Below are 286,634 nucleotides of genomic sequence, written 5' to 3' on the forward strand. Positions count from 1 at the left end.
TCATGGAGCAATAGTAGATTATTCATTGATAAGAGGTGATCTTTGAATATTTGTAAATGGGGCAAGGGGCTCCAGCTGAGTAGAAGCTGGGATTTGGAGTCTGCCTGAGTGTCTGTGTGACTTGTACTTTTTCTTTTCTTTTTTTTTTTTTTTTGGTTTAAAGAGAGGTTGTATTAAAGGCCCCTGGGAAAGGGACAGGTGGGGAGGTATTACTTGGTGCTATCTCTCACATGGCCCAAGGACTAGTTTTTGATCCCTGTGGAAAGTAGAATTATAACAGATGATGAAGTCATTGTTTTTATGAAGAATTTTGTAAACTATGAAGGGAATGCAGCATGGTTTTTTGGTGTATTAAGGGCGTGATAGCTTTGAAATGCTCCCAGGAGGCAACATTAGTGCAAAATAGGACAGCATCTCACAGAGAAACAGTGATGAGTTGAAAGTTTCATTTCTGAACACCCTCTGGAGGCTCCCAGAGCTACTTAGGTGTCTGGTGCACAGAGGCAGAGCAATGCAGATTACAGTGACAATAAATTCAGCCCCTTGTTTTGTGGAGGATGTTTCTAATAAGTTTTATACGGATAGATTACTTGACCTCAAAAAGTTTCTTATAGAGAAGAAATAGTGAGGAAGACATTGTCAGAATTAAAACAGAGTGAGTGAATGTGAAGATACAAAGAAATAGGGTATTATGTGTTGACAAATATTTCAATTTGATAATTCAATAAAAATGCAACTTATGTAGCAAGTCAGTGGCATTATCCAGGGGTGTTTTTCACTTATTTCTTCTAAGAAGGTCATGTTATTGCTCTGTATGGGCTTTCAAAGACAGAACCAGTGTTAGAAGAGCCATTTCAGACATGCTGCAAATAACTGAGCAACATTGAGATTCCTCACATCGAGAACACTCTTCCTGTATAAGCTCTTCTCTGGTTAAAAGCATTCAAATTTTTAAGAAACATGTATAATGGAATTGTAGGGACTTATACATTCAAATCAGTCATGTGGTCTGCAAAAGTTAACTGTAAATTGTAATCTAGGTAAAAGCTTCTGTTACTTTTGTTTGTATAAGCTCGGATCCTAAATAAAACAGCTGCCAGCAGAATGCTCATTAAAGTGGATTTAAGATTCCAAACTAAAAGTTATTGATTTCAAAAAGGATAAATACCTCGAAACCATCTGAAGTTATTAAATTACCAATCATCTGAAGTTATTAAATTACCAATTTAGTTTTTTTTTTTTTTTTTACTATCTTGGTTGTTTTGTAAGTAAACAGTATAAGGTGTTATGCTTGAAATGAAACTGAAAGATATCAGCCAATAGTTATTTTCCACAGACATTTAGAAATTAATGATCTGCTGAAAAATGGTGATCAGTTTTGGTCTCCTTTGCTCCAAATTCCTGGCTCTTATAAAAAATATAGCCTACTTCATGTCTATGAGAAGGAAAGGTTAGGATGAGGTTAGATGATAAATTTTTAGCCACCAGCATGTAGCCAAAAGAGCCTGGCTTGGTCCTATCACATTTCCCATGTATATTTATGTACTGTACCATTTGGGTATTATAATAAAAATTTTTATCTGTCCCTGGAGGCAAAATTGAGTTATATATTAAATGGTTATTTTCTTTGTTTTCTGCTTAGGTATGCATGTAATGTGGTAGCATAATATATATTCCACACTTGTTTCATTCCTGCAGAGAGATAATATTTTTGCAGCTGACAGAGGAAAGACAACCTGTGTTTCCAGAATAAGAGAGAACATATTGGCAGTATAAAATACAGATGTTCCCTGTGTTTTTTCTACTTCATGGTTGTATTCAGCAGAGGTTAACTTTCATGGGCATATTTCCCTATTTCTTGTTTAGGCAGTTGGACACAGAAGTCCACAGTAAGTTCAAGATTGCAAAGGTGGTTTCAAGGAAAGTATTTCAAAATGTTTTCAGTAGGAGGAAAGTAACTTAAAAATATGTTCCCCCTTCCTTCTCACAAGGGACTCTTTTCATAAGATTGTTGGAACCAGAACAACCTTCCTACTTCTCTATAAGGGAGGAACTTGAAGTATATCCAATTTTTCTTTTAAAGAATTTTAAGTGGGAAACAAATGTAAAATTTTCTTGTCACAGTCTAGGAAAAATAAGTGGAAACTGCTGTGACAAATATGGTATCCTAATCACATGTTTGATGCCTTCTTCTTTCCAGTTTCAGAAAGAAACAACCCAAGGAATGTAAAAGGAACATAGAAAGATCATTTATGCATCATTATCAGAAACTTCTCATCTGCATCCCTGAAGCTAAAGAGTTAGAGATGGAAATGGCACAGGTAGGAGTAAATGAAGGGGACACTGATGAGCCACTATTCACATTCTGGGTGTTCATCTTGGAAAAACTAATTCTTACTCTGTAAGAATAAGAGAAAAATTGCCAGGTATATTGAGAAATTCAGTGGTTCAAATGAGGGGGATCAAATGTTGAGTATTCAGATTAAATAACCTCTAGTAAAACAGTTGCTATAGAATAAAGGGAAGAACTTGGGGGTGGGGAAGCTAATTTTCTTAGGTTCAAAAGCATCATATATTAATTTTGTTTGAAAAGTAAAGTAAAAATCGAGAACCAAAAAATAGATCTTAGAGATAAAAAGAAGAGTAACTATGGGACATTCTTCTAGAACTCTGAGAGTTGGGAATTCAAGAGAAAAGTCGAGAGGCAGAAAAGATTGAAGCTGGAGAAGCAATATTGTTGTTACAGAAGTTCCAGAAGGAGAAAATAGTATGAATGAATGTCAAGCAATAATTAAAGAAAAAAACATTTCAGAGTGGAAGGATTCATTGTTTACATGGAGAAAGCTTACCAAAGACTAGGCAATATAATGAAAAGGAATCATACCCAGATGGTTTTCCATGGCCTGGGTAAAAAACAAACGCTGGAAGCAGCCAACTGTGAAAAAAAAAGTCACTAAAAAACGTCATTAGACTTTTTATTTGCAACACTAATGCCAGAAAACCTCAGAGAAAACTGTAAAGACTTCTGAAGAAAAAGCATTATGTTCCAAGAATTATAGACTGAGCCAAGCTGTTACCTAAGTGCAAGGACAAATGAAAACCTGGTTCAGATTTGTAAGAATTCAGAAATTATATGACTCATGTATGCTTTATAAAAAATATAACTTAAAGTAGACCTTCAAACAAAAACTAATCAAAATACAGAATTTAATAAAGATAAAGCTATGTTTTTAGAAAAAAGAACAGTGAGAAATAAAACCTTAGATTTAACACTAAAGAATTGTTTTTAATGTGCTTGTGAAACTAAGTTCAATTTGTAACAAAGAATTTTAGAAAGAAAAATGTATGCTATAAACGTTCCCTAGAGATGTCAGGTGAGGAGAGAGGTGGAAAAGAGAAAGTAAAATATGATAAAGGTTTAATGTCAAACAAGGAGGATCCATATTTGTAACTATGAATTTGACATTGACATTGATAAAGAATAAATTAAAACATGTTTAAAAAATTTTTTTAAAACAAAACCAATTTTAAGTGAGACCATGAGAGAAAAAAACACATAGCCCCATTATTCGAAAAGGTGCCAGAGTGTGTGTGTGTGTGTGTGTGTGTGTGTGTGTGTGCGTGTGGTTAGTGGAGGAGCAGCAAGAAAATACAGTGAAATGAACCAATGAAGTAAGATGAAAGGATTAAAAAGATAATAGTTTCCTCTATTAGATGTTTACTTCCAGGCTGTCATGGAGTAACTGCTACTGAATTTACTCTTCCATTTTAAAACTGAACAAAATATGTGGTGACAATTTTTAAGCATTGGATAATAGGCAGTACAGGACTAGAGTCCTGGAAAGTTTGTAAATATGAGATAAGCACCACATTCAACCTTATTTTATGTCTGGGGGCACTTCCCAGGATGTGGCACAAGGAGGTGAAGCCCAAGTGAAGAACATCAGTCTCACTGAGCTGAGGAGGCAGAAATTAAAACAGAGGGGTTGTAAAGGAGGAGCTGGAATTAGCAGAATAGGATTCCAGAGAGGAGTAAGCTGTACAGATGAAGATCTTAGAAGTCAGTGTGCAGATTCTCCTTAGCTCTTTGGCTGAGAGCTGGTCTGGGATTTACATTTATAGGTTAAGATTCTATAAGAACCTGAGATCCAGCAAGACAGCAGCTGCAGTGGAGCTAAGAAATAAATGGAAACGCCAGAGGTTATGCAGTGCTAAAAGATGTTGAAGTTTTGGTCCAGTCATAGTGGAAAGACTTCACTGGGCATATCAGTCATTAAATTGAGACCTCAGAAAGGTCACTTTTTAGGAGCCAGGAGTAAGACCATATCCCATGGTTAAGGTCAAAATTAATATACACTTACCCAAACAAAGCATAAAATGAAGCCCAAAGAATCAAGAGAATTACCCAGTTATGTAGCTGTTGGCCAGAACAAATGCTACACCTTTAAAGGAGAGACAGCAAAATCCAGATGCTCTACAATATGTTATCCATAACATACAACATTCAATAAAAGCACTACTACATATGCACAGAAGTAGGAAAAAGGGACCCATAATCAAGACAAAAAAGCAAGCAATAGAAAGAGATCCTGAGATAATTCAGATTTTAGAGTTAGGACATAATTTTTAAAATGGTAATTATAAACATGTTCAAGAATTTAAAGGAAAACATGGACATAATGAGCAAAGAGGTGGGAAATCTCAAAAGAGAAATATAAACTATAAAAAAGTATCAATTAAAAATACTAGATATGACAATTTCCCTCAATGCCTTGAGATTAGACACTGCAGAATAAAAAGTTTGAAAACAGATCAATAGAAAATATCAAAACTGGAAAACAGAAAATAGATTTTAACAAATGAGCAGAGGCTCAGTATCTTATGGAATAGTATCACTTGTCCCACATGTAATTGACATCTCAGAAGAAAAGGAAAAGGAGAATGGGTCAGAACTATTTAAAGAAATAATAACCAAAAGTATTAAAAACTTGGTGAAAAAAATCATTATTCAGATCTAAGAAACTCATAAAACCCAAAGTGGCATATCTTTCAAAATATTCTTCTAGAATGGAAGCTAAAAATATTTTAAGACGAATGTAAACTGAAGGAATTGGTTTATAATAGTCACAGCACTAAGAGAAGTGCTAAAGAAAGTTCACTGGCTTGAATATAAAACTTAGGATTATAAGAAGAAATAAAGATTGTTGAAAATTGTAAATATAAACAAATTTTATTTTCTTATCTTTAAGTTTTTTGAAAAGACAATTGACTGATTTGAGCAAAATAATAACTGTGTTGTGGCATTTCTAACATATGTGATGGTAAACTGATAATAGCGTTAAGAATTGGGTGGGATAAATGGAGTTCAACTGTTGGAAGATTCTTATATTTTACATGAAATGGTATAATATTAATTAGAGGTAGACTGTGATAAGTTAAGGATGTGCACTGTAATCCTAAGAGCAGTCACTAATACACACACCCACATACAGAAAGAAAGGGAGGGAGAGAAAGAAAAAGAGGCAATAAAATAGAATATTCAAAAGTATTTTATTGGCCCAAGAAAGCAGAAAGAACCAACAAAGAAACAAACATGAGATGGGACAAATAAAAAACAAATTGCAAGATGGTGGTAGAATTAAACCCATTAAACCATATTAATAATTATATTCAATGTAAATGCACTAGATGTTCCTATTAATATTAATAAGTTTCACAATAAAAAGGTCAGTTTGTCAAGAGGATACAACAATCTTAAATGTGTATTCATAGCTCCTGGAACACCTAAATATTATTAATTCAAGGATGACTCAACACAAGGAAATCCATTAATGTAATTCACTACATAAATAGATCAAAGGAGGAAAACCTCATGACATTTCAATATGAGCAAAAAGTGCATTTGCTAAAATTCAATAATCACTCGATTAAAAACAAGTAAACAATAAATCTTGACAAGCTAGCAATAGAAGGAAACTTCCTTAAGCTGATAAAGGTTAACATATACCAAGAGCAAATATCATATTTAATATAAAACATAAGAAGCATTCCTATTAACATTGGAAACAAGATAAATTTGCTCCTAGCATTGTTGCTCTGTAACCTTAAATGGAATCTGACTCTAATGCAATAAGACAAAAAGAATAATATATATATAAGTGTACATATGCATAAATACTATAAAAGAAAGACACAAATATAATTATTTGCATAAGACTGCCTTGAAAATCCAAGGAAAAAATTATTAGAATCAATAAAGAGTTCAGTGTGGCTAGATACAAAATTATCGTAGAAAAAATAAATGCTTTCCTATATATTATCGACAATATATTAAAGAATAAAACAGAAATGGAATCCATTCTCAGTAACGATAAAAACCATAAAGTGCCTAACAAAAATATAAGATTCATATGTTGAAACCTATAAAACCGTAGGAAAAAAGATATAAGAAGATCCACTAGATGCAGATACATAGCCCCTTCCTAAATAGACAATATTTTGAGATGTTAATCCTTCCCAAGTTAATTTAGAAATGTAATACGATCCTAATCATTATTATAAGACTTAACAAGTTCATTCTATAGGTCAGATGGTAGAGAAAGTAATAAGTAATTGCCTGGAAAATTCTGAGAAGAAAAAAAAATGGGGAAACTTCTCTTTCAGAAATTAAAACATATTTGAAAATATAACTGTAAAAGTATAGGGTTGGTGCAGATAAAGGCAAATTATTACAATAATTACTAAGATTGAATAGAACTTAAAAGTATACACTGCTATTTCACATAATAGTTAAAAGCTCTGAATCACAAGCCAGGCCACATAGTAGCTGTGCATTCTTGGGCAAGTTAAATAAACTTTCTGTGCCTTAGTTTCCTTACTTGTAAAATAGGGACCATTATATCATCTATATCTTAGGATTGTTGTGAAGATTTAAATAGGTTAATACACATAAAGCCCTTAGAACAGTGCTTGGAATATGGTCAGAACTATGTAAGTGCCAGCTGCTATTAATGATAACAATGGTAAACAAATCAGTTGGAAGACATTGAATTACTTCTCAAATCAAGGTGAAGTTCAGTTACCTATTTTGAAAGAAATAAAGTTGGGGTAGCTGGTTGTCCATTTTGAGAGATATATAGTTAGACACATACCTTGTACCATACTCAAAGAACTAAACATAAAATTATCAGATGACAATATAGAAAAAACATTCATAAGCATGGGGTGAAGAAATTGTATCGAAGATATAAAATATTAAAGTCATAAATGAAAATCGTCACATATTTAAATATATAAAAACTAAAAACAAAACAATGTACACAAAAAACAACATTAATAGACAACCCACAGCCTGGGAATATATTTGTATTATATTAATAAAGGATTAATATAAATACAAATCAATAGGAAAAAGACAAACACTCCAGTAGAAAAATTAACAATACATATGAAAAGCAATTTACAGAAAAAGAAATACATATGTTCAATAAACTCTACAAAATGTGCAAACTCATTGGTAAATTAATGTGATGCATTTTCATCAATTTTCACATGATTAGCAAACATATAAAAGCTTGGTAATACCCAGGGTTGATAAGGATGTGGTAAAGGGGCACTTTGACACTTTGTTGGCAAGAGGGTAAGAGGACAAACATATTTTGGAGGGAAATTTTTCAGTATCTACTAAGATAAAAACTACCCATTTTTGTTGACTTAGCAATCCCATGTTTAGGAGTTTATTCTAAAGACTACCTCACATGCACATGGACCTAAAGTTTTATGTATAGGAATGATCACAGCCGGAGTGTTTATTATAGGGAAAAATGGGAAAAAGCCAAATACTCATCATCAGAAGAACAGTTAAATAAATTATGGTAAAGTCATAATGTTGAATAACATACAATTATTAAAAAGGATGTAGTACATGAATTTCATATATTTTTAAAAGATTTATTTATTTATTTTTATTTATGTTGTTTTTGGCTACGTTGGGTCTTTGTTGCTGCACGCGAGCTTTCTCTAGTTGTAGTGAGTGGGGCCTACCCTTCGTTGCAGTGCGGACTTCTCATTGCGGTGTCTTCTCTTGTTGCAGAGCACGGGCTCTAGGCGTGTGGGCTTCAGTAGTTGCAGCACGCGGGCTCAGTTGTTGTGGTTCGCGGGTCCTAGAGCGCAGGCTCAGTAGTTGTGGTGCACTGGCTTAGGTGCTCTGCGGCATGTGGGATTTTCCTGGACTAGGGCTTGAACCCGTGTCCCCTGCATTGGCAGGTGGATTCTTAACCACTGCACCACCAGGGAAGCCCAAATTTCATAATTTTATTATATATAAGTGAAAAAAAGTAAGTTTCAGGATAACTCCTCTTATTTTTTACACACACATGCACTCACACGTGTGTGGGAAGGCATAGGAAAAATACTGAAATGAAAGTATTATACTAAACTGTTAATCATGGTTAACTCTGGGATGGAGTGAGGGGGATAGAGCCTCACATTTTTAGTCTTTATTCTTAGGTACAATTTTAACTTTTTAAAATGAAAGCATGCTCATACACATCTCGTGTAATAAAGAACAATGAAACATAATAGAAGAATAATGACTTGAGAAGTTGAAGAAGCAACAGGATGCAGATTATTTTCTCAGTGAACGCTCTTAACTTAGCAGCTAATTCATGTAACCTTAAAACTGTTACAGAGCAAACATATGAAATATTTTAGTTCACTTAATATGGCTAACATAATCCTGAAACCAAACCTGACAAAGACAACACATAACAAAGCTACAGTTCAAGCTCATAAGCACGGATGCAAACATTTAAAGTAAAACACTAGGAAATACAGGTAACACACGACATTGAAGTAATGTTTATTCCATAAATGCAAAAGTGTTTTAAGACTGTGACAGTTCTTAATGTTTTTCACAGGTTAAAAGAGACAGGACACCTGACTGTCTAGAGGTGACCTGCCCGTCACTGATCCATTCATTCATTCATTTAACAAATTTCTGTTGAGCCAGGCATTCTTTTCAGTTCTGGCATAAGACCAAACACTAATCCGTACCACTAGGAACATACATTGTAAAGAGAATAATAGATAACTAGACAAATGCTAAATGGTAAATAATAAAGTATGAAGAAGTATTTAGATACGAGAAGTACTAGAAATAGGAGAAAGAGATGGTCAAATTTTTACCTGAAATCAATAAAAATAATATTCATGTTGGAGAAAACTAGGATTATTTCCATTCAAGTTGAAAGCAGTACAGCCACTCACTCCCACTCTTAGAGCTGTATTCAACAAGTTCTAACCAATGCAATGGGATAGCTGAAAGAAATGTCATACATATTTGAAAGAAAAATTATAATACACAATTATAATTGTACATTTATATGATTATCTACCTAGAAAACTGAAGACAATCAATTAAAAAAATTAGAAGTGTTCAGTAAGGTGGCAGATTACAAGAAAAATATAGAAATAAATAAATAATGTAAATAATTCATATAAATATAGAAAAATTGTTATATACTAGTAATAATCAGTTATAATACATAATGGAAAAAGATGTCATCATAATAGCAAAGAATAATATAGCATGCTTTGGCACAAACAATGGAAAATGCACAGGACATATAAAAAGATGATAAAGCTCTGAGGATAGAAAAGAAGTCTTAACCATATTTTTAGAGAGAAATAATCAGAATTATAAAGATGCCAGTTCTCCCTACATTATTTATCTATAAACTCAATGAAATTCTAATGCAAATAGTGATGGAATTTGGGGGGGGAGTTTAGAAATTATTTTTCTTTAAAATTCTAATCTTTATTTTTGTCTAAGTTGAACATACTCACTTTAAATATGATGAATTCTGCTGTCTTATAATAACAGTTCTCGGATTTACTCTTTCCAGCTTCTGATTGCCACTCCCAAAGTCAACAGTTTCCAACGCTTTGAGCAGTTTTTACTAGAAGAACGTTTTCCCGACACTTAAGTTTTGCTTATTTCTTTCAGTTTTGAAGATTATCAATCCACTTCCTATTGTGAAGAGTAAGGTTTAGTTTTCTGACCTACTCCTCAAACCCCAGCAAGACTTCCCCCACACAAATACACACCACACAAACGAGCACATGTTTCACCTTCTTCTCTTTACCCTGACAATATTTTTGACTCTATCAGTATCTAAGGTTAAAATTAGTAGGTCTAGGGCTTCCCTGGTGGTGCAGTGGTTGGGAGTCCGCCTGCTGATGCAGGGGACGTGGGTTCGTGCCCCGGTCCGGGAGGATCCCACATGCCGTGGAGCGGCTGGGCCCGTAAGCCATGGCCACTGAGCCTGTGCAAAAAAAATTAATATGTTTATGTAAATATTATATACACAGTGTCTACAATTTCCTGTCATATACAACTTGCTTTTGGGGGGAGTTAAAATTGCTCACTTTTAAATTTGCTTTGTTTTTGATACAATTGACAGAGAGGGGAAAGGAAGGAGGGATAGAGAGAGGAGAGAAGGAGGGAGCGAGGAAGGAAGGAAGGGAGGGAGGAAGGAGAGAAAAAGAAAACCAAAAGAATGAACCTCTAATTTCAGTCAAGCACTCAGAAAAAAATAAAATCTAAGAATTCAGTTCTTGAAAATATGCATTTGGACCATCTTTCTACCTCACACTGGACTTGGTTACTCTCCAGACTTGCTGCCCCACGTTTTCAGGACCTTCCCTTCATTGTCATCCTGGGCACATTCCTTTTCCTTTTCCTCATGTTGGAGCTTCCATTTGCTGGGTCCCTTGTCTCTTTCATGGTTTATACACTGGTTTGTGGGGGTCACTTTGTCCAGTAGATTCCAGGAAACTGTGGCATGCAACTGGCCTAGGAGGAAATGCTACTGCCACTGCCCCACCGGACACTAGAGAGAACTGCTGTCACCTCTGCCACTGCATCTCAAACCAACCACTGGGAAGACTCTGGGAATTCTGCGCTGCCATCACTGCCCCCCATTATGCCCATGACGTCTGTGCCTGCCAGTTCAGAACTCTACCTGGAACGGTGTTTTAAAATTAATCTGCAGCCTCATAGCACAGGGAGATCAGCTCAGTGCTTTGTGACCACCTAGAGGGGTGGGATAGGGAGGGTGGGAGGGAGGGAGACGCAAGAGGGAAGAGATATGGGGACATATGTATATGTATAACTGATTCACTTTGTTATAAAGCAGAAACTAACACACCATTGTAAAGCAATTATACTCCAATAAGGACGTTAAAGAAATTAATCTGTTAGAACCTTTAAATACATCTTTATAGGCCATGTTTATAAATGTTAAGAAAGGTTAATGTTAAGAAAATCTACTGGGACTTCCCTGGTGGCACAGTGGTTAAGAATCTGCCTGCCAATTCTGGGGACATGGGTTCGAGCCCTGGTCCGGGAAGATCCCACATGCTGCGGAGCAACTAAGCCCATGCACCACTACTACTGAGCCTGTGCTCTAGAGCTCATGAGCCACAACTACTGAGCCCGTGTGCTGCAACTACTGAAGCCTGCGGGCCTAGAGCCTGTGCTCTGCAACAAGAGAAGCCACTGCAGTGAGAAGCCCGCGCACCACAAGGAAGAGTAGCCCCTGCTCGCCGCAACTAGAGAAAGCCCGTGCGCAGCAACGAAGACCCAACACAGCCAAAAATAAATATATTAATTAATTAATAAAAAAGAAGAGAAAAGCTCCTTCATTCCTCCTACTCAGGTTGGAATAATTTGAGATAGATCAACTTCAAATGGTGGTGGTGCCCAAATGGGTTTATTCTCATCAACTTGGTGGGTAACACCAACCTGTTAGGAAAAATATAGTTTATAATTTTAAGTAAACATATACAGCAAACATTTCAACAAAGTAATCCATAACACATGGTCTAATTGCCAGGATGTAAGTCAACATTTGGTAGAAATATTAAAAATAAACCTTCAAATATTATAAGAAAGCTTTGTCCGTAGCAAACAGACTTATGCAGAAGCTCAGCTTTCCGGTGACAAGATATAGAATGTCCAGTTTTCATTTAAATTTCTTTGTAATAGGTATGTACATAATTGCTAAATATTATTTATTTATGAAGCTGTAAGAGATAGCACAAGGAATAAAAGTTTTATTTTTTCACATTCATGAAAAATTAAGATCTGCTTCTACTACTGCAGTAGTATTTTCTATCAAATGCTAAATAATATGTTCAACATAGTGGTGAAATATAGAAATTAACTTATTTTCTGCACATGCAAAGGTTTAGCTTTTTTTTTTAATAAAGGATGATAACAGGATAGAGACCCATCAGTCTGATATTTAACTTTACTTTGCCAGTTATGTTTAGTATTCTTGGTTTGTGCAGTGAATTCTCTTCCCTATGGAATAAAAATGGAAAAATTTTCTTAATTTCAGAGTAGAGACCAAATGACATATGTGCTAGCGTCAGTTGTCTCTAGAGACAACACTGAGGAAATGAGATTGGTTTTAAGGGATTGGAACACAAACGAAGAAGAAGAAAATTAAGAAATAAATTATATGATGATAACAGTTGTTTTCAAGCACTGTGCCACTTAAATTCTACAAACTTAATCAGAGAAAAGAGTTGTAAGTACTTTCACATTCCAAGTTAGATCAACTTTGGGTTGCATATTATCCATCAGTAATGATTTAAAATCTATTCTCTGCTTCAGATTTGGAACAATATGACTTTGGAAGACATGGAAGGAAAGAGGCATAGGGTTGCAGAACAGAATTTATAAGCATTTTTCTGAGTTTCTCTTACCTAATTATATATCCATTTTTTGATCAAGAAGACAGTGGTGGCAAGAGTCATTGCAGTGGTTGAAGGACAGCAGTTCTACACTGAGCCCTCTAATCGGGATTGCACCCAAGAGCCTCTTGTAATATAAATTCCATTCATGAGATAGTTTGAGCCTGAACTTTGAACAATTCCAGATGAGAATAAGTGGCAGAGGAAAATTTGACAAGGCTGACTGTGATTCTCCATGATGTCAAGATTGATAAATGTGGGGTGGGGCTGGGAATCAAGATGATCATACCTCCCCTGCCACCCAGTGGCCAAAGAATGAGTTCTGCGTAATTGGGATGTACACTCCTAGGGTTATGATTTTCTCAGTCTATACTGTTTTTCATTTTCCCATGATCCAACAATCTTTATTTTGAACTTCCATTCTATTTGGCGGTGGGAAATTAATCCAGTCAATTCATCATCCTCCTAAGGCTTGAGGGATGTGGGTGCGGGGAGGGGAGGGTGTTAAATTGCTTTGAGGTGTCACGTGGAGAGGGTGTGGCCCAGGTCATCATCTGTCCTGTGTGGCACTTGCTGTGATGTGGGAGGCCATCGGGTTCCTGGTTGTCATTACCCTTCTGTCCTGATGTCTGCATTCCTACCTCATCTCTGGGTTTGTGTGGTTCTTGCTGCTGTGTCCCTCATCATGGCTGCAAGTCCCCTCCAGGTCCATCAGCCCCCTCTTGGCTAAATTTCTCAGTTTTTAGAGGTACATTTTGCATTATATTTCATGCCACTCTGGGACTGTGGGAAACTGAGGAGTTATCTCATGCCCTGTCTGCCTGGAGGGGCTGCCATTTCAAAGTGGCTCAGGGCATAAATTAAGATGTTTCCAGCTGTAATAGGAAACTTATCTCAAACTGCCTTAAGGCAAGTTTTTAGCTCATAGAAGAAGTCAAGAGATGAGGTGAGCTTCAGAGTGTGTAGATTCAACAGTTAAAGGGTTGGGTTCTCTCTGCCCTGCCTTCTGCCTGTCATCTTCATTCTAAGGTGGGCTGCCTTGGTTGTATGATAGCTGCCTGCAGAAATTAGAGCTTTCTCTTTTATATAATTGGTTTTTCATGCTTCTTTCTTAAGAATGAAGAGGAATGTTTCTAGAAGTCTCCGGCAAGCCCCTCTTTATCTTTTGTCAGCATAACTGGACCATAGGCCTATTTCTAAACCAATTTTTAGTAAGAGGAATGGGATTACCCTTAGACCAAAATCAGGCTGAACCCTGAAGCTAAGGGGGGGGGCTCACCATCTCCTCAGGCATTTGTCTGTGTGTGGGAGGAGTGAGGACCTGAATGAAATATGGAATTTGTTAGGAAAAGAACAAGGAGGACGGATGTTCTCTAGGCAATAATAACAGCCAAGATTTAGTTAGGAAAACAAATCACTCTAGGAATTTCAAACAGAGTGAGATTTAACCCAGGGAATTAAGCTACGTATTTGTTGAAAGGAATGAACGAGAAAAAAGGAAGGGGAGGAAATTGATGTTAGTCAATGTTCAGGAACTCCAGGAAGCTGCTGTAGCCCCTGTAGGAGACCGCACCTGTCTAACCCTGAATTGCTCTGAGCCAGTGCTCTTATGCCCCTGCAGAGACAGTGCAGTTGCTAGAGGGGTACGCTGCTGCCACAGTCAAGGCCAGAAGATGTGGCTCTGCCTTCTTCCCTTTAATCTTTTTTTAAAAACAGATTTATTGAGATATAATTTATATACCATGCTATTTAACCATTTAAAGTGTGTAATTCGCTGGCTTTAGTATATTCAGAGTTGTGCATCCATCACCACAATCAATTCTGGAACATTTTCATTAGCCCCAAAAGAAACCCCTTCTCCTTAGATGTCACCCCTCAACCCCCCATCCCCCTCCCCAACCCTAGGAAAACACTAGTTGATTTTTTGTCTCTGTAGATTTGCCTATTCTGGACTTTTCGTATAAATAGAATCTTAAAATATATCGTCCTTTGTGATTGGATTTTTTGCTTAGCATATTTCCAAGGTTCATGCATGTTGTAGCATGTGTCAGTATTTTTTTTTTTTTTTTTTTAATTATTTATTTTGGTGGTTCTTTTTTCTGCTGTATTGGGTCTTCATTGTGGTGCGCGGGCTTCTCACTGCGGTGGCTTCTCTTGCTGCGGAGCACAGGCTCTAGGCACGCGGGCTTCAGTAGTTGTGGCGCATGGGCTTAGTTGCTCCGCGGCACGTGGGATCTTCCCGGCCCAGGGCTTGAACCTGTGTCCCCTGCATTGGCAGGCGGATTCTTAACCACTGCGCCACTAGGGAAGCCCCAGTATTTGCTTTTATTGATGAATAATATTCCATTGTATGAATATACCACATTTTATTTATCCATTCATCAGTTAATGGGCATTTGGGTTATTTCAGCTTTTTGGCTATTACTGATAATGCTGATATGAACATTCATGTATAAGCTTTTGTGTGGATGTATATATGTTTGGTATATACTTAGGAGCTGAACTGCTGAGTCACATAGTAACTTTAAGTTTAACCTTTTGAAGAAATGCTAAACCAATTTCCAAAGATGCTGCACCATTTTACATCCCACCAGCAGTGTATAAGGGTTCCAATTTCTCTACATCCTCACCAACACTTGTTGTTATCTTATTTTTTTTTATTATAGCCTTCCTAGTGGGTATGGAATAATACCCCATTGTGCTTTTGATTTACATTTCCCTGATGGCTAATGATGTTGACCATCTTTTCTTGTGATTATTCATCACTTGTATATACTTTTTTTGAGAAATGTCTGTTCGGATACTTTGCCCATTTTTTAATTGGATAATTTGTCTTTATTATTGAGTTGTAATGTTTCTTAATATATTCTAGATACAAGTTCCTTATCATATATGTGATTTACAAATATTTTCTCCCATATTGTGGGCTGTCTTTTCAGTTTTTGATAATGTCCATTGGTATATGAAAGTTTTTGATTTTGATAAAGTCTAATTTATCTGTTTCTTTTTCTTTTGCTGCCTATACTTTTGGTATCGTATTTAAGAATCCATTGCAAAACCAGAGATCATGAAGATTTACTCCTATGTATTCTACTAAGAATTTTACAGTGTTACTTCATGGATTTAGGTCTTAGATCCATTTTGAGCTAAATTTTGTATATGATTTGAGGTAGAGGTCCAAATTCAGTCTTTTGCATGTGAGTGTCCAGTGGTCCCAGCATGTCACTTTAATCTTCTGCAAGTCCTTTCCACTAGCAGGTCCTGGACTGAAACCTGCCCAGCAAGGGGGATTGGGAAATGTAGTTTCCAGCCTTCTAGCCCCTGTGATACAAGGGAGAAATTAGATGGGTGGGAACCAGCCTGTAGCATCTGGCAAACAACTAATACATCAGCCTTCTGTGGGGATTTGCTCTCTCTTTGTTGTCTAGAACCAGCAGTCCCCAACATTTTTGGCACCAGGGACTGGTTTCGGGGAAGACAATTTTTCCACGGATGGGTGGGGCGGGGCAGGGGATGGTTCAGGCGGTAATGCGAGCAATGGGGAGCGGGCCACTCACCTCCTCCTGTGCGGCCTGGTTCCTAAAAGGCTGCTGACTTGTCCTGGTCCACAGCCTGGGGGTTGGGGACCCCTGCTCTAGACAGAAAGCAGGCCACAAGTCTCCTTTTATTCAAAGATCTTAAACCTGTCTAGGATCAGTTCATCACCCTCAGGTCTTTGGAGGGGTACAGGATATAGGGCCCCAACTCACTTTATTCTATTTCTCTCCTTTCTGTTCTTCAGTCTCCCCAGTTAAGAGAATTCTAAAATTGAGTATAAGAAAAACTCTGTCATATATCTTTCCAGATATTTCTGTTTTACATGCTTTTGTTCTCTAGTTTTCCATTTTTTTTGCGGTACGCGGGACTCTCACTGTTGTGGCCTCTCCGGTTGTGGAGCACAGGCTCTGGACGCGCAGGCTCAGCGGCCATGGCTCACGGGCCTAGCCGCTCGACGGCATGTGGGATCTTCCGGACTGGGGCACGAACCCGCGTCCTCTGCATCAGCAGGCGGACTCTCAACCACTGCGCCACCAGGGAAGTCCTGTTTTCTAGTTTTATCTCTTTCCTCTCCTAGGTTGAGCCTTCAACCAAACTGCCTGTACTAAAAAGTAGGGTCTTGATTGAGATGGGGACAATTTTGGATCAATACTTTGAAGTTTTATCCTGCCACATATGGTCATACTGCTGATGGGGTGAAAATAGAGGTGAGATGGGGCAAATCCTCATAATAGTTGCTAAAAATAACAAAGTAAGGGCCATGCTAAGACAAAAGAGCAACAATAAAAATTTTCTACTGCTTTAAGAAATATATATGGTACTAGGTATTGCCTACCTTTAAAGACATATTGCATTGCTTTTCTAAATTTTGAAACAGTCTGAAACATGCTATGATGAGCATTTTTAAAAGAATGAAAAAAATCTTAAAGATGTATGAGATTATTTTAGATAGATTATTAGACAATAGAAAGTGGCATTTTGCCTGACAAATTGGGATATGGTTTCGTGACTGTGATGCAATGCTGCAGAGACAGAGGTGAGACTTTGGGGAAGGGAGAGAGATTCTCAAGGAGGAGATCAACAATTACAGGTAAGGAGCTAAAACTAATGGGTAAGCAAGACACTGATGCTTTTGCTAGAGAATTCCAGTTATGACCATGCAGGTATTAGGGGTAACTTAGCAATGATTTTACAACTGTATTTTATAATAAACCATACCATACTACTATAGACTGAACTGTTTAAACACCTTGGAGACTTTAATTTATTTAGCTTAAGAGCTTAGTTGAAAGGAAAAAAAATAATGGAAACTAAGCTGTAGGATTGCTTTTCCTGAATTCCAAATTTAGCTTAAACATATTTCTAATCATCTGTGCCAGGAATATTTTCCTGAAAATCATTTAAATTGTATAATTTGATCACCTTTATTAATACAGGGATGTAGATGGGCATAAACATACTCACTGTATTTTACTGTGTTGATTTTTAGCCTAGGTAATCCTGTAAATGATTAATTATATTCCATCTGATTATCAAACTACTTAACTTAAATCCAGTGTGATCATAAAAGATGAGTAAATCTTTAGTGCCAAGAGAGGAGATTCTACACATGGTTACATTTAAGAAGACAAAAGAAACTGCACCATGTGACCAGTGCCTGAATAAGATTAAATCCCTATTACATTGGTGTCATAAACCAAAAAGGTATAGACTGTGTGCAGAGCAATACATATTCACAGCCATCATTTTGGGTCTGTATAACAGAAGACAAATGTTCTTCCTCCCTAAACTGATTCTCTTATGAAACTAGATGGGGAACATTACATTGCCAACTATATGAAATGTCCTTCTCCATTTTTAATTTAGGTTCAGATGACTTCACATTACATGTGGGTATAAATGGGGAACTTTTAAATGAGCAATAATAGAAAAGGAAAACATTGCGTGAGAACTCAAGGGTGTGATATCAATATAGCTCCCAGGGAAAAGAGAACCCTCCTACACTGTTGGTGGGAATGTAAATTGGTGCAGCCACTATGGAAAACAGTATGGAAGTTCCTTAAAAAACTAAAAGTAGAGTTACCATATGATCCAGCAATTCCACTCCTGGGCATATATCCAGAAAAGATGAGAACTTTAATTCAAAAAGATACCTGCACCCTAATGTTCATAGGAGCACTATTTACAATAGCCAAGGTATGGAAGCAAGCTAAATGTCCATCAACAGATGAATGGATAAAGAAGATGTGGTATATATATATACAGTGGGATATCACCCAGCCATAAAAAAAAATGAAATAATGCCATTTGCAGTGACATGGATAGACCTAGAGATTATCATACTAAGTGAAGTAAGTCAGACAAAGACAAATATATGATTTCACTTATATATGAAATCTAAAAAAATTATGCAAATGAATTTATTTACAAAACGGAAATAGACCCAAAGGTATAGAAAACAAACTTATGGTTACCAAAGGGGAAAGGGTGGGGGAGGGATAAATTAGGAATTTGGGATTAACAGATACACACTACTAAATATAAAATAGATAAACAACAAAGATCTACACTATGGCACAGGGAACTATATTTAATATCTTGTAATAACCTATAATGGAAAAGAATAGGAAAAAGAATAGATATATATGTATGTGTATAAATGAATCACTTCGCTGTACACCTGAAACATTGTAAATCAACTATACTTCAATTAAAAAATACAGCTCCCAGGGGAAATTCAAAAAGGGAACCAGTATATTCAGTGTCTCTCACATGCAGACCATACTATTTCATTTAGTCCTCGGGACAGGCCTAAGAGGAAGACGTTATTATTTCTAGATGTGGAAACTAGATCAGAGATATGTCAGAATCTAGTTTGTCTGATTCCAAATTGTATGCTCTTGTGGTTGTTACATTTTGACAGCACTCTTTCAGGTTCAAAGACAGAAAGAAACACAATTCAAGTTAGCTTAGGAAAAACAAGGAATTTCTTGGCTTGTGAAACTGAAAAGTGTGGAAATGATCCTCCTCATTCAAAATTGTCTGCTGCAGGCATGGTTGGATCCAGGGGCCAAGTGGATCTGTGTCTCAGTTCTACTTTCCTCTGTGTTGTATTCACTATCAGGCAGGCTCTCTGGAGCTCCAGCTTCAATCCCATGGAAAAAGAGATCCTTTTTCTAAGTTGGAATAAAAGACACAGTATTAAATCTCATTACCCTAGCTTGTTCTAAGTAATCCTAACCACACACTATACGCAATTTGAAAGAAAAGTGAATGTGCAGGTCTAGCTATTTCAGAAAATGTGAATTCTAACTCTTAAACCTTATGTATATATGTTAAAGATGTGAATATAGAAGCAGAATAACTGCACTATTTCTGAGATATTTTTGCATACAGATCATGGATATAACCTGATAACTATAGCAATTGGTGCTGATCATAAGGATTCCAGAAGTAAACAGATGGCCTTTACTTCTCTGCTGTTGGAAAGGTCTTAATGACACTATAAGGTCAAACATACAGCTTCATTCGATATTCAATATATGATAATACATTGCATAACATGCTTTAAAAATACATTTAAAAGAAAGACGGGCCAACATTTATCAAATACCTGCTACATACAGGCAGAATGTAGGCACTTTATATTAACTTTTGTGTTACACAAATGATTCAGTAGGCACTAGCCACACGTAGCTGTTCAAACTTAAAACTTAAATTAATTAAAATTAAATTACAATTTAGTTCTTTCGTTGCACTAGCTACACTTTGAGTGCTGAATAGCAATGTGACTAGTGGCTGCCATGATGAATGGCATAGACATAGAACATTTCCATCATTGTAGAAAGTTCTATTGGACAGCTCTGGATGTCTGTCTCAATTCTTTCCTTTTTCAGAATGAAATCTATCAATCTTAAATAATGTTAAATAACACCATGAAGAAATAATCAGTCCAGAATGTGGCATTTTCTCTAAGAAAACTGATCTGAGCTCTTAGAAGAGTCAGTGCCACGGGCAGATAAAGTTGGGGTAGAGGGTACTGTTCTAGATTACAAAAGGCTTCAGAGAGATAACAACCAAATGTAATGTTTGATCCTGGTCTGAACAAAAACAGTTAATTTCCTATTTGTTTCAATGAAGAAATTTGATAATGGACTAGATATTAAATGACAGTATGGAATAATTGTCAATTTTGTTAGGTGTCATAAAGGTATTGTGGTACTTTGGAGTATGTTCCAGCTTTTTGGACATCTGTGTTGAAGCATTTAGAAGTGAAATATCTCGGTACTTTTCATTTATTTTGGAATGATATAATAAAAATAGAGGCATGAAGTGACTATGGCACAATGTAAACAATTGTTAAAACTAGGTGGCAAGTACTGTTTCTAATTTTGATATATTTTAAAACTTCTGAAATGAAAATATTATGGAAAAACCTCTTTAAAAATTTTTTTAACATCTTTATTGGAGTATAATTGCTTTACAATGGTTAGTTTCTGCTTTATAACAAAGTGAATCAGCTATACATATACATATGTTCCCATATCTCCTCCCTCTTGCATCTCCCTCCCTCCCACCCTCCCCATCCCACCCCTCTAGGTGGTCACAAACCACCGAGCTGATCTCCCTGTGCTATGCAGCTGCTTCCCACTAGCTAGCTATTTTACGTTTGGTAGTGTATATATGTCCATGCCACTCTCTCACTTTGTCACAGCTTACCCTTCCCCCTCCCCCTATCCTCAAGTCCATTCTCTAGTAGTTCTGTGTCTTCATTCCCATCTTACCCCTAGGTTCTTCATGACCTTTTTTTTTTTTCTCTTAGATTCCATATACATGTGTTAGCATACGGAATTTGTTTTTCTCTTTCTGACTTACTTCACTCTCTATGACAGACTCTAGGTCCATTCACCTCACTACAAATATCTCAATTTCGTTTCTTTTTATGGCTGAGTAATATTGCATTGTATATATGTGCCACATCTTCTTTATCCATTCATCCGATGGTGGACACTTAGGTTGCTTCCATGTCCTGGCTATTGTAAACAGAGCTGCAATGACCATTTTGGTACACTCTTTTTGAATTATGGTTTTCTCAGGGTATAAGCCCAGTAGTGGGATTGCTGGGTTGTATGGTAATTCTATTTTTAGTTTTTTAAGGAACCTCCATACTGTTCTCCATAGTGGCTGTATCAATTTACATTCCTACCAACAGTGCAAGAGGGTTCCCTTTTCTCCACACCCTCTCCAGCATTTATTGTTTGTAGATTTTTTGATGATGGCCATTCTAACCGGTGTGAGATGATATCTCATTGTAGTTTTGATTTGCATTTCTCTAATGATTAATGATGTTGAGCATTCTTTCATGTGTTTATTGGCAATCTGTATATCTTCTTTGGAGAAATGTCTGTTTAGGTCTTCTGCCCATTTTTGGATTGGGTTGTTTGTATTTCTGTTATTGAGCTGCATGAGCTGCTTGTAAATCTTGCAGATTAATCCTTTGTCAGTTGCTTCATTTGCAAATATTTTCTCCCATTCTGAGGGTTGTCTTTTGTTCTTGTTTATGGTTTTCTTTGCTGTGCAAAAGCTTTTAAGTTTCATTAGGTCCCATTTGTTTATTTTTGTTTTTATTTCCATTTCTCTAGGAGGTGGGTCAAAAAGGATCTTGCTGTGATTTATGTCATAGAGTGTTCTGCCTATGTTTTCCTCTAAGAGTTTGATAGTTTCTGGCCTTACATTTAGGTCATTATCCATTTGGAGTTTATTTTTGTGTATGGTGTTAGGGAGTGTTCTAATTTCATACTTTTACATGTACCTGTCCAGTCTTCCCAGCACCACTTATTGAAGAGACTGTCTTTTCTCCACTGTATATTCTTGCCTCCTTTATCAAAGATAAGGTGACCATATGTGCATGGGTTTTCTATCTGGGCTTTCTATCCTGTTCCATTGATCTATATTTCTGTTTTTGTGCCAGTACCAAACTGTCTTCTTTACTGTAGCTTTGTAGTATAGTCTGAAGTCAGGGAGCCTGATTCCTTCAGCTCCATTTTTCATTCTCAAGATTGCTTTGGCTATTCGGGGTCTTTTGTGTTTCCATACAAATTGTGAAAATTTTTGTTCTAATTCTGTGAAAAATGCCAGTGGTAGTTTTTTTATTTTATTTAATTAATTTATTTATTTATTTATTTTATTAGTTTCTGCCTTATAACAAAGTGAATCAGTCATACATATACATCTGTTCCCACATCCCTTCCCTCATGCATCTCCCTCCCTCCCACCCTCCCCATCCCACCCCTCCAGGCGGTCACAAAGCACCGAGCTAATCCCCCTGTGCTATGTGGCTGCTTCCCACTAGCTATCTACCTTACCTTTGGTACTGTATATATGTCCATGCCTCTCTTTCGCTTTGTCACAGCTTACCCTTCCCCCTCCCCATATCCTCAAGTCCATTCTCAAGTAGGTCTGTGTCTTTATTCCTGTTTTACCCCTAGGTTCTTCATGACATTTTTTTTCTTAAATTCCATATATATGTGTTAGCATACGGTATTTGTCTTCCTCTTTCTGACTTACTTCACTCTGTATGACAGACTCTAGGTCTATCCACCTCATTTCAAATAGCTCAGTTTCGTTTCTTTTTATGGCTGAGTAATATCCCATTGTATATATGTGCCACATCTTCTTTATCCATTCATCCGATGATGGACACTTAGGTTGTTTCCATCTCTGCGCTATTGTGAGTAGAGCTGCAATGAACATTTTGGTACATGTCTCTTTTTGAATTATGGTTTTCTCAGGGTATATGCCTAGTAGTGGGATTGCTGGGTCATATGGTAGTTCTATTTGTAGTTTTTTAAGGAACTTCCATACTGTTCTCCATAGTGGCTGTACCAATTCACATTCCCACCAGCAGTGCAAGAGTGTTCCCTTTTCTCCACACCCTCTCCAGCATTTATTGTTTCTAGATTTCTTGATGATGGCCATTGTGACTGGTGTGAGATGATATCTCATTGTAGTTTTGATTTTCATTTCTCTAATGATTAATGATGTTGAGCATTCTTTCATGTGTTTGTTGTCAGTCTGTATATCTTCTTTGGAGAAATGTCTATTTAGGTCTTCTGCCCATTTTTGGATTGTGTTGTTTGTTTTTTTGCTATTGAGCTGCATGAGCTGCTTATAAATTTTGGAGATTAATCCTTTGTCAGTTGCTACATTTGCAAATATTTTCTCCCATTCTGAGGGTTGTCTTTTCGTCTGGTTTATGGTTTCCTTTGCTGTGCAAAAACTTTGAAGTTTCATTAGGTCCCATTTGTTTATCTTTGTTTTTATTTCCATTTCTGTAGGAGGTGGGTCTAAAAGGATCTTGCTGTGATTTATGTCATAGAGTGTTCTGCCTATGTTTTCCTCTAAGAGTTTGATAGTTTCTGGCCTTACATTTAGGTCTTTAATCCATTTTGAGCTTATTTTTGTGTATGGTGTTAGGGAATGATCTAATCTCATACTTCTACATGTCCCTGTCCAGTTTTCCCAGCACCACTTATTGAAGAGGCTGTCCTTTCTCCACTGTACATTCCTGCCTCCTTTATCAAAGATAAGTTGACCATATGTGTGTGGGTTTATCTCTGGGCTCTCTATCCTGTTCCATTGATCTATATTTCTGTTTTTGTGCCAGTACCACACTGTCTTGATTACTGTAGCTTTGTAGTATAGTCTGAAGTCAGGGAGCCTGATTCCTCCAGCTCCATTTTTCGTTCTCAAGATTGCTTTGGCTATTCGGGGTCTTTTGGGTTTCCATACAAATTGTGAAAATTTTTGTTCTAGTTCTGTGAAAAATGCCAGTGGTAGTTTGATAGGGATTGCATTGAATCTGTAGATTGCTTTGGGTATTAGAGTCATTTTTCACAATGTTGATTCTTCCAATCCAAGAATATGGTATATCTCTCCATCTATTTGTATCATGTTTAATTTCTTTCATCAGTGTCTTATAATTTTCTGCATACCAGTCTTTTGTCTCCTTAGGTAGGTTTATTCCTAGATATGTTATTCTTTTTGTTGCAGTGGTAAATGAGGCTGTTTTCTTAATTTCATTTTCAGATTTTTCATCATTAGTGTATAGGCATGCCAGAGATTTCTGTGCATTAATTTTGTATCCTGCTACTTTACCAAATTCATTGATTAGCTCTAGTAGTTTTCTGGTAGCATCTTTAGGATTCTTTATGTAGAGTATCATGTCATCTGCGAACAGTGAGAGCTTTACTTCTTTTCTGATATGGATTCCTTTTATTTCTTTTTCTTCTCTGATTGCTGTTGCTAAAACTTCCAAAACTATGTTGAATAATAGTGGTGAGAGTGGGCAACCTTGTCTTATTCCTGATCTTAGTGGAAATGGTTTCAGTTTTTCACCATTGAGGACGATGCTGGCTGTGGGTTTGTCATATATGGCCTTTATTATGTTGAGGAAAGTTCCCTCTATGCATACTTTCTGGAGGGTTATTATCATAAATCGTTGTTGAATTTTGTCAAAAGCTTTCTCTTCATCTATTGAGATGATCATATGGTTTTTTTCCTTCAATTTGTTAATATGGTGTATCACGTTGATTGATTTGTATATTGAAGAATCCTTGCATTCCTGGAATAAACCCCATTTGATCATGGTGTATGATCCTTTTAATATGCTGTTGGATTCCGTTAGCTAGTATTTTGTTGAGGATTTTTGCATCTATGTTCATCAGTGATATTGGCCTGTAGGTTTCTTTTTTTGTGACATCTTTGGTTTTGGTATCAGGGTGACAGTGGCCTCGTAGAATGAGTTTGTGAGTGTTCCTCCCTCTGCTATATTTTGGAAGAGTTTGAGAAGGATAGGTGTTAGCTCTTCTCTAAATGTTTGATAGAATTCGCCTGTGAAGCCATCTGGTCCTGGGCTTTTGTTTGTTGGAAGATTTTTAATCGCAGTTTCAATTTCAGTGCTTGTGATTGGTCTGTTCATATATTCTATTTCTCCCTCATTCAGTCTCGGCAGGTTGTGCATTTCTAAGAATTTATCCATTTCTTCCAGGTTGTCCATTTTATTGGCATAGAGTTGCTTGTAGTAATCTCTCATGATCCTTTGTATTTCTGCAGTGTCAGTTGTTATTTCTCCGTTTTCATTTCTAATTCTTTTGATTTGAGTGTTCTCCCTTTTTTCTTGATGAATCTGTCTAATGGTTTATCAATTTTGTTTATCATCTCAAAGAACCAGCTTTTAGTTTTATTGATCTTTGCTATCATGTCTTTCATTTCTTTTTCATTTATTTCTGATCTGATCTTCATGATTTCTTTCCTTCTGCTAGCTTTGGGTTTTTTTTGTTCTTCTTTCTCTAATTGCTTTAGGTGCAAGGTTAGGTTGTTTATTTGAGATGTTTCCTTTTTCTTAAGGTAGGATTGTATTGCTATAAAATTCCCTCTTAGAACTGTTTTTGCTGCATCCCGTAGCTTTTGGGTCATCGTGTCTCCATTGTCATTTGTTTCTAGGTATTTTTTGATTTCCTCTTTGATTTATTCAGTGATCACTTGGTTAATAAGTAGTGTATTGTTTAGCCTCCATGTGTTTGTATTTTTTACAGATCTTTCCTATAATTGATATCTAGTCTTATAGCGTTGTGGTTGGAAAAGATACTTGATACGATTTCAATTTTCTTAAATTTACCAAGGCTGGATTTGTGACCCAAGATATGATCTATCCTGGAGAATGTTCCATGAACACTTGAGGAAAATGTGTATTCTTTTGTTTTTGGATAGAATGTCCTATAAATATCAATTAAGTCCATCTTGTCTGATGTGTCATTTAAAGCTTGTGTTTATTTTCATTTTGGATGATCTGTCCACTGGTGAAAGTGGGGTATTGAAGTCCCCTACTATGATTGTGTTACTGTCGATTTCCCCTTTTATGGCTGTTAGTATTTGCCTTATGTATTGAGGTGCTCCTATGTTGGGTCCATAAATATTTACAATTGTTATATCTTCTTCTTGGATCGATCCCTTGATCATTATGTAGTGTCCTTCTTTGTCTCTTGTAATAGTCTTCATTTTAAAGTCTATGTTGTCTGATATGAGAATTTATACTCCAGCTTTCTTTTGATTTCCATTTTCATGGAATATCTTTTTCCATCCCCTCACTTTCAGTCTGTATGTGTCTCTAGGTCTGAAATGGGTCTGTTGTAGACAGCATATATATGGGTCTTGTTTTTGTATTCATTCAGCCAGTCTGTGTCTTTTGGTGGGAGCATTTAATCCATGCACATTTAAGGTAATTATCGATATGTATGTTCCTATTCCCATTTTCTTAATTGTTTTGGGTTTGTTATTATAGATCTTTTTCTTCTCTTGTGTTTCTTGCCTAGAGAAGTTCCTTTAGCATTTGTTGTAAAGCTGGTTTGGTGGTGCTGAACTCTGTCAGCTTTTGCTTGTCTATAAAGGTTTTAATTTCTCCATCAAATCTGAATGAGATCCTTGCTGGGTCGAGTAATCTTGGTTGTAGGTTTTTCTCCTTCATCACTTTAAATATGTCCTGCCAGTCCCTTCTGGCTTGCAGAGTTTCTGCTGAAAGATCAGCTGTTAACCTTATGGGGATTCCCTTGTGTGTCATTTGTTGTTTTTCCCTTGCTGCTTTTAATATTTTTTCTTTGTATTTAATTTTTGATAGTTTGATTAATATGTGTCTTGGCATGTTTCTCCTTGGATTTATCCTGTATGGGACTCTCTGTGCTTCCTGGACTTGATTAACTATTTCCTTTACCATATGAGGGAACTTTTCAACTATAATCTCTTCAAATATTTTCTCAGTCCCTTTCTTTTTCTCTTCTTCTTCTGGGACCCCTATAATGCGAATGTTGGTGTTTTTAATGTTGTCCCAGAGGTCTCTGAGACTGTCCTCAGTTCTTTTCATTCTTTTTTCTTTATTCTGCTCTGCAGTAGTTATTTCCACTATGTTATCTTCCAGGTCACTTACCCATTCTTTTGCCTCAGTTATTCTGCTATTGATCCCTTCTAGAGTATTTTTAATTTCATTTACTGTGTTGTTCATCGTTGCTTGTTTCCTCTTTAGTTCTTCTAGGTCCTTGTTAAGTGTTTCTTGCATTTTCTCTATTCTATTTCCAGGATTTTAGATCATCTTTACTATCATTATTCTGAATTCTTTTTCAGGTAGACTGCCTATTTCCTCCTCATTTGTTAGGTCTGGTGGGTTTTTACCTTGCTCCTTCATCTGCTTTGTGTTTTTCTATCTTTTCATTTTGTTTATCATACTGTGTTTGGGGTCTTGTTTTTGCAGGCTGCAGGTTTGTAGTTCCCATTGTTTTTGGTGTCTGTCCCCAGCGGCTAAGGTTGGTTCAGTGGGTTGTGTAGGCTTCCTGGTGGAGGGGACTAGTGCCTGTGTTCTGGTGGATGAGGCTGGATCTTGTCTTTCTGGTGGGCAGGTCCACGTCTGGTGGTGTGTTTTGGGGTGTCTGTGGCCTTATTATGATTTTAGGCAGCCTCTCTGCTAATGGGTGGGGTGGGGTTGTTTTTCTGTCTTGCTAGTTGTTTGATATAGGGTGTGCAGCACTCTAGCTTGCTGGTCGTTGAGTGAAGCTGGGTCTCGGTGTTGAGATGGAGATCTCTGGGAGATTTTTGCAGTTTGATATTACATGGACCTGGGAGGTCTCTTTTGGACCAGTGTCTTTGAAGTTGGCTCTCCCACCTCAGAGGCACCGCACTGACTCCTGGCTGGAGCACCAAGAGCCTTTCATCCACATGGCTCAGAATAAAAGGGAGAAAAAATAGAAAGAAAGAAAAAGAAAGAAGATAAAATAAAATAAAATAATTATTAAAATATAATTATTAAGAAAAAAAAATTTTAAAAACAAAAACAAACAAACAAACAATTGGACAGACAGAACCCTAGGACAAATGGTGAAAGCAAAGCTATAGAGACAAAATCTCACACAGAAGCATACACATACACACTCACAAAAAGAGGAAAAGGGGAAAAAATAATATATCTTGCTCCCAAAGTCCAGTGCCTCAATTTGGGATGATTCGTTGTCTTATCAGGTATTCCACAGATGCAGGGTACATCAAGTTGATTGTGCAGATTTAATCCACTGCTCCTGACGCTGCTGGCAGAAATTTCCCTTTCTTTTCTTTGTTCGCACAGCTCCCGGGGTTCAGCTTTGGATTCGGACCCGCCTCTGCTTGTAGGTCGCCTGAGGGCGTCTGTTCTTCACTCAGACAGGACAGGGTGAAAGGAGCTGATTCGGGGGCTCTGTCTCACTCAGGCCGGGGGGAGGGAGGGGTACAGATGTGGGGCGAGCCTGTGTCGGCAGAGGCCGGCGTGACGTTGCACCAGCCTTAGGCGCGCCGTGCGTTCTCCCAGGGAAGTTGTCCCTGGATCACGGGACCCTGGCAGTGGCGGGCTGCTCCCGGGAGGGGAGTTGTGGATAGTGTGGATAGTGACCTGTGGTTGCACACAGGCTTCTTGGTGGCGGCAGCAGCAGCCTTAGCGTCTCATGCCGGTCTCTGGGGTCCACGCTGATGGCCGTGGCTCGCGCCCGTCTCTGGAACTCCTTTAAGGAGCGCTCTTAATCCCCTCTCCTCGCGCACCAGGAAACAAAGAGGGATAAAAAAGTCTCTTGCCTCTTCGGCAGGTCCAGACTTTTTCCCGGACTCCCTGCCGGCCAGCCGTGGCGCACTAACCCCTTCAGGTTGTGTTCACGCAGCCAACCCCAGTCCTCTCCCTGCGCTCCGACCGAAGCCTAAGCCTCAGCTCCCAGCCCCGCCCACCCCTGTGGGTGAGCAGACAAGCCTCTCGGGCTGGTGAGTGTTGGTTGGCACCGATCCTCTGTGCGGGAATCTCTCCGCCTTGCCTTCCGCACCCCTGTTGCTGTGCTCTCCTCCTCAGCTCCGAAGCTTCCCCCTCTGCCACCCACAGTCTCCGCCCAAGAAGGGGCTTCTAGTGTGTGGAAACCTTTCCTCCTTCACAGCTCCCTCCCACTGGTGCAGGTCCTGTCCCTATTCTTTTGTCTCTGTTTTTTCTTTTTTCTTTTGCCCTACCCAGGTACGTTGGGAGTTTCTTGCCTTTTGGGAGGTCTGAGGTCTTCTGCCAGCGTTCAGTAGGTGTTCTGTAGGAGTTGTTCCATGTGTAGATGTATTTCCGGTGTATCTGTGGGGAGGAAGGTGATCTCTGCGTCTTACTCTTCCGCCATCTTCCTGAACTCTCTAATTTTTTTTTCTTTTTTTTTTTTGCTTTGGTGTCACACATAGAAAATGTTTTCTTAGGAGTTAGAAAAATTAGTTACTGGGATTATCTTCCAGTATTTAATGGGTCATTTCTTTTAATACAATTATTTTTATCTGTTTGAAATTTATTTTGTTGTAGTGTACAAGAAAAAGATTACTTCTATTATTTTTAGGTAGGTAGATGGTAGTGAATATTTGCTGTTTGCTTCTCTAAATTCATTCACCATTTTTTTCTAGAAAGAGCCCTTTATTTTCATTTAGGGATCTACATTCCTTTCGTTTTCTGGTCATGTATTTTGGGTAATACAGAAACAAAACATTATAAGCCTGATATTTTAAAAATTACTCTTGACTGAAAAATAAATGGAGCAGAAACCATAGTCCTTTTTGGTAGTTTAATGGGAAATTTAAAGAATGGGAGTCAGTTGAGATGTGAGCAGATAAACCCCATGCTAGCCATTACATCCTATTCATATATAGGAAAACAGTTTAGAGAGTATTCACATATCTGTTACTATAAAATGAAAGTTAAAAGCTATATGTTTATTATATGTCTTATATTAAAGAGTGGAGTTTCTATGTCTCTTTCCTAAGAAGAGTGTCTCAGTCACGGCTTAGACAAGAACATAAAAAGCACTGTAGGTGTTTCAGGCAGAGGCTTTAATACAAGAAATCAGGTGCTTACAGAACCATTACAGGAGCTGAAGGAGGAAAGACAAAGGACTACCGCTAGCTTTTAGGTGTACCACCGCAGAAAGTTACAGAACCTCTGTTGGTAGAGTTAGGAGCATGCAAGAAACTTGTACCCATCTCCTGGTACTTTGTAACTTCAGGATGGGTGGAATAGCAGGGGAGATAGAAGCCATTCCAGTAACTCGCATTTAGAAGGCTCCTGCTATGCCTTCTACTGTTGCCAGAAGGCAAAGATAAATGACGCCGCCCTCCTGCTGCCTTTCAAGTATCATGCAAGTTTATCTGTAAGATGGAGCCTAAAAATGCATCCCAAAATTTGCTGGCTAGGGTAACAGAGAAATATACTTCTCAGGCCTCCAGACTCTGAAATATAAGGAAGAGATAGAAAAGTTTTTCAAGTGGGCTGGATGTCAAATAGACAAATCCAACAGAAGGAGTGAGGAGCTTTCCTATAATATTCAAATTCTTATTTTAAAAATTCAAAGGAGGGCTTCCCTGGTGGCGCAGTGGTTGAGAATCTGCCTGCTAATGCAGGGGACATGGGTTCGAGCCCTGGTCTGGGACGATCCCACGTGCCGTGGAGCAGCTGGGCCAGTGAGCCACAACTACTGAGCCTGTGCTTCTGGAGCCTGTGCTCTGCAACAAGAGAGGCCGCGACAGTGAGAGGCCCATGCACCACGATGAAGAGTGGCCCCCGCTTGCCACAACTAGAGAAAGCCCTTGCACAGAAACGAAGACCCAACACAGCCAAAAATAAAAATAAATAAATTAAAAAGAAGGCTCAACGTTAAAAAAAAATTCAAAGGATTGTTGACTTGAAAATTTGAAAGTAGCTATGTAAGAAAATATATTTGTTAGAATATTTGATGAAGAAAACAATTTGAAGTTATAAATTATGTTTGTCCTAGAGAATTGGTTTCACCCACTAATTGGTAAGAATTAACTTCCTATGACATCATCTAATCTAGCAAGAGCTTCTCAACAGGTGGGTCAACCAGCCACAGGGGTGGCCAAGCAGGGCTGGGTGGCCACAGAAGCCTTGCCAAGGGATCCAATTCCCTTGTGTACCCAGTGTGCTGTATAAACATACATAGTGTATTATGAGAAAGACTGCAAGGCACTGTATTTTAGTAAAGCAATCCTCTGTTGTTTTAATGTGAATGATATTCCTGAATATGAAGGCTCCAAAGTGAATTAATGTACAAGAAGTATAAGGAAAGGCTCTTTCAGGGCACTTGCTCTTCACTTGTGTGAATACATCATGGCAATATAAGGATGTAAATCTCAGGATGTAATATTAATATTCCAGAGAGTAACATTAGGTAAATAACAAAGCAGGCTGATAAAAATTCCCCGGGTTTTCAGAAAAGTTAAAGGCTTGATTAATTAATTCTTTATCTGCATCTCCTCCTCCCTTTCTTTACTTTTATAGCAAGAGTGAGATAATTATTATAATCTGAGAGATAAGACTAAATCTACTGAGAACAATATTTGTGCAACTCTGTGGTTTGGGTAAATGTATTAAATGAATTAAGGAAATTCATGTTCAGAAGCCTCTGATCTTAAAATAATTTTCTACTTAGAAGAGAAAATTTCCAAGTGGAAAGTAAAAATCCTCTACTGAGTTATAAAATTTTTGCTTAAAATGTATTCACTATTTTTGAGAAATTACTGTGCACAAGGACTCCACCTGGTGCTTGAGATATATCAGTAAACAAAACAGACAAAGATGCCTGCCCTTGAGAAGTTTATATTTGAATATGTAAAATAAAAGTAAATTATCTAGGATATTAGAAGATGAAAAGCAAAATGTAAAAAAAGAAAAAGTAGAGCATTTTAAAGGGGATTGGGTGTGCTGGGGGAGCAGGGATGAGTTATGATACTTGATAGGGAGGCTCACTGAGAAGGCACAATTTGGGTTAGACATGAGGAGATGAGGGAGCAAGCCACACATTCCAGGCAGAAGGAATAGCAAGGACTCTAATGGGGAAACATGGCTGAGGTTTGTAGAAGAGAAAGGATACCAATGTGTCCAGAGTGGAGTGGGCAAGAAGACAGCAGAATATATAAAGAACTCTTACAAGTTAAAAACAACCCAATTAAAAAATGGGCAAAAGACTAGAATAGACATTTCTCCAAAGAAGGTATACGAATAACCAACAACCTGCAAAGATACTCAATATAACCAATCATTAGGGAAATGCAAATCAAAACCCCAGTGAGATATCATCTCACACCTATTAGAATGGCTACTATTAAAAAAAGGGGGGGGGGAAATAAGTGTCGCAGGATGTGGAGAAATTGGAACCCTTGTGCACTGTTGGCGGAGATGTAAAGTGGTGCAGCCACATGGAGAACAGTATGGCAGTTCTTAGAAAAGTTAAAAATAGGACTGCCATATGATCCAGCAATTCCACTTTTGGGTATTTATCCCCCCAGATTGAAAGCAGGGTCTCTAAGTGATATTTGTAAATCCATGGTCATAGTAGCATTATTTACAAAAGCCAAAAGGTGGAAGCAACCTAAGTGTCCATCCACAGAAGAATGGTTAACAAAATATGGTAGATACATACAATGCAATATTATTCAGACTTAAAAAGGAAGGACATTCAGGCACATCCTACAAGATGATAAACCTTGAAGACAATTATGCTAAGTGAAATAAGCCAGTCACAAAAAGACAAATACCACATGATTCCACCTATGTGAGGTACCTAGAGTAGTCACATTCATAAAGGCAGAAAGAATTCCCAAGGACTAGGGGCAAAGAGGAATGGGGAATTATTGTTCAATAGGTATAGAGTTTTAGTTTTGCAAGATGAAGGAATTCTGGCCATGGATGGTGGCTAAAAATAGCGAGAAACTCTCAGAAATAGTGTTAGAGTGACAGAGAGCAATTTTCCCAACCACACCAGCTCTCTACTGGGTCATTCCCAAGAGGATACAAAAACATAGTAATTCCTTCCCTCAGAAAACCCTCCTTTGATCCTACATTCCTAAATAATTACTGCCTCATTTTTCTGCTGCAGTTTAGAGCAAAATTTGAAAGAGTTGTCAATACTCTGTGTCAAATACCTCTTTTTCCATTGTCTCTTCAGTTGCCTCCAAATAGACTTTCAATCCATTACTCCACTGTAGAAAGAAACTCCAGACATAGCATCTGTAAAATCAACCAACCCAGAAGCACTGACTGTGTAGTACATGCACAATAGAATTGATCTGATACAGGAGGGTGTTATGTTATTTATTTCATTAAATCGAATTACGTTTTCCCCCTCAATTAGTCAAAATGGAATAACCTGGTCAATTTGCTTGTCTTTGCTATTTCTACTATTTTCAGAATAAAAATGGGAATAACTTCCTAGTGTTTACTGTTAATTTTATAATGTATGTTTGGGCAAGCGAGATTTTATGTAATTATTAAACTGTATTAAAATAATATGCACCTTTTCTTTCACAAATATTGACTGAATTATTGTAGCCACTGTGAACAAATGATTGTTCATTTTAATATGAAAATATATAAACATTTTCAGAAATCTCCTTTTTTGTTAAGCATGAGAAATTTACTTCATGAAATAGGAAGGGAGTTGATGTAAATCTTAGCATAGTGTACTTATTTAAACTTTTAATGGTTCCAACTAATTCTGCATGATGATTTGGATATGCCTACCCTGGGTCAATACCTCCATTCGTTGGAGGCCAAATTCCACATGTGATGCAAGAAGAGAGACTTTCCTACTGATGGTGGTTGTTTTACACTAAGTGATTTCTCAAGAAGGTCCAATTTTTGCCTAGCATTTATTTACTTGTCTGGGTTCCATGATAACATTTCTTTTTTTTTTTTTTTTTTTTTTTTTTTTTACGGTATGCGGGCCTCTCACTGTTGTGGCCTCTCCCGTTGCGGAGCACAGGCTCTGGACGCGCAGGCTCAGAGGCCATGGCTCATGGGCCCAGCCACTCTGTGGCATGTGGGATCTTCCCGGACCAGGGCTTGAACCCGTGTCCCCTGCATTCGCAGGCAGACTCTCAACCACTGCGCCACCAGGGAAGCCCATGATAACATTTCTTTACTGGTCTTCATCAAGCTATGTGCTCATTATCTGTTAAGTGTATTTCTCCCTAACATGGACATCTTCTTCTATATATCTGTCATCTCAGCCACATCCCCTTCTGTTTTTGAGAACTGTTCCCCTTATGAGCAGGGCTACTGCATAGAGTTGTGTAGTCAGTGCTCTACACAAAGGCTCCCAACAGAGAGGGCAAGAGAGGCTAAAATCCAGGCATGCTCTGTCTCCTAAGCCCTGACAGTGGCCTGTAAGCCCTGGAGAGAGGAAAGACTCTTTCTAACTTTGTCAATTAGAGGCATGCATTTTCCTCATTTGCACAAAGCACTGTAGAGGCTAATAATAATCCTGCTTATGAGACTTGATCAGAGGAAGAGCCTTTCTTTTGGGACAGAAGCACAAAGGACAAATATTTGCTTCTTTTTAAAAAAATATTTTCTTTTTTTTTGTTTGAATTTTATTTTATTTTTTTATACAGCAGGTTCTTCTTAGTTATCCATTTTATACATATTAGCGTATATATGTCAATCCCAACCTCCCCATTCATCCCACTACCACCACACCACCCCCTGCCACTTTCCCCACTTGGTGTCCATACGTTTGTTCTCTACATCTGTGTCTCTATTTCTGCCCTGCAAACCGGTCCATCTACCATTTTTCTAGGTTCCACATATATGTGTTAATATATAATATTTGTTTTTCTCTTTCTGACTTACTTCAGTCTGTATGACACTCTCTAGATCCATCCACGTCTCTCCAAATGACCCAATTTCGTACCTTTTTATGGCTGAGTAATATTCCATTGTATATATATATATACCACATCTTCTTTATCCATTCATCTGTCGATGGGCATTTAGGTTGCTTCCATGACCTGGCTACTGTAAATAGTGCTGCAATGAACATTGGGGTGCATGTGTCTTTTTGAATTATGGTTTTCTCTGGGTATATGCCCAGTAGTGGGATTGCTGGGTTGTATGGTAATTCTGTTTTTAGTTTTTTAAGGAACCTCCATAGTGTTCTCCATAGCAGCTGTATCAAATTACATTCCCACCCACAGTGTAAGAGGGTTCCCTTTTCTCCACACCCTCTCCAGCATTTGTTGTTTGTAGATTTTCTGATGATGCCGATTCTAACTGGTGTGTGGTGATACCTCATTGTAGTTTTGATTTGCATTTCTCTAATAATTAGTGATGTTGAGCAGCTTTTCATGTGCATCTCGGCCATCTGTATGTCTTCATTGGAGAAATGTCTATTTAGGTCTTCTGCCCATTTTTGGATTGGGTTGTTTGTTGTTTTAATATAGAGCTGCATGAACTGTTTATATATTTTGGAGATTAATCTTTGTCTGTTGATTCATTTGCAAATATTTTCTCCCATTCTGAGGGTTGTCTTGTTTGTAGTTTCCTTTGCTGTGCAAAAGCTTTAAAGTTTCATTAGGCCCCATTTGTTTATTTTTGTTTTTATTTCCATTTCTCTAGGAGGTGGATCAAAAAAGATCTTGCTGTGATTTATGTCAAAGAGCGTTCTTCCTATGTTTTCCTCTAAGAGTTTGATAGTGTCCAGTCTTACATTTAGGTCTCTAATCCATTTTGAATTTATTTTTGTGTATGGTGTTAGGGAGTGTTCTAATTTCATTCTTTTACATGTGGCCGTCCAGTTTTCCCAGCACCACTTATTGAAGAGACTGTCTTTCTCTAATGTATACCCTTGCCTCCTTTGTCATAGATTAGTTGACCATAGGTGCCTGGGTTTACGTCTGAGCTTTTTATCCTGTTCCATTGATCTATATTTCTGTTTTTGTGCCAGTACCATATTGTCTTGATTACTGTAGCTTTGTAGTATAGTCTGAAGTCAGGGAGTCTGATTCCTCCAGCTACGTTTTTTTCCCTCAAGACTGCTTTGGCTCTTCGGGGTCTTTTGTGTCTCCATAGAAATGTTAAAATTTTTTGTTCTACTTCTGTAAAAAATGTCACTGGTGATTTGATAGGGATTGCATTGAATCTGTGGATTGCATTGAATCTGTAGATTGCTTTGGGTAGTATAGTCATTTTCACAATATTGATTCTTCCAATCCAAGAACGTGGTATATCTCTCCATCTGTTTGTGTCATATGCTATTCCTTTTATCAGTGTCTTGTAGTTTTCTGAGTACAGGTCTTTTACCTCCTTAGGTAGGTTTATTCCTAGGTATTTTATTCTTTTTGTTGCAATGGTGAATGGGATTGTTTCCTTAATTTCTCTTTCTGATCTTTCGTTGTTAGTGTATAGGAATGCAAGAGATTTCTGTGCATTAATTTTGTATCCTGCATCTCTACCAAATTCATTGATTAGCTCTAGTAGTTTTCTGGTGGCATCTTTAGGATTCTCTATGTATAGTATCATGTCATCTGCAAACAGTGACAGTTTTACTTCTTCTTTTCCAATTTGTATTCCTTTTATATCTTTTTCTTCTCTGATTGCTGTGGCTAGGACTTCCAAAACTATGCTGAATAATAGTGGCAAGAGTGGACATCTTTTTTTTTTTTTTTTTAGTTTCTGCTTTATAACAAAGTGAATCAGTCATACATATACATCTGTTCCCACATCCCTTCCCTCATGCATCTCCCTCCCTCCCACCCTCCCCATCCCACCCCTCCAGGCGGTCACAAAGCACCGAGCTGATCTCCCTGTGCTCTGCGGCTGCTTCCCACTATCTATCTACCTTACGTTTGGTAGTGTATATATGTCCATGCCTCTCTTTTGCTTTGTCACAGCTTACGCTTCCCCCTCCCCATATCCTCAAGTCCATTCTCAAGTAGGTCTGTGTCTTTATTCCTGTTTTACCCCTAGGTTCTTCATGACATTTTTTTTCTTAAATTCCATATATATGTGTTAGCATACGGTATTTGTCTTTCTCTTTCTGACTTACTTCACTCTGTATGACAGACTCTAGGTCTATCCACCTCATTACAAATAGCTCAGTTTCGTTTCTTTTTATGGCTGAGTAATATTCCATTGTATATATGTGCCACATCTTCTTTATCCATTCATCCGATGATGGACACTTAGGTTGTTTCCATCTCTGGGCTATTGTGAATAGAGCTGCAATGAACATTTTGGTACATGTCTTTTTTTGAATTATGGTTTTCTCAGGGTATATGCCTAGTAGTGGGATTGCTGGGTCATATGGTAGTTCTATTTGTAGTTTTTTAAGGAACTTCCATACTGTTCTCCATAGTGGCTGTACCAATTCACATTCCCACCAGCAGTGCAAGAGTGTTCCGTTTTCTCCACATCCTCTCCAGCATTGATTGTTTCTAGATTTTTTGATGATGGCCATTCTGACTGGTGTGAGATGATATCTCATTGTAGTTTTGATTTGCATTTCCCTAATGATTAATGATGTTGAGCATTCTTTCATGTGTTTGTTGTCAGTCTGTATATCTTCTTTGGAGAAATGTCTATTTAGGTCTTCTGCCCATTTTTGGATTGTGTTGTTTGTTTTTTTGACATTGAGCTTCAAGAGCTGCTTGTAAATTTTGGAGATTAATCCTTTGTCTGTTGTGTCATTTGCAAATATTTTCTCCCATTCTGACGGTTGTCTTTTCATCTTGTTTAGGGTTTCTTCTGCTGTGCAAAAGCTTTTACTTTTTTTGTAACATCTTTGTCTGGTTTTGGTATCAGGGTGATGGTGGCCTTGTAGAATGAGTTTGCGAGTGTTCCTCCCTCGGCTATATTTTGGAAGAGTTTGAGAAGGATAGGTGTTAGCTCTTCTCTAAATATTTGATATAATTCATCTGTGAAGCCATCTGGTCCTGGGCTTTTGTTTGTTGGAAGATTTTTAATCACAGTTTCAATTTCAGTGTTTGTGATTGGTCTGTTTATGTTTTCTGTTTCTTCCTAGTTCAGTCTCAGAAGGTTGTGCTTTTCTAAGAATTTGTCCATTTCTTCCAGGTTGTTTATTTTATTGGCATATAGTTGCTTGTAGTAATATCTCATGATCCTTTGTATTTCTGCAGTGTCAGTTGTTATTTGTCCTTTTTCATTTCTAATTCTATTGATTTGAGCCTTCTCCCTTTTTTTCTTGATGAGTCTGGCTAATGGTTTATCAATTTTGTTTATCATCTCAAAGAACCAGCTTTTAGTTTTATTTATCTTTGCTATAGTTTCCTGTATTTCTTTTTCATTATTTCTGATCTGATATTTATGATTTCTTTCCTTCTGCTAACTTTGGGGTATTTTTGTTCTTCTTTCTCTAATTGCTTTAGGTGTAAGTTTAGGTTGTTTATTTGAGATGTTTCCTGTTTCTTAAGGTAAGCTTGTATTGCTATAAACGTTCCTCTTAGAACTGCTTTTTCTGCATCCCATAGGTTTGGGGTCATCGTGTTTTCATTGTCATTTGTTTCTAGGTTTTTTTTTATTTCCTCTTTGATTTCTTCAGTGATCTCTTGATTATTAAGTAGTGTGTTGTTTATCCCCCACGTGTTTGTATTTTTTACAGATTTTTTTCCTGTAATTGATATCTAGTCTTATAGCATTGTGGTTGGAAAAGATACTTGATACGATTTCAATTTTCTTAAATTTACCAAGGCTTGATTTGTGACCCGAGATATGATCTATCCTGGAGAATGTTCCATGAGCACTTGAGATGAATGTGTATTCTATTTTTTTTTGGATGGAATGTCCTATAAATATCAGTTAAGCCCATCTTTTCTAATGTGTCATTTAAAGCTTGTGTTTCCTTATTTATTTTCATTTTGGATAATCTGTCCACTGGTTTAAGTGGGGTGTTAAAGTCCCCTACTATGATTATGTTTCTGTCGATTTCCCCTTTTACTGCTGTTAGTATTTGCCTTATGCACTGAGGTGCTCCTATGTTGGGTCCATAAATATTTACAATTGTTATATCTTCTTCTTGGATTGACCCCTTGATCATTATGTAGTGTCCTTCTTTGTCTCTTGTAATAGTCTTTATTTTAAAGTCTATTTTGTCTGATATGAGGATTGATACTCCAGCTTTCTTTTGATTTCCATTTGCATGGAATATCTTTTTCCATCCCCTCACTTTCAGTCTGTATGTGTCTCTAGGTCTGAAGTGGGTCTGTTGTAGACAGCATATATATGGGTCTTGTTTTTGTATTCATTCAGCCAGTCTGTGTCTTTTGGTGGGAGCATTTAATCCATTTACATTTAAGGTAATTATCAATATGTATGTTCCTATTCCCATTTTCTTAATTGTTTTGGGTTTGTTATTTAGGTCTTTTCCTTCTCTTGTGTTTCCTGCCTAAGGAAGTGCCTTTAGCATTTGTTGTAGAGCTGGTTTTGTGGTGCTGAATTCTCTTAGCTTTTGCTTGTCTGTAAAGGTTTTAATTTCTCTGTCAAATCTGAATGAGATCCTTGCTGGGTAGAATATATTGGTTTTAGGTTTTTCTCCTTCATCACTTTAAATATGTCCTGCCAGTCCCTTCTGGCTTGCAGAGTTTCTGCTGAAAGATCAGCTGTTAACCTTATGGGGATTCCCTTGTGTGTCATTTGTTGTTTTCCCCTTGCTGCTTTTAATATTTTTTCTTTGTATTTAATTTTTGATAGTTTGATTAATATATGTCTTGGCATGTTTCTCCTTGGATTTATTCTGTTTGTGACCCTTGTGATTCATGGACTTGATTAACTATTTCCTTTCCCATATGAGGGAAGTTTTCAACTATAATCTCTTCAAATATTTTCTCAGTCCCTTTCTTTTTCTCTTCCTCTTCTGGGACCCCTATAATGCTAATGTTGGTGCATTTAATGTTGTCCCAGAGGTCTCTGAGACTGTCGTCAATTCTTTTCATTCTTTTTTCTTTATTCTGCTCTGCAGTAGTTATTTCCACTATGTTATCTTCCAGGTCACTTATCCGTTCTGCCTCAGTTATTCTGCTATTGATCCCTTCTAGAGTATTTTTAATTTCATTTATTGTGTTGTCATCACTGTTTGTTTGCTCTTTAGTTCTTCTAGGTCCTTGTTAAACGTTTCTTGTATTTTCTCCATTCTATTTCCAAGATTTTGGATCATCTTTACTATCATTATTCTGAATTCTTTTTCAGGTAGACTGCCTATTTCCTCTTCATTTGTTAGGTCTGGTGGGTTTTTTTTTTTTTTTTTTTTTTTGCTGTACGCGGGCCCCTCACCGCTGTGGCCTCTCCCGCCGCGGAGCACAGGCTCCGGACACACAGGCTCCGCGGCCACGGCTCGCGGGCCCAGCCGCTCCGCGGCACGCGGGATCCTCCGGGACCGGGGCACGAACCCGCGTCCCCTGCATCGGCAGGCGGACCCTCAACCACCGCGCCACCAGGGAAGCCCAAGGTCTGGTGGGTTTTTACCTTGCTCCTTCATCTGCTGTGTGTTTCTCTGTCTTCTCATTTTGCCTAACTTACTGTGTTTGGGGTCTCCTTTTTTCAGGCTGCAAGTTCATAGTTCCTGTTGTTTTTGGTTTCTACCCCCAGTGGCTAAGGTTGGTTCAGTGGGTTGTGTAGGCTTCCTGGTGGAGGGGACCAGCGCCTTTGTTCTGGTGTATGAATCTGGATCTTGTATTTCTGGTGGGCATGTCCACGTCTGGTGGTGTGTTTTGGGGTTTCTGTGGCCTTATTATGATTTTAGGCAGCCTCTCTGCAAATGGATGATGTTGTGTTCCTGTCTTGCTAGTTGTTTGACATTGGTTTTCCAGCACTGTAGCTTGCTGGTCATTGAGCAGAGCTGGGTCTTGGCGTTGAGATGGAGATCTCTGGGAGATTTTTGTGGTTTGATATTACCTGGAGCTGGGAGGTCTCTTGTGGACCAGTGTCCTGAACTTGGCTCTCCCACCCCAGAGGCACAGCCCTGACTCCTGGCTGGAACATCAAGAGCCTGTCATCCACACAGCTCAGAATACAAGGGAGAAAAAAAAAGAAAGAAAGAAAGAAGAAGCTAAAATAAAGTAAAATAAAATTTTAAAAATGTATTAATATAAAAAATAATTATTAAGATGAAATTTTAAAAAATTAATTAAAAAGAAAAAGCAACGAACAGACAGAACCCTAGGATAAATGGTAAATGCAAAGCTATACAGACAAAATCATACACAGAAGCATACACATACACACTAACAAAAAGAGAATAAGGGAAAAATATTTATATATCATTGCTCCCAAAGTCCACGTCCTCAATTTGGGATGATTCCTTGTCTATTCAGGTATTCCACCGATGCAGGGTCCATCAAGTTGATTGTGGAGATTTAATCTGCTTCTCCTGAGACTGCTGGGAGAAATTTCCCTTTCTCTTCTTCGTTCGCACAGCTCCTGGGGTTCAGCTTTGGATTTGGACCCGCCTCTGCGTGTAGGTGGCCTGAGGGCATCTGTTCTTTGCTCAGATAGGACGGGGTTAAAGTAGCAGCTGATTTGGGGGATCTGGCTCACTCAGGCCTGGGGGAGCGAGGGGTACGGATGCAGGGTGAGCCTGTGACAGCAAAGGCCAGCATGACAATGCAACAGCCTGAGGTGCACCGTGTGTTCTTCTGGGGAAGTTGTCCCTGGATCACGGGACCCTGGTAGTGGCGGGCTGCACAGGCTCCTGGTAGGGGAGGTGTGTAGAGTGAACTGTGCTTGCACACAGGCTTCTTGGTGGCTGCACCAGCAGCAGCCTTAGCGTCCCATGCCCGTCTCTGGGCTTCGTGCTGATAGCCGCTGCTCGCGCCTATCTCTGGAGCTCCTTTAAGCAGTGCTCTTAATTCCCTCTCCTCATGCACCAGGAAAGAAAGAGGCAAGAAAAAGTCTCTTGCCCCTTTGGCAGCTCCAGACTTTTTCCCGGACTCTGTCCCTGCTAGCTGTGGTGCACTATTAGCCCCTTCAGGCTCTGTTCACACAGCCAACCCCAGTCCTCTCCCTGGGATCCGACTGAAGCCAGAGCCTTAGCTCCCAGCCCCCACCCGCCCCGTCGCATGAGCAGACAAGCCTCTCGAGCTGGCGAGTGCTGGTCGACACTGATCCTCTGTGCGGGAATCTCTCCACTTTGCCCTCGCTCCCCTGTTGCTGCGCTCTCCTACATGGCTCCAAAGCTTCCCCCCTACCGCCACCCGCAGTCTCCGCCAGCCAAGGGGCTTCCTAGTGTGTGGAAACCTTTCCTCCTTCACAGCTCCCTCCCACTGGTGCAGGTCCCGTCCCTATTCTTTTGTCTCTGTTTCTTTCTTTTTTCTTTTGCCCTACCCAGGTACGTGGGGGAGTTTCTTGCCTTTTGGGAGGTCTGAGGTCTTCTGCCAGTGTTCAGTAGGTGTTCTGTAAGAGCTGTTCCACATGTAGATGTATTTCTGATGTATTTGTGGGGAGGAAGATGATATCTGTGTCTTACTGTTCCGCCATCTTGATGCTCCTCCGACTCATTCTTTTTTCTTTATTCTGTTCCACGGCAGTGAATTCCACAATTCTGTCTTCCTGGTCACTTATTCTTTCTTCTGCCTCAGTTATTCTGCTATTGATTCTTTCTAGTGTATTTTTCATTTCAGTTATTGTATTGTTCATCTCTGTTTGTTTGTTCTTTACTTCTTCTAGGTCTTTGTTAAACATTTCTTGTGTCTTCTCAATCTTTGCCTCCATTCTTTATCCGGGGTCCTGGATCATCTTCACTATCATTATTCTGAATTCTTTTTCTGGAAGGTTGCTTATCTCCACTTCATTTAGTTGTTTTTCCGGGGTTTTATCTTGTTCCTTCATCTGGTACATAGCCCTCTGCCTTTTCATCTTGTCTATCTTTCTGTGAATGTGGTTTTTGTTCCACAGGCTGCAGAATTGTAGTTCTTCTTGCTTCTCAGAGCTCAGTAAAACTTTATTCCACCCGTCTGCTGATGGATGAGGCTGGTTTCTCTCCCTGTTGGTTGTTTGGCCTGAGGCAACCCAACACTGGAGCCTACCTGGCTCTTTGATGGGGCTAATGGCGGACTCTGGGAGAGTTCACGCCAAGGAGTACATCCCAGTACTTCTGCTGCCAGTGTCCTTGTCCCCACGGTGAGCCACAGCCACACCTCACCTCTGCAGGAGACCCTCCAACACCAGCAGGTAGGTCTGGTTCAGTCTCCTATGGGGTCACTACTCCTTCCCCTGAGTCCTGATGCGCACACTACTTGGTGTGTGCCCTCCAAGAGTGTAGTCTCTCTTTTCCCAGTCCTGTCAAAGTCCTGCAATCAAATCCTGCTAGGCTTCAAAGTCTGATTCTCTAGGAATTCCTCCTCCCATTGCCAGACCCCCAGGTTGGGAAGCCTGATGTGGGGCTCAGAACCTTCACTCCAGTGGGTGGACTTCTGTGGTACAAGTGTTCTCCAGTTTGTGAGTCAGCCACCCAGCAGTTATGGGATTTGATTTTATTGTGATTGTGTCCCTCCTACCATCTCATTGTGGCTTTTCCTTTGTCTTTCGATGTGGGGTATCTTTTTTGGTGAGTTCCAGTGTCTTCCTGTCAATGATTGTTCAGCAGTTAGTTGTGATTCCGGTGCTCTCACCAAAGGGAGTGAGCACACGTCCTTCTGCTCCACCATCTTGAACCAATCCAACAAATATTTGCTTCTTTAGACTCCTTTTCCACTGCTCAGCCAATTGGATGTATTTGCCCTGGGCTTTGATTTGAGAACTGAGACAAAGGAGAATTCTTCTGGTAGCTCAGGGGAGGCAGCAACATCCCATTCCTAGAGGGAGTGATTGCCTCAGTCAGGATCCAGGGTAGGTGGTTTTGTTGGTGAGACGTCCACAATCCCATATCCACTGGTGGGGCAGGGCTTCCCCAGAACAATTCCAAGGAGTGATTTTAGCTTTTAGTACAGAACCTCACCATCCCTGTGCGCTTTCCCAAGCCAGTCCTCTGGACTTCCTGGCATCTCACCAAGTACCCAGTAGCTTCTCAATAAATTCCTTTTCTGCTTAAACTACTCAAAGTCAGTTTCTTTTGCTATGTAACCAGTTTATTGGAGAGTCTGAACTCAGTGGTATTCTAACATGAAGCCCCTTTATTTTATTTCTCCAATAGTGTTTTCAGGTGTGCTTTGATGGAGACGTGTTTTCTGTGCCTTCACAACATCTCGGGTAGCTCCTGTAGCATTCCAGAGACTCTCAGCTTTTGAAACATCAAGAACAGTATAATCCACTGTACAGCTTGAATCTCACATCCAATTTTATACTCTTCCCCTCCCCCCAAGCCCAGGTTTGACCAGTGGTGCGAATGGTCCCACCCTGGGATATTTGGTGTGCTTTGCTTCTCTCTCCCTCCTCTACTTCCTTCTCTTTCTTCATCTTTTGGGTCCATCTTTTCCATCTCTTTCAGTGTTGGGTTCTGGAGGCAGAACTGAGGAAGGGATTGATGTCTCCTGCTGAGCAGCTGTGGTCCACATAGGATGGTCAGTGCCCCCTGCAGAGGAGACATCTGGATCCTGCTGAAGTGCAGTGCATGTGTGGGTTATTCAGGAGGCCCTGCAGGGTCCTCGGCTGCACAGGCCTCTGACATGGATGATCCTTCACAACCTGAGTTCTTCTGCCCCCTGCCCTTTCAGCTCCTGCTCCTTGGCCACATACCCCCACTAGCCCGCAACCTTCTTAGGCTAGATTGTGACAAATGCTTAAACCCAGATACCCTCCAGTGGTGTCTATTTGGCCTTAAGGAAACCCAGGTGTTCTTTTTTTTTTTTTTTCCCAGGCATTCTTATGTCACCAAGCAGTGGGAATAGAAGCTACACACTGTTGTCTCTTGACAGTTCCTTTCCTCCTGTTCTAATGTGTGAGGAGATATGCCTGTTCTACATAAGCAGAAGTCTGCCTAGGGGTGGCAATGCCAGATTCCACCTCTGGCCAGCTCTCCTCATTTTGTGATTGTTTTCCTTGTCGTCCCCTACATCTTAAGTTAACTTGCCATAGAAGGGAAGACATATTCCCCTTCCCTCTAATATGGGAAGGAAAAAAGTCACCAGTTGGGTGACAGCTTCCATACAGCAGGAATTCTGCCAACTCTTCTGGAATTCTTTAGTTTTTTCCTATGGGGGTAAAGAGATAGAGATTGTGTGTGTGTGGTGGGGATGTGTGTAGCAGTACTTGATGGTGCTATCAGAGCTTGTTTTGTTTACTTCTTATTAAGTTATGCAAGGGTTGTGTCTGCATGCATTCTTTAAAATGTGGGCCAATTAGCATCTATGCTCTTTGGCTGTAAGACTATAGCCACAATTCCCAAACAATTGGAAAAACCCATTCACCATCCTGTTATACTTGCAATAACAAGTATAATAAGGGCCCTTACTGATTGACAGTGCTCTGTCTTGTGTAGTTTATTGGTGGTTTAATATCTATTTCCTCTTCCCAGTGGCACTCCAATTTACTTTTGGGACATTTCTTCTCCCCACTTTCCTGTGCTCTTAGAGGGATGGTGTATCAGGCACCTGCTCCCCTATAGAAGTTTGAAGGGACAAATACTTCATGTTGCCACAGGTCTGGCAAGAGGGAATGCAAAACCCAAGTTCAGCCAATGGATGTTCTCTCCTGTGACTTTGATCTTGAGAACATGTTGTGAGGACTAAGGAAAGAAATTGTTCAAGTTCATTAATCTCAATGGAGACAGCACGACCAGGCTGTTTCCACTCTGAGTCTTTGGTACCCTCTAGAGGAGTTCTTTCTTATATTCAACTTTAGTACCACAGCTTCCCACCTCTTTTGGAGTCCCTCAATAGCCTCCCCAGTTTTGTTTTTATTAAGTTAGTCAGAGTTGACATTTGTTACTTGAAACAAGAACCTTGACTGATGTAGTAAGCACTGATACTGCAGACAAAAGTAGATCACACCACAGGAATTTTTTTTTTCTGATACTCATCTCATTGCCATGGTCACTTTTGGTCATCTCTAACTTTCTTTTCACATACAGTTATGAAAATCCTTATTATGCAGAATGCTTAGACTTGTTTATTCCAAAATGGAATAGATTTATTTGTGTCACATGTTACAATTTTAAGAAGGAAGGTCAGGAAGATATCAGTCTCTTTACTTCTATCATTTTCTGACCTTGGTATATGGAAGAGGAAGCTTGTTTCCTGTTGAAACTCTTCTAAGCATGATACCACATCACATGTAGACTTTTACATGAACATCCTAGATAGGCATGCTGTTGATTCAAGAGCTTCTCCAAGCATAGTGTTACACCAGGAAATATATATAGACTTTTACACGAACATGTAGACTTTTACACGAACATCCTACATAGGCATGTTGTTGATTCAAGAGCTTCTCCAAGCATAGTGTTACACCAGGAAATATACCAGTAGTACTTTTACAAACTGACAGTCCAGATACATTTGAAAGTCAGAAGAGTAATTTAGCACTTAAATAAAATGAAATAAAATAGAACTTAGCTACTCAAGATGCAGTCTGAGAGACACGCATATCACCTTAGGAGTTTGTTAAAATGTAGGCTCCATCCCAGATACTGAATCAGAATCACATACTAACAAAATCCCAAGCTGTTTAACATGTACATTGATGTTTGAGGAGCACTAGAATAGAAAAATATTAGAGGACATGACATAACAGTAAGCGTTGTTTGATGAAACTTGTTCCAATCACATACTTATGAAGATGTGAATTTGGTCATGATGAAAAATGTACTTCTTACTGTGGGTCACAGTAAAAAAACAACTGGAGAGAGTGACACAAGCAAGATGGCCCAGTAAGATGCCCCTCATTATATTCCCACCTCCCAACAAAAATCTGGCATCAGTTCATAGACAAAGGTGACTGTTGGAAATGTGGGATCCAGCTTCATACGCCAAAGGATCTGGGAGGAGTCTCTAGAAGCCAAACTTGTTTGCTAAGAGTTAGACCTGCTAGGCTACTTCATTTTCTTTATTGGAAATCTTATCAGATAGGTAAATTGAAGGAATAAGAATACATCTGGATTTATAAGGTAATTGAAAAAAATATCCCATGAAATCCTTTTGGATCAGATGAAGAATGTGGGCTGATGTAATAGAGTTGTAGTATTTATAAGTGGTTGAATGACCATACTACAGGATGTGAATACATTTAAATGGAGAATAAAGTCCCTGTCAGAATATGCCTTTGACTTTCACCTGCCTCCACATGTTTAATAAGTATTTGCTCAAGAGCATTGTGGCTTGCTGATCAAACTTCAGATATCTTGATTTTGAGCTCCTTAGCCAATATACTAGGACAAGAATTAGCTCCTCCAAGATCTCAACAAGTTCTAAAATGGACTGCATATAGAAAAATGGAATTTCATAGGGCTAAATTAATAGTTCTGTAAAATTACTATGAAAGTCACACCTAATTATATAAATAATATCTTTAAAAGCCAGATTTAATAACAAATATGAAAAATAATTGGAATTTTAGTAGATTATAAATTCTATGTTAACAGAATAGTATAGTTATCCACAAAAAATGCCCATTTAATCTTATACTATATGAATAATGCTTATAGTATTCAGAATAAAGGTAGTATAAGTCTCACTCTAATCCAGATTGTTCAGGCTTTATCTGAAATGCTTTATGTGTTCATTCTGGGTTCCACATATGTATTGTCCAGAGTTCTTTGGATAAAAGCAATAAAAATGAAGTCTATCCAACTCAAGGAAAACAAATACAAACATACCAAAAAATATGAAGGAATTTGTTCAAAGAGTAGCTCCTAAAAATCAAAGGGAAAAAACTTCTTTTTCTGGCCATAAAGGATTGACTGGACTTCGGATCCTGCCCTAAGCAACCAATATTGAAACAACACTTTTCAGATATTGGGCAAGAAGATTGTGGTCCCAAAGAAAAAGTAAGCAAATGAGGTGAACCCTAGAATCACTCAGGCTTTCTGACCAGAGGTACTTCCTGGACCACAGTGCAGGTGAGCACAGGAGACAGACACTGGAATTCAGAGAGGCTGAGGTGGCTGGAATTTGGAGAGCAGTGTATCAAAGAGGAGAGAATTACACAAGGAAAAACCTCTATAAATTTGCATAGGGTCCTTCTGTTGCAGAATAGTAAGCCACAATGAATAGGGTGAAACTGTACAACACAGGTACACACCCGTCAAGAAGCTGTAAGCTGAACAATTCCCAGAGATCTTGAGGGACTGATAAACTGAGTGAAGAGTGAGTAGTCTTCAGTGAACATCTAGGGACATTCAGTAGAGATCTCAGAAAGGTCATGCCTTATTATAATGCATCAGTCTGGGTCTAATCAGGAGATAGAAACCACATAGGTTAAACATGGGGGGAGGTTTCATATAAAGAATTATTAACTCTGGTAAAAAGTGACTGTAAGATATGACAGTTCTGTATGGTATTCTAGGGTGGAGAAAGTGCTTAAGAAAGGACAAAACTGGAAGGGGTTCAGACCTTATTATAGAAGCTATAGTTCAGTCCACTGGAGAGCACAGAAATTTGCTGGTTTGCCTAGGCTGGAGCTGTTCTGCCGTCTCTAAGCCATCAGAAAGCAACCCTCTGCAGTGCAGGCAAAACACTGGTAATTAGTAAGGTAGTATGGGCATGTAGGGAGAGTAGTAGCTCTATGGGAACCCTCTGGACCACAGATGAGCTCCCTGAAGAGGGAGCAGCAGCTCGGTAGATACTCTCCAGTTCAGAAACAAGCAGTGCAGGGAGTTGTAGAGGGTGCAGGGACTCAATGGCAAACCTCTCAGTGCAGGTAAGCCATGATTGTGGGACTAAAGAGGGAATTGGGGTACCAATGTGGGCAGGAGGCTTTCGAGTGATGATGTAAGCAGAAGACCTTCAGGGTACTATCTTTATGGAGAGGGCTGCAGGACATTTATCACTGTGCCAGAATGGGGCTACGAGGTCTGTTGAATAGATAAAAAAATTAATGAACCTCTGGCCAGACAAAGAGTCACAAGAAAATGAAAATACAGACCAATATTCCTCCTGAATATAGACATAGCTGAGCAAAATTTTAGCAAATCAAATCCAACAGTACATAAAATCTGTAATACACATTGGCCAAGTAGGCTTTAAACCAGGAATGCAAGGCAGTTTTAACAATCAATTCAATCAATTAAAAAAATAAAGGAAAAAAAACCATGCAATCATTTCAATTGATGCAGAAAAACATTTGACAAAATTCAACAGTCATTTATGGTAAAAACTTTTAATGAAGGGACTTTTTCAAACAATAAAGGGTGTCTATGAAAAGTCTACAGCTAACATCCTGCTTCCTGGTGAAAGACTGTTTATTTTTGATCTAAGTTGGAGAACAAGGCAAAGATTTTAACTTTTACCAACATTAACATTTTATTCAACATTGTCCTGGGCATCCTATCCAGAGCAATAAAGCAAAACAGAGAAATAAAAGTAGCAAAACTGTATTTATTTGCATGTAAGAAATCCTAAAGGAACTTTAGAAAAACTGCTAGGACTAATAAGTAAATTTAGTCAGGTTGCAAAATATGAAACTATTGTACAAAATTCCATTGTATTTTTCTATATTCGCAACAAAAAGTTAAAAGCTAAAATTCAAAAATAATTCTGTTGACAGAAGCATCAAAAGTTAAAAAGTACTTAGGAATAAATTTTTTAAAATATGTGAAAAACTGGCACGCTGAAAACTAAAATATTGCTGAGAGACATTAAAAATGATCTAAATTAATGGAGAGATACAACATGTTTATAGATGGGAGGATTCAATTAACATGTCAGTTCTTGAAGTTATCAATATATTCAAGGCATTCTCAATCAAAGTGAGCTTTTTAAACATTGACAAGCTAATTCTGCAATTCAAATGGAAGATTTTTAAAAAAAACCTCAAATCTTGAAAAGCTGAACAAATTTTGAAAAAAAAAGGAACAAAGTTAGAAATTGAAGTCTTATTATAAAGCTACAGTAATCAAGATAGCATGGTATTGGCAAAAGAATAGAAATATGGATGAAATGAAAGGAATAGTGAGTTCAGAAAAAGACCCATTCTCATATGGCCAATTGATTTTTAATAAAAGTGTCAAGGTTATTCAATGGATAACCCTGATAATGTTTCAGTAATTATTTCTATAATTATTCATTGGAAAAGATAATCTTATCAGCAAATGGTGCTGAAACAAATGGATATCTATATGAAAAATAATGAACTTCAGCCCTTGTCTCAAACCATACACAAAAAGTAACTCCAAGTGGATCACAGACCTAAACATAACAGCTAAAACTAGAAACTTCTGGAAGAAATCATGGGAGAAAATCTTCATGACCTTGGGGTAAACAAAGATCTCTTAGATAAAACATGAAAAGCAAAGCTATAAAAGAAAAAATTGATAAATTAGACTCTCAAAATAAAAAACCTTTTTTTTGAGAGACAACATTGAGAAATTAAAAGGCAAGAGACAAACAAAGATTATATTTGCTATACACATATCTGACAAAGCCCTGGTATTCAAAATATGTAAAGAATTCCTACAACCCAATAACAACACAACAAGAACACAAATGATCTGATTAAAAATTGGGCAAAAAACTTTGGATGCTTCATCAAAAAACAAATGGAATGCAAGTACATGAAAAGGTGGTTAACATTTTTGATGGTCACCATCATTAGTAATTAGGGAAATGCAAATTAAAACCATAATGAGATACCACTATATACCCAATGGAATGGCTAAAATAAAAAGACAGAAAATACCAAGTGTTGATAATAATGTGGAGCAACTCTCACACATTGCTGGTGGGAATGTAAAGTGATGCATTAACTTTGGAAAACAGTTAATCTCTATTATATATCTGAACACACACTTACTGTATAATCCAGTAATTCTACTTCTGTGAAATAAGAGATGTAACAACATATGTCCAAAAAAGGGCTTTTACAAGAAAGTTCCTAGCTGCTTTATTCATTATAAGCCTAAATTGGAAACAACATGAACATTTGGTGAATGGGCAAATTGTGGTGTATCCATACAATGGAATAATACTCACCAATAAAGAGAAAGCAAACAGCTTACACAAACAACTTTGACGAATCTCAGAAACATTATGCTTAGCGAAGGAAGTCAGACACGAAGGAATACATACTATATGATTCCACAGTAGGAACTCTAGGAAAGACAAATCTAATCTATAGCTACAGAAGGCAGCTCAGTGGGCCAGGGATAGTGAGGTGGGGAACTGACTTCAAAGGGGTACAAGGGAACTTCCTGGGAATGGAATTGTTCATTAACTTGATTGTGGTAGTGGTTACATTGGTGTATACATTATTCAAAACTCACCAAACTGTATCCTTCATATGAGTGCAATATATTGAGTGCAAATCATGTCTAATAACGTTAATTAAAAAATCAAAGGAAGTGGAGCAACCAGGTTTCATAAAGCATAAAGCAGGGTAGCTTTGGGGAATAAATGCTGTGACCTAATGGCCAGTCTCTAGAACACTGTCAAATGGATCAATCAACTCTAGATTTATTCCTCCTTGTGTTGCTCTGATCAAACTTAGGATTCGTGGCAGAGAAGGTCTGAGGGGACTAGCTTAGCTCAGGTGCCCACTCTTGGATCCGGAAAAGCTGGACCATCCTGACTGACTTTCCCATCCAGACCGCCCTGAGTGTGGCAGGGTGGTCCCCCAAGAAAAATGAAGGTACTGTTAACCAGAAGAAGGGGTGATGATACCTGGTAAACAAACAAGCAAACAAACAGAAACAGTCTCCCCTTGTTTGTGTCCAGGGGTGAAAACTTACCCCAAGGTCATGAAGAGAATGGTGAGGGGCTTCAAACATATATGTTCATTCATTCCATTCAAGCGTAACTTTGAGCATGGACTGTTTGCCAGGTGCTGTTATTGACTGGGGTCGCATATGCATTTGAGGTCTCTCTAAAAAGAAAGAGTTCGTATTAATGTAAGGAACAGAAGCCTGGTAGGAGTGGCTCATCTGGCGTGAATATGGAGCACTAGCCTTTTGGGGAGGATAGAATTCAGCTTAACATTAAAACAACAACAACAACAACAACTTTCCACGAATAAGAAGTTTGTATCTTCTTGGGTGGTTCGCACGCAGGGTAATTCGTAAGTAAGAGGAAGGTGATCAGCCAGAGAAGTAGATTCTAGAATTCACGTCTCGCCCAACACTCAGATGGGGAAAAAGCCTTTTTCATCGTTTTAACTTTGCGTCTTTGGGTTTCCCGGGGCCTCCCCGGCGAGTCGGCAGAGGGAGCCATTCCCCAACAAATCTCCGCGCGGGGCCTCCGCGGGCCTGGAGGGATTTTCCTGCGGGTCCTTGGAGTTCTCTCTCCGCCCAGCCTCGGTAAAGTGGGCCCCCTCCATCCCCCGCCCCCCAACTGCTCGCCCCACCTCTCCAACCACTTTGTTGCCTCGGCGCACAACTCTTCTACCGCTAGGTCACTCCTCCCTTCTCTGTCCCACGGTTTCGCTCCTTCCCTGGCACCGCTGGGGCGTGCCGTCCACTCCATCTGGTCGCTTGGGTGCCGTCCCCAACCCTCCACTCCTCGTAGAGGGTCTAGAACACCTCCGGGGACTTTGACACTGGGGCATTGAGAGTGAGTCGGGACTCAGACGGGCACTCCCTCCGCCACCTCTAGGTTCACCCCCACGCGGTGACCCCAAGGTTTGCCAATTTAGTAGCCAGACTATTGGCGGAGTCGCCTCCGCGCGGTGGAAGCCGCTCAGGACGGGCGACCCGCGATCGGGCGCAGGAGTCGGGCCAGGAGGATCCTGCCGGTCACGCTAGGGACTTCGCGCGGCGCCGAGGACGCCCCCCTCCAGCGGTCACTGCCCCGGCGGCAGCAGCTGCAGCAGCGGCAACTGCTCGCATCCCGGGCCCGGCTCGGGTTACTCCCCTCCTCCTTCAGCATCTCTGGCCAGACGGAGAAAACCTTACTCAAGTTTGCAACGAGTACTTTCCCCGTGCGCAAAACTGGGGGTCTGGAAACGCGCAGAGACCCGCCTCCTTTCCTGTGGTCTCCTTCTTTGAGCCTTAACCAAGACTTCCAAGTATCGCTCTCTTCTGGGACGCTGCTTGAAGGCTAACTGGAACAGATTTTGCTTCTCCGCTGGCGTTGCGTGAAAACCAGGGGAAAAGGGTTGCACTGCGGATCTCAGGATCTCGGGTAAGAGTTGGGCAAACTCCGTTCTGGCGGCCGCTGGACCTTGGCCGGACGCTGGATGGTTTCTTATGGGTGCGGGCACATTTCCCTTAACCAGGATACCGCGGGTGCCCCGTGAGGTGGGATGAGACGGGCTCAGTCTGACTTGTTTACTTGTCTCAAGGGTTTATTGTTAGTGTTTGGATTTGGTCTTGTTACTTGGGGCTGGGTAGGAACTTCTTGGAGTATTTTTCATGAGGAAATGCCCCCGTTACGCATTTTATTTTGCATAATTTCTGACCTTGTATTTCCTTGTTTTTGTTGCTTCTGTATTGACCGGTGTCATAGCTGGGTGTAGGGAGGTTTGGGGAGAATGAGACAGAATGAAAAGCAGTGTCGGCGGGGCTCTTGCTTTCAGATCGGCTTTACTTCTCTGAGATCTTGTTTTCTCAACTCCTCTTTCTCCGGGACTTGATATTCAGATTGTGCGGTCAGATGTGGGGATGCTCCCTCTTACTGCGCTCTCAGCGTCCTTTAGGGGCGTCAGGATCACAGGCTGGGTGACTTAAACTGAAGGAGTCTCTTATTTGTTTGAATACCTGGAACCTCAGGGAATGTTGGGAAGGGCGGTTCTTCCAGCCATAGTTACCACGGAAAGATCTATCTCCTATTGGTCTTTTAAAGTTCTTTCATCTAGAACTTTTAACCCTGGTTTAGGGAAATATTTTGTCTTTATTTTTCTTTCTGGAAATAAGAATGATACCACGGAGTAGATGAAATGTAGTGATATCTTTGATACTTCTTTAGAAAATATCCCCACATGAGGACCCAGATTCTTCAGGGGAAAGTTAAAGTTTGAGATTTTGTTAGCCCTAAAGTTCTCAGGCAGTGATATCCATGCTATCCCAAGGCAGAGGAAAATGCTGTTTCTTCTTGACTCTCCTGGCCTTTCTCCTTTATATTCTGAGTCTCACTTTGTGTATGGTCTTCCCACCTAAAGATGCTTCATTCCTTATGGATGAAAAGACTGGGACCGGATCATTTTCCTGATGTGAATGCTCCAGGAGGTCAGCTTGCAGGGTACTTTTTGCTGTGCTGCCCTGAGGTCAGAGAGTTCAACAGAGGGGTTGCTCTGGGACCAGGGGGCCTGGGGGCAACTGTCAACTCTGCCACTTTCCAGTTGTGTGATTTTGGATGTTACTTAACCTCTCTCTCCTCATCTACAAAATCAGAATAACAACAATGCTTATGCTAGAAGGTCGTCCAAAGGATTAAATGAGTGGATGTGTGTGGGGTGCTAACAAGCCTGGCAGATAGTAAGCATGTATTAGCTATTATTATTATCATTAGCAACATCATCATTATTATTCTAACATTATTAACATGTTGTATCATGATGATATAGTTTTTGTTAGCTGTCATTAAGTGTTAGCTATTCTTCCTATTTGAATGGACTTTGAAAACTGTGCTCACGTGGCCTTCACTCCCACCTAGAATGTGATGCATTGTCAAACTTTGCTCAGACGTGGTCTTTGTATTGCTTTCTGCTGGGGACCCTTCAGAGGAAAGAACAGTGCATGTGGCAGGGCTGGGATTTGTAGAGGAGGGGTCATGATTGGGTGCCAAATGGTGCTTGGGATAGGCTAGCAGGTGGGAAATCTACACTCAGTTTACAGCCTGTAAACTACATTGCCTTAGACACTCCTTGCATTACTATACCTCCTTTAACCTATTTTTTAAGAAGTTAATCATTTGTTCAATAAATGTTTATTAAGCATCTATTACAGTTCAAGCACTCTTCTAGGTTCTATATTATTTAAATTCATTGGCTTCATTTTAGAAATGGATATGCACAAGTATTTGCTTTATGCCCATCCCTCTCCCCAGACACACACACACATCAAGTTTAGGGCTTCACTTGGCACTATCACTCTATAAATTAAATCCCCAACACTTTTTAGCTCTAATGATTTCAATACCTGTTAAAATGAAGAGCATGTATCACTGAGGAACTGAACAAAATATTCAGTATAACTTCTAGCAGGGCACTTCTCCCATCAGCTTCATCATGTGTGGGGAGGTAGGGAAAGAGCTGGGTAATCTCTGGTGTTCCTTCTGGCTCTAACATCCTTAAATTAGCCTTAGTTCTTTGGTGGTTGTTTTTGAACACCATTTTTTTCTTTTAACATTTGCTTTAGGTACATAAATTATGTCACATCATTGCATGTCAGTCAAAGCGAGTAATGGCACTGATAATTAATAAAAAAGGAAAGGCATTTAGCTCTGCTTGTGTTTCATCAGCTATTCTGAGACTTTGATGTATATCAGAAACATGGAGCGGGGCTTATTAAATGTATTAGATGAAGCTGTGAGAAACTGCCAAAATTTGACCATTTTTGATCTAGGTAAAATGGCGATTTCATGTATAATAGTTCTACCTAATATAAATCCTAGCCACCTCTGCTTGGATTCAGGTGCAATAAGTCTTGCGCGAGATGTGAAAAGTCTGCATTTTTACAAGTTCCCCAGATGGTTCTAATGCAAACCCAAGTCACAAGCTCATTTAGCAATAGTGGATTTACCTTCCTCATGATTGTTTAATAGCATATATCTAACATACAAATCTGATTGTGTCATTCCCTTATTTAATAATCTTTGGCGGCTCCCCAGATGGTAAGCATCAGTGTCACCTGGGTGCTTATTGAAAATGCAGATTCTGGAGCTTCATCCCAGATGTAAGGGCCAGAAATCTGCACTTGAGCAGATCCCCAAATGAATCTGAGGTGACCTCAAATCACATTTGGAGAAACACTGGCTTACAGCATAAAGCTAAACCTCCTAACATGATACACAAGACCAGCTTCACATATAATCTTCTCTGGGTTGTTTCTCTGCTTCCCTGTTCTCCAGCCTTTCAGCTCCACTGATGTTTATCTTGTTACTGTTCCTTAAAGAATACACTGCCTCTTTCACTCCTCCCGGACCTGGCTGTGTATGCTGTTCCCTCTGCAGGAAATGTCTTTGCTCCCTTTTTTGGTCTAACCAACTTCTTACTACCTAGTCATCCTTCAAGATGCAGTTCAGTTAAGACCTCCCCTCTGAAGATTTTCCTAGTTCGCTCACATAAACGGTTGTTTCTCATGTGATTCCTATTTTGCTTTGTGGATAGCTTTAATATAGCATCTATCATACTGTTATCAACTATGTTATGTTACCTGAATTTTTCTCCAACTGATTGGTGAGTTTATCATTCCTTATTCTGAGCTTTTATTCCAATGGCTGGCACATGGTAGTTACATAATAAATGCCTAAAGAATGTGGAGGAAGAATGAATGAATGAATGCAGTTGACTTTTTCTTAGCACACCAAGTGTTTGGGACAGTCACTATGTACATACTAAGGGTTGTGGAGAAGCCATTCAAGAATTTACAATTTGGCTAGACAGAGTCTACAAAGTTAAGAACACAGAGTGAAAAAGGACAAAATAGAATATTCTAAGAAGACTTATGAAACACCAGATGCCACTGAATTAATGTTACATGTTCAACACTGTGGTAGTACTACAATACAAGAGCTGAGTTTATCATACCTTTGGGATAGCTTTGGTTGTGAATGACAGTGTCAAGGCACTGTAATGGTTTACCCTGTGCTTTTTAGTTTATAAAACTTCCTTGCATCTTTTTTTATTTGATCAGAGACATGGTGACTGGTTCAATATTGTTTTTCCTACTTAAGTACAGGATGCGGTCCTAAAAATAGGTCCAAAGATTGTCCAAATGTCTACATGTTACAGGGAATGCTGGTCCTAGAGAGACAAGTATATTATAAATTTATAATTATATCTTGCCATTTGGACACAGTATTCAGTATTTCTTTCTTTACTTTTTCTTTCTTTAAATGTTCTATAATTTTGATATTTCCTACTGTTTGAACCCCAGTTGACCTGTTCAAGTTAAGTAAGTGTCTGGTTCAGGCTAAAGATTTGCCATTTTGGCATGTCTAATAAATTCCATCTTTGTTTCACATATTAAGTTTATGAGACAAAGTCTTCTTATAATTATGATTAGGTTTTTATTTTTTTCATTTTCCACTTATTTATTTTTTGTAATCATGGAAATATGCAATACTATTTGAACAAGTGAACAAATTTCAGGGTAATGACAAAGATAGCGATGCTTCAAAAATTGAACTTTTAGCTCATGGGCAGCTCCACCATAAAATAAACAACAAAACAATATTCTTTCATAGGCTGAAGTAAGAGAGTTCCAATGACATAGAGCAGGAAGGTAGCAGTGTCAATGAATGAAGTACAAACATCCAGTTTGTTTGGACTTCAAACAAAGCAATATTAAGAACAAACTCTGCTCTCATTTTCTCAAGGATGTGTACCCAGTATTTCATTTTAAAAATTACCTTAGCTTTAAGAATTAACACAAGATTCATCGGGTTCTGTTGATTTGTCTTCTTTTTCAGTTGTTTCCAGTATGAACTTTTTCTAGCTTAATTTAAGCTTGCATCTGGCTGTACTTTTGTTGTCTCTTAACTAATCTCCTAATCTCTTGACTTACTCATTCATTCCTTTATTCTCTCTCTCTGAATTTCCCAAGATTTTATATTTGCCTCTTGTCTCTCTTTTTTTCCCAATTTAAGATTATTTTTCACTGTAATCATTCTAACTCTTTTAAAAAATAGTTATTGCAGAAGATTAATTTATAGCAATTAATAAAAGGATTACTCATATTATGATGAAAAAATAAGATGCAAACCAATGTTTTCTTTGATACAACTTTATTTGTAAAAGTGCAGGTCACCATCTGGATGCTATTTGATGATGCACTTTGTGCAATTAGCCAGTCTGGAAAGTGTGAATGTGATAATATATCCTATTATTATAGATGTTCATTACTAGTGATTTTTCTTGTTTCAGTCCCAGTGATTTATACTCTTAGATAAAGAAACTATGTAAAGCACTCTAACCACCTCAATTTCCTGCTTAGAGGGCAATAAATTGTACCCTTTCCCTCATCCAACACAAAGAAAACAGTATTTTAGTATAGAAAGCCTCATCTTGATACATACATGCGAAGGATATTAGCATCTGTTAAAAACATCTTATCTTTGGGAGCAAGGAGACCCCATCTAGAGGGTGACTGAGTGCCTTGTCCTTAACATCCTGGGCAAGCCAGCTGAGCTGCACAGATTGGGTTTGTGCTAAAACCTCACCACAGGTGATCATTCCCATGATGGAACTTTTAAATACCTTTGGTAAAGAATCATGTTCATCTGTCTTTTTTTTTTAAATAATTTTTGGTGACAAATTGAAAATCAAACTCCACAAATTCAGTTTGTTTCACACAGAACAAAATAAAAGTATGAAATCTTTGTTTTGGGTCCAGGGGATTAATTCTACAATCAAAATGAAAAATTTCAAATATCTACCCCCATTGATATTTTGAGAAGGGTACTTTATTATTTTTTTCCGTCAAGGAGCCGCGACAAGATGTGACTTTTGTTCTTTAAGAAAGTAATTGGTGGGCTTCCCTGGTGGCGCAGTGGTTGAAAGTCCGCCTGACGATGCAGGGGACACGGGTTTGTGCCCCGGTCCGGGAAGATCCCGCATGCCACGGAGCGGCTAGGCCCGTGAGCCATGGCCGCTGAGCCTGCGCGTCCGGAGCCTGTGCTCCACAACGGGAGAGACCACAACAGTGAGAGGCCCACGTACCGCAAAAAAAAAAAAAAAGAAAAAAAAAAAGAAAGTAATTGGTGTGAGTTTTATTTTGGCTCCATCAGATATGTATTTGGTGTATAGGGCATAGGGATAAATACTGTGTGGAATTACCAAGATACTTGCCTTAAAAAAACAGATTAAAAAAAAATACAAGTGACTGTGTAAGGCTGAGTGTAGCCAGGGCCAGGTGGACAGTTCTGAGAGCCACTCTGAGGGCTCATCCTAGAGAGAGGTCTCTGTGTTCACCAGAGGTTTCCTGGCAGTGTAGGGCCTTGAAGGAGAGAGATTTGAGTACACGAGGCATTTAAGACAGAGGAATGCAAACACATGGCTGTAGGAATTTGCAAGACATCTTTAAGCAACAGTTACTAAACCATTCCATAGGAGTAACGAGCTAACATTTGAGAATTGTTTTATGACAACCACACCCGGGGCTATAGGACTAGATTGTGCCTGTGCCCACAGCACTAATGTGTTTTAAAGGAACCCCTCATATTACACTGCTATTATTCTATTATATACACCCAATGTGGTTTGGGGAACCCAACTGAGAGTCAAGTAAAAAATTGAGCCCCCGTTCCATGCGAAGGTGTGAAATGAGAAAACTGTTATTTCTTTCAACCACTATGGTGCTTCTTAGGGGTGTGGATGGAGACAGGACTCCTGTTTCTTCTAGCATCATCTGAATCTGGATTCATATTTTCCTTTAAGAAGTTTAGAGATGATCTTGCCATGCTACTCTACCGTCTTTTTTAGCGTAAGGTCATCCGTCCAACCATGGATTTCGCTTTATTTCTCCTTCACTTCATACACTATCATCAAACATTCAACTCTGAGTGGCTGACTTTTAAGGCTTAGGACAATGAAGTTCACATCTTGAAACTTAGCGCTAAATATTCAACATGCTTGTTTTTTGACAGCCATCTGTCCATCCCACCACTGGAACTTTCTCACCGTCCATCATTTTCTGAAGCCTCTGCCAGCACCTCTTTTTATTCTCCCTGTACCTCCCTCTTTTTGCTCACTGCTGACCCCACCCCCAAATTCCTATTATCTTCTCAACAGCCATTATTATTTTATTTTATTTTATTTTATTTTATTTTATTTTATTTATTTTTTGCGGTTCGCGGGCCTCTCACTGCTGTGGCCTCTCCCGTTGCGGAGCACAGGCTCCGGATGTGCAGGCTCAGCAGCCGTGGTTCACGGGCCCAGCTGCTCCGCGGCATGTGGGATCTTCCCGGACCGGGGCACGAACCCGTGTCCCCTGCATCGGCAGGCGGACTCTCAAACACTGCGCCACCAGGGAAGCCCAGCCATTATTATTTTTAAAAAATTTCCTGTCTCATTCCCCACATCCCTTGGTGCCCTCATCTTTCTCACCTCTCTTCTCCCATATGTTTTCCCTCACACGAAGATTGGATAACCACAGTATAACGTATTTGCCCTTTCAATATTCCCCCACCTCCTGTACATCCCTTGAACAGATAGGTGTGCAAAATTGGGCCATCAGCAAGATTAGAAATGCTTGAGACCTCTGCTTTCAAACTTCAGGGGCATAAGAATCACTGGCAGATACTGGCTCACCTCTAATGATTTTGATTCAGTAGGTGTGCAGTGGGGACCAGGGATGTATATTTTTTAGTATATGTGCTGCTGAAGTGAGCACTGGGGATGGGTATTTTTGACAAGGTATTATTCTGACACAGATGGTCCATGGTTGCACTAATAATTCTTGTTAGGGCTATATCGCTCCATTCAGAAGGCATGAATTTTGTTTCCTTTTCTTTTCTCTTTTCCTTTCCTTTCATTTCTAATTTTTAGTAACTTTGTCGGAGGGAGTCAGAGAGAATAGCTTGTCTGTGAGAAACCGTGCCTCTCCGTCTCTGCTTGGAGGGACAATGGCTGTAACACAACGCTGTTCATGTGACAGCCGGAGAAAGGGGCCCATTGTTCGGGGCTTGGCTGATGCTCCATTCCACTGCGGTCAGTCATCCAACTGAGCTTGGTAGCCCCAAGGAAATAGACACACTTGAATCAGAGAGACAAAGAAAGGAGGTCAAGGCCTTTCACAGTTAAACTACTTGCAGCAATGTGTCAGAGGTAGGATTTGGGAAGGAAAAAAGTAATTTTGTGGAAGCATCATTAATCTGCTGGTTTTGGGGGGCATGAGACACGGCATTAAAGGGACACAAGTCTGTTAGAACTCCCAGTTGATCTTTGGCCAAAGAAGAATTGTTTCCTACTATGCCCAGTGACTTATCTTATGGAAAGGCTTTAGTATTGATTTTAAAAATAAAAAAAGATCTCCCTCGGTCCATGATAGGCAAAGGTACCTTTCTCAGCCTCTTTTCCCCACGTTCATCAAAGACAAGTATCTGATCTGAAAGCTGGCCTAAATCAAGGCCTGTGATCTCAGAGAACGATTCTTTGTTCTGTGGTGTGGTCGCCAGGTATACGATATATTAAAAATTTCCTTCCAAATCTAGACTCAGGTATCAGTTTAGAAGCTGAGAATTTTTTGAGGTTGTAATACAGTTAAATGCATTAGAAAGTTCTTGATATATTTGGACAGTTATAAGGTTGGGGGCCTCCCCAGGTGTCATGTAGATACCAATCCTCACCCCCAACTTCCAAACTGGATTCTAGCCCTGGAGGGAAAGGGTTGTAAACTTTCTGTAAAGATCTAATCCAGAGCCCAACAATTGGCTACATTCTTTGCATCAGAAGAAGATTCAAATTCAAGGTCATAGCCTCAGTAAAGGTCACGGACTTTTCACACAGGATTGTTCTTTTAGCCTGATTACTCCCTTTATGAAAAAGTTTTTCATTCAGCCTTTGCCTCTGGGTTCCTTTTAAAGGGAAACTTAGTCCCGTGTTCCTGTGGATATTCGTAGGTGGCTATGTATTTTTTTTTTTTTTTTTCCTGCTAATTAGGCACAGAGTGCAGCCTTGGGTTAAGCCAAATGGGAAAATCCTTCCCTGGATGTAATGGGTTATGGAGAGCCCATTTACACAGTGTCAGGCAGCTAGTGCTCACTGGCCATAGGAATCCTTTTGTCTCTGAGGTAAGAGGTTTTCTGACTGGGCGTAGCAGGCTAAAGGAGGTTTGTACCCAGGAGAAGGCGATATATGATTCGCTTGAGGTCACTTAGAGCTTCTTGTAATTGAGTCCGTCACTGCACCTTGATTACAGACTATCATTGTAAGTCCATTAAGGGAGGAGAAGCAAGTGGATTGTAGAGGGGCAAGTGGCTTATTTATTCATATGTTTCCACTCCCCCTTTCCCCCTTGTAGTTTGTTTATACTTTACTAAGTGGATATTTGGTTTTACCAGTGATAGAGATGCCTTTGAAGTGGAGAAGGGGAAGAGGAGACTGTTCTTTGCAGGTGGCAGAAGAATTGTGTTCAACACGCTCCTGATTAGTTCATTAATTTTCAATTCATTGTCATTAGGCCTGTTCATTTGGCTCCAATCCTGTGATTTAGAGAGGCTCACCCCTCAGTGCTGTGAGGGATGAGTACTGTGCTCTGCTTGAAGTTCTGTGTAGATGCAGCTTGTGTTGAAAAAATAGGGCAGGGATATGATGTCTTTCACTGTGGTCGTTCATGTCCCACATTTAATGCTAAATGCACTTTTAGGCATAGGATGCTTGCTGGGACTTATTTTTGTGTCAGGATTAAAGCCCTGGCCAAGGAGGGTTTCTGGGATGCTTATATTGTTCTGTTTAATCTGGGGGCTGATTAAATGGGTGTGTTCATTTGGTGAAAATGTATTGAGCTGTTTAATTTTGATGTGTATACATTTTTGGTATATATTTTATACTTCGATTAAAAGTTTGAAAAAAAATTTAAAGCATGATGTTTAATATAGAATTAAAACTGTAACGGTGATGGAAAACAATAAACTCTGAGCACCCCAACTGTCACAAAATTTGGGTCTTGCTGGGGCTAAGAGGGCCTGGAGCTTTACATATCTTTGAATTTGCCCTTACTTCCGTAGCCGGAAGAGCTGTGTGTCAGAAGGCAATGGACCAGCACCATCATATTTGATTCTTCTACTTTTCCAGGCAGCAAATCCAGTGCCTAAAAGGTCAGCGCTGTCAGCAGAGACCCACTCTTCAGAATCTAAAACAAAAGTGCCCCTCCAAGTTGGTCAACTAGTAAATTTTCTCCTTCCCACTCTCCACCCTCCTCCTGTTCACTGTAATCTGTCAGGAAAAATCAGAGAACAACTCTGGATCATGGATGTTTTTCTGACTCTTTAGATGACAACTCTCCTGAAGTCTAATATTGGACTGCTATTATTTTCTTTTTTCTTTCATTTTTCTAACTGGGAGAAAGTGAGATGAGGTGTGGAGTCTTTGTCTCATCTCTCTCGCTTATTTCAGCCATCACTTCCTGAGCTCCACTATGAGCTCCAGGAGCAATACCTGTGAAGGTGGAATGGCCCTATAAGCAAAAATGATGCTTCTGACACATGGGCGACCTGTGATCCTTTTTCTATCTAGAGGACATTGTTCATCATCAGTGTGGGTCATTGTACCTATAGAACATCCTAGCTTGCTGTTACCATATGGAGCTGGTAGACTCTAATGGAGACAATAGGAGCATTTTTTGGTTTCCTAAAGGAAAATTTGGAGTTCTTCACTTTGAAATGGTTCAAGCACAGCTGTGAGAGGTCTGAGTAACCTCCTGTACACTTCCTTTGGGCATTGGGCTTAAAGGTTAACTGTTCATTTACACAAACACATGTGATTAAAGTCATGAGCTAGGAGACAAGATTTTGATGGTCTGGGTCTACTCCTGGCTGGTCGTGTCATTTACTGTGTGAAATGTGACACCCTGGGTCAGGATCTGGTCACCCATAACCCTCGTGATGTTGGGCAGGCTACTTACGCTCTCTAAGCATCTTTGCACCCCTGTGAAGTGATAACAGTATATATTTCAAAGAGTGTTACATTTAGCATAGTGCTAGGTACATAGTAAGCTCTCAATAAACATGTTATCATTATTTAACACCAAATAATGTTAAAATGGGGAAGAAAAATTAACACGGTTAGGAATAAGTTTTGCTTATGATTTTTATGAACGAATTATTCATGTGCTTAAGTAAGATTCTATTAATTAAATACAGAAGTTAGGAAATCTGATCTCTGATATACTCTGATATAATTAATAAGGAATTTAAAATATTCTGGAATACAACAACAGTTAAATTTACTCATGGGCCTGAATATTTTTTAATGATGATAGTATCTTATTAAAAGAAAAGTTATTTATCTCTAGTACAGAATTAGGATGAGGCTTTTTTTTGTAATTAATTAATTTATCTTTGGCTGAATTGGGTCTTTGTTGCTGCGCGTGGGCTTTCTCTAGTTGCGGCGAGCAGGGGCTACTCTTCATTGAGGTGCGCAGGCTTCTCATTGCGGTGACTTGTTGCAGAGCATGGGCTCTGGATGCGCGGGCTTCAGTAGTTGTGGCACGTGGGCTCAGTAGTTGTGGCTCGCGGGCTCTAGAGCGCAGGCTCAGTAGTTGTGGTGCATGGGCTTAGTTGCTCCGCGGCATGTGGAATCTTCTCGGACCAGGGCTTGGACCTGTGTCTCCTGCGTTGGCAGGTGGATTCTTAACCACTGCACCACCAGGGAAGCCCAGGATGAGGCTTTTAGTTAATGAATTTGTTCTCCTCTAGTAAGATATCAGCAGAATAGAGAAGAGGGTTCAAACAAAAACTTGAGCACAAATGTTCACAGCAGCATTATTCACAATAACTCAAAGGTGAAAACAATCCAAATGCCTACCAACTGATGACTGGAGACTGGACAAACAAAATGTCATAACTCCATACAATGGAATATTATTCATCCATAAAAAGGAATAAAGTATGATACATGCTAGCACATGGATGAATCTTGAAAATGTAATGCTAGTGAAAGAAACAAGACACAAAGGCTACATGTTGTATGATTCCATTTATATGAACTGTCAAGCATAGGCAAATCCATAGAGACAGAAAGTGGATTAGTGTTGCAAGAAGCTGGGAGGTGGGGAATGGGGAGTGATTGTGTCATGGGTATGGACTTTCCTTTGAGGGCGATGAGCTGTTCTGGAAGTAGATAGGGATGATGGTGGCACATGTGATTAAATGATGAATTTTATGTCATGTGAATTTTATCTCATTAAAAAATTTTTTTGCCTTTATTAAAAAGAAATCAGCAGATGTTTTGCCTTTTAGATGAGATATATCTGTATTGGTCAGTTGATCTCTGTTCACCGTGTGTCTGAACAGCCAAGCCTTTGCTGCACGTTGGAGAAAATACTCAAAATGAGAAGCCCTGGCCCCTCTCCTCAGCATATTGCCAGCCTGTGGGGACAGAGAAGGATGAGGAAGCAAGTGATATGTCTGGGTGAACCCATCTTAGAATGGGGAGAGATCACTGTGGGTTTGTTGATCAGAGAAGGCTTCTTAGAAGAGATGGGAATTTGAAAGGTAAGTGAGCTTCATGTAATGGAGAAGAGGGAGAGAGTAACCCAGCTGGTAGAAATGCGGGGCTGGGTGAGGGAGGGTGAGGGCAGGAGCAGGGGCAGGCAGAGATAGCCAGAGTGGAGTGTCTGTATAATGGAATATCAAGAAGTGAAGTTGGAATAGGTTGGAGTAAGTTGGAAAAGTTTTGAAAGCTGCTTAAATTCACTAGGCAGTGAATAGCAAGGGATTATCATTGATGATGGAGTAGAAAATGAAATATAAATGAGGAAGATGATAAAGAGGCTATTGCAGTAATTTCACTAAATCTAACACAGTCTGCTATTTATTTATTTAATAAATATTTATTGAGCACCTATTATGTCCCACATGATTTTCTATGCTAGGGATAGGGCAATACCTAAGGTAAACAAGGTCCCTGCCCTCTTGGCTTCACGTTCTATAATAGAATACATTTCAAGTATTGACTGCTCTGTCCAGTGGACAGATGTAGTTGAAAAGCTAAGGCACAGGTGTGCTATAATGTAGTGGTTTAAAGTGTGGGTTCTAGAACGAGATTTCCTGGGTTTAGAATCCTGGTCTGCTCCATTGTTTACTAGATATATAACCTTGAGCCAGTTACTCCAGACTTCAGTTTCTTTATCAATTAAGTGAGGATAATATTAATTCTCTCAGAGAGCTGTTATGAGGATTAATTGAGATAATAAATGGAAAGAACCTAGGACACTATGTGGCATACAGTAAGCTCTCAGTAAGTTTTATTTGATTGTATTGGATTGATTAATTTCTACTCAAGGATTTGTCTAGGTCACTTCTGTTTTTAATTCAGTGAGGCTATTGCAGATTCCTGGTGTGTTGCCTCTCAGGTCTAAGCTCTCTTTCATGTGCCATACTATTTTGGATATTGAACTTGTTGAATTAATTAGTGTAGAAACTCTGCCTTCTTAATTCAGGAAAGCAGCAAAGTTCCTCTCTCTAACAAACTACAATTATGATCTTGGCTTGGGCAAAAGCTTCCAAATAATGTTCCTTCTACATTCTGAATCAAGAAGTTTTTTTAAACATCTTGGCCTGAGAGATACTTCCCTTTCAGTATTAAGAGTCTAGTGCTAAGGAACGTGGTTGATGCCCAGACCTTACTATATCCAGTCTCTCTCTGGAGACACAGGCACAATTTGAGTTTAATTTCTTTGTTTTACCTCATCATAAGTGCCCGTGGCCACCTCAGCTCTCCATGCCTCTATGGCCTTTTCTGGGAATTAGGGTAAAATAACCAACCCCCTCATCAAGAAGTACGTTCTTGGAATGTATCTAGAAGTAATCCTTGGAACTTGTGGGAACAGACTGCATAAAGTGTGAGGGCCCTTCCACTTTTAGCATAAATTGATACTAGAATATAAACTTCTTGAGCACATGGGATATATATTGTTTATCTCGCAGCCCCCAGGTAGTCAAGCGTAGTGTTATGGACTGAATTGTGTCCCCCAAATTCTTTTTTTTTTTTTTTTTTTTTGCGGTATGCGGGCCTCTCACTGTTGTGGCCTCTCCCGTTGCGGAGCACAGGCTCTGGACACGCAGGCTCAGCGGCCATGGCTCACGGGCCCAGCCGCTCCGCGGCATATGGGATCCTCCCGGACCGGGGCACGAACCCGTATCCCCTGCATCGGCAGGCGGACTCTCAACCACTGCGCCACCAGGGAGGCCCCCAAATTCATATTTTGAAGTCTTATCCCCACAGTGTGCCTGGATATGGGACCTGTGAGGATGCGATAAAGATTAAATGAGGTCATAATGTGGGGCCCTAATCGAGTAGAGCTGGTGCCCTTATAAGAAGAGGAAGAGACCCCAGAACTTTCTCTTTCCATCATATAAGGACACAGTGAGAAGGGGGCCATCTGCAGGCCAGGAAGAGAGCTCTCACCTGAAACTGAATTGGCCAGCACCTTGATCTTGGACTTCTCAGCCTCCAGACCTGTGAGAAATAAATTTCTGTTGTTAAGTCACCCAGTCTGTGGTATTTTGTTATGGCAGCCCTAGCAGACCAAGACATATAAACTTTCTCGTTTTTCTTTCATTCTTCCCTTTTCCTTCCTTCCTTCCTTCCTTCCGTCCTTCCTTCCTTCCTTCTTTCCTTCCTTCTCTCTCTCTCTCTCTCTCTTTCTTTCTTTTCATAGAATAGGAACTTAAGCATTTGTGGACCTAATTTTGAGATTATTCAGAACTATAGGGACAAAAGAATAACATGAAGTGGAGAACCTGATCCACAATCCTAATTCTCATTTGAATGGATAATTTTGACCTTGTCTCCCACTGTACACCAGTGAGGCCACCAGGTATCATCATTACTTAATGGAAACTTCCTCAGGACCCCATCTTTCCTCTAGTGGAGATGCTAACAATTGGTGAACAGTCAATAACGAGTGAGGACCATTGTCCAGAGGATGCAAGGTGAGGGAATGTGTGGACAATGTATGCTTTGGACTTTCAGGTTTTGAACAATTGACCTCTTAGCTATTCTTTCATAGGAAGCAGAGGAATTGAAGTGGTGAGAGTGTGAGGGGAGGGTCAGTAATGGAGGCCATGCCAGCCAGGAAGCACCTCACCTGGGCCAGGAGAGGTCAGGTGGTTCTTCCCACTGAGAAGAAGACATCCTCCTTCAAGAAGGGTGAGGACTGTGCCCAAGCCCAGCCAAGGACTCAGCTGCAGAGAGTTCCTCAGGAGAGCTAGCCAGATGGTCTACTTTTATTTTGGTGAAGACCAGCTTGGGGCAAAGGCACTTTTCTTCCGCCGTTCAAAAACAAAAACAAAAAGCTTATGACGTGGAGCTCTGCCAAGCTAGGGAAGGAAAAAGAAATCCTGGCTTTTCTTTCAAGGCAGGATGTAAATGATGCTTTGTAGTTTCGTTCGTGCAGCCACCGGGGACTGTTTGGAGGGCCTCCCCGCAGCCCATCACTGCTGTAGGGTTTAATTTTTATGATCGTGATCGTCATCCTATAAGCTAACCCTCTAGGTTCAGCTGTCACCTTCCAGTATAAGTGTCTTTGGTTGAGGATATTGTGTTGTTATGACATCCAGAGAGCTTCTGAAAGAGATCCCCCAAATTTGCCTTTAGAATTTTTAAGTGAGTGCTTATGGGTTGCCTTCTCCCTGAAGGACAAAACTCTGCTCCTTCTGAATTTGCAGAGTTAAGGGGTGGCAGACAGAGACATTACCTCTCTCTCTATCCACAGAGGATTTCTTATAGCTTGATCTAAGGAAACTCTTGTCTAGTTGGGGAACTTGGAAGAGCATTTTTCATTTCTTGGCTAGGTTGTATTCTTTGTGAAAACGAGGCTATGTCATTAAGGCCCCAGTGACATGTAGATTCATTCCCTGGCACATAAGGGAGACCACAGTGTTTTCATGGGTTAGTGGCTGACGTGCCCTGTCTGTTTCCTTTGATGGGGGATGTGTTAGGCTCCACTGCTGAGGAGGATGGCAACCACGGCCTGACAGGCAGATCTTCAGAACAAAGTGTCAGTCAGTAAATACAGGGCTTCGGAAGCCAGGTGAGTTTTTCACTGAGTTCTAAGAACGAGTTCGTTAAAACAAAAGCAGCTTCCCAGTCTCTGTCTAGGAGTTGGATCCATCACAAGTAAGACCCTAGGCAGAGCAAACCTCTTCAGTGTCTACTGGGAACCAGAGTGCACTTTCTTCCATGGTGTGCTCTCCGAGACGTGAGGAGATGACCTCTGCCAGGCTTTGGCCACTGTGCCCACAAAGAAAAAGCCATGTGCAGTGACTGTCCCACCCATGCTTTGTGTCCCAGCAGTTGTTGGCAGCTGAGCAGCTAGGGAGAGTGAAGATGCCTGCGGGCTGTCAGTGTCAGGCTTCAAGATCACTGTTGAAGGTCCAGTGGGGATCCCATGTTTAGAAGAAAGAAGTGCAGATGAAGCAAAACTGCTTAAGGAGAGACTGACTTTTGGGACGTTTCACTTCATTGACGTGGTTCAAGTTTTACCTTAAATGTACTTTATGCTGACTTGTGGGAGATGGTGGAATCACCCAAGTTTGAAATTCCAGCATTACTCATGAGAGTAGCTGCCCACTTTTAGAATTGTATCATTTTGAGGTAATTTTTTGTGTTTTCTCATCTTGGTGCCAATGAAAAGCAAAAACAGTGATGTCAATCTCAAGGTCAGTGTCACTAATTCATATATATATATACTCGCATGGCCTTGGGTGAAACAAATAAATGCTTCTAGAGTGAGGGAGTGTACTTCCCCTTAGGGCTCTACTAGGTGGCCCAGAACGGTGGGATGAGCCATGCATCTGGAGCCAAAAGCTCCTGATCTGAGATCCACGTCTGCCGCCGTTTGATCTTAGACACCTAAAAAACTCTTTCATGACTGATTCCTTATTTATGAGATGAAGAGGTCAAAAAGGCCCTTTGCAACCCCATGGCCTCTACCGGGAAGCCTCTGGGGCGTGTCTGGAGGGCAGAGTGCAGCTGAGCAGGTGGGTGAGACTAGGGTGGGTGAAGCTCACTGCTGGCAGCACCCTGAGCAGAGCTGCAGCTTCGCAGTGGCCACAGGGCTCGACACCAAATGGAGGAAACACAACCATGTGACCCACAGAGCTTGCTCCTTCTGCCCCTTCTCTGCCCTGGAGAAGCCGAATATGAGTTTGGGGACAGCTGCCTTTGTGAGGCTCTTCCTCTGCACTGGCTCCTGGTTTTGGTGCAGCCTGGCTCCAACATGTGGAACTTAAAGCACAACTTTAGCAAAGTCCCTGGTTATAGCTAACTTCAGACCAAATCTAAACTACCTTTTTCTATCCATAATGGATATATTTTCTTCTACTCCATTATGACAGATCTTCAGGAAAACGGGTAAAAATGAATTGTTCTCTCTGTGTATCTCTCTTTTAAAAATTTACACACAAATTAAAAAAAAAAAAAGAAAATTGTTAGCCTTTAAAATCTGATATCTGCTGTTGTTCCCCAAGAGACCCTGAAAAGAGGGTCCAGTGATGGCACAGAGCCCCCCATTCGGGAGTGTGGTGTGGAACACCCAGTCCTGCCCCTCTGGGTAACAGAGAGCCAGGATTCTCTAATCCACACCACATGCGGTGACCTGAGCAGACCCAACAGGACAACAGAAGGCTTGCTGTCTCCTTGCTGACCAGTTGCTCGGAAGCCCTGGTACAGCTGTGGCCGGCTTTGTGGGGAAGTGCAGCGGGACTTGATCTTTTAATCTCTTTTCTCCCTTATAGGTATTATAAATAACAACTGGTCTGTAGGAATACCTGCCAGAAGGGATTGAGATCTGCATTCTGTACTCAAAAAAGCATTGTTTTGTGTCATCTTAACTTCATTAGCCATTAGAGGAGAAGGAGGGGGGAGAATAAAACCCCAAAGCAGAGCTACTTCGATTTGACCCAGAAAGTCCAAGTTGAGGAATTTAGAATTGAAATCGAGGAAGGCAAGGTACTCCAAAACCTCAAATTCCTTAGAACTTCTCTGAGAAAGTAAAAAGTGCATACAAGTCCACATCCCTAAATTTATTCCAAGTTAAACAAGTGAATTGGAGTTTTGAATTCAGGCAGACAGTGAAGAGCTGGGATTCTGACAGGCAGGGTGGCTTCAAAATATTGGATGCTCTTTGGTTTCCATTTGCTTAAAGTTGAGAGGGAGCTAAATTGTCCATTTTGGCTTCTGTTTGTTGGTTCTAGAGGAATTATGATCTGTTTTAGAGCTCTCTAGTAGGGCAGAGAGGTTACATTCTGCCACCTCCCCCCACGCCCCGCCCCCCGGCAGAGAAGGCAGTGGTGACACTTGGCTGACACAGGACCACACAGATGTTATTATGTTTGCTGATGTTTCCCTCCTTCCACCCTTGAGTTCTAGAGACTAGATTACAGGTCCATGCGTGATCCATGGAAGAATGCATGACGTGTTTTGTAATCATGCAGACAGGTACAAAAAGAAGCAAACAAGAAGTCCCTACCTCTTGGGCAGATATTTGTTACTTACTCCTTAGAATTCGGCTTATTTCTAGGTATTTCTTTTTTAAAACTGTGATAGCATAGGCATAACGTTTGCCATTTTAACCATTTTTAAGTGTACTGTTCTGTGGCATTAAATATACTCATATTGTTGTGCAACCATCACCACCATCCATCTGCAGAACTTTTTCATCTTCCCAAACTGAAACTATGCACCCATTAAACAGTAACTCCCTGTTTTCCTGTATCCCCAGCCCCTGGCAACCACCCCTCTATTGATACTTTCTGACTATAGATATGACTACTCTAGGTACCCCATATAAGGGAAATTGTACAATATTTATGCTTTTGTGTCTGCTTTATTTTACTTAGCATAATGTCTTCAAGTTTCATTTATGTTGTAGCATGTTTCAGAATATCCTTCTTTTTTAAGGCTGAATAATATTCTATTGTATAGATATACCACATTTTGTTTATCCATTTATCCATTAATATACATTTGTGTTACTACCACTTTTTGGGTATTGTGAATAATGCTGCTATGACATTGGTATACAAATCTGTTTGAGTCCCTGCTTTCAATTCTTTTAGAGTATATACCCAGAAGAGGAATTTTTGCATCATATGGTAATTCCATGTTTAATTTTTTTAGTTAATGGAAACTCCCATACTCTTTTCTACAGCAGAACAGTGTTTTACATTCCCATCAACAATGCACAAGGTTCCAAATTCTCCTCATCCTCAGCAACACTTGTTATTTTCTGGGTTTTTTTTTTTTTTTTTTTTTTGATAATAGCAATCCTCATGGGTGTGGAGGGGTATCTCATTGTTGTTTTGATTTGCATTTTCCTAGTGATTAGTGATGTTGAACACCTTTTCCTATGCATATTGGCCAATAGTGTATTTTCTTTAAAGAAATGTCTATTTAAGTTCTTTGCCCATTTTTAATTAGGTTGATTATCTTATTGTTGCTGAGTTGTAGGAGTTTTTGTTTTTCCATATTCCGGATATTGATCCCTTATTAGATGTATGATTTGCAAGTACTTTTTCCCATTGTGTGGGTTGCCTGTTCACTCTGTTGATAGTGTCCTTTGATGCACAAAAGTTTTTAATTTTTATGAAATCCAGTTTATCTGGTTTTTCTTTTGTTGTTTGTGCTTTTGGTGTCATATCCAAGAAATCACTGCCAAATTGCTTTTAGATATTTTAACGTATAGCTCCTTTCTCTGTAATACCACAAATACCATTACTTGTGTAATTTTATCTTTTGAAGGAATTTTGCTTTGAAATAGCTCTTTTTTTTGTTGTTGTTGGCAGATGGACTTGATATAATTTTAGAATTGGTTGATTTCACTTTCACCCTGCTCTATCATCTCTCTTCTCTTCGTAAGGGATCACAAAGGCTCATTGTGGATAAAGAGAAAAGAGAGAGTAAGGGAAAGGCTTAGTTAGAAAAGAGCCTCAATCATTTGTATTATAGGGGCTGAGGAGAGAAAGGCCATATTTCAGAAGTCTGGGGAATATGAGAGGGCCCTTTAGCAATCACGACTTGCAGGAAGTGTATGACACCAAACTGGACTGCCATTTGTCTGAGAAGTCTGAGATTTATTTCCTAAAGCTCATTTTTTCCCCTCAGGCTGGAAAGATTGTTGAAAAGTAGGCAGATCTTAGCTACAAACCTCTAGGGAATTGACACTCAGTCTCCACCCCAAGGACAGAAGAAGTTGTTCCATATCTGAAATGCCTCCAAGTGTACAGACAATGACTTTTTAAATTTTTCATTCCTTTTTAGAAAACACCATACATTCCTTTTATTTTTATTAAATGCTGCTCTGATTCTTCTAATAGCGTAGAAAATTCTTTTCCTGCTTACCAACTTCTCATACTTTACTCACTGTCATTTCTGGGTTATATTCTATGCACAAAGCACCATTGATAGTAACCACACATCCAAAACACCATGGATATTGCTTGGTATAAAAATGCAACTGGGGAGTGCATCATAAATTTATACAATCTCATCTTCGAAAAGCAAATTAAACACAGAGAGAGAGAAGCCCTCAAGGACATTCTTCTTTACACTTGATTGTTCCACAAGAATATTTACAAGGTATATGTGTTGTAGTCTTTTCTCATTTCTTATGTTACTACCATATGTCACGACTTCTGTAGCACTGGGCCTCTGTTTACTTGAGACAACTCTGGTTAGGTGAGTATTGGTTTGTTTCCCTACCTGGCATGTGTTCAGATAAGAGAATTCCTGCTTTTACATCTGGTCTAAAGAATGGTTTTCTGTGCTAGTAATTGTCCCCATGCTACTGCCTGCACAGGGATAAGAGAGCTGTGGGTGTCTGGATTTTTGCAGTTGTAAACAGTTGAACAATGGCATACTTTTTAAAGGCAACTCTTTTCAAATGAACTGCAGTTTAATTAGTAGATCCCCACTGGCCTCCATACGCGACTTGAAGGAATCAGTGAACAGCTTTACTGGGGACAGGAGCAATGGCAATAAGTTTCTCTAGTATGTATGTTATAGAATGAGATGTTAAGTTCCTAAAATCCAATTTGGTGGTTGGTTCATAGAGCCCAAGGCATCCAAGGAACTGGTATCCTGAGAAAGCACCTTCCTGGTATTGCATATTAGCTGCCTATTTTAAAATCATAATTAGCTTGGGAGCTAGCAAATGCATCTCATCTGCAGCATCCCATCATAACTCCTAATTTGAATGTCTGCAAGTAGGCACCACAACAAAGCCAGAACTGGGCCCCTCCTGGGCTTGCCCTGCTCCTTCCTCTCCCCATTGTGCCTGTTTATCATGGGCTGCAGGCAAGTGTGGTGGAGCCTGAAGGAGAGAGAAACAGAATTCAGAGCGAGCAGTCCAGGCCCTGCTCCCAGCTTAACTGGCACCAGGAAAAATGCCTTCAGCTGGCTCGGGGGCTTGTGCACTCCCGGCTTTGCTTGTTTGCCATGGAAATCCTGGTTGTAACAGAGGCCGCTGCCATTCAGACAGCGAGAGGGAAGCTGCTTTCATGGGGAGGCTTTTTTGGCACCGTGTCCGACATACACTCCAGTCAATCACGGTAAAGTGCCCAATAACAGATGTGGTAATTAAGCCTGAAGAACTCTGTCTCTATTTTTTATTGCAGGGAATAACAAAGTGCCTCATTAAACCTCCAATCATGCTGATTTTTGAATTGGGCATCCTGATGTCATCAAAAATGACATCTCTGCAAGAGCTTTCTTCCTAAGTCTTTATCAGCCTAGTGTGCTGACAGGGACAGGTTGGATCAGTTTTGGTGAGGACAGTTCTGTTCTTTCTGGTCTGCCCTTTGCACTCCAATACTGAAGCATATGCAGATTCCTGGGGTACCATCAGATTCCTTTAAGTACCTTGGATAAAAATAAACAGTTTTAGCTTTTATGTGCTTGTGTGAATATAAAATGCTCCCTGAATCTCTTTGGTCCAAATTATACTGCTTATAGCAAGAAATTAACTTCAGCTTTCAATCCTAGAAAGGTTTCAAATAACCTGAAACCATGGTAAATTACCATATTTTAATAAAATAAATTATCTTGGAAAAAGATTTAATTACATCTGAAAAGGTCTGTCTTGGATTGTGGCAGTTTCTAAGGCAAATGTCTTCATTAAGGTTGTTTTCCCTTCTTTCTTTTATAGTGATGAACATGAGTCTGGCTCATCATGGAGAAAATGAATCTAAGAATTTAATAACTTGGGCCAGGTAGAAAAAGTGTATGTCCTCAGTAGTAAGAGAACATGGCTTGAAACTCCCTGGAGCGCTTCCTGGATTGTTTAGCCCTGGGTCTATGTGATCGTTGGTGCTCTTGGGAAAGACAGCCAAGTGCTCTGCCCATGTTTGATATGTCTCTACATGACTCTATTGGATAGTGTAGATTTGGAAACAGCATTTATATCATGGAGATGATTTTTTATTTGTTTCTAATCCAGTGTGGCCATAAGCATAGAGATGTTTAAGTATTTTGAAAAGGCCCTGTATCCCATTTTATAAAATTATTGACTCACACCCTTGTCTCCTAATGCAGAATTTTGAGTTTTTCAGGATATTGCCAAGAGCATTTCTAGTTGATTATATTCTTAAATTTAGCCCTCTTAATCTAATCCAGTGAAGCAGATGATTCATAGAACATAATCAAGATTTAATTTAATTTCAACCCAGGTATTAATAAAGCATAAACTTGACCTGCTCATCTAATTAGCCTTGAACAAGCAGTTTGTATGTATTTAACATTTGTACACACACATACATGGAAAGGGAAACCAATGTTAATGGCACTCCATATTTGTTTATTCAAATGACACCTAATCACTTTTTTACTACCTTTATCCATCTAGACATTTTCTGCCATTGATGTCAAACATATTTCTTGCCAAATATGAAAGTAGGCATGTGCACACAGACCTTACCACATTAAAATTTGTTTTAAGAAACTATCTCTATGTACACCTTGCATCAAAAAGTGAGACCTCCTAGGTACAGTAGGAAAGACCTGTGGTTCAAGAGAAGACTGTTGCTAGGATTATTCAGTTGCTGGAAAAGCAAAGCTTTTCTTTAAATAAGATTCCTATTAGTTTTCTTATATTTTCCTTAACAATAAATAGCAAGATCTTCTGGGATGATACAGCTCATGTTTTAGTTCCCGTTCCATTGCTGGGGAAATGTTTCTATAAATTCAGAGAGATATCTTTCGGATGAAGTGGAAACTTGGCCAGCAGAGCGGTCCTGAGCTAAAGCGCCACCTCCTGGTGGAACAGCTCACTTCAGGGATGGTTTCTCAAAGTTACTCGGGCGTTTTCCCCAGGTATGGATCCCGTTCTCAGTTGTTAATCTCTCACCTCAAGCCTCTAGACTCATATCAACTGTTTGTGACTCACAGGATACAATCCCCTGACTACTCTTCAGCCTCTTAGATCACTGCTGAAAACAATGTGGGTGTTGCATGCCCCACAGCCCCAAGTTTTGACCTATCTCAATTAACAGCCGTTTATTGAACATCTGTTATATTCTTACCGATGGGGAGAGAAGTAGAGATCAAAGAGGAGTGGAATGAAAGACAAGATAAAGACATGGGCTCTGCTTTCAAGGAGCTTGTAGTCTAGTTGAGGAGAGGGGGTTGGTTATGTGAAAAGATGACCAGCAGCACAAGGTAACATACAGATGAAGGATGTGGAGAGTTGGTTCCATCAGAGATTTCTATGCAGCTTTTAGTGAAAAGACCAAAGAATATTTTTACTTATGTCCTGAAAACATCATTAATTAGATATGGAATGAGAGAATAAATTATTGAAAAGAGAGAAATAAGTTGACAGGAAGCTTATGTAATGGTTTGAATTTCAAACAGTTAGGGAGGCGTACATGTTGACCCAAGGGAATCATAGAAACTAATCATAGACCCTTTCAAATTAGCAGAGCAAGAAAAATATAATCCATGCAGGAAACTTTTTCCATCCTCCATAGATTCTTCAATTGAGGTAGGCTTCATGTATAGTTTAAATCCATTATATTTTATTTTTCCTTTTAAAATTAAATGATTAGAAAGTTTAAAACCTTGAACAAATGACATAGTTTATAGGGACTTATTCATAAGAAGGAAATTAAGGTATTCAGTATGATGGGGTCAACTTAATCTTGAATGCTTTGTGCTGCCTGTAGTTTCCAATATTTATGATAAAATGAAGATACTACTATTAGAGATTTTGAAATTAAAATAAGAGTCAAGGAAGGGTATTTATAATAAAGACAAAAGAGAAATGACATTTAAAAGATCAAGAATGGAGGAAGGGAAGAGATTTTTAAAAATGTCATAAATTGCAAAGCCTGTGGCCCTTCAGAGTTCAGAACTCATGGCTTCAGTTCAAATACCTTTAGCTTTTTTGGTTCAAATTGCCCTCAAAGAGTTATTAGAACTTGCTTGAAAGTAAAGGTATTTTTTTTATTAGTTTCTGCTTTATAACAAAGTGAATCAGTCATACATGAAAGTAAAGGTATTAATCACCATGAAACCTGTAACTATATTGTTGTTAATGTTACAGTTTATTTATTTATTCTTAACGTTATACTTGGTGTGCATTTATGCCTACCTGTGCTTTTCATTTTCTTTCCTTATTTGGGTAATGTATGACACATGTACATTCGGGGTCCATTAAAATCTTCTTTTGCTTGTATCACAATGGGACCTTCATTAGAGACCATCAAAGGCCTTAGGTAGTTCTCAAAATTGAGCCTAGGGCTTCCCTGGTGGCACAGTGGTTGAGAGTCCGCCTGCCGTTGCAGGGGACACGGGTTCGTGCCCCGGTCCGGGAAGATCCCACATGACGCAGAGCAGCTGGGCCCATGAGCCATAGCCGCTGAGCCTGCGCATCCGGAGCCTGTGCTCCGCAACGGGTGAGGCCACAACAGTGAGAAGCCCGCGTACTGCAAAAAAAAACAAAAAAAAAATTGAGCCTGAAGTTCTTTTCCTTTCTATATTTCAAGGATATATTTAAAATGACTTTATAATATAAACTTTCTCTTTTCTAAACTGTATTTATATTGCACTTCATGAACGCGTTGAAGCAGGGTGGTCCTTCAGTTACTGTAGACTGTAATAATCTGCTAATTATTGAGGGTTTGTTCTGGTGTGTTCCCAGACATTGTTTTTATGATGAAGTTTGCTGGGATGGGTCCCTCTACCAGCCCACACAGAAAGGCCCTAGGAATTGTGCTCTTCAGCCATGGGGACTCAACTCTTCCCAAGAGTTCTTAGCACAGCAAAAGGCTGCCATTGAGAGTTTGGTTCCATTGCTCCTTTGCCCCTGACTCCTGTACCTTTCCTTGTTACTTATATTGCGTGAATCCCAGCGCATCCTGGTCCCTCTCTTTGCTGCTCCCAAATGTATACTCATGGTCACCTCACTTTGCCCACAGCTGAGATGAATATAGGTCTACAAAAATCATGACCAAATGTAGCCATGTGTGATCAGGGGTGCTTACTGAGAATAAAGGAATGCCAATGAAAAGAAAACCTTTAGCTTTTAAATGAATTTACAGAATAACTAACAAGCCCTTGAAAACGTCCATAGGTTCTCTATAGAAACAACATAATTTTTTTCTCTAATTTTGAACAACTATTTTTCTAGCAAAGGTTTAATTGTATTTCTATGTTTATATTCACTAGTATTGTAATCATTTTATTTCAACTCCAGGATTTCCCTTTGTAGTAGTATAGTTTAGCAATTAAATGGGATAAAATCTTGAAATATTATTGAGCCTTCCATATGTGGTAAGAATATGTGGAGATGAACAGTGTACTCTTTTTTTTTTTTTTGCCATACGCGGGCCTCTCACTGTTGTGGCCTCTCCCGTTGCGGAGCACAGGCTCCGGACGCGCTGGCTCAGCAGCCATGGCTCACGGGCCCAGCCGCTCCGCAGCATGTGGGATCTTCCTGGACCAGGGCACGAACCCGTGTCTGCTGCATCGGCAGGCGGACTCTCAACCACTGCGCCACCAGGGAAGCCCAGCAGTGTACTCTTGATATCAGGGAGTTTACCAGCTAGTGGAGAGATGAGAAAGAAAATGGTGAATAAAATAGTGTGTGTTATTACTCTGACAAAGTCCACATCATCTACTCCCCGGATGCCCCAGGGGTTATGAGGGTAAAGAAGAAGGATGTCTAGGTTGGCCTGGGAGCTCTTCTAAGAGGAAGTAACCTTTGATTCTTGAGGAACTAGTGAGAATTAAGTTGACCAGATATTTAAGGGCATTCCAAGAAGAGAGAACAGCATGGGGAAAGACATAGAGGAGTGAGAACGTGTAATATTTTGGGAAATTCAAGTAGCAAGGATTGCTCAAGTGATATTTAGAAGTGGGAATATTTACCTGTGGGAATTTGCTGGGTGATAAGGCTCAGTTTGGGCTTTACCACAAAGGCAAGCTCTCAAAACTTTTAAGTGTGAAAGTGTGACGTTCTGATATGTGTTTTGAGAGGGTTGGTGGCAGCATGGAGGATGAATTGGAGATTAGTTGGAAAAAGGATAAATTGATCAAACTGAAAAACTAGTCAAAAGTTAGTGGTTCTAGGCCTTGGTTTTAAAACCTACTTTATCTTTACAACAGAAGGTCAAACTAAAGGACCAATACCACAGAACTGTTTATTGCTGTAGTTAGAATGAGGAATGAAACTCAGTTAATAATGAATGATAGAGGCATATATTTCTCAACTCTTTATTTTGTATTCCAGTGTTAAAATAAAATTAAAAATTTACTTAATGACTCAGGAAGAGCCCCCCCCCCACCAAAAAATATACTGGCCATTTCCTCATTCCTGATAGAAGTTTTTGATAAGATATAAAAGTGATAACCAATTTAAAATGCTGGGACCATACTAAGTAGATACAGTTGGACTGAAAATGAATTTAAAAGTACATTGGAGGGCCTCCCTGGTGGCGCAAGTGGTTGAGAGTCCGCCTGCCGATGCAGGGGATACGGGTTCGTGCCCCGGTCTGGGAGGATCCCATATGCCGCGGAGCGGCTGGGCCCGTGAGCCATGGCCGCTGAGCCTGCGCGTCCGGAGCCTGCGCGTCCGGAGCCTGTGCTCCGCAACGGGGGAGGCCACAACAGTGAGAGGCCCGCATACCGCAAAAAAAAAAAAAAAAAAAAAAAAAGTACATTGGAAAGCAGATAAAAATTGCCAAATTCTATGTTAAAAAATAATTATAAAATCATCCTAGAATATACAAAGCTTATAAATACTTGCAGTAAGAGATAACAACTCTTGCAGTGATTTTGCCATTTGAAAATTTCCTTAAGCCCTAAAAAATAATGAAAGATAAATTAATGAGAAACATTTCCCATAAGAAGATCAAGCATATTTGGCTGAGAATGAGAGAGAAAAATTAAAATGCCCATAAGAGTTGTAAAATTATGCCCTATTTCAAAGTAACAAAGTCCTCCCCCAGAATTTTTAAAAAATAAAAGGTACTTTAAGTTATGTAAGAGATGTACAATGGACTCATAGTACATAAAAATTATTAGTTCTGGAAAAACCCATAATTTGAAATATATATATTTTCAACAGATTTTTATTTGTTCAGTTTACCAATTCCAAATCTTGCTGGAGAAGTCCTACCAGACCCAAACCTTTTTCTTCTTTAAACTAGTTTTCCTTACTTAAATTCTTTATTCAAGTCTACATACTTGACTCTTCTCTATACTTTATTATTCTTTAAAATTATTTATTCATTCATTTGTTCTTCATTCATTCTTTTGCCCTCCTCTCTGTGAGGTGCTGTTCTTACCAAGGATATCACAAAGAACCAAAAAGGAATCATTGCGCTGAGGAATTGGGGGAATGTCCATTTATCTTTCATCAACTCCTTTGCCTCAGCCATTAGCAAAACTTTTATGAGGCTGTGTCTACTCTGCTCCTTCTATGCAGGGATTGGGTGGACATAACTCATGGTGAGCTCCTCCTCCTTGGAATGAGAAAGGGCATTCACGAGTTACCTGATTAAAGTCTTGGCCATTTGTCAATATTTTAGAGTTAAACTTTTATAAGAACCCCAGGGCCTATAACTTGTATATTTGTATTCTGTTAAGACTGGCATCAGCTGCCAAAAAAAAAAAGTAATTTTGTCTTTATTATCTTTGTGTGTAGCAATTCAGAATATTGTGCAAGATAAACTGATAGGATCTTGCATTTTGGTCCAGTATTAGGCTAAGAAGAAGCTATTTATGAAATAGGTTTGTGATCTTGGCCATACACGTAATTTCTCTGGATCACAGCATCATCATCTGTGAAATTAGGGTACTGGACCAGCTTCCTGCTAACGGCCATCTTCATACAAAAGTCGATGAATCATAGGCATTCTGGAGGTTTATAAGAAAGGCAAATGGAAAATACAACTCTCATTTTAAGTCTCCTTGCCATTAAACCTGCTTTCCTGGCTGATATTTCTGAATAGGAAGTAAAGCGAGAGAGAATCAGTGACCCATCAGTGATCAAAGTTTGACACTGAGCCAGACTAGAACGTCAGTTACTATACCTTCCTGTCCCCATGGCATCCAGATCCTGGATTTCCCTAAAAATGACAGAGAAGGACAAATCAGATACAGGGAAATCAAAAGAGACTGTTATGGATAATGTGAATGAAGGAAGTAGTATGGAGAATGGCTCTTAACTTTCCTATCAATATGAGATTGTTCTCAAACTATTATTCAGGGTCAGACAGGGTCAATTCTTGAATAAAAGATTTGTCTCGATACCACAGGAAGTGGTGCTGCCGCTTCAGCATGTGGCACTTCATCTACTAAAACAAAGCCCTATTTTTAAGAGTCATAAAGTTGGGGTTTGGGTTGTGGCTTCTTATATTTGCACATAGATACTGTTGGTGAGGAAGCGGAAGTGGGAGATATGGCAGCCCCAGCATTTTCTCCAAAATGTCCTGCCAAGTGCAGCTTTAAGTAATTACCTTCTGCCTACTTACACTTCCTCAGCAATTTCCTCACATTTTGTCCCAAATCTTCAAAGCTTTTGCCCATGTGGGCTTAAAACCATGTGGATAAAAGTGTCCAGACTCTTTTGTGGCAATGACTGCAGCTAGAGATGTCTGTGGTCACTCTGCATCCTGGTTTGGATTAGTGGTTCAGAACTGAGTAACCCTGGGAAGAATGGCAGTGGAGTTCCGCTGTCACTGATTATTTGAAACATCTGTACAGTCTAAACACGGAAATACCTTATGTACTTTCTAATTCACATTTTCAGTTTTGACCAGGAACTTGCTTGGTCACTTGAAGAATCTAACTTTGAATGAATTTGCATTTCAAGAGGCTCCAATGCACAGATGGAGTATTATTTTAGGAAGACTATGACTGTTATACCTGATGGAGAGGTATTAATAATTTGACTGGAGTTAAGAAACCTGAGTTCTGTGATCTAGTGTCAGACCACCCACAGACTAGCTCCGTGATCATGGTCAGGTCATCCTAACTTGGGCCTTCAGTTATTCCATTCATAAAACGAAAGGATTTTGACTGGATTCCATAAAAACATAAACTATGACTTTCTGTTCTATTTTTTAGCACAAACACTCTGTGGAACTCAGGATATGTGTAGTGCTCTGGAAAATTTTGGGGAGCCAAATGAATGTTAAAAACTTCGATTATATGGCCTGTTATGAAGTATTTAAAATAGAGGAATGGTATATGTGTGTGTGTGTGTGTGTGTGTGCGCTTGCCTTAATAGAATCTAGATAGATGCAACTGACAGGAGAATTTTCTAAAATCTTGGTTCCATAGAAATTCTTTTCCTCATGGGGTTTGTGTTCCTCTGTTTTCTTCTCTAAGAAATGATCTTTGAGGAAAGTTAGGCTTGACTTGGATTGCTCAGCTGTGCCTAATGGTGAGTGTCTCAGGAATTGAGGGTTAGCACAATGACCTAGAGTTGGACGAGCAGGTTCCCCTTGTCATGCCAGTGATGGGGGCAGATGAACGTCGTCATCTTTCCTACTATAACAGCATGCACCATTGAAACGGACCTGCCCGAGAGGAGAGGGACCATGCAAATACTTCGGCTTCCTGTTATTGTTCTGTCCTCCCCCCAGCCCTGCGTGCCAGGAAAGACCTAAGATGCTGATGACACTCAAAGTATCCTGCTGCACATCAGAGAATTCTACTGATATTTTCTCCTCTTACCCTTTAATTTGACTTTTCCTTTCTAACGGAAATTGCCTTATTTTGTCATTCATTCTGTTTCCGTTGGATTTTTTCCTGCTTGTACTGTGTCAGGGGATTGGTCAAACCTGAAATGTCCAGCTTCTTTAATTAGTATTGTTGGTTGAAAGAAAACAAAAAACAATAGTCTCCCTTTCTTTCTGGGCTGATCAAGTTCTATTTTCTAGTTCATTTTTCTTCTACACATTTATTCCTGGACTGCCTGAGGTCTCATGAAGTGTTTGGATATTTTACCTTGAGTAAATCTTAAACCATGATATTCAATGCCATTCCTGACCTGGCTCTAAAATTCCTTTTCTACTCACTTGATTTTCTACTCTGTGCTCCAGACAGCCTTGCCCATTTGCTTTTCCCTCTGGGAAGCTGCTTTCTCTTGCTTTTGCTCCTACTTGTTCCTTTAGGTGCAACCTCCCCTGCTCCATCTACCCAGCACAGCCCTCAATGTGCTCTTATCCCCACTCTCCAGCTGGAAATACTTTCTTAACTTCCATACTTATTTTGTAACCTCTTTTGACCCTAATCATAATTTTTATTGCCTTGTTATTGCTATCCACATGATACAGCTCTCACATTAGATTAGAAACTCTTGGAGGGCAGAAATGTCCCTGACCAATGTTTGCTGATTGAGAAAACAAATGTTTGTTCTTCAGCATAGGCTTTGAACAATGTCTATGTGAAACATTGTTAAAATAATTACATTATTAGGACAGTTGATGAAATTTGAATTAGGTCTATAGGTTAGATCGTAGTTTAGCATCAGTGTTAAATTTCCTCAGACAGTTGGGTTACACATAGGTGAATGTTCTCCTTTTTAGAAAATGTAAGTTGAAGTATTTGCATATGTACAAATTACTCTCAAATGGTTAAAAACTGTGTATATATATTGCCTATATATGTGTATGTAGATAGAGAGTGATAAAGTAAATGTGGCAGAGTGTTAGCAACTAGTGAGTCTGGGTGAAGGGCACTCTTTGTTCTATTTTTGTAGCTTTCAAATATATTTGAAATTATTTTAAAATAAAAAGTTAACAAAATGAAATAATTAAATTTTATATGCCATCTAATCAAAGATAATCACAGAAGACTAGGAATAAAGGAACATGTATTTGTAGATGAAAAATTAACTTATGGAAAAGTCTAGAATCCATTCATTTAATATTTTACAAATGACATTGCACAGAGCACATGATGAACTCTCCAAGTTGTGAAGCAGATCAACTCTTCTGGATAGTCAGATGTTAAATGGTTAAGGATAAATGGCAGGATAATTTGGGACAGTGCTTTGTGTGGAAAAGCAGCAGATGCACCTTAAAACACAGGTATTGTGAGGTCATGCCTCTAGGGATGCAATAAGTCAAAGTGCAGTTAGAAGTTGATGGGCTCTTGCCAGGAGTTCTAATGTAGAGAAAAGATTTCAGAAGCATTGCAGGTGGTTTCTTTTGTGTACAACTGATACTGAAGATGCTAACTAAATGGCGGGCATTTTTGAGAGCTATTTTGGAAGTCAAAATATTTTTGGTATAGACATATTGAAATATAGGCATATTGGATATCTATTGCCGTGTAACAAATTACCTCAAAACTTAGTGTCTTAAAACAACAAACATTTATTATCTCACAGTTTATGTGGGTGAGGAATTTGGGAGAAGCTTAGTTGGTGGGTCTGGCTCAGGGTCTCATGAGGTTGTAGCTGGTATTTCAGCAGGGACTACAGTCTTCTGAAGGTTTGACAGGAGCTGGAGGATCCACTCACATGGCTGTTGGCAGGAGGCCTCAGTTCCTCACTATGTCCATCTCTCTATAAGGCTGCTTGAGTGTCTTAATGACATGGCAGCTGGCTTCCTGCAGAATGGTGATCCAAAAAGCAAGATGGAAACTGCAACGCCTTTGATGACCTAGGTTTGGAAGTTATACTCTGTCAGTTTTGCAATATCCTATTGGTTACATAAGTCTATTCATTGTGAGAAGGGTTTACACAAGACAGAATTCATTGGAGGCCATCCGGGAGGCTGGCTACAACAATAGGGTATAATTAGTGCTGCCAAATCATAGCTGTTGAAAAAGGGAAAGAAGGAGTGTATCTTATAAAAGGGATGAAGGGCTTTTTTGTTGTTGTTGTTGGATGGGCCAAAAAAATTAGAGATCTTCATGTTGGGAAGAATAGGTAGGAATATTACTGAGGAATATTAAATTGTGAGAGTTTAGGAAAATAAATATAATTTTATTTACTGAATTCTGGAATGAGAAGTAGTGTTCGAAATTTTGAAGTATGAAGTCTTTTTCTAATAAAGAAGAGATGTATTGTTTTCCCAGTAGGAGATAAAAATAGACTGAATCAAGAAAATATAACTGGGATTGAGAATGGTTTAAACCCAAAACAGCTCTCCCAGATATCAACCCTATTTTCTAGTATGTCTCCCAATCCTGCCAATTCTTTCTTTCATTGCTCTCTCACATACTTCCCATTCCTGAGGCTACCACCCTGGGACAGGCAATCCCACGTCACACCTGAAGACACTAACCTCCACTCACTTTCTTTGCCACCAGGAGGCAATCCGTTGGTTGGATTTTGAACACCTACTCTGTGTTAATCTTTAAAACACTTCTTTCATCAATAATGCACCCTGCTCATAGACTTAAGTGTATTCCACTGCAGACAGAATAAAACCATCTGAACTCCTTAGCCTGGGGCTACAGACCCTTCATCAAGAAGCTCTACCTTCCTTTCTAGCACTGCTTCTCAAGATTCCTTACAAAACCTTCTGCTCTCCACTCTCAAAGCTTGACTCACACTTTTCTCTCTGCCTTGTGGCTCCTCCCCATTGTATTCATTTACCCAAAGGCTTTCTTTAATCCTGATGTGATGCTGAGGGCAGATCGCAGATGTTGCAGTCATCAGCCAGCCATGTTCGAATCACTGCTCTGTTTTAATTGATTTCAGGTGAAACATTTAATCTCAGCCAATGAGATGATGCATGTGAGGTATGAGGTACGAGGTAGGCACTCAGTGATTTCTAGTTTTTCTCCTTTTGGAAACTTTCTTTTCAAGTTTGACCTCTTTCATGAGCCTTCACTGCTCACATCGATTTTTCTATCTTCTTAAAACTCTGGCAATTCTTTCTACATTGACTCATTTGACAAATAATTATATTTTATTTATAATCTTCCTCCCTAGTAGATTTTGAACTATTGAAGATAGAGACCATGCTTTATAAGTCATAATACTCCCCACAGTTGCTTGCACTTAGATCCTTTGTGAGTACTGTTTGTGGACTTTTTTCCATATGTTGTAGGAGATGGATTTACAGGGATGTTGTAGAGTACTTTGCAAAGTTGATGATGAGTGGGTGACCATGGCCTCCCCAAAACTCTCCCTTAATGCCACCTAGATTACACCTGTGGGACGGCTGGTTAAGTAAGTGAGGCTGTACCTCTATGTTACCCCAGCAGCTCTTTCAGTCTTAATCCTTTATTGTGGCTGCATCCTGCTGCGTTGGGATGGCCAACGGTTGTGGCTGTTCTCTGTGTGGTGTGAGCCCCTCAGGGTATCTCAGTGCCTGGCAGCCTCAGGGGTTTGCCCAGTTTTTGCTTGATGTGAAGTGCTCAGTGAATGCCAGAACTGATATTAAACACCCACTTCATGCTAATGTGTTGTGTGTTTTTTTTTTTTTTGGTTGTTTATAAAATCCTTATGTTTATAAAATAGGATTTGAGAATATTTTTCTTTTTTTAAATGTTAATAGCCACACTCATTTAACTTTTATTATTAGAAGCTTCCAAGGAATGCTGGGGGGCTGCCATTACAACATGATTTAGTTTGACTTAGAATCATGTCTTGGTTGTGGTATTTGATGTTAGCAAAATGATGTGAGGATCCCCAGATGAAAACAGATAGCATTGTGCTGCTTCCAATGTGTAGTTATGCTTGAGTAAATTAATACGCTATTAGAATAACTAGCTTTGGGTGGTGAAAATAGAAATCAGGACAGTGCCTCAGGGATTCCTTTTATCGGTGAAGTAGTATTTCCATGTAAGTCCTCGTCTGAGGTTGTTCTTGGGGCAACCAGCAAGCGTTACTCTTTTGACTTCTTGACTACCCTGAAGCTGGAATTTTGATACTCTGTTCACAGGTTCAGAGCTCCAGGAAGCATACAGCACATCTGGGCAGCCTTTCTGAGTGATTCAAGGCAAAGCTAGTACATCCTTTACAGATAACGTGATAGAGTGATCAGTAGACTAGGTGACTCTTGGTATCCAGGGGGGAAATTGTGAGAATGTGGCTGTTCTTAATCAATAAACCACTTTCATTGAGAGAATTGTGAGAGGATTTTAGAGTAGTGAGCTTGAAAAATCAGTTGGTAACGGCATCCAAGTTATTTCTATGTGTGCACTTAATGATTCTAGTAAGGAAATAGATTTTAGAGCCAGAAAGAATTGTCTGGAATCATTTATCCTTCTGTTGTTGCAAAAATAAATTAGCAAGTCAACGCCCCATTATTTATTTCTCCCTAACATACTGATAAAGAAACTACTCCCTGTCATCACAACTCGGACTCATCCATTGTAAGGATTTTATTCAACCTGACTGTTTACTGAGGTTTTTGTAGTAGAATAAGCAAAGCCTGCCTTCCCAGTAGGCAGTAAGAGTTAACTCTGCCTGCTGTGTTTCCTCTTTCTAATAGGAGCACTTCAGCAATGCTAATCAGTTCTACTGATTTTCTGTTTTGATTTTTCCATAATAATTAAGTGAATGATATGGAATGCAATCAAGTTTGGCACTAGGGGGTTCATGCAAATGTCTCTTTATTTTTTTACATTTAAAATTTTCTTAAACGTAACCACGAGGCAAATTATTTGAAGGCAAAGACTGGGTGGGTAGGGGTAGCTCAATGTCCAATTTAGAGTTTTGAATATTTTCAAAATGTCTGTTTCAAGGAAGCATATCAGCACTGTGTTGACTTTTTTTTTTCAGTTGAAATAATGCTATTTTTTAAAGATTGTATTTTGTTTTCATTTGCGCTCTAAGATTATAGTGTCAGACAAGATGGCACAGCTTAAAAGAGAAATGAGGAAGAAAAATGTTTATTGAAGTTTTTCCTTCAGGGGAAGACATAAAGGAAAAAAGGTACGCACACTTACTCATCAAAACCTATATAAGAAAACAAATCAAAAAGGGAAAAGATATATGAAATGCCTTACCCACTTGTTTTGATTGCCTATCAGTGACAAGTCAAACAAAAGGAAGGACCACCCATGTTTCTGAATATAGGGAAATGTTGCATTTCTATACTCCTTTACAGCTCATTGACACATTTGTGAAATGTCTTCTCCCCCTACCATGTATCAATATAACATATGAATTATTTCCTCAAATGATTTTAATCAGTTCATGTGAGTTTGCACAATCCTTTCTTCTTGATTTAGCAATTCTTTTTGCTTTGAACATTTTATACTTTAATGTAGATTATTCTAGAACTCAGTTGATTTTCTGATTTTGATTTGGAAAGTGCTTTGGGAGTAAGAGACCGAGTGACATATATACAAATTTAAATATACTGATATTTTTCCTTCCAAGAATGCCGCCGGCAACTTTGCAGTGCAGTTTGATTTTTCTGCATGCTGAATTTCAGAAGCAATAAGGAGGTGACCAAATTCTGCTTTTTCTTTTTTTTCTGCCATCCCCTTAGTGAGGTTAAACCCTTCACGGGGCCATGCATCAAGTGCAAAACAAAAAGAGATACCAAATTAACGCTAAAAATTTTACATTAAAAGAGAACACAGGGACTTCCCTGGTGGCTCAGTAGTTAAGAATCTGCCTGCCAATTCATGGGACACAGGTTCGAGCCCTGGTCCGGGAAGATCCCACATGCTGCGGAGAAACTAATCCCGTGAGCCGCAACTACTGAGACTGCGTGCTGCAACTACTGAAGCCCACGAGCCTAGAGCCTGTGCTCCGCAACAAGCAAAGCCACCGCAGTGAGAAGCCCGTGCACCGCAATGAAGAGTAGCCCCCACTGGCCACAACCAGAGAAAGCCCATGGGCAGCAACAAAGACCCAACGCAGCCAAAAATAAAATAAAATAAAATAAATAAATAAATTCATTAAAAAAAGAGAGAGAGAGAGAGAACACAGCCTCTTCCTTTTTCTTGGCAGTTTGATTCGTTGCTTCCAGCAATTTCCAACTTTACAGACTAAACATTTCTAATTGGGAAATGGATGGTTTTAGTCTGAGTTGGTGACTCAGGATATAAACTTTCCAATTTAGGGTAATTGTTTGTGAGTAGTTGGCAGATTACTGCTGACCAGCTCTTGTTTTGTCTTTAGGAAAGAATGAAAGTTAAGATACATATTTCACACTTCACTGAAACAGAATACTTACCTGACATAGATAAGGCAACGAGACAGAGAGATATTTGCCATGCTTATTTGTTACAACCAAAATATAAAAGGTTTACTTTTTTTGATGGATGAGGAAAACATCATAGTATATTACATGTCCTTAACTGTGAAATGGGGATGATAAAAATACCTACGTAAGTTACTGTGCAGATTAGATAGGTAATTCACGTAAAAGGTTCAGTGCTGTGCCTGGCACAGAGTAATAGGTCAGGAAATGTTAGCTGTTATTTATCATCATCATCATCATCATTACTTTGTATTTATTTCTGTTAAGTAGCATAGCTTCCTTAATTATATAATGTTAAGCTTCAGATTTTACAACTTCATGATGGTTAGCCTGTGAGAAACATCAGTAATTTGAATTAATTTATAATCAATATTTTGGCTACTCATTTATGCTTAATATGTTGGAATTATTTCATGATGATTGAAATCTCTCAAAGATTTCACTACCTCTCATAGTGGCTTACACTATCTTTTAATTATCCTACAAATCCATGACGTTTATTCCTTATTCCAAATCAAACATTTTCTTTTGTTTTAGCCTTTGTGGATTTAAAGATAGGTAACTTGTCATAATATACTTAATATACTTGTGCTTATAACAATCTTGATTTTAAAGAACTTAATACTTCCTCATTTAATCTATTGTCTGGAATCTGAAGGATAAACTATTTCCTAAGGTTAGGTGTTTGCCCATATTGTTGTTTATTATTTGTTTGTTTTAAGATAAACTTACCTTTTAAAACCACAAGATTATTATTCAATGAATTTGGTTCCCAGACACTAAAAACTGGTAACCTCATGGTGTGGAAAATTAGTACAACTTTTCAAAATGCCAGCTCTCACCCAGAAAATAACTGCTTAGTCCCATAATCTGACCAGTTGTTACTAGTTTCACCAGTTTACCTACAGGCAGGCTAATGCTTGTTTTCTTTTCTTTTCTTTTTTTTTTTTTTGGCCTTGTGGCATGTGGGATCTTATTTTCCTGATCAGGGATTGAACCTGCGCCCCTTGCATTGGAAGCGATGAGTCTTAACCACTGGACCGCTAGAGAAATCCTGGATCAGCTATTTCTATGTCCATTTTTATAATGATTATATAAAATCATTTTATATAGTGTGACAAACTTTTCCTCCTCACTAAGGGCAAGTTCCCCACACCCCTGCCCTCCCCTGCTTCCCAGGAGGAGGGCTTCTGTGCTTCCATCTCCATGAGGGGCTCACCCTCCACCCAAGGGGCCGTATCAGGCATCCCTCCTCACCCTTACTCCCACATCACTCACCAAGTCCTGTCTATTTCGCCTCCTGAAAAACTCCCAGAGTCACCCAGTTCCCTGCAACCCCAGTGTTACTTCCTTATTTCACTCGCAGTGGTGTCTCACCTGACCTCCCTCTAATAGTCTCCTCCTGCAGGTCCCTCACCCCCTGAAGCCAGTGATCTTTCGAATGTCACCCTGTAGCCTTTCCTAGCTCTCTGTAATCCTCGGATGAGGTTCACATACTTTGCAATGTCTTATAAAACCAATGGTGATACGCCCCATATCTTTCTCAGGCTGAGCTAGTTTGAGCTCCCTAAGTGTGCCTGATCTTCCCTCACCTCCGTTCCTTCTGCCTGGAACATTCTCCTCCCTCTTCTTCTGTCTCCTTTGCAGGCCTAACTCTTCTGAAGATATGTTGCTAATTGTTTTTCCTTTTTGGTCTTTCTTCCTCTCAATAGTAATTCCAGGTTCATTTTTTCTAACACTGACCGCCAAACACCTTTACACTTTTTTCTATACACCTATGTAGAAATCTCTATAAAACAGCTGGTTTTGTCTCTGTTCAGCAGATGGGGAGACAGAAGCACTAAATATAAGAAATGTAAATCATGGTTATTAAATTATAAAGATCTTGATGGGCAGGGACAGGAACTAGATGTGTGTTTTATGTCCAGTGTTTGCATGGTGCCTAGGATAGAGTGGGCATTCAGTGTACGTTGAATGAATTATTGAATGACACTCAGTTTAAGCCTGAGGTGCCTCTCTCTTGAGTCAATGGAGCTTCTGTTTCATTATTTATCCTCTAAGACAAATGAGGCCAGATTCCTCTGTGTGCCCTCTTCTTACAGAAGGGAAATATGCCTGGTGAGAGAATCTGGAAGACTGTGTTACTCTGAGCTGTTTGGGTAGATTCCTTTAGTGTTAGCTGCCATGGATGAGAAGGTCTCTTGTTATGGTGGCAGTTAATGATGATTTGCACTTTTTAGTAATTTACAAAATGGCGGCCATCCTGACAACATAAGAAATATCTCTCTCTCCTGGACCATGAAAGCTGGTGACCCATCTTAAATCCAAGACTCGTTATGCATGTTTCAGCTCTAGTAACAACTGGTACTGAATAGTTGATGTACTCAGAAGAATTCTGTTTGGGTCACTTTAAGGCATCTTTAATTTGGATTTTTTTTCTTGTAGGTTGTTCTTCAGAAACAATGGTTATTTCTTTGAACTCATGCCTGGGCTTTATCTGTATACTGTTATGCCACTGGATCAGGACAGCATCATCTCTGAACCTTGAAGACCCTAATGTGTGTAGCCACTGGGAAAGGTAATGGTTTTGAAAGTAGTCTGAGAAATAATTTCTGATAGATTCCTTTATAAACTCTCATTATCAGTACCATATATAAAATTAGAATCTGAGAAGAGATTATAAAATTACTTATATGTAAAAAATCATTAGTTATATGTAATAATTAGATAGTATAATTCACCTTGGTCTTAGAGAATATATATTATATGAAGAAAACTTGATATACTGATTCTAACACAGATGCAGTTGTGAGACCAAGGAAAACATTAATAGATCGATTAAAACGACCTCCCTAAGGTCTTCTCCCTGCTCTGTATCTATTTGCAATAATTTGGTGGAACTGGACTTATGCATGGGAACCAATGAGGGAGCAGTGGAAGACAGTGTGGAATAATATCCTAGAGTGTTGAAATGAATGGCATAAAAAATTGTGCAGTAGGTGGCCTGAAAGGGAGACATGATTTCTGGAGGAACTGGCAAGGCTGCATGGAAGTATTGTCCCCTGAGATGTCTTTGAAGACCTGAATAAGACGAGTAGATGGCAGTGATTGGGTGGGGTTCTAGGATGGAAGGTAGTTTGAAACCAGTGCCATGCAGACCACTAAGGGCTGTGCCCAGTAAAACTAGAGTCAGTACAGGATAGAGGAGGGCAAGATTGAATAGATTATATGAAAGCAGATGATGTAGTATCCAGATCTAGGTGATTTGCAGTAGGAAATACAGAGGAAGTACAAAATAATAGGTCATCTTATAGTCCCTTTTGGAACACAGAAACAGCACAAACCATTTAGTGATACTGCAGTGCAGCCAAATGCAGTTTACTGTGCTCTCATGTGCTACTTGCATTCCTAGGAAAGTGTGTATCTTTATCTGAAATTAACATTGCACTTGCAAGTTGTTCAAGCAAATAGAAGGTGTCAAGTACTAGAGATTAATACATATTTGTAATAGCTGTAAGTTCAATGACATCAAACTCTTGGTCTCTTTTTCCTGTCACCCTCAGCATCATGATGAGTACACCACAGAGTAAACATTCTAATCGCTGTGTGACCCACTGGTGGGAGGCACAAAGCTCAGAGTCTTTCAAGCACAGCAGCTGTATTATTCTAGGGGCCCACTGGTTCCTCACTCATAGCGTTATTTTTCAGTGAGGGCTCGTCCCCATCTCCATTGGCAGTATTACATTCAGGGTAACAAAAACATATTTTCCCGATCGATCAATAGAGTTATGTAGCCTTATGAAACTTTAAGCTGTAGAGGAAATATGTATGTGTAATAAAGTTCTATATATTTGTGCTATTAACTATGTTATATAGAATTTAAGGGAAGGGACCTCCTACTAATTATCTTTATAATTTTCACAGAACCACTCATAAAACATTTCACCAACAAAGTACATAATAAATATGATTAAAGTAATAAAAATGAATTGATGAATACATGAATAAGAATATATCAAATTTAGAAGAGGGAGAGTCCATTGGTGGTTGAACTTCTTAGAGGATGATAGCTTTGGAATGGGAGGAAAAATCAAATTTGTTAGGTACTGTGAGATAAGAATCAAGAGATCTTGGTAATACATTAACTATGGATGTGAAAGAGGCAGAAAAGGCTGAGATTTAGAACCTGCTGTGAAAGAGTGGAGGTGTCACTGCACATATGGAAAAATAAAAAGAAGAGAGCTGATTTGACAGGGAAGAGATTATTGTGGTTTTATCATGTTGTATTGATATGATCAGTTTGAAATATGGGCCTGGATGAATGTTTAACTTTTCATTTAAACAAAACATTAAAAAGATATTTCCCCCAGGTTTTTTTTTTTTTTTTTTTTTTTTTTTTTTTTTTTTACTGGCTGTGTTCAGTCTTCGTTGCTACACGCGGGCTTTCTCTAGTTGCAGCGAGCAGGGGTTACTCTTCGTTGCGGTGTGAGGGCTTCTCATTGCTGTGGCTTCTCTTGTTGCTGAGCACAGGCTCTAGGCGTACAGGTTTCAGTAGTTGTGGCTTGAGGGCTCTAGAACGCAGGCTCATTACTTGTGGCGCACAGGCTTAGTTGCTCCACGGCATGTGGGATCTTCCCAGACCAGGGCTCGAACCCGTGTCCCCTGCATTGGCAGGTGGATTCTTAACCACTGAGCCACCAGGGAAGCTCTTCCCCCCGCCCCCGCTCCAGTTTGTTTTGACATTGTCCTATCTTATAATCGTCATGGACAAAAAGGCCTTATGAAATATAAGAAAGAGTATCGGCTTAGCCCTGTTTTTTTCACTTAAGAAGTCCAGTGATCTTGGATGAATCTCTTAACAACATCCAATTCAAAGATTTACTGTGAAACTTGCATCAAATAATGTATGAAAGATGTTTTGTAAAATAAAAAGTGCTGGATGAATGTAAAAAAAAAAAAGAAAAGAGAAATATGGGCCTGAAAGTGTTTGGGAATATAGATTTGGGAGTCTCCAGAATGATGAGAGAACAGATGAGCTCTCCGAGGGAAAGGCTACAAAGAGAAAAGAATCCAAGACTTCAAGTAATCCAGCACCCACTCAAATGTACACATTTTGTCCTGATTTCTTGCTCAATATTTAACCATACTTTCCAACACATAATTGCATTGTTCTGTTCACCATTTTAAATTCCCAATGTCTAAAACACTGCCTTGCATATGGCATGTGCTCAGTGAATAATTGTTGAGGAGTAAACTCACCTTCTGGTAGGAAAGGAAATGACTAAATATGGACATCAGTAGTGGGGGTGGGGAGGGGGGAGTGATAGAGAAGGGGCACATTAATCTCTAAACCTAATATAATTCCACTGTTGTACAGGTGATTAGAGTAACTGCTAAAATACTCACTAATGGGGAAGAAATTCAGTGTGGAAAAATAGGAAAATGATGGAGATTTTTTTCCTGTCTATATTTTTCCTATAAATTGCTAAAAAGAAAAATTGACAGCAACAATTTTCTTATTGGTAAATTTTCTGTTATAAGGCTAGATAATGATTCTTTGAAGAAAGGTTAAAAAATGTGGAATTGTTTTGGCAAGAATGGAGAAAAGGAGTATAAATTAAAATGATCAAATAAAGGTGCAGCTGACAGGTTCTCCTGTATTTTCAAAAACTGAAATGAGCTTGAATTGAAACAGGGAGAGGAAGATTAGCTTCAAGGACAAAATTCCTGGTAGTAGGGCCAAGTAGTGCTCATTGTAGCTTTTCCTTACACTAAAACCCACCTGTCACCAATGGTTCTGAGCCATGGAATCACCTGCAGCCTTGCTTCTCAGAGTGGTCTGTGGAACTGCAGCGGCAGGAACCTCAGCTGGGAGCTTGCTGGAAATGCAGACCCTCAGGTCCCTCCCCAGACCTACTGAATCATTTATTTTCAAATAAAAGTGTGCCTCATTTTAATGCAGCATTTGTGATCCTTAGAAGCTATACATGAAAGGAAATGAAAGAAAATTAAATCATTTAAAATACACAAGGTATGCTTGTTATTAAAGGGATTCTGCACAGCATCCTTTTGGAAAATGAATAATTCCATGAATCATCTGTTCCTTCTCCCCATCTCCTTTCCCTGTTGTGTGAGTTTAAGTATTTCCATATAAGGGGGTTTCTTCTAAAGAAGGCACAAATGAAGAGAAGCCTTTCTCTGCCCAACCCCTTGGGAGTGGGACACAGGAGTCGTAATAATTGAAGCTGCATTCCTGAAGCGAGCAGAGATAAGAAATGATAATTATTACCATATTTGATTAAAGTAAGAAGGTAATTTAGGCAGATGAAATGTAATTAACCACTTCGGAATGTGTCCAGGTGATGATGGCTTTTCCCCCCTGTTCTTTGATCTTAAATTAAATCTTGTTGGGGTTCCTCCCTGGACAATACTTAATAGTTTAAAATCACAGTGATGACATGTTTTCAGTGTGTTTGAGAAGATTAAACAAACAAGCAGGAGATAAAGGGTTCTGCGTCTTGATGCTGAAAATAGTGTAGAATTGGGACCAGATTCCTTTTATACCACAGTTTGCCACTCACTGTCTGCTTTAGAAGCTTTCAATATTCTATAACATCTGAGAGGGGACAGAGGTACAGGATGCTGTCTGGGGGTCTTGGTGTTAGTACCGGCTCTAGACTGACCACTAGCACTGGGAGCTCGGTGTGGCTTATTTGTGATGAAAATGGGATTGGACTAGACAATTGAGAAGGTTGCTTCCCATTCTGTGACTTTAAGAGCAGCTGCAGATGAACAGGGAGGTGTGGACTATCAAGAGGTACTAATTAAGTTGAAACAGCAGCAGCACTAAGGACCAGAGGAAGTCATCCAGTTCTCAGAGACATTTCGCTTCATGATGCGGGCACACAGCTTCCAGAAAGCGGCCCCTTGAAAAGTGACAACAACTTAATTGTCTAATGTTAGGTGGGTATTGAGCAAATTAGGTGTAGTCGTGAGTATTTGGTAGTCATAATTTGAAGACTATTTACTAACATGGAAAAATGCTTATGATAGTCTTAAGTTTAAAAACTAGGTTTAAAATTATGTGTATAGCATGAGTATGAAAATATAAAAACAAAAAGACAAAACTATAACTAAAAACGAAAAACCCTAGGGATGGTAAAAGAAGTACAGCAAAATGCTATGTGTGGTTAGGTAAGAGTTATACAGTTCTCTCCCTCTCTTCTTAAATATTTGTTTTCCACATTTTCTAGTGTGATTATAATATCATTAAAAATGAAAAGTAAAAAAGAGAGATTGTTTAGAAAAGAAAAAGAATGTATGAGAAAGAACAGAAAAGAAATTTGGGTTGAAAAGGCTTAGAACCCTTCTCATGTAAACTTAAGTGGAAGCCTCAGTAGCTGATCAATGTGAAAAGTAATTTATATTTGGTCTGTTCTTCATTGAGTTTGAGACTGAATAATTCTAATGAGAAGTGTCAAGACTGAAGAGAAATGTTCAACCATAGTGAATTTTACACTTAGATTTTCCCCAAACTCTATATATTTCTCTATTAAAGTAAGAGCAGGTTATTTTTTAGCATTTACGTGCTGGCCTCTCTTGAGAGCCCTTTGAGGGCAGGAATTGCATAGAATTTATTCAATAAACATTTGTTCAGTTGGAATCCTTAATGATTTGATTATCCTTTTATAGAGAAGAGCTTTTTTATATCCTAAAAGCAGAGAAGCATCCTGAAAATTAAGCTTTTGGTGAGCAGCAAATGTCCAGAAGAGGAAACCCATGTACTTTTAACATTTTCACTTATTGAAGAAATCTTCCAGGCTGCTAGAAATTAGTGAAAACACTTTTCACGTTTGCTTGTGGAGTCAGCTCCCCCATCACATCCAATGGCGTGTGTTTGGCCAGGGTCCCTTAGTTGATTATCACTTTTGCTCTCCAAGGCATTCAGATCTTAACACTTAACATGGCCTGTGAAATTTCGTGGGAATACTGCATCAGGCCTAGTTCTAACAAACCAATTTAGTTCAGCTAAATTAGTACTATAGAGCCTGGTAGATTACATTTTTTCACCCAAACAGCATAAATTTAGGGTGGTTTCTTTTTCATTCCCATAGCACATGTGGAAAGTTGTTTTGCTCATGGGAATGTAGGACTACCTAGATGGCAGTTCCACACACAGAGGGCATTCATTGGCTTTGCTCTCCACTAGAAATGGAATGGAGAAATAATGCTGCAGGCCTTTACAAGCTGCTGGATAGGGAGGGAAAAGAATTGGCGAGGAAGTCTTAGAAATTGCAATAACCTGAACCTCAGGATACTGCTAGGGGTCTGAAGAAAATCTGAATAGCTTCATGTGATATTTCATTCCAAGAACATTTATATTTTAATGCAGGCCTCTCGCTTTACCCCAAAGGAGTTATATCAGAGATGTAGGCAATGGCATACTCGACACTCGTCTGAACCTGTTCCTGCAGGTGTTGTCTGCTGGAATAGAAGGAAGTAGTCATCTGAAATGTATGTTAGAAATGCAGAATGCCAAGTAAGGAGGGATCTCCAAGAACATCTCTGAACCCCTGGTTTTATGATGTGATTGTCAAAACCCAGGGAAGTGAGGTTACCTGCTGAAGGTCAGCCAGGTGCTCAGTGTCAGATAAGGATGATAACCCTGCCTTCTTCTAATCCAGTGATCTTTTCACTAGGACTTATTGCATCTGCCTCAGGCTTGTGGAGGATCCCTAAATTTACCTAGAAATCAAGTTGCAATGTCCCAAAGAATCAAGTACAAACAGTATGAATAGTATGATTAATTCATGGATGTCTCATAATGACTGAGAGAGACCACTTGGAGAAAGAAATTGGTCTGTTTGTGAGGCCAGTACTGCTTAGCTTTTCAAATTAGAAGCTTCTGCTCTCTATCTAACCTGAATTCTTCAGGCTGAAATTTTAACCTCATTCCTTCTGTACCTTCTGTAGTTGACAGTTCCTATTAATGAACTTGGGCTATTGATCTACACCAAGTCAGTCCATGATTGAGACCCATTTTGTTGTTGTCGTTGTTGTTAGCATGAATTAAAGAATTTAGTGGAAATCTTTAAGAGACTGTTAAAGAAAATAGAATAAATTGTTTTGAAAAGAAGATTCTCCAGATTTTCCTGTAGGCAAGAAATCCGAGCTCTTGAGCATGTAATAGACTGCTTTGAAATGAAGAAATATAGGATTGAACATTGAATAGTCTTTATATTTCATAGGTGTTTTTCAGCCACATTCTTAGGCCCATAGGAGTGCATGATTTTACTCTAACAAGCAGCTGTTAGTGAAAATATGTTGGAAAACAGACTGTTTAATTAGCAGCAGGTTGTTCGTATGATTATTTCAGGCTAACTCTCTCAGCCATATGTTTAGAATTGGGTTTAAAGACTTCTTTGTAGCTTCTATGTAGAGGTTGTATATATTCTTCCATTGCCTAAGAAGTAGGGCAGGCACAAGAAAGAAAATTATTACAAGTTCCAACTAGAGAAATATAGTCTTTCTGATTTTCCAAAATCAGTAGCAAAATGTACTTGGATTGTCTTTTTGCTGATTACCCTTATTATTTGCATGAGGCCTAGATTGAAAGCAATTTGTGAAAGGTCTTGATATCCCTAGACCCTGGGGGAGGGGATGGAATTAAATACAGAAAAATATGTGGTGATACGTTTTTAAATTTAGGAATATCAGAGTTTTGGGTGAATAGTAAATGAGATTTTTTTGAACTGCATAGCATGAACTCTTGTCTTTAAAATATATTATTAATATTGGATCTTTTAGGGTTCTAGCACAAATAGAAACCTGAAAAAACCTGAAGATTCTCTGTTAAAGGTCAGTGTGGAGTTGCAAGTGGAGATAATTTAGCCAATCACTGTTTTTTGGTACACAGCCTATCAGTAATGTAAGAAAGAGAAATACTGATTACTTCTCTTTCCTCTTCTTTTCAGCTACTCCGTGACTGTGCAAGAGTCATACCCACATCCCTTTGATCAAATTTACTACACTAGCTGCACTGACATTCTGAACTGGTTTAAATGCACGCGGCACAGGTAATGGAAGCTCAGATGTATTTCTGTGTTTGGTAAACTGGGAAGGAGTCTGATATATCTCGAGATAAGTGAAGTAGGGAAGTCATGAAACTTGATTCCTTGAAATAAAGTGTAGGTTGGCTTAAATGGACAATCAGTATATTCTTAGCAAATTAGTGAGTTAGCATAATATTGGTCAAAACATATATCCCATGTTTCTTCTTAATTATTTTGGAGTACTTTGCTTTTTATACTTTTATTATATTTAATTGCTTTTTGTATTAAAATATAAAGTCTTGATTTCTAATCAAATTGCAGGTCCAATAAAGTAACAGTGTGATTTTTCCCCTTTCTATAGAATCAGTTATCGGACAGCCTATCGACATGGAGAAAAAACTATGTATAGGCGCAAATCCCAGTGTTGTCCTGGATTTTATGAGAGCAGGGAAATGTGTGTCCGTAAGTAAGACTTGCATCCTTTGGAGGTTCATTTATTTTTTGCAGTGTTGGTTTGCATTTAAGGGAGGCTGAAACAGAGGCCTGGGGAGATGGGGCATCTTGGATCATTCCCTTTCATTCACTGCTGCTTTCTTGGCCTGTGTAAGGAGGGAAGCATTAACTGTGCCCCTCTGTCCTATGAAAAATCTCCAAATGAATGTCACTTGAGAAAGCAGATGTTGTAGAAAGATGATTCAAGGCTGGTTGCTGCAATGTTCATTACAGTCCTTCAATAAATGTCTGTTTGGAAATTGGTCAGGGAGTCATTGAACTTAGGTCACAGATGAGAACAGAGATATAACCTTCCTGCAGCAGCTCAACAGAGTCCCGAGTCAACTTCTGAGAGGCCAGCATGTTCTTTTCTGATACATAGAATGATACGCTTATTAAAAGTAGAGGAGCTTTTGCAATACAAAATGACTGTAAGTCTGGGTTACAAAGTAGACCTTCTTTTTTCATTGGCATTTCTCTCCTCCCTCCCCTCCCCATCTCACCAATTCATTTTGCGATGCTATTTTTTTTAACATCTTTATTGGAGTATAATTGCTTTACAATGGTGGTTAGTTTCTGCTGTATAACAGAGTGAATCAGCTATACATATACACATATCCCCATATTTCCTCCCTCTTGTGTCTCCCTCTCACCTTCCCTATCCCACCCCTCTAGGTGGTCACAAAGCACCAATCTGATCTCCCTGTGCTATGCAGCTGCTTCCCACTAGCTATCTATTTTACATTTGGTAGTGTATATATGTCCATGCCACTCTCTCACTTCGTCCCAGCTTACCCTTCCCCCTCCCTGTATCTTCAAGTCCATTCTCTACATCTTTGAGATGTCTTAAGAGACATTTGATGTTTTATGATATACTTTAGGAAATCCTAGAATATCATGTGACATGCAGTTTGCAATTGGGGTTTCTTACCATTGTGTGTAGGACACTTAGAAGAGAGCAATAAATACAATTTATTCAAATATTTTGGCTCAACACAAAGTTAGAGGGACACCTTTGCTTTCTGAGCTGAGATGCTGCTGTTGAGTAGCATAGAGAGAGACAAAGTTCTGCTCTAATTTAGAGGCACTAGGAGTGATTGGACACATCACTGGGCTTAAAACTCTGCAGAGCTGAATGATAGCACTGGCTTGGCCACCAATCATCTGGGTGGCCCTGGATAAACGAGGCTAATTTGCTCTCAAGCACCAAGGGGGCTTGGACCAGTGTATGTGTCATCTTCCTTCCAATCCCTGGAGTCTATTCTTTATTTATATAGACAGGGGTGATTTCTCAAATTTTTATTCAAAACCAAGGCTATACATAATAAATGTTCATTGAAGAGAAATTATAAAATGTAACTAAGTGAAAAGAAAAAAATACAAATATGTTGTGAATGTCTTTCCTGGTCAGTAAATGAACTTCTATAACATTTAACAAAAGTCAGTATGTTATTGCATTATAGATGTTTATTTGACTGATCTCAACTCTTGAATATTTACATGACTTCCAAGTATTAACTATTATGGACTGCTTTAGAAGACATCATTGTGGTTAAATCTTTGTCATATCCATAATTAATAGGTAAGGATAACTTCCTAGTAGTAGAATTGCTGGGTCAGAGACATACACATATTTCTAAGATGTTTGGTGTTTTTCCAATTTATACCACCACCAGCAGTATAGAATGTCTTTTTGCTTATACCCTGTGGCAATTTTCCCTTTGCTATTTTTTTCTTTATTTACACGTGTTTGATTAATAATGATGCTGAATAAGAAAAATTACATGTTTATAATCAAACATCTTAGAGAATAATCATGAAGTGATCTCTGTGGCCCAGACTGATGGGAAATTTTCAAAGGAAAGCCCTGAATACACACAGAGTGAAGAGTGGGGAGGCTTTGCTGGTTGGGCTGGCCACTTTACAGAAGCTTCGGGGTGATATTATCTTGGTGCACTTACCAGGGTTCAAACTTACAAATACAATTGTCAGCACACTGAGGAAATAGTTCTGTCTCCCAGGATTCTCTTCTGTTAACCCAGGTCATAGGAATCATCTATAAACCTGGGGTGCTAATTCACTGTTACACAGAACCTGGAGAGGTGCTTACAGTCTTCTGGTCATACCTTTTCTCCTTGAAGGTCTGGCATGTGAGAAATTAGATTTTATTGGCAGCTGATGTGGGGAGTGTGGATCCGAGCAAGGTCAGTTAGAGAGAAAATTTTTAGTGCTTCGCGGTTCCCGCCTTCCATAGCCCAACACCGCCATCATTTTATTCGGTAGTGCAGCCTGCCTCAGAAAGCAAGGCGATCCCACAGCACCATCATACCTGGTAAAAATTATTGCCATCATATGATGGTAAAGATAACTCTTCCTTGATCTCACACAAGACAGGTTGCAAGGTGTCCTCCTGACCGCTTGGATGGACATCTCTAGAATTTGCCTCTAAAATTCTCCTTTTCTAAGCCTTCTTGGCTGACCAACTGTTCCTGGAGACTGAAATATTTTTTCTTTAGATATGTTAATATATTTAATCAGCTTACTGTCTAGTCTCAGAGGCCTGGGAGCTATTTGATCTCTTAAGGGTATTTTGCATCTCTCCACTCTGATGTCTTGATTTCACAGCTTAACCCCAGAGGACAATCATGCTTCCCTGATTTCCTTGTTCTTGGGGATGCCACTGGTAAATCTTCTGTTCTCTCAACAGCTGACACTAGTGAGGCACCCTTGTGGATAGAGAAGGAAGAGAGAACACATGATTCTTTGTTCTGCTTTCATAATCTTTTTTTCAACTAGGTTTTGCTGCCAGGCACCTAGCACAGTCACCATTTTAACTGTTTCCAGCAAGTTATCAAAAGGAATTGAAACACAGGAATTGGTAATAATTTTAGTTTAATTTTGGTAATCAGTTTACCTAGAAGGCAAAAAAGGGATGGTTTCACATAACCACCTGCATTAGAAAAATAGTTTCTTTTAGGTATCTGGGGTATCTCCCCTGGAGAGTAAGTTCCATCCTCCCATCCCTCCCCACCCCTGCTGCATCCTGCCCAAGATTATGCATCTCTGCTAAACTCTCAGGCTGTGCAGAAGCTGCTGGTCCACAGAGCACACTTTGGGTAACAAGGGTCTGTGTTCAGAAGACAGACATGTACCATCAGGCAGGAAGAGCCAAAATGGAGAGTTCAGGGAATAACGTGGTTAGAAGCCTTTCCTAAGAATCTGGTCAGAAAAAAAGAATGAATTGGAAAATCTTCCAAGGAGAAAATATTACTAGACATGAAGATGTCTATGATTCCTTCATAGGTTTTAACCTGTTCATAAAATTAATTAAGCTTGTAAGTGTATTCATTTTTCAGAGTTACTATTATTGCCTAATTGTGTGTTTCACTGCTTTTTTAAAAACTGGAATATCATTTATTTACTTTCTTGACTTTAAAAAAAATTGAAATAGAGTTATCATACACTATCATGTTAGTTTCAGGTTACTAAATAGTGATTTGACATTTGTATATATGAAGAAATGATCTCCAGGATAAGCCTAGTAACTATGTGTCCCCATACAAAGTTATTACAACATCATTGACCATATTCCTTATGCTGTATATTACTTACATATCTGTGGTTTATTTATTTTATAACTGGAGAGTTTTACTTCTTAGTTGCCTTCACCTATTTCACCCCCACCCCCTCCTCCCAGAAACCACTCATTTGTTCTTCGTATCTATGATTCTGTTTTCATTTTATTTTGTTTTTAGATTCCACATATAATTGACATCATACAGTATTTGTCTTTTCTGTCTGACTTATTTTGCTTAGCATAATACCCTCTATTCATTTTGTTGCAAATGGCAAGATTTCATTCTCTTTTATGGCTGAATAGTATTCCACTATATATGTATATCACATCTTCTTTATCCATTTATCCATTGATGGACACTAGGTTGTTTCCACATGTTGGCCTTTGTAAATAATGCTGCAGTGAGCGTGGGGCGGCAGATATCTTTTGTGCTAATGTTTTGTTTCCTTCAGATAAATATGCAGAAGTGGAATTGCTAGATCACATTGTAGTTCTATTTTGAATTTTCTGAGGAACCTCCATATTTCCATAGTGGCTGTACTAATTTATGTTCCCACCAGCATTGCTTTTCTCCACATCCTTGCCAACACTTGTTATATCTTGTTTTTTTGTTGATAGCTCTTCTAACAGATGTGAGGTGATGTCTCATTGTGGTTTTGATATGCATTTCCCTGATGATTAGTGATGATGAGCACCTTTTCACATACCTGTTGGCCATCTGTATATCTTCTTTAGAAAAATGTATATTCAAATCCTCTGCCCATTTTTTAATCAGATTTTTTGGTTTATTTTTGCTTGTTGATGGTTTTGTTGGTATTTGCTTTGTAATGGCTTTTTAGTTTGATGGAGTCTCAGTTGTTCATTTTTGCTTTGGTTGTCTTTGCTTTTGGTGCCAAATCCAAAAAATCATCACCACGACCCATGTCAAGGAGCTTACCACCTATGTTTTCTTCTAAGAGTTTTATCATTTCAGGTCTTGTGCTCAAGTCTTTAATCCATTTTGAGTTGATTTTTGTGTATGGTGTAAGATATGGTCCAGTTTCGTTTTTTGCATGGGACTGTCCAGTTTTTCCAACATCATTTATTGAAGAGACTGTTCTTTCCCTCTTGTATGTTCTTGGCTTTTTTGTTGTAAATTAGTTGACCACACATATATGCATGGGTTTGTTTCTGGACTCTCTATCTGTTCCATTGATCTATGTGCCTGTTTTTATGCCAGTACCATGCTGTCTTGATTACTATAGCTTTGTAATAAAGTTTGAAATCACGGAGTGTGATACCTCTAGCTTTGTTCTTTTTTCTCAAGGTTGCTTTAGCTCTTTGGGGTCTTTTGTGGTTCCACACAAATTTTAGGATTGATTTTTCTATTTCTGTGAAAAATGCCATTGGAATTTTGATAGGGATTTAATTGAATCTGTAGATGGCTTTGGGTAGTATGGACAGTTTAACAATATTAATTCTTCCAAACATGAGCATGGAATGTATCAAATATATTTGAGTCAGGTTTTATGTATTTGTGTCTTCTTCAGTTTCTTTCATCAATGTCTTATAGTTTTTAGTGTGAAGGTCTTTCACCTCTTTGGTTAAATTGTTCCTAGATTTTTTATTCTTTTTGATGCCATTATAAATGGGATTTTTTTCTTAATTTCTTTTAAAATTAGTGTTAATAATTAGTTTTGATCTACTAAAGTTATAAATCTAAAACCTAGTTGTTTCTTGACATAGAAACCAACTTACAGTTCCCAAAGGGGAAAGGGAGGGTGGGAGGATAAATTAGGAGTATGGGATTAACAGATACAAACTACTATACATAAAATAGGTAAGCAACAAAGATTTACTGTATAACACAGGGAACTATATTCAGTATCTTATAACAACCTATAATGGAAGATAATCTGAAAAAATATATATGTAGCTGAATCATTTTGCTGTACACCTGAAACTAACACAATATTGTAAATCAACTATAGGTCAATAAAAAAAATAAACAACAGCAACAACAACAAAACCTAGTTGTTTCTTAAGCTAAAATCACCTTACAGGTGTTTCATTCATCAGTGTAACAAACTTTAACAAACACATAAACATAAAAGGGCCTTTGACTAATGTTTTACATATTTAAACACCATCAAGTTTTTAAAATGGAATTTGTATATTTAATAAATTTGAATCCTATTTTAAATAATCCAGCTTTTAGGCTGACAAACCATCCCATGTGCTTAAATAATTTTTTGTAAATCTAATAAGTTCAACTTATTAATAAGGTGGAATCTTAAATTCTCTTAAATGTTCTAATATTGTATTTATAAAATTTCAACCTTAACATTTCTAATCAGTTATTTCACTACACTTTAAAAAAATGAAATTAGAAGACCAGCCCCTTGTTGCAATAGACCACATTCTTTTATGTATTACAATTATCTTCTTAAAACAAACATTATAAACACTATAGATTTTGATTCTCACACACATTTCTATATTAAATTCAAAATATTCACACAGCTGACAGATACCCCCTAAGCAAATAATTATATCATCTCATTTTTTTTGGTTTATTCTAAAATAGTATTCTGGTGGTCTCTTTTCAGTTTGCTAATATTATTTATTTATTTAGTTAATTGTAGTAAAAAATACATAACATTAAATTTGCCGTCTTAATCATTTTTAAGTATACAGTGGTGTTAAGTGTATTCACATTGTTTTGCAACAGACCTCTATAACTTTTTCATTTTTCAAAACTGAAACTCTATACCCATTAAAACCTAATTTCCCCTCTTCCCTACCTTCAGCTCTTGGAGACCACATTTTTACTTCTACTTTATATTTCTAGGATTTTGACTACTTTAGATACTTTATATGAGTGGAATCATGGATTTATTTCACTTAGTGTAATGTCCTCAAGATTTATCCGTGTTGTAGCCTGTGATAGGATTTCCTTTTTGTTTTAAGGCTACATAATATTCTTTTCTATTGTTTTCTGAAGTTTCTTAAATACCAGAGAACATGTTCTTTGATTAACTGCCTTGATCAAACATACTGAGCCCTTTATCTACTCTAGATGTTGTATCCTGTATTCCTTAGATTTAAGACATATGATTTAATAGTCCTAGTTTTCAAGTTAGATTACAACCCTCAACCCAGTTGGCTATACCAATTGATTGAATTTTGTGTATCTTTAGTCATTAAGATATATAAATGTATTTTTTGGCCTAACTTTATCTACTATGATAATTGCTACAATTATGTTTTCTTTTCATATAATTCTTTTCTTTTATGACCACACATCTCTTGTAAATATTGGTATCTGGTTGCATTTTGCAAATCTCATAGCTGTGTTTGAATGTGAAATCGCAACCTCTAAGGTCATCTTGTTCATCCTCTTCCACCTTGCCTTGGTGCTGATCCCATGTATTGTCTGAAGTCATAAGGGTGCCAGTTGTCTGGCTTTTCCTCCAGAGTATTAATTTCCTTCACAAGATCACCAATCTCCAGACACTTCTCATCTTCCATCTTTTCAGCCCCCATACACCAAGATTTCATATAGTTCTCTAATTTAGAATTTTGATCTTGTTCCCAAAATGAAAAGATGCATAACACAAATTGGCTTAAACATAGTGCTTCCAGGATTATCTGTTAACATCTATTTCCTCCTCACTGTTTTGCCTGCCTCACTTATGTTTTCTTCCTTTCTTCTTTCTTTCCTTTCTGCATTCCCTCCTACCTACCTACCTGCTTATTCTAATGTTTGACACTTAAAGATGCTCACTGAAGCCACTAAACTATTTTGTATCTCTTTGCACATGCGAAAGATTAATAAGACAAATTTAGTGGGATTTCTGGGACAAAGAGTATGCATGTTGTAACAGTAAGATTAGGTTTGGCTATGAGTAAAACTTCGTTTCTTTCTCACATGAGTCCAGAGGTTGGTAAACCAATAAGGAACCCAGGCAATTTCCACCTTTCTGCTCCACCACTTCTAGGGTGGAGCCTTCATCTTCATGTGCCATTATTGATCTCCCCACATCAATCTAGGTCCCAAGCAATGGATGGAAGAGGCAGGAGAAAGAGGCAAATGACAATGCCAGCTGTTTCCTGAGGAGAGTTTCTAGAAATGATCACATTCCATTTCTGCTTTGACTAGACCTTAATCATATGACCTCACCAAGCTATAAGGGCATCTTTATTCTGGGTGGTCAGGGGCCCAGTAAAAATATATTTCTATAGGAAGGGAATAATGGATATTGGGAGAAAGGAGAAATCTGAGTCACATTTTAAGACTTTTTGATACAAACTTCCAAATTGCTGTCTAGACAGGTTCTAATAACTTGCATGCTCACAAGGGGTATATGAGGGTGCCCACTTCCCCATATCCTCACCAACATTAGGCATTATTATTTCTTTCAACCTGTTGGGTGACAAAAATGGTACCTTGCTTTACTTTGCATTTCCTTAATTATTATGCTGTTCTCTTAAGAAATATATGTTTGTTAGCCACTTGTATTTTGGCTTCAAGGGGAATAAAGTGAGAGTGCTTTGTCTCTAAAGAGCCATAGAAATGCTGGGTAGAAACAACAGGTGGCAGTGGAGAGAGAAATGTGCTGATTTCCAGGCTGGTAAAAGAGATAGTTTGAGACTGAGACTTGAATAACAAATGCCAGTGGCCAAGCCAGCAAAAGGCCCAGGCCCTTCAGGGCCCCTTACCCTCACCACCATCACTGGGATCCATTCTCTCTTCACCCCAAAGTCCACAGGTCCCTCTCTCCCAAGGCCTCAACTGTTTGTAGCTCTGGGAATGGCTTGGAGCCAGGGCAGCCCCTTGTCTTCTCCACGGCCCCCGCCATGAGCCCTGAGGAGAGAAGCATGATCCCTGCTACCATGGCAGCGAGGGGAGCTCTAGGAAGCCCTAGACAGTGACATGCAAACTCCCGGGTCCGCGGAAAGGAGCTGAGACCCAGACTCATGATCTCCACAGTCCTGTACTTGAGGAGTAAATAGGATTTGAGGCTGCCCTAGGCATCCAAACCATTATTTACAACACTAGGACTTTAGGAAGATGTGTTTGGCCGTACACACAACTGATTTCCAAACACATCTTTGGAACCTGACCTCTTAGCACGTGGGAGTTGCCTGTAAATTTGGTTTCATGGGACTAGGAAAAGTTCACAGGACAACAGCAGAGTGGGAATTTGGCAGGTATCCCTCCGTGGGAAGGATTGGCTAATCCCGAGATGAGGCTAGCAATACATTCTCCCTCCCATGTCCTTTACTGATGGCAGAGAAAGCAGATCACTGGAAGCAAGGCTGCTTGCTGCAGAATCGTGAATGGACAAAGGGCATGGCCTGGGGTCCCTTCTCTGGTGCAGCTCCCATCCTTTTGCCCAGATGCCCAGTCTTCTGCTGCTGGATGCTGCTGCAGAGGAAAGGACTGTTGTGATGAATGTTTCCTTTGTGGTGGACTTGACTCTGTTACCCTGTTTTTGTTAGATTGTGGAGGTCAAATGCTAACTTCAAATTAAAGCTGTAATGGGGGCATTCTGGGCAGTGTGGCTTACAGGGAAGACTCAGGAAGAGGTTTGGGGCCTGGGTCACCACCCTATTGCCTTGTAGGCCAGCTCTGGTGGTAGAGGATCAGTTCCCATGGATGTGCCCTGGCTGTCTTTGGCAATCATTAAGAGAACTTTGGAACTGTAAATAAGAAGGCTTCACTCCCGCACACTGGACTGTATATGATTTCCTGTGTTTAGTAGAGAGGAGTGTGACAATTGATTACCATAGCACTGAATGAATATTCACAGCTGATTTTTAACTTGGCCACTTTTGTGAAAAAACTGAACTGGCTAGAACTCTGGTCAGTGTTTATATAAAAAATAATTCCTGCTGATGAACTTTACTCTTGTTTGAATGCCATGTTTCAATAAGCAATGTGTTTTAAACCCAAGTTTTCAGTTAAGGGCTTAAAGACATCTGCAGCTCACTTGCACAGGACTGTTTTCCTTCCAGAAGACTGAAATGCCACACAGGGGGCACATTAGGGACGCAGTTAGGCTATTTGCCACATAACTCATACATTTCCACCTATTTCTTCCTTTTATATTGGAATATTATGTTGTATTAGACTGGAATTAACAAAGAGCTTCCCTTTGGGGAGAGAGGGTTACATTTCTTAGAAGCGGCTACCTAGAACATTGTGTTTGGAAGGATTTTGAGGCCATGTCTGTGCTAAGAGAGAAAACAGAGTGACTCATTAATGATTTCTGTCATGGTCATTGGGTGGCCTGAGTGCCCCACATTTGCAATCCCTGTATTAGACTCTGTCTGGCATCCTGTGACATTTTGGACCTCTTGAGTCATGGAGATATCAGTTGAGATTCCTGAATCATGCACCTGGTCATAGGCTCCTGTTATACCTAACTTCTCCATTTAACTGGGAAGTTATATGTACTATTCCTGCTCTTGTCTCCAGGCAGAATGCATTTCTTCTTTGTGAGCTGGAATATTTAGCAAGCTAACTCAGGATAAATTGTAGGCAATTTTGTTTAGGGAACGGAAAAAGATTTTCAATGGCCACATTTTGCCTCAGCGTCAGCCATCGGAGGGTCCGATGGAGGGAGATCGCAGGCTTGAGGAACTGGCCAAATGGTCAAGGCTTTTGGGAAGAGCTGCCCTGCAGGTACTTGTTTCCCCCACCTGGAGATGATGGAGGGACACCTTTAATTCTTTATCCAGGCTTCATGTTATTTTGGTCTTTTGCTGCTGAAAAGTCTTGGACTCAGATTTTTCAGGATGAGAAGAGCTAGAGTGCAGCCTTGTTTTTTGGGGTTGTGAAGATTCAGTCTTTGGTAGAGGGCTGTTTTGGGGTGAGCTGGGCTTCTATGGGGGATTCTGGGGAGCATGGTGAGAATTTAGGGGAGGAGGGGCACCTCTGAAGTTGAAGGCAATCAGAGCCTTCTGCTCTAGATTTGTTTGAGTCTCACACTCACAAGCTTGTTTAGTAATAAAGTTGTGATCTTGTCAAATATTTCCAAACAGCCTTAGTGTGTAGGTTCTTTTAAGCAGACCCTTTTGAGTATAGATAAAAGTGAGACAATCCTGTTAAGCTATCCAGAGAAACCCTGAACTGACAGCAAAATCAGATGGTATTCCTGAGTACACCTACCCATGATGCCCTTTCTGCCACTGGCAGTGGATTTTTTCATGTTTCCATAGGGACCCTGTATTCTGTTGCCATGGACCCCGACTTGGTTCAGAGGAATGTACCAGTAAATACTGGGAAAGATTCTTTGTCAACATACTGCACCAGCAGAAATTCCAATTTTCCCACACATCTATTGGAATCTAACTTATGTTTTCTGGTTTTGGTCATTGGTGTCTGCTAGTAGTGAAGACTGGAAATCTGATAATCAATGCAGGGAACCTTTTTTTGCTTTATTGATTATAAATGCTTGCTCACTACTTAGGGTTTTATAGATAGAAATCATGAATTTAATAATGATAATTAAAACCACTATGAATTCAAGATAGCCTCCATCTAAACAGATGGAAATCTTGTCTGCTGCCTGTTTTTTCCTTAAGGAAGCCTGACTTTAGAGTCCCATGGAGACAGGGCCAAAGGGAAACAATAGAAAGCTTTACCTTATCTGTAGAAAATGAGTTTCTGCAATTTCAGTCTGTGTAGGACAGGTAGAATTTTTACAGTCCTAATAATGTATGCAGTCTCCTTACAGGGATAGATAATAGCTAATGTAAAAACTCAGAACTGAGAAGCAATTTTTTATTGCACTGTGGTTCAAATATTGTTAGAGAAAACTAAAAGTAACTGAAAAATTACACTTTGATCTAAGTGACCAACCACAAAACATTAACAAGACCAGGTGATGGCAGAACTTGCATTTTTTAGTCTGTGATAGCACTTTTACAGGTAATCCAGTGGTAAACCTAGTACATCCCTCCAACCACACAGACAGATGCTAAGAGGAGAGGGAGACTGATGCACAGATACAGGCAATGCTCCATGGGCACTGTTCTTTTCTTAAGCTACAGTAATATCCCAAGTTCCAGATGTAGTTTTTTTCTTGATGAATAATTCTTAAAAAGATTTAAAGGAAATCATCTAGAGCTCCAAGAGAACTATCATATACAAAAGCAGTCTTCTTAGTTAGGTCACAGAAGGCAGCATGATCTGAAGGTGGACCTCCCTGGCCAGCTGGGCTCATTGGAGGGGCAAAAGCTGTATGACAAGTCTAAAGATATGTCACCCAAACTGAGGTTTAAGCTTTAAAAACAACTGAGTTAATTTATTGAACTCAGCATGTAATCGAGGGACAGAAAAAGAAATGTGCTACCTCAAATGAAATCCATCTGTTGATCCAGGGAGGAGAATGGGTCTCCAGAAACTTGGACCCTGGGTATTATCTGTAGCTGTGTGCCCCAAGTGTGAGCTACTGAGTACTCTTCTTGAAGAATTCACTGTTGCATTATCCAGTAAAATTGGGAAATGCCTCGTGCTGGATCCCCTTTCTCAAAAATTTATATTTGACATGTAAATTTTTATTGAAGACTTTGGGAATAATTGGAGTAAAAGCATGTCTCAAACTTATTTGGCCATAAAATTCCCTACCTCTCCACCCCTCTTTTCTATTTCTTCTAAGAACATGATGGAACAAATAGTCTCCAGAGTCTGCTTATTTGGGAAACAATGCTGTAAGGCATTTGGTTTGCTTTTATATAACCTTAGGCTGATAATTATAAATGTTTAACTTTATCAGAGACTCTTTGGATCTTTATTTTCTTGTTTTTTTTCCAGCTTTATGGAGATATTATTGACATATAACATTGCATAAGTTTAAGGTATACAATGTGATGAGTTGATAGACTTACATGTTGCAAAATGATTACCATAATAGGGTTAGTTAACACCTCCTTCATCTTACATAATTACCACTTCTTTTTCTGTGGTGAGAATATTTAAAATTTACTCTCTTAACAGCTTTCAAGTATTGATATATAATACAATATTGTTATGTGTAGTCACCCTGCTGTACATTAGATCCCAAGAACTTATTCATCGTACAACTGGAAGTTTGTGCCCTTGGATAAACATCTCCCCATTTCCCTCACCCCCACCCCCTGACGCCCAGCCCTGGCAACCACCCGTCTACTCTCTGTTTCTATTAGTTCAGCTTTTTCAGATTCCACATATAAGTGATATCATACAGTATTTGTCTTTCTCTGTCTGACTTATTTTACTTAGAATAATGCCTTCACAGCCATCCATGTTGTCACAAGTGGCAGGATTTCCTTCTTTTTTATGGATGAATAATAGTTCATTGAATATGTGTGTGTGTATGTGTATGTATGTGTCTATATATATATATATATGATCTCACATTTTCTTTATCTACTCATCAGCCAAAGGACATTTGGATTATTTTCATATCTTGGCTATTATGAATGCTGCTGCAATAAACAGGGGAGTGCAGATATCCCTTTGAGACACTGATTTTATTTCCTTTGGATATGTACCCAGAAATAGGATTGCAGAATCATATGGTAGTTCAATTTTTGATCTTTTGAGTAGCCTCCATACTGTTTTCCATAGTGGCTATATCAATTTTCATTCCCACTAACAGTGCACAAAGGTTCCCTTTTCTCTATATCCTCACCAACAATTGTTATCTCTTGTTTTTGATGATTGCCATTCTAACAGGTGTGAGGTGAGGTGATATCTCATTGTGGTTTTGATTTGCATTTTTCTGATGATTGGTGATGACAAGCACCTTTTCATGTACCTGTTGGTGTGTGATCCTTTTATATACTGTTGAATTCAGTTTGCTAGTATTTTGTTGATGATTTTTGTATCTCTATTTATCAGAGATATTGGCCTGTAATTTTTTTTTTTTTGTAGTGTCTTTGTCTGGTTTTGGCATCAGGGTAATGATGGCCTCATAGAATGAGTTTGGGAGTTTTAGCATAGTTTGAGAAGGATGGGTATTAACTCTTCTTTATATTTTTGGTAATGTTTTCATGTGAAACTGTCCAGTCCTGGACTTTTGTTTGTTGGAAGTTTTTTGGTTACTGATTCAAATTCACTGCTACTAATTGGTCTGCTCAGATTATCTACTTCTTGATTCAGTCTTGGAAGACTGTATATTTCTAGGAATGTTTCCATTTCTTCTAGGTTGTCCAATTAGTTGACATATAACTGTTTGTAGTATTCTCTTATGATTGTTTGCATTTCTGTGGTATCAGTTGTAATTTCTCCTTTTTCATTTTTTATTTTATTTATTTGGGTCCTCTCTGTCTCTCTCTTTTAATGAGGCTGACTAAAGGCTTATCAAATTTTTTAATCTTTTCAAAAAAACCAGCTCTTGGCTTCATTGACTTTTTTCTATTATTTTGGGGACTATTTTATTTATTTCTGCTCTGATCTTTATTATTTCATTTCTTCTGCTAACTTTGGGCTTTGTTTGTTCTTCTTTTTCTAATTCCTTAGTTAGGTTGTTTATTTGAGATTGTTCTTATTTCTTGAGGTAGACCTGTATTGCTATAAACTTCCCTCTTAGAACTGCTGTTGCTGTGTCCCATAGATTTTGGAAAGTTGTGTTTTTATTTTCATTAGTCTCAAGGTATTTTCTGATTTTGTCTTTGATTTCTTCATTGATCCATTGTTTTCTTTAGTAGTATGTTGTATCATGTCTGTGTATTTGTGTTTTTTCCCATTTTTCTTCTTGTAATTTATTTCTAGTTTCATTTATGCTGTGGTTGGAAAAGGTGCTTGATATAATTTCTGTTCTAAATTTGTTGAGACTTGTTTTGTGACCTAGCATGTGATCTATCCTGGAGAATGTTCCATGTGCCCTTGAGAGAATGTGTATTCTGCTCTTTTGGGGTGGAATGTCCTGTAGCTATCTATTAAGTCCAACTAGCCTAGTATGTCATTAAGGCCACTGTCTTCTTATTGATTTTCTGTCTGGATGTTCTTTCCATTGATGTGAGTGGGGTGTTAAAGTCCCCTAGTCCCCCCAAGTTGATTTGTACATATAAGTGATATTATATAATATTTGTCTCTGTCTGACTTACTTCACTTAGTATGATCATCTCTAGTTCCATCTGTGTTGCCGCAAATGGCATTATTTCATTCTTTTTTATGACTGAGTAATATTCTATTGTATATATATTCCACATCTTCTTTATCCATTCATCTGTCAATGGACATTTAGGTTGCTTCCATGTCTTGGCTATTGTAAATAGTGCTGATGTGAACGCTGGGTTGCATGTATCTTTTTGATTTAGAGTTTTCATCTTTTCTAGATATATGTCCAGGAGTGAGATTAGTAGATCATATGGTAACTCTATTTTTAGTTTTTTAAGGAACCTCCATACTGTTTTCCATAGTGGCTGCACTGTTTCCCACTAACAGTGTAGGAGAGTTCCCTTTTCTCCACACCCTCTGCAGCATTTATTATTTGTAGACTTTTTGATCATGGCCATTCTGACCAGTGTGAGATGATACCTCATTGTAGTTTTGGTTTGCATTTCTCTAATAATTTGCAATGTTGAACATCTTTTCATTGCACACATCTTTTGTATCCATTCATCTATTGGTGGGCATTTGGCTTGTTTTCATATCTTAGCTAATGTGAATAATGCTGCAATAAACAAGGGAGTGTGTATATCTTGTTGACATTCTGTTCATATCAGAATATTCTAAATTTGACTATATACTTACCTTTACCAGCATGTATATTTTCATATTTTTATGTTAATTAGCATCTTTTTATTTCAGCTTGAATAACTCCTTTTAGCATTTCTTAAAGGCAGTTATGGTGGTGATGAAGTCCCTCAGCTTTTGTTTGTCTGGAAGAGTTTTTATTTGTCCTGCATTTTGAAGGGCAACTTCACTGGATAGAGTGTTCTTGCTTGGCAGTTGTTGTCTTCCGAAACTTTAAATACATCATTCCATTATCTCCAGGCTTCTAAGGTTTCTGCTGAGAAATCTGCCCATATTTTTATGAGGCTCCCTTGTAAGTCACAAGCTTCTTTTCTCCTGCTGCTTTTAAGATTCTCTCTTTGTCTTCAATTTTTGACAGCCTTATTATAATGTGTCTTAGAGAAGATCTCTTTAAGTTAAATTTGTTTGGTGACTTATGAGGGTCATGTACTTAAATATCCAAATCTCTCCCACATTTGGGAAGTTCTCAGCCATTATTTATTTAAATAAGCTTTCTGCCTCCTTTTCCCTCTCTTTTCTTTCATGACTTGCTGTTGACTTCCTTTATGGTACCCCATAGTTTATATATGCTTTCTTCACTCTTTTTTATTCTTTTTTTCTTTGTTCTCCTCTGACAGGATAATATTAAAATATCTGTCTTCCTCTTCACAGATTCTTTTTTCTGTTTGATAAATTCTTCTGTTGATGCTCTTTATTGCATTTTTCATTTCATTCATTATATTCTTCAGATCCAGAATTTGTTTGGTTCTTTTTTATGATTTCTATCTCTTTGTTAAACTTCTTGTATTGTTTGTGTATTATATTCCTGATCTTATTGAATTATCCTTCTGCATTTTCTTGTAGCTTATTGAAATTCCTTTTTAAAAAAGCTATTTTGAATGCTTTATTGGGTAAATAGCAGATCTCCATGTCTTTGATGTTGGTTACTGGAGGATTATTGTGCTCCTTTGATGGTGTCGTTTCCTTGATATTTAATGTTCCTTGAATTCTTTCGTTTCTGTTTTCACATTTTCAGTAGCAGTCACCTCCTCAGTCTTTACTGACTGACTTTGGCAGATAAAATATCTTCTGTCAGCTCTGCTAGGGATTCTGAGGCTTTTTCAGACCTTCTATTGATATGCCTGCTCCGTGCTTCTTGCTCCCTCTTGTATGAGAATTCTCAAACTTGTAAGCCTTCTCTACATCCTGCAATGCACCAGGCTGGGTACTAACAGCCTGCCTTTTGCCTTCCCAAGGGCAGAACTAAAACTCAAGTTGGTGGTCTCTCCCTGGTCTGCAGATTGGGACCAGCTTTCTTCATGTGTTCAGTAGCAATTTGCCAAAACTCATTCTCACCACTGTTGGGAGCATGCACAGAAAGCTGGACAAAAAGTAGGGGGTGGTGTTGGGTGAGGTACACTGAGCACTGGGAATGCCCACGGGCCAGTTGGGGGTATCCACAGGCTAGACATACCCTCTGGCTTATGGGTGGGCTCATGGGTGTGACACAGGTAGTCGGATCCACATTCCTTTAATGCCCTCTGAGATTTCTATCTGTTTCTCTCCCAGACTCTTCCCTCCCCCCAGTCATGCAGCTCACGACTCCATACTGTGGATGTGGAGAGGGAGAAACAGGCCTCTTTGGCAAAGTCCTACACAGCTGTGGAAGCTGTTCACTCACTCACATGCACTAGCTTTCCCCCACATGAGAAATCACAGGCCGAGAAAGGCTCTCTTGGCACGAGCTATGCTGCCTTGGTAGGAGGGGTAAAGTGTATAAAGTCTGACTGTTCCTCTTACCTTCTCCAGTGTGTACAGATTTGTATTTTTTTGCTCCAGTGATGTGCTGGAGCTTCTCTGCTGGAAACCTGTACTTCTACAAAGGCTCTCTCATCCATGGGTGATTGTCTAAGACATTGTTCTCCAGGGGCTTCTGGGCCATGGCCAAGATGGACTGGAGACAGTTCACAGGCCACTCAGTGTCCACAGCTGGGACTGAGATCTGTATGCCTATTACCTGATGCACAGGTGGGTGAGGCTGCTTCTGGGTCCCTTAGTGTATGGTGCTGGATTTCGTAGCTCCCACAAAAGCACTTTTATCTATGGGTGAGTGCTGAATTATTGTTCTCGAGGAGGGATACCATGATAGATATGTCAGGCATGTTGGCTGTGTCACTCTGTAATTTCTTCTAAGGACAGTGATGTCTTTTAACAACTGAAAAAAGGGAAATATTCAGTTGAGTCATGACAGAATATAGCAGGCACTTCCTTCCCTTCACCATTGCATAGATGATGTACCTGTTTACTATCTACATCAATTGGTACAGCATTGGCTGGGCCTCTCCTCCAAGTATTGAGCTATCAGTAACAGCTATTTCATGGCAAACAGGTGTTTACCAGAAGTGATGCCAATGAGTCAAAGCATATGAAGCAGATCTTGATATTAAATTCAAAATAGCTGTATAAATGATTGGCAGCGGTTACGGGGCTAAATACTAAAATTAAGAGAAAAGGACAGTTATGTGTAAAATGTGATCTGTCAAAGAACTTAAAAGCTTTTTATTCTGAACATTTCAGGACCTTCACTTATTTTTTATAAAGCAGACCAATAGTCTTTGCTGGAGGTGGCAAACTAGCAGGCTGGATGATTTGATACATAATCATGTTTTGTTTGGTCTACATAGTAGTTACATTTAAAGAACTTTTAACATAAAACCTAGGACTTTCATCTTCCACAGAAAAATCAGCATATTGGTAACACTGGCTTGACATTCTTATGTGGCAATAGGCTGGAGATACTGAAGGGGAGCATACCCTTTTATTTATTTATTTTAAATTAAGGTGTAATTGACATAATATTACATTAGTTTCAGGAGTACTGCATAATGATTCAGTAATGCATAATGATTTGTATATACTGTGAAATGGTCACCACAATAAGTCTAGTTAACGCTTGTCACCATGCATAGTTATGAAATATTTTTTTCTTGTGATGAGGACTTTCATGATCTATTCTCTTAGCAACTTTCATATATGCAATACAGGATTATTAACTATAGTCAACATCCTGTACATTACATTCCCATGACTTATTTATTTTATAACTGGAAGTTTGCACCTTTGACACCCTGGAGCTGCCCTTTTTAGATGAGCACATGCTCTCTGACTTTCCCAGACCTTACCTGACCTACTTACTCTTCTCATTGATCCCCACTGGCTCCTGCAGGCATTTGAGTTTGTGTTCCCTGGTTTTTATGAGGCATTCTAGTAACAGAGTTTCTGCTGCCAGCTTTCTCTTAGATGTTTGATCCTCCCCTTTCTGAAGAAATTCTGCCACTTAATTTATACATTTGGTTTAAGGCTTTCATACTGCAATGCAAATGTCCCTGATGAAGGAAATAACCCCTTAGCTGTTATAACTAGCTGTTGATTCTTGGGTATAAGAACTCTGTTTATTCTCAAGCTAGCGTAGACAGGGAAGGAGAGCAGAAAGAACATTAGGGCACCAGAGTCTAAAAGGAAATGTCCAGGGACCACCACCTAGGAGGGAGGAGGGGCAAGTATACTGAATTGGAAAAGTGGTAACTATGACCGTCACTGCCCTCTTCACTTTCCCTAGGACTGGCTTTTATTATTAACATGTGATTCAGACGTACTGGATAGCTAGAAGCAAAGTGTCTAGAAACAAGTATCAGCAAGATGAAATAGGGCAGACGAGGAAATGCCATGTGGTACAAAACATGCTGTGGGAAAGAATATTTGTCAAAGAATTCCATGGCTCCATAGAGAGTGGTCGGGCCAAGAGGAATGTCAGTCAAAAACCAGAAGAGCCTGGTATGGCACTTCCTGTAGAATTGCCATGCTTTCCTAGTAGACATAAACATGACAGGACCAGGAGGGAAATAATTTGTCGCAAATGAAGGTACCTTCCTTCTGGTTTATTCTCTAAACTGTCTGCTGATGATTTTGAAATTCTTCTCAAATTGAATCAGTTTGCAGTCGTATCAACAGACCAGTTGTAGGCTGAGTTGTTAGGAATTTGTGCTTAGGAAAACTAGAGTTTATTTCAGCACTCCTTAACTTTTTGAAACTGTGGTCTATTAGGATCATGTTACTAATGTTACTTAAATCTGATTTAACTTGAAGAGACACAATGTGGGAGCTGAGGCCAGAATAGATAATGCCTGTGTATGTGTGGAATTAAGCTGAAAACTCTTTCCATTTTTAAATAAATGAATACGATTATGTGCTCCACAGTTGGTATTACAATCCCTTGTGTGGAATCCATTACAATAGTCAATTTCAACACAAACGTTTTTTTTTCCTGTGTATGTCATTTATTTTGTAGAGGAAAAGCTAATTGTAGAACTTTGCATTGTGAGTTTGTAGTATTAGCATTTCCCCAAGTAAATGTCTTGGGAGGCTCTAAAGCCAATATCTTCATAAACATTTGGAGAGCCCACCCACCAATGACCAGACTCTTACTGAAATTGCAAAGTGTGTTCAGTGTTTTAGTGTTAGCTCAGATTTTTTTTAGTATGTCTTATTTGTATATAGAGAGGTCTCTGACCCTTGGTGGAAGTTCTCACAGTCTACCTTTCTTTTTTTAAGATAACTTTACTGAGGTAAAATTAACATAAAATATACTGCACAGATTTAAGTGTACAATTTGATAGGTACTGACATATGTCTACAACAATGAAATCATCATGTCAATCATGATAGTGAACTTGTTAATCACATACAGATATTTGCTTACATCCCTTTGTAATTCCTCCCAGCCATTCCTACCTGCATCCCTCACCCCCTGGCAACCACTGATCTGCTTTCAGTAACTTCAGGTTAGTTTACACTTGCTAGAGCTTTATACAAATGGAATCACAGTGTGTTCTCTTTTATGTCTGGTCTCTTTCACTCAGCATAATCACTTTTGGATTCATCCATATTGTCATGTGTATCATTGATTCATTCCTTTTTATGGCTGAGTAGTATTCTGTTGTATAGATATACCATAACTTATTTATTCTTTCATCTGTTTATGGACACTTGTATTATTTCCAGATTTTGGCAACTACAAATAAAGCTGCTCTGAGAACTTGTGTACAAGCCTTCATATGGACTTATGCTTTTATTTCTTTTGGGCAATACCTAGGAGTGGGATAGCTGAATCATTTTGTACTTGTACATAGTGTTTAGAGATGCTTTATTTGTAATAGCCCAACACTGGAAGTAATCCAAATGTCCATAAACAATTTAAGAAACTGACAAAATTTTCCACAGTAGTCGTCCACTAGCAATGTATGAGAGTTCCAATTCCTCTAATCCTTGCCAATACTTGGTACAGTCAGTCTTTAATTTCAGTCATTTGAATAGATATGTAATATTTTCTTATTGAAGTTTAATTCATACTGTTCTAGTGACTAATGATATTGAGCATCTTTTCATGAGCTTATGTGCCATTAGTACATCTTCTTTGGTGAAGTGTACAAATCTTTTGCCTATTTATTTATTTGTAATTGAGCTGTTTATCTTATTTAGTATTTTTGTATATTCTGAATACAAGTTCTTTATCAACTAATTTTTTAATAAATATTTCTTCCATTCTGTGACTTATCTTTTCATTCTCTTAATGGTATTTTTTGAAGAGCAGAAGTTTTTAATTTTGATGGATAAATTTATTAATTTGTTCTTTTGCAAGTTGTATTTTTTGGTGGCATATCTAAGAACTCTTTGCCCAGTTCAAGGTCACAAAGGTTTTCTCCTATGTTTTTTTCTAGAGGTTGTATACTTTTAGGTTTTATGTTTAGGTTTATGATTCATTTTGAGTTAATATTTGTATATGGTACAAAATTATATATCTATATTTATTTATTTGCCTATGGACATCCAAAGTTTCCAGTATTGTTGAAAAGACTGTTCTTTCTTCACTGAATTGCCTTTGTGCCTCTATCAAAGTATAATTGTCTATACATGTTTGGATTTATTTCTGGACTCTCTATTCCATTCCATTGATCTATTTGTCTATATTTACATCAATATCACACTGTCCTGATTACTGTAGTTTTTAAATCTTTAAATCAAGTAGTATTAGCCTTTATCTTTTTCAAAGTTATTTTGGCTATTGTAGGTACTTTGTATTTACATATGAATTTAAAAATCTGGTTGTCAGTTTCTACCAAAGAAACTGCTGGGATTTGGACTGGTATTGCATTGAATCTGTCGATCTATTTGGGAGAAAATTGATCATAACAATAGTGAGTCATCTGATTCATAAATAATGTCACTCTCTCTCTATTTAGAATATCCCATATATTCTGCTGTTGATGGGTGGAGTGTTCTGTAAGTGTCAAATGGGTCACTTTCGTTGATGGTTTTGTTTAATTCTTTAATTTCTCAAAGCAATGTTGCTAGTTCTTAGTGTATAGGTCTTTCACATCTGTAGTCAAATTTATCGCTAAGTTTTTCATATTTTTTGTGTTATTATAAATGGCTTTTAAAATTTCAATTGCTGATTGTTTCTTTCCAGTATATAGAGGTATAATTAAGTTTTTTATATGGGTTTTTATCTGCAAACTTGTTAAACTCTCATTATTTTAGTAGCTTTTTTTGTAGATTTCCATCAGACTTTCTATACATATATACATATATTTCAATAATCTATAAATAAAGACAATTTTACTTCTTCCTACCCAATCTGGATGTCTTTTACTTCTTTTTTCTTGCATTATTACCTTGCTAGAACCTTCAGTACAATGCTGACTAGAAATTGTAAGAGTAGACATCCTTGTCTTGTTCCTAATCTAGGGGGTCAAGAGAATTTTTTTCAGGAATGGATGTCGGATTTTGCCAAGTGCTTTTTGGACATTTTTTGAGATAATTATTTTCTGCTATTATATATATATATATATATATATATATATATATATATTTCAATTTAGAAACTGACTCACCAGAAAGATCTTCCAAAGGGGCAGTGTATGTTAGGAATCATGTTTGGCTGTGATAAGTAGATATCTGAAAAATAGAAACATATATAGAGGAATTTTTAATTTTTATGTAATGAAAAGTCTGGAAGTGAGTGGGTTATGGCATTTATTCATCCATGCAAGAAATTCAGAGCAAAGTGTTCCATGATTCCCTGGGCCCTTCCCTCAGATCTGCAGATTCAGCCTTTTTGTCTACACACCTGGCATCAGGAAGAAGAAAGAGATGGGGGATTGCTCTTACCATTGATATCTCCCCCTATACTGTTTCCACATGGACACATCAATCCAGAAAGAGGGATGGAAATGTGGTTTCTTGCTGGTCACACCACTGTCCCTGGTGAATGTGGCATTCTGTTAATAAAGATGGAAGGAAGACTAGACTAGGTGTACAGTTAGAGATGTCTGCCAAAGACACTGCTGGCAATCACTCTTTGTACTTGTCCTTCACATCCATGAAAGCTCCATCAAGAATGGAAGGAAAGGAATTTTAGATATGGATTTTTAAAAATACATTTACCAAGTGCAACTTTCTAGACTTCCAGTGTTTTCTCACTCTCCATGACTGATCAGCAATCTATGCACATCACATATATGGACCACTGGTGGCTGTGGGGTGAGAGCCCCTGACCCTATGCAATGGGTTTTGTAACCTTGGGGAAGGGATGAAAAGAAGATGGAGTATGAGGCAGCTGCTTTTGGCACCTCTTTCCTGCAGCTTTATTACAAAGGTGTCTACTTCCTCAGCTCAGATGTTCTCTCTTTCCTGAGACCCTCCTTGATCTCACTCTAGTTGGAATCAATTGCTCCCTTTCCTCAGCTGCCACAGTATTTTTATGATGACTTTTTGAGATGTAATTCACATACCATACAATTCACCTATTTAATGTGTATAATTCAGTGGGGTTTTTAAAGCATATTTACAGAGTTGTACAATAAGCACACAATCAACTTTGTAGTATTTTTATTTCCTCAATAAAACCCTGTATCCATTAGCCATCACCCCACATTCATCCTCAGTCCCTCCCAGCCCTAGACAACCACTAATACACTTTCTGTCTCTATAGTTTTTCCTATTTAGACTTTTCATATAAATGGAATTGTTGAATATGGTTCAGAGTATTTGTTCATAATTTGTTCATAATATTACATCTGCATTCTGCTCTGCAGTTAGGTTTTGTGGAGCCTATATTTGACCTCTTCTGCAGACTAAGAGTTCCTGGTCTGCCATCTTTGTATCCATAGTAGTGTCTAGTAATGTGCCTGCTACCTCAGTAAATATTAAATTGAAGGAAAAGGGAATTCTCTTCCTTTTTATAAACAAACACAATAAGGTAGGCTACAATGTAATGTCTGCAAATATGAAAACAAAATGATTCCTGTCTGTAGTGAATACTGTAGTAGCAATTAGATTTTTGTAAAGACTTTGCATGTAATTGGCCTCAAACAAAAGTATGTAGTGGGTAAAGTTTATTTAGGAGTCAACTTTCTGCTTTCTTTCTCTTCCTCATTTGAATCTTCTAACTCCCAACTGGCAGTTGTCCAGTACACCTGCCCTAATATCTGACCTAGCACAGCTACTACCATCCTTTTCCCTCCTGCCTTCCCACTGCCATCAAAACTCATCAGAAGTTTTGGTCCACTGGGATTCAGGCACCTGGGTTCACTCCTACTTCTGCCTCTAATGCCAGCTGCAAATATTGGGAAAATCATTCCATTTTCCCAGTCCCCATTTTCTTGCCTGAAAAATGCGGAAATGACGTTCAGTAAAGGCACCTTTAACTCTAAAAATCTATGTTCCTCTGTAGCAACTCCGAATAAAAAAATGAGCAAAAATAAGATTTGTCGCTTATGCTCTTTATTCATGACATCAAGATAAAAGACACTTCTGGGGGGCTTCCCTGGTGGCGCAGTGGTTGAGAGTCCGCCTGCCGATGCTGGGGACGCGGGTTCGTGCCCTGGTCCGGGAGGATCCCGCATGCCGCAGAATGGCTGGGCCCGTGAGCCATGAAAAGACACTTCTGGGGAAAGATGGATTAGGTGGAAGGTGTGTGTTTCTATTGGACAGTTATTTTCAAGAGATACTTTGATCATGGAAACATTTTTCAAATTAACTTAAATGCATTGATTATAATATATCCTCTAGGACACAGGTAGGTACTGTGTTTAGAGATACAATTGGTTTAAAGGAGTCTTTAGTCTGCCCACTCTTACTTTCACCTTTCTGCCATACTCTAGGTGTAAATGCAAAGGGAAATGTATATGGCAGAAGAGAAAATTATTGAGTATAGTTAGTAGCTCTCAGTATTAAAGGCAAATATTTACAAGTGAAAGGAATGAGATCCATGTCACTGGTAATGGGATTTAAATGGATTTAGGAGCTAAGGCTGAAATAGGAGCCTAATTAGAGAAGATTCCAGGGTCATCGGGTCAGTCCTCACCTGTCCATCAGGCAGACAGGCTGTCCACAGCTTTCAATTCATAGATGTAGCATGTTCTTCTCATCAGTGTCTCTTGCCCCCCAGTTCTTGAGGGAGAAGATGCCTTGGCTGCTCCTTGCAACTTGATGTGTCTGCAGCGGTGTACCAAGTATGGTCCACATATTCAGCTTACATCTGGTCTCTATAAAAGATTACTGAAAACTCAGAATGTGATATTAATGATTTTCTTAAAGAGAGATGTGAAAAAGAATCATATTGGATAGATTGTCTTTGCTAGCATTTTCCTTGTTTTAATTGCCCTTTTAAAAATAAGAATAGGATAGGGAATAAAATGACAGTTTCCATGGATGAGAAAGCCATACTTAGGATAGTTCTTTTGTGCTTGTCCTTGAAATCTAAGCTATTGAACATTTGCTACAGGAGACCTCTGTTCCCTTTCTCGTTTCCAGCTGACTTTGGAATTTTCTATATGACAAATTCATGTCTTTAACCCACCTTGGGTTCTCACATGGAGTTTGTTAGTCATAAAACTCAGCACCCAGAGTAGGTGGCATTTGAGGCTAAAAGAGGAAAGATGAAGCTAGGGTAGGGATCTAGCTCAGTCAGTTTCCTAGAGGCAGGCTCTGTGTTTGTCACCACATATGCCATGATTAGTGTTACTGCAATTTGGAGAGCTGAGACATCAGAGAACACAGAGTTTTCTAGCTTGCTCTCTTCTCCTCTGTTGTCTCTCTTTGCTCCCACTGGTCTTGTGGGTGCTTGGTGAGAGCTGCTGCTAAATGTGGAGAGTCCCAAGCTGTGGGATAGGGCATGGAACAGAGATGGCACTTGTGTGACAGTCTAATGTCATGTGGAGATTCTGCACCACGGCAGGAGAATTTTGTGTTCTTTCCTTTGAGAATCCGTACCAATAATATTTTCCATTACTTAGATCATTATTTGACTTTAGGCTTCAATGCTTCAAGTTGATTCCTTTGACTCTAGCTTTAATTAAGAAAAAAAATCATTAGGAAAGCAGATTGCCCCTTCCAATTCCTAATTAACTTACAGACTAATTTGTTTTCTGCTATCTATTTACGTTTTGCTTCAGACTTTAGCCAAATGTTATTATTTCAAGGTTTTCATAGAAATAATCTAGATTTTAAAATTACCATGATAGGATTTTTTTCCGTCTATTACAGTTGACTGGACTTCTTGGTGTTTATTTCATAAAACACAAAGTTCATATCATCAGGAATCAAACATGAGAGTATTCATATGATTATTCAGCAATCTCAAAGCATTTTGAAGCAGATCTCCTTTGATTTTTACATATAGAAATTCACTTAATATCCTTTTTTGTAATCAACAAAACAAGAGTAACAAAAACCAATCAACTGGTATCCAAGCATAAGCAATTCTGATTCCTAATCTTCTGGGACCCAGAAGATTTAGCTTATCATGCATTTCTTTACCCATTTTATTAAAGGCCATCTTGATATTGGAGGAAATGTTCTAGACCTGTTTGCTCTGTCTTACCTTTCTTTCTGGTTGATTCAGGTGGGTACAGTGGAAATCTTTTGGGGTTACTCAGGGGTTAAGAGCCAACACAACTACAACTAAAACCACAGTTTAATCTGCATTCTATGTGGTGACTGTGCATATCAAGGAAGTAGTTTAGGGGAGAGAAAGATGTGTAGTAAAAGAAGGTGAAAAGGAAGATAAGGAGTGAGAAAATGAAAGGAGACAGAAAAAAGGGGAGGAGCAAATTGAGACCTTCCCATGGAACACCCCCCAAAACCTTCCTCTCCTGGCCACCCGCTCTTTGTAGATAGGAAACCCCAGGTTGCTGTCATCCAATCCAGTGTCCTGGGAACCCAGAGATTTTCCAAGTTTCAAATAGTGGAACTGATTTTTCTGTCAAGTGAAATTATGTGTAGATGCCTAAGATATAAAGACAAAGTAGTGTTTTATTAATATAGATATACCTTATAAGTTAACATTTATAACATTTTCTTAGTGTAAAATTAATGGGTGAGACCAACAAGAGTATTTTAAATAAACACAAAAATTTGAAATTTGAGGATATGAATGATACTTCTTTTCATCAACCATCATATCCAATTTCTGTGTTTTCTTTTAGATGCACACTATCAGAAAACTCTGGTTTCATATTAAAGAGATCTAGTATCTGAGTTTTAAAACTTCTCAAAATATACAAACAGAATTTTAAATAGTTTTAGTATCTTGACACAGGATGAATTGGGAATTTGATGTCTGAAGGCTGATCACTAACAGTATGTTGCAAGCATAGATGCCATCAGTACACAAGACAAGTTAGACCAAGCATGGTCAAATTTACATATTTACAATGGGTGCCAGCACTCTCTGTAAGATGGGGGTGTCCTGGCTACCACAAAACAGTGTGATATAGGGTCCAGAACATGCCCTACACAATTAGAACTGGGCCTTTTTTGGCATTTAGTTGAACCTTGCATACTCTAGTTATGGTATTTTTCTGGTTTACACATGTATAGCTAAATTTTAAGAAATAACAGTACAGAGCTATGAACTTTTGAATGAATGACCCATCTGCAATATCAAACATGCATAGAAATGGCTGGAGGCACTGAACCCTGAGACTAGCACATGTCGACTTAACCTGGCAGCAGAAGTCAACATGTTGTAGGGCAGTGTGTTCATATGTTACAGGCAGATTTTGCTTCTCATTATAATTAAATATGTAATTGTATCAAGTATTATGAGGTTGCTAAGAATCTCCTTGGAACTCTAGTGTCAAAATCTCTAGCTCATCTGGCCTGATACCCCTCACCAAATTGCCTGGATGGTAAAGAATTATTCTAGTAATAGGACATAAATGTGTATTTCCTGAAATTTTGGTCACTTCATTTTGTTGCAGTGTCCTCAGCAGGTGACCTACCTGATAGTTTCTTTCTTATAACAAATTTATATCTTTCATTAGAACATTCCCAGCTAATTCTCAGAATAAAGTCCTGACACCTTAGTTTGGTTTTCAAAGTGTCTCTCTCTTTCCAAAGCTATTGCTCCAAACACTGCACCCAAACAGATCTTCTTGTTTCCATTTGCTTTTCTTTCTACTGCTTGCTTTTGCTTTCTCTTCATCTAAAATGCCTTTCATTTACATCTCTTCATGTCTAAATCTTTTTGATAAAAACCTTAGAAGTGATTATCACTTTTGGTGCAGCAATATATTTATATTACATACGTATATCCTATACTATATATACATATATATATACAACATGTATAAATATATAAACACAATATAGACTTACACACAGTATATAAATCACACAAAAGAATATTTAATGACATAGAAAGATTTTTTTATCATTAAGTGGGAAGGCAAATTGAAAAATATTATGATTCTCTTTTTTTTTCCTTAAAAGAGAGGTTTATTTTGCTTATTGGTATTTTATGTTTGGACAGTAGACCTGTTTTACTTTTGTAATAAGACATGAATTAATAAAACTTACCTCTAAAGCATAGGATACCTTATCCCATCCTTAAATGAAATTCTAGAACATCTGAAATCCAAGCTCTTCCAAGTTGTTCTCACAATTACTCATATATCCAGGTATTTTAAAGAAGATTTAACCAACCTGAGTGGCACCAATGTTGAGGATAATGCTGATGTTCAACACAGCATATTTCTGATCCCTTTCTATCCACCCACTGAGCTTTCCTTTGGAAATCATCAGACTACTCATCCACTCATGTTTGCAATGATACCCCTTATTTTCATGGGATGGGTCACACCAGTGATATTCACTAACAAAAGAGGAATCGAGATTTACTATTTCCTAAAGACCTGGGTGACATTTTTCGAAAATTCTCCTCAACAGAAAAAGGGCATCTAAGTCTGCTGTGTCATGGTTGTGAATAACATGTGCACAAAGAAATTTGACTATTGTTTCTAGTGAAGGTATTATGTAAAGGGAATACCTTTCAGGCTACTCTTGTCGCCCTGGAGTCCTGAGATCTTGCTTTGTGGTTTGTTTGTGCATCTGTATACGCTTCTCCTGAAACAAAGAGGATATATTTGGTAGTCACTGATAATTTTTTTTAAAAAGTGGATTAGGCAATTTTCCTTGAAATTTCTTTGCTAATTTAGCATGAAGTAGAATTATATAGTAGAAATGAAGGAATTTATTTGGAGGTATCAAAATAAGAAGGGGAATTGTTTGGTTACACAGAGGACTGTAAGAGGGCTGAGGAATGGATTGAAGAAAATTATCAAGCATGCATGTTGTTTTTAAGTGATACTTGAGACTGAGATGTGAAACAGCTGTGTTGTTGGGGTTTTTTTCTTGTGCCAACTTTCCTTATTTGATTGATTTTTCTCTCTGACAGCCCATTGTGCTGATAAATGTGTCCATGGTCGCTGCATTGCTCCAAACACCTGTCAGTGTGAGCCTGGCTGGGGTGGGACCAACTGCTCCAGTGGTAAGTTTCCACCTGCTGTTGTCTGTCTCTGGATGTTTTTGCTGTATGGGCCTCTTGTCTGCAGATTACATGAGCCACAGGTTTCCCTCTTCATCCCAATGCAGAACATTGTGTAGATTCCCAATCTAACTCACGAATACTGTTGTTTTAAATCTCTACATGTATTATACACAGAACTGTTAGGAATAGAGTATAAAGAAAGGTGCTTGGAAAGAAGATTTCAATCATCTGATTCTGGTACTTCTGTGAATATCAATGCATTTTCCAGGGTAGGGCCCAGAAGTTAGATTCCTTAACTCAGTAAGGCAGTTGTGGTAACACAGCTACTGTATTCCTGCGTCTGTTTTTACTTGTTCGTTTATCTAATATATTTTCTTGGTGATGAAAACTTACCACTTGTTGGTTCTAAAGCAGAAGTAAAATTGATATTTTCAATGCTTAACATATTTATCTTTGAATTCTGAGGTGCAAATAATAAGCACTTGCTCAGATTACTGGGGAGAATTATTGGTAATAAATGAAAATTCATGAACATTTAGGTATTAAATCAATTCATAATATAGTATATAATTTTTCTCCATTATGTTAGAATTATAATTGTAAAATGATGGTGTTTCGGACTATAAGCAGATTGCCCTTAAAATCCTGTATTCATTATTATGAGGATTAAATGATGGAATGTCATGTAATACAGTTGCTTTTCTAAATTTCACAGTTAAAACTTAGGTTTTCTGGCTAACTCCTTGCTGTGCGTGTAATTGTGCACTCTTCCTGTTCCTTTATACTTCGTTTTGCCTTGAAAAATGTGAGAAGGAATTGAAGTGCAACTAAATTGTAATGCATGAAACGTTTACGTTTAGAGAAAGGGAAAATAGTTTTAAAAATTAGCAGACTCTCATGACAACACAACTTTGACCTCCTTGCTACCAAAGAATTTTCTGAAACTAGTCCAAAAGAACTTTAAGCTATGTAGATAAGCTGGTTTTAAGAATTTTTACTTGCTTCCATTTGGAATTGGGGAGATTACTCTTTATCTTGTTAGAACTACTTGTTTTAGACTTGTGATCTCTTGACTGCCTCTAAAACAGCATCTTCAGGGGAGGTCCTTATGCTTTCTGTGCATAGAACATTCCATGTGAAAGAGCCTTTTTATCGTGTCCTAAACAGGGAGTGTGTGTGTGTGTGTGTGTGTGTGTGTGTGTGTGTGTGTGTGCGCGCGTGCGCGCATGCGTGCGCGCATGCGTGCATCTTTCTGACCCAACAGGCTTCCCATTCCAATGGGTAACTGTCTTGCAGGGTTTTGTTAACCTTCTGTAAGAGATCAGGAGGGGAGAGGGCACTTCGTTCACATGCCGTTGAGGCAAAATGTTTGGGATGTGGGATCTGGCTCACGTCCATTTTTCCGGCCAACTGACCTCAAATGCATTGTTGCTTTCATTGACTTTTCCAACTTAAAGATCAGTTGTGCCTACACATTTGGAAGAAAAATAACATTATTATATAAACCATTGGGAAAGAGAAGAGTGGCTATATTTTTCATTTGAGAAATGAGATTTGTTACTAATTTCAGGGTGAGAATACTGTGGAATAATTTTAGTTGCAGTCATACTTTGTCCCCTAAGAACTGCAGCCTGCCTCAAACTAAGAGATCAGACTAAAGAGTGTGTAAGCAAAACAAAAGGTCTACATGGGTTTCAGACTCTCTAGAACTGATAGGCCTTCTAGAAAACAAACTGTTGCTTTATTTCGGAGTTGACTGCCTTTTGAATGAAGCCTCTAGAATTCTGACAACACATGTTCTTTCAATCCTGGATGATGATATTGAGGTGACTTTTAGTTTATTCTCCACAGCTTATGTTTTGGCTCTATCATAAACAGAAGCATAAATAAATGTGGACAGATATCTGAAGGCTTTAAAGATGTTCTTAGAAAACATTTCTGACACCTTTTTTAAGCACCTAAGAAAATGCTGTTCTGAGCCAGAGCACTGAATTTTGTTACCTGGGTTTTGTCTATAGCTGTTACCCTAATATCACTCATTAGGAGGTGTGTAATTTAGTTACTCTTGGCCAGATAATTCTTGAAGCAAATGCACACTCTAGTAATCTACTAAGTAACAGAGTTAAAATGGCCTAATTCCCAAGGATTTTTATCTCTCTGCCCCCTCCTCTCTGGTTATTGTTATGCATATATTTGATAATATATGTTAGATCCAGAAAATGATTGCCTTTTTAATGACACCAGTTCCTTGTATTAGTCAGGGTCCAATCAAGAGACAGAAACTGCAATAATTTTTTTGAGTAAACCTTTCATTTTGGAACAATTTTAGAAGAGTTACAAAGAGAGTTGACAGTTTCCATACACTTGCATCCAGTTTTTCCCTTAACATATTAAGTTACCATTAGCTTGGCAAAACTAACTGCCAAAAGAAATTGACATGAATACACTACCAGTTAGTTCCTTACTAGTATATTACTATTAAACAAACTCTAGACTTTATTTGGATTTTATTATTTTTTCCATTAATGTCCTCTTTCTGTTCCAGGATCTAGTCCTGAGCACTGCACTGCATTTTCACATCTCCCCAGTCCCCTCTAGTCTGTGACAATTGCTCAGTCTTTGTTTTTCATAACCTTGACAACCTTGACGAGAACTGGCCAGATATCCCGCAGAATGTCCCCCAGTCTGTGTTTTCCTCATGACTAGACTAGGGGTACAGGTTATGAAAATACCACAGACTTGAAATGCCTGTCTCATTGTATCGTATCAGGGGTATGATGATATTCACATGACAGCACTGATGGTGTCATCACTCGGTTAACCTTCATCATTTGGTGACGTGTAGTGTTTACCAGGTTTCTCCACATAAAGTTACTATTTTTCCTTTTCCTTTCTCTCTGAGAATACGTCACTAAGTCTAGCCTACCCTCAAGGATGAAGGGTAAAGATTAAGCTCCATGGTTTTGAGGGGGAGAATATCTACATATGGACATATTCCATAAGGAAGATTTATTTATTCTCTCCCATTTAATCAATCATTTATTTATATCAGTGTGGACTTCTATATATTTACATGAGAAGTCAATATTATATTGTTTATTTTGTTGCTTAAATTGTTCCAGCTTTGGCAACTGGGAGTTCTTTTAGGTGGCTTCTGTGTCCTTTTCATACGCCATTGTCCTTTTGTTTGGTCTTTTGAGCAGTTCCTTACTTTCTGCTATTGTAGGATACTCCAAGCTCACTTTGTGTTTTTCCTGCTTCAGTCCTAGAATGAGCCATTGGAGAATGGTATTTAGAAACCAAGATCTGGGTGCTGGTGTGCTCGTTGCCCCTGGAACACATAGTAACTTGAGCAGGGGAAGTTTATTAAAAAGAATCATTAGCTATAACATGAATTTGGTGTAGAGATTGGCTAGTAGAAAGTAGATAACACTCAAAAGAATACAGGAATGGCAGAAATAAGGAGCATTCACTACTCCTAGGGCTGAGATAGAATACCCAAAGAGGAAGCCCCAGTAACGGTGTGATGTAGACCTTGTTAGAGCACAGCCACAGCTCACTGAATGGTAGAGAGACTGCCATGGTACACCCCTAGTGAAACTTGCTGGAAATCTGCTTTCTGGAACTTGCTAGAAATCTGTTCTATACGATGCTTGAGAAAGCTGTTCTGGAGAAGTGTCTTACCAGAAGCACTCTGCTACAAAAAAGCCCAAGGGGGAATGCCAGGGGAAGTTGATGGCTGATGGGTGCTGCTAGCCACAGTGCACTGTAGGAGCTGGATGCTGAAGAAGCTGTCTGTGCTGGAGAAGCCACTCCCACTGTGCTGACAGGGCAGGGGCTGGGTGCTGGAAGAGCCACGGTCACTTCCGGAGTCAGTTGAGCTGGCACTCTAGAACCATGATGGGCAACACCTTCCTCCTACAGTGTCTCTCCGGCACCCTTCAGAAAATGCTTAACAGTCAGCAAGCTGGCAAAGGAAGAGTACTTAAAGGGCCCACATCCATTTTTGTAGATAAAAATGAAGGATAAATTTAGCCCTGAGAGACAATAAAGTGATAACTGGTCCAGTCCACTCCTTTGTTTACTCAGCTCTTCTGTGCACCTTTCTACACACATTTGAATTCTTGCACATCAATGAAATGACTCTGCATTTCCATCTAATAAAATACAGCCTGACATCGTACAAGTTAAGATGTTCTCACTCCTTTCCCAAAATGAGGAGATGCAAGTCCCAACAGTCATGGTATCCATTGCTGGTTATATTAATTTTTCCTGAAATTCAGATGAAGTACCACAGAATATTTTGCTACCTAGATACTAAAGTTATCTTCCAACAACTTTTATTTTATATAAAATTAAATAAAAATGCAAAGAGCAGAAAAACAGAAAATAGCTTCTACAAATAAACACATAGATGTAGCAAGCAAAGAGAAATGTTAAAAACTACTACAGGCCTCTTTTCTGTAGTTAGTCACATGCTGTAACTTTATGTATGGCCTCCTTCTTCCCCATTTCACATTTCTCCCTCTCAGCCCAAACCTCAGCTACTTAAGGTTCTTCATCTGGAGGAGTGACTCAAACCTCCATTCCTGAAGGATCTGAATTCTCAGTTGTCCTGCCTTTTATTGGTTGTTGACACTTTCCATTAACCTTTACTACCGGACATGGAAGTACCAAGAGGTGCCCCACAGAATCCCTTGGGTTCCAGACATAGTTCAGCTTTCTCCCGTTATGCAGCAGCAGCCCAGTCTCCCTGTGATAATCAGGATCAATAATTCCAGCCAGAAAAGTAACTCGTTTTCATAGCTATCTCTCTGTATATTTTTTCCTTCCCAATATACATGGGAAATTAAGAGTCTGACAGTACCTTCACAAGCACACATTTAAAAAGGCTTCCCTTGGAGGTTTAGTATGACTGTTTACCTTGTCAGTGGATGGACGGATTCCTATATATGGTCAGTGTTCCTGGGTCTCAATGTATTTTCTGTATGAAAAACCAGGTGTGTCAGAGAACTGAACATGGTTTGTTTGCTTGAAGTGAAATCATGATTTATTTGACTGACTTGGGCATATTACCTCTTTTTAGGTTTGATTAAATGATTTTTTTTAAAAAGCATGCATGTATTTTACTTCTATTGGCATCCTAAAGAATACCCTAGCCTATGTGACATTATCTTAGCTCCAGTTCTCTCTTTCCTCCTCTTTCCTGTTCTCTCTCTGTTCCTCCTCCATCAATATATCTTATCTGTTCATCAGTCCTGGATTTCTCTTCCTCCCTCACTGGATGATAAACAACTCCTGGAGGGCAGGGTCTGTGTATTGTTAATGTCTTTAGCCTCCACTGTGCCTGGCATGTGATTGCAGAGCAGTAAATGTTTGTTTCATTTAATGAGATTGAATGTATGATTCTGAGAAGGTCATTCATGTGTTCATAGTTTGAACTTTCATTGAATACTGTGTGCAAGAAACTGTGCTGGACGCTGCAGATAAAGAAACCAGTGAGGAATAGTTGTTGGTCCCACAGAGCTTGCAGCCTGGAGAAAAGTAGACAGACTGGTAAATGTCTTGTCCTGAGAAAGAGAACAGCCTCAGGAGAAGAGGTGGATTGAGGAAGCTAGAAATGGTGGTGGGTAAAGTAGTGAGAGGTTTTCTGGCTGGACTAGAAAGAAGGACCTAATGTTGTGCTGGGGACAGAAAGCAGACTGCTGTGGGGTGAGGGGTGATGCAAAGATGCTAAAGCATTGACTCCTCTTCCAGAAACTTAACTGGGAACTCAACAAGGAAGGGCAAAGAGATAGGGAGTCAGTAAAAGACAAATGTAGGCTCAAGAGAAAGTTTGGTGTTTGTTTGCTTTTTTTTTTTTTTCGGTATGCGGGCCTCTCACTGTTGTGGCCTCTCCCGTTGCGGAGCACAGGCTCCAGACGCGCAGGTTCAGCAGCCATGGCTCACGGGCCTAGCTGCTCTGCGGTATGTAGGATCTTCCCGGACAGGGGCACGAACTCGCGTCCCCTGCATCGGCAGGTGGACTCTCAACCACTGCGCCACAAAGGAAGCCCTGTTTGTTTGCTTTTGATTGTGTTTTAAGGTGAAAGAGGCTGAGAGGATGGTGAAAGAAAAGACAGAGTCTGGAGATTGAATTGAGAGTTCATTTAATCGAGGGAACACAGCTCCTGAGAAGACGGATGGGATCCTGACACTGATGGAAGGATTAGTGTGAAGTACTTCCCATTCCCAACAAAACGAGGGAGGAAAGAGTGGCAGGCAGGATGTCGATAGGTTTCTGGGCTCGGGAGCTCATGGGCAGTGGGGAGGAGGATCTGAGTGAGTTCATATGTGATGACCTTTCTTCTCTTGGTAAACTGGGGAAGAGATAATCTGCTGATATCAAGGGAAGCAGAAGTTGGGCACGTTGATAATGATGATGACAGCAATAGTTCTCCTCTACTGAGAGTTTAGTATGTGCCAAGCATCTTTGTAAGGGCTTTACAGCTTTACAGGAACTAACTCATTTAATGCTCAACAGATGAGATGGTTACAATTCTTGTTCCTATTTTACAGATGGGAAAATGGAGGCACAGAAAAATTAAGTGTGTTGCCTAAGTTTATACTTCTGGTAAATAGTGGAACCAGACTCGCATCTCATTCACAGCCAGTAATTTTAATAAGGATCTGGTGCCTCCTGGAGCTGGAAAGGAGATTTGGTGAAAGTGATAAGGGTCAGTGAATGAGAGCAGGAGGCAGGACTGATACCACCAGACAAAATAGCAAAACAAAAGTTCCTGAGAGGGGTTGAGGGCACACTAACATGTCATTTAAAATGACACCAATTTGGTTGGATGCATTTGTAATTTCCTCATTTGTAACATTAAGAATGTTGGGCAAGATTGTATTTACGATCCCTTTCAAACCTATGATTCTATGTGTGATTTACTCTCATAAATGTGTCTGCAATCCCTGAGACCTTTCTTTGTTTTGGAAACCCTTTAAACCTTTTGTATGAGTCGCAATAATACATTTGTTTTCTCAACCCATATAATTCTATTTATGATTTTCTACAGGTCGATAGAGAAATTTATTTCTCCTCTGGTTATAGGGCACATCCCAAAGCACATGGAGAGTCCTAAATCAGCCAGCAGCCAGCAAATAGTTTTCAAATGCTTGTTCCCTAGGCTTTTGACATTAGTACCAATTAGAAACAAAAAATGGAAATTAGTTTTGGTCTAGAAAATCCAAATTGGGGTCTATTTAGTCACCAATAGCATTTCTGGTTAAATGTACTTGGAAGTAGTGAAAACATGCCTAGGAGGCCAGACTAGCTCAAACATTTTCAGATACAGCATTAAGAATACTGATAACCTTTTAGATAAAGCAAGCACGCTGTGCTGCTCGGAATAAGTAATAAGAATTTGCCTGCAGGATATTCGAATGGGGGAATCCATTTGAAGGGTATTACAAGCCAGAAATTGTAGGGCACAGAAAGCTGACTTGTTCACCAGCAAAGTCTGCTGTAAAGGTCTATTGACTGGATACAATAGAGGATCGATGTTGTCTGGAGAGAGAAGTCACCAGAGCCCAGTCCTCATGGCAAGTCGTTAACATACCCATCACCCTGTCAGAATTACTTTAGAAATCAGGTTGATGGAGCAGCAGAATAAGAGTGGATCATTTGGGTTCACTGGCATGAGGGCTGGACATTGATGACAGGTGGGAAGGACTGAGCTTGGGATGAATGGTTCATCAGAACTGCCCGAAAGCAATTTCACTGATGGACTGCTGGAGTATCTTGATAGAGGTCATACACAGAAACTGCTGATTTTGCCTTTGTGAAGGAGTCTGAAACCTGGGCTTTTGTTGGTTACTCTCTGGAGGGGCAGACAATCTCTTCCACCTCCACCCACCCAACTCCCTGTTGGAACTGAATGACAGTAGACTTAGTGCCTCTCCATTCTGTGCTGTTTCTATGCCTCACTTTCCTTAGCTTAAAATAAGGTTCAAAGTATCTATGTCATATGCTTGTGAGAATTAAATGACACAATACCTGCTGAGTACTCAGCACTCAGCACTGTGCCTGGTGGCATGATAATGGCTCAGTAAGTGGTGTTTACTTACAATTCCTTGTGTGACAACTGTGCCTTCCACCAGACTTCGCATCAGACAGGTCTGTGGACTGGAGAATGGATGGAGGGGCTCTTTGAGGACATCTCGTTTCGCCCAGCAGGCCACACCCTTCTTGAGAAGGAGCCTCTCTTTGTCCAGAGTTGCTTGCCAGGAGGCTCCCCAGACAGAGCCCTGGTGCAGTTTTTTGCATTATCTCCAACCTCTGACCATTAATGTCCTTACCAGATGAATTCACGTCTGGTTCATATTGCTCGGGGCACGGTGAGAACACTATAGATATTTCTGTTACTTGCGCTAGTTGGTTCACATGCTATAAAGACAAGGCTGGGCTGTTATTTTATTTAACTCTACGCCACACACATCATTTATTGATATATTTTCCTTTTTTAAAAAATTTTGTGTAATCTCCCTCTACATCTGTTTATCAGAAAATCTTGGTTCAACCTGAAAATATAAGATAATCTAACCTTTTCCTACTCTCTACTCCTGCCACTCAAATCCAAGCCACCGTCCTCTCTTAATTGGTGATCACAATAGTCTCCCTACTGTTGCATCTACTTTAGCCCCACTCCAGTCAGTTCTCTGTATTGAGACCAGAGTGATCTTGTAAAAATGCACTTCAGAGCATGCCTCTCCCCTTCCCCAAACTCCCCAGTATTTCCCATTATAGTTAGAATAAACGCCAGAGCCCTGACGTGACCCACCAAGCCCTATTTGATCTGTCCCTCCCTACCTTCCCAGCCCCTTCTCATCCCACTGCTCGCTCAGGGTACCACACTGCTTAGCCTCTGCCTACCTTTCTTGGAACACAGTAGCTTCATTTCTGCCTCTGCACTTGATATTTCCTCCACCTAGAATACTCTCCTCCCTGGAGCTTTATGTGGCTGGCTTCTAATTTAGGTCAACAAACTTTCAATCTAAGTGTCACCACCAGGAGAGGCTTTCCCTGACTAGATAAAGAATATTCTCCCATAACTATCTATTACGTCGTCTTTTTAATGTTTTTTTATGGCACTATTTGAAAATACTTCATTTGTTTTTTTGTTTGTTTGTTTGTTTTTGTTTTTTTTGTCTGTATTCCCCTTCAGGATAGAAGGCCCAGAGAAATGTGAATTTTGTCTGTTTTATTCACTGCTGCCTAGCTAATTTATTCACCTAATGTCTAGCACAGTGCTGGGCACCCAGTGATTCTCAATAAATATTTGTGGAAGGAAGGAATGAAGGCATAAATGTTCCAGGAGCAGTAATGGATATAAACATGAGATACGAGAGATGAAAGACTCTGCCTCTTCTTTCAAATGCTTTCAGTTTAATAGAGGGATTGGATTGGAAGTCCATCTACAAATATATAGGCAAAGCATCTGGAGAAGTCAAGGAGGACGTGGTCAATGGCCTTCTAGAGAAAGGGCATGAACTGAAGTCCTTCCTTCCGTAGCCTTAAGGGAGCTCAGGCTCCAGTGGCTTCAGGATCCACCTTGGCTGTGTGCAATGCAGGCTCATCCATCCTTGGTGAATTCCCATAAACTAGCAGCTGCAGTGAGATTGTAGAAGCCAGGCAGGATGAACTAGGTGTCATTTCCATAAACTTTGAAGAAGTTGTGTACGTAGACAGCTCCTCACCCTCAAAAGAGGAAAGGTTTTACCTTACCTGTAAAATCAAGGGGACTAATACCTGATTTTAGTAAAGCCATGTACATTTCCTCTCATAAGGTTATGCTGTTAATTGGCTAAAATTAAGTGCTCTGGTTTAATATATAGTCCGGTATCTTTCATGACTATATCAAATTTCTTATTGTTTGTGATTGTGTCGAAGAATTTTTTTTAAATACTTGAAAGCTTCCTCAGGGCAGATAAGAAAAAAAACTGTTTTTTCCTTCTTTGGTCAAAATATCTTCTAATTCATTGACAACCGAGTTGACTTTAAAAAGTTTGAATATTTGTACATATATGTTAGAGCAAAATAATCATGTTTGACATATGTAAATTAATAAAGTGTAGAAAGTAATAAAACAATAACATTTATACTACTTATAAAGACTGTTTCAATAGGGTAAGTAGTAGAGGTTATAAGGGCCCTGCCTCTGGGCCATAAATGGTGTCTTAAAATTCTGTGAAAACCTAATGGTTTTACTACTCACTACTCTTGCACAAAATGAGTGGAAGTAACTTCCAAAGAAAGTTTAAAATTTAATGGAATTGATTTGAACTTGATATTAGTATACAGCTGTGAATTTTTGTTCATGTATTAAAGAAAAGCCCCTTTATCCTTACAAATAAAAATAGCCTCATGTTGTAAAATTAGTATTATACAAACCAGATTTATCCATGCTGTAAATTAGTTCTTAGAATAATTAGACTGCATCAAAGTTAAAGAGTTCTTTTTTTTTTTTTTTTTTTACAAATTTAATCAGTTATACATATATATATGTTCCCATATCCCCTCCCTTTTGCGTCTCCCTCCCACCCTCCCTATCCCACCCCTCCAGGCGGTCACAAAGAACCGAGCTGATCTCCCTGTGCTATGCGGCTGCTTCCCACTAGCTATCTACCTTACGTTTGGTAGTGTATATATGTCCATGCCGCTCTTTCACTTTGTCACAGCTTACCCTTCCCCCTCCCCATATCCTCAAGTCCATGCTCTAGTAGGTCTGTGTCTTTATTCCTGTCTTACCCCTATGTTCTTGATGACATTTTTTTCTTAAATTCCATATATATGTGTCAGCATACAGTATTTGTCTTTCTCTTTCTGACTTACTTCACTCTGTATGACAGACTCTAGGTCCATCCACCTCATTACAAATAGCTCAATTTCATTTCTTTTTATGGCTGAGTAATATTCCATTGTATATATGTGCCACATCTTCTTTATCCATTCATCCGATGATGGACACTTAGGTTGTTTCCATCTCCGGGCTATTGTAAATAGGGCTGCTATGAACATTTTGGTACATGTCTCTTTTTGAAATATGGTTTTCTCAGGGTATATGCCCAGTAGTGGGATTGCTGGGTCATATGGTAGTTCTATTTGTAGTTTTTTAAGGAACCTCCATACCGTTCTCCATAGTGGCTGTACCAATTCACATTCCCACCAGCAGTGCAAGAGTGTTCCCTTTTTTCCACACCCTCTCCAGCATTTATTGTTTCTAGATTTTTTGATGATGGCCATTCTGACTGGTGTGAGATGATATCTCATTGTAGTTTTTTTTTTTTTTTTTTTTTTTTTGCGGTATGTGGGCCTCTCACTGTTGTGGCCTCTCCCGTTGCGGAGCACAGGCTCCGGATGCGCAGGCCCAGCGGCCATGGCTCACGGGCCCAGCCGCTCCGCGGCATATGGGATCCTCCCAGACCGGGGCACGAACCCGTATCCCCTGCATCGGCAGGCGGACTCTTAACCACTGCGCCACCAGGGAGGCCCTCATTGTAGTTTTGATTTGCATTTCTCTAATGAGCAAAGATGTTGAGCATCCTTTCATGTGTTTGTTGGCTGTCTGTATATCTTCTGTGGAGAAATGTCTATTTAGGTCTTCTGCCCATTTTTGGATTGGGTTGTTTGTTTTTTTGCTATTGAGCTGCATGAGCTGCTTATAAATTTTGGAGATTAATCCTTTGTCAGTTGCTTCATTTGCAAATATTTTCTCCCATTCTGAGGGTTGTCTTTTGGTCTTGTTTATGGTTTCCTTTGCTGTGCAAAAGCTTTGAAGTTTCATTAGGTCCCATGTGTTTATTTTTGTCTTTATTTCCATTTCTCTAGGAGGTGGGTCAAAAAGGATCTTGCTGTGATTTATGTCATAGAGTGTTCTGCCTATGTTTTCCTCTAGGAGTTTGATAGTGTCTGGCCTTACATTTAGGTCTTTAATCCATTTTGAGCTAATTTTTGTGTATGGTGTTAGGGAGTGATCTAATCTCATACTTTTACATGTCCCTGTCCAGTTTTCCCAGCACCACTTATTGAAGAGACTGTCCTTTCTCCACTGTACATTCCTGCCTCCTTTATCAAAGATAAGGTGACCATATGTCCGTGGGTTTATCTCTGGGCTTTCTATCCTGTTCCATTGATCTATCTTTCTGTTTTTGTGCCAGTACCATACTGTCTTGATTACTGTAGCTTTGTAGTATAGTCTGAAGTCAGGGAGCCTGATTCCTCCAGCTCCGTTTTTCGTTCTCAAGATTGCTTTGGCTATTCGGGGTCTTTTGTGTTTCCATACAAATTGTGAAATTTTTTGTTCTAGTTCTGTGAAAAATGCCATTGGTAGTTTGATAGGTATTGCATTGAATCTGTAGATTGCTTTGGGTAGTAGAGTCATTTTCACAATGTTGATTCTTCCAATCCAAGAACATGGTACATCTCTCCATCTATTTGTATCATCTTTAATTTCTTTCATCAGTGTCTTATAATTTTCTGCATACAGGTCTTTTGTCTCCTTAGGTAGGTTTATTCCTAGGTATTATTCTTTTTGTTGCAATGGTAAATGGGAGTGTTTCCTTGATTTCACTTTCAGATTTTTCATCATTAGTATATAGGAATGCCAGAGATTTCTGTGCATTAATTTTGTATCCTGCAACTTTACCAAATTCATTGATTAGCTCTAGTAGTTTTCTGGTAGCATCTTTAGGATTCTCTATGTATAGTATCATGTCATCTGCAAACAGTGACAGCTTTACTTCTTCTTTTCCCATTTGGATTCCTTTTATTTCCTTTTCTTCTCTGATTGCTGTGGCTAAAACTTCCAAAACTATGTTGAATAAGAGTGGTGAGAGTGGGCAACCTTGTCTTGTTCCTGATCTTAGTGGAAATGGTTTCAGTTTTTCACCATTGAGGACGATGCTGGCTGTGGGTTTGTCATATATGGCCTTTATTATGTTGAGGAAAGTTCCCTCTATGCCTACTTTCTGCAGGGTTTTTATCATAAATGGGTGTTGAATTTTGTCAAAAGCTTTCTCTGCATCTATTGAGATGATCATATGGTTTTTCTCCTTCAGTTTGTTAATATGGTGTATCACATTGATTGATTTGCGTATATTGAAGAATCCTTCCATTCCTGGAATAAACCCCACTTGATCATGGTGTATGATCCTTTTAATGTGCTGTTGGATTCTGTTTGCTAGTATTTTGTTGAGGATTTTTGCATCTATGTTCATCAGTGATATTGGCCTGTAGTTTTCTTTCTTTGTGACATCCTTGTCTGGTTTTGGTATCAAGGTGATGGTGGCCTCGTAGAATGAGTTTGGGAGTGTTCCTCCCTCTGCTATATTTTGGAAGAGTTTGAGAAGGATAGGTGTTAGCTCTTCTCTAAATGCTTGATATAAACAGTTCTTTAAGACACCATAAGCAAAGTTAAAAGAGAAAGAAGAGAATGGAGAAAGATTTCTGCAATGTATAAAACAAATGATTAGTATATAGGATATGTAAAGAACTCCCACAAATCAATAAGGAAAAAACCCCCTCAACTTTAGATCAGGCAAAGGATACAAAAAGGTAATTCAAGGCAAGGAAACTGGTTGGCTAATAAGCATATGAGAATATTTATCTTTGTAATAACTGAGGAAGTGTATAATGAAGGAACACAATGTCATTTTTCACCATCTGATTGGCAAACGTCTAGAAGTCTGACAATATCAAGTGTTAATGAAGATGTGAAAGGAAGCTTGCACACACTGCTCTCAGGAGGGTAAATTGGCAGAGTAACTTTGGAGAGCAGTTTGGCTGTCTCTAGAATAAAATGTTGATTTGTGTATACCATAGGATTAGGTAATTTTATTTTTACTTCTTTATAATTTGTCCATATACCTTGGAGAAACCTTTGCATACATGTATAGGTGATATAGTCTTTGCATCTTTGTAGCAGTGAAAATTTGGAGACAAGTAAAAATGGCCTTGAATATGAGAAAAGATAGATTTATTGGAGGTTGTTAATACAGTGTAATGCTGTGTAGCCATTCATTCCTATAAATTTCTATGTAGTAATACACTACATTAAAAGATGTGTCGGGGGCCTCCCTGGTGGCGCAAGTGGTTGAGAGTCCGCCTGCCGATGCAGGGGATACGGGTTCGTGCCCCGGTCTGGGAGGATCCCATATGCCGCGGAGCGGCTGGGCCCGTGAGCCATGGCCGCTGGGCCTGCGCATCCGGAGCCTGTGCTCCGCAACGGGAGAGGCCACAACAGTGAGAGGCCCTCACACCCCCGCCCCCCAAAAAAAGATGTGTCAACATTAGTGGATCTCAATATCGTAATATTGGGTGAAAACAAGATACACAGTGATATAAACATTTTAATAGAAAACTAATAAATTCATAAAATTTATGCAATATATTATTATTAATATAGTAATAATATATTAATTCATGCGATATATAATTTTTGGACACACAAGCAGACTAGAATGATACACATTAAAATCATGACAGTGGGGACTTCCCTGGTGCCACAGTGGTTAAGAATCTGCCTGCCAATGCGGGGGACACGGGTTTGAGACCTAGTCCAGGAAGATCCCACACACCGTGGAACAACTAAGCCCGTGTGCCACAACTACTGAGCCTGAGCTCTAGAGCCCGCAAGCCACAACTACTGAAGCTCACGTGCCTAGAGCCAGTGCTCTGCAACAAAGAGAAGCCACTGCAATGAGAAGCCCATACACTACAACAAAGGGTAGCCCCAGCTCACCGCACCTACAGAGAGCCCAGGCGCAGCAACAAAGACCCAACACAGCCCAAAATAAATAAATAAATTTATTTATTAAAAAAAAATCATGACAGTGGTTCCCTCTGAGAAAGGAGTAGGGAAAGAACTGAAAACCAGGTACAAAGGAGATAAAAGGGACTTTAACTGTAATGTGTTATTTCTTACATTAAATGATGAAGCAAATGTGATGCAATGGTCACAACAGTTAATTCTAGGTTGTGAGAACGTGGGCCTTTGCTATAGTAGTACTTGTCTCTGTAGTTAAATTATTTTTTTTTACTCAAGAAAACTTAAATTTTTCAGACCATCCTGTTAGCATTGAGGGTTTGGGACTTGATTTTCCCTACTGTTGGGTTTTAAGCAAATCATTTAAGGCTTCCGCCTTTTGGCCTCTCAGGTCCAAGATGAAGATAATAAGTACTTGCACAGTAGTGGTCCTGAGTACGTATCCTTCAGTGCTCACCTCCAGCCTACCTCTTCTGGAAGCCTTCTCCCCTCTCTGCACTCCTCTGCCCAGAGGTGCAGTGGGTGTAAGTCCTCTGTGTTCGAGTGTCCTGTGCACTGCACGGCTTAGCACATTCTTTTCTGATAAGTCTCACTGTCGGCCAGTCTCTTCCAGTAGACAAAGAAATCTTAGCTATAGGACAGGTCTTAGGGAGGAGCAATAGTAAGTACTCAACAAACCAAACTTAGTAACCGTAGAAGCTGCTTTGTACATTTTTAATGAAAGAATACATGAGCAAAAGAGCAAAAATATGGCAAGACTTTATAAAGCAAGATATCCCATAATGGCTCCCAAGGTCATTGTTTTTCTTTTGACTTCAGTGAATAAATGTAATACCCCCAAATCCCTTACTTAATCCCAGCCTACAATTTATATCCTTGAGATTTCCCTCCACTGTGAATAGAGTCATCAATATGCTCTTGTTGAGAGACATCAACATTTATATTTAGAAACATTAAAGAATAAATATTTCACACCCTTTTTTCTGGTTCATAATTTGGGATAAGCATGCACTGATGTTATACAATGACAGTTCATGCTTCGAAAATTCATTTAATAAACATTTTTTAAAGAAGAATAAAGGTTCTCTCTCGGCCACTGAGTAATATTAATATAAACAGCACTGGGTGGTTGGCCATAGTGACTGCTGGCACTCTGTCAGCTCTCCAGCCGGCTTTTTGACATGTGAAGGACATGAGGTTTTAGTGCTTTCAGAGGATCTGGAAAATACATTTTTATTGTTCTTCTTCATGGATGGAGAAGCTTTACAAACTTGTTTTATTTTTAAAGCACTTGATGTTTTGAATGAGGATCTTTTCTTCTAGATTAACAAAGGGAATGACACACCATAGCCTTGTTAGCCTGAGGCAAAAGGAATGAAATCACAGGGAGATAAAAGACCCTGAGGGAACCAAGGCTTGGGAAGAAAGTGTGTATATTTCAGGAAGAATCATGTTTTTATATCCTTTGAGACAGCAGAAAATTATTTTGGTCTCTTTTGAAAGCCACACACTCTGTAGAGATATTTTCTTGAAAGTGACTTATTTGTGCTTTGTCTATATATGAGAATATGAAGGGCTGAATTTTCTTTCCTATTAAATTCTCTCATAATCACAGATTTTCCTACATTTAAAGTCAATGGAGAGCATCACGGTGAAACTCCATGTAAAAATATATTTTTAAGTCCGTATAGCTGACTGATGTAACCTAATAGATGCTTGACATTTAGATGTTAAGGGCACCTACAGTCTTAGTTACTTCAAACAGCAACCCTGGTGAGGGTAGTTATGTATTATAAACTGATGGCACTTTCCCTATGATAAACATGAGTTCCAAGATTCAACACATTATCCCGTTGTAAGTATCTGGTAGAGATGCATCCACAAAGTTCTTGAACCCCATATAGTTCTACAGTTTTACCTCTTCGATCCCAGAGGTGTTAAACCAAGATAAAACAAAAACAAAAAACCGGACTACTCAGTTCATCTAAAGGTTTCTTTATACCAAACACAAGCATACAGAATTGGGCCCTTTTGGTTTACGCTCTAATTCAGAACCAATTGCTTTAAAAAAAGCATCTTATACTTCAAAATGTGTTTCAAGGCTGTTTCTGTGGTCTTGGTGGGTGTAGATAAGCTGGGGAAAAATCAGGTCCTGGAATTGATGCCTTCTAATATGGCAGGATTCTGTAGATTTTATTTATGACCATCTACTTCTTTATGCTAAGGGGAGGATTATTAAGAAGTTCACGTTTGTATCTAAGTTTCTCCTTTTGTATTTCTGGGCTCCATGTATGAGCCTACACCTCTGAACACGTTAATCGTCAGCAAGTGAGCAATTTCTAAATCCAGTTTTTAATTGACAATTAAGAATAGGATGTAAATTAACGCTGGTTTTCATCCCAGGTCTGAGCTTTTTCCAATTGGCTTTATAAAAATGGATGAAAAGGGTGATACACCAGGGCTTGTTTTTACTTTATGGAGTTACTGGGCAATTTGTTTTTGGAATTCACATTGTGAGAACCAAGTTGTCCTTTTTGGCATGAATGATTCATGCAAGACAAACAAATAATGCAAACCACTGACAGGCCTGTTATTCCAGACTCATATACAGCTGGAGGATGTTTTTCTAGGGGTGGGACGCTCCACTGTGCCAACCACGGAATAAAATTTCTGCTGCTACCAGATCTGTGCTGTGTCACACATAGCAACAAGTACTTTTGATGTAATTAGTACATTTCACCATCCCCATTTTACAAAAAGAAAATTAAGTATAATAAAGGTCAGGGACTTGCTCAAGTTTCCATTTCTATGAAGTTGCAGTGTCCCTGCTAAGGTCCAGGCCTGTCTAATGCTTAGTGATTGTACCCATTTCTTGAGCCAGCCAGTGATTGATGAATTTTGTAACAAGGTGAATTTGATGGTAACCATCACTGCTTTCTCTAAGGGAAAAATGATTTCATCTTTTTTTTTTTTCCTGCTGAGGGAGTCCTTTGGATGAGACAATGTATTAATGTGCCCTTGTCCTTTCCTCTGGAGTATCTCTCCATTTGGCATTTCTCTGTATCTCTAATTGTTCTCCTTTCTTTATTCTTGGTCTACACAGAAACAAGAGATTTACTAAACCATGTCTCATTTGTTCAAAGATTTTCCCTAATGCCTTGTTTTTGTCAGTACATGCATGGCTATGGACATGTTGGAACATTTCTTATCAAACCATTCTGATGAACCTGCTACTAACACTTTGAAGCCTGGGAACTGTCATTTTAGGAAAACAAGTATTACTTCTCAAATATCTGTGACACTTTTGTCCTAGAAGGTTCCCCTTTGAAAAGCAGGCAGAAGCCAGTAATGAGCACTGATATCAGATCTGGTAATTGATGAGCATTGCTCGCTTGGGATGGTCCACAGGGTGTGTGGAAGAGTGCAGATATGGAAGCATTGATGGGTTTGGGTTGAACCCTTGCTTTTGCCACCTGAATGCTAAGTGACTGAGCAAATTATCATCTGAGTCCATTTTTCACATGAAATGTTGGAGTAATTATACCCATCTCATCGAGTTATTGTGAGGTTAAAATAAAGTAGCTGCATAATGCTGACACATGTTCAAAACTCAGTGTATCTTGGAACCTATTCTCTCTCTGTCCTTTGCGTGGAAAACTGGACTGCTTGAAGTGAAGTAGGAGAGGAGGATGTACCTAGAATTGCGATGATGGTTTTAAGGTTTCTCTGCTTGTCCAAGTTAGTTATCCTGCTCTGCAGGCACAATCACTTTCATTCACTCACCAAATATATCTTGAGAGCCAGCCATGTGCCAGGTACTATGCAGGCCTAGTTTTCAGGTTAGAGCACTCCTTAGCAGGCCAGCTAATAGCATCAGTACTGTTTTCACAGTGAGTTCACTGCCCTTTCTGTTTGCATAGAATCATTTTCAACTTACAGAGGCTCTTCAGATTTAACCATCTTCTTAATTTTATTTTCTCTTTGAGAAATGCCCTGTGTTCTCACTACTGAGATAATTTCCTATTTTCAGTGCCCCTGAATATTGAGTCACTGGCTGACCCCATATGCTCGCTCAGTGAAAGGTCTTATCATTGGCTGCTCCTCCTTAATGGATCATATTAGATGAAAAACATAATTGTGGGATATTATGTTTAACCAAAATATGTAATTTCACTACTTCAGGAGCAGAATGGACTTGTGAAAAGTGCTTGGACTTTTGTTTGCAGACAACCTTGGGTTTAAGTACTGATACCACAGTCTGGTGTTTTTGGACATTTTACCTACATGTTTTCATCCTAAATATCCTCCATGTGCTGAAGGTGATAATGACACCCACCTTGTCAGTTCTGTGAGGACTGGAGAGAGGTGTGTAAAGCATGGAGCACAGAACGTAGCACAGTATAAATGCTCAGCAGATTGAACTATTTAAAAATGTAACTTTTTGCTTGCTTTTCTCCTCCTGCCAAAAGGATACATTTAATTGCAGAAAATTTAGAAAATCTAGGTAATCTAAATGAATAAAAAAAAAATCACTCACAGTCTTAAGACCCAGAGTTACCCGGTGGTCCCATTGGCCCACAGAGTGTTTCAATATCTGTCTCTCTGTCTCTGTGTCTTTCTCATTCTCCCTCTTCTCCTCCCTTCCCCACATATTAGGTTCAACCATATACAGTTGCTGATATTAGGCCTTTTTTGACCTAAGTTAATGACAATTTCATCTAGTTTATTCTAATCTATTGCTAAAATTGGATCATGTGCTACATATTTTTAATCTACTTTTTACAGTTACAATATTGTAAACATCTTTCAAGTTCATTTAACATTCTTCAGTAATATCACTTTTAATTGATGCATGGTATTCCATTGTATGATTATACCAAAATTTTTTTCACCAGTCCTTTATTGCTAGAAAATAAGGTTGTTTCTAATTTTTTTGTTGTTATAACCAGTGCTGGGATAAGCATCCTTAAAGCTTGGCAGTGGGTAGAATAGAGTGGTTTAGAATCCAAACTGAAGACGGGAGGTCTGTTCTTCACCCCTTTTTGCCTGTGTAACTTTAAGCACGTCACCTGGATCTGTTTCTTCTTCTATAAAAGAGGGGTAACTGTAGTCCCTGCTTCATAGGGACACTGTGGTCATTCATCTATTTCAGGTGCTTAGAACAACGTCTGTGGGCACAATGTAAGTACTACTAATTGTCTTTACACACTTATGTTTGTTTCTTTTGGAAAAATCCCCAAAGAGGAATTTATGAGTAAAGGGCTTTTTTCTTTTTGCGGTACGCGGGCCTCTCACCGTTGTGGCCTCTCCCATTGCGGAGCACAGGCTCCAGACGCGCAGGTTCAGCAGCCATGGCTCATGGGCCCAGCCGCTCCGCGGCATGTGGGATCTTCCCGGACCGGGGCACGAACCCGCGTCCCCTGCATCGGCAGGCAGACTCTCAACCACTGTGCCACCAGGGAAGCCCGAGTAAAGGGCTTTTGATACACTTTCCCAGACTAATCTCTAAACTAGATGTGGTATCTGCTATCCCATAATAGTGCATAAGAATGCTGATTTTCCCAAAAAAGGGAGAGATAATCTTCCTCACTGTAAGTATCATTCTCATCATTATTATTACACTACTTCATGACGCAGTTGCACAGTTTTTCACAGCTTAATATCTCTGAATAAGAATGCTTCTCACCATCATTGTCAGCCAGGTGACTGCCAGGACATGATTGTATGAAACCTTCTGTTGATAACTGCCAAGATCTAGAAGGGTGTCCGTGTGTCTTAACACCTATGAAATTCAATTTTATTTGAGAGATATGAGACAAGGCAAACATATATAAAAACTGTGATCTAAGTGCAAAGTGAGTGTCATGGAAAATATGTATTGCCTTTTTCAGAGAGCATCTCAGATTGGGTTGTAAAATGTACCTGAAGCACAGAGGTTTCTGAGCTGAGCTTGGCAGGCTGGGGAGGACTGATGGAGGGAGAGGACATGTCTAATATCTCTTCTTCTCTGCTTATTTCTATACTTCTTTTTGTTGTGCACACAGCTAAGAAAGATGACAGTGGCCATGATACAATAGTGCAGAAGCCCAAGAGGGCATTCATGGATGTTTGTCATGTAAAAGGCTTTTGGCCACTGCATGATCTTTCTGAATGTAACACCCCCTGCAACCTCCCTCTCCTTGCAGTTCCCCTTTCTCCCATGTACAAATCCTCTGCCCTTTACCTAAATATGGCACCCTCTGCCTTTAGGTCTTCGCTTAGACATCATTTTGTCAGGGAAGGCTTTCCCGACTCACCAACATTGGTTAAGTGTCATCCCTGTGCTTTCCGTTGTACCCAGTCCATATCCTTACCTCACTACCTGTCACAGGTTATTCTCTTGCCTAGTAACTTGACACCTTGCCATTAAACTATAAACTTGTAGAAGCATGAGCTTTATTGTTCTTGTTTGAAGTCAAGGCCTGGTACCATGGCTGGCACAAGGCAGGTACTTAAGAGATATCACTTGAGTAAATTTCAACCCCTAGCCCCTAAACATAACCTGTGGTTACAGATGTCATTGGAAGTTACAGCCATTAGAGCTCCAGAGTGAGTCCATTGTCTTGAGAGGAGCCAGTGCTCTGCTAAGCTATCCCTAAGAGCTGTAGCATGGCCTGTATACTCCTAACATTACAGAGTAGTTTAAAATCCCTTTTATTTCCAACTTATTATGAGAGCTTCTTAGAGCAAGCTGTCTGTGCTGAGACCCTCGTTAAGCTGTCTCCTGAAACATCTGCATGATTCTGGGCACATGGCATCTGATAGCCCATTTCTAGCTGTTCACACAATAAGAACTGAAACCAGAAGCTGAAAAGGAGGCATCGCTTCCTTATTAGCATCTGGGTTCTTTTCAATTTAATCTGAAACAAAATTTTGTTCATTTACCTTTTCCTATTAGGATATTCAAGTTATTTCCATGTTAAATACATTTAAAAAAATTTATTTTATTGAAGTATAGTTGATTTACAATGTTGTGTTAATTTCTGCTGTACAACACAGTGATTCAGTTATACATATTATATATTTTTTAAAAGTTGTCTGTGGTAGTAACCAACCCAGTCCCTTTTTCTTGAGGAGTGAAATACTTGCCCCTTGAAATTTGAGTGAGGTGTTAACTAAAAGATGTCAGATGATTTGAGTTCAGACTCTCTCCAAACTGTCTTTCTAAATACAGTACTTGAATTCAGGATAATTGGCCAAGCTTGGCACTAAACATAAGGAACAAATTCTCCCTCTTGTACTAGACAGTCAACATACTCTTGTATTTGTAGTGATCAGGAAAGAAAGCTGGCTTTTGTGTGATAAACTGTGTAACTCACTAGTATACATTTAAAAGTGGATATGTTGAAGCAGTTAAATATGACAAATGAAGAAAGGAAAGGAAGTCACATTGATGGCTACATTCAAGCCAGGCTTCTGTATCTTGCTTGTCCTACTTCCTGTCTATTTGTCTGTAGACTTCTGTATGTGGATTTTCTTCCCAGTAGAGTCCATGTTGGTGCTTAGTATTCACATTGTGAGGCCCATGTATCAGTGGCTTTTTAGAGAAATACAACCCCAAGGGGAGAAGCTGTCACTTCAAAGCATGCCACAGTGCTTAGATATAGGCGGGAAATTAACCATGTCGGCACGATAATATTTCTTTAAAAGCCTGAAACCCTTTCTTTAATGCTGATAGTTATCAATGTCTGCTATAAACTTGTTTCTACCATGAGGAGATATCTTAAGGGTTATTTTGTTTTTGTTTTTATCTAATCCCAAGAAAATAGAACTGGTCTCTGCCTGACTGCTCTGCTGGGAGAGAAGCTGTTGAATGGGATGTACAAACAAATGGGTTATGAAGGAGAGGAGAGATCAGTTCTATCCCCTCAATACTTGAATTCTTCCTACCACTCTCCTCTTATTGTAAAATACACTCTATAAAACATATGTGCTCCGGCCCACTCTTACCCCAATATCACGGTGAGGGAAAAGAACTCTTAAGTCATCGTGATTTTTTTTTTAATGCTTTTGACATGACCTTGATATCCTTATCAAGGTAATTTTATTACCTACATTGTTTTTCTGTGTCAATCAATTAATCCCCCATTATATATAAGGAAAAATGGACCTTTAATTTAGCATCTGAGGCTCCCGGAAGTTGAGAGGGATGTGGACATTCTGGAGAGGATTCAGCAAAGAAAATGAGTGAAATTGAATAAACTTTTTAAAAGTACATAAAAGTATTGAGGTTGTAGTATTTAGTATAGCAAAGAGCAGTGTCAAGGATGTATTCATGTTTAAGGAATAAAATCATTTACAATATAGAGAACAGTGATGTACAGGGTTGACTATACTGTTAAGAGGGGGGGGGGCGGATCAAGTTATAGGATCATGGGTTTGGCTTACATGTAATGAAGATTTTCCGTACTCTTAGGATTGATGAACCAGGGAACAAGTTACAAAGGACTATGTAATTTACCTTGGGGGACCTTCAAAACAGGACAGATTCTTCTCCAACTGGGATAACTGAGACGGCTTAAAGGAACATACCATGTAATTTTTTTTTAAGAATAAATCTTAGATTGAAAGAATTATAATTGAAAAAAACCCACAACTTTGTCCATATCCATAGGCAATAAAAGAAACTACTCATATGAATAACAATTAGGCTGAAATCTCATCTTGGAACTACCACTTAATCTTATTTTGTGAAAGAATATTGTGAGTTCTTCGGTAATTGCTTTCTTATCTGCTTTAGGTTCGATAATTCTCTTCCACTGCTTTTAATTGTGTGAAAGTATGTTTATTAAAGTACTAATGAGACCAAAGCCATACTGATTAAAAACAGAATTATTCATTTAAACCTTCTGAAATTATGAAATGAAAGGTAGGTTCTAATAATGTAAGATAAATCCTGCATATCTAATAGTCTAATAAGTTGTTTGCTGTGTGCCTAGTTTTGTTTTTTTCAATAGTTTATTCCAAATCTGTTGATGTTATAAAATTTTTATGAAATGAAACTTTTTTTTTATCATAAAAGCAATTTATCCTAAGAGCTCTAGGCAGGGTGCTTCCTCCCTAGTGATTTTTATAGCATCTAATTAATAAATGCACCGCTGCCTAGGCAATGCATATTGAAAGTAGGCTTTGCTTATTGTCACCCTTCATAAATTTTAGAATGTTTGCGATTGAGGATTTTTTCTTCACCGCTCTCTTTTTCCTGCTCGTTGACTTGAATCATGGCCATTCTTCCTTTCCTTTGGAACTGCATTTGAAAATCTGACTTTTAGCCCAGGGCCAGATGGCTTCATAGGTGAATTTTGTCAAACATTTAGAGAAGAGCTAATACCTATCCTTCTCAAACTCTTCCAAAATATAGCAGAGGGAGGAACACTCCCAAACTCATTCTACGAGGCCACCATCACCCTGATACCAAAACCAGACAAAGATGTCAAAAAGAAAGAAAACTACAGGCCAATATCACTGATGAACATAGATGCAAAAATCCTCAACAAAATACTAGCAAACAGAATCCAACAGCACATTAAAAGGATCATACACCATGATCAAGTGGGGTTTATCCCAGGAATGCAAGGATTCTTCAATATATGCAAATCAATCAATGTGATACACCATATTAACAAATAGAAGAATAAAAACCATATGGTCATCTCAATAGATGCAGGAAAAGCTTTCGACAAAATTCAACACCCATTTATGATAAAAACCCTGCAGAAAGTAGGCATAGAGGGAACTTAACTCAACATAATAAAGGCCATATGTGACAAACCCACAGCCAACATCGTTCTCAATGGTGAAAAACTGAAACCATTTCCTCTAAGATCAGGAACAACACAAGGTTGTCCACTCTCATCACTATTATTCAACATAGTTTTGGAAGTTTTAGCCACAGCAATCAGAGAAGAAGAAGAAATAAAAGGAATCCAAATAGGAAAAGAAGAAGTAAAGCTGTCACTCTTTGCAGATGATATGATACTATACATAGAGAATCCCAAAGATGCTACCAGAAAACTACTAGAGCTAATCAATGAATCTGGTAAAGTAGCAGGATACAAAATTAATGCACAGAAGTCTCTTGCATTCCTATACACTAATGATGAAAAATCTGAAAGTGAAATTAAGGAAACACTCCCATTTACCATTGCAACAAAAAGAATAATACCTAGGAATAAACCTACCTAAGGAGACAAAAGACCTGAATGCAGAAAACTATAAGACACTGATGTAAGAAATTTAAAACGATACAAACAGATGGAGAGATATACTATGTTCTTGGATTGGAAGAATCAACATTGTGAAAATGACTATACTACCCAAAGCAATCTACAGATTCAATGCAATCCCTATCAAACTACCACTGGCATTTTCCTCAGAACTAGAACAAAAAATTTCACAATTTGTATGGAAACAAAAAAGACCCCGAATAGCTAAAGCAATCTTGAGAAAGAAAAATGGAGCTGGAGGAATCAGGCTCCCGGACTTCAGGCTATACTACAAAGCTACAGTAATCAAAACAGTATGGTACTGGCCCAAAAACAGACATATAGATCAATGGAACAGGATAGAAAGCCCAGAGATAAACCCACGCACATACGGTCACCTTATTTTTGATAAAGGAGGCAAGAATATACAGTGGAGAAAAGACAGCCTCTTCAATAGGTGGTGTTGGGAAAACTGTTCGGCCACATATAAAAGAATGAAATTAGAACACTCCCTAACACCACACACAAAAATAAACTCAAAATGCGTTAAAGACCTAAATGTAAGGCCAGACACTACCAAACTCTTAGAGGAAAACATAGGCAGAACAGTCTATGACATAAATCACAGCAAGATCCTTTTAGACACACCTCCTAGAGAAATGGAAATAAAAACAAAAACAAACAAATGGGACCTAATGAAACTTAAAAGCTTTGCACAGCAAAGGAAACCATAAACAAGACGAAAAGACAACCCTCAGAATGGGAGAAAATATTTGCAAATGTAGCAACTGACAAAGGATTAATCTCCAAAATTTACAAGCAGCTCATGGAGCTCAATATCAAAAAAACAAACAACCCAATCCAAAAATGGGCAAAAGGCCTAAATAGACATTTCCCCAAGGAAGATATACAGATTGATTGCCAACAAACACGTGAAAGGATGCTCAACATCACTAATCATTAGAGAAACACAGATCAAAACTACAATGAGATATCACCTCACACCAGTCAGAATGGCCATCATCAAAAAAATCTACAAACATTAAATGCTGGAGAGGGTCTGGAGAAAAGGGAACCCTCTTGCACTGTTGGTAGGAATGTAAATTGATACAGCCACTATGGAGAACAGTATGGAGGTTCCTTAACAAACTAAAAATAGAACTACCATACGACCCAGCAATCCCACTACTGGGCATATACCCTGAGAAAACCATAATTCAAAAAGAGTCATGTACCACAATGTTCATTGTAGTTCTATTTACAATAGCCAGGGCCTGGAAGCAACCTAAGTGTCCATCGACAGATGAATGGATAAAGAAGATATTGCACATATATACAATGGAATGTTACTCAGCCATAAAAAGAAGCAAAATTGAGTTATTTGTAGTGAGGTGGATGGACCTAGAGTCTGTCATACAGAGTGAAGTAAGTCAGAAAGAGAAAAACAAATACCATATGCTAACACATATATGGAATCTAAGAAAAAAAAAAGCGGTTCTGAAGAACCTGGGGCAGGACAGGAATAAAGACACAGACATAGAGAATGGACTTGAGGACACGGGGAGGGGGAAGGGTAAGCTGAGATGAAGTGAGAGAGTGGCATGGACATATATACACTACCAAATGTAAAATAGATAGCTAGTGGGAAGCAGCCGCATAGCACAGGGAGATCAGCTCAGTGCTTTGTGACCACCTAGAAGGGTGGGATAGGGAGGGTGGGAAGGAGATGCAAGAGGGAGGAGATATGGGGATATATGTATATGTATAGCTGATTCACTTTGTTATAAAGCAGAAACTAACACACAATTGTAAAGCAATTATGCCCCAATAAAGCTGTTAAAAGCAAAATATATCTTTTAAATGCTTTTTTCTGCCTTTGTATTACCTGGTTTCATGTACCTCTTATCTTTTTATTTGCTGTCCACATCAGTTTCAGGTTTGTTGTATTTTCAAGTCAGTGACGTTAAACATTTAGTCAATTTTTTTCCTACCTTTTCTGGTTATCTCCCAATCACATGTATTTTGATTGATTACTTTGAAAGCACAGCAGCAGTTTCCTTTTCGAGAGCTCGGTGCATACCTGTAGCAAGGCCAGCCCACTCCTCAGTGGACTGCCTGTGGGTCGCCTCTCTGTCCCTCTCATCATTGCCTGAGGCGAGGCTCCCTCACTGATCTTCTGAGTACTATGCTTCTTGCCCCAACTCCTGCCTCTCCTTGTCAGCTCCTTCCTGCCCTCCTCATGCTATAGCCAGCTCATCTTACTAGAAGGCAAATCTCCATTGTCCCTGAGTGCTTAAAATCCTTTACTACCAATCCCTTGTCCACCAGATGCAATCCAAACTTCTTGGTGTGCATAAAAACCCCTGCATAAGCTGACCATTCCCACCTGCCTAGCCAGCCTCCTCTCTCCCTACAGCTGCTCACACCCTCCCCTAGCCAATGACTCCGGCCACATCAAACGCAACATTCCAGGTGCAGGGAACAGGCTGAGCACAGGCATGGAGTTGAACAGTATAGCCATGCTTTAGCAGCGGAGTGATAGGAAGTGGTCCACTGCAGAGCACCAGTGAAATATTGCCATGGATGTGTGCCCGAGCCCTGCTGCTCGGTTGAGGAATGGTGATGAAGGGATCATCAAGCCACTTTCTCTCCAAAGGGAGAGGAAAGCTGCTTCTAAAGAGCTTGCCATTACCCACACCTGTACTCTGATGCCCTCCACTGTTTCTTTCCCCAACTTCAGCCTGCGACGGTGATCATTGGGGGCCTCACTGCAGCAGCCGGTGCCAGTGCAAAAACGGGGCTCTGTGCAACCCCATCACGGGGGCTTGCCACTGTGCTGCGGGCTTCCGGGGCTGGCGCTGCGAGGAGCGCTGTGAGCAGGGCACATATGGTAACGACTGTCACCAGAGATGCCAGTGCCAGAACGGAGCTACCTGCGATCACGTCACGGGGGAGTGCCGCTGCCCACCCGGCTACACTGGAGCCTTGTAAGTGACTTGCTGCTGAGCAGCATAGCAGAGCCCACCCACCCTCTCTGTTCATGCTGCTGGTATATTCCTGCACTTCTGTCTCTATTGCTGCCTGAAGAGTTACTGAGGGAATAGGACCCCAGGCCCAGATGTGAAGATGAGCAGTGATGGCCACTAGGTGCTCCTGCTGTTTGCTATAGAGCATCAGAGCCCAGCCAGAGCCTCAGAGCCAGCTTCCATGCCTTCTTTTGGCAGAGCAGAGGCAGAGAGGGCCAGGATGCTGTGCTGAATGGCAATATTTGGGGTTGTTAGGACAGATTTGGGTTCGACTTTGATACTCCCTCAATTGCATTCATTTTACACTGCCGGCTGTTAATGATCTATGTTGTTCTGCTCTGTTAATTAGCTGGATAAAGCTGGGTGGGTTCAGTGCCTTAGAGAAGAAGGAAGGCGAAAGATGTCAGAAATAGTCCATGATGAAAGGTTAGCTGGGTTATTTAATGCCCATAGATATGTATGTTGCTTTGTGAATATGAAAGTACATATATCACATCTGTGCAGGATATGTGCACACAGATAGTTTAATTCTTTCTGGAGAACACTAAAGCAGTTACTTAATCTCTACAACTTTATTTTGTGGAAAGGGCATTCTTCAGTTTTCTTGTATTAGCAAACAGACTAAGAGGCAGAATTTGCAAAAAAAAAAGTAGGAGATAAAAAAATTTTCTTCCCTTAATGAGAAAATTACACTTGTAAGTCACAAAATTAGAATTTGAAAAAAATGTGGCTGACTAGGTAAATACTTCCTGCTGACAATGTTAGGGCTATACAAGTAGAGCTAAGGAAAAAATTGCATTAGCCAAGAAAGCCCTGATTTTCAGAAGAATAGATGATCATCTCAGACTCTTTAATTGTTAATATTGCTTTTATGGGTTTTTATCAAGGCCACAGTTGAATAGGGCTTTGGGAAGCTTGCAGCAATTTTACAGGAGAGTAAAAAAGACAATTAAAGGCTCAGGGAAGAAGGTGTATTCATACAATATGGGGTGGGGGCTTGTCATTCTGAAGAAGAGAACGCTGAAAATTGATTATGAAGATTTTGTACACTAATGGGGTGATGTGTAGATGTTTCAGTCTCCTCTGAGGTTAGAACAAACACACCAAATAGACTTCCAGTGTAACCCATGAGCTTTATAAAAGTTGCATGGAAAGTTCCTGTCACCAGGGAGCGTGTGGCCCACGAGAGTCATCCTTGGTGCTCTCTTATAGGACAGATTCTCCTCAAATTGAAATGGTTTCATTAGAAAATATCCCAAAACATGGGAATTCCTTGGTGGTCCAGTGGTTAGGACTCCATGCTCTTACTGCCGAGGGCCCGTGTTCAATCCCTGGTCAGGGAACTAAGATCCCACAAGCCTAGCATCGTCCCCCACCCCCACAATCAAAAAAAGCTAATCACTCAGAAGATATCCCCAAACAAAGGGAAGGACTAGGTGACCCCTCAAAGACCCTTCCATCCAATATGATTGATGCCCTTGATGTTAATGAAATGAACAATACTGGACAGAGAAATCTGGTCTATTTTGGGGCCGTGGGTGCTGCTGTGTCTGTGAACCTAAGGGTTGTGTGGTTGGTAAATCATGGTGTCCTTTGTCACATGTTAATCCCTCAGCTGTGAGGATCTTTGTCCCCCTGGCAAGCACGGGCCACAGTGTGAGCAGAGATGCCCCTGCCAAAATGGAGGTGTATGTCATCACGTCACTGGAGAATGTTCGTGTCCTTCTGGCTGGCTGGTAAGCTCACTTCCACCCTCCCAAAACACCCTGTTCCAGGATACTCAAGTGAAAACGCATGTGGAGGACTTTGGTACAAAAGAAAGTTACATTGATGGTTAAAGATTCCAAAATTGGAAATACCTGATCATTTCAAAGCTGGAATTTTTCAGTCCAGAGAAGGCAGAAGGTGATTAAATCCTGAACTTGAAGTATACTAAGGGTCCTCATGGAAAAGATAGTAGGCCATCTGTCCTGCATTTCCCCTTAGGACATAAAAGGGAAATATCTTGCCTTACACATGGCAGCAAGGACTGTCAAACCCTGCAACTATTTAAATAAGCATTTTCATAATTATGCTCTATGGATCATTATTATTCTTTGGGAACATTATTCTCAACAGGTTAAGTGTTATGTGAGAAAGTTATTTGGTCTTATGAATCTGGAGACACATTGAGGAAAGCCAAGTTTTCCAAGTATTGCAGAACTTCTCAGAGGTTTTAGTATGTTACTTTAAGAGGAAGCTATATCTCACAACACTTCCCAAACTTTGACTGTGATACTCTGTCTTTTTTTTAATAATTAATTTATTTTTATTATTTATTTATTCACTCTTTTTGGCTGCATTGGGTCTTTGTTGCTGTGTGTGGGTTTTCGCTACTTGCGGCGAGTGGGGGCTACTCTTCGTTGTGGTGCGTGGCCTTCTCATTACTCTTTATGTAGTGTCTCACAGGTTTAATGTTATGTGGAATAAAAAATGTCAAAGCTGGTTTACTAAGTAGATTACTCTGAAATCAGGAAATAACATTGGTTCATATTTCTCTGAGTTGGTTTGTGTATAAGTCTGCTTGAAGGCAGAAGAGTGAATGACCAATGTCTATTTCCTTCGTTAACATACAGAAAATAAAAGAACAATTTACTTCATGATTACCTTCCATCTCCATGAACTGTAGTGAAGCTGTTCTTGCAGGGGTTCAAGTGACTTAATTGCCAAATCCAGTAACAACTCCTCTCTTCTCATTCTGCTTCACTTCTCCAAAGCTTTTGACTCTGTTGCTCATCCGCCTCCCTTTCCTAATCTCTTTTCCCTCCACTTTTTGATAATCCTCTGTCCTACCTCTCTTACTAAAAATCTCTTTTCCTAATCCCCCTTCTTTTATTTATTTATTTATTTATTTATTTTTTATTTATTTATTTTGCTGTACGCGGGCCTCTCACTGTTGTGGCCTCCCCCATTGCGGAGCACAGGCTCCGGACGCACAGGCCCAGCGGCCATGGCTCACGGGCCCAGCCGCTCCGCGGCATGTGGGATCTTCCCAGACCGGGGCACGAACCCGTATCCCCTGCATCGGCAGGCGGACTCTCAACCACTGCGCCACCAGGGAAGCCCCCCCCTTCTTTTACATACTGCTTTCTTATAGTATTTCCTTGGTTCCAGTCTTATCTTTCTCTTTTGTCACTATAAATCTTTTCTAGAAAGCTCATTAGGATTCATGGCTTTAACGATCATCTGCTGATTTTCCCAAACCTTGACTTTCCCTCACTTGACCACAGATGTGTATTTGATGTGTCTGCCTTAGGAGCCAGACATGGGATGGGACTGGTTTGGGATTGCCCTTGTTGTAGGCATGGAGCAAAGGAGACCTGGAGTCCACTTCCTGGTGAGAATCACGGGAAGTAAGGTTGAGTTCAAGATGTTAAGACCACTGGGAGAAGTGGAAAAGAAATATCAGAACCAAGGCAAGAGCTGGAAATGGTAAGTGGGCAAGACAAAGAAGCAGAGCCTGGGGAAACTCTGAAGCAATGGAGTCAGTGCAAGGGGGCTTTTTATTGATGCCTCATGGTGAGGTGAACAGGGGAGCTATTGAAGTACTACTGAGCTGGAAGCAGGCCCATCAAAGTCAATGGTCATAGAACCAAATTTGTTGTACCCCTAATCCTTTGTTGCACCGCAATTCCTTTTTTACCTTTTTTATCCTCATTAAAACCAACACTTCTTTTTTAGTTGCCCAAGGTAGAAATGCTGAATTATCTTTGACTCCTTCTCTTCTTTTATTTCTTATATTCAACCTTTTGCCAACACTGGTCATTGCTTGGTCCTTGGCAAGGGATGGATTTTGCTGGGATAGCAGAGTGTCCAGGGAGCTCTGTGTTCTTTGGATGAGGAGCTATAGGCATGTTACTCCTAGGATTTTTGTGTAGACATTGTCTGTAGAGTTGCCTCATCTTGAGATTGAAGCTTTGTTCTTCTTCTGGGTCAGGGGGGTCATGATGTGGGATAGTGGTAACCACAAGTTTGGACCGTGAGTCCCAGTAGGTGGGCAGATGGCCCTCTCCATCAGCCCAGTGGAGCCTCCCTAATACTCCGGGGCCCCTACCTTGATAAATGTTTCTTACTGAATGTTTCAGGTCATTTTTTTATGTGCATAGCTGAGCTTCTAACTCACACTTCTCTTTACAACAATTTCTTTGTGCAGTCATCCTAGGTACTTTTCATGATGAATATATATTCCTATCACACATACACATGTATGTATTTCAACTAATAGGAATGATGTGAGCAAATAGCTTTAAGTAGGACATTAATCCTTATTTATAAACAATATTTCAACAGCATCTCTGAAGCTTATGTGGGACCATTACAAAATGTGAGTAGTTAGTCCCTGAGAGAGTGAGAATTTTCACCAGAACCCCTGCTTATCATGGATTAACCCTAGGCGTGTTATTACTTTAGTCATGTTAATACGTTGTGCTAGAATGGAGGGGCCAGAGCTATTTTTACATCTTTCCCCCTCACCATGTTGTGAGCTAATTAAAGGTTGTGACTTTATCTTTGATTCTCAGAGCTTAGCACAATGCCTGGCACATAGATGATTCTCAGTTAAGTATTGATTTGAATCACCTCTCAAAGGATTTTTCAGTTCCAAGATTCTGGAAAAACTTTCCTCATTGGTAGATAACTAGAAACCACCAGAGGAGACTTAATTAGCACACCAACTGCCTTTGTAGATAGCCAGGAGTTAGAGGAAATGTATTTTCTTACACTACCCTGAATAAACATTTACAAAACCATCTGGTGTTTGCTAGTCTCCAATATCAGAGTGCCCACAGTCTGTCTTTTTTATAGAGAAGGAGGACAAAGCAACAGCTTCCAACATTTAAAAACATTGTAAAAATTCCTGTTACTTGGGATATGTTGTTTGCTGAAACAGTAACTCCAGTAAATAGATGATAAGCTACAAGCCCAAGTTATGTAGACGAGTGAAGTAGAAAATAGTAGAATATTTCATTGACTTATTGGCAAAGTATCTTATGCTTCTCCACATAGTACTGGAATAAATATGACAGTGTCTGACAAGACAGACAGCCTCTAGGGTGAGGAGATGTGTCCAAGTTACTCTCTCGATTTTTCTCCCCAGGAAACAGGCTTTCCTATTGATCTTGGCCCAACAATGTTTGTTGAACCTGCTGAAAATAAAAGTGTATTTTCTTCTGAAATAAAATGTCTAGGTTTATTTCTGCTGAAGAATTTCTTTAGGCAATGTTATCATTAATTCAGGTACAAAAAATGTCAGTCTTTTCTTATGCTTCCTTATAAGAAATAAAACCAATGATAAAGTGTGTTTTCTCTAGAACATATGGTGAAGCATTTGGATATTCCATTTGAGCCAGATGTTGTCATTTATGTAATGGATGCTCAATAAGTATTGTTGACTTACTGTACATGTAAGACAGAAGGAAGAACACTTAGGAGGATTTGTAAATTCCTTAGTTTTCCATAATAATTTGATGTAACTTAATTTTTTTAATATAGGTATTTCTTAAGATTACTATTCTGCCACCTATGAGTATATCTTGAGATTTAGGCTTACTAAGCAAATAAGTCAATTTAGAATTTCTAACACTTTCGAGATGATGAACAGAGTGTATGTGTTCTAAAATCTCCTTTATCTAATCTTGCAGCCCTGTTCCTATATCCCTCCTCCCTTTTTGTTTCCCCTCTTTTCTCCCTTCTCCTTTGGCCCTTCCCTGGCTGGAGGCCCATCTAATTTCCCAAGTCTCTTTGAATGCAGGGCACAGTGTGTGGTCAGCCTTGCCCCGAGGGACGCTTTGGAAAGAACTGTTCACAAGAATGTCAGTGCCATAATGGAGGGACGTGTGATGCCACCACGGGCCAATGTCACTGTAGTCCTGGATACACAGGGGAACGGTAAGGGACATCCTTGTGCTTCTCTGACTGTTTGTAACGGTGTGAAAGGAGAGCTTGGAGGGTCCAGGGAACACGTTTACTACCATTTGTCTGTGACTATTCTGTAATCATCCAAGAAGCATCTGTAAGGTATCAGTGTGTTTGACAGATTCCTTCCCAACTCAATGCATAGAAACTGGATCATAGACAGCAATGGTGAATTGAAGATACAGCAAAGGTGAATTGAAGATATTATATTTTATTTTTAAAAAACAATAAAATATCAGAACCCATGATGGATGAGTTCTATACAGTTAAGTGTTTAGGACAGCCACTTCAAGCACCAATACTTTTTACTTTTTAAAGATTTTTCGATAGATTTATTTTAAAATGGGATGTGTACTTAGGTATCTTTAAAAAGTATGTCAGGCATAAAGTTACCTTCTTATGATGCTGTGTGCTCTTAAGAATAGCAGTCGTTTGTTTTCTTTGATATTGAACTGCATGAGCTGCTGTGTATTTTGGAGATTAATCCTTTGTCAGTTTCTTCGTTGGCAAATATTTTCTCCCATTCTGAGAGTTGTCTTTTCGTCTTGCTTATGGTTTCCTTTGCTGTGCAAAAGCTTTTAAGTTTCATTAGGTCCCATTTGTTTATTTTTGTTTTTATTTCCATTTCTCTAGGAGGTGGGACGAAGTGAGAGAGTGACATGGACATATATACACTACCAAACGTAAAATAGATAGCTAGTGGGAAGCAGCCACATAACACAGGGAGATCAGCTCGGTGCTTTGTGACCACCTAGAGGGGTGGGATAGGGAGGGTGGGAGGGAGATGCAAGAGGGAGGGGATATGGGGATATATGTATACATATAGCTGATTCACTTTGTTGTACCGCAGAAACTAACACACCATTGTTAAGCAATTATACTCCAATAAAGATGTTAAAAAAAAAAAAAGAATAGCAGTTGTTTCATTGTGCAGTGCTGATAGAGTAAGACCCTGTGGGACTCACGGGGCTCTCTGGTCCCACGTGATGCTCATGTGGTGCATGGTTTTTACACCCACTGCTTGTCCTTTTTTGTGTTAAGTGGTAAAGTGTTACCCAGAGTGCTTTTACAGCTTCTAATTAGCTCTTTAATCTGTTGCATTCTGGAAGACTTGATAACCAAGCTTGCTAGATGTGTGTGTAAAATTAGAGAAAGAGGCTTGAGAGGCAGAAGAGTATAATAGCCAAAGCAAAGGTTTTGGAACCTGTGTCCTTGGAAACATCCTAATCTATAATGTTCAAATAAATAACTGTACTTTCCTCTAGGGTTGTTATAAGGATTAAATGAGTACATTAAAGCATTTAGAACAGTGCTGAAACTTGCAGATATTAGCTATTATTGTAGAGGAATGATTTCTATGAGCTGTATAAATACTAGCGATTATTAATTTGAGTGATGTCTAGAAACTACATAGATACTAGGTATCATTTTTTTTTGGTGATATCTGTGAATTAAGAATTCCTTTAACCTTCCTCTCTAATTTTTTTCTTTCTCAAATTCTGGTCTAATTTTATGACTTTTAATAAGATACTGTAGGGTGTTTCCCCCCCACACACACACACTTAGACTCTGCACTTCCTTATTAAATTTTTTTATAAGTATTTTGTAATTTTTGAAAAATCCCATTTAAGTTTTTAATTGGATATTTCTGGATAAAGAAGAACTTGCCTTTGATTTTTTTTTTTTTTTTTTTTTTTTGTGGTACGCGGGCCTCTCACCTCTGTGGCCTCTCCTGTTGTAGAGCACAGGCTCCGGACACACAGGCTCAGTGGCCATGGCTCATGGGCCCAGCCACTCCGTGGCACGTGGGATCTTCCCGGACCGGGGCACGAACCCATGTCCCCTGCATCGGCAGGCGGACCATCAACCACTGCGCCACCAGGGAAGCCCTGAATATTTTTTTATTTAGCCACTCTACCAAACTTCTTAGTTAATTCTCATGTTATTTTTAGCAAATACTATGGTTATTTTATCATCTACAAATAAAGACAAGTTAGGCTCTTCTTTTCAAGATTTGTAATGATTATTTCATTTTCTTGAGTTGTTGCATTAATTTAAACCTCTGAATGAACGTTGACAATTAGAGGTAATAGTGGGAATTCCTGTCTTCTTTCTAATTTTATTGGAAATGGCTCCAGTATAGTTTCATGTTTGTTACTATCTTTTTCATGCTTCAGTAGTTTTTTTTTTAAGATTTTTTTTTATGTGGACCATTTTTAAAATCTTTATTGCACTTGTTACAATGTTGCTTCTGTTTTATGTTTTGGTTTTTTGGCCACGAGGCATGTGGGACCTTAGCTCCCCAACCAGGGATCGAACCCGCACACCCTGCATTGGAAGGTGAAGTCTTACCCACTGGACCACCAGGGAAGTCCCCTTGAGTAGTTTTTTTTTTTTTTTAATTAATTAATTTTATTTTTGGCTGTGTTGGGTCTTCGTTTCTGTGCAAGGGCTTTCTCTAGTTGCGGCAAGTGGGGGCCACTCTTCATCACGGTGCGCAGGCCTCTCACTGTCGTGGCCTCTCTTGTTGCAGAGCACACGCTCCAGACACGCAGGCTCAGTAGTTTTGGCTCACGGGCCTAGTTGCTCCGTGGCATGTGGGATCTTCCCAGACCAGGGCTCGAACCCGTATCCCCTGCATTGGCAGGCAGACTCTCAACCACTGCGCCACCAGGGAAGCCCTGTTTGTTTGTTTTTTTAATTCCTATTTTTATTAGGAACTTTTGTTGGTAGTATGTTTAATTTCATTAAAGACTTTTTCATCTTTTGTTAATATAACTACATATTTTCCTTAGTTTTTTGATGTTATGAATTATTGACACCTTTAGCACATGGTTTTTACAACATGTAATTGGGTTACTCAGAAAGTTTTTGTGCCCTACATCCTGGTTTATGATTGTATTTTGGAAAATGATGTTGTTAGATGAGTTCTGGATCCATGTGGCATTAACATCTTAATATAGAAAGACGAGTCAGGAAAGGAGAGGCATGGGACCAAGCAGAACCCTAAATAATAGTTCTGTGTAATATTTTTGGACCCTAAAAATTTAAATATAATGGTTTTCTTGCCCTGTAGGGATTTAAGTCTCAAATTCAAGGAAACACAAAATCAACAAACACAGGGGCCGGCTTATACTCATCTTATTTAGAATACAGGGAAAGGGGACAACAGCTAATTTTCAGGTGAGTTTTAGATTTGAGGCAAAGCTGGCAAAGAGCTAGAGAAAGAGAAGGAAAGTGAAGAGGGAACTTGCTTCTTGACTTGTTTTTATAACTTGTTTTTCCGATGAACTGATGACATGACTCCTGTTTTCAATTCTGCTCTCACTATCTGGGTTCAAGAGTTAACACATGCAGACACACATACACACAGACAACACAATGACAACAAGCACATTTGTCATCATGAAAGGGAAATAATAAGTGGTTATAGAACGATCTGTGGCAGGAGGTGTGGGGAAAACAGCCCAAAGGCCTGGGGACTTGCCATTTCCCCTGTTTTGAGAAGTCAGTGAAACTTGATCACTGAAGTCAGGACAGAGGGAAACAGGTACCACCGCAGGCAGCTGGCCCAGAGCGTACCCAGGATGTGGGGATGGCCCTCACAGACAGAGAGAAAACAGAACAAACAAAACGGGCACCTTGTAAGCAGGCAGAGCAGATCATGGGATGCCCCCATAATAGGCTGTAGGGTTTGTGGGACGGTTGAGAGGACAGCGTGGTGAGGAAATCTCATGCGGCACAGCCAAGTATGAGTGGAGAGAGCATGGCTTTCAGATCCTCACAAAAATTCTTCTGAAGGGGTTAAAAGAGTGTTCTTAATGCTGATGGGTTGTCATGGCATCATTGCACTGGGGCCTTTGATGGCCTAGCATGAGTCCATGTACATAATTGGTGCTCCTTATGCGTTAGCTGAGTGGAGAGATCTGTGGATCAGTTATGGAGTCTGTTAAGGTGAAGCCAGAGATAGTCCTGCCACGCTGTCTTCTGTACCACCCTGAAAGTGAAGAAGAATGTGGGCCAAAGGAGGTGAAGTCCAAAATTGGAGACAGGAATTGGGGGATGCAGAACTGGCCTTCAGTGGAGGAACTCTTTCCTGTTTCTGGGATTGTGGAAAAGTTGGCTCTTTCCCAGTGTTCTTTATATTTCCCCAGAGTAGCAGTTCTAGATGTTTGAAAGGTAGGCAGCCGATCTATTGATTCCAGTTTAAAGAGGAATGTGATTCTTTCACACTAAATCATGGTTTGGCCCAATTACTCAGGTCACTCTTGGAGGGTCATGCTCAAAAGGACAAAGGAGAAAAAGGAAGCTGGCACCCCTTATGTGCTAACTCACTTCGTTTTCCATAAGTTCACAGTGAAATGCAATATGATAATCAAAATGATATTCAAACAAGCCTGTGACCCTCACTGATTTGGGTATTGGTGTCATGTTTTATTAGGCTATCTCTACTTAATGCTTGTCCATTTTTCCCAATTCCAGGGTATTATTCAAAATCTAAAAAAATAAAATAGGAACTTCACATTTTCATATTTCTACTATGGCCAATATTTATTGCTATATTTTTATCTGCCTCTCTGCCATCTCTCCTAAGAAAATATTTCCTCTTTTAATGACTTCTAAGATTACTTTTCTTATTCCACATGGGACCACAAAAGCAACATTAAGGGCATAAAATTCGTTGGGAAATGATGCTTCTTTTAGAAAAAGGAGCCCAAAAGGGAGATAAGACTGCTTGACAAAGACTTTTAATTGAGCCAATGAGAAGGGTGTAAGCTACTTCATGATTGCATTTATTTTTAAGGTGGAAAATACCTACTTCTAAAAAGATACCCTACCATTTTTGTGTGGTAGGTGGAAACAGACGTAACTATTATTAATAGGATTCTCTTACAAGTACAACATTGACAAAAAAGAAGTGGGAGGGTAAACCAAACTTTACTGGCTACTTTAGTAAGTAAAATTCAAATGGCTTTTTGCCATTTAAAACAGAAACTCAGTACGTTTAAGTATATGTTAGAAAGGTAAATATGGGTCAGGCCCAGCTATTATGGATTTTGTTTTCTCAGAGAGAAGGAAGTCCCTGCCAAGATAGGATAGAATAGACACATTGCTCCCCTGTCATTTGGTGGCAGACATTTTTCCATGCTTTACGTTTCTATCCTGTTCCCCACTTTTAGAGCTGTGCTTCTTCCTGAGTTAAAATCCTGGAGTCCAAAGCATAACATTTGGGTTTCTTTTAGTGATATTATTTACCTTGAGCATAACTTTTTCTTTTTTTCTGGTACTGCCTTGCAAGGAAGTCTGGACAGACAGGTTGCCAAGCTGTCTTGCCAGCCTTTAGTGGAGCCATGAGGAGGCCCAGTGATTGTCCTATAGCATTTCTTTCTCCAAAGTTTACATCTTTAAGAAGTAAACTAAGTGACTTGGTTGGCTTAGTAGAGCTTCTTACAAGTTAAAAATAGAGTACCTTTAAAAAATACTCTGGTCTAAAAATAGGTTTACTCATGTGTAACTTTGCAGCACACATCTGATTTTTGCTAAATAAACTTGGTTCAATTACTCCAGAACTTTTCTAATGCTTTGTTGAGTGGTTGATTTGAAGACTTTGCCATTGACAAGCCTAAAGATGTCTAGAGTCTGTGAAACCAAATTTGCAAGAGGCCCTTTTCCCTAAATACATGCCAGAACCAGAGCTAACGAGAAAAATATCAAAGTGTTCTCAAGATTTATCCTCTGCACTTAAATAGAATCCCATCCAGCCTTGGTATTGTTAGTCCTCACACCCTATCATTAAAACTATGCAAAGCCTTGTGGAAAATGTTTGCTTTTCAGCCTCTTTGCTGTTGCTTTGAAGTCTGCTTGGATTCATTATCATGCACTTGCCCTTGCCCTGTACCCATTTAAAAAAATGCAGTGCTGACCTACATTATGGACTCTGGGTCTGGCATGACTTGAGAGCCACATGGGAGGTGGCTGCTGAGACTCACAGAGGGTACCCTGCTTGTGGCGGCGCTCTGGGTAGGTGAGACCCCAGCTTCCTCTCCCTTGGCAGAAAGGACTCCTTCTGCTACAGAAAGTCCCATCAAATCACCTTGCCTGGTCAGAAAGAAACTTGGCTGGCCCAATAGCTAGTCTTGCGTTCCATGGAGCCATGATGATTTTCTCTTCTCAATTCCCTCCAGCAACTCAGCTTCCCACCAGATCCAACTTACCTAGAGCAGATCCTTATGCTGGGACCACACTGTTAGGCCATTTTTTAAAAGACAATAAAGTGAATTTTTTTTTCTTACTATTTAGTAGCCCTTCGTCCCAACAGAGGACAAAACCCCATTTAATAAAAATTTTGTGTTCGAGAACTCCCAGCATCTTTACCGTCTCCTGGCAGGAGTTCCCCAGGTTGAAGTTGAGGACACCTGATTTCAGTAGTTCAGACTTTCCCAAATCTAAGGAGGACTTTGTTTATTTAGTTACATAACTTTCTAAATTGTTTATTTAGTTATATAACTTTCTAAATGAGGAGCAATGATTGCCATTCAGCTCTGAAAAGAGCGGACACATGGCTGAAATTAAAAATTAATGTCAATGTGAAAGCCAAGAGAATTAATATTTTATTTCAAGTTTGCTACCAAGTTTTCTCTTTGAAATGGGGAAAGCATATATCTTATTTTATTTTAATTGAGGATAGGTAATTTACAATGTTGTATTAGTTTCAGGTGTACAGCAATGTGATTATACATATTCTTTTTTCAGATTCTTTTCCATTTTAGGTTATTAAAAGATATTGAGTATAGTTCCCTGTGCTATACAGGAGGTCCTTGTTTACCTATTTTGTATATAGTGGTGTGTACCTGTTAATCCCAAACTCCTAATTTATCTCCCCCTGCCCACTACCCCCTTTGGTAACCATAAGTTTGTTTTCTATGTCTGTAAGTCTGTTTCTATTTTGTAAATGAGTTCATTTGTGTCATTTGTTTAGATTCCACATATAAGTGGTGTATGATGTTTCTCTTTCTCTGTCTGACTTATTTAATGTGATAATCTCTACGTCCATCCACGTTGCTGCAAATGGTATTATTTCATTCTTTTTTAGAGAATGCATATATTTTAATTCCCTAATGATGGGCTGGGACTCACACTAGGGCAGTTCATTTTCTCCCTTTCCTGGTATCTTCTAAAGTGCTGTGTATGCCTTTAGCAAGGACTAGGTGTAAAACATGCTTTTCATCCCAAGCTCATAATTTTGTTTTTGTTTTTGCTATTTCTTTAAACAGTTTGTACTACTGTCACTACTATAATTTATCTCAATGCTTTTCATATCTGTAATGGTACAATTATCAAATAAATGTCAAATCCAAAAAGGATATCATTGTAAACATAACAAAGCCTATCTGAATCAACTGTTTATTTTCACAAGGCACTGACTAATGCATCTTACGCTCCTGCCTCCAGGTGCCAGGATGAGTGTCCCGTTGGCACCTACGGAGTTCGCTGTGCAGAGACCTGCCAATGTGTCAACGGAGGGAAGTGTTACCACGTGAGCGGCTCCTGCCTCTGCGAAGCAGGCTTTGCTGGCGACCGCTGTGAGGCGCGCCTGTGTCCAGAAGGGCTCTATGGCATCAAATGTGACAAGTGGTGTCCCTGCCACCTGGACAACACTCATAGGTGAGGGTCAGCTGCCCCTGGAATGATATGTTCTATTAAAGTTTTCACCGCAGTGTCCACTATTTAGAAGGAGGATCGGCAGAGAGATTTCCACCCTGAGACCCTTCTTGCCTCTGGGTCATCCAGGGCAGGAACCACTAAGTCAACGGAAGTCTTTTCCACTTAATGGAACAAGTCAGAAGTGCTAAAATTGTTAGATGGCTGTGGATGGATATGAAACCCTATTCTCTATTAATGGCCACCAGAAAATATTAAACTTGCTGAGGTTAGTAGAATGTATCCCTAAGAGAGGGATTTTGTGACGTTCCCTTAGAAGCAAAGATACAATGAGAGACATAGGTTAAGCCCAGTTTAGTATGTAAAACTATCACGAAATGATTCTCACTGCAGCCTCTTTTACTTGACATCTGCCTAGCCAAGAAGTGTACTGGTGGAAGTTTTGTGACAGTGTGTCACGTGTGGTTGTCACATGTGAGATATGTGTTCAGAATTGATTACTTGGACATAGAATTCACAGGGGTCTTTTGGCTCAAAAATTTCTCAAAGAATTTATGAACAGGAAACCAAGATCCCACCCACTTTTCTGTACCTTGTCTGCCCCTGAAAATATCTATCCAACCGTTTCTTCCTCTCCCTCCCCCAAGGACCAGATACATATCACTTAAAATTCTGGGCCTTGTTTGCATACTGCTGGAAAAGTTGAGTTTGAGAAAAATGCAGTGCATTATATAGCAGTTCAGATAATACCAGAATTACCTTTATTTGCATTCAGCACAACTGTTACTTCATTTATGTTTCTGAAAGGTAACTTGTGACCACATCAAATCTCAAATGCACAAAAGTTAAAAGTAAATAGAAGCCTGTAGTTGGTCTCTTCTTTAAACCGTTGTTGGGAGCCAAAAAAAAAAAAAAAAAAGGACTTTGCACTGTGTGTGTGTGTGTGTGTGTGTGTGTATGTGCTGAAATACATTTTAGTGGGACATATCAAAGAAGTGCATTCTTAATGTGTCTCAAGCAACTTAGTAAGCTACTTTAGTCAACTTCTGGTTTTCTTCATTGGAAAATATTGCCACTCTTTACATGACAGTTTGGGGAGTAAAAATGAACAATATGTGCAGGATTTTGTTTTTTTTTTCAACTCTTTAATGTTGAAGGAGCTGGCAGGATTAGGGACAAGTCATGAGTTTGGCTCATTAGTTTGGCTCAAGTCATTAGTAATGGCTAAGGACTTTTTAATGCCAGTGTGCTGTTTCATTGTATACAGATGCAGCCTGAAATCAAATAGATTAATAAACCTATACAAAGGATCTCTGCTATGAGAAGAATTGGAGAAGCAGAGGAAATGTTGATTTTGTTGGAATTAGTTACCATATTAGTAGCTGCAAGGTGCAAGTGGACAGTTATTAGGTTGACGTCAGTACCGTATAATTTTGACATAGGTCATGTGTACCTAAGCACGTATGCTTTAACAAACAAGTACATGAACTTATTTGATAGTCACATGGATCAAAAGAACTCTAAAATCTGTCTAATAATGTATAACAAATAATCAGAAGATTAAAAAACAATTAGCCTATGAAGTGGCTTCCCTAAATAATGAAAGCTATTTTTTAAAATTAGCTTGTACAAATTTCTGTTAAGACCAGTTGAATGTTGATTATATGACTCTGTCTTTTTGAATTCACAGTTGAAGCCATCCATCTATTCTTATATCTTGAACTTCTATGTAAAATTCCTAGAAACGCAAGGTTCCCTTTGAACCAAAAGGCATAGAATCTTTGTATTAATTGAAAGTCTAACTTACCATTTAATCAGGCAAGAGTGTAGCTTGCTATTGCATAATACATGATATATATTTATCCTACAAGTCTTTGTCATAATTAATGAAATAACTAATGCAATGCACACTATCAGTTTACAGTGTCTTTAGGTAAATTTTTAGTTCTGTGGATATGTATGTATTGACATATATTGAAGCCGTATATTTGAGTAAGGGTTTGTATCAGTTAGTTTTGTTGCATAAAAAAAAACCTACCCTAAACTTAGTGGTCTAAAACAACAGTTATTTGTTAACTGATGATTTTTTGCTTGATTCTTTGGGCTGGGCTCAGCTTGGTGGTTGTTCTGCTGGTCTGCCTATGTTCATCTGGAAGATCAACTAGAGGCTGGAATTCCTGGAATTCCTCACTCACAAGTCTAGCATTTAGCTGGGTGATGGGAGTGACTAAGCCATATGTCCCCAGCATCTAGCAGGTTAGCCTGGGCTTCTGTAAGTGGTGACTGGCTTCCAACAGCAGCAAGAGACAGGGCAAGCCCCAACATGCAAACATTTTTCAAACCTTTGGTTATTGTCGTGTTTGCTAATGTCCTTTTAGACAAAGCAGGTAAGACAACCAAGTCCAGATTTGTTACACTCCACCTCTTAGTGGGAGGAGTTACAAAGCGTTTGTACCCATTTTTATTTTGCAAGCTATCGTAAGGTTGAAATGAATTTAAATATATTTATAAGTGATATTAGTATTTTAAATTACAGCACTGTTATAGAGCCTAAGGACACTCTCTGTGAACTGGACTTCTTAAAACTAACTTTTATAGTGGAAATGATTTTTTTTTTTAGAAGATGTTGGGGGTAGGGGTTTATTAATTAATTTATTTATTTTTGCTGTGTTGGGTCTTTGTTTCTGTGCGAGGGCTTTCTCTAGTTGCGGCAAGCGGGGGCCACTCTTCATTGTGGTGTGCGGGACTCTCACTATCGCGGCCTCTCTTCTTGAGAAGCACAGGCTCCAGATGCGCAGGCTCAGTAGTTGTGGCTCACGGGCCTAGTTGCTCCGCGGCATGTGGGATCCTCCCAGACCAGGGCTCGAACCCGTGTCCCCTGCATTAGCAGGCAGATTCTCAACCACTGTGCCCCCAGGGAAGCCCAGTGGAAATGATTTTGAACAGGAAAACAAAATTCAAGACTCACTGAGATTCCACATGGGATATGTATATTAGCTCTTGTTAATAACGACATTTAATAGCTGTGGGCAATCAGGGTGTGCCTATTTGCAAATGCCACCTAATTGTCATATATTTGAGCATGAATAATATCTAAGGAAATGAATAAACGGAAGTTCAATGATTCATTCTATTTTAGCCAGTATTATATGGGATACCTGTAATAATTTAACTCTTAAACTGAAAAACTTTACTAGAATATTTTTATCTAGTTATATATGTGTAAAAAATGGTAGATATTCCTATCTGTGTTTAATCCGATCTTCATATTACACAAAGCAATCTGTTCTTTAGAAAGTAATCAGGTAGGAGGATGTTACCCTTCAACCTCCACTCTGCTGCTCTAACAACAACATGTAAATCTCATTACCAATTAAGCTGACTGCATGAGAACCCATCAAATGCCTCCAAAGTGCTCTGGCTTCCTACATATAATTACAAATTGCAGAATACTAATTTTGGTGTCAATCAATTTGAGAACCAGTGTGCTGCACTAATACTCAGTGGGGGGCATTGAATATCAATTTCTCTGCCTGCCTCTAGCTTAGTTCAATTCCCTGTCCCCGAATTGTCTATTCTGCTTAACATTTATATCTATACCATGAATATTATTTTCTACTTTTTAATGTAGAGTAGTATTTTCTACCAAAAGATGTCCTTTTTTTTATTAGTTTCTGCTTTATAACAAAGTGAATCAGTCATACATATACATCTGTTCCCACATCCCTTCCCTCCTGCATCTCCCTCCCTCCCACCCAGATGTCCTTTTTTTAAAATAGTATCTTAAGGTAAACTACTTTAACCAATCCATCACTTGGAATATTTCTTTTCTTTTTTTCATATGTAGGGCCTTTCTAAAATAAATTTGTCCATGCTTCTTGCACAATACAAGCTTTTATTGGTCCTGCTCACCCTTTTATCCTTGCAGTTTTAAAATTTAAATTTTAGCAATTCTTTTTCACATATAGTCCCCCTAGCAGGCTGCTATCAAACTTCCTTTTCCTTTGGTGTGAAAACAAAGAAAGAAATCTGGGTTCAAGTTTGATTCTGCCACTACCTGTGCAAGACTTTGAATAAATTCCTCTTTCCAGGTCTCTCTTCCCTCATTTATAAAATGGAATCATACCTAACACTGTGAGCATTAAATGAAATCATGTACATGGATTGCTTAGCATGGTGTTAGCATACATTCAGTGATAGTCTGTGCATCCACTTACAATATCATCATAAATGTTACTTAAGTGACTGTCTCCTGCAATTAATGGTGATTCCTTTTAAGTCATAAATTTGACATTTAAAAAACTAATTTTAGGGGAAATCTGGCCTTTGTATGCAGACATACAGATTATAATTTAACATTGCTGGATGACTTCGAGAGATCAGGGGAAGCAGATTTGTGTGGGAAAGCACGATCCCTGGAGTCAGACCCCACCACACATCAACTGTTGACAGTTTCACTTGTTCGCTCAATCAGTGCTTACCGTGGGCTACTGTGTCCATGGCCAGGTGACAAAACACCCTGAATTCTTGTCCTCGTGGAGCTGGAAGTCTAGAGGGGAAAGAAGACAGGGGAAGGGTTATAAAAATAAACATAAGATTACAGATTGTGATAAGTGAGATGAGCAGGGTGCAATGAAAGAGAATAATAGGAGAGACCTAACTGAAACATGAGTGGTCAGGGAAGGCCTCTCTAAGTAAGAGAGATTTAAGCTGAACCTGGAAGGAGAAGATGGAGAGAGCTAGGCCAGGAGTGGGGAGACAGCATTCCTGGCATATGGAATAGCCCATGTGAAGCCCTTAAGTTGAAAAACCTCAATGCTCTTACAAATTAAAAGAAATCTATTGCGGTTGAACATAGTAACAAAGAGAGAATAACGATGAAAAAAGAGGTCGGAAAGAAGGCAGTAGCCAAATGATGAAGGTCTATGGGCTATATTTAGGGTCATCATATATCTGGTGTCACAGGAACTGTTTGGTTTAGGCCTATTGTCCTAATGTACTTATTAGTAACTCCCTTTTCACTCTTAAAAATGTCCTGGTTTAGACAATAAATAATCTTCACTCTAGCTGTATTAAGCAGTATGGATTTTATTCTGAGTGTAGGCTTCAAAGGGAGTCTTTGAAGAGTTTTAAGGAAAATGATACCATATGATCTACTTTTTAGGTGATGAGGCATGAGTGAATGCAGGGAAGAAAGTCGGAAGGCTATTCAGGAGTGTAGGAGACAGATGACCTTGCCTTGGAGTAGGATGGTGACACTGAAGATGGAGCGATGTGGATAGATTCAAGACATATTTTGGAGTTAGAATGGTTAGGTCCTAGTGATGAAGTCAATATGGGAGATGAGGGAGAAGGGGTTATCAGGAATAACTGTGAGGTTTTTAGCTTAAACCACTGAGTGGCTGGTGGTGCCATTAGTTCAGTGGAAAGCAGTTGAAAGGAAACACTGAGTGAGGAATGAAGAAAGGGAAGAACCAGAGCTCCGTGTTTGATGGTTAAATTTGAGAAGCCATGGAGAAACCAGGTATTTTGCCCAAGGATAAATAGCAGATAAGTAGATCTGAGTAGATCTAAGTTGATTTGAGATTCAAACTCTTGTCTTATGAGTCCAAACCTTATATACCCAAGAAACCATTTTAAATGTAGAGTTGTGCTTGAATATTTCTCCCTGCCATGTTTCCTGAGTAATGCTTGTGATGGATGCCTAGGCCTTTGCTTCTGGGCACTTAGTTGCAGTAGGGGCCTAAAAGTATATTTAGATAAATTTCTAAAAATGAGTAACAAACTATCTAACCCACAGGCCTTTTCTTTAAGAAAAAGAGATAGGAAATGAGATTATGGGGTGTGGCTGAGACCCTCACTTGACAGATTAGGATGTCAGGCACAGGGGGGTTATGTGTTTTCACTAATGTTGACCAGGTAGTGGGAGAGCTGGAATGTACACAGCCTCAATCTTCATCCCTCCCAGGTCATGGTTCTTTGCAGAAAATCTATGAACAGTCCTCTGGTGAGAGGTCATTTAGCAAATGTTTGGATGAAACAGTGGGTTTTGTTGTTGGCCTGAATTAAGGGGAGGGTTTTATCTCCATCAGGGGAGAAAGACCATCTTCAACAGTCTTTCAGTTGTGAGCAGAGCTAGTGTGATTGTTCACATTTTCCTTTGGTGAGAAGCACATGTGTTTTGAGCGTTACAGAGCACCCTGTTGTGTGAGCCTCGCTAACCCGTGCCTCTTAGGGCAGCTGATGTGTCCATTTGCTATGGAGTGACAGCTGGCTGCCTGACTCATCAATGTGACTGCTGTTTCAGGTAGAGACAGCTGCTCCACCACCAGGTATGGGGGGTCGAGAGAAGAAATAGACTGAAAAGGTCGCTGCTTCTAGAGTTCCTTGGACATCACTCTGGTGAACTGACTTGGTAGTGTTCATTGGATGGAGTTTTTAGATAGTCTCGTCTAGTTGATGTCTTATCAAATTCGTGCTTTCACTTTACAAAAATTAAAATGAGTTTCAGACAAAAGGACACAGTTGTTTAGAGTCATCCTGCTAGAACATGATGCTGATTTCATGAAACATTTGTGGTACCAATCAGGTTTCAGCCGATTAATTAAATCATACCAAGACTGGGAATGAAGTTTAAATTATCGTGCATGGAATTACCCACACATTTAATGATATGGCTAAAGCAACATTTGCACGGGCCTTGGGTGTCATGTTTACCCGAGAGTGACTTGCTCCTTTCATCCATGTCTCTCAGCTGTCACCCCATGTCTGGAGAGTGTGCCTGCAAGCCAGGCTGGTCAGGACTCTACTGTAATGAGACATGTTCTCCTGGATTCTACGGGGAAGCTTGCCAACAGATCTGCAGCTGCCAAAATGGGGCTGACTGTGACAGTGTGACAGGAAAGTGCACCTGTGCCTCAGGATTCAAAGTGAGTGGCTTGGGCTGTGGAGGAAGGAGATAAGGGGTGCAACTTGGAGCATATTGGTACCATGATTTATATGACCTTTTCTGAAGTCCAAGGAATGTGCTAAAAATCAATCGCATCGTTAACAAGAAAGAAAATAAAGAGAAAAGTAATAATAAGAGATATAAATACTTACCTGAGAATGATGACTGGGCAAGCCGGTGAAACTATAAAGTGGCATTAATATTTAATTATTTAATTAATATATGTCATGAAGTAAGATGTATTTTAATTATTCCTATGTAATTATTTTATCATGTCTTATAGGTAGCAAAGAAATTTTCCAAGTAGGATATGTATTATTGTCAACCGTTTTTGTTTTAATTCCATGCAATTTGAAGGCGCATACTACATCAAGTTAGCATTTATTATATATTAATATCCAAGGATTAGTAGTATATAAGTTTTTCAGTCCCTTTGAGAATCTAGACCTTTCAAATATGCCTATAAGCTAACAGAGAAGAATTTTGCCTAGTTTCCAGGATTTCTTAGCAACAGATTAGAACTTTTTGTTTTGAAGGAAAATGGGTTGTTCTTGAGTTATTTTCTCCCCTTTTTAAGAGAACATTAAACTGTGAAGAATATTGATGATTACTCCAGAGCACATAATATAGAATGAGTGGGTCATAAAGTCTCAGAGCTGAGATCTTTACAGGATTTTCTAACCTGTGTCACAATTCTTTGGTTGAGCCCTTGAATTATCCTTAAGGGTCTTTTCTGTTTTTAAAGGAGGGTGACCTCCAGTCACCTTTGGTAACCAACTTCTATGTTTAAGGCTCCCTGTCAGATAATAAATTGAATCATGCTGCTGGCTGAGTGTGTTCTATTCCTTTGCCTCACCCACTAATCATATTACATATTATACAAGGCAGTCTAGGAAGCATTGCAATTTAATGTATAGTTCATATTTATGTTTATTGACAGTAATTGTACAGCTACAGTTTGTTGTTCTATATCTACTTGTCTGAGCAAGGACAGAGGGTTTTGAATTATATTTGCTACCAAGGAAAACTAATGAAGGCAGCAGGCTTTTTTTGGGTCCTATTCAATACTGTATCCTAAATAGAGGCCAGCTAGCATTGCCCTTGAATCTGTGCAATTAGTATAGTGGTGATGTTATAACAACTCTTAAAAATACAATGTGTTAAAATTAGAGAGGGATTGTAATTAGCATGGACAAGATATATTTTTGTTTATTTGTGTTGGCCTTATTCCATGTGGTAAAATTGCATGCATTTTCCTGTTTGCGCCCATCTAGGGAATTGACTGCTCTACCCCATGCCCTCTGGGAACCTATGGGGTAAATTGTTCCTCTCTCTGCGGCTGTAAAAATGATGCTGTCTGCTCTCCTGTGGATGGATCTTGTACTTGCAAAGCAGGTGAGTGGGTGAATGAGTCTGTTACCTGATCCTAGTCCTGTTAACTCCTAAAGGCACAGGAAAGAAACTTTAACTAGGATTCTAGCTCCAGCTGTGCAGAAATACGGTGCCTGGACTCAGCAAGACCCTTATCCAGGGAGACCTCTCTTAGTTTCGTGAGTCAAAGGGAGAGGCTCACATGAGATGATCTCTGAAGTCGCTGCCAGCCCCAAAAGTCTGTGAGTCTCTGTGCTTTGGTGAAGAGTAAGCAAGCAGATGTGTCCATTCCCCTAAATTGATTGGCCTGGAGTCCTGACAAGAAATGCAGCCAAGCACCTGATTGTATGTGGGGGCCGGATCGTGTTTATTCACAGTTGCTGCAACAGCCGGGATCCTGGATACTCACTGTTCATGGTTCATGGGCTCCTGCTTTAAAGATGGGGTTGTTCTTTCAAACACAAACTTTCCTTCTCCCTCCCATATAAATATTTCATTTGTTGACCTGAACAAAACTCAGCACCCCACAATGTGCATCACTGCGCATTAGATAGTGAGTGATGTACGTTGTGCATCTTCACTTCATCTCTCTTCCCCCAGTAGCCCGGTAGTGCTTCTCAGTGTTGGCATCCTTGACAGCTGTGTGGGTGCTTTAGTTCATTTCTGGTAGAGGCTTTACATAGCAGAGCCAATGCTCCCTGAGCTGTGGCAGGGGCACTTCTGTGCACCTCTGAGATGTTTCTCAAGTGAAGAGTGGCTTGGAAAGGCTGGGCAGAGCTCCCTGCTGCCTTTGTTTGCTCATGTGCCCTGGCACTCTTGTCGTGGCAGGCTGGCACGGGGTGGACTGCTCCATCAGCTGTCCCAGTGGCACATGGGGCTTTGGCTGTAACTTAACATGCCAGTGCCTCAACGGCGGAGCCTGCAACACCCTGGATGGGACCTGCACCTGTGCACCTGGATGGCGCGGGGAGAAATGTGAATTTCCCTGCCAGGTATGACCCAACTGGGAGGGCCGGGAGGAGCTGATGCCAGAGGGTTAGCTTATTTTTGCAGACTTCATGATTTAAAGTACCTGATAGTGAACAAAACCATAGTGACTACTAGAAGAATTGAGGTGTTTCAACTCAGATTGGATACAGGATAGGAAAAGGAATAGATGTGGAAATTAGTTAGGCAACTTTGTGAGAATCCCTTCCTTCCTCTCTCTCCTGGTTCCCGCCACCATTCCCCTCTGTTTTCCCTATTCTAATATACCCATATCTTCATGGCAGCCAGTCACCAGCATTTGTCAAACACCCAGTGTATGCCTGTCAACTCTCCAAATATTGTGTTTCCATTATAATGGAAATCCTCCAGGCTTTGGGGTGGAAAGTGGCAGGGCATTGAAAGGGGGGTGGTGATGGTGTCACAGAAAGCCTCAGTGAGTGGTGAAGGGTTTGGAAACAGCCACCTTTTAACACAGATATCTCTGAAGTCACACAAATCTCCATAGATTTCCATGGTTCAAGGCTGACTCTGTTCCCTTGACCTACTTTGGAGACACCCATCATCAGAACCCCTGTGCCGAGTCTGCTGCAGGCCAACAGGGTGGGCAATGGGTAGTGCATTCTGTAGTAACAGCCCATTTCACTTGCTTCCTCTCACGCACGGGGACAGTTTCCTTCCCTCTTTTCCATTGCTCTTTCTCCCTATGCTCTCGAGCCATTAAGCATTCTCTCAGTGGTGTGTGTTCTCTGCCTCCCGGGGATCATCTGATGGTGAGGTGACACCATGACCCCCTGAACTGGCCCCCTCGAGGGGGGCCTTCCACAGAACACTTTTCTCCCTGGGCTTCCTCCTCATTAAGTGCAGCCCATTTGGCAGCTAGAGAGCATCTCACTGGGGGCTATTCCATGCCCTCCAAACCCCTAGGACAAAGTTAGCTTAGCTTTGCCTCCTGTCATCCACCAGTGAACAGATTATTAGTGCTCTGAGATGGACTTGAAGATCACCCTTCACTCCCAGTCTGAGTGTGGACAAAGCAAAACCCCCAGCACAATCTTGTACATTTTTTGGTATATTATTAGATGCGTTAATAAATCAGCAAAGGCTGAAGATGGTCTAGTGGCTCACAGTGTAGCAAAGCTAAATCCTATAAGCCCGAACAAACATTAGTAGAACCTAAAAATGTTTTTTTAATATTTTATTTTAGTAAGCACTAGACAAGTGATTATGCCATCTAACACCCACTACCTGTTTAATGCTGGTTCTCGGTGCCTCCCTCTTGGTAATTTTGCAGCTTGGTGCTGTGGGAGGTTTGTAGTTCTCTCCCTCAGTCAGGACCTGGCAAAAGAGCAGGGCTTATAAATGCAGAACTTTCATTCCTCTCCCATAAACTAAATGATCACGTCCGTGAAGAGTCTCATCTCTGCTGGACCACCAACGCGGATGTGCATGTGAAAACATTAAGGTCTGGGAGGGGATGAGGGCAGGTTGGGGGGGGCGATGTGCCCGACACACACTGCATCCTCGCTCAGGAGGTTGAATCAGAATGTTTCATGTGGTTTAGATGGCATCATGGAGATTAGGATGCTAATTAGGAAAAGTGACAAAAGATGTTAATTTCTCCTAATTCTATGTATCTCTTCGGCAATTTATGGAAATGATCTTCATCATTAGAACTGTTATTTTTAAAATTTTAGGCTTTCTTTATCTGGGTCAGGGACTTCCCTTTTCACTAATGAATAGAATGCCTTGTAGGAGAATAAAATTCTGGAACCGTGTATGGTGGCAGATGTTAACTTATTGTGGTGATCATTTCACAATATAAACAAATAACGAATCATTATATTTTAGACCTGAAACTAATAAAATGTATGTCAATTATACCTCAATGGGGAAAAAAATGCCCTGTAAGGAGTACTGGAATATTTTATAAAAATCTTTAGGAACAAAAAGACAATATTTTTATGAGTTGTGGCTCATGGTAAGATAAAGATTCTTTTAATTAATTGGCATGTTTACCTATATTTGCCTATATGCACATCAGCATATTGGCATAGTTGGTTCATCATTTGTATGGTAGACATAAACTAAGGTTTGAGGGATTTAAAAATGCTTACCTCTTGCAGCCTAGCCTATATTTGGGGGACCAAGAAGACTTGGGAAGAGGTGATTGTAATGCATGCTGCTGAGAGGTGTTTGGGAGGGGAGGGTGCTGTTTCTGAAACGGCTGACTGAGGTCCCTCTCATCTCCCACCATGGGATTCCCATCCCTCATTGCTATCTTCCATGCAGGATGGCACGTATGGGCTGAACTGTGCCGAGCGCTGTGACTGCAGCCATGCGGATGGCTGCCACCCCACCACGGGACATTGCCGCTGCCTCCCCGGATGGTCAGGTGAGAACCAAGGGACACTACTTGAAATGGGAAACACGCCAACTTGTGCCTAGCGCTGTTCCTTGCTACTTCAGAGAAACATGCACAGGTCAACTTTTTAGAAAACAATGAAAATATGGTAAAGTCTCCAGGAAGCAGACAAATTTTTACCCAAGAAATATTACTGCTAGGCCTAATTAATCTGTAATCCAGGGATGACTTTTTGTTGAATCAGGCAAGGGTAGTTCTCTTGAGCCTTCTGGTATGGATGTTATGGAAAAACCTGAACGAACTTTTTGGCCAACCCAATACAACTATCAGAATTCACGTCATCAAGAGGGGAAAATTGTGAATTGCTGTGTAGTTCTCTTGAGCCTTCTGGTATGGATGTTATGGAAAAACCTGAACGAACTTTTTGGCCAACCCAATACAACTATCAGAATTCACGTCATCAAGAGGGGAAAATTGTGAATTGCTGTGAAGGGTTTAGCAAGACCTCTGTGGTATTTTTGAGCATTGAGGAAAGAATGATTGAAATAAACCATAAGAAAATAAGTTCACCTCAGTGAGGCAAAACTATTAAATAGTTTTATGGTTAATATGCAAATATTAAAATATTTATTACTAGAAATATTTCTTACAATAATATTTGTCTTAAAAATTCATAATATGATTGAGGACAAATTTTCTAACCACAAGGTAGAAATTTCTCCTTATTTATATGGCTTCTTGGTTGCAGCCAGGAAGTTTATCAAACTAACAGTGGTCTTGGGAGAAGAACCATGTTTTCGCTTAGGATATATAGACTTGGGAGATGGCACTAAATGCCCAAGCAAATTGGTATCTTGCTCTTCTTTTTGATACATAAATTCAAGGCTGTTCTAAGAAGACAAAAGAAGCCAAAAAATAGAATTTTAAACACTCATTAAGAAAAATTGCTAATGGGAATGCAATAGGAAAATTATCGGATATTGGAAAGAATGAACTGAATATATTGATGAACATTTCTTCTGTAAGTAAATTGAAATGTTAAATGCTGATTGCCAACTTAGAGTGAAATCCTCTTAAACTGGAGACAGGATTAGAGGTAGATAAATGAACCAAAACTTTCCTTTAAAATTATATTCTCATTAGAAGTCATTTGTGTGTGCTTTTGTATATATTTGTGTCTAAATATATTTGTATATATATTTAGAGAAGAGAGAGGGATTTGTAAGACAGAGCTGTTTCCATATTGGTGATTCTTCAGTATCCTCCAGAATAGTTTTTTAACTTGTCCTCTAAAAGAGAAATTGATAGTAACAAGCCCAGTATCCTCTTCAGTGATGGTTCATATTTTCAGAAGATGGGTCTTTCAGAGAAGTCTCTTATGCCTCCATACCAGAGTTGTCATGTTGAGGAAATTATGGAGTGGCCTTACCTTTTAGCAAAAATGCACACAAAGAAGACTCTAGAGAAATAATAATAAGTAATGCTTATACTGCAGGCTTACAACTCTAAGAGGTAGAAAATATTATTTTCTCCTTTTTTCAGATGAGGAAACTGAGGCAAAGAGAAGTTAAGTGGCCTGACCCAGAGTCCCAGAGTCAGTAAACATGAGAAATGGGATTTGCACCAATGCTGTCCCACCATGTAGCCAGCTCTCTTAACTTTTACACCCTACTGCCATGCGTGGACTTAGTCCAGGAAGTGCTGGGGAGAGAGGGAAGTTACGCTGAGATTTATTTTCAGCATGGATGAAGACTTCTGAGAATTATATGAGAGGACCATGGTTCTCAGTGCTGATAACTAGCAACCTTTTTATAGATAGATAGGTAGGTAGGTAGATAGATAGATAGACTCACATATCATAGAATTCACCTATTTAAAGTGCAGAATTCAGTGGTTTTTAGTGTATTCAAACAATTGTACTGCCATTACCACTATCAATTTTAGAAGATCTTCATTATCACCCCACAACAAAAACCCTATTAGTACCTATTAGCAGTCATTCTCCATTTACTCCCAACTCACCCTCCCACCCCCTTCTCTCTACTCTAGGCAACCACTAATCTACTTTCTGTTTCTGTAAACTTGCCTATTCTGGATATTGTATAGATTCATATAATATGTGGTATTTTGTAACTGGATTTCTTCTCTTAGCATATATTTTTAAGGTTCATCCATATTGGAGCATATATCAATACTTCATTCCTTTTGACTGGCAAATAATATTCCATTGTGTGGATAGGCAACATTTTATTTACCCATTCATCAGTTGATAGACATTTGGGTTGTTTCCACCTTTTTGGCTATTATGAAAAATACTGTTATGAACATTCTTGTACAATTTTTGTGTGGATGTATATATTTTAGGTATACACTTAGGCGTGGAATTGCTGGGTTGTATGATAACTCTAAGTTTAATCTTTTTAAGAACTACTGCACTTCTTTTCCAAAGCATCTGTACCATTTTGCATTCCTACCAGCAGTGTATGAAGTTTCCATATCCTCACCACACTTGTTATTATCTTTTTGATTATAGCCATCCTGGTGGGTGTGAAATCTTATCTTATTGTGTTTTTGATTTGCATTCCCTCAATAAGTAATGATGTTGAGCATCTTTTCATATATTTATTGGCCATCTGTATAACTTCTTTGTAGAAATATCTCTTCAGATACTTTGCTCATTTTTTAACTTGGGTTATTTGTCTTTTTATTATTGAGTTGTAATATCTCTTTATATATTCTAGCTCTACGTCCCTTTTCAGATATATAATTTGCAAACATTTTCCCTCTGTGATTATTTTTTCACTCTCTTGATGGTGTCTTTTGCCACAGAAAATTTTTATATTTATAAAGTTCAGTTTATCTATTTTTTTCTTTTGTTGCTTGTACTTTTGGTGTCAAATCTAAGAAACCATTGCCTAATCCTAGATAACAGTGATTTATGCCTGAGTATTCTTCTAAGCATTTTATAATTTTAGCTTTTACATTCTGGTCTTCGATACATTTTGAGTTTGTTTCTATATATGGTGTGAGGTAGGGGTCCAAATTTATTCATTTGTATGTCAGTATCCTGTTGTCCCAGCACCATTTGTTGAGAAGAACATTCTTTCCCCCACTGTATTGTCTTGATATGCTTGTCAGAAAGCAATTTACCATAAATGTGACAGCATTATTTCTGGCCTCTCATTTCTATTCCATTGATATATATGCCTATCCTTATGTCAGTAATATACTCTTTTGATTGCTGTAGCTTTGTAGAAAGTTTTAAAATTGGGACATGTGAGTCTTCCAACTTTGGTCTTCTTTATCCAGATTGTTTGGCTATCCTGGGTCCTTTGAATTTCCATATGTATTTAGGATCATCATGTTAACTCCTGCAAAGAAACAAGGTGTAAAATTAAAGAGGATTGAATAAATAGATCCATGAGAGTAATACTGTCAACTTATCAATATTAAGTATTCAGATCCTTGAATGTAGGAGGCCAACAGTAACCTCTGCAGTGGTGTCTCTCAGCCCTTTGGAATTTGTTGAGAGCTTCTTTGGCTTCTGGCAGGAGTAAACTGAGAAAAACTGTAGTGTGCTTGATTTCTAGTGTTTGAGAGCTACCTTGGGGAACAGGTCAAGGCTTGTGTAATAGACTTCATTTTCTGTCAATAGGAGCTACCCACAGAAACAAGGACTCCCTAGCCCTCTAATTCCTCCCTGACTTGCAAAGACTGAGATAACTGACTTCCCAATGTGAAATTCTACCTTCCCATGTTTCTGTTTGGCTCTTAATTACTAAATGTTAAAACTACATCCCTCCAGGGATTAAACCAGATTTTGTAACTTCACAGCGTTCTTGAAGTTCTCAAATGTAGTGACCAGTATTAAGTTCTCAAAGAACACAGTGAAGCAAATAGCATTTTAGCCCCCTGGCAAATTCAGAACCTAACTAACAGAGAAGTCACATCATTTGTTTTGGGCCATACTCCACCAAATCTACTTTAGTCTTATGAATATAGAGGAAATGTGAGATGTTCCTGAACACACCAGTCATTGATCAAGTATCCACCTGCTTTGATGATTTAGAACAAACATGAGAAAAGCAGGAGATATGATTTAGCCTGAAGCCAGCTAGAAAATATGTTAGTTGCATTCCATAGTCTGGGTCATGGGGTAAGACAAATGATCCCATCTGGCCTTAGACCTGTGGAGCTCCTGTAGGGATGCAGTGGCTTTGTCACACAACATAATCTTGTAATCCTCTGTCCATCTGTGACTGGTCTGCTTCTCCAAAGGGGAGGAAGTTGTGCTGCTTCATTTGTTCTATCACTTGTTGCCCACCATCTCTTTGCTTCATGGCTCCAATGTCTAATTCCTGTGGGTCTTCTGCATGGGCTGTTGGTCTGTAAGTATCTAAGACTGCTGGGAGACATTTTTTAGAGCAGTTATCCCCTGCACACAACAGAACACACTTGTATAAGCAAACATATGTAGAGGAAAAGAAAGTTCCTGAAGTTCTGGAAAACACCCTATAGTTGGATCAAGAATTGTCTTATTTTTCTAAAGGAAAGAAGAGTAGAAAGGGGGGACAGCCCCCCTTTCTAAGTTTCCCCCCACACACCAAGTTTGACCAGCTGAGTAAGGGAGCTGCTGCTTCGGACACTGATCAGTGATGCCTGAATTGTCATAGTAAGGGGAGACCCACCTTTCTTTGTCAAGTGACATAGAAGTGCAGATTCAAGTGCACATGAGTTTTAATCATGTACACAGAACACCATTTCATTTTCAAAACTGGGTAGACTCATCATTTTTCATTACATACTTGTTTTGAGTAAGTACCTCATAAGGACATTTCAAAATAGGAAGAAAGCTTTGCTTTTCCTTTAGATATCAGGTTTGGGGCAAAATAAGTAACCTCAGTCCAGGGAAGCAAGTGATTCTGTTTCCTTCCTCCTTATTGTGGAGATTGCTCTAGGTGAAATGTTGAGAATCGCTGGAGAGGGTAGCAAGTATGTGGGATGACAGTGAGGCTTTTGTGAAGGAATCAATGAAATCTAACACAGGGACCTGGGCTCTTCCCTCGACCAAATCATCAAGATACTGTAGAGGTACCAAATGTGCTCAGCCGCTGAGGATGGGGAGAGGCTGATCTGGCCTAGGAGTATGGATCCAGCAAGAAGGGTCAAGAGACCTTTATCCCTCTTTGCAAAGAAACTGACATACCCACATTGAGGAAGTCAGGCACTGACATGATACACTGAGGAAGTCAGCTTGCTTTCTCACCAAGGGGCTCATCACCATCCTTGTAACTTCACTCTCTTTTCTAATGTTTGACGGTCTTTTTTCTTAAAGGAAACAAGACTCTTATTTATTTCTACTATAATTGATAGTCCCATTTTTACCTAGTCATAAAATAAGTTTTCAAAATGTACTACCATAAATATTAACCAAAATTTGCATCTGACATCCCAGTTACTATTTCCAAAAGAAATGTAGCATTTTTCAAAAGAAGAGACGTGCACTTTTATTATATGTTTTTAATTAAAACCTTAATGTATTGATGTGTTTAGCCAATAGGTTTCTTTATCGAACAGAGGCAGATTGCATTAAAAGGGAAAAAATGAAACATCAACAAAATATAGGCTGTGTCCTGGGCTCCTTCTCCCACACCTCTGCTACACACACACACACACACACACAGTCTAATAAAATGAGACTGACTCTTCAAAATCATTATTCTGAAATCCCAGGTGTCAGTGAAATATAATTAGTTGTATGTGTGTGTGTGTATGTATGTTTCCAGAGTAGTGGAGTGATATGCTTAGAAAGTTTTTCCCCAAAACAGTAGAAACACGCTGATTTTTTTTTTTCCCCTTCCTTTCTGCTCTGACTTCAGTCAGCTAGATCACCTCTTTGCTGAGTGTTACAGCTAATCAGGATTTCATTCCAGCTGTCTGGGAGGATATGCAGTCTCCAGGCTGGTTCCCGACCCTGGCTAAGATCACTGTCACCGGGGAACTCCTTTAACTCATATAACTCATATATTCCTGATCCCCACTTCACACATACTAAATGACAATCTGGAGGGTGCATGAGGAGGAGGATGGAGCCATTGCTAGCTCATAAAGTACCATTTGGACAAATTTGGAAAAGGTTTGGAATTCCCTCAGGGTGTGCTTCTTGGTGGTAGAATGCAACGAGCTGGATTTCTGCTCTAACTTAGCCCTTTAGCCAGGGGCTCTTGTGCAGTGTACAACCTGCACAACCTTACCTGTTGGCCCTGTCTGTTATTTAAAAAGTTACCCCAGTAATTGCAGGGACAATTACCCATCTGTGGGTTGGCTTCTGCTCTACCTTGCTACTCTAGTGATTGAAGAGGTTGGAGTCCAGGGGAGCATTTCTGCAACAGAAAACCTCATAGCCAGTGGCAGAAGACTAGAGGAGGCTTAGAGACACATTCATTCCAGAACAAAAAAGTTAAGTGCTAAACTGAGAGAAAAGAGATTAAGATGCCAAAGCAAAGTCTAGGAGTCTTAGGAAAGAGAGTGGGACTAGCAAGGCATGGATAATGATGAGGAGGGGAAAGGAGAGTAGGAAGAGAGGTGGGGTGCTCGTCTGAGCCCAGCCAGGAAGGGGGACACTGGAAAGAGGAAACACTGCAGGCAACTTCATGAGAAGAGGCCAGCTTTTCTACTCTTCCCAGCAAGCAGAACCAGGCCTGCAGTGGTCCCAGCACCTCTCCAGAAGGACAGCCCCCCTTTCTAAGTTTCCCCACACACACCGAGTTTGACCAGCTGAGTAAGGGAGCTGCTGCTTCGGACACTGATCGGTGATGCCTGAATTGTCATAGTAAGGGGAGACCCACCTTTCTTTGTCAAGTGACATAGAAGTGCAGATTCAAGTGCACATGAGTTTTAATCAACGTGCTTTGCACCCAATCAGCCACAAGTGCAAATGACTCGTTATTTGACCCTTTAAGATATTGGGGCAGGAGGGGTGGGAAATGTGTTAACACATGCATATGTCTGTCTGTCACATAGTCTTGGAGGAAGGAGTAATTTAAAAGCAGAACATGGGGTCCCTAAAGTGAGGGTGGAGGAGGGGGCTCGCCCTCCCAAAAGAAAGGCTGTTGTAAAAGCCAAGCTTCCAGATCCCTAATCTGCCTGGCATTCCATTCTGTTTGCTTTTATCTGGGCCCGGACTAAGTCAGGCCATGCTCTCTGGTGTTTTGTGTTGCCACTGCAAATACAACCATCTCTGATTTACATTATTTATTTATCAAGATTTTTTTTCAACTTGGCTACCAATATAGCAGTTCCTTCTTCCTTTAACATTTATGGTATCGAAAGAGAAAACATTTGATTTATCAACCATTTATTGAGTATCTCCACGTTGTATGCAACCACAGTGCTTCGGTGCTAGGAGCAGGAAGATGAGGTAGCACCGGCTCCTGGCCGGCAGGAAGACACTCATGACCCTCAGGGAAGTCATTGTGTGGGCAGAGGTAGATAGGCCAGGGAGTCACTTGTCTACACTGCCATACACCTCTTCTTCAGGTGTCCAGAGGATTAGAAAAGCAGAGACAATGTTATGACTAAATAATTTAGTTCCTCTCTCCTATAATCACCAGGCCCAGTGATTGTTAACAAATCTCACTCTTTGCTCTAACAGATATTTAGTAGCTCGTTGCTCGGGAAAAAGACATCAAATCAAAATCATTTCCTTCATTCATTAACGCCCCAAATATTGCAATACTTGTATAAGGAATATATACAATTAAGCAAGACAAGGAGTTTGGGTTAGATCTCTGAGAGGGGAAATAATGACACCCCGGATGATTTATTTACTGCATTCATGCAATCACAAATGCCTAGTGAATGCTGATTTCACGTGGAGGCCGTGGGTATAATGCATCAGGCATTAAATGCACGAACATTTCTTTAGAGCTGCTTAGCTGAAGTTTATCACGATCACTCAGCCATTGCCTAGCAACTCGTGAAGGCTATCAAAGAGCTCTTTGTCCTCAGTCCTGGCAAAAACAGTCCCGCACAGACCTCCTTATCAGTGTTAGAATATTTATCAGGAAAAAATGCTTCCATTGAACTAGAGAGTCCTGCAAATTTAAAGATATCCCCTTCCGATTTTGTCCCTTCTTCCAAGTAGTGTAGGAAGTTGTTTCCTGAAGTAACTTGTATTAAAGCCTCTATCTGTACTTTGATAAACATTCCAAAAGAATTTCCTTAAGATGTCCCATAATTCTTTTATTGCTTTATAATCTGGCCTAACATTTAAAATCACAGACCTGAGCTCATCAAAGTCTGTCTTGCCCAAAATAAGCAGGGCAGACATTTCCACCCCCTTAGCTGGGAAGAGTCCCCATTTTAGGTACACAAAACATTAACGTGTTGGGCTTCCTGGTTTGAGTGCTCTTCTTGTAACTTCTTCAGAGAAGCAAAGAATGATATGGTTGCTCCATACAGTTGGAAAATGGTTCTGAATATTATGTTGGAAAGAGGAACTGTGCTTACTGACTCATTCAACAAACACTTATTTAACACCCTCCATGTACTGGGCACTGCAGTGAACAAAAGCAGCCATCATCCGTCTCTTCCTCACAGAGCTGCCAGAATTCCTAAACTACCCTGGATGGAATATGGGCGGGGGGATGGTCTTTCATCTGCATTCTCTCCTGCACCCCTGTGGAATTCATCTTGCCCCCAGGTGCCATTGATTTCATTCAAGACCTTGTCATTTTTATCACTTTTTACTTGGGTAACCCAAAATAGCCACCTGACATGTCTTCTTTCCTCCAGGCTCATCGTCTTCAAACCATCATCTTCCCTCCTACAAAGCACAAATCTAACTATGCCTCTCTCCTACTTAATTGTCCATCTGGTCTCTGTTAACACCAGGAGGAAGCTCATACTCCACAGCATGGCATCCTTGGCTCTTCCCTATGTGACCACTGCCTGCTGCCCCATTGCCTTTCCTGCTTTTCCCGGCACCAACTTCAGCTGTCCCCAACACTTGTGATTTCTGAAGGATAGACACATACTTCTTAGGGCCCGAACCTTGCACCCACCATTCTGTTAGCCTGGGACCCTCCTCCACCTTCACAAGCTAACTCCTTCCCTAATCATGATCCCCAGACAGGGTTGGATATGGCTGTTCTGGGGCCATTATCACTCTAGAATTGGAGGTCTTTCTTAGAGAACCTTTCATGAGCAAGCCAGCAGTTTCTAGACCCCTTGAATGTTTATTGAGCTGAATTCTCTTTTCTGTCTTTGACAAACAAGGTAAGAAAAAGATGTCTTATAGCACTCCAGCAAGGTTGGCAAAGAGTAGGATGAGAATAATGGAAATAATTAAGGAATAAAACAAATACACACACACACACACACACACAGCCCCTCCCACCCCCCAAAAAATGGTTATAGCAAACTTACAATTCCCTATCCTGGAGAAAGTTTCATTGCAGGGTTAGCCCTATATGGAGGTCATATCAGTGGCCATATACCAAGTGTGACCTAGAGAAGCACTTACCCCAGTACTACCTCCTAAATTTCAGTCAACCCTACTGCCTGAAATTCCACAGCTAGAGATTTATTTCTTAGGCTTCTAACATGTATGCTGTCTTAAAATACTAATATTTTCTAGAGAAGATAACACCTCAGCAAATACATTTATCTTATCTTTTTCTGACTGTAAGATGAAATGAAAGATAACAGGAGGGCACAGAGGTCCAGAGGGGAGGAATAGCAATAGGAGAAAATGGTGCAGTAAGAGGAAAAAAGCTTCATGCTTTTTTCCCGGAGTTGCCCCTTGACTGAAACATGCTTTATATTTGTCTCCAAATAGATTTGGCATTAATATCTGCAAAATGATGACTCACTTTTACTAGTGATAGAGAAGAAAAAAAGGAATTGAATTTTTAAAGCGAGTTGGTAATAGAATTGTTATAATTTACTTGCCAAGGAAAGACTTCTTTGCAGCCCTAAAATAAAAGTTATTTAAACATAAGCTTGGTTCTATTGAAATATGCTCATATGATTGGAGACAGAAGGCTTGATAGATGATCTCTAGAATTCCCTGTGATTCTCTGGAAATGAAATGATGGGTAAATCATGTGAAAAAAAGCTTATCTTTGCAATGGATCTCCTTGCTATATCGGGGGCCTTGTTAGTTCTATGAAAATTACCTAGATAAAGTTGATTGTAACTGATGGTTATGTTAACCAGCTGGACAAACCTACTAGAGAAGAGGAAACAGATATGAAATAAAGGATCACTTTATTCTGATTTGCCAATCTGCCCTGGCATCATTTTTCTTGACATGCTTTGATTGAGAATGTGCTAATTAATACATAAATCATGATAATCTCTAATGTGAAAAAGCAGCATATGCTTTTTGATCTAAAGTGTATTCCATCTTAACTGCATTTATTGTCATGTAGAGATTTGGTAAGTAGTTGATAAACTAAATCACCATAAATGGCTAAATCTCCACCTCCCGCAAACGCCTATCCCACAAAAAAGTGTCAAAAATCAGGAGTAATTTTCAGGATGATTTTCAGATTAGCCAGATAATCATTCAGCTTCTACTTCTTTAAAATCCTAACTCGGATTTGCCTGGGTAGCTCTAGACCAAAATGGCCAGGGTCGTCTCCGTCTCAATGAAGCAGGTGTCCCGTATTAGCTGCTGCTAAATAGGAGTGCTGGCTCACCATCAGAGCTCAGGACTTGAACTTGAATAGAGAGTGGAAGCCTGTAGCAGGTTACCTTTATGGGTACTTCTTTCAAATCTGGAAAACAAACTTTAGATTTGCAGCCTCTTTCAAAGTGGTTTGCTCCTCAATCCATTTGATGCTTCTGCCTAGTAGAGCTATGAGTCAAAACACCAGCTAAGGCTCTGGGGCAGCTTTAGCACACTTGGGGAGCATAGCATTTGCAATTCCATCTCAGTTTTTTGAAAAAGATTTGAAAGAAAGATCAAATATTTGTGAACTCAAGAAAGAAAATATCATAGTAGGCCAAAATTCCACGTTTTATTTTATGGGGAACACTTAAACCCCAATTGGCTTCTAACAGGCCTGCTTGCCTTTCTTCAGCCAGCAACCAAGCTAAAATAACAGTCTGTTGTAAGTTCAAGTGAAACACAATGAGGTCTGTGCTTTTTCATGCCTACTTAACAGCCTGTACCATGCAGAAGACTTTCAGATGGAGAAAAACAGGAACAGTCAAAAGTGGAGTTATTTCAGCAGAAATGACTGGCCACCAATTAGCAACGTTCACTTTATGGTTTGGGGCTGCTTCTGTGTTAAGGTTTGGGCCATGGTAACTTTTCTCCTAATCAATTTAGGAGCAAAAACTTTAATACAAAACAGGGCATTGTCAGCCTCCTTGGTGCGGGCGGAGTTCGTGTTCTGGAATCATCAGAGTGGGAGTGGGCTTGTTCCTACTGTGTTTTCACTTGGTCTGAGGCCAGCAGTCTCCAGTTCACTCCTAATTATAACTCATTCTTCTTGCCTCTCAATGCAAGGAGCATTTCTTTGAGTTGTGAAGTATTCTGACTTACAAGAAAGAGCCCCCTGTGGCATTTCGAATACAGATTTACAAAAGAAACTTCCATTTATCTCAAATAAAACCTGGTTTTATTTTTATTTTTTGCAACTTTGGATTTTCTTTGTTTCCTTTAGGCATTTGTTCACTCGTAACTGACTCTAAAGTTTCTCTATTTCCAGATTAAGAGTTAAACACCTGCATATGGGTTCATAATAATCAATAGCTTAGACAACAGCTATGAGTAACTTCATTAGTGATATTCTGCCTGTGTCTGCCCAATGGCAGATTAAATGTTTAAAGAGGAATTTGGTGGCACAGATTAGTATATCTTTCTGTCTTGCACACTGTATTTTGAAAGTATTTTAAGACTGTGTTTATTTGTTTGCTCCAGGGGAAGGTTTTCTTTACATAACACAATTTAACCACCTTTTGCTTCACCTTATCTTTTTATACTTTGTCCATTTCTCCATAAAAACAAAGAATGTCGAAGGGAGGAAGTTACCGGAGGCTAAAGGATATAGTATTTTTGATAAATTTTGCCTTCAGTAGACAGAGCCCTTGGGCTTCTCCTCTGATCTCTCCTCCTAAAGAAGAAAAATCAGTATAACAAAGATGTTCTATTTCTTCTCCTTTATGACACCACAGAAAACAGTTCTGGGATTACTTTAATGATACGATGATATGATATATGATCCAATGTATGATGATGTATTGATGTGTATAAGTGGATTTTAAGCCTTGTATCATCCCCACTCACTGCTGCCCGTGATACCTCAGAGTCGACATGGTGACCTTGGTCCTGGTCTCTGACTTAGCATCCCAGGCACCCGCCCCAACGGCTTCTCACTCAGCCTTGCCCGTGTGCCTTGTTTCAGGTGTCCACTGTGACAGCGTATGCACTGAGGGACGCTGGGGCCCCAACTGCTCCCTGCCCTGCTACTGTAAAAACGGGGCTTCGTGCTCCCCCGATGACGGCATCTGTGAGTGTGCGCCAGGGTTCCGAGGCACCACTTGTCAGAGAAGTAAGTGTCTCGTTAGACGGCAGTTTCCATCTTCCCTTCTCAGATCACTGTGTACAGAATCCTGATCTCTGTCCCACCCCTCAATTCATAGAAGTGTTCTGTTGCAGTCGAGGGCAGGGGAGAGTGGCGTAGGTCACCCTGTCCTTTGCAGAGCTGTCCTCACTCGATAGCCCTTCCCCAAAGGCTTCATTCTTTCCAACCTTCAGGACTAACCTAACAGATGGGGCTTTAGCCATTTCTTCTCAGGAATGATTTCATTGCCTTGTTGGCATCATCATCAGTTTCTTGATCCTGCCTTCAATCTTGCAGGACCTGGTGTTCCAGAAATCCATTGACCTGTAACTATTTTATTCAATCATTTTGGCATTGTCCTTACCTCAATTACCAGAAGTCAACATCAGCCAAACTTTGCGGCAAATCATACGTCCTTCTAGTAGTCTGAAAGCCAGTGCTCAGGGGAAAATAGGATTGCACAGCTTAAAATGGGGGCTGATGACATTGGTCAATAGAATTTTTGAGTTAGGGAGTGATCCATAAGATTTCCCTCAATCTTTCAGTAAATGTAATCAAGAAAGGAATATATGACTAATTGTAAGATACATTATTCTATTCTTTTAATTATGATTTTTTTGCACTAAGTGTTCTATGCTGTCATTCTATACTTAAATCCAAATAATGTCTTGGGAAGAGCCTAATTATAAAGCATTTTGCTTTTTCACTTTTCAATTACAGTCATTAATCTGGACCATTTTGAGGAGGAACAATCTTTTAATTCTGACTGTAGATCTATTTATTGCCAGAAATGACTCTTAAAGAATAAAGGATTAACGTGTGGCTTGAAAGTATTTATTTGGGCCTTGTTAGTATTTAGAATTTTATTTCTTTAATTTATTTGCTCAACAAAAATTCCTCAAGCCCCTGCTCTATGCCAAGCTTCGAGCTAATTGGGGCCATAAATGGGAAAATAAAGAGAACTAAGACATTTTGCCTGCCCTGAAGCAATTCAGAGTTTACTGGCTTCTTTTCATTATTAAAGAGTGCCCTCATTCCTTTTGTTGTTGTTTTATACTTGGAAAATTCTCAGTATCATTAAAAAGAATTTTTTTTTTTACCTGAAACTTGAACTAGATCCTTATGTGGAATAAGAGAGAAACACATCTCCGGGAAGATAACTATTTCCTTTCTGTTTTCAGTCTGTTCCCCTGGTTTTTATGGGCATCGCTGCAGCCAGACGTGTCCACAGTGTGTGCACAGCAGTGGGCCCTGCCACCACATCACAGGCCTGTGTGACTGCTTGCCTGGCTTCACAGGCGCCCTCTGCAATGAAGGTAGGGTGCGCAGGCTTTGGGAGAAATACGTGGTGGTGAGCACGCCCCATGCAGCCTGTCCTCAGGCTTCCCAAAGGACACGTGCGTCTTCAGCTAGCAGCTAGCGATGCCTTCTGGTATGCTGTGGCTGCAGCTTCTGTAAATATGACTTTGAGCTTTGGAAAAGCTGGCTTGCCAATCCAGCACAATCTCTTTATTCTCTGAGCTGTGCTACTTTTCAGTTTTAATTAGAAACAGCCTTCCATGAAAAATCAATATGAGGAAGGATTTTGACTCCCTGAGCAAGGAGCCAGGAAGATTTCTAGAAATGTGGTGATGTCTCCTGATTTGTGGTGCCTTAATGAGGGTCTTTGGCTTCAGATGTTCGTAAAAATGAGCTCATTCAGGATGAGGGATGCTCTTGAGTGGAGGCAGCTACCAAATGGATGGCTGGGTTGATGACCTTTAAAGTCATTTCCTATCCTGAGTCTAGGGTTCTGTGAGATGAGATGTAATTGTGAGTTTCTGACCTATGATTTATTCACAGTGTGTCCCAGTGGCAGATTTGGGAAAAACTGTGCAGGAATTTGCACCTGTACCAACAATGGAACCTGTAACCCCATTGATAGATCTTGTCAGTGTTACCCAGGTTGGATCGGCAGTGACTGCTCTCAACGTAAGTCTTGTTTGGGAACAACTGATCAACCATTTATTTACATTTGTTTTCAAATTCTTTAGGATTGAAGTATGAGTATTTAAATAATCAAGAAAGACTATATGAATAATTATAAGATATATTATTTTATTTTATTTTATTTTATTTTATTTTGTGGTACGCGGGCCTCTCACTGTTGTGGTCTCTCCCGTTGTGGAGCACAGGCTCCGGACACACAGGCTCAGCGGCCATGGCTCATGGGCCCAGCCGCTCCGCGGCATGTGGGATCTTCCCAGACCGGGGCACGAACCCGTGTCCCCTGCATTGGCAGGCAGACTCTCAACCACTGCGCCACCAGGGAAGCCCTGTTATTTTAATTTTTAAGTGGCTTTTTTCCCCTCAGTAAGAGTTCTATGCAGTGGTCCCAAATTTAAATCCAACTCATGTCTTGGAAAGAACCTAAATAGGTAGCACTTTGCTTATTCACTAAAATGATTCTTCATTTGTAAAATGAGGGTCTTGTACTCAGAAAATCCATTCAAAAGTTCATTCCAGACTTCAAGTGTCAGCTATGATTTTTCCCTTGCTCTTGGGCAAAAATGGTACACACAATTATGGGAGAAAATTTTTTCATTTTTTAATTACTTCGTATTTATTTATTATCTTCTTGGGGCCATATTCCCTACTGGATAACCATATAGAAATTGTGTTTCTTCTTTTAAGTAGTTCTTTTTTTAATTTAATTTAATTTAATTTAATTTAATTTTATTTTTTTTTTATTAAATCAGTTATACATATACATATGTTCCCATATCCCCTTTAAGTAGTTCTTGAAGTGTTAGTATGAATAAAAAGTACTTCTTTGGTAAATCAAATCATTTTACCCCATAATTTTAAATGTTATTTCACAGATACTTTACCTGAGGTTCTGATTGCTCTTCAGTGCATGATGACCCCTAATGATTTAGTTTGATTATTTTCCGCTTTGTCCAGTTAAGAGTTTTTACAGTAAACCAAGTCTTACAACAAATGGGAACCTTCACATTTAAGACAAGCCTCTAGGGACAGCTCTAGAGTAGAGTGACACGTGCAGGTTTAGACATCACAGACGTGAGTTATATGACCTTGGGTTCCTTAACTTCTCTCGAGTCACACCATCTTGCGCATATGGTCTCTGCTCAAATGTCCTCTCCTCAGAGAGGCCTTCTGTAAAGGAGTAGCCCCCATCATTCTTGTCCCCCTTTCCCTATTTTATTTTTTCTTATAGTCCTTACTTCCCTTATTTTTTTGGTCAGCTGGGTGGGTGGGTGGTTTGCCTGCCTCCCCAACTAAACTACAAGCTTCCAGAGGGTGGTCTGGACCTTGTCTTGTTCTCTGCTATCTCCCCTGGGCCTACAACAGTGCTGGGCATATATAGGTCTCAATGTGCGTTTGTTAAATAACTAACTGTAAATTTGGAATGATGTTTACTCTGCCCACCTCACCCTGCAGTCTGTGTACGAATACCATGTCCGTCATGATGGCTGCTGTCGCCATCAGCATTACCATCCGGAATTGAGACTGATGTGGAGCACGGTCTTTCTCAGTCCTGATGCTCACTGCTGACCTGTCACACGCGAGGAGCTGTGTAAGGCGGGTGGGATCCTCTCTTCGGGGTACTGGCCTCAGGACTCACAGAGCTCTCCATGCATGCTGTGCTTTCAGCTTGCCCACCTGTGCATTGGGGTCCCAACTGCATCCACACGTGCAACTGCCACAACGGGGCCTTCTGCAGCGCCTACGACGGGGAATGCAAATGTACTCCGGGCTGGACGGGGCTCTACTGCACTCAGAGTAAGTGGCATGCCTTCGGAGGCTCACCAAAGGGGGGGCCCACCCCAGGGGACACGGCCCCGCCCTGTGCATGCATGAGCTGAGCTCCCCAAGCTTCCTGGCATTGGAGGGTTTCATCACCCAGTGACCCTGAGACATCTAAATTCCTCTAGGCAGTTAAGAGATACCACGTTCCAGGTTTGCTGTCCCTGTGTCATATCAGGACACTGAGGTGGAGTGATGCTATAAGTGACGGTGTGCAGCTTCTTTCACTTCTCTCCTTTCACCAGGCCCTATTTACATGGCTCAGATTCCCTGTCATTTATTCTAGCAGCACAAAGCTTAGGATAAGTGGCAGTGATTAGAAAGGAAGGGAAGACAACAAGCCTCACTGCCTGACCTAATGTATGCTCCTGGAGAAGACCAGTTCTGTGGTTCTTGAATTTTAGCGAGCTCCGGAATCACCCGGCTGGCTGGATAAACACAACTGCTGGCCCCGCTCCCAGAGTGTCTGATTCATTAGGTTTGGGGTGGGACCTGAGAATTCACATTGCTAACAGCCTTCCAAGGGGTGATGTCAGTCTGGGATCATGCTTTAAGAACCACTAGTTCTTTTTTTCCATTTTATGTCACACAATGTCTTCACTGTCTCTTCTTCTATGAGGTTTTTAGCGTCATAGGGTATAATGTACAAAGTACTTACTCCACAGCTCAGCACCGTTGGGATAAGAAGACTGAACTCTGCCCTCTTGTCTTCAGTGGAATAAAGGAGACAAGACAGGAAAGCATGTATTATGGTGATCAGTAATAATAATATATAATTTTATTATTTATTTATTTATTTTTACATCTTTATTGGAGTATAATTGCTTTACAATGGTGTGTTAGTTTCTGCTCTATAACAAAGTGAATCAGCTATACATATACATACATCCCCATATCTCTTCCCTCTTGCGTCTCCCTCCCTCAATAATATATAATTTTAAATCACGGAAATGAGCTGAGGAAGAAAGATGGGTCAGAAATCAGTCAACTCTTATTTCATACTAATTAGAGAACATAATTAGAGGACAGACTGAACAAGTCTTTTGGAAGTTTCTGGAAGGGGGTGTAGACCTTGAGCCGTGATTTGAAAGGAAAAATTGACGAGGAGGGAGGTTGTCTCAAGCATATTCTGCCAAGATTGTATATATAGAAAGTTTTTCAGCTCTTCAGAGAAAAGAAAAAGGAAAGGTTATTGTGCATAATTCTAAAATTAGGACCTGCTTCAATCAGAGGACCTTTTGAAGTAAAAGTAGCACAGCACAGTGGGAAGAACAAGGGATCTGGAGCCAGACCTCCCTGTGTTTGTATCGTAGCCCTGCCATCCTGCCATTTGCTGGCTGTGTGACTTGGGCTCAGTTTCCATCCATAGGGTGAGAATATCTATCCCTGTGTTTCTGGGTTATTGAAAAGATTCAATGAGAGGATGCAGGGAAAGAATCTGGCACAGAGTAGGTGCTAAATAAATATGTGGAGATGATGTCATTGCATGCTGGCATCCATGCTCTGCCTCTGTTTCTTGAAAGTTGAGCTTTCGTTAAAACTTCTATAAGAAAAAGGGAAGATTAAAAAGCACATGTGATGCTTGGAAACAGCCGTCGAGCAGCCCGCATTGAAGTTTTCATGATGGCAGAGAGCCCTGAAACACTCTTGCAGGGCAGCTGCTGGCCCAGGAAAGCCAATAGGGCTTGTGCATGTCCTCAGCCCAAAGGCCCCATTAGTCTGGGTCTTGAAAGTTGTGCAGCAGTAAGAAGGCTTATTGCTTTTTTTTAACAATGCACGTATGAAGTGCAAGTTTTTTTAAGATCAGAATTCTACCACACATCTTTGCTGAAGAAGATACTATTACATAAGAGAGTAACAGATAGGGAGGACAGGGCTAGTAGCAGACTTGGAGACATTCTGTACTATAAATAAAAGCATGTAGGTAATTTTAACAAAGTACTCATTTCAGTCCATGGAATTTGAGTCCAGGATTCTAGTAGTTGAGTGAAAAACATGCAGGGAAATGTCCCCGGACTTCCATGGGGTTGATGGAATGCTTTGTTAGAAGACACCAGCTTGCCTCCAGGGATACCAGCGATGGTTAAACCGCCCCAGGCATGGAACTGCTCTTCCCCCTGCTCTTGAAGTATAAGTTCCTCCCAAGAGCTCCATCTTGGGACTTCAAAGAAGCCGTTGTGAGAAGCTGCGATGTGCATTATTATCTTTATTCTGTCTCCACTGGCTCAGCGTCCTTCAGGTTCAAACACAAACATGTTGGAGGCGGAGCTGGGTTTCTCCTCAGCGGGCTCTTGACTCTGCTGTCCTTCCTTCTCGCACAGGATGTCCCCTGGGCTTCTATGGAAAGGACTGTGCGTTGATATGCCGGTGTCAAAACGGAGCTGACTGCGACCACATCTCCGGACAGTGTACTTGCCGCACCGGGTTCATGGGGAAGCACTGCGAGCAGAGTGAGTGTGAGAGCGAGGCATCTCTAGGCGCTGTTGTTTCCCCTAGAACTCCTGACGATGCGACACAGGACCCACAGCTTTGAGGTTGTTCCGCCTGATGGCTGGTCCCTTAACAGCGCGGTTGACTTCCTTCCTCTCCCAGAGACCCCGCCACCTTGGGATTCTTGCTGGCTGTCCTTGTCCTCAAAATTCTTCTTCTGAGGAACTGATCAGCGCTCTGGGTGGAGGGGGTGTGGCTACAAGGATGAAGACAGAATTCAAGTTTTCCATCTGTTCGTCCTGGCTCTTTCTTCCTCCCCTTCTTATTTTTGGAACGTGGCTGCTCAGAGCTTTCAAAGAGCCAGTCAGGCTTTCCTCACGGCAGAGGCAGTGCCAGGGTCTCGCAGTGGAGGGGTGTGCGTTCGGTAGGGCCAGGTTGGGTGCACGGGGGGCAGAGGGGCTGGGAGCCCAGTGCCAGCCCCGCCGTGGGGGAGGGGTGAGTCCGTGCAAACACGGCCACGCTTTTGACAACCTTCTCTTGATAGTGCTTTTATACCGTTTCCACTAACTACTCCTCATCTGAGTATTAACAGCCTTCCAGACAATATATTGCCTTCAATTTTTTTGTTGTAAAAATCCCATTCAGGGAGCATATACTCTATTGGAATTCCCCATCCTTATGGTTCCATTTCTACCCCAGCAGCTGTGCATATGCTCACAGGGCTGTAAGAACATTAGCCTTAGACTGGGTATTTCAAAGTAGTTTATTGTTCCTTTCCTCTGTGACTTTCATTCAGTGTTCAAGATGAATAAATCAGGTCTTAGGGCCGTATGAGGCTCACTCTTTCACCATAAGTGACAGGAAAGGTGCAGGACGTTTCCTGCTTACAGAGGGTGTGCTCTTGAGAAGGATGAAACAAAGATTACATGGCTGTAGGAGCAATGTGGCCTGGAAAGGTTGATCAGCAGAGTAGGACTTGGGCAACAAAGCACTACTCTCCCTCCACGACCCCTCCCCAGAACCTCACAGCACCACTGGACAGCCAGGTTTGCCTGGCTGTCTATGTGCCAAACTCTAGAATATATCTGCCTATCCTCCCATCTAGTAAATAACAAGAGTGACATCCAGGAATCAGCCTGGACAGAGATGGCCCCATTTTAGTTTTGCACTGCTAGTTCATTTAATCATGAAACAGATACTGAGTCCCACAGTTGCCTGCACACTGCTTTGTGTATATAAATATTATGTGTATGTGTATAAATGTCTCAACATATATACACATACATATACGCCTAGAAACCAGAATAGGCTCTAAACTGACTTTCACTTGAATGCCAGAATGGTTATGGGCTTATTAAATAAAAACATCTGAAGTGCTTCCATGATTACTCTGAACATCAAATTAAAATGTCCCTATTTTTGGAGACTTTTCTTAATGCTCATGTGTAAATAGAAACCCTGTGTCTGACGGAGAGCTCTGATAGTAATAGCACATTGCCCCCTGCTGCTCACTTTACAAAAAACATCAGTGTTTTGTCATGATAATTTTTACATTTAACATTCCTAGTATATTCTTTGAAATTCATGCCCAACTCCTTTACGACTACATCAAAAAAATCTCACTATTTTAGTCTCTCAGTCTTCAACCTGCAAATCCAAATTTTGAGCCTTTCCGTGGTAAATGAAGTTCTTACCTAGAAAATTAACAAAGCTTGCCCTCTCCCTCTTCCCCTGCTCCCAGCTAATCCAAGTCAAAATGTGCCTTCAGGAGGATCCTAAAGCCTACAGTAAAATATACATGTTCTCAAAGAAGCATCTCTAGTTTACACTTTTCAGCGTAGTCCCCTTCTATCCCATAGTTTTGCCTGGTGGAGTCATCTCAGATTGCCCTTAGTGATGATCTTCATCAGTTCCACTGGGGTTCCACAGACTCTCTACAAACCTCCATCAGGGAGGTGGGTACATACAATAGAATCTGAAAGTGCCCAGAGCCATGATGAGGGCCTCAGTCTCCAGCCCTGTGCTGCCTGGCCTGTGAGTCCCAGCATGACTCAGGGCACACCAGCCAGCTCTAGGACACCCTAGGTGGTACAAGTCTCCCTGAACAGGGATCTCCTGGAAGGGCTGGCCTCCAGGCACACCAGATTATACAGTAAGACCCTTGCCCCAGGTTCCCAAGGCTGGAGAGCTACATTGGACTCTCATCTTCTTCTCAGAGTGCCCTGCAGGAACATATGGCTATGGCTGTCGCCAGATATGTGACTGTCTGAACAACTCCACCTGTGACCACATCACCGGGACTTGTTACTGCAGCCCAGGATGGAAGGGGGCACGATGTGATCAAGGTAAGCATGCTAGTAAAGGATACTTACTCAGATGAGGACACTAAAGCTGAAAGAAGTTGAGTGATTTGCCCAAGGTTGCATATATCTAGAATATGTTAGTGTTTTGATACCAGGTTTGTCTGATTCCAAAGCTCATGAGTTTTCCACTGTGCCTACAATTTTTCAGCTTTATTGAAATATAATTAACCTGTAAAAAGCAACACACACATATATATATAATTATACTGTATATATGTATACACATACATATATATATAACACATATGTACAACAAAATGTATACAACTTGATAAAATCTGATGTATGTATACACCCATGAAACTGTCACCACAATAAAAATAATGAATACATCCATCATCCCCCAAAGTTCCCTCCCTGCCATGACTAGGTCCCAGGCAATCACTGATCTACTTTCTGTCACTATAGATTAGTTTTCATTTCCTAGAATTTCATATACGTGGAACCATACTGTACTCTTTTTTGTCTGATTTTGTTTATTTGGCATAATTATTTTTGAAACATGTTGCTTTGTGTATCAATACTTCAATTCTTTTTATTGCTGAGTAGTATTCTATTGCATGGATATACTGTAATTTGTTGACCCATTCATTCACCTGTGATGGACATTTGGATTGTTTCCAGTTTTTGGCTACTGCAGGCAAAGCTATTGTGAACAGTAGTGTGTCAAGTCTTTGGGGACATAGGCTTTCATTTCTCTTGGGTAAGTTCATAGGAATAGAAGGATTGGGCCATATGGTATGTGCATGTTTAGCCTTTCAAGAAACTTGTGTCTGTGGGTTTTTTTTTTTTTTTTTTTTGCGGTATGCGGGCCTCTCACTGTTGTGGCCTCCCCCGTTGCGGAGCACAGGCTCCGGACGCGCAGGCTCCGGACGTGCAGGCTCAGCGGCCATGGCTCACGGGCCCAGCCGCTCCGCGGCATATGGGATCCTCCCAGACCGGGGCACGAACCCGTATCCCCTGCATCGGCAGGCGGACTCTCAACCACTTGCGCCACCAGGGAGGCCCGTGTCTGTGGTTTTAAACTAGGGTGTATATCACAGTCACCCGGGACTACCTGCAATATACATAGTCAGTCCTACTTGGGCAATTCTGATTCTGGGGTGGATGGCTCCCTTGAGAAAGATGGTTCTGAAGCATGGCCTTCAGAGAGCTCCTAGCACATGTGGTGCTTTCTCTATGTCATAAACACATGGGCTGTAAAGGCTTCAGAAAATTCATATAGTGATGTAAGTGAAGTCATCTTAAACAGTAAACTACGTGGGTATTCTTATTTAACTTTCTTTCGTAAAATAACTTTGACATGCTCATGATTTGTATTTGATCATCATAACAATACAATGTTATATTCCACAGTAACCTTGTTACAAATACATTGTAATCACAGTACACTGGTCTTGGTGCCTGCCTTTTGGGGCAGGCTGTCTTATAAGGTCTAGCATTTAGAATCATAAAGTCATAGGGACATTTGAGCTGGAAGTACCTTCATGAAGGCCATGAAGGATGTATTCATTATTTCCTCTTTTACAGATGATGAAACTGCAGCCTAAGAGCTTAAGGGAAAGTTTAGAATGTATGGATCCATTTTTTTAGGTGCTGGGTTTCTTGATTGTCAGCCCCACTTGTGCCTTCACTTGATGGAACTCAAGGAAGAACTATGTAAAATGAAAATTTGAATTTTAATGAGTAAGGTTTTAGGGTGATGTTACCAGGTATTATTGGGACAGACCTTTCTGTCATAGAAAATACCTCATAGAACATATCTTCTGTGGTAAAAGGCTCATTGAAATTAGGACAAGACAGATCCTGATCTTGGGCTAGATTTCTAATGGACTTATTCTTGACTGGAAGGAAAATTACTTTCCTCTTAGAAATGCTAAGGATAGACATAAAATAAAGTTAGGCGCTTGAGTTAGCCATTCATAAGCTTAATGCTGGATAATAAAAAAAGAACAATAAAAATTAGATAAATTATTACCCCCAAGTAACTGCTGATCTAAGCGTTTAATTGGAAATCTGTGAGAAGCTCTCAAACCCTACTGTTAAGTCTTTGGGTTCAGGAAATCCTGTCTCTTTTTTGAGGCTTAGAGAAGCCCTCTTCTGGGCACAGACAAGCCAACAACATCTGAACATGAGGAATGTTTGTTTTTCCTTTCTTCTCTGTTTCCAAAAATTTCTAAATTGACATTTCATGAACTGAAAATATCCAGGCATTAGCACAGTGGGAGATTTTTGTAAATAGAGACCAAATATGTATCCGGCACATTGTCATCCTTACTCACATCTCTTTTTCTCCTTTTCTAGCTGGTGTTATAATAGTTGGAAATCTGAACAGCTTAAGCAGAACCAGTACAGCTCTCCCCACTGATTCCTACCAGATCGGGGCCATTGCGGGCATCATCATTCTCGTCCTAGTTGTTCTGTTCCTCCTGGCGTTGTTCATTATTTATAGACACAAGCAGAAGGGGAAGGAATCGAGCATGCCAGCAGTCACCTACACCCCTGCTATGAGGGTCATGAATGCAGACTATGCCATTTCAGGTGAGACTGGACTCACTAGAGGCATTTTACTCCTTGAAAAATGAGGCTTCGTCCTGGTTCTTTGAAACTGAGCATTTTTGGCCGTGCTGCCCGTTGTTATTGTCAATCAGCCTTGAGAAAATTTTATGTTTGGAGAAGAGGCATTGTTAGAAATGCGTTTTATGTGACAACAGTGTTAAAATCATCACTGTTGTCTTCTATGAGGGATTTAAAATTGGATTCATTATATGGTTGCTTTAAATGTTGGGAATTTCAACCTGGAAGGAGCTTTGGTGGGCACCCAGTCCCAAGCTGTTGTCATATGTGGGGGACAGGTTGGGGAGAGGAGGAGGTGACCATAATTCTATCGAGGTCATGGAGCAGATCAGGGATGAGGACCCGGTCTTCTGTCTCTGGCCTTGCGTTCTTCCAAGGTGCCTTCCAGCCTGTCCTGGGGCACATGGGGATCATTAGCTGCACAGCAACCAAGTTATATAAGAAACAGTTTGGGGGGATTAGCAAGAACCAAGGCTGTTCTTTAATAAAACTCTTTTGAATCTTCCTTTCTGTCACGAGACCCCATAAAAAGTAAATTTTTAAGTGACACGCTCAAACCTGAGAAGTAACCACATGAGTGAAGAATTTGGAAACTTAAGGTATTTATTAATTTGGGGGCAATCACTGAAGGATTTCAGTGATTTCAGTGATACATGTTTTTAAATAAAGTGATTCTGGGGGAATCCATAAGGTAGCTGATTTACTTAGTAGTGCATTTCTAGTGCGGAATATTGTGTCAAGAATTCGAGTGTTTAAAAAAAGAGGAAAGTTACAGCAGAAGTAGCTTCAAAGTGATGCCTTTCCAGCTTCTACAATCTCCAAAGCAAAGAGCAGTTGTTGGTGGATACTTTCACACTTTTCCAGGAGGCAGGTAGGAAGGCAGATGCCTGCTGCTTCTAGAGGCTTTGCTGCGTATGCAGGGCAGGAGGCGATTCTGTCCCGCCTGTGATATGGAAGCAGTCCAAACATTTGTTCTTGTTATTTTGCTTCCCTCTTTCCCACGGGCATGTAGGGAGCCTGCCATCTTAACCATTTCCTTCTCTTCTGGCAGAAACCCTTCCTCACAGCAATGGTGGAAATGCTAACAGCCATTACTTCACCAATCCCAGTTACCACACACTCACCCAGTGTGCCACATCCCCTCACGTCAACAACAGGGACAGGGTGACCATCGCAAAGGTGAGAGGAAATGGTCTAAGCCAGCGAGGGTGGGCAGGGGAGAGAGGAACAAACAGCGTGTATGAGGGCTACTGTTTGCCAGCTTCCGTTCTACATACATACGTCTATTATCTCACTTATTCCTCTAAACAATCCCATGGGTGTGTATTAGGATCTCAGGTTTACTGACAAAAACCCCTAAGTAATGGGGAATTTAAGTCACTTCCAAACATCGCTTGTGAGTGAGGCTGCCACGAGGTGAGTCAGTCTCACTGTCTCTACAACCTGTACTGTTTTCGTTGCACTTCTTTGGAAAAATGTTTCTAACATTGCATGAGGTTCTAAAGTAATGTCTCAGACCAAACCTATAGTGGACTCAGGCCTGGGTAAAATTGCCAAGTTTGACTTTTGTGACCACCTGTCTTCTAGTGCCCTTTCCTGGCCACCCGTACTTGAGTAATGACAACAACAATAATATGCATTTATTTCACTTGAACCACATGAAATTGAATTTTTGTGGGTCAAAAATTATCAGATAGAAACAACCTAATACTATGTACCAAGCAATTCTAATCATTTTACAAATATAAATTTGTATGATTTAATGATTTAATGATTTAATCTTCACACCAATCCTATGAATCAAGAGTCATTATCCCATTTTACAGATGCCAATAGAGGTTGGAGGCCCCAGAGTGGCTCCTCTGGTACCGCCCAGTTCACCCCCAGGTCTCTTCCACAGTGCTCTGAAATCCCAAACATTTCTCCCTTCTAAACTGCGCCTGAATTATATTTCCAGTCTCCGTTGTCTAATTCCAGCTCTTTAATAGAAGAAAACCAAGCTAATTAAATTAATTCAGTTGCAATTAAATTAATGCAGCTGGATTTTAATTATAGTGCCTCATAGTTAAATAGCACTTCACATTCTCCAGAGACTTTGATATTTATCATACCATTTGTTCTTATTCCCATTCAGGGAGGGAGCAAAGTAGATCATCTTATCCTCATGCTTATGGCTAAGAAAACTGCTAAGAGTGACTCGTACAAGATCATACAATGTTTGATGGGAAAGCTCAGACCAAGAATTTGGTTTTTTCAGTTCAAAGTTCCATGTATGTAAACCCAAGTAAGGTCTAACTGGCACAGAGCGACAGCAGGAAATGGAGAAGTTGTGGCAGCGGAGGGAAGGGTTGGGGCCGAGGGACACATACTCCTGCTGCCTCTAAGTCCTGCCAGATCGGAAGCGGTCACCTTGGCCTCTTGGTACATCCTCATGTAAGGACCGGTCCTTGATACATGCCATGGACTTACTTTCCCCAGATGGGTAACACTTCACTGTGCCATATTGTATTTTCTCTTTAAATCTTTTGTTGTTTATATTTTTAACAGTCAAAAAACAATCAGCTGTTTGTGAACCTGAAAAATGTGAATCCTGGGAAGAGGGGCCCTGTGGTGGACTACACAGGCACGCTGCCTGCGGACTGGAAACACGGTGGCTACCTCAACGAACTTGGCAAGTCCCCCCACTTCCCCACCTTCACAAGCATCTTTGTCTTTTAGTCACCGAAACAGTCACAGATTCATGACAATGCCAAAGCGATCTATTGAAAACATGCATGGAAAAACAAAGTCATAGGATTATACCTAATCCCTGTATGGGGCTTTTACTGTCCTAAGGGCTTTATTTATTCAACATTTATTGAGTTCTTACTATGAGCCAGGAATTGATAAAAAGAGACAAGGATCTCTGCCTGCTCGTAGTTTACATCCCACCTCTCCATGTATTAACTCAGCTAATTCTCACAAGTACTGTTATAGGTACCATTATTATCATCATCATCTCCCTGTTACAGTTGTGAAACTCAGTCATAAAGAGGTTAAGTAACTTGTGTAAGTTCTCAAAGCCTATTAAATGGTGGAGCTGGGATTTGAACCTAGTCAGCTTGGTTCCAGGGTGTGTGCTTCTCTTTGCTCTTTGGTAATCTGAGGTACCCTCACTAGAGGCCCTTCCTCTTTTAGGTGAGGAAATAGAGATATCAATTAGATATCTAATAGTAAGTCAGTGGTTCTGAAAATAGTAAGTCAGTGGTTCTCAAACGTCTGGGAATCAGGACCCTTTCATACACCCTTAAAAGTAATCAAGGAGCCCAAAGAACCCCTACTGACATGGGTTATACCTGCTGATATTTACCATATTACAAATAAAATCTGAGAACATCTTAAAGAGCTAGTTATTAATTTATAATAACATCTCATTTCATGATAATATAAGGTGCATTTTTATGAAAAATAACAACATTTTTCAAAATGAAACAAAAAAAATTAGTGAGAAGAGTGGCACCCTTTAACACTTTTATACATCTCTTTACCATCTGGCTTAATAGAGGCCAGCTAGATTTTCATATCTGCTTCTGTGTTTGATCAGTAGTGATCTTACACTTGGTGTGGCTCCTGGAAAACTCCAACATACACCTGAGAGAGAATGAGAGTGGAAAGGACAAACAGTGTTATATTATGATGAGAACACAACATTTAATCTCACGGCCCTCCTGCAAAGGGGCTGGGGATTCCTGGACCACACGTAAAGAACTGCTCTGATACCCCATTGAGCATGTGGTGCAACCCCTTATTTTCAGGGAGGAGCGGAATGATATAATATAGTAACTAACATGTGTGCAGTGTCTTAGGGGCAGCAAACCCTTTCATATGTATTTATTTGGTGGTAAGGTTGCCAGGAAGTCCCATTAAATTGGAATTTCAGATAAGAAACAATTTTTGTATAAATATATCCCAAATATTGCATGAAAAATTATATGAAAACTTATGTGTTGTTTCTCTAAAATTCAAATTTAACTGGACCTCCTGTGTTTTTATTTACTAAATCTGGCACCCCCTACTGTGTGAGACCTTCCACAAATCTTGTTTTATAGAGGAATAAGCAAAGAGGTTAACTCTCTTGTCCAAGATTTCATAGAAGGAAGGGGGTAAAATGGGGTCTCACAGTTGGTCTTCTGCCTCCCCTCACTTCGATCCTTCTGTGAATACCATATATGTCAATTCACCTGAGCCACATGGAGGAACCAACCCCTGTGTGTGGGCTCTGGAATCCCCTCTTACTATGGAAATGGAAATATTTAAGTAGCAAATGAGTACAAATTCTTAACTTTTAACTGCATTCTTCAGTTGATAACCAACATTATCACTAGGATGTGTATTTCTACATACTTAGAGTAAAATTATTTATATACCAGATTCACATTATACTTACTGGTGAAATCACTTAACTTTAGGGAGGTTAATAATCTAGCTCAAAGAAGTACATGAATTGATAATAGTAAAATACCACCCAGCACTAATGAGGGAAAAGTTCTCTCATTCCATCTCCACTTAATGGAGTTTGTCCTGATTCCAGAACACAACACACAGTCACTGTAATTGTCACCTATAAATTTCTCCACTTTCTGTCTCAATGAGACCCAAGGGACTGATTATTAGTAACGTAAAATCTTCACTGGAAATTCTGGATCTCCTTGGTTTGTTCCCATCCAAAAGTAATTCTGCATTTAATATCCCTGTAAAGTTGTTGCATTAAAAAGTTTTTTCTTACAAAGAACAGAATAAGGCACATTATGGATAATGAAGTGTGTAGTAGTTTTAAATGATGGGAAAGTTGTGATGCTGTCTGAAAGAGCCCTGAACTTGACACAAAAGCTGTGAGATCAATTCCTGGTTCTGTGATATGACACTGTGCCAGTCATCCTCTCAAGACTGATTTGTTTGTTTGTAAAATAGAGATAAGGATCACATTCTGGCTCATTGTATGAAGTAGATTAACTGGAGCATTTGAAAGCCCCTGTTCAGGGATTGGGACAGACAGGAGTTTATGAGGAAGCCCACCTGCTTCCTTGTTAAAACTGCACCCTAATTTTCCAGGGCAGAGAAGAGGGAATCTGCCATGAGTGGCTGGTCTCATAGCCCCGCTCTTGTTCCCTGATTTGCTATCCACCCCATGTTGCTCCTCTCTTTAACCCCTTGGGGAAGGCTAGCCATTGCACAGCTAAGATCAAGACAGACATTTAACAAGACTTTGCCACAGTTTGGAGATGGCCAAGGGAATTAGGCAAAGAATAACATAGAGTTCTTTGATTAGGCTGCTGTCAGGCCACAGGCTGCCTGTCTTCACCGGGTCCCTTTAAAAAGTCCAGAATCTGTAAGACCACCCTCACTTCTGATACCAACTACAAGTTCAAGGGTCCTCAAGACCACCCACAGGATCAATAATTTGCTAGAAAGACAGAACTCGCTAAGAGCTGTTATACTCATGGTTACAGTTTATCACAGCAAAAAGGTACAGATTAAAATCAGCGAGGGAACAGACACGGGGCAGAGTCCAGGAAAGTTCAAGTGTGAAATTTCCAGTTGTCCTTTCCCAGTGGAATCATAGAAACTGCTAACTTTTCCTAGCAACAATGTGTGACAAACTATTACATATATAGAATAGATAAACAACAAGGTCCTACTGTATAGCACAGGGAACTATATTCAATATCTTGTAATAAACCATAATTGAAAATTTTATATATATATATATATATGTAACTGAATCACTTTGCTGTAGCTCAGGAACTGATACATTTTAAATCAACTGTACTTCAATAAAATAAATTTTTAAAAAAAGTGTTACAGTAACTGAAACACCATTCATTTACATGGCGCTTCAGAGTTTGCAATGCCTTTCCCTATGGTCTATTTCACTTCATGTTCACAACAACCCTGTAAGACCTAGAAGGTGGGTTGTGTTTTCTCCATTTTAGAGATAAGAAAATTGAGGCTCAGCGAGTTGAACGTCTTGTGTAAAGTCATGTAGCTAACAAGTGATGAGATCCCAGTCCTTTGTCTCAGTTCTAGCCTGACTGTGTGCTCTCCACCAGGCAACCTTGAATCAAGTCTACTGATTCATCTGTGCCTCAGTTTCTACCCCATATTGACCAGCCTTTCCCAAAGTCACTGAAATGAGCAGGAGAATGCTCAGAATGCTATATAATATTTTTTTAAACTCTTAAGTACTGAAACATCTGGCACGAGTGATCTGGTGTCGAGGTTTGGAAAGCAGCATCCTTGGCTATTTCCTGCAGTGGGGAGACAGTGGGTACCCAAACCATCTTCTCCAAGGACCTGAGAATATTAGATGAGTTTTCTCTTTCTTTCAGTCCTCACTGGATATTTTTTTCTTCCTTTGTTACAGGTGCTTTTGGACTTGACAGAAGTTATATGGGAAAATCCTTGAAAGGTATAGTGTAACTTTGAGGAAGAAATTTATCAGAACACAATTTATCAGAACACAATTAAAATTTTTTTACCTCAGTGACAAATAATTTGTTAAACCAGTGAAAGTGGCACTGTAGGGAAAATGTAGCATTGTTAGGGGGTTTAATTACTCCAGCAAAGACATGAGCATGTTTGACTGCCAGCAAGAGAGTGAACATAGGGGGATCTTGTTAGAGCAGAAGTCTTGGAGAACCAAGGCTTTGATTTGCTGGGAAAACACTCATAATTCCTTTCAAAGAAATATAGCTTGTGGGGAGAGAGAAATATGAAAAAGGAAATAGCAGGGAAAAGAGGAAGAGATCAGCTTGGTTACACGTTCACTGAAGCCTGCTTTTTGGAAAGAATTTGAGTAGTAACTTCAGGTGCCCAGACCTGAGGTTTTACAAAGAAGCCTCACAGCATAGTTGCCTTCCTTACCATGATAATAGTATCTTCTTATGCTCCTGGGGTCAGCAACAGATGGGGTCTTGACTGAAGCCTTTGAGGATTCAGAGACTATTAGTAAAATAGAGTGGAATTAATTTTACTTGAGTGTGATAATAATGAAATCAAATCCATGATGTTTACATTGGTCCTCACCTTAGAGAGGAGCCAAAATTACTTTGTGGATGGGTAATTTTATAGCAGATTCTCTCCAAAATATGTAAAAAATGGATGCCATTATTTTCAATGTTAAAAATTATAGATAACTACGAAGAAAAATAAGTAATGTGCCCAAGTCAGTTATCACCAAGAAAATAAATGATGTTGCCCATGAAATAGCATTTGCTTCCCCCACCCCCATTTCTCTTCACAGACCTGGGAAAGCATTCTGAATATAATTCAAGTAACTGCTCCCTAAGCAGTTCTGAAAACCCATATGCCACTATTAAAGACCCACCCATCCTTATTCCCAAACACTCAGAGTGTGGTTATGTGGAGATGAAGTCACCGGCGCGGAGAGATTCCCCATATGCAGAGATCAATAACTCAACTTCAGCCAACAAGAATGTCTATGAAGTTGGTAAGTTTTCCTAACCAAAGAAAGAACGTAGTGAGTGGGAATATTCTTTTCAAACAATTTTAAAGTCCTTGAGAATACAATTGTTGCAGTTCATATACACTGTATTGGAAATAATGGTCTGTATTTTAAATGTTAACCTGTGTTTACGGTGATCATATTAGTTGGTGTCAAATGAACTTTTCAGGGAAAATACCATTTAGAAAATTCAAAGTAAGTTGTTTTTCTTTTTTTACCTCCCACCTGGTCATCCATCTTTTGTTTTGTAACCATAGTGAATATTTTAGCACGCATGTGGAATAGCATATGTATCATATTAGCTAATATGTCCAGTTAGCCAAAACAAATGGTTCAAGTGGATTAAACAGATGGTTCCATTTCCTGGTTGCATTCATTATATTAATATAATGCTTTTAGCAGGATTGGAACATTTTACTTTTAAATTTGTCTATTAGATTAGTAATACTCTGATGTGAATCTGATACAAATTGATAAGAATTCAGTTAGTCTTAGAGTTACTTTGATTGCCCCTTGCAAATACCATTTGAGGAAAGTTAAAACATACCAGAGCTATCCTGGGCAGAGCTATCCTGGGCTAGATAGTAGAGCTTTATATTTTCATTTTTCTTTCTCCATATTTTTCTCAATGTTTATGACTTAAGCCTGAAAAAAATTCTCTACTACAGTTGACCCTTGAGCAACATGGGTTGAAACTGCATGGGTCCACTTATACACGGATTTTTTTCAATAGTAAATGCTACAGTTCTACATCATCTGCAGTTGGTTCAATCCAAGGATGTGAGACCATGGATAGGAGGGCCAATGGTGAAGTTACGTGTGGATTTTCAGCTGCAGCGGGTTGGGGGAGGGTGTGGAGCACCCCAACCTTGCATTGTTCAGTAGTCAACTGTACTTGTAAATGAAGTGACTTATTTAATTCTAGTCATTTGTCATTCATTTTAGGCCATAGACATGTCATGGAAAGATACGTAATTCTTTTTAAAGTATTAAGCAACTTTTTAAAATGGAAGCCATAATAAACTACATTTATTTCTAAAAAGTCAGTAACAGTTCCCTTTTGAACTGTCCCCTAAGCCCACCACTGTGAGATGGGAACTCAACTGAGAGCCTGAGTCCTGAGTTCTAAAGCTGTGCACTTGTTATGTGTTTCCATGAATCAAGTGACCCCCAGAGGACCTCGTTGTTTTACCTGTAGAGGAAGGGGTTTGGACTAGATTATCTCCAGATTTTTGCAGACAGTGATTCATGTCCAGGGTTTCTGTATATTCCGTTGATGTCTTCATCCCAACCATACAGTCACCCTTTGTTCTGAGCATCGTTTGTGAGCGTCAGTGGGTCTACCAACCACAGAGTAGCCACCTCTATGTGATTATAAAAGGATCATTTGTTTTAAAAAATAATATTTTCTTATATAATTTTTAAATTAATTAATTAATTTATTTATTTATTTATTGGCTGCATTGGGTCTTCGTTGCTGCACACAGGCTTTCTCTCGTTGTGGCGAGCAAGGGCTACTCTTCGTTGCGGTGCGCGGGCTTCTCATTGCAGTGGCTTCTTTTGTTGCGGAGCATGGGCTCTAGGCGCATGGGCTTCAGTAATTGTGGCATGCAGGCTCAGTAGTTGTGGCTCGTGGGCTCTAGAGCACAGGCTCAGTAGTTGTGGTGCATGGGCTTAGTTGCTCTGCAGCATGTGGGATCTTCCTGAACCAGGGCTCGAACCCATGTCCCCTGCATTGGCAGGCAGATTCTTAACCACTGTGCCACCAGGGAAGTCCCTTCTTATATTTTTATAAAAGCTCCTCTGGTGTGTTTGATATTTGCAAGGAATGCCATATTCTTTTTTTTTTTTTTAATTTCCATTGCTGATCAGTTAATGTGTCCCTGGTTGTCACAGAACCTACAGTGAGTGTTGTCCAAGGAATATTCAGCAATAATGGGCATCTCACCCAGGATCCATATGACCTCCCAAAGAACAGTCACATCCCTTGCCATTATGACCTGCTGCCAGTCCGAGACAGTTCATCCTCCCCCAAGCAAGAGGATGGCGGTGGCAGCAGCAGCAGCAGCAACAGTGAATGACACCAAAGGACCACTGGGTAGCCGCTGGAACCATTTCCAGAACTACAGTTCGGTTCTTCTCCATCCTCAAGTTTGCCACCCTATGTGAATGTTAATCTGCTCAGTAGGCAATTGTTGGACATGAACCAGAAAGCTCAAAACTGAGGGCGACTGACTGTAGGTCCTTTTTGTATAGGTGGCTCAGAAGGAGATAGCAATGTGATTTCCCATTCTTGTTAGTTTTAGAACTGCACCCATGAAGCATGACTTATTGTAAAATCTTGGCTAAAAGCATGACCGTGCAGGACTCTTTCAGTGACGTGGGTTGCAGTGGACGTTGGTATTGTTGCTTGAAAAGTTAAAATTTAAATGTTTTCTTTCTCATTTGCATTATAGAGCTGTACCTAGGATTGTGCGGTTTACCATAAAATTTACTTCATAAAAGTGTGAATCACTCAACGTGTAGAAGAAAAAGGGCCATCTTATTGAGTTCTTACTGTTTAACTTCTTTCAGCTGGACTCGGAATTGTAAGGATAATATGAGCCCAGCAGGAACCATTCTGCCAAGTGGCGTTACTGGATAGACTCCGAATAAACTCTAGAGGTGGATAGCAAATTTAAATATGAGAACTTTAGACTTCTTTTAGAATGAGGAAATGTACCATTAGAATTACCTTAGAAATGCTAGAATAATTGCAGGAATCAATACGCAAATGTGCCAGGCAGAAGTGCTTCTCCTCTCTATTTGATCCTTGGCCCACTTTAGATACATGACATTATTCTGATTACTGTCCCCATCATACACATTCACCACTTGAGATCCGTAACATATCAATAATTATTTCATAAATACAGCAATGAAATAATTTTATTTTTGACAGATTGGATTGAATGAGTGTACAATGATTGGAAAAAGTTGTAAATTTTAGGTGTAAGATGATGCTTAAGTTTTGTAAACCATTAGTAATACAGGCTGTAATATAGAATTAACAGAAAGTTTTGATTAATTTTTCCCTAGAAGTGACCGAAATATTTTTGTGCATATTTGAGAAAAGGGCACTTTCCTTTTATTAATTGTTGATTTAGAGAAACTATGCTTAAGCTGGTCTTTTGCATTGCTAATATGACATGTACCCCATTTTTCATCAGTTTGTATTTCCATTTTTAAGTTGTATATTCTATGTTTTGTAGTGTTTGGATTGTTAATGAAAAAATATTATATGTTTATTGTTTCTTGTGTTATGGCTACTTTTGTTTTTGCTTGAGAAAAATGCACTGTTCTTGTTTCTTTTGGAGGGAGGAGATGAAAATATATAAATCAAATCCATGAAAATTGGTCATTACTAAAACAGTACAGTAACCACAAGCGAATGGCTTATAATGGAAATAGAGAAGCTTTTTAATATTCTGAAATGGGGTTCCTTTAGATCCTGAGTCTTAGTTAAGCCAAAGGGAAGGGGAGCAGGGAGACACTGTTACTGAGAAAGTACCACAGACTGGTCTTACTAAAGACCTTCATTAGGGTGATCGTATGATTGATCATCCAAACTGGAGCACTTCTGAGAGTAAATGAGGGCATTATGAACAAGTATCCTGCAATGGGCTTAAATTTGGACTGTTACAGGCAAACCAGAAGAGATGTTCATCCTGTGCATACTTATGCAATAACATTTTTCACTCCAAGATAGTTATCTCAAGAGGATGCTGATACATGATGCAAGAAAACCAGTTTCTCTTTGACCACCCTGAGCAAGCTGAAGGGCTGAAAGGCTGAATGAGGAAGCAACTTCATAAGGGAAAACAGTGGTCATCAATCTTTTAAAGACATGAAACGCTACTTGGTGTCCTACCTCAGTGAGTCAAGTCACACATATGTACTGCACCCCTGTTCTGCCATTAGTATACACAAGGCATTGCACCCGCCAGCTACTGAGTTGGGATATCCAGTGCTTTCCTGTCGCACACCTGCACCTGTGATGTTTGTTTGCTCAGGTGGATGAGAGAACAAACACACTTAGAACATTCACTCCTTTGATGGCTGTTTCTTTCAGGGAACTCCAAAGTTAATTCAAGGAAATGGGGAATCGCCTGGAACACACCTTAGAAACAATTGATTTATTCCAACATTTACCTGCTGGTTGGCCCTTTGTTCTAGGGGATAGACATCTAATTGAGACACTTGGGGGTCAGTAGCCACAAAGAGTCCTTTTTGGTTAGAAAAAAAGAAGACATCTTTCCCCTTCTTTTTTAAGATTCATCTCTTCAGAGCTCCTTAGTAAGTTGAGTTTCCCCATTACTCCCTGGAGATAAGTTAAAAAAAAAAAAAAAGAAAAAAGAAAAAACAGTTTCTTTTCTCATTCCACTATTAAAAAAAAAAAAGCAAGTTTCATGTCCAAAGGCAACAGCAAAGTAAATAGAAAACCTGGGCAGCAGATGCAGATCCAAAAGGGGCACTACCATCTCTCCCTGTGCAATCTTTCTGACAGATCTCTTGCTCAGGATGGCTGCTGTCCTGAGACAACATTTGTACCTAAGGCAATTCTTACTTATTAGGGTTCACTCAGGATTTTTCAAACATCAGAACACATATAGCATGTTGGATGTCGTAAAACTACATGTTATATTTGGAGAGGTCTAGTTGAGAGATCAAAATTTTCTAGATACTTTGATATAGACTTGGGTAAAGAGAGAAATACTTTTGTCAGAATGAGAATTAAAGACAAGAAGACCTAACAGTTTTTTCCCCCTGAAATTACAACCTTTTGGACTTTTCCAGATATATCAAATTTAATTCAATGGTGATGTTATTCATCATACGTAGTGAATCTATTCTCATGACCTTTGAACCCATATTAATTTGGAATCCTAAAAATAATCTCTTCCCTATACCCTGTAGTGGTCAAAGCAGTGAATGAGCTTGGCGACATGCAGCAAAAGCCATTCATGTAGGGATGTCAGCCAAACTATTATACTTTCCCTAGAGGTTGATATATCAGAAAATTTATAAACTATTTGTGTTTCTATATAAATACATCAAAACTGGCCCAAATGATAGTTTGTGTGCTTGCTTTAATAGAATGTTATTTGTAGTTAATTATATGATAAGGAATATTTCATAACTATTTACAACGTTTGATATAGATCCCTCTCCCATGCTATAGCAGTAATGTTAACAGGGACCTTAGTGTGTTTATCATTATCTCTATGGAAAATTATTCACCAATTTCAGGATAGCCAACATAGAATTTTATAATAGGACAGTTGTAACCTGTCCCATCCAAATCCATTAGCACAACAACTATGTGCTGTGAGAAATGCAAACAACTTTATGAAAATGTGATCATGTTGACCCCAAAGAGCCACAATAGTAGTTATCAATTATTGGGCTTTTTAAACTATAAATATTGCAAGAGTTACACAAGAGTATTGCAATACCAGTTAGAATTCATGTCAATGTTAGAAGTCCACTTACCACTTAAAATGAGATGAAATCATAAAAAAAGTGAGTTTTAAGGTTATGTTTTTAAAATAATGGATTTTCTATCTTTGAGTAACATGCCTCAATTATTCACATTAAGTATTTAAGAGGTATGTTGGTCTTAAAAACTTTATGTCATGGAAGTGTACCTAGATGTGTAAGTGTGAATCACATGGTGTGGATGGGTGCTTGTCTAGTAACTAAAGATGTATGGCCAGCTGCCCTTTTAGGGTCCTCTTAATACTGGTGTCCTTACACTGGGTCTGTTTATTCTAGTTCAGTATTTAGTCCAGGCTTCCTTTTGATATGAACAAATCACAATATGTATTTTTAAAACAAAAAAAATTAGGATTTTCATGATTGTAGCAAACAAAAAATGCTTTCAGTATTAAAATATCTCTTTTCCAAAGATGATTAAACTTTCAACAGTATTAGCCTACATTGTCATTTATATGACCAAATGAGTTTATAGACTAATGCAATAAACTTTCTAATAAAAAACTTTAAAGTGGTGTTTATTTCTACATTTGATTCTATTGTTAATTAAAGAGAAGAAAAAACTTTTCCTACTGGAAAAATTAATATTTTTTCATGTGTGGCCCCATAGCACTTTATATATACATTTAAAAAATAATTATATTTTATTATATGTAATTGCTTGTGTACATGTTTTTTCTCCTGATCACTTGTTCTTTAAGGACAGAGGCAACATTTTATTCATATTCGGATCCCTGGAACCCAGGTTAGTGCCTGAGGGGTGGGTCTCTGTAAAAAACTTCAGGTTATCTTATGTGGATTTGCTTTTTAAATCTCAGTAGCCTGTTAGTGCTTCATTTTATAATTAAAAAATTTTTTTGAAACTCTCATTTTATAACACTGTGTTCTAGAGATCAGATATGAATAAAACATTGCTGCTTCTCTCAATAACTGTTTATTTTACTGAGGACCTGGGTGCCAAGCACAGTTGGGGATGCAGAGAAATAGAAGACATGATCTCAAGTAGCTCATTATTTCGTCAAGGGAACAAAGCATCTTATTAGCTGCATGACCTTGGTAAGTTATTTGACTTCTCAGGACCTTGGTTTCTATATTGTAATATGTTGGAAATAATAGTACTTATTTCAAGGGGTTTTGTGAGAATTTAATAAATTTATACATACAAAACACTACTATGTATCAGTGCCTGATACATAGTAGATAGCTGGTAAATGTTAGTAATCATAACTATTATGAAAGATTAGCTAATATGAGCCAGTTTGCAATAACCAGATAAGTGATGAGGCTGGTAAATCAGAAGTGAGCATTTAATGAATATTATAAAAGCTACATGTTAGTGGGACCATATCCTGATCTATTTTTGTACTGCAAAAAAATTCCATACTTATTTTATTTCTAGAGGTGTAACTTAGGAAAACAGTAATAACGTAATTTTCATCTTCCAGTAATATGCTATCTTCCTAGAATTTGAGACTGATTTTTTTAACATCTTTATTGGAGTATAATTGCTCTACAGTGTTGTGTCAGCCTCTGCTGTATAACAAAGTGAATCAGCCATATGCATACATACATCCCCATATCCCTTCCTTCTTGAGTCTCCCTCCCACACTCCTTATCCCACCCCTCTAGGTGGTCTCAAAGCACCAAGCTGATCTCCCTGTGCCATGCAGCTGCTTCCCACTAGCTATCTATTTTAATCAACATTGTGAAAATGACTATACTACCCAAAGCAATCCACAGATTCAGTGCAATCCCTATCAAACTACTAATGGCATTTTTCACAGAACTAGAACAAACAATTTCACAATTTGTATGGAAACACAAAAGACCCTGAATAGCCAAAGCAATCTTGAGAAAGAAAAACAGAGCTGGAAGAATCAGGCTCCCGGACTTCAGACTATACTACAAAGCTACAGTACTCAAGAGAATGATTCTTAAACTTTGGATGTGGGTTTGTGGGAAAATGGTGACCTGCCCTCATATTCCCATCCTGGAGAATACAGTCATCCAAAAAAGTCAAGGGCTGACCTTGGCAACCTGAAGAGGTTCCACACACAGTGAGACATCAAGTCCTTGAAAGAAGGTGCAGGTTGAAGGCAAAATATAAATGGGAGTGGCTGGAGTTGATGGGGCTGCACTATGGGGAAGGGAGTGTGGGGAGAGCCAGCTGACCTGGGGGATACACAGAAAGTAAGGGAAGAATGTCTCTGCAGTTTACATTATGCAGCAGTGAGAGAGACTGACTGTTTCCACATGATGGCATCTCAGGAGGGATAGTTTCCATGTTGGGCTAAGGGCAGCCTATCCCATCTTGGACTTGTGTACTGGAAGGTCTTCTGTCACTTATATCAACAGGGATTACTAGCTGCCAATGAAGGAAAAATCCCTACTCTGACTGTCAGTACACAAGAAAGAACCAGAGAGATCCACAGAAGTGTTGAAAACCAGCACACTATCAACATGAATAGGCAGAGAAAGATCACACGCCACTTCGTGGGAACATGCAGCCCAGGCAGAAGGAAAAGAGGCTGACCTGGAAAACTATGATAAGCCTCTATTATGGAGATGGAGCTAATGTGGAAAATGGAAGAAAACCTAGATTAAAAATGGTTTAGGGCTTCCCTGGTGGTGCAGTGGTTGAGAGTCCACCTGCCCATGCAGGGGACATGGGTTTGTGCCCCGGGCCAGGAAGATCCCACATGCCACAGAGTGGCTGGGCCCGTGAGCCATGGCCGCTGAGCCTGCGCGTCCGGAGCCTATGCTCCGCAACGGGAGAGGCCACAACAGTGAGAGGCCTGCGTACCACAAAAAAAAAAGGGGGTGTAAACTCTTAAAGGGATATAATTATAGGACCAGAGTGAGTTTCCTGGAACTGAAATGAATGATTTACCAATTTTAAAATTTAATAGAGGAATGTAAGAACAAAAAGTATGGTAACTGCTGAGGCTGAATTCATGTTTTGGAAGACTAAATGCCATCAAGAGAAAATTTCAAAAATGGTAAATATGGGTGAGGGAACCAGGAAAGACTCGTCCAAGAGACCCAATATTGAACCAGCTGCTGATCCAGAAGGAAAAAAAAAACTTGGAGAAGTAGTAACCAAAGAAATAATAGAAGAAAAATTCCATAATCTCTGCCCTTGCATACTGTGAATCTTTCAGACTTTTAGATCTTTCTTTCGAATATGAAAGGATCTACTGGGCTAATGAAAGAGAATTAATGAAAACAATATGGAGACACAAATCCTAGTGAAATTTCTGAACTCTAAGGCTAGAAAAAAAATTAGAATGGTACAAGTAGAATTAACAGAGTGTTTACAAAGGAAAGATAATTCTATTGAATAGTGAGAGTGTAGGGTGGGAGCAGACATGGGAAGGAGGCCAAGGTGGGAAAGGGCAAAAGACTGCCTGACAAGTTCTCCTGCTGCAACAGCAGCTACCCTCTTCCTAGGACAACATGATTACTTGACAGCAGATTGTTAAATAGCCCCCATTCCATTCTGTTTGAAATCTCTGACCCAGTTAGCATAGGCCAGGAAGAGACAGTGACAACAGGAAGAGGAAAGGGAGCCTATGTGACAGACTGGCACAGGATAAGCTGGAAATACCAAAGCACTAGTTAATCATCCTTTACTGAATTCCTATTAAGGAATCAGCAAAAGTATACACGGCCCTTGGCTTATGGTGGGTTGTACTTTCTCCTATATTGATGTCCTGAACTTCTTTACTGATGATAAAGCAATAGAAAAATCCGTATATGCCAACAAGTGGCCAATCTGCTATGGTATATTGATGATTGGCATATGATTGAGAAGTTTATGAGACAAGTGATCTTTCAATACCTAAGGGCAGAACTTGAAGTCCATTAATTTCTTATAACCTCCACTAAATACTCCACAAAACAGAGAAAATACTGCTGAAATATTGCTTGAGCCTTTCCATTTTCTAGTCTTCTACCTAACCGTACAGGCTAGTTTTCCTTTAGCTACATCTCGTACATTAGGACAATTAGGAGAACAGATAGGAACACTGTCCTCTCTGAAGGTCCAGCCATGATTAGGGACTTGAGACATTGCTTCCCAAGTGTTTAGAATAGAATTTTAGACACCACACTGAAATTAAGGTAAAGAATTCAGTGATTGTGGACAATATCCAAAGTTCATTTACATAGAAGTCATTTTATATCCCATGCAGGTTTGGAGGCTCATGCTAGCATTCATGCTTGAGTTCTACCAAGTATGCCACACCACAAAGGATTACAAAGAAAGCAGAGCTAGTATGTGTCATCATGTTTCAATATTTGGAGTCATGTCTTAAGACTGATTTTATAATTAATGAGAAAGAGACTTTCTTATAACCTATTTCATACAGATGGCTGGAAAATCTGGCTTGACAATACTATATTGTATTTTATATTACATAATAATATAGTCAGTATATCCACATGCAACTGTAGAGGAAAGCCACAAAGACTAAGTATTTTGCTTCAGATTAAATATCTACATCTTGTGTATAACCATAAAAAAGAGGCTTTTTGTTCTCTCTGTGCCCCTGATGTTTTGTATGTTAACAATTTATTCAAAATTGGATGGAACTTAATAATTCAAGATAATGCTTAAGTTGTATACATCTAAATATGCAAGAATTTTTAATTTTGCATACTTATTTCTTGAGGAGAAAATACAAAAGGAACAACTTGTTTTTTTTAAAAAAAGTAAAAATAATTTAAATATCCCTATGGTCTTGCTGACACATTCATGGGACTCTAGTTATTCTTTTTTAAAATTTGCTATCATCCCCCCAAATATTGGGGAGACTTTTTTTAAATAAATGCTTTTGGAACTAAGAAACTAGTATAGACTATTCTGCTTCAACATGTTTATAACATCTATTAGCTCTTGAGCAGGTGGTAAATAGAGGATGAGGTCAATACAAAGGGGAGGGTTGTTAGTTCACATGCAACTTTTCTTAGGCAGAGGGAGCTAGAATAATGGGAATTAAATGATAGTCTTCAACAGGAAAGGGGAAAACTCTAATCTTGGCTGCTGCTCAACCATCACTCCTTGAGAAAGACCTTTCCTGACCACCTGTGTGGGATAGACCTACCATCCTATATGCTTTTACCTGCTTGATTGTCTTCCTGAGGCTTAGTCTCTGAAGTTAAATTATTCAGTCTCTTTGTTTATTCATTTCTTGTTTGCCTTTCCAACTAGAATGTAAGCTCCATGAGGGCATGATCTTTTCTGTATGGTCCACTGCCATATCACCAGAACCCTCAACAGTGTCTGGCCCATGCCAGGGTTTTAATAAATATTGATTGGGGCTTCCCTCGTGGTACAGTTGTTAAGAATCCGCCTGCCAATGCAGGAGACACGGGTTTGAGCCCTGGTCCGGGAAGATCCCACATGCTACGGAGCAACTAAGCCAGTGTGCCACAACTACTGAGCCTGCGCTCTAGAGCCCGTGAGCCACAACTACTGAATCCCACATGCCTAGAGCCTGTGCTCCACAACAAGAGAAGCCACCGCAATGAGAAGCCTGTGCACCTCAACAAAGAGTAGCCCCTGCTCACCGCAACTAGAGAGGGCCCATGCACAACAACGAAGACCCAACACAGCCAAAACTAAATAAATAAAATAAATTTTTTAAAAAATTAAAAAAATATATATTGATTGAATGAATGAATAATGGCTTGTGCTTACTTTGGCAATGCCAGGTTTGGCTTTGTTATTCCTCAGCATTTTTCTTAAGTGACTTGGAAATGTTGCTCCTTCCATCCCATCCTACAATTGCAATAATCCATGATGAGAGCTGCAAGTTCAGGAAGCTGGTAACATAAAAGTATATAAGACATATGGTAGTTCTATTTTTAGTTTTTGAAGGAACCTCCATACTGTTCTCCATAGTGGCTGTATCAATTTACATTCCCACCAACAGTGCAGGAGAGTTCCCTTTTCACCACACCCTTTCCAGCATTTATTGTTTCTAGATTTTTTGATAATGGCCATTCTGACCAATGTGAGGTGTTACCTCATTGTATTTTTGATTCTCATTTCTCTAATAATTAGTGATGTTGAGCATCTTTTCATGTGCCTCTTGGCCATCTGTATGTCTTCCTTGGTGAAATGTCTATTTAGGTCTTCTGTCCATTTTTTAATTGGATTGTTTGTTTTTTTTATATTGAGCTCCATGAGCTGTTTGTATATGTAGTCTGTCATACAGAGTGAAGTAAGTCAGAAAGAGAAAAACAAATACCATATGCTAATGCATGTATATGGAATCTTAAAAAAAAATGGTACTGATGAACCTAGTTGCAGGGCAGGAATAAAGACGTAGAGGTAGAGAATGGACTTGAGGACATGGGGTGGGAGGGGGAAGCTGGGGCTAAGTGAGAGTAGCATCAACATATATACACTACCGAATGTAAAATAGATAGCTAGTGGGAAGCAGCAGCATAGCACAGGGAGATCGGCCCGGTGCTTTGCAATGACCTAGAGAAGTGGGATAGGGAGGATGGGAGGGAGGCTCAAGAGGGAGGGGATGTGGGGATATATGTATGCATATGGCTGATTCACTTTCAACAGAAACTAACACAGTAATGTGAAGCAATTATACTCCAATAAAAATGTATTTTAAAAATGTATATAGGACAGCAATAACCTGTTTAGCAAAATATTTTTTAAATTTTATTTCAAAGCTCAAGTCAGGTCTTTGATATTTTACCCACAATACTGAGAGCCCCAGGTCCAGAGGTTTTAGATGTCAAGAGCATTTCCACTGAATTTTTCAGCAGGTATTGCTAGGGAGTATATTTTAATGGGAAATGTTACACTCAGCCTTGCCCACTCCTTGCTTCCCTGAGCCCTCTATTATAGCTGAGTTGTGCCACATGCTGATCTCCATTCTCTGCCCAGCCCCCTGCCCCTGACTATCTTCTTCCCTTTCCCTGCACTTCCCCCCATCTCTCCCTTTGTCCCTGTGGCTACCTGCACAACATTTGCTCCAAGGCTATGCTCTCCCTAGGCTGCTCTCAGGCAATGATTGAGTGCAGGAGGGAAACCAAGGAAAGCCCTTTTCTGTGAAATGAGGGATTCCTTTGATGGTTGACTTTGGCTCAAAGACTCCCCATTGGCCTGACCTAAAGTTTCTTAAAGCTGTGCTTGTACTCCAGGATCTTCCTTCTCTCTCTACTTCACAGGACCAGACTTGAAACAGCCTAAGGAGAATATATGACCCACGTGTACCGAGGTAAAAGTATGCCTTGTGAAATCTGCCCTGTGCAAACATCTGTATGGTCTGCTTTATGTGACACTCTGTTCTGTTACTTAAATTCACAGCTCCTTCCTTTCCTTGGTCTCAGCCTGGTGACCCCAGTGGTGTGCTGGTAAATGTTTAACAATCAGCTCTCTGAAAGAATGAAAAGGCAGTGATTTGTAGCATTTTCCCATTTCTATGGTGTAAATACTTTCCCACCATGGCTAATCTGAAAATACCAACATGACATCACTGAATGTGGAGTTAGGAAGAGATACTCAGTAGCAGGCCATTATATAGTATTTCCACAATAGATGCAAGTGACTTCAAGGGCATAACTAATAGTAAAAGGTAGTAAAAGAATTAAAATTGCTGAATTTTGAGTATTTATTACTCTCAAAAATATAATGTATTGAATTGTAAGTCTATATGTTTTAATTTTAATAATGGCTATGTTTAACAACTGGCTCACAAAATTACTGAAAATTTAACAATCGGTTCTCACAAGCCCATATGAGCTGCTTCAGCACATCTCTAGGTTACCACGACCCTGATTTCTGATCATCCAAGCAGGGGGCCACAATCTTTACCCAAAACACAGCCAATGATTCATACAGCATAGGGGCTGGAAGGGAGATCAGAGCACATCTTCTCCTACATTTTCACTTTGCATCCAGAAAAATGAAAGTCCAGAAGATTTATACATTCAAGCAAGCACTTATTTACTAAAAATACCATGGGCTGGGTCTTCTTGAATATATATATTTCTCTTGTGCTCATTTTACCAGAAAAAGATGATAGGAACCGGATTCCCTCATTCTTAGGAGATCACCAGTCTAATTATTTGGCCATGAAGGAGTCCCCCTCGTTAGTGGCTTTCCTGTGAAGCGCTGAATTGGCTGACTTTACTCAAGGGTCCTAGGCTCCATGTAATATATAAACTCTTAGCACAAGGATTTATTTATGAATTGCCATTCAGAAAAAAATGCACTTATGCAGGAAAAAATGCCCTTGATTACACCATTGTTCATAACTATACACAGAGTTCCCTAACCCTGTAAGTGAGTAATAGAACCCACTTGAGACTTTTTCCAGGATGGATGCCCAACTAATAGAGATCTTTAAAAATACGTGACTATGTTATAAGAACTGAATTAACTGTTTTATTCATACTGTACTAATTTTTAAAAGATTCACTTTTTTTTGAATGATCAAGAGGTTTTTTTAAAATTTCTTTTCATTAGTGGATATTCAGGAATTTATAGGTAACTTTCCTAATGTAAATACATATGTTTAAAATTAAAAGAATTCTAAACTTAAAAAGATTCACTTTAGTATTTCTGCTCACTAAATAGCTGAACATTGATAAATATCAATTGCTGTCCTTTATGTTTGAATTGTGGCTACATATTTATTAAGTTAAAAAATGTTCTGAATATTTTATTTGTATTGTGGGTAAATTTTCTTTTCCGGCAGAAAACAAACTGGAGCGGAGTCACTTGACAAAGATAATTTTAAAACACCAGAATTAAAGGCAGGATTTTTCTTACTTGCCTGAGATGTTGAAAGAGAACCTTGAGGGGCTAAGCTGAAATGTTGATCTCCAGAATGTATTATTTTAAAAGGAGAAAAGGAGGAGGGAAAGCTAGGAAAACAGATGCAGAGGCCGAAAAGATTGTTATTTTTCCTCACAGAAAAAAGTATAAGGTGATTGCCAATGGATACCCTTAAACCTAGAATGGGGAACCATGGGGCCATATTAATCACTAGAAAATGCCTTTTGGTTATAAAAAGAGTACTAGTTCCCTTACTAGGGTAATTGATTCTTCTAGGAGCTCAGCACCTGGTATAAATAAAATAGGCTTCCATTAAATAATATTGATTGAACAAACAAGTAGAAGAACATTATGTGCTTCATGAATGCTTTAGGCACTTTTAAAGCAAAAGTCGGTATTAAAATCATGAATAGTAAAAAGCCACAGTGCTATTAAACAAAAGTTTAAAGACTAAGCATGGCATATTAAAACAGTGTCATGTAACTCTATATATTACATAATACAAATTTCCCCTTTGGCTGTTACTGGTTCTAAAGGCAGACTGATTTAAGCCAAGACAGCATCTCTAAGAAAAACTGTCACTGCCCAAGGTGATTACTTTAAGGAAAACATTTGCTTGCTGTTTACATCCTGAATTATTCATTTTTGAAAAAAAACCTGGACTCACCACTTTATAGTCAGAGCTCTTATACTGTTAGAAATTGGTTCAGAGGCTAAGGGAAAAAAAGTTCTCCCAGGAAAACCTCAGAGGAATTTTGGAAAACCAGCAACTGCTCTGAGAGGCAGGGAGTGCAGTGGCCCTTACCCAGTGACAGGGCTGGCTGGTGACCTCAGCTCTTATGGGTGTGATCAGCCAGTACCAAAATCCTCTGGTCGCAGTGAATTTCTTCTTGACATTTTTACTCACAGCTGTTCTCAGCATCCTGTTACCTAAAGCATGAAAAAGTGGAGACCGTTGCTTGTATGTAGCCATTACATTGTTGATTAGAATAGAAGGCCTACAACATTCCTTAATAGAACTGGAAGATGTTGCTTTGATTTCTCTCTGCTAGTCTACAGAGGATCATCTTACCCTTCTTTGAACTCCCTCCCCACTTTCATCCCACCGCATACAGACCACATCATCTCTTCCAAGTGACATTGTTTTATGTTGCAAAAAAGATTTTGCTAGTGTATTTAAGGGATTCTGACCTCAATTTTATGGTTAGTCACAGTTGAATTATTTAAGTCTCAATATTTATTTTACCTTCTCTCTATATATACCTATCTTCATTGTCCATATTTGCAGTGCTTTAGAAGTGGCTTTTATTGTGACTACTTCAAATTCTTTCTAGGACTGAGAGGAACATACTCTAAAGCAATATCATTTGAGAATGATAGAAAAATGAAGAAATATGGAGTGGCAGGATTGGTGAGTTTCAGTTTTTCAGTTTTGACACCTTCTGTGATCTTGATCAGGGAAATTCATTTCACTTGACTCTAGTTTATTCTCCTGAAAAAATACTGACACTGTTCCTCACAGAATTGGCATAATGTGTAAAGTATATATTTGAAATCTCCTAATGAATGTGCCACTTACTGGAAATAATATAAAATAACTTTAAGGGACACTGAAATATTTTGTTGAAGCTTGAATTTACCGAAATTATCATTGTAGAAGGATCAAGAAGGAAGGGATATAAATGTGATTTTCTAGAATCAGTAGATTCTTACAGGATGGTGTCATGGGTGTAACTATGGAAAGGATAAATCAGTAGTCCCAAATCCTGATTTAAACTGTTCATCTCTAAGATGAACCTTCTGTGTAGCTCTGTCTAAATCACTTTACCTTCCACCATATGAGTGACATCTGGTGTTTCCAGCAGCTGACCACATCGGAGAAATAAGGATGGGAAAAAAACATCCACGAGATAAATTGTGGAAAAGTCCTAAGCTTTATGGAATAATGCTGCTGTGAAAACAGCAAATATTATTTTTAATACAGGGATAATCTCATGTTAGTAAAATATCTTTAAATAGATTAATGAACTTCATTTTTTTTTAGAGCAGTTTTAGGTTTACATCAAAATTGACCAGAAAGCACAGGGTGTTCCCAAATACCCCTGCCCCTATGTGTACAACCTCCCCAATACCAACATCCTGCACCAAAGTGGTACATTTGTTATAATCAGTGAACCTACATTGACACATCATTATGACCCAAAGTCCATAGTTTACATTAGGAGTCACTCTCGGTGCTGTACATTTTATGGGTTTTAACTCATGTATAATGACACGTATCTAACATTGTAGTATCGTACAGAGTAGTCTCACTGCCCTCCAAATCCTCTGTGCTCCACCTACTCATCCCTTCCCACTAATGCCTGGCAACCACTGATCCTTTTACTGCCTCCATTGTTTCATACTTTCTAGAATGTCATATAGTTGGAATCATACAGTATGTAACTTTTTCAGATTGCTTCTTTCAGTTGGTAGTATGCATTTAAAAGCTTCTTCTATGTCTTTTCATGGCTTGATAACTCATTTCTTTTTAGTGCTGAGTCATATTCCACTATGTGGATGTACCACACTATCCATTCACCAGCTGAAGGACATCTTGGTTGCTTCCAAGTTTTGACAGTTATGAATAAAGCTGCTATAACCATCTAGGCACAGGTTTTTGTGTGGACATAAGTTTCCAATTCATTTGGATAAATGCCAAGGAGTGCAATCCCTGGATTGTATGGCAAGTATATGTTTAATATTGTAAGAAACTGCCAAATGTCTTCCGAAATGGCTGGCCATTTTGCATTGTCACCCGCAGTGAATGAGAATTCCTGTAATTCTTTATCTGCACCAGCATTTGGTATGGTCAGTGTTCCAGAATTTGGCTATTCTAATAGGTGTGAAGTGGTATCTAATTGTTTTAATTTGCAATTCCCTCATCACATATGATGTTAAACATCTATTCATATACTTACTTGCCATCTGTATATCTTCTCTGGGGAGGTGTCAGGATCTTTGGTCCATTTTTTAAATCACTGTTCACTTTCTGATTGTTGAGTTTTAAGGATTCTTTGTATATTTTGGATAACAGTCCTTTATGAGATGTGTCTTTCGCAAATATTTTATCGCAGTTTGTGGCTTTTCTTCTCATTCTTTTGATATTGTCTTTTGCAGAGCAGAAGTTTTTAATTTTAATAAAGTCCAGATTATCAATTATTTCTTTCATAGCTCATACCTTGATGTTGTATCTAAAAACACATCATCATATCCAAGGTCATCTAGGGTTTCTCCTGTGTTATCTTCTAGGAAGTTTATAGTTTTGCATTTTATGTTTAGGTCTATGATCCATTCTGAATTAATTTTTGTGAAGAGTGTGGTCTTTATATAGATTCATTTTTTTGCTTGTGGATGTCCAATTGTTCCAGTATCATTTGTTGAAAAAACTGTCTTTGCTCCATTGTACTGTCTTTGTTCCTTTATCAAAGATCAATTGACTATATTTATGTGGGTCATTTCTAGGCTCTCTATTTTGTTCCAGTTGATCTGTCTATTCTTTCACCAACTTTCTCCATTTCATCTGTAGGTTAGTGTCTGACATTAATTTTGGGGAAATTCTCAGTCATTATTGCTTAAACATTGTGTTTATTCCTTTCTCTCTTTTCCTTCTGCTATTCCCACTGTGTGTATGATACAACTTTTATAGCTGTCTCACAGTTCTTAAATATTCTGTTCTGTTTTTTCTGTCTTCTTTCTCTTTGCTTTTAAGTTTTAGAAGTTTCTATTGTCATGTCCTCAAACTGAGAGATTCTTTCCTCAGCCACGTGCAGTCTACTGTGAACCCATCAAATGCATTCTTCATTTCTGTTACAGTGTTCTTGATCTCTAGCATTTCTTTTTTATTCTTTCTTAGGATTTCCATTTCTCTGCTTATATTATCCACCTGTTCTTCCATGTTGTATACGTTGCCTTTAAATCCCTTTATCATAGCTTTTAAAAATTCTTGGTCTGGTCATTCCAACCTGGTGCCATATCTGATTCTGGTTCTGATGCTTGTTCAGTCTCTTCAAACTTTGTTTTTGCCTTTTACTATGCTGCATAATTTTCTGTTAAAAGTTGGATATGATGTATTGGGTAAAGGGAACTAGGGTAAATAGGCCTTCATTCATGTAGTGGTGAGGTGTGGGGGGACAGGAAGAGTTCTTTAATTCTGTGATTGGACTCAGCTTGTCCTGAGCCTTGTTCCTGGACTATGAATTTCCCAAGTGCTTCTCGGGTTTTAGGTGGGACAAGTTGATTAGAGAGGGCTGGAGTTGGGTATTGCCCTCCCCCCAGGTCAGTTAGGCTCTGATAAAAGTCCAGCAGGTTAGGCTCTGGTTAACTAGTTTTTCCTGAGATCAAGCTTCTTAGGAAGACAGTGTTCTGTCATATTTCAAAATGGTTCATTTACCCCTTGCCCCGTTAGAAGCATGAGGGGATTTTTCTGTGATATTCACTGTGAGAACCTGGTCTGAGCTCCTTGAGATAAAACTCACTAAAGCACGGAGGTCCCACCTTACTGGGTCCCCCTGGGGTTTTTTTTTTTTTTTTTTTTTTAATTTTTGAATTTTATGTTATTTATTTTTTATACATCAGGTTCTTATGAGTTATCTATTTTATACATATTAGCATATATATGTCAATCCCAATCTCCCAATTCTTCCCACCACCACCAACACCCCCTCCCCCACCACTTTCCTCCCTTTGTGTCCATACATTTGTTTTCTACATCTGTGTCTCGATTTCTGCCCTGAAAACCAGTTTATCTGTACCATTTTTCTAGGTTCCACTTCTATGCGTTAATATACGATATCTGTTTTTCTCTTTCTGACTTACTTCACTCTGTATGACAGTCTCTAGATCCATCCACATCTCTACATATGACCCAATTTCATTCCTTTTTATGGCTGAGCAATATTCCATTGTATATATGTGCCACACCTTCTTTATCCATTCATCTGTCAATGGACACATAGGTTGCTTCCATGTCCTGGCTATTGTAAATAGAGCTGCAATGAACATTGTGGTACATGACTCTTTTTGAATTATGGTTTTCTCAGGGCATATGCCCAGTAATGGGATTGCTGGGGCATATGGTAATTGTATTTTTAGTTTTTTAAGGAACCTCCATACTGTTCTCCATAGTGGCTGTATCAATTTACATTCCCATCAACAGTGCAAGAGGGTTCCCTTTTCTCCACACTCTCTCCAGCATTTATTGTTTGTAGATTTTCTGATGATGCCCATTCTAACTGGTGTGTGGTGATACCTCACTGTAGTTTTGATTTGCATTTCTCTAATAATTAGTGATGTTGAACAGCTTTTCATGTGCTTCTCGGCCATCTGTTTGTCTTCTTTGGAGATATGTCTGTTTAGATCTTCAGCCCACTTTTTGATTGGGTTGTTTGTTTTTTATTATTGAGATGCATGAGCTGTTTATACATTTTAGAAATTAATCCTTTGTCCATTGATTCGTTTGCAAATATTTTCTCCCATTCTGAGGGTTGTATTTTTGTCTTGTTTGTAGTTTCCTTTGCTTTGCAAAAGTTTTAAGTTTCATTAGGTCCCATTTGTTTATTTTTGTTTTTATTTCCATTACTCCAGGAGGTGGATCCAAAAAGATCTTGCTGTGATTTATGTTAAAGAGTGTTCTTCCTGTGTTTTCCTCTAAAAGTTTTATAGTGTCTGGTCTTACATTTAGGTCTCTAATCCATTTTGAGTTTATTTTTGTGTATGGTGTTAGGGAGTGTTCTAATTGCATTCTTTTACTTGTAGCTGTCCAGTTTTCCCAGCACCACTTATTGAAGAGACTGTCTTTTCTCCATTGTATATTCTTGCCTCCTTTGTCCTAGATTAGTTGACCATAGGTGCGTGGTTTTATCTCTGGGCTTTCTATCCTGTTCCATGATATATTTCTGTTTTTGTGCCAGTACTATATTGTCTTGATTACTGTGCCTTTGTAGTATAGTCTGAAGTCAGGGAGTCTGATTCCTCCAGCTCTGTTTTTTCCCCTCAAGACTGTTTTGGCTAGTGTGAAGCAGCCGCATAGCACAGGGAGATCAGCTCGGTACTTTGTGACCACCTGGAGGGCTGGGATAGGGAGGGTGGGAGAGAGGGAGATGCAAGAGGGAAGAGATATGGGAACATATGTATATGTATAACTGATTCACTTTGTTATAAAGCAGAAACTAACACACCATTGGAAAGCAATTATACTCCAATAAAGATGGAAAAAAAAAAGACTGCTTTGGTTATTCAGGGTTTTTTGTGTCTCCTACAAATTTTAAGATTTTTTGTTCTAGTTCTGTAAAAAATGCCACTGGCAATTTGATAGGGATTGCATTGAATCTGTACATTGCTTTGGGTAGTATAGTCATTTTCACAATATTTGTTCTTCCAGTCCAAGAACATGGTATATCTCTCCATCTATTTGTGCTGTCTTTGATTTCTTTCATCAATGTCTTGTAGTTTTCTGAGTACAGGTCTTTTACCTCCTTAGGTAGGTTTATTCCTAGGTATTTTTTTCTTTTTGTTGCAGTGGTGAATGGGATTGTTTCCTTAGTTTTTCTTTCTGGTATTTCATTGTTAATGTATAGGAATGCAAGAGATTTCTGTGCATTAATTTTGTATCCTGCAACTTTACCAAATTCATTGATTAGATCTAGTAGTTTTCTGGTGGCACCTTTAGGATTCTCTGTGTATAGTATCATGTCATCTGCAAACAGTTTTTACTTCTTCTTTTCCAATTTGTATTTCTTTTACTTCTCTGATTGCTGTGGCTAAGACTTCCAAAACTACGCTGAATAATAGTGGTGAGAGTGGACATCCTTGTCTTGTTCCTGATCTTAGAGGAAATGCTTTCAGTTTTTCACCATTGAGAATGATGTTTGCTCTGGTTTTGTCATACATGGCCTTTATTGTGTTGAGGTAGGTTCCCTCTATGCCCACTTTCTGGAGAGTTTTTATCATAAATGGGTGTTGAATTTTGTCAAAAGCTTTTTCTGCATCTATTGAGATGACCTTATGGTTTTTATTCTTCAATTTGTTAATATGGTGTATCACATTGATTGATTTTCATATATTGAAGAATCCTTGCATCCCTGGGATAAATGCCACTTGATCATGGTGTATGATCCTTTTAATGTGTTGTTGGATTCTGTTTGCTAGTATTTTGTTGAGGATTTTTGTGTCAATATTCACCAGTGATTTTGGTCTGTAATTTTCTTTTTTTCTAGTATCTTTGTCTGGTTTTGGTATCAGGGTGATGGTGGCCTCATAGAATGAGTTTGGGTGTATTCCTTCCTCTGCAGTTTTTTGGACCCTCTGGAGTTTTTAATTCTCAGATTTGTCCACACCGAGCTTCTAGAAGTTCGTTAACTGAAGTTCAGGTTTTCCTGCCTTGGCACTGGTTCCAGCAGGGGTTTCTGCTGTGGTAAGTTGTGACTCTCTCTCTTTATCAGTCTGTCTGTCTCTTCAGTTTTGAAAGCAGTGGTTTGCCCTGTGACCTCACTTCTCTGATGGATTTAAGAAGCGTTGCTGATTTTTTTAGTCTGTTCAGCTTTTTACTTGTTGTTAGGATGGAGTGGCGACCTCTAAGCTCCTTACATGCAGGACTGGAAACTGGAAGTCTGAAATACCATTTTTATATCAAGTAAATGATGACTTCCTAAAATTATGACTATGAAATTGTGTTGCAGATTTTTCTTTCTTCTTGAATATGCCAAAGATACTTATTTTTTGGTCCAGTACCACACTAAGAAGGGCCTACTTTGTGTTACTGGAAATTTTCAATGATTAACATTTCTGCTGTTTTCTTTTAATAACAGGAGAAATGTGCATTTTGAAAGTTTCATTTTTAGCATTTCATGTAATAGTTCTCATGTGTATAGTGCAGAGTTTTGAAATGTATATTAAAAAAACTTTTTTTACCCTTTGGGAGCTTCTAGTCTAAATTGAATTTTCTTCCTTTTACGTAGCAACCATTCTTTCTGGTGTATGATGGCAAAGCCAGGAGAAAAAGTATTAATGTGTTTCCTCAGTACCTGGTACTCTGTGAATGCATAAAAAGTTCTAAGATATTAAAATGCAACTATGCATCCTAAGAATAAGGTTTACAATATTTATTAAAACAGTCACTAAAATCACTGTGATCAGACATTTCTTTCACTGCTTGAGTCAGTTATTATTTAAGTAATAATTTATTACTTTTCATTTGAATGAGTAAAAAATTCATTCAAATTGTCCAGTTCTTCACTTTTTTTCCTTCTGTTTTTCTCATCCAAACATGTATGAAATAATGAAAGAATCCTTTCCTGTCAAGACCCTGCTGGGCAATAAATCACTTTCTATTTTAATCAGTAAGTGATTTCATTTATCTCTGATCAATGCATCCAAATATTTGCATAAATTGGTAAGACAAGCCCAAGATAAATAGGGCTTGGATACCACTGTTAACCTTTTATTTCTCTGCAGTTATTTCCAGTTACCTTGTGCAGTGGTCACATTGCTTTTTGATACTTGCTATCATCTCTGCTTCTGCTATCAGCAGTGTTTTGCCCAGATTCAGCAACATATGTGATCTATCCTAAGTTTTTTTTTTTTTTTTTAAGTATTTCCATGGCTTAAATGAAAACGGAGTAGGGTCATTTATCACTTTTGAAAGCTAAAGGTTTTTTCACAATCCTTCAGCACATCAATGAGGTAGGGCTAGGCTTTTTCACAACTAGGCCACAGCTCACAGCTTTCATTGGAGTGTAATGTATTACCATGTCCACACAGATATAATGTCCCAGAGCTTTGATATTTGTTTTTTCTTAGCATAATAAAGTTTCTGTGAGGCAGCTGATATGAAATGCAGCAAGTCCAAACTCATGATAACTTGGCAATTTCCATTGAAGGGCTTTGAATTCTCCCGGTCAGTCCGAAACCAAATGAGTTGGTTTGGTTGCAAAGCAATAAGTGGAATTCTGCCTTAATACAAACTCAGGGAGGAGTAGAAATCTTTCCAAATGTGGAATGAAGAACTTAAGTTCCTATCATAGGTTTGTGTCTAATCAGAAGAGACACTCAGCATGGATTAATAAACCAATGTGCACAGGTATCCCATGAACATCTGGTGTGTGCTCTCTAATCTAGCAAACATTCCTATGTGTGGCTGTCCAAGTCAGAGGAGACTCAAAGAGGTAAATGGCAGTTTGCCTTGAGCTTAGCTCAGGTCACTTCTGGCTTAGTGATGAGCATGTATGTCTGAACTGGGATGGGCTATGAAGATATACTTGGATCTGAAGAGTTTCTTAGATATCTGGCCTTGAGATAGTTGCAAATTTTTAGTAAAAGGCAATTAATTTTTCAGGTTCTAACACTCAATTTTTTATTTTTATTTTTCCTGTCTCATCTTTCACTTTTTAAATTTTTATTTTATATTGCAATATAGTTGATTTGCAACATTGAGTTAGTTTCAGGTGTACAGTTAAATGATTCAGTTATACATATACATATATCCATTCTTTTTCAGATTCTTTTCTCATAAAGGTTAACCCAGAATACTGAGTAGAGTTCCCTGTGCTATACAGGTCTTTGCTGATTATCCATTTTATATACAGTAGGGTGTATATGTTAATCCCAAACTCCTCATTTATCCCTCTGCCCCGCATTTCCCCTTTGGTAACCGTAAGTTTGTTTTCAAAGTCTGTGGGTCTGTTTCTGTGCTGTAAATAAGTTCATTTGTATCATTTTTTTTAGATTCCACATATAAGTGATATCACATGGTATTTGTCTTTCTCTGTCTGACTTACTTCACTTACTATGATAATCTCAGATCTATCCATGTTGCTGCAAATGGCATTATTTCATCCTTTTTTTTATGGCTGAGTAATATTGCACTGTATATATGTACCACATCTTCTTTATCCATTCATCTGTTGATGGACACTTAGATTGCTTCCGTGTCTTAGCTATTGTAGATATTGCTGCAATGAACACTGGGGTGCATGTATCTTTTCGAAGTATGTTTTCCTCTGGATATATGCCCAGGAGTGGATTATTGGATTGTATGATAGCTCTATTTTTAGTTTTTTAAGGAACTTACATACTGATCTCCATAGTGGCTGTACCAATTTACATTCCCACAGACAGTGTAGGAGGGTTCCCTTTTCTCCACACCCTCTCCAGCATTTGTTGTTTGTAGACTTTTTGATGATGGCCATTCTGACTGGTATGAGGTGATACCTCATTGTAGTTTCGATTTGCATGTGTCTAATAATTAATGATATTGAGCATCTTTTCATGTGCTTTCTGGCCATCTATATGTCTTCTCTGGAGAAATGTCTGTTTGGGTCTTCTGCCCATTTATTGATTGGGTAGTTTGTTTTTATTGATATAGAGCTGCATGAGCTGTTTGTGTATTTTGGAAATTAATCCCTTGTCAGTCGCTTTGTTTGCAAATATTTCCTCCCATTCTCTGGGTTGTCTTTTCATTTTGTTTACAGTTTCCTTTGCTGTGCAAAAGCTTTTAAGTTTACTTAGGTCCCATTTGTTTATTTTTGTTTTTATTTTCATTATTCTAGAAGGTGGATCCAAAAGGATATTGCTGTGATTTATGTCAGACTGTGTTCTGCCTATGTTTTCCTCTAAGAGTTTTATAGTATCAGGCCTTACATTTAAGTCTTTAATCCATTTTGAGTTTATTTCTGTGAATGGTGTTGTAGAATGTTCTAATTTTATTCTTTTACATGTAGCTGTCTAGTCTTCCAGAACCACTTATTGAAGATACTGTCTTTTCTCCATTGTATATTCTTGCCTCCTTTGTCATAGATTAGGTGACCATGGGTGTGGGGGTTTATTTCTGGGCTTTCTATTCTGTTCCATTGATCTATGTGTCTGTTTTTGTGCCCGTACCACACAGTTTTGATGACTGTAGCTTTGTAGCATAGTCTGAAGTCAAGAAGCCTGATTCCTCCAGCTCCACTTTTTTTCCCCCTCAGAATTGCTATGGCTCTTAGGGGTCTTTTGCGTTTCCACACAAATTGTAAAATATTTTGTTCTAGTTCTGTGAAAAGTGCCATTGGTAATTTCATAGGGATTGCACTGAATCTGTAGATTTCTTTGCGTAGTATAGTCATTTTCACAATGTTGATTCTTCCACCCCAAGAACATGGTATATCTTTCCATCTGTTTCTGTCATCTTGATTTCTTTCATCAGTGTCTTATAGTTTTCAGAGTACAGGTCTTTTGCCTCCTTAGGTAGGTTTATTCCTAGGTACTTTATTCTTTTTGATGGGATGGTAAATGAGATTCTTTCCTTAATTTCTCTTTCTGATCTTTCATTGTTAGTGCATAGGAATTCAAGAGATTTATCTACATTAATTTTGTATGCTGCTACTTTACCAAATTCATTAATAAGCTCTAGTAGTTTTCTGGTAACATCTTTAGGATTTTCTATGTATAGTATCATGTGATCTGCAAACAATGACAGTTTTACTTCTTCTTTTCCAATTTGGATTCCTTTTATTTCTTTCTCATCTCTAATTGCCCTGGCTAGGACTTCAAAAATTATATTGAATAAAAGTGGTGAGAGTGGACATCCTTGTCTTGTTCCTGATCTTAGAGGAAATGCTTTCATCTTTTCACCATTGAGAATGATGTTTGCTGTGGTTTTGTCATACTTGGCCTTTATTATGTTGAGGTAGGTTCCCTCTATGCCCACTTTCTGGAGAGTTTTTGTCATAAATCGGTGTTGAATTTTGTCAAAAGCTTTTTCTGCATCTATTGAGATGATCATGTGTTTTTTTTTTAACATCTTTATTGGAGTATAATTGCTTTACAATGGTGTTTTAGTTTCTGCTTTGTAACAAAGTGAATCACTTATACATATACATATGTCCCCATATCTCTTTCCTCTTGCGTATTGCTCCCTCCCACCATCCCTATCCCACTGCTATAGGTGGTCACAAAGCACCGAGCTGATCTCCCTGTGCTATGCAGCTGCTTCCCACTAGCTATCTATTTTATGTTTGGTAGTGTATATATGTCCATGCCACTCTCTCACTTTGTCCCAGCTTACCCTTCCCCCTCCCTGTATCCTCAAGTCCATTCTCTAGTAGGTCTGCATCTTTATTCCCGTCTTGCCCCTAGGTTCTTCTGATCGATCATATGGCTTTTATTCTTCAATTTGTTAATATGATGTATCCCATTGATTGATTTGCATATATTGAAGAATCCTTGTATCCCCGGGCTAAATCCCACTTTATCACAGTGTATTATCTTTTTAACGTACTGCTGGGTTCTCTTTGCTAGTATATTAACACTCACTTTTTAGAAGCAAAGGTTCAAGTTTAGATTTTGTAGCAACTATCTCCATTTTATATTCCCACAGGAATATAAAAGTTAATATTCATCTCTAAACCTACTAATCTCTTTTCTTCCTGAGAGAAATAACCCAATAGGCCTGAATGGAGACTCTCTAAAAGGGGCTCAGAGATACTCATTTCATGGACTTGACAAAGAATTTATTCAGCTCTCAAGAAGGTAATCACAGGGTCAGGAATGAAAAGGGGACCTTAAGTCATTTAAAGAGAGGTTACAACTCCTAAGTGTTGTTACGACACTGATTCTGTGTTCCCATGACATTTACGACTGAAGATGTCTCACAGGAGTTGTAACTTTGAGCGTAAACCCTCAAATCAATTGTAAGATGGGTAAACATTTGTTGAGGGTGATAATCTGGTAAAAAATATCAGAGAAAATTATTTACCTGAGGTTACAATATGTTTTAAGCACAAACTCTTTCATCTTATTTTTTTCTATAACTATAATTATTTTTATTTACTAATTTGTAGTGGCTCATTGTGAATTATTTCAATCCAGAAATAGGTTTTGTAACATGCCATCAGGTTACAAACAAATATTTGTATGTGCACAGAAAGGTTCTGGAAGGACATGCACACAAAAACCAGTTTTGGTTGCTTCTGGTGAAAAGAAGCAGGAAGGGAAGTTGCTTTTCATTATATATACTCTGTAGTGATTTTTGTTAACCATGTCCAAATATTAGGTTTTCAAATTTAAAAAAAGAGTAGAAAACAATGACTGAGAGGGACATCATGTGTGTGCATGAGGAGGAGACAAACATTTACTTCAAAATTATAGTGCAGTGTGAGAAACGATAAAATAGATTCATGCAGATGGGACAAAGAGGAAGTGCCTAACTGTAGTAGCTATTTTTTTGAAGTATAGTTGATTTACAATATTATATTAGTTTCAAGTGTACAGCATAGGTATTTGATATTTTTAAATTATACTCCAAGGTTATTACAAAATATTGACTATATTCCCTGTATTGTACATTACATCCTTGTAACTTATTTATTTTGTACCTAGTGGTTTGTTCCTCTTAATCCCCTTCTCCTATTTTGCCCCTCTCCCAACCTCTCCCTGCTCTGGTTACCACTAGTTTGTTCTTTGTATCTGTGAGGCAGTAGTTATTTTCTTGTAAAAGTAGGGGAAAGTATTGCATGATGGGGCTCCCTTTTCTTCTTACACAGTTAGCATCCAACTTTTTTGTAAAATAATCCTCATTTACCACTTAGAAACATGGAATTCTGTTGTGCCTAAAACAGTCAGATTTTCATGAAAAAAGGAAGCAAATGCAAGCGAAAACCCAAGAGGAATGGTTTCAAAATAGAATACAAAATTCTTGCTGTGGGGAAGAATCATTCTTTAATACAGTCTTCTCTGATTATTTTTCCCCTTTTTTTCCTTTTATTTCTAGTCATGATTCAGGCAGGTCCAAGAATTATGTTCATGGTTTGCTGCTATCAATAGTAAAGTAAAATATGTCCATGGGTTTGGTCATGGACTGTCTTTGTATTTTAAGTGAATTCTTCCATCCTAGATGATAGCCTGACCCGATGGCTCTATATCTGTGGCACTGGGTTTGCCAGCATGTGACACAATGGTGACAGTGCCATGGCAGTCAAGCTGAAGGCCATTTGCACAGTGTGACATACCTCCTTGCTTTGTGCACTTGCAAGGATTTTGATGATGTGATCCATTGTTAGAAACAAGGGGCCACTTCATCTTGACATGGACAGAAGGGGTGAATTACTGAAAAGCTTGAAGGAGTTAAGTTTCTCACAATAAACCAACAGTCTGGGAAGCATTGGCAGCAATATAATCCTTTAGAAACACATTGCTTTGGGTTTCTGTTCATTGTCTGCTAGAGTTCAGAATTCCATGCTTCTGGCAGAAAAAAATGGAATGTTTTAAATGTATGAAACATAATAGCTTATATAAGGGGGAAGGTATTGTGTTTGTAGGCCCCTGTTTGGCAGATTTTCCTTGAAAGTTTCAGAAATCTCATGTTGAACGTTAATGCCTCTAATTCTAAAATGTACTTCAACCCCAAAGTTGCAGCATCTCTGCACTGTCACAAAAGGATGCTGATTGGTTTTTATTTTTCTGCATGCCTCATTGCTCTTTTTCTTTTCTTATCGTCTAAGAAATACTTAAAAATAAATATATTTTCTATATGTAGAGTTTATCTCAATTGTTACTAAGAAAAATAATTCCATTAATGAATATAGTCTAAATGAATAGGAAAAAAATTCCTCTGTCTGTTAGGTGAGTCCTCCTGTGACCCCTTTAAGCTTTCTAGTTGATAAAAGTGGAAAATACCTACAACAAGCCATTCAGACAATGTTTCACAATGTTTATTTAACAGCCAGTTTGCAACAAAAGCCAAAGGAAAAAGGGAAATAAAGTAAATAGGGATTTACAAAGCTTCTGAATAAAGGTGAGAATTAGATCAATATTATATTTTACACTTCCAAATAAGATTTTTCACTTAAAGATTCTAAAAATTACAATTAAACACAATTTAGAATTATTCACTGACCTTTTATACTACTATTTCTAGTAGTAGAAAACTTCCATTTCAGTATGAAACTATAGCTGTTTCTGCATTCCACAGCAGATAGTGTTTAAATGGTGCCAAGTTATTGTAACATAATTTTATCAACATTTCAACTACCTAAAAGCACATATTATAAGAGTACAAAGAATGTCACCTAACTTGTGTTAATAAAGATGAATTGTAGCTTCATTCACATCAAGAATTTTGCTTAATACAATAGTAGAACAGGTTCTTAGATTTTAACCCTTCTCTCTATAAAAATGATTTTACACTGGTGTTGAACACCTGTTTCATTTGAGAGTTTACTAATGCTGACTGTCCTCTGTATTATGTACTTTGTGAATTGTCTGTAACCAATTAATGATCTAGATAGGCTTTCCCTCGCCAAGCCATGAGCTGATTCCTTCTATGATGGACTGTTATCGTCATAAAATGAAAAATCATTTAATATTGACTTCAGTAAGACACACGGAAGACAAACTGGCCCCTAATGATAACATCATGCTCTTCAAACCCAAATGGTAATGAATTTCAGATCATGGGCACCACTGATCCTTCCCTTATCACTAAAGGTAATGAGAGCTAAACGTACTTTCCTTAAATGTATCAAAGGTAATTTGATAGTTTACATCAAGATTGTTGCCAAGTGTGTTTGGTTTCTGTTCCTACCCAACCATTAATCTATTAATCGATGTTCTCTGACAAATGCTGAGCTCAAGATCAGTTTCCTGTCTTCTTGTTATAAGAACCCTCTTCAGCTTCATATTCCCAATTCTTAATCCAGTGCCTGACCAGTAGTAGTTTATCTTGTAGCTACTGGAATACATGCCAAATGTTGTTCCATACTCCACATGTATTAATTCATTTAATCTTCACAATAAGGAATATTTATAAGAAGTATTATTATCACCATTTTACAGATAACAAAACAGAGAGGTTAAATAACTTGCCCTAGGTCATATCACTAGAAAATGAAGGAGCAAGCCTTTAAACTCAGGCAGTCTGGTTCCAGATCCTGCATCCTTAACCACTAAGCTATACCTACCCAAGCAATATTGATTTCACCGAACTGACTGATTTTGCTAAGTACTTTCACAGATACCCTGACCAAAATGCTGAAAGGGAGATGAGGAAACTTGCTTGTCCAATGAGATCTGATGACTCAGCAGAGGTGGGAGCTAAGTTATGTTTTCCTCACCTTCTGACTTATTTTATTCTACTTTAAATTAAATACCAAGGCAATGTTTATTCTGAATGTGTGTGAAGTGCTCTCAGTTTATGAGTTCTCCTAGAATGTCACATGCAACTTAGGTTCACTATTTTCATCGTTAAGTTTATTTCTCTTTAAATGAAAGATTCATTTTAATTAGAATGTAAGTTAATTAAGAGTGAGTGTATAATTCATTTTATGAGTGGGTAAAGTGAAAAGAAGTTCAGGCACTTAGCAGGTGTGTAACATTTAATGTAGTATTTTTTTCCACTACACTCTATATTTATAGATAATACTGTGTTGAGTGTTTGGCTATGGATACATGTCCTTTTCCTCAAAATCCTAGGTAATCCAATAACTATTTTGAAAGGAGACTATGCTATGCCATAAAGCAGATATTAAATAATGTAGTTGCTGTTCAGAGGTGGGAATGATTACTTCTGGATAAAGGAGTAGGGTGTGGGAAGAAAGACCCAGAAGAACATCTCCCAGGATGGGTGATCGAAGGATGAATAGAATATGGACTTATAAAAAATATGCAGAAGACCATTCTAGGTAGAAGGAATAATCAAAGGAGGACAACACCAGTTCCTAAACCGTGGTAGACTCAACTAACATGGTCACTCTCCTGCTATAAACCCCTGAAGATTCTGGAAAAAAATAATAGGAAAAATAATGTAAATACATTGCTGATGTTGCAAGAGAAAAAAAAAGTGGGAGGGGACAATCCTTGTGGTATCAGACAAAGAGAGTTACTGGAAACACAGAGCAGTAGAAGTAGAGACTAATACTGCTGTGGTCAGGAGGTGGGATATCAGACCCACAGTTAGGTCTTATAGGCCTAGAAGCTGAAAATTTAATGTCTGCCTAGAAACAGGAGTCTTGTCCTCTAAGAAGATATGAGCTCTTGTCCCCCATGAAGATAGGAAAGGCTGCTCCTCCATGACAGGAAGCTAGAAAAATGATATCTATAGGACCAAGGATGGGGAAGAATATCTAGAGCAATGTGTAGGGAAAAAATCTCCAGAAAAACATATATATAGTTCATTGGGTAAAACAACCATCTAAGATGAAAATTTGACATAAAAATTATTCAGTGGCTAGTGATATCCCTAGGGTACCAGATATTGTAAAAATCAATCCCATTCCTAAATGTCACTTCTACAACCCAAGCTGCATAAGATTAAAGATAAAACAATTAAATATTAGGTGTCAAAGATACAATAATTTCTGCTAAAGGTGAGCTTACAACAAACATTACCAAACAAATAAGGACATGGTATCATAGGTGAAAATTGACAAATACAGTAAAAAGAAGAGTAACACCTCCACGAATTTGAGATAATGAATCCATCTGAAAAGGAAAGCAAAACAATTATGTGTATATTAAATAGAGGGATAAATAAAGGAATGGAATCCATAAGGAGGACCAAGACATCAAGACAAAAGAACAAGCAGCTTTGAGAAAGAATAAAATGAAATTTCTGGAAATGAAACATACAGTCATTTAAACTGTCAGGGTTAAACAGCAGATTACACACAGTTGAACAGGAATCTGTGGCAGCCATGAAACTGTGCTGGTCAGCTCTGCGGTGGGGAATGTAACTGATGGGTGGCCCCAGGTGCTTTGCTCTGAATCTATCCCCACAGTCAGGTGGAGGCAACGCTTCCAACAGCCTGATCCAAACAAATGACTGAGTGCACTAGGGATAGGCAGACCGAGTCCTTTGAGACTCAGGATTCCTCTAATGAGTGACTGTGCCCCAAGACTTCCCATTGGTCTGGCTGAAACTTTGTTAGGCAGTTTAAGACGCTGCTTATCCATCATTCCTTCCTTCCTCTCTCCTTTGCAGGAGTCAGACCTGCATCCCAGTCTGACAGCTCCCTACCTCCTCCAGCTCCCTCCCTTTCTTCTTTACCATCATTTCCCTCAATAAATCTTTTGTTGTCAAAACCCCTCTTGATGTCTGCTTCTCAGGGGACCAAACAAATGAAGAATAAGATCTGAAATACAGATCTGAGAAAAATTATCAAGAATGCAAGACTGTGATATAAACTACCATGTAAAAGTGAGGGCAAAATTAAACATTATAATTTAAAAAAGACAACAAACAAGACATTTTACTTACAGATCCTGCTTGCTAATATAGTTCAGGAAAAAGAACATTGGACCCAAAATGAAGGAATGGGTCCTAGAATCAATAGTGGTAAATATATGGATATTTGAAAATGAGAATTAAATATAAAAACCACAACAAATGATATAATTATCGAGATTTTTTTAAACAACCCAAAATACTAGGTCATAATAACATGGAATATGGGAGAATAGACAGAGTTAAATCATTGTATGGAACTTCTTTGCTCAGGAAGAAGATAAATATATTTGAATAATTTTATCCTTTTTAAGTCAAGTAAGCCCAAAAAAACAAAGGCAGGGTCTCTTATAAACATGCTAGTTTGAACATATGTGTTTAGCACCACTTATTTCCCAAATCCCATTAAAATGGCAATAAATAAATAAGAAAGAAGTAAGCCCACAAAGAAAAGGAAAACAGAAGATGGGATGACAACAGCCAGCCTGTGTTTTAAAAAAATTGAAGACATAAAGTGTATGAACTAGAAAAACACAGGGAAAAAGGGAATGTAATACAAGAGACTTTAATGGGTAAAGCCTATAAGAAACAATCTGATTCACATCACAGAGTGAGGAAAGGCCAAAGAATTGGAGGTAACAGGCTTTGCTAAAGTGCAGGTTGGGGAGGGGGACAGGTAGAATTGGACGATTGATTGAAAGCATAAAAAGCAGTTCAAACCTCAAACCACCTCCATGCTGCAAACAAAGTGGCTGTCCTTCCCCCACCACAGCAAAAAATAGAAAGTCTATTTTCTGAAGACAGTGACCTCGAGAAGCTCTAGTGTTATGGATGCTGGTATGATCAAGAGCAGGGGTGAGGTGCCAAACTACAACGAGGGAGTCAAGTCAAGCCCTGCAAGCTCCCTCCTCAGCTCTCTCCTTTCCCTGTGCTCTCAGAGCACTGAAACCCAGGCTGAGAGTCTCAGGTAGAAGTTACAAAGACTCCTCATTGATGAAACTGACCAGCCCAAGAGCACAAAACAAAACAAAAAGCAGAAAACAAAAACAGCTCTGGATCCTCTATCATTTGAGGATATCAGTAGGAGAGTTAGAAATTTCAGTTAGCTTTTAAGGGCCTTGTTCTTAAATATGAATAGAGAGTCCATGATCACTAGACATTAAAGGAAAACTTCCAAAGTGAAAGAGAGCAATAAAAATAATTGAATAAACAGAAAAAAAAGGAACTTGGAAGATGGAGCAAATAATTTGAATATAACTGATTAATATTCTATGAAAAATGAAAGTTCTTACACCTTTGAAATAATAATAGAAATTTCCGGGCTTCCCTGGTGGCGCAGTGGTTGAGAGTCCGCCTGCTGATGCAGGGAACACAGGTTCATGCCCCGGTCCGGGAAGATCCCACATTCCGCAGAGCAGCTGGGCTCGTGAGCCATGGCTGCTGAGCCTGTGCGTCGGGAGCCTATGCTCCACAACGGGAGAGGCCACAACAGTGAGAGGCCTGCGTACCGCAAAAAAAAAAAAAAAAAAAAAAAAAGCATCCGTTAAAAAATAATAATAATAATAAAAATTTCCATTGAAAAATTAGAGAATAAAAAAACATTGGAAAGGAAAATTGTGACTGTAGAGACAAAATTTTTAACAGAAGAATTAGAATACAAAGTTCAAAAATGTTTCCAGAAAGTAGAACAAAAATCTAACAGATCGACAATAGGAGAGAAATGAAAAAAATTAGAGGACCATTTCAAGAGCTCTATCATCCAAATAAGAGGAGCTTTAGAAAAAGGGAACAGAAAACCTAGGAAAGGAAAGTATCAAAGACAGAATACAGAAAAATGTGAGGACCTAAAGACATGAGATTCCAGACTGAAGTTGCCCCACTGACTGCAGAGCAGAACGAATGGAAAAAAAACCAAAAGTCTGTTAAGAAAGCACATCACTGTGAAATACCAGTACATGAGTGATTAAGAGACAAACTTGAAAGTTTCCAGGAGAAATCACAGAATCTCATAGAGAATGACATTGTAATTGTCAGCAGAAATATTGGTATGTATAAGGCAATGGGAAGATGCTTTTGAGATTCTAAGGGATAATGATTGTCAGTTTAGATTTCATACTCCCATATCCAGTCAAATAATCAGGTGTGAGAGTAGGATAAAGATATTTTTAGACGTGCAAGTTCGGAGAAAAATATGCCCCCCAGGCACCCCTTTTTTAGTAATCTTCAGGAGGAAGTGTTCTCTCAAAACAGGCTGGTGAACTAAGAAACAAGAAGTCATGGAGTGTGGGTGCAGGAGAGCCAATATAGCAATAGCAGGATGATTGTGAAGAGGAAATCCCAGGGAAATAGTCATAGTAGTTAGTCAATAGATAGTGTCTAGAATTAACATCTTATTTTATTTTATTTATTTATTTTTGGCTGTATTGGGTCTTCGTTGCTGCGTGAAGCCTTTCTCTAGTTGCAGCGAGCGGGGTCTACTCTTCATTGCGGGCTTCTCATTGCGGTGGCTTCTCTTATTTCAGAGAACAGTCTCTAGGTGCATGGGCTTCAGTAGTTGCGGCACATGGGCCCTAGAGCACGTGGGCTTCAGTAGTTGCAGCGTGTGGGCTCAGTAGTTGTAGCTCGCGGGCTCTCAAGAGCAGGCTCGGTAGCTGTGATGCGTGGGCTTAGTTGCTCCGCGGCATGTGGGATCTTCCCAGACCAGGGATCGAACCCGTGTCCCCTGCATTGGCAGGTGGACTCTTAACCACTGCGCCACCAAGGAAGTCCCTAGAATAAACATGTTAAAACATAGCATAAAATGCTATTTAAAAATACAAAGATAGATATTCAAAGAAAGAGCTGAAAGTGTTCAAAGAGGTTACTTCTGGGGAGTGGGATTTAAGAATAGGAAGGCTGGACTGTTCCTTTTCATCCTAAGCCTAAACACTTAAGCTTTGACTTTCTAACCTTTTTGTATTACTTTAAGAAAATTAATCTTTTGGATTAAGTAAACTTACAAAGTACAGAAAGAAAGTCAGTATGGGGGGCAGTCAGTGAAGTGGAGAAAAGGAAATGTGAAAAATTTTTTTTGCATATACATATATCCATTCTTTTTCAGATTGTTTTCTCACATAGGTTATTACAGAATATTGAGTATAGTTCCCTGTGCTATACAGTAGTTCCTTGTTCGTCATTTATTTTATATATAGTAGTGTGTATATGTCAATCCCAATCTCCCAGTTTATCCTTTCCCCCCTTTCCTCTTTGGTAACCATAAGTTTGTTTTCTATGTCTGTGAGTCTGTTCCTGTTTTGTAAATAAGTTCGTTTGTATCATTTTTTTAAGATTCCACATATAAATGATATCATATGATATTTGTCTTTCTCTATCTGACTCACTTCACTTAGTATGATAATCTCTAGGTCCATCCATGTTGCTGCAAATGGCATTATTTCATTCTTTTTTATGGCTTTGTAATATTCCATTGTATATTATGTACCACGTCTTTATCATTCATTCATCTGTTGATGGACAAGGAAACGTGGAAATTTTGATTAATCTATTTTATCACAAGAAAGGAGGAAAAAAGGAAGCATAACAAAATCATAAAAATAAAAGTACAACCTAAGATCATAGAAACAAATCTAAAATATAAATAAAAAATAATAAAATGGATTACACCTGTCAGATAAAAGTCAAAGGTCTCATATAAGATAACAGATCCATCTCTGTTTTGTTTAAATAAGACATACTTAAAGCATGATAATGTAGGAAGATAGAAATTTCAAAAATGGGAAAAAATATACCAAACAAACACTCATCAAAAGAAAGTTGTCATCATTATATTATGTCAAACAAAATAGACTGTAAGGCAAAAGATTTATTAGGGACAACTAATTCCTGCATGTGGATAAAAGAATTTACCTGGAAGCCATGATTCTGAATTCATGTGGGCCTAACAATGTGGCCTCAATCTATTTAAGGAAACACTGAAAGAATTTCAAGGAAAAGTGGAAAATGGCAAAAGTTGGGAAAAGAATAGCATGTTTTAAAAAATGTAACAATCTTGCGCTAAATTTATATGAGTCTATGTGTGTGTAAGGTACTGTATACATAATATAGATATAGGTATAGACATGGATAAAGATATAGATATATTTGTGTCTTTACATGTGATTTATTGAACTATCAAACTGGTTTTTATAAAGCGCAAGGAGAAACCAGGAAATCTTTCAGCTTCTAAGGACTTTGCTCCTAAATGTAATCCTGGCAAGTTCAGCTCTTCCAGTCATTTTTGGGAAATGAAAGTCTAGTTCAGTCCAATATAAACAACTCTACACTCACACAATTTTAGATGGTCTCCTTCCCCAGCTCAACTGTCATAGGTGTAAAATTCCACCATGGGGAAGCAGGATATAGCTGGCTTCTTTCCTCTTGCTTGGAAAACTCCCTTCTTCACTTCCTAGATGTGTTTTTGGCCAATGGGGAGGGGAGGTGGGGCATAAAAGGGGATTAAGGAAAAGGGAACAATTTTTCAAGGCTCACAATGTTACAATCTGGTATGAAGCTTTGCTTTGTGGCCACACCCAAATTCTGGCTCTTTCTTTTAAGGGACACTTTCGTGAAAATTTTTTTAGAGACCTTTTATTGTTGGCAGTTTATAAATCCCTGGATTGGCTAACTTCTGACAGTCCACTCTTCTGTTTTAGTCACCTTATCCCTCCTAAATCATGAGTATCTCCCTTCCAAGCAGCCATAAAATCTTGAGAGAACTATGAAACCTTTTTTGCTAACAGATTCTGAAAGTGCAGTCCAAATCCAGGCAGACCTCCAGCCAGGCTCTCACCTTTACTTATAAATCAGGTACCAATTACAGTGTCCCCCAATTCTAGGAAGCACCTGTCTAGCTCTCTGATTGGTTCTTTTGAAATGTGCTCCTTGATTAAAATGATATTAGCATTAGCACAAATCTGGAAGGAGAGGAGAAACACCATGGCTCTCCAACATTTCTTCCCTGACCTCTTCATCAACACGTAACAAATCCCCTAGACTAGTCTAATGCACCTTTGAAGTGAGTGATGATCTAAGGGTTGTAAAGCCCATCTCACACTCTCTTAGAATGTATAGCAAAGATGTACATTAACAGCTATGCAACTTCTGGAAAACACCGAGACAACAATAAAAAGTCAGTTAACATCTTGTTTCACACACACACCACCTTGCACTCATAATTTAAATCCTTTAAAAAACCACAGCGCAAGTCTCAACACATATCAAAGAACTGACATGATACAGTCTGAGTTCTTGTATCTCAGTGCAATAAAATTAGATATCAATCAATGAAAAGATAACACCTTCACAGACTAGAAAATTTAAAACACAATTCTAAATGAGTCATGGGTCAAAGAACAATAATGAAGTGAGAAAATAATTAGAACAGAATTACAAAGAAAGTCCCTATGTACCAAAACTTGTGCACCTAAAATCTAACTTAAAGGGAAGTTTAAATGTATACAGTAGGGAAAAAATTTACCTGTAGAGACTAAGGATTTTAACTTTTACTAGATGTCAATAGGATGTTGCTTATAAATTTTATTGTATTAGATAACTTACACTATTTGTAACTTTTTAAAAAGCAATTCTTATTTTTTCATTTTATTTTTGAGGATATCTCAAGTAATTTCTTTAAAAAAAATCTAGGAAAAATCAGGGTCTTAAAGATGAAGAGTCTTCAATGGCAATGGCAAATAAGTGCTGAAAGCACAGAAAGGAAAAAAATTTTTAAGGCTTTGAGCTCCCTCTACAGGCCCAAAGGAAAAATTCCCAGGAAAAATAAGAAACTTCAATTAGGTAGTAAATCCCATGTAAAGTTGTTTAAAATTCTCGGAACTATTCACATTGCTGCTTCACTTTAAGTGGAGCACCCATGGTGGTGAAAAATTGATGTGTACCCAAATGTTGCTGCGGGGAGAGTCTAACCATTTCACCCACATTACTGACGAGAGACACATTATCTCGCCCCCTAGTGGATGTTTTCAAAAATGACACAAAGATATTTTCTAACCAAGATATTAAATTATTAAATCATACAATTTAGATAGCCCTGGTTGAGGCTCTCAATATTATTTAGTCCAATCGGTCATTTTGTGCTTGAGGAAATGTAACAAACTTACTTATGACAAGAAGAGAAAGTCTTCTCAATTTGTATATTTTGTTTGTTTTTCCTGGTAGTTTTTTTTTTTTTTAATTTTATTGGAGTATAGTTGATTTACAATGTTGTGTTAGTTTCAGGTGTACAGCAAAGTGATTCAGTTATACATTTACCTACATTCATTCTTTTTCAGATTCTTTTTTCAGATAACTTATCACAGAATACTGAACAGAGTTCCTTGTGCTGTAGAGTAGGTCCTTGTTGGTTATCTAATGTATAGAAGTATATGTATATTAATCCCAAACTCCTGATTTATCCCTCTCCCCAGCATTTCCCCTTTGTTAACCATAAGTTTGTTTTCGAAGTCTCTTAGTCTGTTTCTGTTTTGCAAATAAGTTCATTTGTATCTTTTTTTTAGATTCCATATATAAGTGATATTAAATGATATTTGTCTTTCTCTGACTTCACTTAATATGATAATCTCTAGGTCCATCCATGTTGCTGATAATGTCATTGCTTCATACTTTTTTATGGCTGAGTAGTATTCTATTGTGTGTGTGTATATATATATATATACCACATCTTCTTTATTTATTCCTCTGCTGATGGACATTTATGTTGCTTCCATGTCTTGGCTATTGTAAATAGTGCTGCAGTGAACACTGGGATACATGTACCTTTCCGAATTATGGTTTTCTCTGGATATATGGTTAGGAGTGAGATTGCATGATCATACGGTAGTTCTATTTTCAGTTTTTAAGGAACTTCCATACTGCTCTCCATAGTGGTTGTACCAATGTACATTCCCACCAACAGTGTAGGAGGATTCCCTTTTCTCCACACCCTCTCCAGCATTTACTGTTTATAGACTTTTTGACGATGGCCATTCTGACTGGTGTGAGGTGATACTTCATTGTAGTTTTGATTTGCATTTCTCTGATACACAGTGATGTTGAGCATCTTTTCATGTGCTTTTTACCCATCTGTATGTCTTCTTTGGAGAAATGTCTATTTATATCTTCTGCCCATTTTTTGATAGGGTTTTTTGTTTTTTTGATATTGAGCTGCATGAGCTGTCGGTATATTTTGGAGATTAATCTCCTGTTTGTCGCTTCCTTTGCAAATATTTTCTCCCATTCTATGGGTTGTCTTTTCATTTTGTTTATGGTTTCCTTTGCTGTGCAAAAGCTTTTAAGTTTACTTAGGTCCCATTTGTTTAGTTTTGTTTTTATTTTCATTACTCTACGAGGTGGATCCAAAAAGATATTGCTGCAATTTATGTCAAAGAGTGTTCTGCCTATGTTTTCTTTTACGAGTTCTATAGTACCCAGTCTTACATTTAGGTCTTTAATCCCTTTTGAGTTTACTTTTGTTAGAGAATGTTCTAATTTCATCCTTTTACATGTAGCTGTCTAGTTTTTCTAGCACCACTTATTGAAGAAACTAATTTTTCTCCATTGTGTAGTCTTGACTTTTTTTTTTTTTACATCTTTATTGGAGTATAATTGCTTTACAATGGTGTGTTAGTTTCTGCTTTATAACAAAGTGAATCAGCTATACATATACATATATCACCATATCTCTTCCCTCTTACAACTCCCTCCCTCCCACCCTCCCTATCCCACCCCTCTAGGTGGTCACAAAGCACCGAGCTGATCTCCCTGTGCCATGCAGCTGCTTGCACTAGCTATCAGTTTTACATTTAGTAATGTATATATGTCCATGCCACTCTCTCACTTTGTCCCAGCTTACCCTTCCCACTCCCTGTGTCCTCAAGTCCATTCTCTAGTGGGTCTGTGTCATTATTCCCATCCTGCCCCTAGATTCTTCATGACCTTTTTATTTTTTTTTAGATGCCATATATATGTGTTAGCATACAGTATTTTTTTTCTCTTTCTGACTTACTTCACTCTGTATGACAGACTCTAGGTCCATCCACCTCACTAAAAAAAATTCAATTTGGTGTTTTTTTATGGCTGAGTAATATTCCATTGTATATATGTGCCACATCTTCTTTATCCATTCATCTGTTGATGGACACTTAGGTTGCTTCCATGTCCTGGCTATTGTAAATAGAGCTGCAGTGAACACTGTGGTACATGACTCTTACAGAATTATGGTTTTCTCAGGGTATATGCTCAGTAGCGGGATTCCTGGGTCATATGGTAGTTCTATTTTTAGTTTTTTAAGGAACCTCCATACTGTTTTCCATAGTGGTTGTATCAATTTACATTCCCACCAACATTGTAGGAGGGTTCCCTTTCACCACACTCTTTCCAGCATTTACGGTTTCTAGCTTTTTTCATAATGGCCATTCCGACTGGTGTGAGGTGATATCTCATTGTAGTTTTGATTTGCATTTCTCTAATGATTAATGATGTTGAGAATTCTTTCATGTGTTTGTTGGCAATCTGTATATCTTCTTTGGAGAAATGTCTGTTTATGTCTTCTGCCCGTTTTTGGATTGGGTTGTTTGTTTTTTTGACATTGAGCTGCGAGAGCTGCTTGTAAATTTTGGAGATTAATCCTTTGTCTGTTGCTTCATTTGCAAATATTTTCTCCCATTCTGAGGGTTGTCTTTTCATCTTGTTTATGGTTTCCAGTTTCATAGGTCCCATTTGTTTATTTTTGGTTTGTTTTTTTTTCCATTTCTCTAGGAGGTGGGTCAAAAAGGATCTTGCTGTGATTTATGTCATAGAGTGTTCTGCCTATGTTTTCCTGTAAGAGTTTTATCGTGTCTGGCCTTACATTTAGGTCTTTAACCCATTCTGAATTTATTTTTGTATATGATGTTAGGGAGTGTTCTATTTTTATTCTTTTACATGTAGCTGTCCAGTTTTCACAGCACCACTTATTGAAGAGGCTGTCTTTTCTCCATTGTATATTCTTGCCTCCTTTATCAAAAATAAGGTGACCATATGTGCATGGGTTTATCTCTGGGCTTTCTATCCTGTTCCATTGATCTATATTTCTGTTTTTGTGCCAGTATCATACTGTCTTGATTACTGTAGCTTTGTAGTATAGTCTGAAGTCAGGGAGCCTGATTCCTCCAGCTCCGTTTTTCTTTCTCAGGATTGCTTTTGCTATTCAGGGTCTTTTGTGTTTCTATAAAAATTGTGAAATTTTTTGTTCTAGTTCTGTGAAAAAGGCCCGTGGTAGTTTGATAGGGATTGCATTGAATTTGTAGATTGCCTTGGGTAGTATAGTCATTTTCACAATGTTGATTCTTCCAATCCAAGAACATGGTATATCTCTCCATCTGTTTCTATCATCTTTAATTTCTTTCATCAGTGTCTTATAGTTTTCTGCATACAGGTCTTTTGTCCCCTTAGGTAGGTTTATTCCTAGATATTTTGTTCTTTTCATTGCAATGGTAAATGGGAGTGTTTCCTTAATTTCACTTTCAGATTTTTCATCATTAGTGTGTAGGAATGCAAGAAATTTCTGTGCATTAATTTTGTATCCTGCTACTTTACCAAACTCATTGATTAGCTCTAGTAGTTTTCTGGTAGCATCTTTAGGATTCTCTATGTATAGTATCAAGTCATCTGCAAACAGTGACAGCTTTACTTCTTTACCGATTTGGATTCCTTTTCTTTTTCTTCTCTGATTGCTGTGGCTAAAACTTCCAAAACTATGTTGAATAATAGTGGTGAGAGTGGGCAATCTTCTCTTGTTCCTGATCTTAGTGGAAATGGTTTCAGTTTTTCACCACTGAGGATGTCGGCTGTGGATTTGTCATATTCTTTATTATGTTGAGGTAAGTTCCCTCTATGCCTACATTCTGGAGGGTGTTTATCACAAATGGGTGTTGAATTTTGTCGAAAGCTTTTTCTGCATCTATTGAGATTATCATATGGTTTGTATTATTCAATTTGTTAATATGGTGTATGACATTGATTGATTTGCATATATTGAAGAATCCTTGCATTCCTGGGATACACCCCACTTGATTATGGTCTATGATCCTTTTAATGTGCTGTTGGCTTTTCTTTGCTAGTAATTTGTTTAGGATTTTGCATCTATGTTCATCAGTGATATTGGCCTGTAGTTTTCTTTCTTTGTGACATCCTTGTCTGGTTTTGGTGTCAGGGTGATGGTGGCCTGTAGAATGAGTTTGGGAGTGTTCCTCCCTCTGCTATATTTTGGAAGTGTTTGAGAAGGATAGGTGTTAGCTCTTCTCTAAATGTTTGATAGAATTTGCCTATGAAGCCATCTGGTCCTGGGCTTTTGTTTGTTGAAAGGTTTTAATCACAGTTTCCATTTCAGTGCTTGTGATTGGTCTGTTTGTATTTTCTATTTCTTCCTGGTTCAGTCTCGGAAGTTTGGGCTTTTCTACGAATCTGTCCATTTCTTTCAGGTTGTCCATTTTATTGGCATATAGTTGTTTGTAGTAATCTCTCATGATCCTTTGTATTTCTGCAGTGTCAGTTGTTACTTCTCCTTTTTCATTTCTAATTCTAGTGATTTGGGATTTCTCCCTTTTTTTCTTGTTGAGTCTGGCTAATGGTTTATCAATTTTTGTTATCTTCTCAAGGAAACAGCTTTTAGTTTTAGGTTTTTTTTTTTTTTTTTTTTTTTTTTGCGGTACGTGGGCCTCTCACTGCTGTGGCCTCTCCCATTGTGGAGCACAGGCTCCGGATGCGCAGGCCCAGTGGCCATGGCTCACGGGCCCAGCCGCTCCACGGCATGTGGGATCTTCCCGGACCGGGGCACAAACCCGTGTCCCCTGCATTGGCAGGCAGACTCTCAACGACTGCGCCACCAGGGAAACCCCAGCTTTTAGTTTTACTGATCTTTTCTATTGTTTGCTTCATTTCTTTTTCATTTATTTCTGATCTGATCTTTATGATTTCTTTCCTTTGGCTAACTTTGGGGATTTTTTGTTCTTCTTTCTCTAATTGCTTTAGGTGTAAGGTTAAGTTGTTTATTTGAGATATTTCTTGTTTCTTAAAGTAAGATTGTATTGCTATAATCTTCTCTCTTAGAACTGCTTTTGCTGCATCCCATAGGTTTTGGGTCATCGTGTTTTCATTGTCATTTGTTTCTAGGTATTTTTTGATTTCCTCTTTGATTTCTTCAGGGATCTCTTGGTTATTAAGTAGTGTACTGTTTAGCCTCCATGTGTTTGTATTTTTTACAGATTTTTTTCCTGTAATTTTTATCTAGTCTTACAGCATTGTTGTCGGAAAAAACACTTGATAGGATTTCAATTTTCTTAAATTTACCAAGGCTTGATTTGTGACCCAAGATATGATCTATCCTGGAGAATGTTCCATGAGCACTTGAGAAGAAAGTGTATTCTGTTGTGTTTGGGTGGAATGTCCTGTAAATATCAATTAAGTTCATCTTGTTTAATGTATCATTTAAATAAGTGTTTACTTATTTATTTTCATTTTGGATGATCTATCCACTGGTGAAAGTGGGTTGTTAAAGTCCCCTACTATGATTGTGTTACTGTCGATTTCCCCTTTTATGGCTATTAGCATTTGCCTTATGTATTGAGGTGCTCTTATGCTAGGTGCATAAATATTTACAATTATTATATCTTCTTCTTGGATCGATCCCTTGATCATTATGTAGTGTCCTTCTTTGTCTCTTGTAATAGTCTTTGTTTTAAAGTCTATTTTGTCTGATATGAGAATTGCTATTCCAGCTTTCTTTTGATTTCCATTTGCATGGAATATATTTTTCCATCCCCTCACTTTCAGTCTGTATATGTCCCTAGGTCTGAAGTGGGTCTCTTGTAGACAGCATACATACGGGTCTTGTTTTTGTATCCATTCATCCAGTCTATGTCTTTTGGTTGGAACATTTAATCCATTTACATTTAAGGTAATTATCGATATGTATGTTCCTGTTACCATTTTCTTAATTGTTTTGGGTTTGTTATTGTAGGTCTTTTCCTTCTGTTGTGTTTCTTGCCTAGAGAAGTTCCTTTAGCATTTGTTGTAAAGCAGGTTTGGTGGTGCTGAATTCTCTTAACTTTTGCTTGTCTGTAAAGGTTTTAATTTCTCTGTCGAATCTGAATGAGATCTTTGCTGGGTAGAGTAATCTTGGTGTAGGTTTTTCCCTTTCATCACTTTAAATATGTCCTGCCACTCCCTTCTGGCTTGCAGACTTTCTGTGGAAAGATCAGCTGTTAACGTTATGGGGATTCCCTTGTATGTTATTTGTTGTTTCCCCTTGCTGCTTTTAATATGTTTTCTTTGTATTTAATTTTTGATAGTTTGATTAATATGTGTCTTGTTGTGTTTCTCCTTGGATTTATCCTGTATGGGACTCTCTGCACTTCCTGGGCTTGATTAGCTATTTCCTTTCCCATATTAGGAAAGTTTTCAACTATAATCTCTTCAAATATTTTCTCAGTCCCTTTCTTTTTGTCTTCTTCTTCTGGGACCCCTATAATTCGAATGTTTGTGCATTTAATGCTGTCCAAGATGTCTCTGAGACTGTCCTCAATTCTTTTCATTCTTTTTTCTTTATTGTGCTCTGCAGTTGTTATTTCCACTGTTTTGTCTTCCAGGTCACTTATCCGTTTTTCTGCCTCAGTTATTCTGCTATTGATTCCTTCTAGAGAATTTTTAATTTCATTTATTGTGTTGTTCATCAGTGTTTGTTCTTTAGTTCTTCTAGTTCCTTGTTAACGTTTCTTGTATTTTCTCCATTCTATTTCCAAGATTTTGGATCATCTTTACTATCATTATTCTGAATTCTTTTTCTGATAGACTGCCATATCCTCTTCATTTGTTTGGTCTGGTGGGTTTTTACCTTGCTCCTTCATCTGATGTGTGTTTCTCTGTCTTCTCATTTTGCTTACCTTACTGTGTTTGGGGTCTCCTTTTTGCAGGCTGCAGGTTCGTAGTTCCCATTGTTTTTAGTGTCTGCCCCCAGTGGCTAAGGTTGGTTCAGTGGGTTGTATAGGTTTCCTGGTGGAGGGGACTAGTGCCTGTGTTCTGGTCAATGAGGCTGGATCTTGTCTTTCTGGTGGGCAGCTCCGCATCTGGTGGTGTGTTTTGCGGTGTCTGTGACCTTATTATGATTTTAGGCAGCCTTTCTGCTAGTGCATGTGGTTGTGTTCCTGTCTTGCTAGTTGTTTGGCATAGGGTGTCCAGCACTGTAGCTTGCTGGTCGTTGAGTGGAGCTGAGTCTTGGCGTTGAGATGGAGATCTCTGGGAGATGTTTGCCATTTGATATTATGTGGACCTGGGAGGCCTCTGGTGGACCAATGTCCTGAGCTCGGCTCTCCCACCTCAGAGGCACAGGCCTGATGCCCGGCTGGAGCACCAAGACCCTGTCATCCACACGGCTCAGAATAAAAGGGAGAAAAAAAGAAAGAAAGAGAAAAATAAAATAAAGTAAATTAAAATAAATTTAATAAAATAAAAAAATTATTAAAAATAAAAAAATTTTTAAAGTAATTTAAAAAAAGAAAGAAGAGAGCAACCAAACCAAAAAACAAATCCACCAATGTTAACAAGCACTAAAAACTATATTAAAAAAAAAAAGACATATAGAACCCAGGACAAATGGTAAAAGCAAAGCTATACAGACAAAATCACACACAGAAGCATACACATACACACTCACAGAAAGAGAAAAAGGGAAAAATATATATACATTGTTGCTCCCAAAGTCCACCGCCTCAATTTGGGATGATTCCTTGTCTATTCAGGTATTCCACCGATGCAGGGTACATCAAGTTGACTGTGGAGATTTAATCTGCTGCTGCTGAGGCTGCTGGCAGAGATTTCCCTTTCTCTTCTTGGTTCGCACAGCTCCTGGGGTTCAGCTTTGGATTTGGCCCTGCCGCTACGTGTAGGTCACCTGAGGGCATCTGTTCTTCGCTCAGACAGGATGGGGTTAAAGGAGCTGCTGATTCGGGGGCTCTGGCTCACTCAGGCCGGGGGGAGGGAGGGATACAAAGTGCGAGGCGAGCCTGCGGTGGCAGAGGCTGGCATAACATTGTGCCGGCATGACATTGTACCAGCCTGAGGCGTGCCGTGTGTTCTCCCGGGGAAGCTGTCCCTGGGTCATGGGACCCTGGATGTGGCGGGCTGCACAGGCTCCCATGAGGGGAGGTGTGGACAGTGACCTGTGCTCGCACACAGACTTCTTGGTGGCAGCAGCAGCAGCCTTAGCGTCTCATGCCCGTCTCTGGGGTCCACGCTGTTAGCTGCGGCTCATGCCCATCTCTGGAGCTCATTTAGTCAGAGCTCTTAATCCCCTCTCCTCTGGCACCGTGAAACAAAGAGGCAAGAAAAAGTCTCTTGTCTCTTCGGCAGGTCCGGACTTTTTTCCGGACTCCCTCCCCGCTAGCTGTGGCACACTAGCCCCTTCAGGCTGTGTTCACGCAACCAACCCCAGTCCTCTCCCTGGGGTCTGACCTCCAAAGCCCGAGCCTCAGCTCCCAGCCCCCGCCCGCCCTGGCAGGTGAACAGATAAGCTTCTCGGGCTGGTGAGTGCCGGTCGGCACCGATCCTCTGTGCGGGAATCTCTCCGCTTTGCCCTCGGTACCCCTGTTGCTGCACTCCATGGCTCTGAAGCTTCCCCCCTCTGCCACCCACAGTCTCCGCCCGTGAAGCGGCTTCCTAGTGTGTGGAAACCTTTCCTCCTTCACAGCTCCCTCCCACTGGTGCAGGTCCTGTCCCTATTCTTTTGTCTCTGTTTTTTCTTTTTCCCTTTTGCCCTACCCAGGTACGTGGGGAGTTTCTTGCCTTTGGGGAGGTCTGAGGTCTTCTGCCAGCATTCAGTAGGTTTTCTGTAAGGGTTGTTCCACATGTAGATGTATTTCTGATGCATTTGTGGGGAAGAAGGTGATCTCCACTTCCTACTCTTCTGCCATCTTGAAGCTCCTCCTTCAATAATCACTTTAAACATTACTGGTCTAAAGTAATACTTAAAAGAGGCTATCAGAGTGGATAAAAAACAGGACCAAACTATATGTTGTCTATAAAAACAAACCACTTTAAATATTAAGACACATATAGATTAAAACTAAATGGATGGGGAAAGACGTACCATGCTAATATTAATGAAAAGAAAGTAGGATTAACTCTATTAATTTCTGAGACAGGAGACTTCAGAGCAGGGAAAATTATCAGGGATAAAGCAAGAAATCACATATGATAAAAGGGTCACTTCTCCAAGAAGATATAACAATCCTTACTGTGTATGCATCTATCAATAGTGTCAAAATATATAAGGCAAAAACTGATAGAAATTTGAGGAGAAATAAATGAATCCACTATTATAATTAGTGACTTTAGTAATTGGCAGATCCAGCAGGCAGAAAATCAGTAAGGACTTAGTTGAACTGAACAGTGCCTTCAATCAGCTGAATATAATTGACATCTATGGACTGCTTCAACAACAGCAGAATACACAGTCTTCTCAAGCTCACATGGAACATTTATCAAGATAGACCACATTCTAGGCCATAAAACATACCTTAACAAATTTAAAGAACAGAAATCATAAAAAGTGTGCTCTCAAATCACAGTAAAATTAGGCTAGAAATCAACAACAGACAGAAAGCTGGAAAATTCTCAAATGCTTGAGATTAAACAATACACTTCTAAGTAACGCCAGGGTCAAAGAAATTTTAAGAGATATTTTTAAATATTTTGAACTAATGAAAATAATAAAAATTATAACAGAAATCAGTGAAATTTAAAACAAGAAATTAATAGAGAAAAATCAATGAAACCAAAATCTGGTTCTTTGAAAAGATTAATAAAATGATAAACTTCTAGCAAGGCCAGCTAAGAATAAAAGAAAGAAGATACAAATTACTAATACCAGAAATGGAATAGGGGCCATCACCACAATTTCATGGATATTAAAAAGGATAATAAAAAATATTATTAACAACTCTATGTCCACAACATTGAAGAAATGGAATAATTTCTTGAAAGACAATCTACTGCTTAAAAATCTAACTTCTAAAATCAAGAATAAGAAACAAACAACCTGAATAAGAAAATTGCCAAAAGATCTAGACAGACACATCATCAAAGAAGATATACAGATAGAAAATAAGCAAATGAAAGGATGCTCAACATCATATGTTATTAGGGAATTGCTAATTAAAACAATAGTTAGATACCACTATCACCCTATTAGAATGGCTAAAATCCATAACACTGACAACACCAAATACTGACAAGGACGTGGAGCAAAAGGAATTCTCATTCACTGCTGGTGGGAATGCAAAATTGCACAGCCATTTTGGAAGACAGTTTGGCAGTTTCTTGCAAAGCTAAACATGCTTTTACCGTACAATCTAGCAATCATGCTCCTTGGTATTTACCCAAATAAGTTGAAAACTTATGTCCCTACAAAAATGAATGTTTACAGTAGCATTATTCATAATTGTCAAAACTTGCAAGCAGCCAAGACATCCTTTGTTAGATGAATGGCTAAACAAACTGTGGTATATCCATACAATGGGCTATTATACAGTGATTTTAAAAAATGAGCCCTCAGGCCATAAAAAGACATGGAGGAACCCAGTATACATATTTCAGAGTAAAAGAAACCAAGTCTGAAAGACTATGTACTATATGACTCCAACTTTGTAACATTCTGAAAAAGGCAAAACTATGGAGACAGAAAAAGATCAGTAGTTGCCAGGGGTTGGGTGAAGGAGGAAGGGCTGAATAGGTGGAGCATTGGGGAATTTGGGGGCAGTGAAATTATACCATCAATACTGATTCATCAATTGTAACAAATGTACTATACTAATGCATGATGTTAATAACATGAAGAACTCTGATTAGGGGGCAATATATGGGAACTATCTGTACTTCCCATTCAAATTTTCTGTAAATGTAAAACTTTTCTAAAAAATAGAGTCTATTAATTTAAAAAAAGAGAGAGTTAGAATATGACAAGGATTTGAATCCTGCCACTTATAATTTGTGTGGACTTCAGCTCTTACATTCTAGAGATTCATTTTTCTCATCAGAAAATAAAGATAATAATATTAACCTCCTAGTATTGTTTTGGGATTGAGTGAGCTAGCACATGAAAAGCTCCAGAGAGAGCCTGGCACACAGTAGGCATTCAGCATTTATTAACTCTTTACCCTTTTCTTTCTTTTGTGGATATTAGTACTTAGTAGTTACTAAATGTTGCAGGACAGAATGGGGCAAGAAATTCCAGGAGCAGTGCAGAATCAAAAGTATAGCTGAAGCAGAAAATCATCTAACAAGGAGATCAACCTTTGGCATTGTAAAGAAGCAAAGCTCATATTTCCTTCTAATCTTCAAGTACAATATATTGAGCTTTACAACCAGAAGCAGCCTCTTTTCTTTAGATAATACAAGCTGAAACCCCATGTTCAGAACATGATCTTTGTTTCACTGGCCTCCTTTACAGGCTCCAATTTCACAAATTCCATAGAGTACTTCATTTTCATGAATTTTCTCAAAAGTGAAGCCCATTTAATTTTGCTTCTCCAAACTTAATTGAAAAGCATTGCTTCCCATAATGCCTGCTTGCTCCTCTTTCCCCAAATTTCTGCAACTATAAGAACTCAGAATTGCCCACAGCCACTGGTTGTTGTACAATATTTTCCCTGCTCTGATGTTCTGCTGCATGGGCTGGGTTTCTGGCTTGTCCTAGACTCTGATTTTGCCTCTCAGATTGAGTGTAAGGGTTTGAGGTTGGAGATAGAGACTGGAAGATTAGGAAGGGTCTTGGGAATTGTATTAAGCCAATAAATCAAGTAATGTGTGTGATTTAAAAATACAAAGGTAGTTACTATCAAAAATATATAATCAACTAAAAGTGGACGGTAGCAGTAAGAAAAGGCCAAGAGCTTATACTGGTTTCATCTTTATTCACAGTAGGCAGTCAATAGGTGTTACACAGAGGGTCAAATATGTCACATAAATAATAATTATAAAGGTAATTATTAGAACAAAAACATAAACTCTAAATTATCAGGCATTATATACACGTACAAAACATTACAGGCAATATAATGAAAAATTATAAAAAAGAAAATCAATATAACGGAAAACATAATATGATAATATATTGGATGAAAACTAAACATTTATGTCACATAACTAAAAGTAAGTTGATTAACTCCTCATTGAAAGAAAAGAATCTCAAACTGAATCATAAAACAAATCCTAATTATATTTTCAAATTCAGGAGATATACCTAAGATAAAATAACTCATAAAAATTGAAAATTAAAGGACGAGCAAAGGCCTATCTGGCAAATGTGAAGAGAATGATAAAGGATACAATCCACCTCGATGATCTCATCATTAGGAATACCTATTAATCAAACAACATTGTACCAAAATAATTAAAGCAAAAATTACAGGAAACAGAGACAATAGAGACACTTTAATTACAGGAGATTTCAATTCCAATATCTCAGTCCATGACATAGCAAGTGAATAAGAAATAAGTTTGTCAATAGAATACATAAATAATATAAATAATAGGTAGTTACAAGTGTTTTGCATGGAATTAAGTTTCATGACTTCACATTCTTTTTACATACCCATAAAACACTGGAGTTAACTGGACATTTTTTAGGGCACAAATAAAACCTTAGTCAATTTAAGAAAGTTAAATGATAGAAATAAATAAGAAGTATAAATATCATACAGGGGGCCTCCCTGGTGGCGCAAGTGGTTGAGAGTCCGCCTGCCGATGCAGGGGATACGGGTTCGTGCCCCGGTCTGGGAGGATCCCATATGCCGCGGAGCGGCTGGGCCCGTGAGCCATGGCCGCTGGGCCTGCGCGTCCGGAGCCTGTGTTCCGCAACGGGAGAGGCCACAACAGTGAGAGGCCTACATACCGCAAAAAGAAAAAAAAAAAAAAAAAAAAAAATCATACAGAACTGGTAAACAAAAGCAAATGAATTCATTGGCTGTTGGAAACAAGCCAATTCAGTAAGGTGACTGGTGACAAAATTAATATGATGAAATAAATAGGCTGCTTATATAAAAGCAGTAATCAATTAGAAAATGTAATAGAAGAAAAGACTCTATTGAAAATGACAATAAAAAGATAAAGTACTTAAGAAAAAATTATGAAGAAGTATTTAAGTTCTATTATATATTTTTAAAAAATAAAATGTTGTCAGGGCACATAAAAAGAGGATAAGAAGACAAAGCATTATAAAGATGCCAATTTTCTTTAATGCAATCTATTTGATAGGATCTCAATTAAAATGTCATCTGAGTTTTACTGTAATACAGAAGAACTGATCATAAAGATCTAATAAATTTGATTCTAGAAAGATAAAAAAAATTCTGCATGGCAAAACTCACATACACACACGAAGTCAGAACCCAAATGACAAAGAAGGCAAAATATTTGCAATATGTATTATATATAAAGGTCTAATTTCTTTATTGTATAAAGAACTCCTATAAACTAATTTTAAAAATCAGTAATATAATGTAAGCCCAGAGATCACATCAAAAGAAATCCAAGTGACTTTTACGAAAAACAACGTGCTTAATCTTACTCTTCATAAGATAAATGCAAAGGGATGTATTTTCTACCTGTAAATCAGCAAAGATTCAAATATTTGATAACAAACCTTAGCTGGAGAAGGAGAAGAGAAGCAGGCCTCATACCTTACTGGTGAGGGTATAAATCAATACATCCCCAATGAAGAGCAATTTGGCAATATCTCTCAAAATTCCAAAGATATATCACTTGATCAAGTAACTACTTTTGGAAATTTATTCTACAGCTACGCTTGTACATGTATAAAATGACATGTACCCAAATAGAATCAACATAAGATTGCTGGTATTAGCAGAAGATTGAAATGAACTACATGTTCAGGAATTGGTACCAGTTAAAGAAATTATTGGCAATCCAATCCGTTCAATGGAAGCATATCTAGCTCTTTATAAATGAAGTAGCGGAAATGAGTGATGTGGAAATAGCTCCAAGATGTGTGTGTGTGTGTGTGTGTGCGCGCACGCGCGTGCCCATGCACGTGTTACCGACCAGGGTTCTTGGCCTCCTTAATCAATAGAAATTGATCAGAGACCAGACAAGAAATTCAGGCGAGGCTTTACTGGGGCCCCTGCTGCAGCAGGGAGGAGCGAGAACAAATAACAGGTTCCCTTGCTCACCTGCTCTCTTGGTGGGGGGGCAAGCTGGTTCCTTATATGGGCTGAGGGTAGGGGTGTGTCCAGGGGGTCTGGCTGGAAGGGTGGCTTAGGTGGGTTGCCACACTTCTGTGGTGCTGTGTGCAGGGGGCATGCGCAGTACCCTGCTTTTGCTCCTGACCCCCTGCTTTTGCTCCCGGCTCTTCAGAAGTGGCAGTTGGGCTTTTGGGGTTTTTTTGTGTCTTGTTGTCCATAATTTTCCCCAGCTGCACATGCATGCAGTTATTTTTAGTAGCTTACAGTTTTTTTGTATTTTGTTGCTCGAAGAGAGATTTGTCCAGGTGCAAGCACTGCAGCACTGCAGCAAAGGGTCCCAGGTCCCAGACTTATCTTATTCCCCCAAGAGACTCTACACCCTTATTTTTAATTGGTAAGGGGCCAAAGGTCTCTTCTTCTCAAACTTCTTCCTACTGGACAGGGGCCGCAGACCCTAGCCTACCCCAGAGGTGTAGAAGTCCCTCACTGACTGTTCCAAGAAACTGTAGGGACCCGGGCCACTCTCTGCTGGAGTGGGTTGAATTCCTTGAGCCATCATGAGCCTTACTTCAAACTGTTGGAGCCAAGAAGACACAAACTTAACCAGAAGGTTAAACAAACAAGGGCTAAAAAGGGGAAGAACAACAATAGCCATTAAAGGGCCCAGAAAGGGAAGGAACCAGGTTAACTTTGGGCTTCCTTAACTGTTGACCAGGCAGTGGATGCGATATCGCCCCTGCCAAAATTGTGAAGCTGCTCTGCCCGGGGGCGTATATCTCCTTCATATTAACTTCTACCTGTCCTGTCTCGTTGACCCGGGTGCAGCAGGAAGTATTAGTTATCACACAAACTATCTGTCGATGGGGCCTGTCTTTTGAATAGGCATCTCAGGTTTTCCACTGGCTCACAGGTGTATTGTTCTTCTGTTGTGACCTGTGAAGGTAAAAGCTTTAGTCTAGACAAATGTACCCAACTAGATATCCCTTGCAGTCTGACAGCAGTGAGGGTAGCTAAAATTACTTTACAGGGGCCCTTCCATCTTGGCAATAGTTGGTCTTCAGGGAACCCCTCTTTCCAGGTTTTAAGAAGAACTTGGTCCCCGGGGTTTATTTGTGAAGGAACTGCTCCTTCCTCTGTGTGTTTAGTGGGAGCCAGCAGTGCCTTGTGGGCATAGTCCTGGATTGCCTTCTGAACTTGTCCTAGATTAAGAATATATCTCAGGGCCTGGTTCACGTCCTCATCCAGTAGAACATCAGTAGTAAGAAAAGGCCCCCCATAGGTCATTTCAAATGGGCTAAGCCTCAGGTCACTCCTCGGGGCTCCACAGACCCTGAGGAGTGCAATAAGAAGCAAGTTGGTCCAGGGTACATGAGTTTCTTGGCAGGGCTTTGCTAAGGTTTTCTTTAAAGTATGGTTCATTTTCTCTACCTTCCCTGAAGACTGGGGGTGCCAAGAGGTGTGTGGCATGTAGCCTATCCCTAGGGCTGTTGTGAGCCCCTGTATGATTTTGTCTATAAAAGAGGGCCGTTATCGCTCTGGAGGGGCATTGGAAGTCCAAACTGAGGAATTCTTTCTTTTTTTAAAAAAGACTTACAGACTTCCATGGCCTTTTCAGATTGGGTGGGGAAGGCTACAACCCATGTCACAGGAGTATCAACAAACACCAGAAGGTATTTATATCCTGATCATGGGGGCATTTGGGGTGAAATCTAACTGCCAGTCTTCCCCTGGGCTTGTCCCCTCGGCACTGAATTGACCTGAGTAATGAAGGGGGAATTGGATGGGCCTATGGGTTATTATGGGCCCATAAACCACAGGCAAGCATTACTTGTTTTACTGTCCTTTTAAGCCCCATCTATGAAAAAGCCTTTTGCATCAAGTCCCATAATGCCTCCCTCCCATAGTGGGTGGCATCATTTAAGCTCTTAGTGAGTTTCCACTGTTGAGCCTCAGGGATTAGAACCTTAACCTCCTTTTTATACCAGCCTGTGCTTCCTTTCTCATAGTCCCATTTCTCAGCATTTTCTTGTTCCTATGGGGAATACTGGGGAAGGCTAGGGAGTTCAGGGGGCCAGCCACTAGGGCTATAACTTGCTCAGGCTCCTGCGGTCGAGCTGCCTATTTTGCAATTTGATTAGCTTTGCTGTTCCCTTGGATCACTAAAGATCCATCCCTCTGATGGCCCCTACAGTGGGTTACTGCCACCTGGGTCGGGAGCTGCACTGCTTCTAAAAGAGCCAGAATCAAATCTGTGTTTTATGGGGGAATTTCTAGCGATTAACATTTCTTCTTTCTTTCCAAATGGTGGCATGAACTTATAGCACGTGGAACCCATACTTAGAGTCAGTAAAAATATTTAATTTCTTATCCTTCCCTGATTGCAAAGCTCTCATTAGTGCAATTAGTTCAGCCTTCTGGGCTGATGGCTGGGGTGACAAGGCCTTGGCTTCTATGACTTCGTCTAGACTAACTATGGCATACCCCGCCTTTCGGGTTCCCATTTCTACAAAACTGCTCCCATCGGTAAACCTTTGACCTCAGGGCTGTCAAGAGGCTCATCTAGAAGATCAGACCTGCTGGAGTAAGTTTGTGCTATGGTCTCTATTCACTGATGGACTAAGCTTCCACTCTTGGCCACTGGAAGCAGAGTTGCTGGGTTCAGGGTTTGACACACCTTTAAGTGAATGGCGGGGGTGTCCATTAGGAGGGCCTGCTATTTTGTTAACCATCCTCCAGTTAACCAATGATGTCTTCTGTACCTGATGAGGGGTTAACACATCTAAGTGTTGTCCCAGGCTAAGCTTGGAAGCCTCATTAACCAACAGGGCTGTGGCTGCTACTGCCCTCAGGCAGCTTGGCCATACCAGGGACACTGAGTCTAGTTGTTTTGGAAAGTTAGCCACTGGTCTCTGATCTGTTCCCAGCTTTTGGGACCCCTAGTGCTCTCCCTGACCTCTCGTGAATGTATATGGTGAAGGGCTGTCCAAATTTGGAAGCCCCAGTGCTGGTGCTTTACTCAACTCAGTCTTGAGAGTCTCAAAGGCCCCTGGTGGTCCTATTCCATTGAAGGGGTTCCCTTTCTTCTCCCTTTAGAGCCTCATATAGGGGTTTTGCTATAAGGCCATAATTTGGAATCCAGATACTATAGAACCCAGCTATCCCAAGAAAGTCTCAGAGTTGCCTCTTTGTGGTTGGAGATGGTAATGCACTAATTGCTGTTTTACGATCTATGGCCAGGGCTCATGCCCCTGTGGTCAAAACAAATCCTAAATATTGAAACTGTTGCTGTGAGATCTGAGCCTTGGTTGGAGAGACTTCATATCCCCTTTTTTCCAGAAAACTTAGGACCCTAACAGTATTTTTATCTGAATCTTTTTGGTCTCACTACTTACCAATAAATCATCAACATGTTTTTTTTTAAGATTTTTAAAAGTAAATAAAATTTACTTATTTATTTTTTTATTTTTGGCTGTGTTGGGTCTTTGTGGCTGTGCACCAGTTTTCTTTAGTTGCGGCGAGCAGGGGCTACTCTTCACTGCAGTGCACGGGTTTCTCATTGTGGTGGCTTCTCTTTTCTTGTTGTGGAGTATGGGCTCTAGGCACACGGGCTTCAGTAGTTGTGGCACATGGTCTCAGTCATTGTGGCTCGCGGGCTCTAGGGCACAGGCTCGGTAGTTGTGGTGCATGGGCTTAGTTGCTCCACGGCCTGTGGGATCTTCCCGGACCAGGGCTCGAACCCGTGTCCCTTGCATTGGCAGGCAGATTCTTAAACACTGCTCCACCAGGGAAGCCCCAAATTGTCAACATATTGTAACAGAGTTCCCTTCTTAAGGCCCAACTCCCTCAGTTCCCTTGCTAACACGTTTCCAAAAAGATGGGTGCTGTCCCAAAGGCCCTGAGGATGCACTGTCCAGCTATATTGGGTAGCCTGCAGGGTGTCAGGGTCCCTCCATTCAAAGGCAAAAGGGTATTGAGAGTCCGGATGTAGGGGAATACAGAAAAATGCATCTTTGAGGTACAAAACAGAGAAATACTGAATGCTCCCTGGCACTTGGGTGATGAGGGTGCGTGGATTTGGCACCGATGTGTGAACAGGGATGCCTGCCTCATGCACTGCTTGTAAGTCTTGCACAAACGATACTCCCCATTAGGCTTGTGAATGGGGAGGATCGGGGTGTTGCAAAGGGATTGGCAAGGCCTAATGAGTCTGTGTTTTAGGAATTTGCTGAGCAGCTGTTGGTTCCCCTCAGGGCCTCAGATTTTTAAAGGATATTGTCTTTTCCAGGGGTATTTTTCCCCAGGCCTTAACCTTACTTTTATTGAGGGAAGACGTTCTGCCCTTCTTGGCACTGAGGTATCCCAAAATGCAGGATCTACTCATTCTCTAATTTCTTGGGGGATGTCTTGGGGAATATTTTGATGACCAGCAGGTGGGTCACCTGGGGCTATCAATAGATGCATTCTGTTTGAATTCTCTATCTCCTTGGGCTTCACTGTGTCCTAAGAATACACTGGCTCCTAATTTATTTAGCAAATCTCTTCAGAGGAGGGGGACAGGGCATTCTGGCATATACAAAAGAGAGTGAGTAATAATAATGGACCTGATTCCGCAGGCAAGGGGAGACGTAAATCGCCCTGCCTTTGGTTGTCCATCAAATCCCTTCACAATACAGTCATGATTGGAGAGGGGTCCAGCTGGCCAAGTCAGAACAGAGCAGGTGGCCCCAGCAGCTACAAGAAATTTGGTTTTCCTACCTGCCAAATTGAGGGTGACCCGGGGCGCCACTGGAGTGATGAGGATGGATCGAGTGGGATATGGAGCTGGGCAGGCGCTTGGGCCCCATCAGTCAGCGTGCGGGCATCTCTCATCTGAGAGATTTGCAAGGAACTGGGGCCAGCTGGCATTGCCTCTCGGGTATCCCACAGGAGGGCGCTCAGGACATTCTCCCCTCCAGTGCCCCCTCAAGGGGCACTGACAAAAGGCAGATTGGTTCAGGCCCAGGCAGCTTCTTTGGTGGTCTGTCCAGCCTTCTTGGCCCTCCAGGGTCCTCTCGAGGTGGTGGGTGGATTAGAGCAGCCAAAAGCTGCGTTTTCTTTATTAGCCTCTTATACTTATTGACCACCTCCATTAAGTCTCAGTTGTTATAGATCTTGAAGGCCTCCTCTACCAAGGTTGACAACGGGGTTTGGAGCCCAGCCTCAAGCTTTTGTAATTTTCTCCTGCTATCAGGAGTAGCCTGGCTGATAAAATGCATAGGCAACAGTGTCCTCCCCTCCGCGGACCTAAGGTCTGTATTGGTGTACTTCCTGAATGCTTCTGTCACTCGGTTCAGGAAGACTGCCGGGTTTTCATCTTTTTCCTGTGTAACCTCTTGGACTTTATCATAATTTACAGGCTTCACCATGCACCTTTTCATTCCTTCTGATAGACTAGTAATGTAATGTCTCATCCTAGCCTGGAGATCTTCCTATTCCCAGGGCGGGTCATGTTCTGGGATTCCATCCCTACCTGCCGGATAAATTGTCGATGGTGTGGATTGGTGACCAGTAGGCCATCTGTGTGTTCCCTGGCCTTTCTCAGTATATGCTCCTTTTCATCCAGGGTGGAACAGTGGGCTAGAATAACCATGATGTCCTGCCAAGTGAGAGAGAATGTCAACCCCAGCCTGATAAATTTGTCCCTAAACTTGTCAGGGTTCTCTGTGAATCTGCCAGACTTCTCCTTACAGATTCCTAAGTCTCCCATTGAGAAGGGGACATGCACTCTAGTAATCTCTCCATTCCCAATAGCTACTTCCCAAAGGGCGTAAAGACCTTGTGGGGCAGAGATGGGGGCTAACTTTGAACCTGATCCTAGGTGACAGGAAGTTCCACTACAAGTTACCCTGGAGGGACCCTCCTCGGGCAAGAGAGGATATAAAGGGACATAGGGAGGCAGAGTTTGGGATTGGTCAGAGGCACCGGGAGAAGTAGGTGGCTCCAGGGAAGTAGGTGGGGCTTGGTTTCCCTCCTGAGAGCTGGGGAAGGTTAGAAGGGGATCACCTAAAACATCGGGAGTGTTTTCTGATTCCTCAGGCTTTTGATTACAGGAGCCGCATAGAACGGGGTTTTGGTAAAGGACCATTAACGCTTGAATGTAGGGAACCTCAGTCCATTTTCCCATCTTGCGACAGTACAGATCCAATTGCAAGATGGTATTATAATTTAGAGACCTATTTTCAGGCCATTTTTCTCCATTCCCCAACTTATATGAGGGCCAGTCAATGTTACAGTAGAGTTTAAGTTTTTCTCTTTTCAGCACATCTGTTTTGAAAAATTTCCAATTTTTAAGGATACGCTTCAGAGGTGCTTCTTCTGGTTTAGAAGAGGATCCTCCCATGTTGAGTAACCTGCAACCGAGAAAGAGTGCTCCTAGAAATGATTTCCAGCATCCTGGAAACATTTACTGGGGGGCTTTTGTCCTATAATGTTTCCCTATGCTGGGGGTATTTCTAGAGATTGAGCATCTATAAAACCTAGGATGTTGGCTGCTTGGAAGTGGCCAGCCCAATATGTAACCTGTAACAGTGTCTGGGCTGCCAAGGCTTGAAGTGAAGAGGGTCCTAGATGTGCAAAAAGGAACTCCTGGAGGAATTGGAGTCGGGAATTGGAAAATGCCACGGGGGTCAGGACCTGAGGGCCTAGAGGTGGGAGTATTCCCACAGGAGATTTTTTTTTTTTTTTTGGACATAGAGTAAGGTGTGAGATTGGCGGCTATCCCCTATCTGTCTGGCAGCTATCATAAAATTGGGGAGAGCCTGATGATTCCATCTGACACAGGCAACAGCAAGTTTTCACAATGTGTCCCATGTAATTTAACATACCAAATGAACCTGATTAGTTTAGGATCTCTCTTTGTGATGCTCCAGGGCCCCCTTGAAGCATCCCAAAATTAACTGGAAGTCAAAAGAACTTTAATTAGAATTTGATATTTGGGAAGCCTGTCAAAATGTTCAGAAAGTTTTAAAACACCCGGTCAGATAGGATCATAGGTAGCTGTGAAATAGTACTTATGCCTTGAGCTAAGGTGAAAAAAGATTTCAAAAGTAAATACAGATCACTTAAAGGCACAGGAACTCACAAGATCTGTTATAAAAAGCAGCATTCCAGGAAAACTTTGTTCTCTTATGAGAGAGAGAAACCAAATCCAGTCTTGCATCAGCCTACTCTTAATAAAAACCATTTTTCTAATTAAATTAATCCAACCTTAGAAAGTCCTGACCACATAAAAAATTCTTTTTCCAATATTCCTTTTCCGCAAACCTTCTGCAGCTTTCTGTAGCCATATTATCCTGTCCCTTATTCTTTCCATTCAGAAATAACCAGTTCCAGGACAAAAAGTCACCTTTTTCCTTTTAACAAAATATATTTCCATTCCTCATACCTTCTTTTTTGAAAACACACATCCTACTTTCCTTAAGCAACCATGAACTGTCTTTTTTTTTTTTTTTACATCTTTATTGGAGTATAATTGCTTTACAATGGTGTGTTAGTTTCTGCTTTATAACAAAGTGAATCAGTTATACATTGTTCCCATATCCCCTCCCTCTTGCGTCTCCCTCCCACCCTCCCTATCCCCCCCGAGGTGGTCACAAAGCACCCAGCTGATCTCCCTGTGCTATGCGGCTGCTTCCCACTAGCTATCTATTTTACGTTTGGTAGTTGAACTGTCTTTTATATTAGCATTCCCTGATTGGAATATCCCATAACCTCTAGAAACATGTATCTTCCCAAAGCACAAGTTCTTTCCTTAATGTGGCTCAAGATGTGTCAAATAAACCCCAATATCTTTAGCTTCCCTCTCACAAGAAAACAAAAGTGGTAGTAGTAAATTTAGACCTGCTTAGCAGTTAATGTTCGAGTATTTTGTTTTACTTGAAATGGCCTGGATATGCAATGGATTCCTATCATTTAACTTAATTTAGTTTCAAGTTACCAAAATTTGGAGAGACTATTTTAGATAGACATTTCGAAAACATAATTATTCCTATAGAGTTAACCAAAAAGCTCTTATCCCAGTTATATTTACTTAAAAGGTTAATCACATTAGGCAATTTTCCTTGTTGACAGATTTGATAACAGAAACGATATGTACTTATTGACTTGCAGTAATCTTAGGTACAATGAATGTATTGTACTTAGTGTTGATGACTCTAAAGACAGGTCTGTATTAATTAAACCCACAAAATTAAGCCAAAAAAGCCAATTTCTACAGAACTAGAGATCTCATAGTTTTCCCACTTGAATTAAAAGTGGCCCTTTATTCCCTCAGTCCGGGGGATTACAGATGAATCAGGTAGTTCCTGAGAGCCCAGGCAGAATAGTTACATTGCAAAGGCAGAGGAGAGAGATGCAAACCCCTCTCCTTTCCTTTTTGTTCTTTAAAATCCCACTAAGTAAATCAAGGCTGGAGTCACAGGCAATGTGAGCTGTGTTTGTATTTCAAGTCTTAAGTACTGCACTGTGCCCCACGATGTCAGCAGAGACTTGCCAGAGCAGCTGGACAGAACTACATCACAAACAAAGATGCCAATGCCAAAACTTAAAGACACGAACAAGGAGTCTTCAGGATGAAGGGGATGGGATTGTAGGGGTGAGGAGGCAAAGGGAGAAGGGACAGAAAAGACTGAAAAAGAGAAAAAGGCAGAAAGAGAGAGATTGCTGTTTCAATCCACCCCCTGTGGGTGTCTATCCAGGCACCAACCTGTGTGCTTCCAGAAAGGGCCAGCAAAGGAGCGAGCACCCTGTCCACTGCCCACTGGTGTGATCAAGCCCAAGAAACCAGTCAGTTGTACGTCATCTGTGGGACTCTAACCCACAGGTGGGACTCTCACCCAGGCATACACCAGTATATAGAAATCTGCCGCTTCAGCCCATTCCCACCAGGACTTCTCTTAGGGGCAGGAAAATAAAGCTGAGAATATTGGGATGATCAGACTTCCAGCCACTACATGATATGAGGTTTGAACCTCTATCACTCTCTTAAATCTCAGGTCAGGGAGAGCCTGCTGGACCAGGATCTGCAGGGTGTCAGGCAAGCCTCTCCCACCTCTGCTTGTCACCTGTCAAGGTGAGCCATTGCCGGCCAGAGGGAGCAGGTCTCACAAGCTGAGAGGAGTGATGCTGTAGCTGTCCGACATCCACTCTCTCGGAAGGATAGGTTAGAAGTAGGAGAGGACAGAGAGGAGAAGTAGAGAGTTTTCAGGAGAGGGAAAGGGATGGTGAGGGAAAAAAGAACAAAGGAGAGGGGGAAAGTGTTGCCTGAATGAGGGTACTAAGGCCCACAGGGGCCAGGTACGGCAGACATACCAAACGTGGTGATGTTGAAACAAGAGGTTCAGGAGGCTGCTTGCTACCCACAGGGAATCTGCGTTCAGTGGTCCTGGAGGTGCTCAGGGTCTCTCCTGGGAAGGGGACAATTGTCCTTTCGTGGTTGCCACCAAGTATGTTAACTGACCAGTGTTCTTGGCCCCCTTAATCAGTAGAAATTGATCAGAGGCCAGACAACAAATTCAAGCAAGGCTTTATTGGGGTGAGCGAGAACAAATAACAGGTTCCCTTGCTTGCTCGCTCCCTGAGTGGCGGTGAGTTTGTTCCTTATAAGGGGTGAGGGTAGGAGTGTGTCCAGGGGTCGGGCCAGAGGGGTAGATTAGATGGTTTGCCCACCCCTTTGTGGTGTTGTGTTCAGGGGACATGCACAGTACCCTGCTTTTGCTCCCAACCCCGTGCTTTTGCTCCTGGCTCTTCAGAAGTGGCCGTTGGGCTTTTTGGTCTTTCTTGTATTTTGTTGTCCATAATTTTCCCCAGCTGCACACAGTTATTTTTAGTCCCTTATAGTTTCTTTGTATTTTGTTGCTTGACGTTTATCCAGGTGCAAGCATTGCAGCACTGCAGCAAAGGGTCCCAGGCCTGTCTCATACACACGTGTGTGTACACTCATGTGCATGCAGTATTTACACACACACACCGAGCACTGAGGTATAATATAGTATATGTGGTGTATTTCCAGTTGTGTAAAAAACACAAGGAAAAGAGTATGCATGACATGTGCTTGTGAGATTCAGAGCAGTGGTTGTCTCTAAGGAGAAGAACAATGAGGTTAGAGTATAGACTTAGGAGAGAAACTTGGCATTACACACTTTTCTATAACTTTGAATTTTGTACTGTGTGTATACATTACTAACGAAAAAAACATATTGACTCAAACTTTTAAAAAATGTTTAACATCTGAAATAAAAATCTGAATTCATACTTGCTAAGTGAGACAGAGCTATGCTTGTAGGTCCAGTCCCTGAAAAGAGCCAACTGCTGACTTTTATAGGGACTGTATTTGATCCAGTCATTAGAAATACGATTTGACAGCTCTCCTTCCTCCACCAACCATATTCATCGGGCCCCTAAACCTGTTGAAGCTTTCTGTTGCTTTGTAGACCACAGTAAAGCTCTGTGGAAAAGTATCACATAGCCTGGAGTGGAAGCAGGTGGGCCCTTAGGAAACTAGTGAAGATTTCCAAGGCAGAGGTGATGAAGTTGGCTAAGGTGACACCAGTACAGCAGAGGGGTGGGGTCAATACTAAGAATTTGCGAAAGGATTGGATGTGGAGGGTGAGGGAAGGGAGGAGTCAAGGATATCTCTAAGGTGTTGTTGCTTTTAAATAAACTTTAGTTTTCAGAACAGTTTTAGATTCACAGAAATATTAAGAAGATAGTACAGAGTTCTGTTATACCCCACACCCAGTTTCCTCTGTCACTAAAACATCTTACATCAGTATGGTGCCTTTGTCACAATTAATGAACCAATACTGTTATATTATTAACTAAAGTCATGCTTTTATTTGGATTTCCTTAGTTTTTACCTAATGTCCTTTTTCAGTTCCAAGATCTCATCCAGGATACTTCTGAGAGACTGAATATAAAAATGGACAATGGCCAGACCACATATAAAAATAGAACTCTGACCTGCAACCTATAGCAACCTGCCCAGGAAGCCAAATAGTAACCCCTGCAGCAATCAGCCCCAAATGGCCAAGAGTTGATTAATAACTGTCAGCTTCCAATTTAAGACCAACCAGAGAAAAGCCAAATATGTCCTCCTAACCAATCACATAGAATATTGGGCTTCTAGATAGCTCACCTACAGCTTCCTCATGCCACAGCCGCTAATCAGGGCATACCTGAAGCCTTCCCTTCTTTCCCCTAAAAGCTTTTCTACCGCACTGCCTGCCTTTGAGTTTCTGCCAAACCAAAGTGGTAAGGGCTGACTCCCTTGCAAGCTCTGAGTAAAGAGCCTTTTCTTGTTCTCCTTTGGGTGGCCTTTGTTTCCGTACCACATTACATTTAGTTGGCGTTGTGTCCTTAGACTCCTCTTGCCTGTAATAGTTTCTCAGACTTTCCTTACTTTTGATGAGCCTGACAGTTCTGAGGAATAGTGGTCAGGGATGTTGTAGAATATATCTTTATTCTCACCATCCCTCAGGATTATGGGTCTTGGGGAGGAAGACTACAGAGGAAAGTGCCATTTTCATCACATCATATCGAGGGCAGATTCTATCAATATGACTTACCACTGTTGATGTTGACTCTGATCCAAGGTGTTATTTTACCAGAGCAGATGGAAAAGCAGAATTGCCATTTACTGAGCAGGAAGAGTGTAAGTGGAATGGGGTTATTTTGGAAACATCAAGAGTTTTAATTAGCCTCCTGATGAGACTCCAAGTTAAAGCTATTAAATAGTTTAGAGTTTAGGAGAGAATTTATGGTTGGACATATAAATGGGGGAATCTCTGGAATATAGATGGTTTTTCAAGCCATGGACTAGTAACTAAAAATTGAAAAAGGGGTGCAAGAAATAAGTACTGGATCATTTCAATAGGAAGTTTTAATGCAAATGAGAACAGTATTGGTTTTTACTTTCCCTGTTAAAAATCTTAATCTCTTTTTCCATTATTACTTACTTTAAGTAAAATCTTCTAATAGCTCACCATTAACTATGATATTTTCTGTGCTATTTTGCAGATGCCCATTATGAGGTTAAAGATGCCTTCTAATTCTAGTTAACCAAGAGTTATCATGAATAAGAGTTGAACTTTATCAAATGCTTTTTTCCATATCTATGGGTGTTATCAGATTCATTTTCTTTTAAAATTTATTAAATCATCAGTACATTCATCTGAAATGGAACCACTCTTGCATTCCTGGGGGAAAAAACCTAGTTAATCACAATGTATATCAATATCATCATCGTCATCATCATCATTGTATCCTCCTCAATTCCATCTTCTAACATTTCATGTAGGACTTTTCATCTATGTTGGTAAGCCAATGTCTTATCAGTTCCTTTTCTTGTGTTGTTAGGAAGCCAACCATAATTAACGTCCAGTACGGAAATCACTTAGCTATCCTTCACTTGTCAGGGGAAGAAATTGAAGCGCAGAGAAGGTAACTTCAGAGTTGCACTGCTAATTAATGGCAGTATTAGATTTCTAAGCTAGTGCATTTTCCACCTTATCCTGATGACCTGCTCAGCAGCAGTTCTAAGAGAAGTGCAAGTGGGAAGACACCAAATGGCTGTGTACATGCAGTTGGGTTGGTATGTGGTATGTGAACTGGAGTCATTAATCTCCTAGGCTGTCTTCCCAAAATTTCAATTCTAAGCCTTAGAGAAAATGTTGAATTGCCAAAAGAATGAATACAAGTTCTGAGTTTTAAACATCGTTTGAAAATGAATGTGCTTGTAAGAACAACTGTGTTATATTTCTTTTTCTTTTCTAAACTATGATGTAAAACCTAGAGGGGAAAAGTGGAGTGTTCTGTAAATCCAAAGACTTGAGAATCAATAATACTACAGGTATAAATATTTAGGAGTTATTATGCTTTGGGAACACTTAGTTAAAATTATGCAAACTAAATTTTGTAAGAAAAAAAAAGTCTAGAGAAAAATTAGAATCCTTTGTAATATGTTCCTGCATATTATCAGTGTGTTTTTTGTTTTTTTTCTTGTTTTTGCCAGAGAACTCATTTCAGTTGCATGGTTTCTTGTTCAAAGTAAAATTTCAAATTTTCCAAAGGAAGCATATTTGCTCAGCCACCTACATGATTATTTTTAGCAAAATCATATTTAGGGGAGAAAAAAAAACATGATTATAAGTACTTTTGGCAATGTGTGTTCTACACATGGGTCTTCATAGAAAGTTCAAATCAATTCAAAAAAGTTCATAGAATACTCACTCTATATAAACATTTGTTTTTTAAATTAATTTTTATTGGATTATAGTTGATTTACAATGTTGTGTTAGTTGCTGCTGTACAGCAAAGTGAATCAGTTATACATATACATATATCCACTCTTTTTTAGATTCTATTCCCATATAGGTCATTAAAGAATACTGAGTAGAGTTCCCTATGCTATACAGTAGGTCCTTATTAGTTATCTATTTTATATATAGTAGTGTGTATATGTCAATTCTAATCTCCCAATTTATCCCTCCCCCTCTTACCATAAGTTTGTTTTCTACATCTGTAACTCTATTTGTTTTGTAAATAGGTTTGTTTGTACCATTTTTTTAGAGTCCACATATAAGCGATATCATATGATGTTTGTCTTTCTTTGTCTGACTTACTTCACTTAGTATGATAATCTCGAGGTCCATCCATGTTGCTGCAAATGGCATTATTTCATTCTTTATTTACAGCTGAGTAATATTCCATTGTATATATGTGCCACATCTTCTTTATCCATACATCTGTCGATGGACATTTAGGTTGCTTCCATGTCCTGGCTATTGTAAATACTGCTGCAATGAACATTGTGGTACATGTACCTTTTCAAATTATGGTTTTCTCTGGATATATGCCCAGGAGTGGGATTGCTGGATAATATGGTAGCTCTATTAGTTTTTTAAAGAACCTCCATACTGTTCTCCACAGTGGCTGTACCAATTTACATTCCCACCAACAGTGTAAGAGAGTTCCCTTTTCTCCACACCCTCTCCAGCATTTACTATTTGTAGGTTTTTTAAAAAAATTTTTTATTGGAGTATAGTTGATTTACAATGTTGTGTTAGTTTCTGCTGTACAGCAAAGTGAATCAGTTATATGTATCCATATACATATATCCACTCTTTTTTAGATTCTTTTCCCATATCGGCCATTACAGAGTATTGGTATATACAGTATATCTTTATTAGTGCTATACAGTATGTCTTTATTAGTTATCTATTTTATATATAGTAGTGTGTATACATCCATCCCGATCTCCCAATTTATCCCTCCCCCCTCTTACTGCTTGGTAACCATAAGTGTGTTTTCTACATCTGTAACTCTATTTTTGTTTTGTAGATAAGTTCATTTGTACCATTTTCTTTTTTAGATTCCACATATAAGCGATATCATATGATATTTTTCTTTCTTGCTTGTAGATTTTTTGATGATGGCCATTCTGACTGGCATGAGGTGATACCTCATTGTAGTTTTGATTTGCATTTCTCTAATAATTAGTAATGTTGAGCATCTTTTCATGTGCTTTTTAGACACCTGTATGTATTCTTTGGAGAAATATCTATTTAGATCTTCTACCCATTTTTTGATAGGGTTGTTTGTTTTTTTTTGATATTGAGCTGCATGAGCTGTTTGTATATTTTGGAGATTAATCCTTTGTCAGTTGATTTGTTTGCAAATATTTTCTCCCATTCTGAGGGTTGTCTTTTTGTTTTGTTTATGGTTTCCTCTGCTGTGCAAAAGCTTTTAGGTTTAATTAGGTCCCATTTGTTTATTTTTGTTTTTATTTTCATTACTCTAGGAGGTGGATTGAAAAAGATCTTGCTGCAATTTATGTTAAAGAGTGTTCTGCCTATGTTTTCCTCTAAAAGTTTTATAGTATCCAGCCTTACATTTAGGTCTTTAACCTATTTTGAGTTTATTTTTGTGTATGGTGTTATAGAATGTTCTGATTTCATTCTTTTACATGTAGCTGTCCAGTTTTCCCAGCACCACTTATTGAGGAGACTGTCTTTTCTCCATTGTATATTCTTGCCTCTTTTGTCATAGATTAGGTGACCATAAGTGCGTGGGTTTATCTCTGGACTTTCTATCCTATTCCATTGATCTATATTTCTGTTTTTGTGCCAGTGCCATACATACTACAAAGCTACAGTCATCAAAATAGTATAGTTTGAAGTCAGGGAGCCTGATTCCTCCAGCTCTGTTTTCCTTTCTCAAGATTGCTTTGGCTGTTGGGGGTTTAACACCTACCATTCTGAAACTCTTCCAAAAAATTGCAGAGGGAGGAACACTTCCAAGCTCACTCTACGAGGCCAACATCACCCTGAAACCAAAACCAGACAAAGATATCACACAAAAAAAGAAAATTACAGACCAGTATCACTGATGAACATAGATGCAAAAATCCTCAACAAAATACTAGCAAACCAAATCCAACAACACATTAAAAGGATCATATACCATGATTTATCCCAGGGATACAGGATTCTTCAACATATGTAAATCAATCAATGTGATACACCACATTAACAAGCAGAAGGATAAAAACCATATGATCATCTCAATAGATGCAGAAAAAGTTTTTGACAAACTTTAACAACCATTTATGATAAAAACTCTCCAGAAAGTGGACATAGAGGGAACATACCTCAACATAATAAAGGCCATATATGACAAACCCACAGCAAACATTATTTTCAATGGTGAAAAACTGAAAGCATTTCCTCTAAGGTCAGGAACAAGATAAGGATGTCCAGTCTCTCCACTTTTATTCAACATAGTTTTGGAAGTCCTAGCCATGGCAATCAGAGAAGAAAAAGAAATAAAAGGAATCCAGAAGAAGTAAAATGTCACTGTGTGCAGATAACTTGTCACTCTATGTAAACATTTGAATATATTGGGATTTTTTTTTTTTTTGAGGTACGCGGGCCTCTCACTGTTGTGGCCTCTCCCGTTGCGGAGCACAGGCTCCGGACGCGCAGGCTCAGCAGCCATGGCTCATGGGCCCAGCCGCTCCACGGCATGTGGGATCTTCCCGGACTGGGGCACGAACCTGTGTCCCCTGCATCGGCAGGCAGATCTCAACCACTGTGCCACCAGGGAAGCCCAATATATTGGGATTTTTAAAGACAAAGTTGTTGCCATCAAGGAGCTTATAAATGAACAGTGAATATAGACAAAATCAACAAAAATGCAATGCACGAAGGTTTATAATGGAAGAAAACTTTGAGCTGGTCCTTGAAAAATGAGGATTCCTCATTTGGTGGAAAGGGAAAAGGCATTTCAGGCAGAGGGACTGATCAGAGCAAAGGCACATGGTTTCAGGAGGGGGCATATCCTTGAGGCTGGTGCCTGGAGAATATGGAGGAAGATGCAGGAAGAGGAGAAGAGTCTAGAAAATAAGGATAAGTTGAGTTTTTAAGATTTTACCATGCAGGCAATGAGGAGTCAGAGTGTTTTTATAAATGCATATTTTAGAAAGATACGTTAGTTTTTTGAAGCAAACTGCAGTGGACTCTGGTAATGATGATTACGTGTGTTCAGGTAAGGAGCAGGTACTGACATTTCCACACTATAACTCACATGTGCAAAGAGAGTAACTTCTTAATATCTCTGTAACTAGGATTAGCACAGCGTTTATTGTCCAAATTGGAACACTTTTGAGAGTAAAAGGTGGGTGCTTTTAATAATTATGCTGAGAATATGGCAGTAAATTGGGAGTGTCCTGGGCAAATCAAGAGGTTGAGTCACTCTGTTTAAAACTAAACTAAATTTTCTGTCGTTGAAAACAAACAAAGAAGCATATAAAAACTTTATTTGGAAATTGAAACTCAGACTCACCTAAATAAAAATCTTTTTGGTTTAAAACAGTCATTGTCAGGTGAATATTTAGGCAATTTAAAAGTCAAAGAATATATAGAGACTATTACCTCTAACACTTATCTAGAGAATACTGTGATTTAGGCACTGTTCTAAGCACTTCACACATATTAAGTTATTCAATCCACAAGTAAAAAAACTATGAGGTAAGGGGCTTCCCTGGTGGTGCAGTGGTTAAGAATCCGCCTGCCAATACAGGAGACATGGGTTCGATCCCTGGTCTGGGAAGATCCCACATGCCGCAGAGCAACTAAGCCCGTGTGCCACAACTACTGAGCCTGCGCTCTACAGCCCGCAAGCCACGACTACAGAGACCTCATGCCACAACTACTGAAGCCCAGGCACCTAGAGCCCGTGCTCCACAACAAGAGAAGCCACCACAATAAGAAGCTCACACACCACAACGAAGAGTAGCCCTGCGCACCACAACTAGAGAAGGCCCGTGTGCAGCAACGAAGACCTACACAGCCAACAATAAAATAAATTTTAAAAAACCAAAAACCAATAACAACAAAACTATGAGGTAAGTATTAGTATAATTCTCATTCTATAGGTGAAAAAATCAAGACACAGTGAGTTTAAGTGACATGCCCAAGGCTAGCTGTTGACCTAGCAGGTGTAGAGTCAGGATTCAAATCCAGGGCATCTGGTACCAATATCTGTGTCCTAATCTACACTACATTGCCTCTCAGACTCTCAGTCATGGCTTGCTTTCCTCCTAAAGTTGAATTCCAGATAAACAATGAATAATTTCTTAGTACAAGTATGTCCCATGCAGTGTTTGGGACAACCATCCTCCTCCTTCCTAGGTGCCAAAGGAACTTACATCTCCTCTTTGCAGGAGTTGGATGTGGGTATGAGCCCCCGATCTCTATGCATGAGCCGGTACCCTTGACACATCTGCTGATGTGTCCTTCCTGGTTGTATAACTCACTGACTGTTCTCTCAGCAGAGCCCATGGTCTCTCAAACAGATTCATCTCTGCCTCTAGTCCCGGTTATGCTGCAGATGCTCAGAGCCTCAGCCTGGTCTCCTCTCCACCTGGAGGTAAACACATCAATATTCTTATGAATAGTACAAACTTTATGGACTGTTTTAAGACTATTTAAGAATAGATCTATTAACTACAAATTGAGCTGAAAAAAGCCTCAAGTGGGAAATAATTTTGTTTGCCTCTGGTTTTGAGCAATAAAAGCAAAATTCCACTATAGCACTGTAGCTCAGAAATGAACTCTATTATGTGTTAGAAACTTCCTGTACAGAAAAATTTGATGAGTTCTGCTAGCTAAAACCAAAAAACCTAAGTAGGTCTGTCATTAAGCTATAATCTTCCATTGACTCCCCTCAATGCCCTCCATCTAAGAACATATCTTCTTACCCCACCACCCCAAAAGCAGGCAAGAATCTGGGGTATAGCTGAAGAATTCTGGGTTCTAATTCCAGGCCTACACACAATTCTCAGACCCTTAGTTTTCTTATTTCTTATATAGGAATAATAATAATACCTGCCACACAAAGTTGTTTTGAAGTTTAAATGAGACATGATGAGTAAAACAATTTATAAATGCAATTCAGGGTTAACTTCAAAACCTATTTTATAATCCTGCTTATTTGGTTGACTCCTGTTTCTCATGACCCATGTAAGTGGGTAGAACAGCGTTCTTCACAAAAAAGATGTGTCTACCTGGAACTTGTGAATAGGACCTTATTTAGAAATAAGGTCTAGATCCTCAGGGATCTTGAGATGAGATTATTGTGGATTTAGGGTGGGCCCTAAATACAGTGATAGGCATGTTTATAAAAGAAAGGCAGAGGGAGATTTGAGACACAGAGACACAGGAGAGGAGGCCATGTGGACATAAAGGCAGAAATTGGAGTTAGGCTGGCACAAGCCAAAGAACATCTGGCTCCCCTGAAGCTAGAAGGGGCAAGGAAGGATGCTGTCCTAGAGCCTTTAGAGAGGCCCTGCTGACCCTTGAGTTTGGACTTCTGGTCTCTAGAACTGTGTGAGAATAAATTTCTGTTGCTTTTAGCCAACCAGTTGTGGTAATTTTTTTTGGCAGTCTTAGGAAACTAATACAGCCACATCCAATAGATCAGTAAATCATGACAGCTTAACCTTCAAAATATGTCCACACCATGTACCCGCTCTGCCCTCATCCTATTAGCTCCTCTAAGGCACCATCACCTCATTATGATCACTCTGCTTTAGTCTTTGCACCTGCCTACAGTCCACACAGCAATCAGAATATGATTTAAAACTGAAGTCAAGTCTTGTCTCTCCTTTGCTCAATACCTTCCACCTGCTTCTCATTTCTCTCAGAATATAACCCAAAGGCCTTAAGATGGCCTACAAGGCTGGCTATGATTTGGCCCGTCTATCTCTCTGACCTCATTTCTTACCACCCTCTCAGTCCCGATTTCCTTGTTCTGAAAATTTGCCAGTCACCCTCCCTCAGAGCCTTTGCATGCTCTTCCTTCTGTTCAGAGAACCACAGGGCTGCTTCCTTATGATCTGTACTCAAATCGCACCTCCTCAGAGAAGCCTTGCACGTCTGTCCTATCCAAAGTGGCCTACCCCAATTACGGTCAATAATAATTACCTTATTGACTTTCCTCAAAGTGCCCATCACAAACAGTACTTAGTTCTTTTATTTTCCTGCTCATAGCCTGCCTCTCCCTTGGTGTAAGGATCTTGTCTGTCTTGTTCATTGCTACATTTCCAGTACTGATGCTCAGAACATTGCAGCCACTAATAAATATTTGTTGAATGAATGAAGAAAGGAACAGTTCTTATAGCTATTAAGGGTGTAGACCAAAG

The 286,634-nt window shown here is 39.4% G+C and overlaps 1 protein-coding gene across 1 annotated transcript; it reads left to right on the forward strand.

The window, feature by feature from the left end:
* The first annotated feature begins 92,174 nt into the window (after window positions 1-92,174).
* Window positions 92,175-216,149, forward strand: MEGF10 (multiple EGF like domains 10). Its single transcript, XM_060091902.1, has 24 exons — window positions 92,175-92,290; window positions 99,687-99,788; window positions 100,126-100,226; window positions 129,342-129,434; window positions 157,223-157,469; window positions 159,124-159,244; window positions 163,297-163,433; window positions 170,913-171,125; window positions 177,877-178,051; window positions 179,346-179,466; window positions 180,271-180,434; window positions 182,719-182,821; window positions 195,211-195,357; window positions 196,551-196,685; window positions 197,212-197,340; window positions 199,024-199,152; window positions 201,498-201,626; window positions 203,823-203,951; window positions 206,274-206,510; window positions 207,598-207,725; window positions 209,094-209,217; window positions 212,950-212,994; window positions 213,829-214,035; window positions 215,947-216,149. The coding sequence occupies exons 1-24, from the start codon at window positions 92,175-92,177 to the stop codon at window positions 216,129-216,131; spliced, it is 3,417 nt and encodes a 1,138-aa protein (XP_059947885.1). The 3' UTR covers window positions 216,132-216,149.
* Window positions 216,150-286,634: the final 70,485 nt, after the last annotated feature.

The sequence above is a fragment of the Mesoplodon densirostris genome, chromosome 3 (assembly GCF_025265405.1).
Source record: "Mesoplodon densirostris isolate mMesDen1 chromosome 3, mMesDen1 primary haplotype, whole genome shotgun sequence".
NCBI lineage: Eukaryota > Metazoa > Chordata > Mammalia > Artiodactyla > Ziphiidae > Mesoplodon > Mesoplodon densirostris.

What these genes read in the sequence shown, in the direction of transcription:
- MEGF10 (XM_060091902.1), top strand. Translation starts at nt 92,175, where the DNA reads ATGGTTATTTCTTTGAACTCATGCCTGGGCTTTATCTGTATACTGTTA. An exon ending in GGGGGCACGATGTGATCAAG is followed by an intron (nt 203,952 to 206,273) that starts GTAAGCATGCTA and finishes CTCCTTTTCTAG; the next exon opens with CTGGTGTTATAATAGTTGGA. An exon ending in TATGGGAAAATCCTTGAAAG is followed by an intron (nt 212,995 to 213,828) that starts GTATAGTGTAAC and finishes TTCTCTTCACAG; the next exon opens with ACCTGGGAAAGCATTCTGAA.